The sequence below is a fragment of the Hyperolius riggenbachi genome, chromosome 3, assembly GCF_040937935.1.
Source record: "Hyperolius riggenbachi isolate aHypRig1 chromosome 3, aHypRig1.pri, whole genome shotgun sequence".
NCBI lineage: Eukaryota > Metazoa > Chordata > Amphibia > Anura > Hyperoliidae > Hyperolius > Hyperolius riggenbachi.
In genome coordinates, this window is record NC_090648.1 from 313,214,141 (window position 1) to 313,502,498 (window position 288,358).

Consider the following 288,358-nt stretch of genomic DNA (forward strand, 5'->3'; position numbering starts at 1 on the left):
TCTTTAACTTTTTCTACAACCTCAAAAATGTGTCCAGTTGAAGTTAGATTGTGTTAAAAGATTAATTGCAATAACTTGTATGACTGGGTGATATTTTTATTTAGTACATCTTGGCATTCCTCTTTAACAGGTCATGTTTTCCTGACCTCTTCCATAGAATGACCAGTGAAATAATGAAAGCACTTCTATCTGCTTAGGAGCACACTAGGCAGAATTGCTAGCGTTGTGGAAACGCAAATCTGCGTTTTACAATGTGCGTTTTTCAAAATGCACAGCTTGCTGCATGTTTCTCAATAATGTATTTCAATGGAGATGCAGAGTATATGCGTTGTTTTTTTTAAATTAAATATACTATATGTTACTCCATTTAAATATAAAAAAAGGGTAAAGTATTGAAAAACCGCAAAACAAAAAAGCAAAAACGCACCATGCAGAAAACTCAAGTTTTTCTGCCCAGCCTAGTGTGCTTCTAGTCTCAGGGCTGGTGCATACCAAGCATTTTTGGTAGCGGTTTCAAAACTGCTGCTGCCTGTGAAAACGCTTGGCTAATGTATCTCAATAGGATGGTGCACACCAGCGGTTTGAGGTTTTTAGCAAACCGCAAACGTGGCTCCTGCAGCATTTTTGCGGTTTGCAGATGCGTTTCTGCCTCAATGTAAAGTATAGGAAAGTGGAAAACCGCTCTGAAAAACGCTAGATCAGAGCAGTTTTCCAGGCGTTTTTGTTATAGTAGCTATTCAGTAACAGCTTTACAGTAACAATATATGAAATCTGCTGCACAAAAACGTTCCAAAAAACGCTAGGCATGTTTAGAAAATCTCTCTAAACATGCCTAGAATCGCTCTGAAAATCTGCTTCAAAAACCTCTAGCGTTTTGCAGGTCTGCTAGAGGTTTTTGGTGTGAACTGGGCCTCAAACCAGTGAAACTGCTAGGATAGCTGGAAAACATGACCTGTTGGAAATTACGGAGACCAAGTACCCTATTCAATTCACTTTTTCATCTAGCTGATATTTTCACGCCTTTTAAGCCACCAGCAAGCTATATAATTTTGACAGTACTTTTTCTCCTACTTTTAGGTACTTTTTCAATTGCAAAGTGTGTTAAAAGTTAATTTAAAAAGAAGATGGAAAAGGGAATTGAATAAGGGCCCAGAGGCCATATACAATTCCCCTTTTCTCCTAAGTTTTCTCCTAGGAGATAACTTTTCATTTTCTCTTTAAAATAATTTTTCTGTACTCTGCAATTGAAAAAGTATCAAAAAGTTGGTGAAAATTCACTATCAACATTATTTTCAGTATTTTCCTGCTTGCTGGTAGTGCATTTTATTGACAAGTTGTGAAAATATCACGTAGGACTATCATTCAGGAGAAAAATGTAAATGCATAAGGGCCCAGGTGTGAAAACCAAAGACTTGCGTTACATACATGTGCTAAATTAAACTTGAACAAGGAGGTCAATAATGACCATCTCTACCAACAATCTAGTGTGTATATATATATTTATTGGCCCCCTCAGGGTGTAGGTGATTAATCTCAGTGGATCCACTGTTCTCTCCATTCACCCTGCATACTGTGTTTCTCCTCCTGTGCCACTCCTACAGCCTCCATTCCCGAACACAGCAAGAGAATGCCTGGTGTCATAGCTTGGAGGCAAGTGATGGAATACAGCATCGACCCGCCCTGCTGCTCGAGGGAATGAGCACCAATCCCTGCCTTGCACATGTGAGCCACACACATGAATGCTGGAAATGGCACATATATGGAAAGGAAAATCCTTCTAATCCCAGTCCCTTAAAATCAACTAAAAGTTATTAGCTGAAGATAATTAAAAAAAAAAATCTAAGTTATTTAAGTAAAACTGAAGTGAGAGGGATATGGAGGCTGCCATACAGTGGTTTGCAAAAGTATTCAGCCCCCTTGAAGTTTTCCACATTTTGTCATATTACTGCCACAAACATGAATCAATGTTATTGGAATTCCATGTGAAAGACCAATACAAAGTAGTGTACACGTGAGAAGTGGAACGAAAATCATACATGATTCCAAACATAAAAAATAACTGCAAAGTGGGGTGTGCTTAATTATTCGGCCCCCTGAGTCAATACTTTGTAGAACCACCTTTTGCTGCAATTACAGCTGCCAGTCTTTTAGGGTATGTCTCTACCAGCTATGCACATCTAGAGACTGAAATCCTTGTCCATTCTTCTTTGCAAACTCGCTCCAGCTCTGTGAGATTAGATGGGACAGCATTTGTGAACAGCAGTTTTCAAATCTTGCCACAGATTCTCGATTGGATTTAGATCTGGACTTTGACTGGGCCATTCTAACACATGGATATGTTTTGTTTTAAACCATTCCATTGTTGCCCTGGCTTTATGTTTAGGGTCGATGTCCTGCTGGAAGGTGAGCCTCCGCCCCAGTCTCAAGTCTTTTGCAGACTCCAAGAGGTTTTCTTCCAAGTTTGCCCCGTATTTGGTTCCATCCATCTTCCCATCAACTCTGACCACCTTCCCTGTCCCTGCTGAAGAGATCCCCGAGCATGATGCTGCCACCACATTTGACAGTGGGGATGGTGTGTTCAGAGTGATGTGCAGTGTTAGTTTTCCGCCACACATAGCGTTTTGCATTTTGGCCAAAAAGTTCCATTTTGGTCTCATCTGACCAGAGCACCTTCTTTCACATGTTTGCTGTGACCCCACATGGCTTGTGGCAAACTGCAAACAAGACTTCTTATGCTTTTCTGTTAACAATGGCTTTCTTCTTGCCACTCTTCCATAAAGGCCAACTTTGTGCAGTGCGTGACTAATAGTTGTCCTATGATCAGATTCCCCCACCTGAGCTGTAGATCTCTGCAGCTCGTCCAGAGTCACCATGGGCCTCTTGACCAGGGATGCTCAACTTCAGATTCGGGTGAAACCCGGATAGTTGCTATCCGGATTGTCACACTCCTAATTACAATCAGCTGGGGGGGAGAGGGGGTGTCAATCTTACCTCTCTGACGTCATCTTCGGTCCGTCCCTCGGCGCCTCCCACGATGCGCTCCAATCCGGCGTCACATGACTATACACTTCCTCCTTCAACCCGGAAGGAGGAAGTGTTTGTACTCACGTGACGCCGGATTGGAGCGCATCGTGGCAGGCACCGAGGGACGGACTGAAGAAGACGTCAGAGAGGTAAGATTGACCCTCCCCCCCCGGGCGTGGCCTGGCTATGAAGCTGTGAGGACGTGCAGCGCCTGAGCTCCGCAGAACCTTTAAATCCTGATTGATCCTGTACACTCCAGACGGCGACTTTTGGCTTAAAAGCAGCGGACAAGTGCTGGCTGTAACCCAGAATTAGTGAGACGAGATGGCAGCAAGATCCGTAAAGGCTTCCTCCTCAGCCTCAGCGCGCCTGGCACAGTACGCGCATGGTGGCTCCCAAAATGGCGGCGGTGCGGTCTCCCCTGATCCAGGCGACTCAACTACAGACCCGATGGATGACACCCTCCCACTGGACGGGGTTGAGACGGACACCCGCACACCACCTGCAACGCCCGGCGGAGTCCACAGTGAGTACGCCATGTCTGCCAAAGCTGCGGGGAGTGACCGGGAGGAAAGGGCGGTGGCTGCAATTGAACTAGGCCCAAACCCTGAAGGTGAGCCGTCCAGATTACAGCTCTTAGAAGCGATTATGGAACTTAAATCCTCTATCACAGTCAAGCTAGATGCTATACAATCTGAAGTATCCTTCGTAAAAGCAGATTTACACAAATTACGTGATCGCACTGGCGATGTTGAGCGGCGCATAAGTGGCCTTGAGGACGAGGTTAGGCCTCTCCAATCCGAAATTAACCAGCAAGGCAAAATCTCTGACGCACACTCTTTTAAACTCTCGGATCTTGAGAACAGATCCAGGAGAAATAATCTCCGCTTCGTAGGATTTCCAGAAAAAGTTGAAGGCACAGACCCTGAGGTATTCTTAGAAAACTGGATCACTACAACTATTACAGATTTTAAACCCTCTAGGCTGTTTTCCATTGAAAGGGCGCATAGAATACCAGGGGGCACACCTAAACCGGGAGTTTCACCGAGACCCCTAATTGCCAGGTTTCTTAACTACAGGGACAACACAGATATTCTGAAAGCTACAAGATTTGCTAAAACACCAACTCAGTATAACGGAGCTGATATCCATATTTATCAAGACTTCTCTGTAGATGTGCAAAAGCAGCGTTTCGCTTTTATGGATGTTAAGAAGATGCTTAGGGAAAGAAGCCTGGAATATAGCATGCTGTACCGTGCAAAACTACGCGTGATACATGACGGCACAGTGATGTTTTTTACACAGCCGCGTGACGCAGTTAACTGGCTGGAATCTATGGGAAAAGACAGACCCAGGGCCAATATGCCTGTTCGCAGACGTGTGTAGCTACTGAAGCGGAGATCTCATGCAGTACTGTATATATCTCAACTTATAACCATGTTCTCTGTCTTGGCCTTTAATAACGTTTTTTCTCAATTTCTATAATGCTGGCAACCGGACCGGACTGTTGGATTTATGTGTCTGGCTGAGTATTTCTCTACTCTATATAGAAGCCATAGTACAGCGGCTCTGCCTGACTCTGCACTTATCTGCCTTTTATATACAGCCCTGGGTAGCTAGCGATGCAATAAATGTCCTTATGCTCTGCTTTCATTAACAGACTGTATGTCAAGGAACTTTATAATATGGAAGGTATCTCTATGTATGTTTTCACTCTTCCCCCCTCTAGGTATACAGACATAGTGCAATGCTCCTCGTTATCACCTGTCAATCTCTCAGAATCACTTCACTAGTGAATGAATAAGTGGGTTATAAAACTTTGCTATATGCGCGCTGCACTGTTACATATAACTGGTTTATTGTTAGCCATAACTTGGAGTCAGTATTATAAATGGGTAGGTTCTGGAGTTGTTTCTCTAGTCAACGCTCCCAAATGCTGCAAGGGTTAAGGGGAAAAGCGGGTTGTAGTTCTGGGCAACTTGCGGGGCGGGGGGTGTTGGGGGTGGGGATCTTTTCTGTTGTTACTCCATTGACAGTGTTATTATTATAGTGCGCAGTGTAGGCGCTATTTCTGCATATATAATCGACAATGGTTGAGTTCAAAATAATCTCATGGAATGTCAGAGGTATGAACCATCCCATTAAGAGGCGTTTAGTCTTTGACTACTTAAAGAAGCGTGGTCCCTGCATCATGTGCCTGCAGGAAACACACCTTGTTGGTGCTAAACTTGCGAGCCTTAAAAAACCTTGGATAGCTAATGTATATGCTGCACAGCATTCTAATTACTCCAGAGGTACAGTTATTTTAATTGCGAAAACTGCACCTATTAAAGTTCTCTCTGCATACTCAGACCCCCTCGGTAGATTTGTTATATTGCAGATCCTGTATGAAGGGACTACGCTAACAATTGCGTCAGTTTATGTACCTCCCCCTTTCCATATATCAGTCCTAGAAAACCTACTTTCACATATATATAACATGCCCCCTGCTCCTGTACTTTTATGTGGAGATTTTAATAACATTCTAGATCCCTGTCTGGATAGATCTAACCCGGGAGACCACAGAGGTTATGTAACTTTCAAAGAATGGGTTCAAAAGCACAATATGTATGATATCTGGCGTTGGAACTACCCAAACAAATCTGTATTCTCTTGTTTCTCTGACCCCTCGAGATCTATGTCCCGCATAGACATGTGTCTTGGTTCATATGACCTGCTATCCAAAGTAGGTCGCCCAGAATATCTCCCACATGGAATTTCAGACCACTCTCCCTTAATTTGTTCCTTAACTGGTGCTGTGACTGGAACTAGAGGCCTAAGGATGAACCCCTTATGGCTTCAAGACGAAACAGTATTTGCGCATTGTATGTCACAAATGTCTGAGTACTGGGATCTTAATGATAAACCAGATCCTGAGTTCAATCAAATAACACAAAATATCCCTCTATGCTGAATCACATTAATAAAACTTAACGTTTATTGATTATATTAAAATTAGTCTGGCTGAAGATATCTAACTAAACTTGCAAGATATTGCTGGACCGACACTGTCAGTGAACATAAGAGGGATGGCTTTTCTGCCAGCTCTGGTCCTATCGCAATATCAGAAAAAGGTTAAATTACACAACCCCCACCAAATAACCCGACATGTTTCACCTCTTAATGAGGCTTTTTCAAGGGAAAAAGTGCTTAAAAAGTGCTAGTAGTGATAAGGTGCAAAGATAACATTCTTAAAAACAAGTATACAGATATAGCCTGTCGGCTTATAACATAGTAGCAGCCAAAGCTACTACTAGCACTTTTTAAGCACTTTTTCCCTTGAAAAAGCCTCATTAAGAGGTGAAACATGTCGGGTTATTTGGTGGGGGTTGTGTAATTTAACCTTTTTCTGATATTGCGATAGGACCAGAGCTGGCAGAAAAGCCATCCCTCTTATGTTCACTGACAGTGTCGGTCCAGCAATATCTTGCAAGTTTAGTTAGATATCTTCAGCCAGACTAATTTTAATATAATCAATAAACGTTAAGTTTTATTAACCACTTCCCGACCGCCCACTACACAGGGGCGGCGGGGAAGTGGAGCCCTGCAGGACGGCCTCACCCACAGAGGCGGCGGTCCATTTAAGGGCATGGGCGGAGCGATCGCGTCATCCGTGACGCGATCCTCCGCCGGCGCCTGTCACCGCTCGCTCGCCGCAACATCCCGCCGGCTATACGGAAGCGCCGGCGGGATGTTAACCCCGCGATCGCCGCATACAAAGTGTATAATACACTTTGTAATGTTTACAAAGTGTATTATACAGGCTGCCTCCTGCCCTGGTGGTCCCAGTGTCCGAGGGACCACCAGGGCAGGCTGCAGCCACCCTAGTCTGCACCCAAGCACACTGATTTCTCCCCCCCCTGCCCCAGATCGCCCACAGCACCCATCAGACCCCCCACCTGCCCACCCCCCAGACCCCTGTTTGCACCCAATCACCCCCCTAATCACCCATCAATCACTCCCTGTCACTATCTGTCAACGCTATTTTTTTTTTTATCCCCCCCCCCCTGCTCCCTGCCCCCTCCTGATCACCCCCCACCCCTCAGATTCTCCCCAGACCCCCCCCCAGACCACCCCCCCCTGTTTACTGTATGCATCTATCCCCCTGATCACCTGTCAATCACCTGTCAATCACCTGTCAATCACCCGTCAATCACCCATCAATCACCCGTCAATCACCCCCTGTCACTGCCACCCATCAATCAGCCCCTAACCTGCCCCTTGCGGGCAATCTGATCACCCCCCCACACCAATAGATCGCCCACAGATCCGACATCAGATCACCTCCCAAATCCATTGTTTACATCTATTCTCTCCTCTAAACACCCACTAATTACCCATCAATCACCCATCAATCACCCCCTATCACCACTTGTCACTTTTACCTATCAGATCAGACCCTAATCTGCCCCTTGCGGGCACCCAATCACCCGCCCACACGCTCAGATTGCCCTCTGACCCCCCCTTATCAATTCACCAGTGCATTAATTACATCTGTTCTTCCCTGTAATAACCCACTGATCACCTGTCAATCACCTGCCAATCACCTATCACCCATCAATCACCCCCTGTCACCCCCTGTCACTGCCACCCATCAATCAGCCCCTAACCTGCCCCTTGCGGGCAATCTGATCACCCACCCACACCATTAGATCGCCCGCAAACCCGCCGTCAGATTACCTCCCAAATGTATCGTTTACATCTGTTATCTTCTCTAAACACCCACTAATTACCCATCAATCACCCCCTATCACCACCTGTCACTGTTACCTATCAGATCAGACCCTAATCTGCCCCTTGCGGGCACCCAATCACCCGCCCACACGCTCAGATTGCCCTCAGACCCCCCCCCCCCTTATCAATTCGCCAGTGCATTAATTACATCTGTCCTTCCCTGTAATAACCCACTGATCACCTGTCAATCACCTGCCAATCACCCCCTGTCACTGCCACCCAACAATCAGCCCCTAACCTGCCCCTTGCGGGCAATCTGATCACCCACCCACACCAATAGATCGCCCGCAGATCCGACATCAGATCACCACCCAAGCGCAGTGTTTCCATCTATTCTCTCCTCTAAACACCCACTAATTACCCATCAATCACCCATCAATCACTCCCTATCACCACCTGTCACTGTTACCTATCAGATCAGACCCTAATCTGCCCCTTGCGGGCACCCAATCGACCGCCTACACGCTCAGATTGCCCTCAGACCCCCCCTTATCAATTCGCCAGTGCAATATTTACATCTGTTCTCCCCTGTAATAACCCACTGATTACCTGTCAATCACCTATCAATCACCCATCAATCACCCCCTGTCACTGCCACCCATCAATCACCCCCTGTCACTGCCACCCATCAATCACCCGCTGTCACTGCCACCCATCAATCAGCCCCTAACCTGCCCCTTGCGGGCAAACTGATCACCCACCCACACCAATAGATCGCCCGCAGATCCGACATCAGATCACCACCCAAGCGCAGTGTTTCCATCTATTCTCTACCCTAAACACCCACTAATTACCCATCAATCACCCCCTGTCACTGCTACCTATCAGATTAGACCCCTATCTGCCCCTAGGGCACTCAATCACCCGCCCACACCCTCAGAATGCCCTCAGACCCCAGCCCTGATCACCTCGCCAGTGCATTGCTTGCATCCATTCCCCCCTCTAATCACACCTTGAGACACCCATCAATCACCTCCTGTCACCCCCTAGCACACCTACCCATCAGATCAGGCCCCAATTTGCCCCGTGTGGGCTCCTGATCACTCGGCCAAACCCTCAGACCCCCTTCCGATCACCTCCCCAGTGCATGGATTGCATCTATTTTCCCCTCTAACCACCCCCTGAGACACCCATCAATCACCTCCTGTCACCCCCCTAGCACTCCTATCCATCAGATCAGGCCCAATACAACCTGTCATCTAAAAGGCCACCCTGCTTATGACCGGTTCCACAAAATTCGCCCCCTCATAGACCACCTGTCATCAAAATTTGCAGATGCTTATACCCCTGAACAGTCATTTTGAGACATTTGGTTTCCAGACTACTCACGGTTTTGGGCCTGTAAAATGCCAGGGCGGTATAGGAACCCCACAAGTGACCCCATTTTAGAAAAAAAAGACACCCCAAGGTATTATGTTAGGTGTATGACGAGTTCATAGAAGATTTAATTTTTTGTCAAAAGTTAGCGGAAATTAATTTTTATTGGTTTTTTTTCACAAAGTGTCATTTTTCACTAACTTGTGACAAAAAATAAAATCTTCTATGAACTCGCCATACACCTAACGGAATACCTTGGGGTGTCTTCTTTCTAAAATGGGGTCACTTGTGGGGTTCCTATACTGCCCTGGCATTTTAGGGGCCCTAAACCGCGAGGAGTAGTCTAGAAAACAAATGCTTCAAAATGACCTGTGAATAGGACGTTGGGCCCCTTAGCGCACCTAGGCTGCAAAAAAGTGTCACACATGTGGTACCGCCGTACTCAGGAAAAGTAGTATAATGTGTTTTGGGGTGTATTTTTACACATACCCATGCTGGGTGGGAGAAATTTCTATGTAAATGGACAATTGTGTGTAAAAAAATCAAACAATTGTCATTTACAGAGATATTTCTCCCACTTAGCATGGGTATGTGTAAAAATACACCCCAAAACGCATTATACTACTTCTCCTGAGTACAGCGGTACCACGTGTGGCACTTTTTTACACCCTAAGTACGCTAAGGGGCCCAAAGTCCAATGAGTACCTTTAGGATTTCACAGGTCATTTTGCGACATTTGGTTTCAAGACTACTCCTCACGGTTTAGGGCCCCTAAAATGCCAGGGCAGTATAGGAACCCCACAAATGACCCCATTCTAGAAAGAAGACACCCAAAGGTATTCCGTACGGAGTATGGTGAGTTCATAGAAGATTTTATTTTTTGTCACAAGTTAGCGGAAAATGACACTTTGTGAAAAAAAACTATTAAAATCAATTTCCGCTAACTTGTGACAAAAAAATAAAAACTTCTATGAACTCACCATACTCCTAACGGAATACCTTGGGGTGTCTTCTTTCTAAAATGGGGTCATTAGTGGGGTTCCTATACTGCCCTGGCATTTTAGGGGCCCTAAACCGTGAGGAGTAGTCTTGAAACAAAAATGACCTGTGAAATCCTAAAGGTACTCATTGGACTTTGGGCCCCTTAGTGCAGTTAGGGTGCAAAAAAGTGCCACACATGTGGTATCGCCGTACTCGGGAGAAGTAGTACAATGTGTTTTGGGGTGTATTTTTACACATACCCATGCTGGGTGGGAGAAATACCTCTGTAAATGACAATCTTTTGATTTTTTTACACACAATTGTCCATTTACAGAGGTATTTCTCCCACCCAGCATGGGTATGTGTAAAAATACACCCCAAAACACATTGTACTACTTCTCCCGAGTATGGCGATACCACATGTGTGGCACTTTTTTGCACCCTAACTGCGCTAAAGGGCCCAAAGTCCAATGAGTACCTTTAAGATTTCACAGGTCATTTTGAGAAATTTCGTTTCAAGACTACTCCTCACGGTTTAGGGCCCCTAAAATGCCAGGGCAGTATAGGAACCCCACAAATGACCCCATTTTAGAAAGAAGACACCCCAAGGTATTCCGTTAGGAGTATGGTGAGTTCATAGAAGATTTTATTTTTTGTCAAAAGTTAGCGGAAATTGATTTTAATTGTGTTTTTTCACAAAGTGTCATTTTCCGCTAACTTGTGACAAAAAATAAAATCTTCTATGAACTCGCCATACTACTAACGGAATACCTTGGGGTGTCTTCTTTCTAAAATAGGGTCATTTGTGGGGTTCCTATACTGCCCTGGCATTTTAGGGGCCCTAAACCATGAGGAGTAGTCTTGAAACGAAATTTCTCAAAATGACCTGTGAAATCCTAAAGGTACTCATTGGACTTTGGGCCCTTTAGCGCAGTTAGGGTGCAAAAAAGTGCCACACATGTGGTATCGCCGTACTCAGGAGAAGTAGTATAATGTGTTTTGTGGTGTATTTTTACACATACCCATGCTGAGTGGGAGAAATATCTCTGTAAATGGACAATTGTGTGTAAAAAAAATTAACAAATTGTCATTTACAGAGATATTTCTCCCACCCAGCATGGGTATGTGTAAAAATACACCCCAAAACACATTATACTACTTCTCCTGAGTACGGCAATACCACATGTGTGGCACTTTTTTGCAGCCTAACTGCGCTAAGGGGTCCAAAGTCCAATGAGCACCTTTAGGCTTTACAGGGGTGCTTACAATTTAGCACCCCCCAAAATGTCAGGACAGTAAACACACCCCACAAATGATCCCATTTTGGAAAGTAGACCCTTCAAGGTATTCAGAGAGGGGCATGGTGAGTCCGTGGCAGATTTCATTTTTTTTTGTCGCAAGTTAGAAGAAATGGAAACTTTTTTTTTTTTTTTTTTTTCTCACAAAGTGTCATTTTCCGCTTACTTGTGACAAAAAATAATATCTTCTATGAACTCACTATGCCTCTCAGTGAATACTTTGGGATGTCTTCTTTCCAAAATGGGGTCATTTGGGGGGTATTTATACTATCCTGGAATTCTAGCCCCTCATGAAACATGACAGGGGGTCAGAAAAGAAAGAGATGCTTGAAAATGGGAAAATTCACTTTTGGCACCATAGTTTGTAAACGCTATAACTTTTACCCAAACCAATAAATATACACTGAATGGGTTTTTTTTAATCAAAAACATGTTTGTCCACATTTTTCGCGCTGCATGTATACAGAAATTTTACTTTATTTGAAAAATGTCAGCACAGAAAGTTAAAAAAATCATTTTTTTGCCAAAATTCATGTCTTTTTTGATGAATATAATAAAAAGTAAAAATCGCAGGAGCAATCAAATAGCATCAAAAGAAAGCTTTATTAGTGACAAGAAAAGGAGCCAAAATTCATTTAGGTGGTAGGTTGTATGAGCGAGCAATAAACCGTGAAAGCTGCGGTGGTCTGAATGGAAAAAAAGTGGCCGGTCCTTAAGGGGTAGAAAGCCCTAGGTCCTCAAGTGGTTAATGTGATTCAGCATAGAGGGATATTTTGTGTTATTTTACTGGGATCTTAACCCAGGCACTACATCAACAAATCTAGTATGGGACGCCTCAAAAGCCGCTCTTCGTGGCCACTTTAATCATATTAAAGGCATCACAATTAAAAATGATGAAGCCTATATGGCTACAACAGAATCTAGCATGATGTTAGCTAAAGGGAAATTTGAAGCATCTCCAACTACTGACAACTACCGGGAATGGTCCAGAGCCAGACGCAACCATGAACTTCGCTTGCTCAATAGAGCTAAACGCAAAGAATTTATAGGTCACCAAAAATTATTTGAGTGGGGCAATAAATCCAGCAAAATTCTGGCAAACCTTGTTAAAAATCAGGCCCCCACTGTAGCTATCCCTAGAATCCAGACGACAACGGGGCAGATCGTTTCTACCTCAACAGAAATTTTAAATGAGTTTCAAAACTTCTACAGCACACTGTACAGTCTGCCTGTTTCGGGTGGTCCGGCCTTGGCCCCTAAATTTCTCGATGGTTGTCAGCTTCCCTATCTTGATGATACAGACAAACGATTACTTGACGCTCCAATCTCACTGGAGGAAGTGTTACATGCCATCAAAACCCTTAGACCCAATAAGGCACCAGGCCCGGATGGAATACCCTCCGAATGGTATGTGAAGAGTAGAAAATTAACTGCAAGCATGCTCCTTAAAACTTTTGAAGGTGCCTTTGGCTCTGGACTTCTGCCTGCCTCCATGAGAGAAGCTCACATTACGCTCCTCCTGAAACCAGACAAAAACCCAGAGCTCTGTGATTCATATAGGCCCATCTCTTTATTAAATTCAGACGTTAAGGTTTTAGCCAAGGTCATTGCAAACCGGCTTAAACAAGTAATTGAAAAGCTTATATTTCAAGATCAGACGGGATTTATCCCTAACAGATCGACTAAACTGAATCTCAGGAGACTGTTCGTGAACCTCCAGCACTCGCACTGCAATGCCGGCACCCGAGTCCTTCTAGCGCTGGATACAAACAAAGCCTTTGACACTGTATCTTGGCAATATCTTTGGGCAGTGCTAGATAAATTTCAGTTTGGCCCTGTTTTTAAAAAATGGGTCCAACTTCTCTACACTGATCCTATAGCGTGCGTCAGGGTAAATGGCCAGCTATCAAAACCTTTTAAAATTAGTAGAGGCACACGCCAAGGGTGCCCCCTATCGCCCCTTTTGTTTGCTCTTGCAATGGAGCCCCTAGCCACTTTTATCCGCGAAGACCACGGTATAGGTGGCTGGATCATTAATAGAGTACATGAAAAAATCTCGTTGTATGCTGACGATGTATTATTATACCTAGATAACCCGACATCGTCTCTGCGGAGGGTGCTGGAGGTTTACGAGGAATTTGGAGGGATATCTGGACTGAAGGTCAACTGGTCTAAATCAGTTATGCTACAAGTAGACCCTTTTCCCCAAGAAAGGATGGCATGTGACCTTCCCTTAAAAACAGTCACAAGCTTTAAATATCTCGGAATAGTGATCACTAGATGTAATGATGCCTACGTTTCCAATAACCTTACAATGGTATTATCCAGCATAGAAGGTAAATTAAAACGCTGGACCACGCTACCTCTGGATCTGCTTGGCAGAGTGAATATTATTAAAATGATTGTTGCCCCTAAAATATTATACATTTTATTAATGTCCCCATGCTGGGTCACTGCTGCACGGTTCCGTAGGATAAATGCCCTTGTAATGGGTTTTCTCTGGGCAGGTAGGGCTCCTAGACTTTCCTTAGACGTACTGAGTATGCCTGTTAAAAATGGTGGCCTGGCTCTGCCGCACTTTCAACTTTACTACTTAGCGGCCCAGCTTACATACGTTAGACGATGGGTACATTGCATCAGAGATGATGCGTCGTTGGATACTGAAGCTGACATTGCCTCGTCATACGAAGCACTATGTAATGTTATATATAGAGGTGGTATACCGCCTCCACAACAATCTGAGATTATAGCATACTCTCTTAAAGTATTCCATAAAACTAAGAAAATGGTGGGAGATAAGCCTAATATGTGCTCGCCCAGCTCGCCTATATGGGGTAACCCGAATCTTCCTGAATTTGAATCAATTGACAACACTTTCTGGGTCCAAAAAGGAGTAAAGTATATTCACCAGTTATATCATAATGGTATATTTAAAACCTGGCTCCATCTAGCGTCAGAGTTCCATCTCCCTAGATATGCTAAATTTAAATATTTCCAAATAAGACATGCTGCCATGGCCCAGTTTAAGACTCCCATGGTTAATTTGTCTTCTGGAACTGTGGAAAACTGGCTACTAGCTAAAGATAGTGACAAGCTTATCTCCAAATTCTACTCTTACCTTGTCACATTTAAATGTTCTGCTCGGCTGAACAGATCCAGAGAGCTATGGCATGACTGGGGGGAGGAGATATCTCAGGGAGAGTGGTCTGAATTCGAGGAGACTTATATGAAGACAGTGATATGCTCGCGTGACAAACTAATACAGCTTCGATGGTTCCACCAAATTTATATCACTCCAGTCAAATTATCCAAATTCTCAAGCGGAACAAGCGATGTTTGCTGGAGATGTGGGTGTAGTCCAGACACGTTCCGTCATATGACATGGGACTGCACGATAATTCAAACTTTCTGGAGTAAAATAACTCTATTTCTGCTAAATTCCTTAAATATTCAGCTTGTACCTTCATATAAGTCTTACCTGTTGGGACTGATTGAAGATCACCCTTTAAATAAATACCAGCGCATTTTAGTTAGACTACTGCTTTTCTATGCTAAAAAAACCATTGCCTTAGAGTGGAAGCTTTCTTCTGAGCCCTCATTTAAAATATGGAAAAGTCTCATTAACTACTTCCCGACCGCCGTATAGACAAATGGCGGCCGGGAAGCAGACGCCGCAAGGACCGCCGTATTGACAAAATGCGGCGGTCCTTGTTTGGGCATGGGCGGAGCGATCGCGTCATCCGTGACGCGATCCTCCGCCTCCGCCTGTCGCCGCTCACTCGCCGCAACATCCCGCCGGCCATACGGAAGCGCCGGCGGGATGTTAACCCGACGATCGCCGCATACAAAGTGTATAATACACTTTGTAATGTTTACAAAGTGTATTATACAGGCTGCCTCCTGCCCTGGTGGTCCCAGTGTCCGAGGGACCACCAGGGCAGGCTGCAGCCACCCTAGTCTGCACCAAGCACACTGATTTTCTCCCCCCCCGCCCCAGATCGCCCACAGCACCCATCAGACCCCCCCCTGCCCACCCCCCAGACCCCTGTTTGCACCCAATCACCCCCCTAATCACCCATCAATCACTCCCTGTCACTATCTGTCAACGCTATTTTTTTTTAATACCCCCCCATGCCCCCTGCTCCCTCCTGATCACCCCCCAACCCCCCAGATTCTCCCCAGACCCCCCCCAGACCACCCCCCCAATGTACTGTATGCATCTATCCCCCCTGATCACCTGTCAATCACCTGTCAATCACCTGTCAATCACCCGTCAATCACCCGTCAATCACCCAGCAATCACCCCCTGTCACTGCCACCCATCAATCAGCCCCTAACCTGCCCCTTGCGGGCAATCTGATCACCCCCCCACACCAATAGATCGCCCGCAGATCCGACATCAGATCACCTCCCAAATCCATTGTTTACATCTATTCTCTCCTCTAAACACACACTAATTACCCATCAATCACCCATCAATCACCCCCTATCACCCCCTGTCACTTTTACCTATCAGATCAGACCCTAATCTGCCCCTTGCGGGCACCCAATCACCCGCCCACACGCTCAGATTGCCCTCAGACCCCCCCTTATCAATTCACCAGTGCATTCATTACATCTGTTCTTCCCTGTAATAACCCACTGATCACCTGTCAATCACCTGCAATCACCTATCACCCATCAATCACCCCCTGTCACCCCCTGTCACTGCCACCCATCAATCAGCCCCTAACCTGCCCCTTGCGGGCAATCTGATCACCCACCCACACCATTAGATCGCCCGCAAACCCGCCGTCAGATTACCTCCCAAATGTATTGTTTACATCTGTTATCTTCTCTAAACACCCACTAATTACCCATCAATCACCCCCTATCACTGTTACCTATCAGATCAGACCCTAATCTGCCCCTTGCGGGCACCCAATCACCCGCCTACACGCTCAGATTACCCTCAGACCCCCCCTTATCAATTCACCAGGGCATTATTTACATCTATCCTTCCCTGTAATAACCCACTGATCACCTGTCAATCACCTGCCAATCACCTATCACCCATCAATCACCCCCTGTCACCCCCTGTCACTGCCACCCAACAATCAGCCCCTAACCTGCCCCTTGCGGGCAATCTGATTACCCACCCACACCAATAGATCGCCCGCAGATGCGACATCAGATCACCACCCAAGCGCAGCGTTTACTCTCCTCTAAACACCCACTAATTACCCATCAATCACCCATAAATCACCCCCTATCACCACCTGTCAATGTTACCCATCAGATCAGACCCTAATCTGCCCCTTGCGGGCACCCAATCACCCGCCTACTCGCTCAGATTACCCTCAGACCCCCCCCCCCCCCCCCCTTATCAATTCGCCAGTGCAATATTTACATCTGTTCTCCCCTGTAATAACCCACTGATTACCTGTCAATCACCTATCAATCACCCATCAATCACCCCCTGTCACTGCCACCCATCAATCACCCCCTGTCACTGCCACCCATCAATCACCCGCTGTCACTGCCACCCATCAATCAGCCCCTAACCTGCCCCTTGCGGGCAATCTGATCACCCACCCACACCAATAGATCGCTCGCAGATCCGACGTCCGATCACCTCCTAAGTGCAGTGTTTACATCTGTTCTCTACCCTAAACACCCACTAATTACCCATCAATCACCCCCTGTCACTTCTACCTATCAGATTAGACCCCTATCTGCCCCTAGGGCACTCAATCACCCGCCCACACCCTCAGAATGCCCTCAGACCCCAGCCCTGATCACCTCGCCAGTGCATTGCTTGCATCTATTCCCCCCTCTAATCACACCTTGAGACACCCATCAATCACCTCCTGTCACCCCCTAGCACACCTACCCATCAGATCAGGCCCTAATTTGCCCCGTGTGGGCTCCTGATCACTCGGCCAAACCCTCAGATCCCCCTCAGACCCCCTTCCGATCACCTCCCCAGTGCATTGATTGCATCTATTTTCCCCTCTAACCACCCCCTGAGACACCCATCAATCACCTCCTGTCACCCCCCTAGCACTCCTATCCATCAGATCAGGCCCAATACAACCTGTCATCTAAAAGGCCACCCTGCTTATGACCGGTTCCACAAAATTCGCCCCCTCATAGACCACCTGTCATCAAAATTTGCAGATGCTTATACCCCTGAACAGTCATTTTGAGACATTTGGTTTCCAGACTACTCACGGTTTTGGGCCCGTAAAATGCCAGGGCGGTATAGGAACCCCACAAGTGTCCCCATTTTAGAAAAAAAGACACCCCAAGGTATTCTGTTAGGTGTATGACGAGTTCATAGAAGATTTTATTTTTTGTCAAAAGTTAGCGGAAATTGATTTTTATTGGTTTTTTTCCACAAAGTGTCACTTTCCGCTAACTTTTGACAAAAAATAAAATCTTCTATGAACTCACCATACTCCTAACGGAATACCTTGGGGTGTCTTCTTTCTAAAATGGGGTCATTAGTGGGGTTCCTATACTGCCCTGGCATTTTAGGGGCCCTAAACCGCGAGGAGTAGTCTTGAAACAAAAATGACCTGTGAAATCCTAAAGGTACTCATTGGACTTTGGGCCCCTTAGTGCAGTTAGGGTGCAAAAAAGTGCCACACATGTGGTATCGCCGTACTCGGGAGAAGTAGTATAATGTGTTTTGGGGTGTATTTTTACACATACCCATGCTGGGTGGGAGAAATACCTCTGTAAATGACAATCTTTTGATTTTTTTACACACAATTGTCCATTTACAGAGGTATTTCTCCCACCCAGCATGGGTATGTGTAAAAATACACCCCAAAACACATTGTACTACTTCTCCCGAGTATGGCGATACCACATGTGTGGCACTTTTTTGCACCCTAACTGCGCTAAAGGGCCCAAAGTCCAATGAGTACCTTTAGGATTTTACAGGTCATTTTGAGAAATTTCGTTTCAAGACTACTCCTCACGGTTTAGGGCCCCTAAAATGCCAGGGCAGTATAGGAACCCCACAAATGACCCCATTTTAGAAAGAAGACACCCCAAGGTATTCCGTTAGTAGTATGGCGAGTTCATAGAAGATTTTATTTTTTGTCACAAGTTAGCGGAAATTGATTTTAATTGTGTTTTTTCACAAAGTGTCATTTTCCGCTAACTTTTGACAAATAAAATCTTCTATGAACTCACCATACTCCTAACGGAATACCTTGGGGTGTCTTCTTTCTAAAATAGGGTCATTTGTGGGGTTCCTATACTGCCCTGGCATTTTAGGGGCCCTAAACCGTGAGGAGTAGTCTTGAAACGAAATTTCTCAAAATGACCTGTGAAATCCTAAAGGTACTCGTTGGACTTTGGACCCTTTAGCGCAGTTAGGGTGCAAAAAAGTGCCACACATGTGGTATCGCCGTACTCAGGAGAAGTAGTATAATGTGTTTTGTGGTGTATTTTTACACATACCCATGCTGAGTGGGAGAAAGATCTCTGTAAATGGACAATTGTGTGTTATAAAAATTAACAAATTGTCATTTACAGAGATATTTCTCCCACCCAGCATGGGTATGTGTAAAAATACACCCCAAAACACATTATACTACTTCTCCTGAGTACAGCAATACCACATGTGTGGCACTTTTTTGCAGCCTAACTGCGCTAAGGGGTCCAAAGTCCAATGAGCACCTTTAGGCTTTACAGGGGTGCTTACAATTTAGCACCCCCCAAAATGTCAGGACAGTAAACACACCCCACAAATGACCCATTTTTTTAAAGTAGACCCTTCAAGGTATTCAGAGAGGGGCATGGTGAGTCCGTGGCAGATTTCATTTTTTTTTGTCGCAAGTTAGAAGAAATGGAAACTTTTTTTTTTTTTTTCTCACAAAGTGTCATTTTCCGCTTACTTGTGACAAAAAATAATATCTTCTATGAACTCACTATGCCTCTCAGTGAATACTTTGGGATGTCTTCTTTCCAAAATGGGGTCATTTGGGGGGTATTTATACTATCCTGGAATTCTAGCCCCTCATGAAACATGACAGGGGGTCAGGTAAGTCAGAGATGCTTGAAAATGGGAAAATTCACTTTTTGCACCATAGTTTGTAAACGCTATAACTTTTACCCAAACCAATAAATATACACTGAATGGGTTTTTTTTATCAAAAACATGTTTGTCCACATTTTTCGCGCTGCATGTATACAGAAATTTTACTTTATTTGAAAAATGTCAGCACAGAAAGTTAAAAAAATCATTTTTTTGCCAAAATTCATGTCTTTTTTGATGAATATAATAAAAAGTAAAAAGCTTTATTAGTGACAAGAAAAGGAGCCAAAATTCATTTAGGTGGTAGGTTGTATGAGCGAGCAATAAACCGTGAAAGCTGCAGTGGTCTGAATGGAAAAAAAGTGGCCGGTCCTTAAGGGGTAGAAAGCCCTAGGTCCTCAAGTGGTTAACAATGCTCTCCCCTTTTACAAACTTACTTGGATTGCTAGGGGATCCCCAAATAAATTCGATAAAGTCTGAAAGGGATGGTTAGACTCTTCTGACTCAACTAGTGAACATCTGGATATCAACCCTCATATTTTAGATATAATTCAATGATATGCTTTCAATGAAAAATGATTAGCTGCGTCCTGCCTCGTACGGCCTCTCACTACAGTATATACATGCCTCTGTTTATGTGCTACTCACCTGTAATTTGTCAATATTCCTCATATATTGTATGTGCCACATGCGTGTACATGGTACACATCTCTTCACTGTCAATGGTTTGTCTGTTGTGTTAACTTGTTTGTTTGAAAAACAATAAAAAGAGTTTAAAAAAAAAAAAAAAAAAAAAAGATTGACCCCCCCCCCTCCGCCCAGCCCGCACAGCTGATTGTAATTAGGTAATCCGAATTTGAATTTGAGCATCCCTGCTCTTGACTGCATTTCTGATCAGAGCTCTCTTTGTTCAGCCTGTGAGTTTAGGTGGACGGCCTTGTCTTGGTAGGTTTACAGTTGTACCATACTCCTTCCATTTCTGAATGATCGCTTGAACAGTGCTCCGTGGGATGTTCAAGGCTTTGGAAATCTTTTTGTAGCCTAAGCCTGCTTTAAATTTCTCAATAGCTTTATCCCTTCATGAATGCGTCAGCCAGAATTATCCACTTCTCCCATTGCTCCACCACGGCGGATCCCCTCCTTGAATCCCTCCACTGGCGTCCTATCCAGTCCAGAATCAGATTCAAGATACTGTGTCTGACCTACAAATCTGTCCACAAAACCTGTCCAACCTACATTTCCGATCTTACTCAGAGGTACACACCTAGCCGCTCACTCCGCTCTTCCAATGAACTTCGCCTATCCGCCCCCTGCATCACCCAGTCCCATGCATGCCTCCAGGACTTCTCAAGAGCTGCTCCAACACTATGGAACTCCCTACCTCCACCCATTAGGGCAGCCCCCTCCTTCAACATCTTCAAGAAAGCCCTCAAAACTCACCTTTTCGCTCTGGCCTACTACCCCTCACAAGTGCTCTAAACCCACAGCTGAACTCTGGTCCCCTACCTTTCGTGTCCTTACCTCTCCCTCTAGATTGTAAGCCTTTGGGCAGGGTCTTTCTCCTTTTGTGTCCTACCTGATCATGCACCTCCATTACTGTGAACCCATGCTATGCATCGGAGTGAACCTAACTTGCCTAATCTCCATGCTCCCCTCCAGTGACTAAGCATGACCTTGTACTCATACTGTGCTGCATGATCTGGTCTTTCTTGTATTCAGGTATTGTCATTTTGCTGTAAGTCACCCCTAAACATTGTCTGTAACCTAAACTAATGTCCAGCGCTGCGTAATATGTTGGCGCTTTATAAATACAATAAATCCCTGACCTGTCTGGTGTGTTCTTTGGACTTCATGGTGTTGTTGCTCCCAATATTCTCTTAGACAACCTCTGAGGCCGTCACAGAGCAGCTGTATTTGTACTGACATTAGATTACACACAGGTGCACTCTTTTTAGTCAATAGCACTCACCAGGCAATGTCTATGGGCAACTGACTGCACTCAGACCAAAGGGGGCTGAATAATTACGCACACCCCACTTTGCAGTTATTTGTAAAAATGTTTGGAATCATGTATGATTTTCATTCCACTTCTCATGTGTACACCACTCTGTATTGGTCTTTCACGTGGAATTCCAATAAAATTGATTCATATTTGTGGCAGTAATATGACAAAATGTGGAAAACTTCAAGGGAGCCGAATACTTTTGCAAACCACTGTATTTATTTCCTTTTAAGCAATACTTGTTGCCTGTCAGTCCTGCTAATCCTCTGCCTCTAATGCTACGTACACACATGCGACAACGATCGTTCGTTAAGAACGACGAACGAACTTTTAATTGATGAAAGAACGACCTAAGTAAAGGTAGTTTTAAAATGTGTGTAACGATCTGATCGTTAGAACGAACGTTACATCACAGAAAGCAACTATTGCGCCTGCGCATAAAAATGAGAAGTTCCATGGAGAAATAGTGAAATGCGCATGTCAAGCCTAGTACGAAAGATCGTTTCCAACGATGTACTACTTTTGCAAACGATCGTCGTTGGTTAAAATCCGCCGAGACAGAACTTTCTTTTGTAGCGATTTGGCTCGTTCGTCGTTTGCCTTAATAGTCGGTGGTTCGTTTTTTGTAACGATCGTCGTTGGTAAAGATCGGGGAATGATCGTTACAAACTACTATAGTCGCATGTGTGTACGCACCTTTATACTATTAGCCATAGACCCTGAACAAGCATGCAGCAGATCAGGTGCTTATAAAGTTATCAGATCTGACAAGATCTGCATGCTTGTTTCTGATGTTATACAGACATTACTGCAGCCAAATAGACCAGCAGGACTGCCAGGCAACTGGTATTGTTTAAAAGGAAATATGGCAGCCTCCACATTCTTCTCACTCCAGTTCCCCTTTAACCCTTAGACTGCCAGCTATTTTTGTGGAAAAATAAAGCTACATGCCAGTGCCATCTATGTTTGAATTGTGTTTATTAAATGTCTTGTCCAAAGTTCACATTAGTCAGTAGAGATTGTCTTGTGTTTGAGGTGCAGATACATTTGAGAGGATTGCTAATTATTGTGATACAGAATAATGCTCATGAAACTCTACTGTAAAATGGACTCCTCAAATCGTGCAGTGAAAGCATTTGATTGGCCCATTTTCAATCTGCACAGATTTGCAGTAACATTTGCATAACTCTGCATCATCTTAAAACTTGCACATTTCAAGTAAAGTATAAAGTTGGCACTGAGCCAAATCCTTGTACTAAATGCCTTTTAGACATCTGTGGCAAAGGAATATTGGAAAACAAAAACGCCTATAGACATCCTGAGTAGGTGGAAGTAGTTTTGTAGTAAAATGCCTTAATATGTCCTATAGATATCTGCAGCAGTCTAAGGGTTAAAGCTGGTGTGATTTTAAAGTCAAATAATAAAATGAAATCTTGGTATGTACACTATCATATGATTACATTCTTTGGCTTTGGCTTTAAGAGCTTTGTAGAATGTCCCACATCTGGCTTCTCCACATAGGCTTGATTCACAGACGATGTGCTATAGTCCATTAAGTAACACTACCAGTGTTGTTCTGATGACTATTGCCAACAAACAAGCTTGCATTGTGCCGCTGCTACTGCTGTCGCTGTTGTTGCCATTGTCAGCACTGTTGCTGGTTGTTCTTCCATTTGGACAATTTGCTGTCAGAGGAACTGCGTTACCTGTTGCAGTATTGAAGTAAAAGTCATAAGTCAATGCTGAATAGTTTGCACTTGCTGGGACTGTTATAGTTTGTGTTATTTTCGCATTCAGCATTGTAACCTGAAATAAAGATTAAAAACAAAAGTGAGTTGAATTTTTCCTGAGGTTTCATCAGTATATAATAGCTGCAACAAACAGTGCTTGGTAATAATGATGCAATATGTTACATCCTACCTAATAAAAGCTAACTGTCGCTGCGTCCAGCAGTTTTGTCCCTGTGTCCCAGGATTTTTGTTACTGCGCATGTGCGCAGTGACTGACACCTGGGACCAGGGAGCTGGGCGAGCGAGGTGGGCGGGTGCACGCCTGCATCGGGTGCGCGCTCGGCGTTGCATGTGTAGCGTGCGCAGCAGCGGCGGGCATAGACCTAGAGCCCGTTTTTAAACGGGCTGGGTCTACTAGTTAATATAATAAAGCAGAAGCGCGGTATGCATTCTGTTGTCTGATTTCTCAGTCCCAGCCAAAGTTTCATATTCAATGGGCATTACTTGGCTTGATTACTTACCTGAATTGTGTATGTTCCACTTAGAAGCAAAAGATAATATTCCCCATATTGATTTGTTCTGTATGGACATATATGTGTTCTTCCTTGGACTTCCACAATAGCATTTAGGACAGGGTTATTATTCATGTCAAAGACTCGGCCCTTTATACCTGTGAAGTAAATGCACACACAAGATGTAAACATGGAGAATGGCATCTTCATTTACCACCCTCAGGTAGTGGTCAGTTGTGTTGCAGAATAACTGCATGTCAGCTCACTGCCCATACAATTTTATGGGCCTGTTCACAGTGCTGCTTTGTAACTGATCATGTTACTCTAACTCGCTGCATGCAGACTTTGTATTAAAGTTTATGTCCAGTCTCCATTGCAGTTCACGCTCATTAGAACACATGCGTTATGCAACTGACCACTGTGAATCTAGCCTCAGGCTAGGTTAACAGTGATCAGTTACATAATGCACGCATTATAATGAGTGTGAACTGCAGTGGAGTCTGGATATAGACTATAATACAAAGTCTGCATGCAGCGAGGTAGGCCTCTTTTCCACGGACTGTTGAACGGTGTGCTCATATCAGGCGTCAGTGAGCAGATACCAGGCAGCAACAATCAGTAACCAGGCAGCAGTGTGCAGTTGTGAGAGTTTGAGAGGCATTTCTGCCTTATCAACAGTCAGTGGAAAGAAGGACTTAGAATAATATAAACAGTATGTAAAAAGGCCCAAAGAATTGTATTTACAGTGAGCTGACATGCAGAATTATTCTGCAATGCAACTGAGCACTGTGAACTAGCCTTTGACCACTTGAGGACCGCAGTGTTAAACCCCCCTAAAGACCAGCCTGTTTTTTCCCTAATTGGCCACTGCAGCTTTAAAGAGAATCTGTATTGTTAAAATCGCACAAAAGTAAACATACCAGTGCGTTAGGGGACATCTCCTATTACCCTCTGTCACAATTTCGCCGCTCCTCGCCGCATTAAAAGTGGTTAAAAACAGTTTTAAAAAGTTTGTTTATAAACAAACAAAATGGCCACCAAACCAGGAAGTAGGTTGATGTACAGTATGTCCGCACATAGAAAATACATCCATACACAATCAGGCTGTATACAGCCTTCCTTTTGAATCTCAAGAGATCATTTGTGTGTTTCTTTCCCCCTGCAGTTCTCATGCACTGAAGTTTCAGGCTTCTCCTTTCTACCTGCAAACAGCTTTGCCCTTGTCTGTAATTCTTCAGTATGTGAAAGCCCAGCCAGCTCAGAGGACGATTTATCCAGCTTGTAAAAGATAAGAGAGAAGAGAGAAGCTGCTCTAATCCTAAATAACACACAGGCAGTGTGCATATAGGGGCCTGGAAGGGGGAGTTCATAGCAGAACCACAACACTGAAGAACTTGGCAGCCTTCCAGACACAGGCCGACAAGTCTGACGAGAGAGATAAGTTGATTTATTACAGAGACAGTGATAGTATAAAGTGCTGCAGTAAGCCAGAACACATTAGAATAGCTTTTTGAACTTGTAGGATGATAAAAAACAGGATGCAATTTTTGTTACAGAGTCTCTTTAAGGCCAAGCTGCAGTGCTGCACAACACAGCACACGAGTGATTTCCCCTACCCCCTTTTCCCCCCACCAACAGAGCGCTCTGTTGGTGGGGTCTGATCGCTCCAAAGTTGTTTATTTTTTTTAATATAAATATTTATTTCATTTGTCTTTGAATAAAAACTGCCTTTTTTTTTATTTTATTTCCCCTGCTCCCTCCCTCCCCCCGCCAGCCAATCAGGGTGATCAACTGTCATAGGCTTCAGCCTATGCCAGCCGATCACTCCCCAGCCTCAGGAGGGGACAGCCGTGTCACACGGCTGTCCCCAGTACAGCGCTTCTGCCGATCACAGCGGTGTACATGTAAATAGACAGCGATTGCGACGTCTAACAGTCTCCAGAGCGGCAAATGCCGCTCGGAGTCTGAAGGCGGAGCGGAGAAGGAGATGAGCGCGCACCCTGCTGAACTCTTTGGTTGCAATAGTGGCTGAATCACACACCTGAAACAAGCATGCAGCTAATCCAGTCTGACTTCAGTCAGAGGACCTGATCTGCATGCTTGTTGAGGGGCTGTGGCTAAAAGTATTAGAGACACAGGATCAGCAGGAGAGTCAGGCAAGTGGTATTATTTTAAAAGGGAAAATCCATATCCTTTTTAGTTTAGGTTCCCTTTAAAGGAAACCTGAAACGGGGATTTAAAATAAAATTATATATACCTGGGGCATCCTCCAGACCCCTCCAGGCTGACTGCTCCCTCACCATCCTTCTCTGCTACCTGACCGAAGACCTCTCGTCTGGGGCATTCTGCACATGTGCGTCCTGCTGCGGACGGGGTCGAACTGCGGACAATGCAATCGGTGGAGGAGGATGGCGAGGGAGCGATCAGCCTGGAGGGACTGGAGGAAACCCCAGGTATGTGTATTTTATTTTTTACGTCTCAGGTACATTTTAACCACTTAAGGACCGCAGTGTTAAACCCCCTAGTGACCAGGCCATTTTTTACTAAATAGGCCACTGCAGCTTTAAGGGCGTCGCTGCAGGGCCGCACAACTCAGCACACAGGTGATTCCCCCCACCAACAGAGCTCTCTGTTGGTGGGGTCTGATCGCTCCCCAGCTGTTTTTTTTTTTTATAAATTTGCCTATAATTTTTATTTTTTTTTCATTCCCCCTTCCTCCCTTCCCCCAGCCAGCCAATCAGCGTGATTGGCTGTCATAGGCTTCAGCCTATGACAGCCAATCACTTTCCTGCTTACGGAGGGGACAGCCGTGTCACACGGCTGTCCCCAGTACATCGCTGCCTTAGATCGCAGCGATGTACAGGGTTATTAGACGGCGCTATCACGTCTAACAGTCTCCGAGCGGCATTCGCCTTTGGGAGACTGAAGGCAGAGCGGAGCTCCGTCATCACAGGGGAGATGCGCGCGACATCCTGCAAACCCCATTCCCAGCCATTCACGCCAATCGGAGTGGAGTGGTCCTGGGGCTGCCGCCGCATTCACACCAAATGGCGTGGAGCGGTCGGCATGAGGTTAAGGTCCGTGAAATTACTGATCTTGGAATCTCTGTCAATAATAGTTGAAAAGTTCCAAAGTGAAGGTAATTTGAACATGGGAAAGTGAGCATTAGAGATGTCGCAAATCTTTCTGAGTTAATGCAGGATTATGCAATTTTTGTATACAAATATATGCCACTTGAGAAATTACCACTCAAACCCCACTTCAACAGGACACAATTGTTTATTTTCAAGCTGCACATATTTGCATACAAAATTTGCATAATCCTCTTTCAACTTGGAACTATTTGCATCTCATTGACCATCCCTAGTGAGCATTCATAACAGAATCTCTGCCTCAAAGCACAGAAATCGTAAAGTATTTGTACATTAGGGGCACCCAAGACTCCAAATATGCTGCTTACACGGCCGGTTCTCTTATGAAGCACGGTGAAACATTTGCATCAGGCGCAGAGATTACAGGGGCGGCATGTTTGTACTGTGTATTTACACTAATAGCATGCAGTCAGAGTAGGAGGAGAAGCGAGAGGAGAGCGAGGTGAAGAGGACATCATTGGGGAAAAGCAGCTTGTTGTGCTATGTGAGGAGTCTTGACAGTGAGTGACGAAAGGGAGGCAGGAGAGCAGCAGTGTTTCATTTGACTTGCACAGCAGAAGGGAGGAGGTGGCACTGCTGTCCTGACTGAGGAAGAATGGAGTGGCTGAGGGTGAGCAGTTTGTTTGTCACAGCCAGCCAGTGTGCTATTATGTTGAGCTGCAGCATGTCATGTGAAAACATTAAATGAAGCAGAGGAAATTGTCGGGTGGTGTGCAATCAATCCAAATCGGGGGGGGGGGGGGGGGGGCATCCTCACAAGTCTGCCTCAGGCAGCAAATAGTCTAGAACCAGCCATGACTGCTTACAAACTTTATTGCAAGTACACAGAGGCAGGTGTGAGCCTCTGTTGTGGCTTCCTTTACCACCATCCACCATATAGATCAGAGTAAAAGCCAAGTTTTTGAGACAAAAAGTGACCCAAAACTGGGCTGTGTGCCCCCTGCCAGAGTGATAAGCATAGATCACATTTCTTCACCCCCCTGCTGTATGCATGTGACACGTCCCCACCATCTTCAGCTTGTCCATTACAGTCTTATTTATATAATGCCCTCTAGTGGCACCTCACATCATGCGTGCCACAGCAGGGTGTCATAGAGGAAAGACTGCAATAGATGAGCTGAAGGTGAATCCTGGCAGTGAGAACCAGTTAGTAAACACTACACTGAGACAACTCTGAATATGCTGGGGTGGGGGCAAGATGTGATCTATGTGACAAAAACATTCTATGGGCCTGATTCACAAAGCGGTGCAAAGTGTTTGCACGCGAGTGAAAACCCCTTTATCACGCCTAAACTCAGTTTAGGCATGATAAGAAGAAACTCGCGCGAATTTTCCGCGCGCGCAGCACCCGGCTCTTCGCGCGAAGCTCCCATTAAGCCCTATGGGACTTTGCGCGCGCGTAAGAGCACAAAGCGGTGATAACTTTGCTAGTGCAAAGGTTATCACGCCTAAAGTCTTTTAGGCGTGATAACTGAGTTATCACCGCTTTGTGAATCAGGCCCTATGAGTTCCTTGAGTTCCTGGTGCTGCATTTCCTACCCTTTGCTTTTATACTCAGTTCAATAATTTTTTTCCCTGTTTTTAAAAGACAACTGTAAGGACAGTGATATGGAGGCTGCCATATTTATTTCCTTTTAAACAATACCAGTTGCCTGGCTATCCTGCTGATCGCTCTGTCTCTAATAATTTTAACTATAGACCCTGAACAAGCATGCAGCATATCAGGTGTTTCTGACATTATTGTCAGATCTGACAATATTAGCTACATGTTTGTTTCTGGTGTGAATCAGATGCTATGGCAGTTAAATAGACCAGCAGTGCTGCCAGGCAACTGGTATTGTTTAATAGGAAATAAATATGGCAGCCTCCATATTCCTCTCGTTACAGTTGTACTTTCAAAACAGGGAAAAACTGTGACAGGGAATAAGTGTTGGGGGATTGACCTATATTTGAGTATATACAGTGATTGTGCATTATGAATCCTCTTTGTTGCAGCTGCTGTCCCTGGAGAGTTTGAGAGTGATGGTCTTGCCTGTTTCTATTGGTTCTGAGTTCCAAGCCATTATAAGCCTGAGGGAAGGAACACACTAGGCAGAATTAAGTATGTGTTTTCCATAGCAAATTGTGGAAAACGCATATGCGATTCTGCCTAGTGTGTTTCTACCCTGAATCATTAGACTAAATAAGAGCTCAGCACCCCCAGAAACAGCCAAGGTTTGGGCACTACTGAAAAACATGGGGGCAGCCCATGCAGAAATAAATCACTAAAATCTATAAATGATGAGGGGAGCTTTGGCAGCAGGAAATGATAGCATTGGTATACTTTCAGTCAAGTCTATAAGCCCTAGGATCACCTAAATGGTTTACTTGGGCTTTAAAGTTTCAAAGTGGATTAAATTGTGAGCCTCTCTGAGGGACAGTTAAGGGACAAGACTAAAGTATATACTCAGTAAAGTGCTAAATACTAAATGCTGCGTTTCCCCGAAAATAAGACAGTGTCTTATATTGATTTTTGCTCTAAAAGATGTGCTAGGGCTTATTTTCAGGGGATGTCTTATACAGTATTTCTAGCAGGAAATGTCTCTCAGTAGAACATTTCCTGTTCCTTTGTACTGTGCTGTTTCTGGATTTGAAGATATGCTACTGTACTGATCAAGCACCTGCCCTGTCCAAAGCACACAGCTGATAATCTTGCTGTATGCTGGGATGAAAGGACCGCTTACTGGCTGCCTCTTCCTCCTCTTTAACTTCCACTAGGGCTTATTTTCAGGGTAGGTCTTATTTTCAGGGAAAGAGGGTAAGACTCACCAAAAGAGATTACATTTCAAGCAACATCACATTAGGCCATCTTTCATTTGGAGGGTGAACTGTGTACTAGTTGGACCATTCAGCATCCCATCTACCGCCCTCAAGCGCCAATCGGATACAAGTGAAATGCAGTTGAATGGCAGCGTTTGTAACACCACATGTGTCAGCGCTTGACACACAGAGGAGAAGGCTTGTAGAGGAGAGAAGAAAACACACAGGCACACCAGGAGCCCAATCTCGTGTAAAATCATGATATATACAGACACAGTAAAGGCCCGTACACACGCTAGACAGGCTGGAACGACGGGTCCGTCAGACCCTCCCGTTGGGCGGGCGTTCCAGCGACAGTCCGGCGTGTGTATAGTCTGTCTGCAGACTGATAAGGCTGTTTCTGAACGATCCGCCGGGCGGATCGCTCAGAAACAGCCTTATCAGTCTGCAGACAGACTGTACACACGCCGGACTGTCGCTGGAACGCCCGCCCAACGGGAGGGTCTGACGGACCCGTCGTTCCAGCCTATCTAGCGTGTGTACGGGCCTTAATAGTTATACTCACAATGGTGGGTTGCAGATGATGCAATCATTCACGTGGGGAAGAACCATCCCCACTCTGCCTTGTCGATGAGATGTGGTGGTCGCTGTGAGACCAGCTAGTGAGTTCCTCAGCAGAGGGCCACTGGTAAGCACAGGGGGGGAAGTTTAGGAGGTGTGAGGTGCCCAAGGACAGTAGGGGTGTATGTATAAGAAAATAGGATATACGGTAAAAGGACCTTACCTTGAGGAAGTGAATTTCGTAGAAACTATATTTTTTTTATATTTTAAAAAACAAAGGCGCTCAGTGCTGACACAAAACGGATCTCCCTACGACACTTTTATTTTACCTGATGAAGTGTCTGTCACCGTGAAACGCATTGTCCTATGTGCATGATACTTTTTTTTTTTTTAAATATTGTTTCTACAAAATTGACTTCCTCAAGTTAAGTTCCTCTTACAGTTTATCCTACCACCTTATAAATACACCCCTACTATCTTTGGGTGCCTCCCACCTACTAAACTCCCCTCTGTGACACTCAGTGGGGTTACCCGGTGGCAGAGAACCACAATATGTCACGTGGCTGGACTCAGTTAAGACTCCATGGGAGAGCAGGCTGTTCCCCGACAGTGCAAATCAGCAGCTGACAGGTGGTGGTAGTCAGCTGCCCGTATGAAAGAGCCCTACCATGGCTGCATTTTGTTCCTACATGAGGGAATGTGTTGTGGGTAGAGCAACTGGATTACTGACAATTCCTAGCAGTAGAGAAGAATGGTCTTCATAAAAGGCTCATACTACATGGAGCTGTAAGTTAATAAGCTGCTGCCTCTGGTGCGACTTACAAAGGGGTATTTAACACTAACAATGTTTATATGCTATTTATTATGATGCACTAGGCACTCCACTTGTGCCACATTGCATCTTTTTCATAGACCAACAGCAATGATCTATCTATCACAACCGTGTGAACCTGTGATTGTGGGCATTCACATGGGTGAAATTGTATTGCGGTGATTCTGAAACTGAAGTGTGTGATAGACTGCAAGCATCATCCCAGAACACCTGGGCAAACACATTCTCACTGGATATATCTATGTATATAAAATTGGATGTTTGTGTGTGTATGTATGTGTTTATGTGCTGCCATCACTCAAAACCCTTGACCTATTTCAACGAAACTTGGTATACAGATCCCGTACTACCCGGGAATATATGTTCTGGGGGTCTCGTGTCCCTCCCCATCCCCCCCCCCCCCCCCCCGCCTTGCACACCTGGGTGGAACCACAAACAGCCAATCAGATTTCACTCATTCACATCAATGGAAAGAATGTAAAAGGCTGCCATTCTCACAGTTCCCAAGCTTGCCACAGTTGGCCACTTGGTGACCGAGGTGGAAAATTTGGGGAATTTACAGATCCCATACATATATCATATTTGCTTTTGTGCACAAGTAATATTGTCTGTTTACAAACTGCAAGTTCCAAAAGTACAGTTTATCTGCACTGAAAGCTGCCATTGTAATGTATTGCATAGCTGCTGTATTTATATATTTCAACTAACAGATGAGCTTGCATTGCCCAGGTACCGGTATGTACAGTAGCAAGATAAGTATGTGTACCCTTTGGAATTCTATGGATTTCTGCACAAATTGGTCATAAAATGTGATCTGATCTTCATCTAAGTCACGACAATAGACAATCACAGTCTGCTTAAACTAATACCACACAAATAATTAAATGTTTCCATGTTTTTATTATAGAACACATCATGTGAACATTCACAGTGCAGGTGGAAAAAGTATGTGAACCCCTAGACCAGGGGTTCTCAAACTAGGTGCCGCGGCACCCTGGTGCGCCTTGAGCACCTGCCAGGGGTGCCTCAGCGTTCATTCCCATACTTCGGGGGGTGCTGCTGAATAGGGGTCATAACGGCATTTCGTCAGTTATTTTTGCCGAGGGGTGCCTTGAAAATATTTCAAACCCATCAGGGGAGCCCTAAACCGAAAAAGTTTGAGAACCTCTGCCCTAGACTAATGACATCTCCAAGAGCTAATTGGAGTAAGGTTTCAGCAAGTTGGAGTCCAATCAATGAGATGAGATTGGAGGTGTTGATTACAGCTGCCCTGCCCTATAGAAGCATTGCCTGATGTAAAGAACACCTCGCACAAAAGACCTCTCAGAAGACCTACGATTAGGCTGACAATTAAGAATTGTTGACTTAAAGCTGGAAAGGGGTATAAAAGTATCTCCAAAAGCCTTGCAGTTCATCAGTCCACAGTAAGACAAATTGTCTATAAATGGAGAAAGTTCAGCACTGCTGCTACTCTCCCTAGGAGAGGCCGTCCTGTAAAGATGACTGCAAAAGCACAGCACAGAATGCTCACTGAGGTGAAGAAGAATCCTAGAGTGTCAGCTAAAGACTTACAAGGGTCTCTGGCATATGCTAACATCCATGTTAGCGACTCTACGATACATAAAACACTAAACAAGAATGGAGTTCATGGGAGGATACCACAGAGGAAGCCACTGCAGTCCAAAAAACATGCTGCACGTTTAAAGTTTACAAAAGAGAACCTAGATGTTCCACAGCAGTACTGGCAAAATATTCTGTGGACAGATGAAACCAAAGTTGAGTTGTTTGGAAGAAACACACAACACTAGGGCACATATGCAATTCACTTTTTCTCCTGAGTTTTCTCCTAGGTGATCTGTTTACAACTTGCCATAAATCCATTTAAGTCACCAGCAAGCAAGAAAATACTCAAAATAAATTTGATAGAACCTTTTCACCAACTTTTGGGTATATTTTCAATTGTAAAATGCTGAAAATTTTGTTTACAGAGAAGATGAAAATTATCTCCTAGGAGATAACTCAGGTGAAAAAATTTATTGCATATGGCCTCATGTGTGGAGAAAAACACACCAACATCAAAACCTCATCCCAACTGTGATGTATGGTGGTGGGGGCTTCATGGTTTGGGGCTGCTTTTCTGTGTCAGGGCCTGGATTGATTGCTATCATCGAAGGAAAAATGAATTCCAAAGTTTATCAATACATTTTGCAGGAAAACTCAAGGCCATCTGTCCAACAGCTGAAGCTCAGCAGAAGATGGGCGTTGCAACAAGACAACCACCCAAAGCATAGAAGTAAACCAACAACAGAATGGCTTAAAAAGAAAAAAATACGCCTTCTGGAGTGGCCCAGTCAAAGTTCTGACCTCAACCCGATTGAGATGCTGTGGCATGATCTCAAGAAAGCGATTTACATCAGACATCCCAAGAATATTGCTGAACTGAAACAGTTCTGTAAAGAGGAAAGGTCAATAATTACTCATGACCTGTGTGCACATCTCATCTGCAACTACAGAAAACGTTTGGTTGAAGTTATTGCTGCCAAAGGAGGTTCAACAAGTTATTAAATCCAAGGGTACACATACTTTTTCCACCTGCACTGTGAATGTTTTCATAGTTGTTCAATAAAAACATGGAAACATTTAATTATTTGTGTGGTATTAGTTTAAGCAGACTGTGAGTGATGCTCAGATAACCCCAATCACTAATTCAAGTAAATCTGTCCAAGGCAGAATCAAAATCCGGAGATGCCATGATCGTGATCCGGATTTGAATGGAAGCTCCAAATCCGACCCTGAATTTTAGCTGTGATTGCATGTTGACTTTAATGTTAATAGCAAAACCCCCATACATGCTACAATCACCAAAATTGCATGGATTATAAAGGTGATTAGTGGCTACAACTTACATTTTTTTTCCAAAAAGACCTTATAGTTTTTGATAAAATCGATTTTAAAGATTCAAATGAAAAACGTATTTGTGATTAAAAACCTGCCAAAACCCGCCGACTTTAGCGGTTAATAGCAAAGCCCCCTTACATGATATAAACACCAAATTTGCAGGATTTGTTAAGTAGAACAGTGGGAACAAGGGGAAGACCAAGTTTGTGGGCTTTGGGGTACTTGGCATCAATACTTTAATTTTGCCACTATACAAATCTGGTTGTCAGTTTGTGGCTCTGCCCCTTTTTTCTGAATTTGAACCCCAGTCACCCAATGACCGACTGTACCAGGTTTGAGGCCTCTGCTATTAAAGGAAAGGTCCAAGGGAAAAACAAAAAATCTACTTCCCTGGGGCTTCCTCCAGTCCCTGGCAGCTGATCTGTCCCTTGCTGCAGCTCCGGGGTTCCCTCTGTTGCAGATGCTCACGAGGTCCGTATTTTCTGCACACAGCCGCGCCACTCGGTGGGAAATTTGTTTTTTGCTACACCCACTTTTTGTAACCTTGAGGCAGGGAACACACTTGACTTTCAGTTTTCCGCGCGCGTTTTCCTGCATACTTTTCCTGCACACTAAGTGTGTTTCCATGCAGGAAAATGCGCGCGTTTTTTTCACAGCAGCTGATGTAATTGATACAGAAAACTGACAAAATGTGCAGAATCAGGATGCAGAATGTCAGTTTTTTTTCTGCGCGCGAACAACACAGTAAGTGTGTACTAGCCCATTGATTAACATGAGTTCTCAGTTTTTCTGTGCAGAAAACGCGCACGAAAACAGTCAAGTGTGTTCCCTGCCTGACACAGTCACTCAATCACCAAGTTTTTGAGCTTTTGGGTTCCTGACATCAAAAATGTGTCATTGGAAGCAGTTTATCCAGCAAAGAAATCTAATTTGCTGTTTGTGGCTCTGCCCTCTTTAGTGAATTTGAACCCCAGTGACCGACTGTAGCAGGTTTGAGGCCTCTGCCATTAACAGTGTAAGAATGTCAGCAGTTTAAATATTCGTGAAAGTTAATGGGTGAATTTTGATTGGCTGTTGTAGGCTCCACCCACTTTTCTGAATATTAATCCCAATCACCCATTGACCAAGTGTGCCAAGTTTGAATACTCTGCCATTAACAGTGTAAGAATGGCTGCAGTTTACATTTTCCCATTGAAAATTAATTTTTGAAATGTTTCTATTGACTCAAATAGGTAAAATCTGATTGGCTGTTTGTGGTTCTGCCAAGGTGTACAGGGGTGGGGGACAAGATACTCCCAGAACATATCTTCCCGGGAAGTATGGGATATGTATACAAAGTTTTGTTGAAATTGGTCAAGGACACACACACACATCCAATTTTATATATATAGATGCATCCAGTGATAATGTATCTTCTCCTGTGTACACTTTTGGCTTGTGTGTATATTGTTTTGTTGTTTTCGTATCAGCTACTATTGTAATTACTTCATCAGGTTCGGCAACGGCTCTAAGCTTGCCACTGAAGAAGAAAGTGCTGTGTTTAACTGTCTGAATGTTGTTCTGCCACCAATGTTTTTTCTGGAAGTACCTTTCTTGCTGTAAAGTATTGATTCCCAACACATTCATGTATCACGGCAGCATCGGGTATGTGTCGCCGCTCGCCGCCCCGCTCTGACTCTCCATGCCTCTGCTCTGACTGTAGTTAGAGCAGGGCTACAAGAAGATGGCTGCCGATGTCCACAAATGCGAACATCGGCAGCCATTTTTTTGTAGCCCTGCTCTTACTACAGTCAGAGCGGAGGCAGGAAGAGAAGAGTGACTTCAGCACTGGAACAAGTGAAGCTGGTGAGTCAGCCGCCACTGCCAGCATATGCCACTGAGGTCTCCTACACCTAACTATCTAAACTTGAGGCACCTATGTCTGGCTACCTATACGGGGTCTACCTACACCTGACTTCCTATACTGGGAGCACTTATGCTTGGCTACCTATGCTGAGGGCACCTACACCTGACTTCCTATACTGACGGCACCTATGCTTGCCTACCTATAATGACTGATGACACCTACACCTGACTTCCTATACTTGGGGCACCTATGCTTGGCTACCTATACTGAGAGGACCTACACCTGATTTCCTATACTGGGGCACCTGTACTTGATACCTACACTGAGGGCATCTACACCTGGCTACCTACACTGAGGTCACCTACACCTGGCTACCTACACTGAGGGCACCTATACCTTGCTACCTACCTACCTATACTGAGTCTGGGGGCATTTGTTTTTTTTTGGGGGGGGGGGTGGAGATGCACTACAGCTAAAATGCGTGGTCCAAATTGTCAGTGCTTGTTTTTATTAATATTTTTGAAATGTTCTAGCCTTCATTTTTAAGTGTATTCATGTTTTTTATTAGTATTTTTCTATTGTAGATTTCAGCATTTGGCATGATGTGTCATGACTTCAAAAGGGTTGGGAACCACTGCTGTAAAGAATCTTTTAAAGAGAGTCTGAAGCGAGAATAAATCTCGCTTCAGACCTCATAGATAGCAGGGGAATGTGTGCCCCTGATAAACCGTCGCTATCGCGCCACTAAACGGGGGTCCCTTCACCCCCAAATCCCCCTCCGTGCAGCGCATCCCCTCTTCCTGGTTGGGGCAAGGCTAACCGCCGCATCCCTGCCCCACGCGCGTCTGTCAGCGCGTATCTCCGACTCTCCCCCGCCCCTCTCAGTCTTCCTTCACTGAGAGGGGCGGAAGAAGGGGCGGCGATGCGCCGCTGATAGACGCGACTGGAGGCAGGGCTGCAGCCGTTAGCCCTGCCTCCAGGAACGACCAAATCTACGACCAAGGTTTGCAGGGGTGGGTTTGGGGGTGAAGGGACCCCCGTTTAGCCACGGGATAGCGGCGGTTTAGCAGGGGCACACATGCCCCTGCTAACTATGAGCTCTGAAGCGAGATTTATTCTCGCTTCAGAGTCTCTTTAAGGCCCGTTTCCCTTTAGGCAAATTCGTGTAGAAAAAACCGCCTGCAAATTTGCATGTGCATGGGAATTCACGTGCATTTGCGGGAGGGTTTTTTATGTGAATTTGCATGCATAAGCGATTTTTTTTCTCCCTCATATACCTGTCGTTGTTCATCACTATTAACTTAGGCATGCAAAAATGTGTAAACGTGAAAATTGTTAGAGAGGCTGCCGTTTTTTGTTTTTTTAAATGTAATGGAAACAGGCCCATTGAAATACACTGTGTATGCAAATTTGCATGCGGCTAATGCATGCGAATTCGTCATAGTGGAAACGGGCCCTTAGAGCAAAGAAGAAATGCTGAGTTTCATACCACTTTAATGCCTGGAACCCACTACAAATCGCAAATCGCTAGCGTTTTTAATGAGAGTTTTGTAAACGATTTCATGAGCGCTTTCCGGCGCTTTTGGGAGCTATTTTAAAAAGTGAAGCTTTTTGCCTGCGATTGTGTAGCGATTAGCGATTTTAATTCTGATTGGTCCTTTCAATAAATCATTTTTTTTACAGTTTGCAGTAATTTAAAATCGCACTCAAATCGCTATGTGTAGCAATTCATGATCAATTTGCCTGCACTTATATACTTTACAATGAAGAGCAAACGCTCCCAAAATGCTGCATGTTCTGCGATTGCGATTTTTCTAATCGCAATCGCTACTGTGGAATTTGTTACATTTATTTACATTGGCAGAGCGTTTAGGAAATGCACTAGCGATTTAAAGTGCTCCCTAAACGCTCAAAAATTGCTCTAGTGGGTTCCAGCCCTAAATCTGTGCACAAAGTTTCCATCTTTCTGTCACTATTCTAGTATGTAGTAAGCAATACAAATATGCATATAGAACATATAGGGCTTGATTCACTAAGACAAATAGCATGCCTTATCAAAGTTAGCACGCCTTATCAGAGTAACATAGGTAAATTATGCCTGCTAAATGGCAATGACGAGAGCTCCACTTGTCCTGCTACTCTGATAAGGCGTGTTAACTTTGATAAAGCGTGCTAACTTTGATAAGGCATGCTATTTGTCTTAGTGAATCAAGCTCATAGAATGCTATATGAAGTTTCATTTATGCAAAATTTGATTTCCACAATCTCATCCATGCAGCATTTGTACAGATTGTAATGCTGCAAGCTTCTGGATATAGTGCTGAAACAATGGTAGTTACAGTTTCAACTTGTATGTACAACAATACAATGGGAAATGCATTTCAAAGCATTCATACCCATGTGCACTTGCTTCATATACTCAATCATGGACAACTTGTTGTCTTTCCAGAACTGCTGCAGGTTGGAAGCGGTTGGATATTTACAGCACGACACCTCCAGAGTTATTTCCATACATTGGCTAAAGATATAATTATAATCTTGCATGCCACCTAGAACCATAAAGAGCATTAATGTCAGACATTTACTACATATACCATGTAATTACAACTATGCAGAAGTAGAGTTCCTAATAGCCAACATAATGAACTATAGAACACATGCTCCAATAAAATAACTATTACTACAAACTATATTCATCATACCATGACTGATTCTATCCCTACATTTTAGGAAAATTGGGCTGCACGGTCTAAACGTGCCCATACATCACTTGATAGTGTTGCCCAACCAACCTTCCAATTAAATAAATGTATTGACTGGGAAGAGAATAAGTGCAGCAACATGGCCACCCAATCGATCTTTTGATCAATTCCCTGCTGAAATCGGGGCGAAAGGATCAGACATGCTGGAAAAATCTCGGTCGCAAGAGCACAACTGGATGTGCGTCTGATATCGCAATGATCAATGGACCTGACAGGCCCCCGGCCGGTGTTTCCCCTAGTGTAAAGTATGCCCCCCTCCTCCCCGTGCCTGTGTGCAGTGTTTTAAAGTCTCTTCTAGCTGGCCGCATGAGTGATGTATGTACAGTATATTCTGTATATGTAGTCTGACTAGCAGATTAGCCTATTTTATTGGATTTTAACCACTTCCGGACCAGCGCGGTTGAAATCTATGTCCTACTTGTGGCTGCACAGCTCTGACAGGACATAGATTTTCAAAAATCGCCACCGCGTGGTCCTGCCGATCGCGCCGCTTTCCCTCTGCCGCAACTCACTCGCACTGCCATCTATATGATGGCAGAGCTGTGTGATCAGGTCAGGAACCATTTTAATTGGCTCCTGACCCTGTCATCACTGTAAGCCAATCCCATTGGCTGACATTGATGGACAGTGTCAGGAGCCGATGGAAGTGGCTCCTGACCAGCTGAGAGCACTCTGCCCTCATACAAATGGCAGAGAGAGGGATCTGCGGCGATGGTAGATCGCCAGGAGTCTGTGCGGTGATTCGTTGGTAAGCAGCATTTTGCTGTACCTGCAGTCTCTGGTCCTTTACGGGGGTAGAGACTGCTGGTACAGAAATAGTGAACATGTTTTGGACAATGTGAAGTTCATGGTTTTGTGTTATGTTTGACATTTGGGTTTACTGTAAGTTTATGTTGAATGTTTGTCATAAATGTAAAACAGGACTATGTTCTACTACAGTTGCATGCCTGTTTCAAGAGGTCCATAATTGTACCAGTCCCAAAAAAAACAGGCAGTTCCGAGCACAATAACTTCCGCCCAGTGGCCCTAACCTCTAACATCATGAAGCTCCTCGAGCGGCTGGTCCTTGCCCACCTGAAGAGGTCCACAGACGCCCTTTTAGACCCGCTCCAATTTGCATATAGGGCAAACAGATCCGTGGAGGATGCCATCAATGTCAGCGTGGCACACATCACTGAGCACTTAGACAGGCCGGCCTCCTATGCCAGGATCCTGTTCCTAGACTTTAGCTCAGCGTTCAACACGATCTGCCCTGACATCCTGATCACCAATCTGACACAGCTCGGAGTTGATCCCACTCTCAGAGCATGGATCAAGGACTTCCTGACAAATAGAACACAACAGGTGAAGCTCGGCAACTATTACTCCAGCATTCGAACCACCAATACTGGGGCTCCACAAGGCTGTGTTCTGTCACCTCTACTGTTCTCCCTTTATACCAACGACTGTATCTCATCCGCTGACTCTGTGAAGGTCATCAAATTTGCGGATGACACCACCATTATTGGCCTAATTGGAAGCAACGGAGAGCATGAATACCGGAGCGAGGTCGAGAGAATATGCAATTGGTGCAGGGAGAACAACCTAGTTCTCAACACAGCAAAGACTGTTGAACTAGTTGTAGACTTCAGGAGGAACCCTCCCCCCCCCCTCGCCTGTCCTCATTGGAGGAACAGAAGTTTCTATAGTGTCATCGGTTCGGTTCCTTGGCACGACTCTCACCAATAATCTGAAATGGGGGCAGAACACCACTAAAATTCAAAAGAAATCCCAACAGAGGCTGTTCTTCCTGCGCCAACTGAAGAGATTTGGCATGCCACGGGAGCTGCTGGCCAGCTTCTATACCGCCACCATAGAATCCATCCTCTGCTCCTCAGTCATTGTTTGGTACGCGGGTGCATCGGCCAGTGATAAACATAAACTGCAGAGGGTCATAGCTGATGCAGAGAGAATCATCGGGTCTCCTCTTCCACCTCTTGATCTCCTCCACTCCGCTAGATTGAGTAAGAGAGCCACCATGATCTCCCGTGACCCCTCTCACCCTGGCAGCCACTACTTCAGGCTCCTCCCGTTGGGCCGCCGCTTCAGGACTATACCATCCAAAACCACCAGGCGGAAGAACACCTTCTTTCCCCAGGCCGTTCGGTCACTGAACTCTGACTTTCCCCAGTCCGGCCTGCACTCATAATTGCCGGGTCGACAGCTGGTCCCCGTTGCTGCCTCCTCTGTATATCTGATTACTGCATTTCAAATTGTATGTGCTGTTGTATCTGTCTATGCCATGTGTACCACAAATAATTCCGATTATGGCTCTTGCTGTACTTGGCGAAATAAAACTGATTCTGATTCTGATTCTGATTCTGAAACTGATTCTGATTCTGATTCTGATTCTTATAATGCTCTCTGTATAATGTTATCCATCTCAGGAATGGCACAAATGTGACCTTCCTAGTTTTTTCACTATGCCTATTTGTGCCAGAACCAGGTAAGGATCTGCCCAACCACAAGCAGGTAAGGATCTACCCAATCAGAAGCAAGTAAGGATATGCTACACAGTTACATAGTTATTTGGGTTGGAAAAAAAACATACACCCTTCAAGTTCAACCAATAAAGAAGGCACAACACTAGCCTGCACCCTCATATATCCCTGTGTTTCCAAAGGAAGGTGAAAACCCCTTACACAAGGCATGGTCCAATTAGCCCCAAAAGGGAAAAAAATATTTCCCAACCCCTGATGGCAATCAGATAAAATCCCTGGATCAACATCACCGGGAATTACCAAATAATGCTGTAGACTATTCTAATCTGTTGCTATAGAAATGATTTCATTTGACAGCAAAACAAACAAGACTTAACGTACCTCTTACTGCATACCACGTGTAGCCATTGGTGACACCACCAGGGAAACCACTTGAACTTGGACACTGATTGCCTTGGAACATTGAGGCATGGTTATTGGCGTACAGTTTGGCTAGATACACCAACACATCACTATCCGGAGGAACTGTGTGGATAGAATGTTGTATATTGAAATTATTATAATCACCATTATTATATGTACTGAATATAAACTTTTAATTTTAATGCTTCACTTATACCTCCACCTGATAATGTTTTGAGAAAACAAGAAAGTGTTGCGCTATCATTCCAGTAAGACTATCCACATCACAAGAGTCAATTCTGTGACAATTATGTGACTGACAAAAAAGTTCCTCTCATTCTCTTCGGAGCTATCTTATCTTTACTACACTGCAGCAAAATGAGGCATTTCTTTAACTTCCAAAGTTCAGCATGCAATCTGACCGGTGGAAACAAACATACTTTTTTGTCATATGAAATGTTTGCATGATTAAAGAGACACTGCAGTGGAAAGAAAAATTATGATATAGTGAATTGGTTGTGTAGTACGGATAACTAGAGATTACTAGAATATTAGGAACAAAGAAAATATCCTCATATTTTTATTTTCAGTTGTATAGTTTTTTTTTTATAACATTGCATTATTTTCTAATATTCGCAGTTTACACACTACTCATCATTCTAAATTATTTTACATAGCAGTCTTGTGAACTTTTGAACTGTTCTCTGAAGGAAAAAAAAACAATACAGTGCTAGACACTTGAGATAATAAGCTTCAGAAGACAGAGCTCTCTGCGACTTTGAAAGTCTTGGAGCTCAATGGCTTTTTTGCATAGATAACAACTGGAGTTTCTTAACTCTTCCTGTACTGGAAACAATATTAGACTTATGTCTCTGCTCCTAACGTTTTATTTCTTAGCTGTACTACACATACAAATCATTATATCATCTTTTTTTTTCGCTTCGTGTCTCTTTAAGAAGCTAATGTTTTAAAATATTATTTTATTATGATTACTAAATATTTATAGAGTGCCAACATATTACGTAGCGCTGTACAAAGTAAGAAACAAACATAGGGTACAAAATAATACATACAATGGTAAACACTATACAAAATACAGAATTGATAATTACAGTCACAAAAAAAACATGAATAAAATGTGTAACAAATGCCAATACACAAAAGGGTGAAACAGCCCTGCCTTTGTGAGTTTACAAGCTAAAGTTTTAGAAAAAGAAGGAAAAATTGGAATTCTAGCTTGTGCATTTCACTCCCTCTGATGCTATTTTCTTCTTTTTTTTTTTTTTTTGCATTTTTGAGCATGACATTTTTTTTTGAAATTTAAACTAATTAAGTATGCTTAGAACCTTGTTTCATAATACCTTTCACTGTGTGTGTTTTCTCATTAAAATCAATTAGCTACTATGGGAAAAGGTGCACGTTTTAATGCAGATGCAGGTGCATAATGTCCAAAAATGTTTTTAAAAGTTGTTAACTGTGCACCTAGCCTTACATTCTCAAAAGATTTAACACTCCCACAACATTACCAGTAGCCACAAACTATGTCATCCCTTGTCTCAGTTGTGTGTCACACCAGTGACAGGTTACTTTTAAAATTGAATATTGGTATACTTTATTGTTCACTTCTGTTCTTTCCCTTGTACCTGCGTATAACTTGTTTTTTAGCGGAAAAATTAATCCTCGTAAATTATCTATCCTAACAGTTGATCTGACTGGAAATTGCATGGTGTGTACCAGGTATAAAGGGTATGTATACTTTTTAACAATGGTTTTAGTTAGTAAAGCCTTATACACACACTAGATGAACTGGGCAAGCGCAAGTAAAGTCTGTGCATGCCCAGTAGAGAGAATTGCTTGTGCGTGGAGGAAAAAAAAAAGTTATGCACAAGTGGCCTTGTTTTATTGGGCATGGATTGATCTTACTCGTATGTTCTCATCCATACGCAGAAGCATGGCCAGAAGATAAAAAGGGGCCCTATGCTGAAAGAGTGGGTTCTAGGATATCAGATTAAATCCCTGGATCAACACCGCTGGGTTACCTAGTAATTATAACCATGGATGCCTCACATATCTATCACCTGACCAAACTGATCACATGCTTCTCCATGAGTTCTCCTAGACATGACCATCACTACTACTTATCTACCCTTTCTGACCCTCCTTGCTTCACGTGTACTTTAAGGTAGAGAGTGTGCTGAGCTTGCCAATTTTTCACAGTCCCTTCCCCCTCTCTCTCCGTTGTTTGCATGTTTTTAAAATCTTACTCACAAGTTAATTATAACTGTAAAGTGATGAGGGCTAAAGAGAATTGCTTAGACAAGAAAAAAAATAGGGCCAGGAAAAGGGGTGACAAGCAGAGGTTCATACAGTAAACTGTGCATCAAAAATTCAGGATAAAATCAAAACATCAAAACAAAAATAATGATGATAGGCTACTTACTAGAAGTAATAGTGTCACACTTTTGTGAATTCAGATACAGTTTAAAACTCAACCAAGGTGATGAAGCTAAAAACCTGAAGCAGCAAGATAGCTTTAGAGCATGGGTCTAGGGCTGCACGGTTTTTCAGTTTAAAACCGAAACCGCGGTTCGAGGCAAGACGATCTGCTGATCGTCAGTACCTTCGGTTTTTCAGTCCGCTGTCTGTAACATCTTGCTTCTGGCCCCGCTGTGCGCGGATTGGCCAGAAGCAGTGAATATGTATAAGTGTTAATGAGTGGGGGGCGGATCCACTAGAGCGAGCGGCCGGGCACATACAGCAGCATTACCTATCACTGGCTAGTGATGGAATGACGGCAGCGGTAGGCGGAGCTGTATGCTCTGTACAGCTCCGCCTACCACTGCCGTCATTCCATCTCTAGCCAGTGATCGGTAATGCTGTGTGATGTGCCCGGCCGCTCGCTCATTAACACTTATACATATTCACTGCTTCTGGCCAATCCACGCACAGCGGGGCCAGAAGCAAGATGTTACAGACAGCGGAACGGGCAGTGCGGACCGTGAGCAGTGAATATGTATAAGTGTTAATGAGTGGGGGGCGGATCCACTAGAGCGAGCGGCCAGGCACATCATACAGCATTACCGATCACTGGCTAGCGATGGAATGACGGCAGTGGTAGGCGGAGCTGTACAGAGCATACAGCTCCGCCTACCGCTGCCGTCATTCCATCGCTAGCCAGTGATAGGTAATGCTGTATGATGTGCCGGGCCGCTCGCTCTAGTGGATCCGCCCCCCGCTCATTAACACTTATACATATTCACTGCTTCTGGCCAATCCGCGCACAGCGGGGCCAGAAGCAAGATATTGCGGACCAGGCAGTGCAGACCGTGAGCCAAACCCAAGCCCCGCCCCCCCGCCCAAAGTGCGAAAAGCAGGAATTTAAAAAAAATCGGTGAAAAATCGAAATTGCAATTTCTGAGAGAAAAATTGCAATTTCGATTTTTCCCTAAAATCGTGCAGCCCTACATGGGTACCCAAACGTTTTGGGTCGAGGGCCGGGTCAACATACTTCAGACTGCTGGGGGGCCGGAGTATACACAAAATGATGTAGAAGTCTTTGCAGGTCAGACAGTAATGCATACCCAGGTGACAACCTGCAGTGGACAGTAGTGTCACTTGATGTGGAATTTGATTGGAAACCAGCAAATTACTGCTTTCTGGCTTCCATGTGGATGGGTGGTGCCAGCAATGCTATTCTATATGCGGACCACCAATATTAAAAGATGTTGCTGACCGCATCTATAAGTAATACAATTTGTGTGTGGGGGCCGGTAAAAAAGCCTCAGGGGGCCACATTCGGCCCATGGGCCTTAGTTTGAGGACCACTGCTTTAGAGGAGTACAGGTTTGCAAATCTGAACATTATTAAGTGTAGTATTTACAGTTTATCGACTTACTATTCTACACTGCAGTGTAAATCTGAAATGGGAAAGCTTTTGGGTGATTTCCAGTATACAACTACTACTACCCTAAAAACAAAAACCCCATATTATTAATATTTAGTATTTATGTAGCACTGATATCTTCCGCAGCGATGTACAGGGTAACAATAACAATAACAATAATATTTATATAGCGCTTTTCTCCCTGGGGACTCAAAGCGCTGTGACCCTGCATTATGCAGTCTCAAAGGCTAGGGAAAAGAGGTGAGTTTTTAGCCTTTTTTTAAAGCTGTCCAGAGAAGGAGCCTCTCGTACTGATTGTGGAAGTGAGTTCCATAGAGTAGGGGCTGCATAGGAAAAGGCCCGAGCACCAAATGTTAAGTGTATCCTGGGAATAACCAGCTTCATCTTGTTGGCAGAGCGGAGGGTGCGTGGAGGGGCATAAAGTTCCAATAGATCCGCTATGTATTTGGGTCCCATGTGGTGTAGAGCCTTGAATGTCAGCAGGCAGATCTTAAAATTGATTCTCCATTTTACTGGCAACCAGTGAAGAGTTTGCAGTACTGGGGTGATGTGTGAGCTGCGGGGGGCATTGGCTAGGAGTCTGGCTGCAGCATTCTGTACTAGCTGTAAGGGGCGCAGAACCTTATCTGTAGATCCGATTAACAGGGCGTTGCAGTAGTCTAGGCGGGAGGATACAAATGCGTGAACCAGGGCAGGTAGGTCTTCAGCTGGGATAAGGTGTTTTATTTTCGCTATATTTCTTAGATGGAAGAAGGAAGACTTGACGACAGCTGATACCTGCTGTCTGAGTTTTAGATTTCCATCCAGGATCACCCCAAGGTTTCGCACAGAGTCTTTATACTGTACAGTATCTCCCCCAATTGCTAGTTTGAGGTGGTGAGCGTTTTGAACTTTATCCATCATGTGTGGACCACCTACCACCAACACCTCTGTTTTGTCAGAGTTCAGCCTCAGCCAGCTGGTGTTCATCCAATTTTGTAAATCCACTAGACACGCATTTATGGATGCTGATGGGTCTTGGGTGCCAGGCTTGAAGGACAGATACAGTTGTGTGTCATCTGCATAACAATGGTATCCTAAACCATAGTTCTGGATTATTTTGCCCAGTGGGAGCATGTAGACTGCAAAGAGTAATGGTGATAGTACAGAACCCTGTGGAACTCCATAGGCAAGTGGCACTGGATTAGAGTAGTGTGTGCCCAGACATACTTGCTGTGTCCTGCCAGATAGGAAGGTCTGAAACCAGCTAAGAACAGTACCCCTTAGGCCACAGTAATTCTTCAGTCTTATCACTTAACTGTCCCTCACAATCTAATCCCTACCATAGTCACATGTCTAGGTATATATTGTGCAGTGTATGTATTGTAGTTTAGGGCCAATTTAGGATTTGTTTTTGGGATGTGGGAGGAAACTGGAGTACCCAGAGGAAACCTTCTTCAAAGACACGGGGAGAACATACAACATCCGTGCAGATAGTGCCCTGGCTGGGATTTGAACCAGGACCCAGCACTGCAAGGCAAGGGTGCTAAGCACTACACCACCGTGCTTCCCAGCTAGTACTAAAGTACTATATTCTGTCTTAGGTAATGTGTGGTAGTCAGCATGTCTCGTTTGAAGTTTTTATTGAAATGGTTCTTCTTAAATGGCATGGGACTTGTTAGTTTCCATTAGGTAGTATTAGAAGTGCATTGATAAGTGCATTGATTAATGACTTGGGTAAAATACACAGGCAGGATCACACTCAGATGAGTTGGTCATTCAGGACAATTTAGCGACAACGAGACCTGAATGACTCCCAAACGCATTGTTCCCCTTCTCTTCCCGCCTGCTGTAAGTCGCCCAATCGTCTGCCTCGCCATCGCCCCTCCTCCCTTCTCCATGGGAAATCATGAAAACCACTACACCAAGCTTTGTAAGTTTCCATCTGTAAAACAGGTGTTTCTGCTGATGTAACAATAAGGCACTGTAGCTTCAATAGTGTAATACTTTCAATATTATCTTCTTGAAGAATCAATGAAAAGAGGCACAGCTGTAGTTAGGCTAGTACATGAAATACAATTGTGTAGGTGAATGTCTGCATTCATCCACATCAACATAGGAACATTTTGTTCATAAAAGCCTAGGAAAATAAACTGTACTCTCAAATACCTTTGCGCCACATTAAGGAATTAATTTCACCTTTGATCTTAGGCTTTGTACAAGCTGATAGCACAATCTTTTTTTCATTCAAAAAAGGCTATATTACAACATCTGGAGCCATACGTCCTGCAGATGTGTACTTTATTTGCAGATCATTTTGACTTCAATATAAACAAACTTAAAAACATTAAAAAGTAGGTCCTGCAAATATCTTAAAATATTTTTTGTACCAATCTATTGTCTGTACATATTTGTGGGGAATAAAAAAGGACCAAATCAACCAATATAGTTGCCCACTTGAGATTAATGTTTAATAAATGTGAAAACTAGTCTTTCAACAGTATAAGCCATGAATGTGGCACTATGTGCATACATTTACAATGTTCAATCAGTGGAGAATTCACATAAATGCCCTAATCCTTTTCTAAATTAAATACACAAGATTGCAACCAAAATAAACTTTTTTTTTAAATCAAAACCACCCTATCAGTGCGTAAGTCCCTATGATATACTGACTTTAACAGTGTCATGCGTTTACATGTGCAGCAACCTAGCAGTGAATCTAGCAACGACAAGAAGTCATTGAGAGACTGAGTTCTCCTGAAGTTTCTGCTGGCATCCCCGGCACCCTACAGATGTGCAAGTGACAGCTCCTTCTGACAAATCCATTGCACAGGATGGAAAACCGCGCTTCGTGTTGAAAGGCGGAGATCCGCACAAGTATCCGTGCTAAGAGGCGGACGCGCGTAGTTACTCCTTACATCGCAGACGCTAACAGCTGTCATTTGCCGGCTCATTATCCCAGCTCATGTATGTTTGCAGGAAGTAGATTTTGGTTGGCTGCTGGGAGGTGTGGTTGGGTGTGATTGGCTGGCAGTAGTGTTTAAGCTGCTCTTGACTGGTATTCATTGCCTGTGATAGCATTAACATGTCTTCTTTGGTGTGCTCTTCTGTGCTTTCTCCTGTTGTGATTTCTGGTTTGCTTGCCTCGGCTTCATATTGGATTGCTTGCCAGGACTGATTTTTGCTGGTTTATAACCACGGATATGTCTGCTCCCTGAAACCTGTTGCCTGGCTTATCGATCTCCTGGACTCTCTTGGATTGCTCCTGGACTTTTAGTTGGACTATTCCTTGGAAAGATTGTTATGCGTTTCTTGGTTTGAACTTGGCTTGTTTGGACATTGCTTAGAGGTTTTTTGGTACTGTAATAATTTCCAAACTTTAGCATTTATATCTTGCACACTGGGTGTGACTGACTGTTCGGGTGACGCACTTGTTTTTTTTTTTTTTTAACAGTAAAGTTTTTTTATTTTTCCAATAAAAAGGAACATTACAACACATTGTAAGAGAACAGTAAAGTACAGGTGTGGTTATTATTACAGACAGTCCATCGGAAAAATTCCTGATACAAACTTACTTAGATATCAGGTATAGTACAGTTACGTAAACACCATTATAGCATCAGGTTAGTGTTACGTGCTGAGTTGGCAGTATCCAAGAACCACCCTGTAAAGAGGAAGACATGAGTAGAGAAGAGATGAAAAAGAGAAGAGAAAGAAAGAGAAGATGACCGTCCATACCCCGACTCGCCCCCGACCCCCTACCTCCGCATGGCCTAATCCTTATAGATCAGAGATGCCAGAGCTATTATATCAGTATTGGAATAAATTCAGAGTCCGTAGGGTCCATAACTCTGGTCTCCCATATCCCCCAGATTTTATAGTACTTCTTTGGGCATCTCCTATTCAGGTATGTAGTTTTATATAGGGGCAGGGAAGAATTAATAGATTTTGCCCATATTCCCAATGTAGGAACGGAAGATTTTTTCCATAATTTAAGTATTTCTTTGCGGGCCTGAAAACAAAGAGTTTTAACCAATATCTGTTTGTGATGAGTTAATGTGTCCTCCTCCATTTTCCCCAGTAGCAGGAGACCTGGATCCAGCGGGAGAGCAACCTTCAGTAATTTATAAATTGTTGATAAAACATCTTTCCAGAAGGGGATAATTCTAGGGCACGTCCAAAACATATGCACAAAGGAACCTCGGTCCGCCTGGCATCTCCAACAGACGTCCGAAAAGGATTGGTCCATCCTGTGCATACGCACCGGCGTGTAGTAGGCTTGATGTAGAAACTTGGTCTGAACTAGTTGGTCCCTAGCTGAAATGACCGAGGTCGGATATAATTCTAAGACTTCGTCCCAGTCATCCCTTTCCAATCCTGTCACTACCTGTTGCCATTTGTTGAAGCATTTATCTAATTTGTTGTTGTTGAGAGTTAGAAGTGCTAGGTATATTGCTGAGAGTGCCTTAGGTAAGTCTCTAGTTAGAAGTAGGTTTTCTAAGTCGTCCATGGAAATCATCGGGGGGGATCTTCCAAATTGTGAAGAATAAGCATGCTTAAGCTGGAGGTAGCGGAAAAAGTGTGAGTTAGGCAGATTAAATTGTGATTTTAAGAGATCAAATGTTAAAATCGTTTGCCCCTGTTGTATGTGAGCTAGTGTTTTAATTCCAAAGCTCGCCCAGATTACTGGATCCGGAATAGTCATAAAGTGTTGAAGCTGGGTGTTTCCCCATAGCGGGGTATGTGGTGAGAGTACATTTTCCCTTGCCAGCGGGGCCCTAGCCGCCCCCCATGCCTTTCACACCGTTACCATAGCTTTCGTGGTTTGTGAAGAGCATTTAGGCCCTCTATAGGGTAAGTTTGTTAACTTTTCGTACGAGCCCAGGATTGCGGCCTCTATTGTAGTTGCAGGGTTGGACTCATCCTGCGAGAACCACCAGCGGGTCGTAACTAGTATAGAAGCCCAAAAGTATTTCTGAAAATTTGGCATGGCTAGCCCCCCTCTGTTTTTCGGCAAACATAAAATATCCAAAGCTATGCGGGGCTGCTTACCCGCCCAAATAAATCTAAGTAGGATTGAATCTAATTTTTTGAAAAAATTTTGTGTGAGCCAAATTGGGGATTGTCTAAAGACATAAGTAAATTTAGGCAGGTATATCATTTTTATTAAATTTATTCGGCCTATCAGGGTTAGTGGCAATTTGTCCCAGATTCTGCACTTACTTTCCAATGATTGTACTATGGGGTCAATATTCAAGGTTTGGTAGGCAGTGATGTCCTTGGTAATTTGCACTCCAAGATACTTAAATTGAGAGACTGATTGCAGTGGGGTGGAGGGACTCAGACTATTAAGCATAGGGGGGTCTAGATGGAATAAAGTGGATTTGGACCAGTTAATCCTGATTCCGGACGTTTCCCCAAAGATATTAAAATTTTTTAGAGCAGCTGTTAGGGACGAAGTGTAGTTACTGAGGTATAAGAGGACATCATCTGCGTATAGGGAGATTTTCTCTTCCAGATTACCTATTTTAAGCCCCTGGACAGTGCCTTCTTGTCTGATATAGGCAGCCACAGGCTCCATTGCCAAGGCAAAAAGGGCTGGGGATAAAGGGCAACCCTGCCTCGTGCCCCGCTTGGGTGACGCACTTGTTGTCTCTCAGCTGAGTGGGTGCACACCACACAGAGTGAAGCACGTGGAGGAAATTGGGACATAAGAGGTTGGGGCTCCACTGAGGTCAGAAGACACCGCGCCAATCGGGACACCTTTAGCCTTGCTGGATGCCTGCTCCATCCATCCATCAGCTGCTGCTGCTCCACCGCAGCAGGGACACATTTGGATCAGCCCGTCCGTGATGCCAGCCGCTAATTCGGAAGTAAGGGCCGCCATGGCCGTACACTTCTGTAACAGCCAGATTATCTTGACCAGCCCTGTTGAATAATGCCCAGGAGTCGTGATCCTTCACAGAAATGAACACTACTGAACCTTTTGAACTGGAATGCCTTGGCCAGCACTGCCAGATATCAGCAATCAGGATCCTCAGCAGCATCAGCTTTTCCTTCATGAAGAACTCGGTCATCACTGCTGAACCTTCGCCTCCATCTATCCCCACCCTACCCCTGGATGTCTCCTTAGGGATAATAGATGATGCGACTGGTGGCGCTGTAGTATGGCAGCCTTAGCTCCTTGCTTGCAGACTTTATTCCCACCACCTTCCAGAACCTGTATGCAGGGCCGGATTACCGACCAGGCAACAAAAGCAGTCGCTTTCAGAGTCAAAGGGGCCCCATCAGCACATAAACCAGCCCTCGCCATCCTGTCAGCGGTGGCTGGATGGTATAATGGTTAAAGGGACTCTGAGCAGTGTAGTAACTATGGAAAGTTGCATATCATTTTAAAGCTCTCTTTCTCCTCTTTCCAATGATATATAAATGGCCGCCCTATGCCTTTTAGTTTTCGCTATTTTCGTGATCGAAATCGTGGCCACAGGACGACTTTTCTCCAAAGTCGGCAGCTCGATTCAGCACAATGCAATGAAATATAAGGAACCCAGCGGAATATAATTACAAACATCATGCTGGTAGGTGTGAGGATGTAATTAATTAGTTGTGGGTATGCCTAAAGGCATACCCACAGGCACTGCTCGGAGTCCCTTTAACCCCCTTGCCGGTCCAATTTCTGCGGCAAGGGGGCAGCGCAGCACTTTTAAAAAAATTTTTTTAAATCATGTAGCGAGCCCAGGGCTCGCTACATGATAGCCGCTGAGCAGCGGCATCCCCCCACCCACTCCAATCGCCTCTGGCGATCAGAGTACGCAGGAAATCCTGTTCAAAATGGGATTTCCTGCTGGGCTTCCCCGGTCGCCATGGCGATGGGGCGGGATGACGTCACCGACGTCATGGACATCGGGACATCAGAGGGAATCCCGATCCACCCCTCAGCGCTGCCTGGCTCTGATTGGCCAGGCTGCGCAAGGGGTCTGGAGGGGGGGGGGCGTCGCGGCGGGTAGCGGCGAGCGGCGGCAATCGTAATATGCACGCAGCTAGCAAAGTGCTAGCAAAGTGCAATAAAAAAAAATTATGCAAATCGGCCCAGCGGGGCCTGAGAAATCCTCCTGCGCAGGTTACCCCGAGCTGAGCTCGGGATAACTGGCAAGGAGGTTAAGGGCTCAGCCTCTGACACAGGAGACCAGGGTTCGAATCTCGGCTCTGCCTGCTCAGTAAGCCAGCACCTATCCAGTATGAGACCTTAGGCAAGTCTCTCTAACACTGCTACTGCCTATAGGGCGCGTCCTAGTGGCTGCAGCTCTGGCACTTTGAGTCCGGCAGGAGAAAAGCGCAATATAAATGTTATTTGTCTTGTCTTGTCAAATGATGCCGTGCGCTGCTGATTGTCTTCAGAGCCAGGTTCTCCTCCTAGGTCCCCCTCCTGCTACTGTGCGCTCTGCAGCTGCCCACTCCGCCCTCCCTTCCCACAGAGAACTAAAGCTGCAGCAAGAATGATAGCAGCAGATGGCAAACGCTTACTCACCTATCCATGATCCAAGCGATAGAGATCCCGTCATCTGAAACCCATCTGTCTCTTCTACAGTGCAGCCGCTCGCTCTGAACTTCCTGATTCTCAGATCAGACAGGAAGTAGAAAGTAGTAATAGTAGTAGTAACAGAGCGGCAGCACTCTAGAGGAGACAGATGGGCTCCGGATGATGGGACGTCTATTGCTTGGATCGCAATAGGTGAATGTGAGTCATCTGGTGCTGTCATTCTCCCCCGCTGCTAGTTTGGGAGGAAATCGGTTGTTCGGTGGTGGGGGTGGTTATGTAATTCTGTCTGGGGAACGGCTTCCGGTTTGATGGTGTCCAGAGCTTTCTGCTATTGCCAGGCTGGAGATGCAGGGGGAAAGTGCTGCTGCTGTGATATCTGGCGCCCTCTTCACAGGGGTGCCCCAGCCCCTGAGTGCAAATGTCCCAGCCATTCATCTCTCACTCTGCATTTTGCCGCTGCTATTCCCTGCATTGTGCACCCACAGAGGAAATCGGGCTGTTGCCCATAGCAACCAGTAGCTCGGCTGCCCCGGTGTGTGCTGCATGTTGCTGTGCATCTACATCTTCTGATTCTAATACGACATGATTGGGGGCCCAAATCAGTTACTTTGCTTAGGGCCCCATTTAGCCTTAATCCGGTTCTGCCTGTATGAGTCAAAACCAACTCTAGGTACAACCCCCCCCCCCCCCCTTTGTACTTGGTGAAATAAATGATTCTGAATCTGAAAGTGCTGAGAAGAAATTGATGTATACTGGAAACCTTGACAAAAAGATTATTGGAATAACCCCTAATTTTTAACCTTTCCTTCAGTTATTTTGCTTCAAACTCGAAGTTTTTTAATGAAAAAATATTCCATAGTGCAGTAATAAAGTACCTGCTGTCTCTTTCCTAAATGTGGATGTAGAAAGGTCATACCTGTCATCCTCGTGGATGAAGAAAGGTCAGATTGGAAAGGTTCAAGGTGGATCCTGTTCAGTGCACACTGCTGGAGCCTCGAAACCGTTAAATGTATGTTACTCAGAAGAAGGGAGGGTGACGGGCCCCAGTCACTGCAGGCCCCTTACAGGGCTACTGGTTGTGATGCCCTGTTGGCATCTCTGGTAATTATATTAGCTATCCTTGCTAATCAGTGAGAGTGGGAGAAGTAGATATCCTCAGTAAGATCTTACCAGTATTAGAGTTATCATATGGGTAGCTGGCAACCAAGGCCCCACCATGAAAGTTAGCAGACAGCACAAAGGTCTCTGTTGTCAGCCAGTTCATTACCGCCTGCGTTTCTGGCTGGATTGGAAATGTGTTCTGCTCAAAAGCATCAGGAAAATTTCTGTTCAGGTCATAGCCATTTTGATTTGGTCTGAAAAATAAAAATTGCAGCTTTCACGACTGGTAGAACAAGATTGTCAAGTTGAACTTTTACCGCAAAATTCTGGTTTCACAGAAATGTACTGTATATTTGCACACACACCCAAATGACCTACTCTCTTGAAAACTTTAGTAATGTACATGCTTGTTAGCTCTAGTAATTTAATTTGACTTTAGCCTGTGCTGGTTCATCATTGCTAATGACTTTGTTGCTCTTACATATATTGTTTCTACACTGTTCTTCATATCCTGTCCTGCTACTATCCAGTCATGGGTTGTGAATGTAAATGGATGCGATTAGCACTTTTATGAAGATGGAATAAAGGTTATGTTTTAAAAATACTTACTGTTTGCTGGGATCCTCTGTTTGCAAAAGAAAAATCAACAATATTTTAAAGTGGACCTATGCTATGTAACAATTTAGTCACATTCCTAATGTAATTGGACAAGTATTTCACTACAGTTTATCTGCTCTGAAAGCTGCCATTGCATTTTAACGCATAACTGCTATATTTATATATTATAATGTATCCAGTGATCACTTCTCAGCTCTCTCTGGTGCTACAATGTGAATAGTTCAGTAAAAACACACTGCTGGCTGGATACTAATTGTTGCAAACAAACAAAAGATAATGTTATCACCTCTTTGGATGCGGACAGAAGCTTAACCACTTCCCGACCGCCGTATTGACAAATGGCGGCCGGGAAGTGGACCCCGCAAGGACCGCCGTATTGACAAATGGCGGCGGTCCTTGTAGGGGCATGGGCGGAGCCATTGCGTCATCCGTGACGCGATCCTCCGCCTCCGCCTGGCGCCGCTCACCCGCCGCAACATCCCGCCGGCCATACGGAAGCGCCGGCGGGATGTTAACCCGACGATCGCCGCATACAAAGTGTATAATACACTTTGTAATGTTTACAAAGTGTATTATACAGGCTGCCTCCAGCCACCCTAGTCTGCACCAAGCACACTGATTTCCCCCCCCCCCCTGCCCCAGATCGCTCACAGCACCCATCAGACCCCCCCCTGCCCACCCCCCAGACTCCTGTTTGCACCCAATCACCCCCCTAATCACCCATCAATCACTCCCTGTCACTATCTGTCAACGCTATTTTTTTAACCCCCCCCCCCCCCCTGCCCCCTGCTCCCTCCTGATCACCCCCCCACCCCTCAGATTCTCCCCAGACCGCCCCCCCTCAGACCCCCCCCCATGTACTGTATGCATCTATCCCCCCTGATCACCTGTCAATCACCTGTCAATCACCCATCAATCACCCCCTGTCACTGCCACCCATCAATCAGCCCCTAACCTGCCTCTTGCGGGCAATCTGATCACCCACCCACACCAATAGATCGCCCGCAGATCCGACATCAGATCACCACCCAAGCGCAGTGTTTACATCTATTCTCTCCTCTAAACACCCACTAATTACCCATCAATCACCCATCAATCACCCCCTATCACTGTTACCCATCAGATCAGACCCTAATCTGCCCCTTGCGGGCACCCAATCACCCGCCTACACGCTCAGATTGCCCTCAGACCCCCCCTTATCAATTCGCCAGGGCATTATTTACATCTGTCCTTCCCTGTAATAACCCACTGATCACCTGTCAATCACCTGTCAATCACCCATCAATCACCCCCTGTCACTGCCACCCATCAATCACCCCCTGTCACTGCCACCCATCAATCAGCCCCTAACCTGCCCCTTGCGGGCAAACTGATCACCCACCCACACCAATAGATCGCCCGCAGATCCGACATCAGATCACCACCCAAGCGCAGTGTTTACATCTATTCTCTCCTCTAAACACCCACTAATTACCCATCAATCACCCATCAATCACCCCCTATCACCACCTGTCACTGTTACCCATCAGATCAGACCCTAATCTGCCCCTTGTGGGCACCCAATCACCCGCCTACACGCTCAGATTGCCCTCAGACCCCCCCTTATCAATTCGCCAGGGCATTATTTACATCTGTCCTTCCCTGTAATAACCCACTGATCACCTGTCAATCACGTGTCAATCACCCATCAATCACCCCCTGTCACTGCCACCCATCAATCACCCCCTGTCACTGCCACCCATCAATCAGCCCCTAACCTGCCCCTTGCGGGCAAACTGATCACCCACCCACACCAATAGATCGCCCGCAGATCCGACATCAGATCACCACCCAAGCGCAGTGTTCACATCTATTCTCTCCTCTAAACACCCACTAATTACCCATCAATCACCCATCAATCACCCCCTATCACCACCTGTCACTGTTACCCATCAGATCAGACCCTAATCTGCCCCTTGCGGGCACCCAATCACCCGCCTACACGCTCAGATTGCCCTCAGACCCCCCCCTTATCAATTCGCCAGTGCAATATTTACATCTGTTCTCCCCTGTAATAACCCACTGATTACCTGTCAATCACCTGTCAATCACCTATCAATCACCCATCAATCACCCCCTGTCACTGCCACCCATCAATCACCCCCTGTCACTGCCACCCATCAATCACCCGCTGTCACTGCCACCCATCAATCAGCCCCTAACCTGCCCCTTGCGGGCAATCTGATCACCCACCCACACCAATAGATCGTCCGCAGATCCGACGTCCGATCACCTCCCAAGTGCAGTGTTTACATCTGTTCTCTACCCTAAACACCCACTAATTACCCATCAATCACTCCCTGTCACTGCTACCTATCAGATTAGACCCCTATCTGCCCCTAGGGCACTCAATCACCCGCCCACACCCTCAGAATGCCCTCAGACCCCAGCCCTGATCACCTCGCCAGTGCATTGCTTGCATCTATTCCCCCCTCTAATCACACCTTGCGACACCCATCAATCACCTCCTGTCACCCCCTAGCACACCTACCCATCAGATCAGGCCCTAATTTGCCCCGTGTGGGCTCCCGATCACTCGGCCAAACCCTCAGATCCCCCTCAGACCCCCTTCCGATCACCTCCCCAGTGCATTGATTGCATCTATTTTCCCCTCTAACCACCCCCTGAGACACCCATCAATCACCTCCTGTCACCCCCCTAGCACTCCTATCCATCAGATCAGGCCCAATACAACCTGTCATCTAAAAGGCCACCCTGCTTATGACCGGTTCCACAAAATTCGCCCCCTCATAGACCACCTGTCATCAAAATTTGCAGATGCTTATACCCCTGAACAGTCATTTTGAGACATTTGGTTTCCAGACTACTCACGGTTTTGGGCCCGTAAAATGCCAGGGCGGTATAGGAACCCCACAAGTGACCCCATTTTAGAAAAAAAGACACCCCAAGGTATTCTGTTAGGTGTATGACGAGTTCATAGAAGATTTTATTTTTTGTCAAAAGTTAGCGGAAATTGATTTTTATTGTTTTTTTTTCACAAAGTGTCATTTTTCACTAACTTGTGACAAAAAATAAAATCTTCTATGAACTCGCCATACACCTAACGGAATACCTTGGGGTGTCTTCTTTCTAAAATGGGGTCACTTGTGGGGTTCCTATACTGCCCTGGCATTTTAGGGGCCCTAAACCGCGAGGAGTAGTCTAGAAAACAAATGCCTTAAAATGACCTGTGAATAGGACGTTGGGCCCCTTAGCGCACCTAGGCTGCAAAAAAGTGTCACACATGTGGTACCGCCGTACTCAGGAAAAGTAGTATAATGTGTTTTGGGGTGTATTTTTACACATACCCATGCTGGGTGGGAGAAATTTCTATGTAAATGGACAATTGTGTGTAAAAAAAAATCAAACAATTGTCATTTACAGAGATATTTCTCCCACTTAGCATGGGTATGTGTAAAAATACACCCCAAAACACATTATACTACTTCTCCTGAGTACGGCGGTACCACATGTGTGGCACTTTTTTACACCCTAAGTACGCTAAGGGGCCCAAAGTCCAATGAGTACCTTTAGGATTTCACAGGTCATTTTGCGACATTTGGTTTCAAGACTACTCCTCATGGTTTAGGGCCCCTAAAATGCCAGGGCAGTATAGGAACCCCACAAATGACCCCATTCTAGAAAGAAGACACCCAAAGGTATTCCGTTAGGAGTATGGTGAGTTCATAGAAGATTTTATTTTTTGTCACAAGTTAGCGGAAAATGACACTTTGTGAAAAAAACAATTAAAATCAATTTCCGCTAACTTGTGACAAAAAAATTAAAAACTTCTATGAACTCACCATACTCCTAACGGAATACCTTGGGGTGTCTTCTTTCTAAAATGGGGTCATTAGTGGGGTTCCTATACTGCCCTGGCATTTTAGGGGCCCTAAACCGTGAGGAGTAGTCTTGAAACAAAAATGACCTGTGAAATCCTAAAGGTACTCATTGGACTTTGGGCCCCTTAGTGCAGTTACGGTGCAAAAAAGTGCCACACATGTGGTATCGCCGTACTCGGGAGAAGTAGTACAATGTGTTTTGGGGTGTATTTTTACACATACCCATGCTGGGTGGGAGAAATACCTCTGTAAATGACAATCTTTTGATTTTTTTACACACAATTGTCCATTTACAGAGTTATTTCTCCCACCCAGCATAGGTATGTGTAAAAATACACCCCAAAACACATTGTACTACTTCTCCCGAGTACGGCGATACCACATGTGTGGCACTTTTTTGCACCCTAACTGCGCTAAGGGGCCCAAAGTCCAATGAGTACCTTTAGGATTTCACAGGTCATTTTGAGAAATTTTGTTTCAAGACTACTCTTCACGGTTTAGGGCCCCTAAAATGCCAGGACAGTATAGGAACCCCACAAATGACTCCATTTTAGAAAGAAGACACCCCAAGGTATTCTGTTAGTAGTACGGTGAGTTCATAGAAGATTTTATTTTTTGTCACAAGTTAGCGGAAATTGATTTTTATTGTTTTTTTTCACAAAGTGTCATTTTCCGCTAACTAAAATCTTCTATGAACTCACCATACTACTAACGGAATACTTGGGGTGTCTTCTTTCTAAAATGGGGTCATTTGTGGGGTTCCTATACTGTCCTGGCATTTTAGGGGCCCTAAACCGTGAGGAATAGTCTTGAAACGAAATTTCTCAAAATGACCTGTGAATCCCTAAAGGTACTCATTGGACTTTGGGCCCCTTAGCGCAGTTAGGGTGCAAAAAAGTGCCACACATGTGGTATCGCCGTACTCAGGAGAAGTAGTATTATGTGTTTTAGGGTGTATTTGTACACATACCCATGCTGAGTGGGAGAAAGATCTCTGTAAATGGACAATTGTGTGTAAAAAAAAATAAAAAATTGTCATTTACAGAGATATTTCTCCCACCCAGCATTGGTATGTGTAAAAATACACCCCAAAACACATTATACTACTTCTCCTGAGTACGGCAATATCACATGTGTGGCACTTTTTTGCAGCCTAACTGCGCTAAGGGGCCCAAAGTCCAATGAGCACCTTTAGGCTTTACAGGGGTGCTTACAAATTAGCACCCCCCAAAATGCGAGGACAGTAAACACACCCCACAAATGACCCCATTTTGGAAAGTAGACACTTCAAGGTATTCAGAGAGGGGCATGGTGAGTCCGTGGCAGATTTCATTTTTTTTTGTCGCAAGTTAGAAGAAATGGAAACTTTTTTTTTTTGTCACAAAGTGTCATTTTCCGCTTACTTGTGACAAAAATTAATATCTTCTATGAACTCACTATGCCTCTCAGTGAATACTTTGGGATGTCTTCTTTCCAAAATGGGGTCATTTGGGGGGTATTTATACTATCCTGGAATTCTAGCCCCTCATGAAACATGTCAGGTGGTCAGAAAAGTCATAGATGCTTGAAAATGGGAAAATTCACTTTTTGCACCATAGTTTGTAAGCGCTATAACTTTTACCCAAACCAATAAATATACACTGAATGGGTTTTTTTTTTAATCAAAAACATGTTTGTCCACATTTTTCGCGCTGCATGTATACAGAAATTTTACTTTATTTGAAAAATGTCAGCACAGAAAGTTAAAAAAATCATTTTTTTGCCAAAATTCATGTCTTTTTTGATGAATATAATAAAAAGTAAAAATCGCAGGAGCAATCAAATAGCACCAAAAGAAAGCTTTATTAGTGACAAGAAAAGGAGCCAAAATTCATTTAGGTGGTAGGTTGTATGAGCGAGCAATAAACCGTGAAAGCTGCAGTGGTCTGAATGGAAAAAAAGTGGCCGGTCCTTAAGGGGGGTAAAGCCCTAGGTCCTCAAGTGGTTAAAAGGAAGGTGCGAGCATTAAAAAAATAAGGTCTACTTACTTGGGGCTTCCTCCAGCTCCTGGCACCCTATCTGTCCCACGCCACAGCTCTGCTCCCAGAGTGTTCTACGCAGGTGCAGAAGTACTGCGCCTGTGCAGAACGCTCCAGACCACGTGAGCACGATCTAGAGTGGCGCGGCCACGCACTCACCCAGGCTCAAAAGAAGCAGACTTCGCCAGGTCGGCATCTGCAACGGACCCCAGGCCACTGGCTGGGAGCCGATCTGCGGCAAGGGACACATAGACTGCTAGGGGCTGGAGGAAGCCCCAGGTAAGTAGATCTTTTTTTTTTCTTTTCTTTTTTTTTAACGCTCGCACTTTCCCTTTAACGTGCTTTCCACTAAAGAACAAAGTGCTATGTTTAACTGAGTGTTGTTGTTTTTTTTTTTTTTTTTTTAAGGTAGTAAATTTTATGCTGTAAATAATCTTTTAGGGCAAAGAAGAAATGCTGACATTTTATACCACTTTAATGAAACACACTGTTTCTTGGCAGAAGAATACGGTTATAATGTATTGTGATACTAAGACAATGTATAGATGCATACTTAAGGTGGCCACTATTGGTCCAATTTCTAGCGAAAAATCGTTTGAGCGATCAGAAATTCTGATCGGACGAAACATCGTTCACTACACCATCAACTAACCAATCATTGCTTCTTATCTATCACGACCAACAAGAAAATCCAAATTTTGGTTCGACGAAAATTCAATCGGACGATTGTTTTTATAATCGTTCATTATCAATTGTGCCCATCAACTGAAATTATTTACAACTAATCCGATCAGAATTTCTGATTGCTCGAATGATTTTTCGCTAGAAATTGGACCGTTAGTGGCCAGCTTTAGAATACAGTTGGAGATTGGCAGCAGCAGTCTGAAATGCACCGCAGGTCAACTCAAAGATGATATGTTTTACTAGTTGTTAGTGTATTTGGGAGAAACAAAATATACAGAAAATCCCTGCAGGTGCACCACAAACACCAAGCTTAAAGTCTAAATAATAATCAGGGATATACCAAGGACACGGAAGATCAAAAAATTTAAAAATTACTTTTTCTTTTTTATTTGCAAAAAGGTGCAGAAATATGTATACAAATTCTTTAATCACGTAAAAAAGTGCATATAATTGATTGGAAAAAAGGCAACAATATCGATTTGTTTCGGGTTGGTAACCCTTCTTCAGGCCTTTAAATATACAGTAAACATCTGCACAGTTAGAATACAAGGTAGGAACTCATCTGGTCAAATATAAAGCCAGGGCAGACCACCACAAGATCAAACAAAGAGCCGCATGGAGACCGGACATCCAAAGTTTTGGATGTCCGGTCTCCATGCGGCTCTTTGTTTGATCTGCCCTGACTTTATATGTGGTGGTCTGCCCTGGCTTCATATTTGACCAGATGAGTTCCTACCTTGTATTCTAACTGTGCAGATGTTCACTGTATATTTAAAGGCCTGAAGAAGGGTTACCAACCCGAAACAAATCGATGTTGTTGCCTTTTTTCCAATCAGTTATATGCACTTTTTTACGTGATTAAAGATTTTGTATACATATTTCTGCACCTTTTTGCAAATAAAAAAGAAAAAGTAATTTTTCAATTTTTTGATCTTCCATGCCCTTGGTATATCCCTGATTATTATTTAGACTTTATGTTTTACTAGTTATCTTAAAACTAAAATTATAATGCAAACTTTCTGTTAACATGCTCAATAAGGATCACATTGTGACTGTAACGATCGGGGAAGCACAGGGAGGATCTGATTACCGGTGATCTGCAGTATCACTGGAAATACAGATATATACCAGATTATAAGTGATCTGCAGTATCACTGATAATCCGATATACCAGCTAACCTCTGTTCACCTGAGTAGAGTGTAATGTTTGGTGTAACAGTAACACTTCGAGGACTAGGCCTCAGTGCAGCAAGGAGTACTGCACAGCTTCCCTCCGCAGATCTGAGCTCTCCAAGATGGGAGGAGTCAGACTGACAGTAGGAAGGATTGTCTGAAAGTAACCCTCAGGACGAAGGGTCGCTAACAGAGCGAGGAACCGCCTCTAACGGTAAGGTTGGTTCTCGAGGTCAGACAAGCCAGGTCGTATACACACGGACAGATACAGTACAAGATCAGCAGACAAAGGCGGAGTCTAAGTACAGGCAGGGTTCGGCAACGGGGTATCAGATATATCGAGGTACAGAATCAGGAGGCTGAGGCGGAGTCTAGGAACGAGCCGGGGTTCGGCAACAGAGTATCAGAAATATCAAGGTACAAGATCAGAGTTCAGGAGGATAGTCAAGGCAGGCAAAGGTCATAACAGATAATCACAATCAAACTAGTACTTTAGCTATCAACAGAATCTAGCTAAGTGTAGGATTACAGCTCCAGCTGATCCCGGCACACTTATGGATCTGACTACGGATCTGGGTGCTCCCACATATGTGATCGCAACGCCAGACACCCAACAACTGAACAGCTGGCAGTATATATACACGGAGGCCTCTCCAGCACCTCCCTAAGTGCTGGACCAATCAGGAGGGGAGCCAGGGTCAGCTGACTAATTTCTGGCTGGCATATATGCTCTGCCTCAGTGCGCGCGCGTCATTCTTAACCTAGAGGGACTACGAGTCCCAGCCACAGCAGCCCCGCTCTGCGGTGTCTCCGCAGCGGGGGTATGCGCGCTAACCGCCGCGTCCAACGCGGCGGTTTCTCCGCGCCCAACGCGGCGGTTTCTCCGCGCTCCGCTGAGCCCTGCACGGAGACAGCCGCCTCATACTGAGAGGAGGCGGCTGCCTCTCCGTGTGCAGGCTCATTATGCGCGGAAGGAGCCGCCTGCCACTGGCTCATGGCGGCGGCGGCTCCTCTGCGCTTTCTTACAGTGACCTTAGAAACAGTGATTAGATACCATGGGCCCAATCCAATTCACTTTTTCTCCTAAGTTTTCTACTAGGCAATACCGTAAATTTCACATCTTATTAACCACCTGAGCGGTATGGACGAGCTGAGCTCGTCCATACCGCCACAGGGGATCGCATGGTCACGGGTGTTTGTTTTTTTATAAAAATGATTTTAGATCATGTAGCTAGCACTTGGCTAGCTACATGATCCCCCTGATCGCCGCCCTTATATATACTTCCCCCGGAACCTGCGATGGCGCAGCCTCTCCAATAGCCTCCAGGCGTCGCTATGGGGAGGATCGGGACTGCGCATGACGTCAGACGTCATGTCCGATCGTCGCCATAGCGACGACAGAAGCTGTTCGGGGAAGTTGCGGTTCTCGTGGGTTTGCGGCTAGGTAAATATAGCCGTGGGTGATCGGGGGGATCAGAGCAGTGCCGGGGGACGTGGGGCACATGTGTAGCTAGCCTAGTGCTAGCTACACTACATAAAACAAATTTGTAACAAACATCTCCCTCCCGCGACCGCAAAAATTGAACGCCAGGGAGGTTAATAAAAAGCTTTTTAAGCCACCAGCAAGCAAGAAAATATTCAGAATAATTTCAACAGTACTAATTCACCTACTTGTTGCTACTTTGTCAATTACAAGAGCTGAAAAGTTATTTTAAACAAAAGGATGAAAAATTATCTCCTAGGAGAAAACCTAGGACAAAAAGTGAATTGGATTGGGTTCTACATATAGCTATAAATTATGTGTAAAAACTGAAGTCCTGCCTTACCGGCCATTAGTAGAGTCACAGTCTGGAGCAATTGAGTTTTCAAATCCATCTGGATTCATAGAAGGCATTATATGTATGCGAGTTTTCATAATCAGTTGTGTAATATTGCTGTCACTTTGATAACTCGTGAGGAGGTATTCTATGAGGTGAAGCATCAGTTCTCTTCCAACTGGCTGGATGGAAAGGAAAATGCATGAATATATATTTAGGCTTCATATAAATATATAAATTTCCTTAGTAAGCATTTTAGTTATAGTGGACCTAGCATTCATACAAGACAACACATTAGAACCCCGATTCACCAAACTGCGGTAGGATTGGCGCGCACAAGCAGAACATGGCTGTTTTACTGGTACTAATGCCAGGCAAGTGCCGCTCGCTAACCTAATAGTGCCACACACATTACCCTGGTATCGCGCGTGTCGCTAATGGGTTATTAACGTGCTAGGCTCTCCCGACATTCATACTGAGCTGCCTGCGCACACCAATCTTACTGCAGTTAGGTTAATCAGGACTACGATAAGAAACCTAATTTAATTAGGTTCAAAAGAAATACAACTTTTACAATTAGAAATACAATACAACTTTTACTTCATATTGTTATAAAGTTATCAGCTTCAAATGTTTTTAATATTTTCTATGATGTCTTGTCAACTCTCTGACCAGGTCGCTAGGAATTAGGCCAATGTTTAGACATCACTGAGTAATTCCAATGCTTCACATCAGCTCTAAAGACAACAGAATGAGAAATTACTGGTCCACAGGTTCCATTTACAGCTACTGCTATGCTACTTAATCATTTTGGGGACATCACCCTCGGGGAAAACAAACAGCTCTTGGTAAAACTCCTATTATTCTATGCTAGGAGGGCAATTGCCCTAGCGTGGAAAAAGCCAGAAGCACCCTCTATTACGGAATTTAGGTCTGCTATTAACTCTGACTTACCAATTTATAAAAATGTATACCAGAACCGTGGCTCTGTTAAAAAATTCTATAAGGTGTGGAGGAAATGGCTGGAAGCTTCTGACATTGATATTTGACCAATGGACTATGTCTTATACTAATAGGAGAGGTGATGGATTCTTTCCTCTAGATAAGTAGACGGGAAAATAGGGATGGGAGGACTCAGGGGGGGAGTTGGGAAGACTGTGTGGGGGAGGGGGGGGTAGGGATGGGAGATATTTGTAATATACAATGTTATGTATATTATGTACACACTGCATGTTTGTAATATTTGAAAAATTGCAATAAAACGTTTTTTCAAAAAAAAAAAAAAAAGACAACAGAATGGGTAGGTGTTGGCCAGGTGGGGTTGTCTATCATCGCTGACACAACTGGAGGAGGTAGCACAAGTTTTTTTCAGTCCTGTTCAGACTCATGAAGCCATAAATAGCCATTACAAAGGCCAAAGAAGCCGTTTTAGGCCTAGTTCACACTACAAATAACTAAATGCAATCACAATCACTGAGCTTTTAGCAAGGGATTAACCAGTGATGTTGTAGACATTATGATTTTGCAGCCTTTCTTTACTTTAAATATATTACTATAACTGCAATCAGTGAAAAAAAATGCTGCATGCACAGGTTTGCGCTTTTGAGAAAATTAAAATCCCTCTAATGAGGACACCTCCATTAAATTTCATTGTCACCACCGATCAGTGACACGCTTAAAACCACTTATAAAATATGGCTGTGTGAACTTGGCCTTCAGCAGTATATTAAAGCACATTAGAAGCAGGGGACATATACATTTAAAATCACTATAAGTTGCATAATTTGGTAAATATGTTGAAGCCATAGAAAGTGTACTAATGGCTGGTATCACACTAGACTGGCTGGACGTGAGTGCGGCCACAAGGTACTGTGCAACCTTGCGCCCATTATTAAACGGGTCTAATGACTAGTATATTTATAAGTGTGTCAGAGACACCTTTAGTATTTCATACATATTGATTACTCCTTTAACATTTTTACATGTATCTCAGGACAAGGCAATGCTTACTGGCTTTTACCAATGTTTTGTTGTTGGTCCTCAGAAATAAAATGGCTTCACTCAAGTGTTCTTAAAGCACAATCACTTAACACACGCCTTCAAGTTTTTTTCCCTTCTTCTACAGGAAATTTTTTTTTTCTTTTAGAACCTCAGGCTGACCCATAACCACTAGGAAAGTATAGGGGACTAAAAGAGACCAAAAAACCCTCCTACTAAAAAGCAACACTCAGTGTAAATTGCCTACTTCAAACGGAAGGAGGAATTTTGAGTCTCTTTTAGTCCTTCTGTAAAATGTATAAGCTATAGGCTTACTATTGTCTTTAAAAGTATGCCAGTTACACCTTTAGTATTTCATACATATTGATTACTCCTTTATCATATCTTACATATATCTCAGGACAAGGCAATCCAGCAGTTCTGGATGTAAGCCTGGCTTCAGGGGCATATTCAGTAGTGATGCATTGTGGGAAGCCACAGTTGCTCACTTGAAGCTGAATTATCGTAAATAACTTCTGTTTTAAGAAGGCAAATTACACTGAGCATTGCTTTTTAGTAGGAGGGCTTTTTGGTCTCTATTAGTCCCCTATACTTTTGTAGTGGTTCTAGTTCACCCTGAGCTGCTTTGTTATTCTGTTGCACTGGTCCAAGCCATATCAATACTTGCCATGCACTGATAAAGACTAACAGTCTGAAACAGGCTGTCTGCATGTTGGGTTGATGTGGCTCTGTAAAATTTACTGTATGAGCTATAGGTTTGCTAAACACCAGCGGTTCTGGATATAAAGAGATAATCTGCATATTCAGTAGTGATGCACAGTTTTGATGCAATGTGGGAAGCCACAGTTGGAAGTACTGTAACCAGCACTATATAATATATATATATATATATATATATATATATATATATATATATACAGTGGTTTGCAAAAGTATTCCACATGTTGTCACATTCCTGCCACAAACATGAATCAATTTTATTGGAATTCCACGTAAAAGACCAATACAAAGTGGTGCACACGTGAGAAGTGGAACGTAAATCATACATGATTCCAAACATTTTTTACAAATAAATAACTGCAACGTGGGGTGTGCGTAATTATTCAGCCCCCTTTGGTCTGAGTGCAGTCAGTTGCCCATAGACATTGCCTGATGAGTGCTAATGACTAAATAGAGTGCACCTGTGTGTAATCTAATGTCAGTACAAATACAGCTGCTCGGTGACAGCCTCAGAAAATATTGGGAGCAACAACACCATGAAGTCCAAAGAACACACCAGACCGGTCAGGGATACAGTTATTGAGAAATTTAATGCAGGCTTAGGCTACAAAAAGATTTCCAAAACCTTGAACATCCCACGGAGCACTGTTCAAGCGATCATTCAGAAATGGAAGGCGTATGGAACAACTGTAAACCTACCAAGACAAGGCCGTCCACCTAAACTCACAGGCTGAACAATGAGAGCGCTGATCAGAAATGCAGTCAAGAGGCCCATGGTGACTCTGGATGAGCTGCAGAGATCTACACCTCAGGTCGGAGACTCTGTCCATAGGACAACTATTAGTCATGCACTGTACAAAGTTGGCCTTTATGGAAGAGTGGAAAGAAGAATGCCATTCTTAACAGAAAAGCATAAGAAGTCCCGTTTGCAGTTTGCCACAAGCCATGTGGGGGACACAGCAAACATGTGGAAGAAGGTGCTCTGGTCAGATGAGACCAAAATGGAACTTTTTGGCCAAAATGCAAAACGCTATATGTGGCGGAAGACTAACACTGCACATCACTCTGAACACACCATCCCCACTGTCAAATATGGTGGTGGCAGCATCAAGCTCTGGGGTGCTTCTCTTCAGCAGGGACAGGGAAGCTGGTCAGAGTTGATGGCAAGATGGATGGAGCCAAATACAGGGCAATCTTGGAAAAAAAACCTCTTGGAGTCTGCAAAACACTTGAGACTGGGGCAGAGGTTCACCTTCCAGCAGGACAACGACCCTAAACATAAAGCCAGGGCAACAATGGAATGGTTTAAAACATATCCATGTGTTAGAATGGCCCAGTCAAAGTACAGATCTAAATCCAATCGAGAATCTGTGGCAAGATCTGAAAACTGCTGTTCACAAACGCTGTCCATCTAATCTGACTGAGCTGGAGCTGTTTTGCAAAGAAGAATGGGCAAGGATTTCAGTCTCTAGATGTGTAAAGCTGGTAGAGACATACCCTACAAGACTGGCAGCTGTAATTGCAGCAAAAGGTGGTTCTACAAAGTATTGACTCAGAGGGCTGAATAATTATGCACACCCCACTTTGCAGTGTTTCAATTTTTTTTTCCAGTACTCTGAAATGTACATTTTTTATATCTTTTTTATGTACCGGTCTTCATTAGTAAATTCTACTTTGCACAGATGTAGTTTTTTTTTTTTATATAAACGATTGCTGCATCACACATTTGCAATGTTAATGTGCAGAAGTACCGTCTGTACCCTGGTATGCAAAGTAAGGTTTAAAATGGGTGCATAAAACAGCTAATGTAAATTAATAAATTATACATTAATTAATGTTATAAATGTAGCTAATGTTAACACACAGCACAGAGAAAAAAACATCAAGGAAGAAGACCCTGCTCTTGTTGTGACTTTACAATCTAGAGGGCCAGATGAAGAAACAGGAGATGAAGCAGTAAGTAAACTATATATCAGGGGGCTATAAGATCCTGTGTCAGGATCAGCAGGAGGAAGCAGAGCTTTGTCAGTGACTGTGGAGAATGTCTTAGATTACAAACAGTGGTGTAGCCAACTCATTGATTTCCCCTATTTTCCTTGTTTACAAAAATGGTTTATATTGTCCAATCAAGTATGTGCCCGCTGGGCACAACACAGAGGGAAAAGTAGGTAGACAGACAGTGGAGACTGGAAGATAAGTGGGTGGGCAAAGAATGTGGGTATTAGATTAAGGAGGAAAATCTATAGAGTGTAGGGCAGTTTGGGAGGCATAGAATGTTGATAGTCAAAGCAAACCATAAACCATGCCTTTTTCAGATTTCACTGAAAGATTGAATGTAATCTAAGTGTTATCTAAAAATCTGATTGAGTATGTTGTGGTACAATGTTGTAAATTAAAAATGTTAACAAAAAACAATTTGCTACAAAATTCTGTCAAGAGGCAGCTTTTAAGCAATATTGAACCACGGTTAAAGCACTGCGCTGCGTGTAGTCTGAAAACACAATGGACCTTCTTTCGTATGTCACATATTCAAGAAGATACAGCTCCTATCGAGTATAGCACTGATCTGTTTTCAACAAGTAGGGAAAGTGGACCAAAATTAAACACTGGGACCAAGTCTTGGGCCAACCTCAATGTCTAGTGGCCACCTCTCTCCCTTATAAAGTTCCTTGGTGTCTAATGCCCCCCCCCCCCCCACACACACACACACACACACAGTTTCCTGGTGGCTAGTGGCCCCATCCCCTATACAGTTTCCTGGTGTCTAGTGTACAGCCTTCCTCCCCTATACAACTCCATGGTGTCTAGTGGTCCTCCCTCTCCTATACAGTTCCCTGGTGTCTAGTGCTTACCCCCTTACTCCCCTATATTGTTTCCCTGGTGATCGAAGGCTTCACTTCCAATAGCTTTCCTGGTGGTCTACAGTGGGCCAAACATAATGCAAAGTGGGGAAACCACTTGTGGGACAAATGTGATGGGTCTGTGGACCAGATTTGGAACAAATTAACTTATCTGCATGTTTTTGGGATATGGAAGGAACCCAAATTGCCCAGAGGAAATTCTCACACACATGGGAGGATATATTGTGTCCTAGTATGGACCCTCAGACATGAAAGGGTTAAGTTACTTGGGATTACTGTTCCTTTCTTTACTTAAAGAGACTCCGTAACAAAAATTGCATCCTGTTTTTTATCATCCTACAAGTTCCAAAAGCTATTCTAATGTGTTCTGGCTTACTGCAGCACGTTCTACTATCACCATCTCTGTAATAAATCAACTTATCTCTCTCTTGTCAGACTTGTCAGCCTGTGTCTGGAAGGCTGCCAAGTTCTTCAGTGTTGTGGTTCTGTGATGCATCTCCCCCCTCCAGGCCCCTCTCTGCACACTGCCTGTGTATTATTTAGATTAGGGCAGCTTCTCTCTTATCTTTTATAAGCTGGATAAATCCTCCTCTGAGCTGGCTGGGCTTTCACATACTGAGGAATTACATACAGGCAGAGCTGTCTGCACTCTGCAGGAAGAAACAGCCTGACACTTCAGTGGAAGATAGCTGCAGGGGGAAAGAAACACACAAATGATCTCTTGAGATTCAAAAGGAAGGCTGTATACAGCCTGCTTGTGTATGGATGTATTTTCTATGTGTGGACATACTGTACATCAACCTACTTCCTGTTTTGGTGGCCATTTTGTGTGTTTATAAACAAACTTTTTAAAACTGTTTTTAACCACTTTTAATGTGGCGAGGAGCGGCGAAATTGTGACAGAGGGGAATAGGAGATGTCCCCTAACGCACTGGTATGTTTACTTTTGTGCGATTTTAACAATACAGGTTATCTTTAATACCAGCTTCCTGCCTTCTAAACAATTTTCAAGAAGCTGCGTAAAAGAGCTACCATGGAATCTACGCCAGATACATACCTCATTGCCATGCATATTTGCAACGTACTTGAACTCAGGAATTCCAACAGTGTGTGAGGTCGGGTTTTTTCCCACAGCAAAAACCCACAGATTTCTGCCTTAAAGAAAACAGAAATAAACAATATTGAAATGCTTGTTCTACAGATTATGTTTCTGTGTAACTCCAAATTAATAAGGAATCTTTAAAAAAATATTTTTAAAATTTCTTCCACAGCAGAGATATAAGTCACATATTAACCATCAAAAAGCATTCCATTTACCTAATCAAAATTGTTCACATTTAGGATGTTGTAAACAGATCCCTGGTTCTAATGTGTTTGTTGTAATGGAAGGACCCCAGATGCTATTATATTGTGCTTTTCATACCCCAATGCTTCAGTTTCACACTCTCTGTTTCTCGCTTTTTATAGTTTTAACAGAATAAGTACAAAGTCTGAAGAATTTTTATGTAAAACGGAAAACCTCTACATAGCAGTGGCAAGATTGGCCCAAATATGGTTCTGCCATTCCACATTATTAAATTATGAATTCATGCATCTAAGGCCAAAAGTGAAAATGTAATGAACAAATTATATATCCATTTACAGTGCTTTACTGGTACTTTAACACACACCTTATATGCTAGCTAACCTTCAAGGTCCTGTTATTGAGACCTCACAGATCTCTCCTAGTTCCGTTGAGAGGTGGCCCTGAAAAACTTTCATTAGGACTGCATTATTATGTGCTGTTAGCAAGTTGTGAAGTTTAGCCACAACCCCTCAAAGGGAAGATTTCCATATGATAATGAATAAAACTTAAAAACCTGAAGTGACTTATAAAAAAGGTTAGATACATACCTCAGTAGTGGGACGCATCTGGTTGGTCCAGATCTTCCTACAGACCACCATTCCAGCGCAGGGTCCCTCTATACTGTACTTATAACTCAGGGAGTATCAAAAAGAGACCAGACTGTCACACCATAGGTCACTGATTGTTTCAATCCCAGGTGTTATCAAATGATAGTGAAGAGATGCTGTAAGAAATGGAGAGTGACTATGCCCAGGTAATAAGTTAAGCTTATGTCACTGGACTGGCTCAAGTTTGCCTGTCAACCGGATCAACTCTGTTAGTATAATCCACCAATGTTTTCAGGCCAGATCTACCCTATAGACACTTACCACAGCTAAAATAGGAACGATGACCCTGAGTGGTGTGCATGTGTGGTGGCTCAGTGGAGGCGAAAGGCAGAGCAGAAGAGAAAAAAATGGGGGATAAAAAACTGTGGTGTTAAAGGTGGAGAGTGTATGAATCTGTGTGCAGTGGATGATAAGTGCGTATGTGCGCACATGTGTTATAGCTGTTTACTAGGCATAAGTATTAAACTTAATGCAAACCTAAAACGAGGAAATTCACTTTAGGTTGGATACTTACCATACTAAAGTGAAGGCTCTGGATAGCGTAGATCATTCCTGTTCCTCTGTTTCCCCCGTTGTTCCAGCGTTGTCCTCCAGTGTTTAGTCTTTAGAACTACTCGCCTCCCTGTGTAGTCCCGAGGACAAGCGCATCCCTAATGTGGCCCAGACTCCCACTTGTCCAGTAGGGATACGCGTGTCCTCAGAACTACTTGGAGACGTGTGCATTTTCAAAGAGCTCTTAAACACGAGAGATTGCATAGCTACACCAGAGGACAGCTCTGGAAAACCGGACAAACAGATGAATGGCAAAGCTCTGTGCCATCCAGAACCTTCTCTATTTTTCTCACTTCAGGTTTACTTTAAGATGGTAAATCTTTTATGGTAATGTCTAAAGGTTCAGCTTCTGGAATCTTCTGTGTTTCTGGCAGACCTATTAAATAGCCGCTGGGAGATTTGGATGCAGGATAAAGCCAATATATGGCTATCCTGCTCCTGTACAAGGCCCGGCGGGGCTAATTACTATGCCCCCTCCAGGTCATCATGGATGGTGGGGAAAGATGTACAGGTAGTCCCTGGTTAACAAACGAGATAGGGACTGTAGGTTCATTCTTAACCTGAATCTGTTCTTAAGTCTGAACATTGTGCCATCTTTGTCCCCTGTACCTCCTCTGTGCCCCCCTGTGCCTTCAGTGTCCCCCTCTGTGTCACCTCTGCCCTCTGTACCGGCTTATGCAATTTTAAAATACATTTTTTTCTTTGAATTTTTAAAATTGATTTTCTCAAAAACTACAAGTCCAATTTGGAAAAAAAATGTTTTACTTGTTCCCATGGAAACACAGAATCCATGTCGTTTGTATCGGTGGGTTGTTCGTAAGTTGGGCATTTGTAAGTCGGGGACTACCTGTAATTCGACTTCCAGCTATTGCTGGCATCCAAATGACAATGTTTTAAAAGTAATTTGAACTCCGTCTTTTGACAGCACCCAAATCACTCACCGAGTGCACCTATAGCCACAACTCCTATTACGGCCTATGGTGGCGCTGGCTGTGTCCAAATCTCCTTTCCTGTTTTAACAGCGCTGGGCCTTCTATACAACAGTACATGTTTGGCTGAACCATAAGGAAAAAGAAAGAAAATGCCAATGTGTGAACGGTTGCTTAGTGCGGCAGTTATGGTGTGCATGCGCAGCTGCAGTGGTGTCCATGCATACTCAATTACATTCATATCTAGCAGCAGTCATATATCATGGATCCTAACAGAATGCACAGCTACTAATAACTTGCTGAGTATAGGCAATGGCCGGGCAGTCTCAACAAAAAGTGCAAAGCAACGTTACCAAACCAGGCCCAATAAATGAGGATGAAATGGAGATAGCGCAGTGCTAGGTAACCAAAGATGAACTAGTTTCAATACATTTTTATTGGGGTTTTCAAAAATTTTTAACAAAAGCTTCATAAAAATAAAGCATAGTATCTTTAAAACAAACAGAGATATACATTTAAGATAATTTTACATTGATTCAAACAAATCACATATCATATATAGGTCATATTAATAATATATCTACATGTAGTATCAAAGATTAACTAAAACTGGATGCAGGCAGTGGAATGGTCAAAACGATCACTGTTCTCACAGCGATTGTTTCAGACAGCAAAAAATCAAGTGTCTGTACTGGGCTTAAAGTGAACCAGAGACGAAGCACCCTCATGTATTTTACCATATATATCAGTGGGAACATTAGAGAAAACACCTACACTGCTCTCTGTTTCATTCTTCACTGCTCAGCCTGCTTTTATCAGCCCTGATAAAATCCCTGACTGAGCATTCAGTCTGGCTTTGTTCAGGAATCATTATAGCTGAGTCATTATAGCAGTGCCAGAAGGGAGCCGGCTTGGACTTGAAAAGACATCAGAGAAGTCAGACTCCGCTATAATGATTCCTGAGCAAAGCCAGATTGAATGCTCAGTCAGGGATTTTATCAGGGCTGATAACAAGCAGGCTGAGCAGTGAAGAATGAAACATAGAGCAGGGTAGGTGTTTTCTCTAATGTTCCCACTGATATATATGGTAAAATACATGAGGGTACTTAGTCTCTGGTTCTCTTTAGGTTTAAAAAAATCAAACTTTGTTACAATGGGAGAGAAGGATTTGTCCCTCTGCAAACTGCAGTGTAGCTACAATAACATCAGCCAAGTGTTATCCAACTGAGCAGATCACCGAAAATGAGGCTAATAACAATCAAGGGACACTTCTACCCATGTAAAATTGTTACCGAAGACAATATAATCTAATATTAATATGTGGCTTAAGAAGCCTGCACAAGGTATAATGGTGATGTGACCAATACCTCAAGGCATTAACCATTGTTTCAATTTGTAGGGTTCTAATTTCCAGTCCTTTCACTATGAATACAATGTCTACGGACTAAAAAAAAATAAAAATCAAACATTCCATAACAAGTATAACTGGTTATGACAGGGCTATATATAAAGCACTGTCATAACCATATGACTGTGTGCGTGTGTGCTATTTGAGGTTTATTGCTCACAGGCATACCAATTCTTTAAATGTATAGGTACAATAAGAAGGATTAAGCACATTGCTTCACAAATAGTAACACCACTTCTGCAGTGAACAACAGAAAAAAGCAGTAATACCAAAGGCATAACTAAATTTCACACGGATCAGGTAATTTGGGTGCTAGGACTGGCAGGACTCTCTAATAGATGGCAATGCTTATATTGATGTCCAGGTGATGAGTTTGGTGGCCAATATGGTACTAGTAGACAACTGGTTACTAGGAAGGGATCAATGGACCAAAGCTATATAAACAGCTGTCCTTTGGGTGATGGAGGTTAGTGTTAGGTATTAGCAGGGAGGTTGGTGTTAGGTAGTTAGAAGGGGAAGGGAAGAGAGGGTGGTGTGTGTTTGGTACAAGAAGGGGTGATGGTTAGTGTGAGAATGGGTGCCGGGTAAGTGTATAGTAAAATATCGATAATCTAAATTACCAATATTTTTACCAGTGGCACTACCCAGCACCTAAGCCACACAGTGGCTCTGCTATGTGTACACGGTGTCTCCCAGAACTAGACTTGACCACTTCAGGACTCAGTCTTTACCCCCCCTTAAAGCGGACCCAAACCAAACATTTTTTTAATTAAAAATATTTAGTTGCACCACTCTGACACATACAAAAATAAACACCCCCCTTAAGCCTATGAGCATTTCAGTGCATGCTTTTCACCCTTCTCTTTTCATAGCTAGGGTTATACTGGGGGCAGCCATTAGCAATTCCTCCATTGCCGGACACCATCTACTCCACCAGTTTGCCGGAAAAATGCCGGCAATTTGAAAGGAAGGGAGGGGTTCCTCCAATAAATGTAAAATATTTTATATTTGTCATCATGCAGCTGAAAAAAGGCTGCTATTTATTATTATAATTTAGAAAATAGATTTTATTTCTGAAATCTTGTATTTTTAATTTGGGTCCACTTTAAGGACCAGCGCTGATTTAGAAGATCTGTGCTGGGTGGGCTCTACAGCCCCCAGCACAGATCAAATAGCAGGCAGAGCGACCAGATCGCCCCCCTTTTTTCCCCACTAGGGGGATGATGTGCTGGGGGGGTCTGATCGCTCCTGCCTGCGTGTGGCTGGCGGGGGGCACCTCAAAGCCCCCTCCACCGCAGGATTCCCCCTCTCCCTCTCCTCCCTCCCTGCCCCGGAGGCTGCACAGGAACGGATCTGTCCTGTGCAGCCTCTAACAGGCTCCTGCCTGTCATGTGACAGCGATCCCGGCTGCTGATTGGCCAGGGATCGCTGATCTAGTACAACGCTGCTACTATAGCAGCGTTGTAAAAATGTAAAACAAAGCGGATTATTTCCACTTGTGTTTACATTTAGCCTGCGGGTCGCCGATCGCGGCTCGCAGGCTATTCACGGAGCCCCCCGCCATGAATTGACAGGAAGCAGCCGCTCACGCGAGCGGCTGTTTCCTGATTAATTAGCCTGCAGCCGGCGACGCAGATGTGCGTCACTGGTCCTGCAGCTACCCCTTTGCCAACGCGCGTTATGAGTGCGCGGTCGGCAAGTGGTTAAATGAGTGATGACGCAAGATCGTGACTTCCTCTTAGAGACTGTTAGAGACATGACTATATAATCTGTAAAGTACTGCAGAAGATGTCAAAGCTACATAAATAGATAATAATAATTCATATCCCATAGAATGAGTTAATATGGTGGTGTATGGTCAACTCCTTCCTTTTCATAGCACAGGGACACATATAAAAATGCTCACATCTCGGTATTCACACATGCATAATTCATAGGGAACTGTGTTGGGTAGTGTGCCTTCTAATTGTATTGATGGAAGTATAGGTGCCTTTCTTGAGCAGCTCTGTGAATCGTGACTTCACTTCCTTCAGAACAGGCTGTTGACTTACCCCTACTCACCCTATTCTGCATTTGATAAAAAAAACCCCAGATTTTCCCATTCCAAAACTGCACACATCATTTCTAAATTCTTCCTCCAGATTTAGTGATATCCAGTGTCTAGAATATGAATATTGCCGTGTATTCCAATCTTGCCAGCAAAAATGAATAGTGTAAGACAGTCACAATTTCAAGTAATTTTTCACCGTCGCCGCACCACAATTGTGGCTGTGTAATTTGTAGATCGGCGTTTTAAAACGGTGCCAGAACTCCACCATAGACCGTGTTAACCTGGATGTCTCCAAGACATCTTTTGTAGGTTGGATGGTGAGGAGTGTTTCATTTCTTATCATGCCCTTATAACTTTTAAGGATTATATGACATTGGACATAAAGTATTGTATAGCTTAAGGGGATGATTTTGAGTGAGACATTGTGATCTTAATTAGCATCATCATACAGAACTACAGCATATAAAGCCTGCCACTCCTTATCCTTAAAACAACATTCATGCCGGATAAGCTCATTTCATCATATTGGATACCATCCCACATTCCACCCACTGCAAAAGTAAAAACACACAGCAAAAGGCTAATTTGACTCATCAGGACGCCCGTAAAGTTTATGCAGTCTAGGAAGGTAGTAATCATTGTATTATAAAGATCAAACTTACAATCCAGCAATAGAGATGGCAATGCATAGAAGAACTCATGGAAAAGCATGTGATCAGTTTGATCAGCTGCTAGATTTATAAGGCTCTAATTTGCGTTAAACCAGGAAGTCATCACAGCAAATCAGAACTTTATCAGCTGATAGAGCGACCCGAAAGAACTTCCAATTCAATAGCTGTATCAAATCGGAGCCACCACAACATGGCTGCCTGATAGATCTTTCAATTGTAAATATATATATATATGCTCTATCCCGAAAATAAGCCCTTGTGAAATCTAAAGAGGAGGAAGAGGCGGCCAAGCAAGCAGGCACAGCTCGGGCACCAGTCCTGGCATCCCAGCACACAGCAAGGTTATCAGATGAGTGCAGGGATGACAGGGATGGTGCCTGATCAGTACAGTTGCATACTTTTAAATCCAGGAACAGAACAGCACAAAGGAACAGGAAATGTTCTGCAGAGACACTTCCTGATAGAAATATAAGACATCCCCTGAAAATAAGCCCTAGCACATCTTTTGGAACAAATATTAATATAAAACACTGTCTTATTTTGGGGGAAACACAGGTATCTATATACATATATCTTAATATAAGTCAGAATCCAATTCTTAGTGAGTCATAATATGCTAGAAATGTTGTTTGTATGAATCATGTATTGTGACTGATACAATAATTCTTAATTATCTGCATTTCAAGATGATGGTTGCAACGCCAAGTCAAAAATAAGTCTCTGACTTCTTTGGTCAGTTTAATAGAGGGTTACGCAACTGATTCAACTAGCTTAGAAGAAGTACTGTATTTGCTTACAGATCAGCAAAACAAACAGAAGTTTGTTCCATGTTAACAAACTGGTGTGTGTGTGCGTGTGTGTGTGTGTGTGTTATTTACTGCGGCTGACTTTCTTCAAAAGTGTTACCACAAGGCAAGCTCAAGTTATCCTCACTGTGGTGGATAACAGCCATTATTATCTGACTATGAATTTATGGATTATTGACATGATGACAGAAATGAGCACAAAAAGCCATTTATTTCAGTCTCACTAAGTGCGATGTTATAGATGTCCTAACATATCCGGATTGACTTAGTTGGCTAGCTGATTTATACTCTACCGAATAAGGTTAATCAAGTACACCTTTAATACTGTATTTTTCATAGATTAATATATAAGAATATATTCATATAATGATATATTACCTTAATAATAAAGACTACAGGGTGGATGTCATCATCATGCGTTAAACCAGGAAGTCATCACAGCAAATCAGAACTTTACTGAACTTTATCAGCTGATAAAGCGGCTTGAAGGACCTTCCAATTCAATAGCTGTATCAAATCGGAGCCACCACAAGATGGCTGCCTGATCGATCTTTCAGTTGTCATATATATATATACATACATATATATATATATATATATATATATATATATATATACACATATATATATATATATATATATACACATATATATATACATATGCATATATATACACATATATACACACACACATATATCCTCTTTCCCTGAAAATAAGACCTACCCTGAAAATAAGCCTTTATGTTATGCCTTTAAGTTGTAGAATATTAAAGAACATAAGAAATCCAGCGATTCTGGACAGAAGTTTTATTTTACATATCTGCTATTAGGTGGCAAACATTTTAATAGTTGCTATATTCTGATATGACCCCAGGTGAATATTTTACATGTATGCAAGCAGAAAATTCTTAAAAATCAACATGGACATCTAAAACGGCAAAGTATTAGAAAGACGGTTGCATTTAGATGAATCAATTAGTAGTAAATACCCCCCTTTAGCTCAATAACAGAGCATCCAAGAAGTGTAGTAGGATAAAAAAAAAAGCTTGCATGTTAACCCTTGTACTCAAGCTAGACGGTTCTCGGCTGAGGTCATGGGTTGGGGGCCATCTCTGCCGAGAATCTACCAGGTGTACGGTGTTCCTGACCTTGGTTTGTGCCTTGGCCAGTGATCAGCTTGGTGGATTGACTTGGCCAGGCGATGACATAGAAACAGAACACACTGCTAGCCTGAAGGCTAGAGATGTGTCTATACAGCCGTGGCCCTGCATGGTCTCTAATCTCTGTCAGGAAGCAATCCTTGAATGTGTATACACGGCTTTAGGGTCAAAAACATGCCAAAATAACTGATAGCATAAGGGCCATGTCACATGGGCAATTTTGCAGTAGCTACAACACAGGTATAGGCAAATACAAATACCTTGTAGTATGACATGATTATTAGCAACTGCAGTAGATAATATTTTGTTACTGTAACTTTTAACTGCTACTGTCCGTATGCTACAAACACATGATGGCTTGCAACAATAATCATTACTTTCCAGAGGACTGGTTAAGGTGATATTTATTTGTAACGATTGGTGTCAGCTAAACAGATTTTCTGATTATTGGTGATCTGCAGTATCACCAATAATACAGATGCTATACCTGATTATGTGGTGATCTGCAGAATCACAATAATGCTAGTATAGCCAGACACAGGACTACCAATGTGAGATAGTGTTTGGTGCGACAGTAATGAGGAAGAGGAAGTCTCCCGAGGAGCGGGTGATTCAGACAATACTGCAGCCAACGATCACCTGAGGAGCAGGCGAGTCAGGCTGTACTGCAGTCAGTGGACACCTGTGGAGCAGGTACCACCAACGGTGCTACAGAGAATGATCACATGAGTGGGTGATTAAGACTATACTGCAGCCAGTGGACACCTGAGGAGCAGGTGTTACAGACAGTGCTGCAAAGGATAATCACCTGAGGAGCAGGTGATTAGGACTGTACTGCAGCTAGTGGACACCTGAGGAGCAGGTGTTACAGACTGTGCTGCGAACGATGACCACCTGAGGAGCAGGTGATTAAGACTACACTGCAGCCAATGGACACCTGAGGAGCAGGTGGTACAGACAGTGCTGCAGTTGAGCTTCACCTGAGGAGCAGGTGAAATGCCACAGATCCCTCACCAGTGGCTAGGCCCACTGGTGAGGACAGAAAGGTCAGACAAGCAGAGTAGGCAACGTACGGACAGATAAGGTACAAAGACAGAAGACTGATTCAGTGTTAAGTTCAGGCAGAGTCGGCAACAGGAATCAGATGGGCAGAGGTACAGAGTCAGTAAGCAGGAGAATAGTCAACGGAAGCAGAAGGTCATAACAGATAATACAATGTAACCAGTACTTTAAGCTATCAACAGAATCTGGCTAAGTGTGGATCCCCAGCTCCAGCTGGTTCTAGCACACTTTGGGATCTGACTAAGGTCTGAGCGCTTACACGTTAGCATTCGCAACAGCAGACACGGAGCAACTGACAGACTACCACTATATATACACAGATGCTCCGCAGCGCCGCCCCAGTCACTCAGCTAATCCTAGGTAGCGTTTGGAGTCAGCTGACCTGGCAGATCAGCTGACTCCCCTTCTATTCGCATAAAGGTCCTGTCGCCCGGCGTGCGCGTAGCCCTCAATCTATGTGCAATAGAAGGACCAGGCAGAATACCAGCATGTAACTGCGCGGCCGAGGCCGCCGGCTGATACGCGGAGATAGCCGCCATGCCACTTGTCTCTGTGGCGGCATCACTGCTATCCATTACATTATTAAATACATAATGTATTTAACTGAAATTTAGTATAACTATTGAATCTCGCAAAAAATCTACTAAAATTAGGCTATTCTCTATATTTAATGGGAATATTAATCAGGCTTTGATCGTGAATGTGTGCTGTTTGTAGGAGGGATGAAAGGGGAGGGAGGTTTGAGGACTGCTGCAGTTACACAAGTAACATTTTAAAATGCAAAATAAAATTAGTAAAATTAAACTGAATCTGATAATATCAATGGATTATACCGTATTTACTGAGAATTCATTGTCTAGGGAGCTCATGCTCTACGTTTATAATGACCACTCCTTGTTTTCTTGTGGGTGTCGCATGAAATAAAACAGAAAGATAATCCCACCGCCCTAATCCTTCTAATTGTCCTGTATAACCATTCCGTCTTTAGACTTTATTACACAACCACAGAAACAATAAAGGTTGCTCGGTAAATGCAGGGCTAGGAGAGGGCTTTGCTCCTCAATGTTTCATCAGAGTTAGAAGGGAACATAATGAAGGACCACACATACTTACATCATTTTTATTTATATAGCGCAAATATCTTCTGTAGCGCTGTACATAGTAGAAAAACATACAATAATGATGAAGCATACATGCAGTACATGAGCAGTTCTACACACCGTACAATCAGGACATTCATTGACACAATTACAAATAGATATACATATTAACCAATATTTGTTTTGTACTATGTACAGCGCTACGGAAGATGTTGGCGCTATATACCGTAAATAAAAAAATAATAATATTAATACATATAACTGATGTGTCATAAAACAATAAGATACGTTCATGCCAGACGAAAAACGGACCGGGAGATTTAGGGGCCACAACGCTTGACCAGCTGAGATCAAGCAAACACTTGATGTTCTCTAGTTAAATAAGGAAATATCTTACAATTAAGGCTAAGAGGTAAGTAATTACAAATGCAAGGAAGTAGTGTTTCTAGAAGGCAAGGCACACAAAGGTTTCAGCAACAAAGCTTGCATTTTTTCCTCCCGGCACAGGCAGTGAAGAAGTGGGCTGTAGCACAAAGCACACTTTGATACATTGATCAACCTAGCGGTACAGGTCAGATTAATATCTACCAAAGTGAATACAAACAAAGAGCTAGAATTCAGTTCTCCAGGTGATTAAAGGATAGTTTATACAGTATTGTGAAAGTAAAGAAGGGTATTCAGACACTGTACAAGCTATTACTGAGAATTTACATCTCCAACCCTTAAACTAAACCAGAAGAATAACTTGCAGTTCAACATTTTGTAGCATTTGGCTAATAATTAATATATAACTCTCTGCAGTATATTTCACTGTCAGTTCCATATAAACTACAAATTAGGCAGGAACGGATTTAAAGCAGCACAGTAGCTAAATGGCTAGCACTGCCTTCTTGTAGGAATCTTGGCCAAGACAGAATCTGCATGGAGTTTGTATGTTATTCCTGTGTTTTCATGGGTTTCCTTTGGCCACTCCGCTATTCTCCACCAACCCAAAAACATTCTGGTAAGTTAATGGACTTTGGCAGAGATTATATTAGACTGTGAGCTTCTTTGAGGGACAGTTAACGACATGTAGGATACTACAGAATTTGGGTTACAGACAAATCGGGCGACCATGCTTGCATGGCAACCATCCCCATATCTGATGGATGTGGAATAAGACTGGTTAATGGGAAGCATCAGTGACGTGTGACATGGGGCCAGATTCCTCAAATGCCAGTAATACCGCAGCGCACACAACGCACGGCAGTATTAGTCACTTCTAAATACAGCACCGTGAATTACGCCAGTAGCACGACTAATAGTACTAGAGTAGTGAGACCGTTGCTATGGTAATGCGTGTTAGTAATGAGCGGTATCATTAGTAATGTGCGTTACCATAGCAATGGCTGCACTACTCTAGTACCGCGAGTCGCGTTACTGGCATAACTCGTGGTGCTGCATGCGGAAGTAACGGTAATACTGCCGTGCGTTAAGTGTGCGCCGTAGTATTACCAGCATTTGATGAATCTACCCCTATGATGACCTAGACATATGTATGTACAGAATCAAACACAAAAATAAATATGCTATGTTGCTTTTCTTCTTTCTCTGCCTGAAATAGTTAGTATTCATCTATGTAACTGACAGTTTTTCTCCAGTCGGGACCCAGTCAGACTATAGCGTGCCTATAATGTCCCTCACTGATAAGGAATTACAGCCATAAAATACTTTCCTGGCAGAAAACTGAGCTTCTGTGAGCAGGGGATAGATCCTACTTTTTAGTACTCTGAGACACGGGACAGTCTGTTTCATTGAGCATAAACAATTGTATCTATCCTCCTACTCCTAAAAATGACTTTTAGATATCCCAGTTTTATGTTATGTTTAAAAAAATTTAAAATAGATTTATTTTCTTGTCTCAGTAAGTATATATATACATAGTTATTTAATTTTTCAACCCAAATAACTATATATATATACACACATATATATATATATATATATATATATATGTGTATATATATATATATATATATATATATTTATATGCATATATATATATATATATATATATATATATATATATATATATATATATATATATATATGCATGTAACTATATATACGCTGTTTTTTAAACTATGAAACAGAGCAGAGCTAATCACCCTTTGAACAGTACAAACCTAATTTGAAGCTGTCTCTCACCGTTTCTTTGATGTATAAGTGCTTTAGAAAATAGGACTATCTTTGCATAAATAACAACTGAAGTTTATTAAAGCAGTAAGATTAGCCATACTATGCCAGGGAAACAAAACACATATATAAGTAGATAAATACTTGATCTACTTGCATAATGTCACAAGAGCCCCACTGGCCGTGAACACGCAAAACCGTCCGATCCGATTCTAGCACACAGATTGAGAGCTATGGACGCAATCTGCGTAGAATTGGCGGAGTTTGAGCGTCACGACGCAGTAGGGAGCCTGTGAGGTTACGAAAATACACTTTTACTCCAACCCAGGGGTAGATTTGCCACCATCTCTGTTTTCTATCAGCCCAGAGATAACTGCTAACTGGCTATAGACCTGTGAAACAAACAACCGGTTAAAACTGTGCAATTCCTGTCACAAGAGCCCCACTGGCCGTGAACACGCAAAACCGTCCGATCCGATTCTAGCACACAGATTGAGAGCTATGGACGCAATCTGCGTAGAATTGGCGGAGTTTGAGCGTCACGACGCAGTAGGGAGCCTGTGAGGTTACGAAAATACACTTTTACTCCAACCCAGGGGTAGATTTGCCACCATCTCTGTTTTCTATCAGCCTAGAGATAACTGCTAACTGGCTATAGACCTGTGAAACAAACAACCGGTTAAAACTGTGCAATTCCTATCTATCTATCAAAACAGTAGCGTCCCTTCGGAAGTTTAGGTCTCGTCTGTGTATACTGAATAGAAGGTTTTACTGAGAGGTAAAGACCTTTTAAAAAGCCTTTATTTGTTACAATATAAATAATTAATATATACAGACAATCGTGAACAATTAAACGATGAGAGACAGTGATAACACAGTACATAAAAGAAAAAGGGATAAAAAGAACGAATACTTATGATTCTGTGGAAAGTCCGTTCGGGAAAAGACAAAGTTCCTTTGTTGCAGTTAGTTCGCAATATGGCCGAACCACATGGCCGTTGCTCCGCCTGCAAGATGGCCACTGCTATTTCCCCAAGCAGTGGCAGTCTTTTCGGTATGATGGAAAGTGGGGGAATTGCCTGGGGGTCCTCATGCAATCAGTTTTGAGCACTGACATTTCTGGGCGGAGTCTCAAGCTCAGCCCAGGGGCGTGTCAGGCAGTGAGTTCTCAGGGGAGGAACTTCCAGCCATCCACAAAATATGTCCAATTTCATACCCCGCCGGGGTTTTGTCGCACAGGCAAACCGATTTCATATTCAGATTGGGCTGAGAATACACGTTCATAGGACATCAAACTTGCAATATTTGGGGCGCACGGGGACCCCATTATTCATATCTCAGCCCCTGCTCGGGTTACCTGGCTATGTCTAGTATCACCATATTCTACAGAATTAGGGAAACAAAATTATGTAATTTTCATATTCCTCCCATGGATGGTATTTGCAAAATGTGACAAAGTTATCAACACCATGCATTCCATACTCAGTCTAGTCGGTGCCGTCAAGACTGGGAGGAATGTAGGTGTCAATAGACCTCATGCTGTGCTAGCTTCCCCTGTTGAATAGACTCTGTTGGTATTTCAGCTCTGCCCAATTAGCACATTAGTGTCACCAGAGCTTTTCCGGGAGCCTTAAAAGGATTTCTTGCTAAACCAGGTTGCTTTAGCAATATGCTAACGCAGGCCCATTCAGCCCTCATGGCAAAAGGGGGGGAAGGCAGGAAGGAAAAACTTCTATTTAAAAATAAAGAATGTCAGTTTTCCGATCACGGTTGCGATCGGACAATCGGCCGCGAATCCTCGGACGACTGGGCGTCGCCCGGCGTCACACCTCCCCCTTCCCGAGCTCTGCTCAGGGAGGTGTCAACAGGACGCCTTCCGTAGCAGCTATTGGCGCTGTTGGGTCGGGTTCCCCCTGACACCGCGACAGCCCATCAGCGTTCTGGTGTCGGCTGCCTGCTTTGTGTTGGATCGTAAAGTCGTACTGCTGCAATGACAGGCTCCACCGTAGGAGCTTGCCGTTGGTTCCAGCAGTACGGTTTAGCCAACTCAGGGGATTGTGATCAGTGACGATCGTGAAGGAGCGGCCGTACAGATACGACTGCAGTTTCTGTAGGGCCCACACGATCGCCAGGCACTCCTTTTCAGTTGTGGAGTAGGCTACCTCTCGGGGCAGGAGCTTCCGGCTCAGGTAGAGGATAGGGTGTTCATCCCCCTTTCCATCCACCTGGCTGAGGACTGCGCCGAGACCGTAGTCAGAGGCATCGGTTTGCACCACAAACCGACGACTGACGTCTGGGGCCTGAAGCACAGGGGCGCTTGCGAGGGCCTGCTTCAAGGCCTGGAAGGCATTCTCGCAAGCGGGGGTCCAGCTAACAACCTTGGGGTGCTTCTTGCTAGTGGCATCGGTCAGGGGCTTCGCCAGTGTACTATAGGCGGGAACAAATTTCCTATAGTAGCCGGCGGTCCCCAGGAACGCCTGGACCTGCTTTTTCGTGATAGGTCGAGGCCATGCCAGGATGGCGTCCACCTTTCCCGTGTCAGGTTTCAGGGTGTTACCCCCCACCCGGTGACCTAAGTACTGCACCTCGGTCATGCCAATCTGACACTTACTCGGTTTAACCGTCAGATTGGCCATGGCCAGCCTCTCTAGTACCTGGGACAGGTGTTTGAGGTGTTCTTCCCAGGTGGGGCTGAACACCGCAATGTCATCCAGATACGCTACAGCGAACCCTTGCATTCCCTCTAGCAGGTCGTTCACGGCCCGCTGAAACGTGGCAGGGGCGTTCTTCATCCCAAAGGGCATCATCGTGAACTCGAAGAGGCCGAAAGGGGTGATGAAGGCCGACTTTTGCCTCGCGTCAGGTGCAAGTGGTATCTGCCAATACCCCCGGCTCAGATCCATGATTGATAGGTACCTGGCTGATGCCAGTGTATCTAGCAGCTCATCAATGCGAGGCATGGGGTAGGCGTCTGTAGTGGTGATGGCGTTCAGTTTCCTGTAGTCTACGCAGAACCGAGTTGTCTGGTCCTTCTTGGGGACCAGGACAACAGGGGCTGCCCAGGCACTACTGGACTTTTGAACCACCCCTAACTCCAGCATCTCCCTCACCTCCTTCTGCATGTCCGCCTGTACCTCGGGAGAGACACGGTAAGCGGACTGCCTGATGGGGGGATGGGTACCTGTATCTACCCCATGCACCGCCATACTGGTCCGCCCCGGGATACCGGAGAAGGTGTGCTGGTACTGGCCCAGCACCTTCTGTAACTGCTCTTGCTGGGCTGAGGCGAGCTGTGGATTGACGTTTAGGTCGCCGTCCACATCTCGTACGTCAGCCAGCAGGTCTAACAGGGGGTCTGCCTCTCCCTGCTCTAACCGGCTGCACACTGGCAGCGCATACTGGGTCCTGTCATGGTGGGCCTTCAGCATGTTTACATGAAAGCTCTTCTGCTTCCTGCCCCCCATGCTCACTAGATACGTCAGAGGGTTTAACCGCTGCACTACAGTAAAAGGCCCCTCCCAGGCTGCTTGCAGCTTGTTCTGCCTCACGGGAAGAAGGGCATATACCTTGTCACCCACATCAAATGACCGCTCTCCAGCCAGCTGGCCCGTGGCATATGCAGTTAGTGGCTGAAGGCTACCACCCCTGTGGTCAGAGGAGGGGGAGGAGGCCGGAACCTCTTCCACCTGCTCTGAGCCCAGGTTCTGAGCAGCGCGGCTGCGTGTTACTGCCAGTACAGGTACACCTTCAGACTGGCACATACTGGCATTACTCACATCCTGGCTGCATGCATGAATTACAGTGACAGGTACAACAACATTTTCATCACAAACAATCGGTATATCAAACACAGGTACCTGTGACACAGGTACTATTGGACTCGGTACCCCTGGACTGGGCACATTCAACCCACCTCCCCCCTGTTCTTGCCCCTTGGTGCAAAGTACCTTAGTGTGGGCGGAGAGTCCGTCTCCCTCCTGGCAGTCTGAGGGGCTTGGGGCAGGTTCATAATAGGACACAAGCTTGCCCAGGTCGGTCCCCAACAAAACTGGGACCGGCAGTTGGTCCAGGACCCCAACAACCTTCTCTTGAACCCCCACCCCCCAATCGATGGACACCCGAGCCTGGGGAATGCGAGAAAGAGTGCCCCCCACTCCAGTGAGGGTAAGGTATTTGTCAGGGAGGATATTTTCCGTCGGGACCAGGTGCGCACGCACCAGGGTGACATCCGCTCCAGTGTCGCGGAAACCGGTAACAAGCTGGTCGTTCACTGTAACCAGCTGGTGGTTGCTCGTAGCGGAGTGGATCCCTCTCCCACCTGCGAACATGACGTTGTTGGGTGCTCCCGGCTGGGGTGCGCTGGCTGGCGGCAGTTGCCGTGGGCGAGGTGTAGGTGGTGCAGGAGCTGGCGCTGTCTGCCTCCGCTCCGGGCAGTTAAACTTCATGTGTCCGGGCTTGCGGCAAAAGTGACAGGTGATGCCCTCTGTTACTGCAGGCCTGGACGCAGCAGCTGCGCTGGATGGCCTCTGGGGCGCACGGCTCACAGAGGTAGGAGAGTCTGCAAAATTGTGGGACTGACCTCCTCTCCAGCTAGATGGGGCAGTCCTGCGGGTCTCCGGCACCCTGGTCGTTGCAAAGGTCTCAGCGAGGTCTGCAGCGACCGTCGCTGACGCCGGTCGGCGCTCCAGCACAAACTGGCGTACATCAGCCGGGCAAATGTTCAGAAACTGCTCCAGGACGATTAAGTCCTCCAGGACACCGTAAGACCCTTTAGTGAGGCCTAGCGTCCACTGGCGGAGTGTGGTGAGCAGACTGCTGACCACATCTTGATAAGAATCAGTAGATTTTTTCTGCCAGGACCTGAACCTTTTCCGGTAGGCTTCTGGCGTCAGCTGGTACTTAGTGATTATAGCCTCCTTTATAGCGGTATAATCATTGTCCTTTTCCACAGGCAGCTCTGAGAAAGCATCAAGCGCTTTGTAGCGCAGCAAGGGTGTCAGATGTCTGGCCCACTGGTCTTGGGACAGACGATACTGACGGCAGGCCTTTTCGAAAGACCTCAAAAACAAGTCAATGTCAGTGTCTTTTTCGATAATAGCAAATTTAAATTTTGCACTTACTGGAGCGGCAGTCCCTTCAGCAGGGAGGCTGGGCGTTGAACTCCGGCTGGCTTGCTGCACTTTCGCCATGTTCAGCTCATGCTGTCGTCTCTCCCGCGCCTCTGCAGATTGGCGTTCCTCTCGCTTTTGCTCCGCCATGTACTGCAGGTACTTGTCCACATCAGTTTCCATCAGCTTTTGCAATGCCTGCTGCATTACTGGATCAACATAACTGGACAGTCCAGTACTGGCCGGTTCCAGGCGAGTACTTTCAGGGGTTCTGGGGTCGGGGATCACACTGACAGCCTCCTGCGTATCTGTTGCCGCATTGCCCGCGGGTTGCTCAACCTCGGTACGCACAGGATCTTCAGTCTCTGGTTCCCCTCGACTTGCGTTAGATGAGCCGGTGTCCTCCACAGTGGACACCTCCAGCGTCCGCAGATTCTGGCTATCCCATCGGTACAAGTCCGTTATCAGGTCCTGCTGTTTCTTGCCGCGGATGTCCATGCCTCTCGCCTCGCACAGACTCTGCAGGTCGGATAGGACCATGACCTTGTAATTCCCGGACATTTCCATGCCAAATAAAAGAAAACTTAGGGGAGGGGTACTGGTTACACAGTCTCTCTGTATATATGAAAAATATATTGCACTCAGTCACTACCAACGAATTAGTTCGTTTCTCGATAGGGCTAATTCGATAGCCCTACCTGAGATACTATCAGCACACACAGATCCCAAACGCTGCCGACCACTGTCACAAGAGCCCCACTGGCCGTGAACACGCAAAACCGTCCGATCCGATTCTAGCACACAGATTGAGAGCTATGGACGCAATCTGCGTAGAATTGGCGGAGTTTGAGCGTCACGACGCAGTAGGGAGCCTGTGAGGTTACGAAAATACACTTTTACTCCAACCCAGGGGTAGATTTGCCACCATCTCTGTTTTCTATCAGCCCAGAGATAACTGCTAACTGGCTATAGACCTGTGAAACAAACAACCGGTTAAAACTGTGCAATTCCTGTCACAAGAGCCCCACTGGCCGTGAACACGCAAAACCGTCCGATCCGATTCTAGCACACAGATTGAGAGCTATGGACGCAATCTGCGTAGAATTGGCGGAGTTTGAGCGTCACGACGCAGTAGGGAGCCTGTGAGGTTACGAAAATACACTTTTACTCCAACCCAGGGGTAGATTTGCCACCATCTCTGTTTTCTATCAGCCCAGAGATAACTGCTAACTGGCTATAGACCTGTGAAACAAACAACCGGTTAAAACTGTGCAATTCCTATCTATCTATCAAAACAGTAGCGTCCCTTCGGAAGTTTAGGTCTCGTCTGTGTATACTGAATAGAAGGTTTTACTGAGAGGTAAAGACCTTTTAAAAAGCCTTTATTTGTTACAATATAAATAATTAATATATACAGACAATCGTGAACAATTAAACGATGAGAGACAGTGATAACACAGTACATAAAAGAAAAAGGGATAAAAAGAACGAATACTTATGATTCTGTGGAAAGTCCGTTCGGGAAAAGACAAAGTTCCTTTGTTGCAGTTAGTTCGCAATATGGCCGAACCACATGGCCGTTGCTCCGCCTGCAAGATGGCCACTGCTATTTCCCCAAGCAGTGGCAGTCTTTTCGGTATGATGGAAAGTGGGGGAATTGCCTGGGGGTCCTCATGCAATCAGTTTTGAGCACTGACATTTCTGGGCGGAGTCTCAAGCTCAGCCCAGGGGCGTGTCAGGCAGTGAGTTCTCAGGGGAGGAACTTCCAGCCATCCACAAAATATGTCCAATTTCATACCCCGCCGGGGTTTTGTCGCACAGGCAAACCGATTTCATATTCAGATTGGGCTGAGAATACACGTTCATAGGACATCAAACTTGCAATATTTGGGGCGCACGGGGACCCCATTATTCATATCTCAGCCCCTGCTCGGGTTACCTGGCTATGTCTAGTATCACCATATTCTACAGAATTAGGGAAACAAAATTATGTAATTTTCATATTCCTCCCATGGATGGTATTTGCAAAATGTGACAAAGTTATCAACACCATGCATTCCATACTCAGTCTAGTCGGTGCCGTCAAGACTGGGAGGAATGTAGGTGTCAATAGACCTCATGCTGTGCTAGCTTCCCCTGTTGAATAGACTCTGTTGGTATTTCAGCTCTGCCCAATTAGCACATTAGTGTCACCAGAGCTTTTCCGGGAGCCTTAAAAGGATTTCTTGCTAAACCAGGTTGCTTTAGCAATATGCTAACGCAGGCCCATTCAGCCCTCATGGCAAAAGGGGGGGAAGGCAGGAAGGAAAAACTTCTATTTAAAAATAAAGAATGTCAGTTTTCCGATCACGGTTGCGATCGGACAATCGGCCGCGAATCCTCGGACGACTGGGCGTCGCCCGGCGTCACACATAACACATGTATTGTACTGTACACGTTTTGATTTCAGTGAATTTCATATAGTAAATGAAGAGAATTATGTTCCTGGTGGGAGCCTTGTCTTTTGCCTAAAGTTTGAGGCTAAATCCTGATGTCATTTCTGCCCTTAACTTTTTTCTTTTCTCCTCCAGTCGCTGAGTCACTTCAGCCTTGCTTGTAAACACAAGTGAGCAGAGGATCGTGTTTCAGATAAGCAGCTAGGCAGGGAAATAAATGGAAGCAAATGAATATATTATAGATAAAAAGAAACCCCGGCATTCAACTGTTTGGCACTGACTATTAAAGGGCCAGTGCTCCTAAAGTATGTGATAACTCCAAACGATAACAGCAGAAAACGTTTTGAAAGTTTTGAATGCAGGATTAGCATCTTTATCACTTAATACACTCAGACCAGTTGCTGCTGAAATTTGATTTTTATGGTGACAATCCCTCTTTAACTCTTCCTGTACTGGAAACAATATGATACTCTGTTCTTTGCTACTAATGTTCTATTTCTTAGCTGTACTACACATACAATTCATTTTATCATAAGTTTTTTTTTCATTTCAGATTTTCTTTAAAGAGACTCTGTAACAAAATGTTCAGCCTTATTTCTTCTATCCTATAAGTTCCAATACCTGTTCTAATGTGGTCTGGATTACTGCAGCCTTTTCTAGTTGCACTGTCTCTGTAATATATCTAATCTTCTTTTCTTTGTCAAGCTTTGTCGACCCAGGGAGGAATGGGTTGCCTCTGTTTTGATGAATACAGGTTATGCACGCCCCCTGCAGGCTCTGTGTGGTTTGTTTACTCCTCACTCTCTGTTCTCAGTTTCAGCTTGTCTGTGATGCAGTTTGTGAGACTGAGGGGGGGGAGGGAGCTGCCTGTCACATGCTGAGAAACTGTGTAAATCCCAGACTGGAATGCAGATAATTAACTATGTAATAAAAACTTGTAGCATACTGTAACATGATATATATATATATATATATAAATATATATATATATATATATACACACATATATATATATATTCCAAGGGGGTCAACAGCTATCACAATCCCAGATATTTCTTGTATGCACGCAGCTGGGGTTGCCCAATTCCCACAGGTATAGATAAGGATAAGACGAGGAGTTGCAGCAGACTGCTCTTCATTGAGCTCACACATGCCTGTATAAACTTTGAGTTAGCTCAATAAAGAGCAGTGTGCTGCAACTCCTCGTCTTACCCATGTGTGTATATATATATTGTGAGGGATCAGCTGCAAATGGTGAGTACTCAGCGGGAGATAGCAGCACAGACAGGTGTATTTTCCAAAACAAACAATAGTTTATTGGACAGCAGGCTTCTTAGACAGCAGTCTTTTGGCAGTTTGTAAAGCACAGTTCAAATGAAAACAAAATGCCAGTCCAGGCCAGCAGCTTACATTCAGCTTTCCATATCAGGAACAAACCAAACTCCATGTGCAGTCTGCACTTTCTCTCCAGAGCAAAACCAGCTTCCTGGAATCAAACGGGAAGTCTTTCTCAGCAGACTGTCAGAGCTTGCTGGTCACACCCTCTCTCTCTCCTCCTACTCCAGCCTTTCAAAGCTGCTCTGTTAACCCTGTGTGACCTGACTCCAGCAGAAGCCCACATACACAGAGCAAACGATCCACCCAGGATCTGGCGACCAGATGCGCCCGCCCACTCTGCATCTGGTCAGCTCCGGACCCAAGTAAGGTTTTTAACCTCTGTCCATGTGACAGACAGCCAAAACCTTTTTATTCCGGAGCTGCTACTGGATGTAGCGTCTGATCCCAGGTGGAATGTACCTCCCATCCAACACAACCTGGGACAAATCGATTACCTCCTGGGTATCGACTTTGTCACATACTCCCCCCCTCTGTTCGATCCCGTGGGATCGGACACAGTCTGCGGCAAGACAGAATGCCCTTGATAGAGCATCTGCATTGCCATGCAGTCTTCCAGCTCTGTGCTCCACAGAAAAATTAAAGGGCTGTAATGCCAGAAACCAGCGCGTTACCCTTGCATTTTTCTCTTTGTTTTGAGACATCCATGTGAGAGGAGCATGGTCGGTAATGAGGCGAAAGCGACGGCCCAAGAGATAGTACCGTAGAGCCTCGAGTGCCCACTTGATGGCCAGACACTCCCGCTCCACGATACTATATCTTTCTTCGGCTGCGGTCAGCCTTCGACTCAGATACACAACTGGGTGCTCCTCTCCATTGACGATTTGGGATAGGACTGCTCCTAACCCCACAGCTGAAGCATCTGTCTGTACCAGAAACTCTTTTTTAAAATCAGGCGTGACCAAGACTGGACCCCTGCACAATGCCTCCTTAAGACCTTGAAAGGCTTCTTCAGCCTCCTGTCCCCGTGGACCCATGGAGGAACTTTTCCCTTTTGTGAGGTTTGTAATGGGAGTGGCCAAAGTGGCAAAATTTGAAATGAACCTCCTATAATAGCCCACCAAACCTAAGAAGGTCCTGACCTGCTTTTTCGTGGTAGGCCTAGGCCAGCCCCTTATGGCCTCCACTTTCTGCACTTGGGGCTTAATCAGACCCCTCCCAATTGTGTACCCCAGGTAACGAGCCTCCTCCAACCCTACTGCACACTTCTTGGGGTTCGCTGTCAGCCCCGCCTTTCTAATGGCATCCAGGACCGCCTGGACTTTCGGAAGGTGGCTTTCCCAATCTGTACTGAAGACGACCACGTCGTCCAAATAAGCCGCAGCATACCGCTGATGCGGCCTGAGGATCTTGTCCATCATCCTTTGAAAGGTGGCTGGGGCCCCTTGCAACCCAAACGGCATCCTGACATACTGAAACAGCCCTTGGGGAGTCGAGAAGGCTGTCTTCTCCTTGGCTGATTCAGTTAAGGGCACCTGCCAATATCCCCGGGTCAGATCTAAGGTGGTGACATATCTTGCGGGGCCCAGCCTTTCGACTAACTCATCTACCCTTGGCATAGGGTAGGCATCAAATTTTGACACCTCATTCAATTTTCTGAAGTCATTACAGAAACGAATGGATCCGTCAGGCTTCGGAACTAGCACTATGGGGCTATTCCATTCGCTGTTGGACTCCTCAATAACCCCCAGTTCCAGCATTCTTTCTACTTCCCCTGCTATGGCCTGTCTGCGAGCTTCAGGTATTCTATAAGGTTTAAGGCGGACCTGTACATGGGGCTCAGTCACAACATCATGCCTGATGACTTGTGTACAACCTGGAAGTTCCGAGAACACCTCTCGATTCCGTAAGAGGAACTCTCGGACCTCCCGTTTCTGTGAAACAGACAGCGTCTCAGCCACCTGTACCAGCTCTATTCCACCCTTGGTGGATTCTTGAGTAACCTGGGAAGCTGCAAGGGCCACCCTCTCTTTCCAGGGTTTCAGTAAATTCACATGGTATATCTGTTCTGGCTTCCTTCGGCCAGGCTGGTAAACCCGGTAATTCACCTCCCCGACCTTTTCAATAATCTCATATGGTCCTTGCCACTTAGCCAAAAACTTGCTTTCAACCGTGGGAACCAACACCAGGACCCGGTCCCCAGGACTGAAAGCTCGCACCTTTGCTGACTTATTATAAACACGAGACTGCGCCTCCTGGGCATGTTGCAAATGCTCTCTGACTAAAGGCATCACTGCTGCAATCCTATCTTGCATACCAGATACATGTTCAACAATACTTCTGTAGGGGGTGGCCTCTTGCTCCCAGGTTTCTTTGGCTATATCCAGGATTCCCCGTGGGCATCGCCCATACAACAACTCAAACGGCGAAAAACCTGTGGAAGACTGAGGGACCTCCCGAATTGCAAACATTAAGTAGGGCAAAAGGCAATCCCAATCTTTGCCGTCCTTGTCCACTACTTTCTTTAACATATTTTTTAAGGTTTTGTTGAATCTTTCCACAAGCCCGTCCGTTTGAGGGTGGTACACTGAAGTACGAATCTGATCGATCTTCATCAGTTTACACACTTCTTTCATCAATTTAGACATAAATGGGGTACCCTGGTCTGTCAAAACTTCCTTTGGCAAACCTACTCTGGTGAACATGTGGAACAACTCACGTGCAATCACTTTAGACGACGTATTTCTCAGGGGAACCGCTTCTGGGTAGCGAGTGGCATAGTCCACTACTACCAGAATGTATTGGTGACCGCGCGCTGATCGAACCAATGGCCCCACTAGGTCCATGGCTATCCTTTCGAAGGGCACTTCGATAATGGGCAAGGGGACGAGCGGACTTCGAAAATGGGGAGCCGGAGCACATCTTTGGCATTCGGGACAGGATTCACAGTAAGCTTTTACATCTCCATGTACCCCAGGCCAAAAGAATCGCTGTAGGACTCGGTCCCTAGTCTTTTCGGTACCCAAATGTCCCCCCAGGGCATGTTTGTGCGCTAGGTCTAGGACCATTGTGCGATACGACTTCGGCACTACGAGTTGTTCCACAACCTCACCCTGAATTTTACAAACCTGGTACAGCAAGTCTGATTGTACCGCCAAATGAGGAAATGCTTTTTCAGCCCCGACCACTTGGGGTTCACCGTTCAACACCTTAACATTTTCCCACGCTTTTGCCAGCGTAGGATCCCTTAGCTGGGCCGTCCCAAAGTTATCCCGAGAAACCTCCAGCTCTGGTAGGACCGAGCCCTCAGAGGTCTCCGGGGATAACTCAGAGTCCCCAGCAAACACCTCCAAGGGAGAAAACATTTCATTACCATCAATGTCTGTATTATTTTTAGATTCCAGCTCTCTTGAGCCTCCACAGTTATCCCCTTCCCACAAGTTCCAGAACAGTGGAAAGTCCCTCCCCAGAATGACACTATGTGCCAAGTTCGGGCTCACCACTATTTCCTGAGTGGCAGGTCCACAGTTTGTTTCAATGGTGAGAAGGGCGGTGGGGTATTGTTTAGAATCCCCATGAACACATTGTACTGTGACCCGACGATTCCCCAGCCAGGCCGGGTCCACTAAACTGGAATGCACCAGGGTCACCAAGCTACCAGAGTCTAAGAGAGCCTGGACAGTTTTTCCAGCAATTTTTACCACCGCCAAATGAGAGTCACAGCTTGCGATATACACAGGTCGCGCAAACAAGGACCTGCGCCGAGTGTAACCGCACTCCATGGGTTCAACTGCCTGAGGACAGTTAGCAGCAATATGTCCCCACTCTTTACATTGCCAACATTGTACCGGGGATCGACTTCTTACCATTGTGCCTGGTCGACCTCGGCCTGCAGAGCTTGGCTCACTGACCACACCCCCCACAAAGTCAGCTTTTGTCTTACCAGTTCCCTGGGGTGCTGCCAGTCTCCGGGTAGCTGAGCGCTGTCCTGTGGCCCAAGCCAAAGAGTCCTCTGCAGCCAGATAACGTTCCAGCAGCGCAATGAGTTCATCAGCTGACTGTGGATCTGCATGACTCACCCACCTTCGCAAAGCCGGCGGTAGGGAGCGCAAGAAACGGTCAATGGTAACTCTTTCGACGACCTCCGGAGCTGTTAACTTCTCAGGTTCCAACCACTTCTTTACCAAGTGGATTAGATCGTGCATCTGGGACCTTGGAGAGCATCCGGCTGAATAGGACCACTGGTGAACTCGCTGGGCTCGCACAGCCGGGGTGACACCAAGTCTACGCAGGATCTCCTCCTTCAGCTTGTCGTAGTCTTTAGCATCCTCTAGGGCAAGGTCGAAGTAGGCCTTTTGAGCATCCCCAGTCAGGAATGGCGCTACCAATCCTGCCCATTGCGTTTTAGGCCAGGCTTCCCTCTCCGCTGTCCTCTCAAAGGTATGGAGGAACGCCTCAACGTCATCATGAGGAGTCAGCTTCTGCAAGAAGTGGCTTGCGCGGATGGTGCCTCCACTGCCAGGTACCAGCAGCTGTCCCTCTTGGTTCCGAGCCACAAGTTGTTGCACCAACTCACTCACTGCTTTCCTGTCAGCCTCAGCAGTCTGACGATCGGCCTCCGCAGCTGCAGCCAGACTCTCACACAGGGCAACCGCTTGCTGCTGTACTGCCTCTGTATGTTGTTGTAGGGCTGTGTTCGTTTTCCGCTGCTCAGCATTAGCCTGTTGCAAGGCCGCATTCGCCAACACCAGCTGCTTCACCATTTCATCCATGCTGCTGTTCAAAATTTTAAATCTTGCGCCAAACACACTGTCGCTGTAGGCATGCTAAGTTGCCCGCATCCGAGCACCAATTGTGAGGGATCAGCTGCAAATGGTGAGTACTCAGCGGGAGATAGCAGCACAGACAGGTGTATTTTCCAAAACAAACAATAGTTTATTGGACAGCAGGCTTCTTAGACAGCAGTCTTTTGGCAGTTTGTAAAGCACAGTTCAAATGAAAACAAAATGCCAGTCCAGGCCAGCAGCTTACATTCAGCTTTCCATATCAGGAACAAACCAAACTCCATGTGCAGTCTGCACTTTCTCTCCAGAGCAAAACCAGCTTCCTGGAATCAAACGGGAAGTCTTTCTCAGCAGACTGTCAGAGCTTGCTGGTCACACCCTCTCTCTCTCCTCCTACTCCAGCCTTTCAAAGCTGCTCTGTTAACCCTGTGTGACCTGACTCCAGCAGAAGCCCACATACACAGAGCAAACGATCCACCCAGGATCTGGCGACCAGATGCGCCCGCCCACTCTGCATCTGGTCAGCTCCGGACCCAAGTAAGGTTTTTAACCTCTGTCCATGTGACAGACAGCCAAAACCTTTTTATTCCGGAGCTGCTACTGGATGTAGCGTCTGATCCCAGGTGGAATGTACCTCCCATCCAACACAACCTGGGACAAATCGATTACCTCCTGGGTATCGACTTTGTCACAATATATATATATATATATATATATATATATATATATATACACACACAAACATCACATACGGGTTAGCGGACGTGTTTTTTGTTTGTAAACACTGCCTAAGACTGTCGATTAAAAGCTAGGATTGCAGCGAGGAACTGCGGAAACAGCAAAGAGGGATCCAGGAGATCACAGTGACTCGATTGGTATGTTTTTTTATTGTACAAATTGGACAGTACAGATTCTCTTTGAGAAGCATCCTGCAAAGACTACAACAGTTAAAAAGCTCTTCAAGCCAAGCCCTTTCATGGCAGTTATCTGACTTATGACCCAAAACTGGTAAATCTTATCATATTTTATCAAAGTCTGGAGTTGCCTTTTGGGTGAGACACACCTACTAGTCGTTCCTGGAGATGAAACTACATGAATGTGCAAATCTTGTCACCCAAGAAAATAATTTGAAATCATCTCAGGTAAAAATTGAGTGCGAGTACATTTATCCTGACGTCAAAGGATGGCTCCTCCCTCCTCTGTCCGTGCAACAGAAGAGGCTATATGACAGATCGGCAAGCAGTGTGTCTATATAGCCATTTATATGAATTGGATGAAATTGTAGCCATGGAACATGCCTGTATGCACTTGTTCCACCGCAGTGTCACCTACAGGATCAAGCTTGATGCTTGCGAGCAGGACATATTACCTGTGTATGCACCTTTATACTAAAAAGCTTAGATTACTACGAATACCAGGGATTTTATGCATAAAAGAACAGGGTGCTTTCTCCTGGTGTCTCCAGTATTGTTGTGTAATGAGTGAACCCTTAATTGTCCATGCAAGTCTAAAGTGACTAATGTCTATGTACAGTGCCATGGAACTTGTTGGTACTATATAAATCAATAATAATTATAAAAGCTAAATGGTCACAGCTGCTGGTTGCAGATCTCAGAGGAGCTACTTTTGGTAAAAGGTGTACAAAAACTATTACCTTAAACCCTGAGACCGAGGAACTAAATGTACTTCTCAATAGGAATCAGAACAATGCTAAGATTGCCGTGAGGCAACAAAAAATCTTGCTTATTTACTTTAGTTACAGTAGCCTTAGTTGGAGGAGCCGGTTATGCCGCATTATTAGGTAGAAAGTTGTATGACACAAATTACTCAAGGAACAATGCAAAATCATCAGTAAATAAAGTCATATGTTAGGAATCAAACAATATCTACGGTACATTCTATTTTATATATAAGATAAATAGAAGGGCATAATTACAGAGTGCTGTAATGCGCAGGCTCAGAACGCTCCCGGCTATGGCCGGACAGCGCATGCGCAGTACGCGATTGCGTTTACGAGTGTGAATGGGGCCTAAATCTAGGTTTTGTTGGTTAGCCTCTCACCCTTTCTGAAAAATTGCCATGGTGTTTCCTGCCTGTGTCATTCTGGCTCTTTTTCACAATGTATTTTAAGTTTGTGTGTCAGAAAGCTGGCAATTACGTCCTGACGACAGTCACAACATGCCTGCAACATCAATCATATCTATGGCAGGCAGGGACGCAACTACAGGGGAGCAGCAGCTGCAACTAAAGGGGCCACAACTACTACCTCAACCACTCTGATAAAGGCCAAAAAAAAAGATAAAAATCAAGAGCCCAATATAGTGTAGTACTTAACGACAATTGGATTTAAATAGTAATAGGTAAGGCCTCATTCACACTTTGTGCGCTTCTGTCTTCTTTTTTTCAGCACATAATTTTAAGGCCTCGTTCACATCAAGGCCGTTTCTGTGCGCTTTTCACAGCGCATTGCCCTGTGCGTTCAGCAAGGTATTCATTTTCCCATGTAATTAAATGTAGCTGGTTAACATCTATGTGCTGCGCTGAGCAGCGTTACAAAAACGTAGGGTTGCATGCATTTCTGTGCGTTGAGCTGTAAAGCGCACAGCAATGCAAGTGAATGGGTGCGCTTTTTAAGCGCATAGAATCGCATAGAAGAGCATGCGTTTTTTACCCCTATTTGGGAAAAAAAATACATTTACATAGAAAAACAAAGCTTTATTGACAACTGATACTGCTACATTAAGCAAAACATGCCTTAAAGAAGCGCAGCGCAATGCACAGAAACGTGCACAAGCGCATGCGTTTTTTGCCACGCGCTTTCACAGCGCAGCAGATGTGAACGAGGCCTAACAGATACATGTTGCTGAAAAAAAGCGCACAGAAGCGGACAGAAGCGCATTGGTGTGAATAAGCCCTTAGTATAATACAAGTGTGGGTTGCTCTTCAAGCAACCACTGCATGTGCAGATGGGGAGAATAAATCTGTCCCCACTCAGGCTCTCCGTAGATACCGGGAAAAAGGGCAAGAGCACCGTCCACCGGGCTGGATAATAACTTATGGAAAACAGAGGTACCAAAACTGTATAAAACGATTAAAAAGTGCATAAAAATGGGGGGTGTAGGTGGATTTACCGTCCCACAGACAACATAGACTGATTTGTTCAGTAAAAGTTCAACTGCTTGTGATAAAGGCGTCATCCCTCAGATCGGGAGTTGTTGGGGCTACAATTGTTAGGGGTGTGAAGATCATGCTGGCCCCACTTGTCATTAGACCCTTGCCAGATTGGCTCCCAGGGTGTCAGGGTCTCCAGGGGTAGACAAATAAAAGGCTCTGAAAATTGGGGTCCCCATCAAAGATTTGCTGGAGGGCCCCGTGATTTGTAGTTACGCCGCTGATGGCAGACTTCATAAATGCAACAGACAAAGCCACTGTAAAAACGTGACGCTCATGGGAATCAAACTGTAAATATTTCCAAGTGAAATACAAAGCTACAGAAGAAACTTTAGCTGGAAACAATAACCCCACCTAGAACATCAGGTACATTTCTCCAACCTTTATAACTTAATACATAAATTAGTACACAGAACAATAAGATGTGGAAATATGAGAACTGTAAACAGTTTTACAACATACAGAAGAAGGAATGGATACAATTACTAGTGTAGGGGTCTTGTCACAATGTGAAAGCAGAGTTTCATTTTAACACAACAAACCTTTGTTTCTGACAAGCACTGCATACACTTGTCATACTTTGCAATGCATCTGCTGTCCACAATAGTGTATGCAGCGGGACACTGTAGCAGCAGTGGATATGGTGAGACTAGATCTATTTAACATAGGGGCCTATATGCAATTCACTTTTTCTCCTGGCTTTTCACCTAGGTGATATTTTCACACCTTGACCCATATGCAATTAACTTTTCTCATAGGTGATATTCTCCTAGGTGATATTGTCAAACTTGTCAATAAAATTACTTTAAAAGAAATGCTTAAAATAATTTTGATAGTACTTTTTCAACTACTTTTTGGTACTTTTTCAATTGTAAAATGATGAAAAATGAATTAAATAGAAGATGAAAAATGAGAAAACTCAGAAGAAAAAGTTAATTGCATACAGGACCTTGTCATAACATGCATTTTAAACCACCAGCACGCAAGAAAATATTCCAAACAATCTAGATTCAATCTTTTTCACCAACATTTGAGAACCTTTTCAACTGTTAAATGCTGAAAAGTTATTTTAAAAAGAAGAGGAAAATTATCTCCTAGTGAGATAACACAGGTGAAAATATGCATATGGGCCTAGGAGTCCATTCTGCTCCACCTGCTGTTTCCTGTGCACTATGAACTGTGTAATGTTGGGAAAACACCATGAGTTTTTTTTTGGCAGATAGATGCTCGATAGATTATTTCCGGCAGGTCCAATCTGATTTTGATCGTATTTATGATTGATTTTCTCATAGAAGTGAATGGAAATCGATCGGAAAAATAACTGGAAAATCGATCGGCCGGTAAATCTGCTGAAAAAACTCATTGTGTATTCCCAGCATTATACTGGGTGGCAATCTATGGGCCTGATTCACAAAGCGGTGCAAAGTGTTTGCACGCCTGTGAAAAGCCCTTTATCACGCCTAAACTCAGTTTAGGCGTGATAAAATGAAACTCGCGTGAAATTCCGCGCGCAAAGTTTTGCGCGCGCAATCGCCTGGCGCACGGTGCAGTTCGCGCGATGTGCCCATTAAACCCTATGGGCGCTGCGCGCGGAATTGCACGATTGCGCGCGCAAAACTTTGCGCGCGGGACTTTGCGCGCGATAAAGAGCAAAAGCGGTGCTAACTCAGCAGTGCACGGCTTATCACGCCTTAAGTCTTTTAGGCGTCATAACTGAGTTATCACCGCTTTGTGAATCAGGCCCTATAAGTGTATGGACACCTTAACAAACAATCCTAGAAGATAGGTGTTGTAACCTCTTTCACGGGACCTCTGTGACCTCCTGAGTCAGTGTTTGCTGCAACTTCCCGCCTTGCTGTCCTATCTACCGCTAACAATTTGTCTGGGATTTGTTTTTGCACTTTGTCCTGGTGTTCTACTTTCATTTACAACCAGCAATCATCTGTTGGAGGGACTTCTTGCACTGGAAAACCTGACCACATACTGCAGGATAAAAGTAAACAAAATTAAAAGTGTTTTAATTTTTTTTAATGAAAATGTAATAGGGTATGATAGGTTTATATTATCTATGCATTAATTTTCAGATCAGATTTCTCCATAATTTGTGCATAATTGAGGAAAAAATAAAATGTGTGATACTCTGATCTTTCAAAAGTTTCAGTCAACTGGAAATATTGAAGGGAAGGTTTGACTAAACAAAAATTGTGCCTACAATTTTTGTCGGCTGGCAGGATACACGCTTGTCGCTAGGTAAAAGGGGACACACACACTCTGTGTCTAAGAAGCAAAGAGGAAGGAAAACGGTGCAGGGAATGATGAAGCAGCTTCCATGGGCGGGGTAGCGATGGAAAAAATTGACTTAACCACTGATTGTTGCCTTAAGATCTAAAATACCTCCATTTTCCTCCCTCTTATAACAAATGTGGCAAATTAACTCTCCATCAAATAGTAAGAGTGTTGGCATTGCTCATATCCCTCCACCATAGCAAGTGTGGGCTGTATTTGTATTTGCCCCCACATACCCCAACAACAAGTGTGACCACTGTAACTTTACCCTAGTTCTGTGATACAATCTTTTCAGCGTTACATTATTCCCACTTTACAGATTTTAGGTTCATGTATATCTTAGAGAACAGACCACACCAAACAGGTTTGTGGGTGACATCAAACGGAAGAGCAAAGAATATTGGATTACAATAAGCTTTGGAATATGAAAAAGAAAGGACTTCTAATACCAAATGTCACTGCAGCCTCCAGGGCAAATGTGACAGTTATCCCTCTAAAGGTAGACAAAGTAGGTTTATGATTATTTGAAAAAAATAATGCTGTTCCCTCCAGCTAACATTACAAAAGCTGCTTCTCCAAGCAGAACTGAACTGTCACCTTTTTTTTTTTTTGCACAATTTAAGGTGTAACTTCAGTTTTAGAAATGGAACAGTATTGCTTTCAGTGTGGCCCGGATGAATACAAATACCCTAGTATTGTTAGCATTTTCCTCCTCTTATAAAAATACCAAGTGACCATAGCGATTTGATCTGGCAAGTGGGCTCTTGGAGACACGGGGGTTGTAAATATTGTACATACAGTATATAGTCTTTAGAGAGTGAGTGGGTTTTTTTGTTCTTATTAGTGTCCCTATAAATAATAACTAGAAAGGACAAGGACAAATACAAAGTCATAACATATTTAGAACAATTATTCTAACGCTATAGTACAGACGTTCTGACTGAGTTCTGAGTATACATTCACTACTGCATTTACTAAGAAACTATGGGAAGCAGAAATTGTGCAAATAAAACAATGGAATGATATATAACTACTACTAATAATAATGCTTACTGGAATTACACCTTAGAGAGTATAGCATTTCAGTGCTAACGAAGAGTACAAGAAAAAACGCAAACTATCACCTTACTAACTTCCTCTAACGTTGTAACACCTGAATAATTAACTTTGCAGACAGCTAGAATTACCAGAAGCCTCATTCTGTGGTGTTGGTCATTTTAATCAAGACATCTTTTGACACTGAAAGTCTGTAAGGCACATTTATTTCATGGAAAGCGCAGGAATCCTGACTAGCTTATCAGCACCAAACCAACACATAATACATCAGTCACAGTCTCACTTTGGAGCGCTGGTTTGAATCCCAACCAAGACAATGCCATGGTGATTTATTAAGATGAAGGTTTGCACATCACAAACCTTGCCTTAGTGCTGCCACAACTGCCAAAGCACTAGGTGAGTGACAACATACAGACAGCTATCGCACTTTTGGGGTCATGGCTATCTGCTATTGCTACCGCAGCCATGCACAGTTCTGTTGAGCTGAATTGGGACATAGGACATAGCAAGTGCTTGTTATTCCTATGCCTCATTGGCCATCACAGTCACCAGCCACTCACTCATTCGTCAAATATACAAGTTACTTTTGACAGCACTCTTCATGTGCATGCCTAAAACCTTGCACAGTATTCTGTGCTGCTGTACAAAGTAAGAAACAAACATGAGGTACAAAATAATACACATAATGTTATACACCAATATACAAAATACAGAGTTGGTACAAAATACAGAATTGGTAATTACAGTGACAAAAGTAACAAGAATAAAATGTGTAACAAATTCCAAGACACAAAATGGTAAGGGAGCCCCGCCCTTGTGAGCACACAATCTAAAGCATACAGGTCAAACTCCGGCCCGTGGGCCAAATCTGGCCCTCAGAGCCATTAAATTTGGCCATCAAGTGGTTCCTCCACTTTGTATTATGTTTGGCCCACTCTAGACCATTAGGGAAGCTATATTGGAGGTGAAGCCCTAGAACACCAGAAAAGCCATATGGGGAGGTAAGGGGAAAGCACTAAACACAAGGAAACTGAATCAGGGAGGGTGGGGGCCTTTAGACGTCAGAGAACTGTACCAGTAAGGAAAGACCACTAGACACCAGGGAACTGTATAGGGGTTGGGGGGGGCATTAGACACCTGAGAATTTTACAAGGGAGGAAGGTAGCCAGTAGACATTAACTACTTCAAGACCGCCCCACTCCAATGGGCGTGGCCGCGGAGGGAGCCCCAGGACCGCCTAACGCCAATTGGCATCAAGTCCTGGGGCCGGCTACTGCAGGAGATTGCCGCTCGGGAGACTGTTAGATGATCTGCAGCAGCGCTGTACTGGGGACAGCCGTGTGACACAGCTGTCCCCTCTGTTGCTATGGAGGTGATCGGTTGTCATAGGCTGAAGCCTATGACAGCCGATCATGCTGATTGGCTGGCGGGGAGGGGGGATGATCAAATTAAAAAAATATATATATATATTGTTAAAATAAAGAAATAAATATTTATTAAAAAAAAAACACCTGGGAGGAAGGGGGCAATCAGACCCCACCAACAGAGAGCTCTGTTGGTGGGGAGAAAAATGGGGGGGGGGGATCACTTGGTTGGCCTTAAAGCTGCAGTGGCCAATTTATCAAAACATGGCCTGGTCTTTAGGGGGTTTAACACTGTGGTCCTCAAGTGGTTAAGGTTGGCCCGCGACTAGGTCCTAGTGTACAACTTCAAGGGCCCGTTAAAACATATCAGAGGTTAAAGAGTGACGGATGTGTTGTGGCAGGTGATTCCAGAGGAGGGGTAACGCACGTGTAAAATCTTGTATACGTGAATGTGAGGAGGTGATTCTAGAGGAGGACAAAAGAAGGTCGTGCAGATCTGAGATTGTGGTTCAGTTGGTATCTGGACACTAGTGAGGAGATGTACAAGGGAGAAAGATTGTAGAGAGCTTTGTAGGTTAGAGTTTGAACTGGATCCTCTTGTTAATTGGTAGCCAATGGAAAGCTTGTCAGAGAAAAGCAGCAGAGGAACAGCAGCAAGAAGAAAGATAAATGAGACCAGCAGCCGAGTTCAGTACAAATTGGAGTGGTGCCAGTCGGTAAAGTAGTATGTTACAATAGTTCAGATGTGATATTATAAGAGTACGTATTAACATTTTAGTTGTGTCCTGAGTAAGAAAAGTTAGTTAGAGGTGGTAATTTTTTTTTACACTCTACCTACTGTATTTATAACAAAAAGTTAAACTAACATTTTATTTAAATTAATAACTGACAACTACATATATTAGTAAAAATATTCAGTACAAATATTTTCTTCATCTGTCACTTTTGTTTTTCATCTGTACAGGTGGTTACGATCACCTGTGGATACGAACCTGGTGCTGCCCTGGCGATTACATCATTTTCATGAGCCGGCATGGGGGAGGATGCTGAGGCTCACTACGCTGCTGAGGGGGTAAGTTGCCTGAATATTGGGGGTACATGTCCACTGCTGCCTGCTGTTGATTGCTGCTATTGTGCTACCAACCCTGGTGCTGCGACAAGGAGGAATTTCACATGCAACATTCAGGGGACAAAGTGGGGCAGGGGACCACACATGGCACAAAAGGGGTCTAGGAGACCAAAGCTGCAGCTACTGATGCCTCTATAAAGCCTTAGGGGGTCTTGCCCAAGGACCAAAGCCCTGGTCTCCTAAGTAAAAGGTAGTGCCCTTAACCAGTGCACTTTCCAGTTGCTATCCAGCTCTGAACATCCTAGGTAGGTGGTGTTTTTATAAAAGTTCACAGAGAGGTTGCGCTCCACCCACTACTAATACTCTTCCACCTCTAATTACTGCTGGTTCGCCACGCCATAAAAGTCACAAATATATAAGTACAAAGGTGCAAGCGCTTCTACGGTGTCCCGGGGTGATGTTTCACACAACTCTCTATCCTCAGTTATAATCCACAGGGTTCCGGAGTGTGCGAGCAGCCCTCAGGTTAAGTTGCATCCACAAGGAACATAAACAGAGGGGAAAAAAACACACTATATAGGATAATAACGTCAGGTAGATATTGTAACCTTTACCAGCCCCACATCACACTGGTGCAGCACACTAAAAATTGATTTCAAATTGCGCTCACCAGATAGTGTGGCTGTTCAGTCACAAACAGCAATAAGAGCCTGGTTTTTTTTGGATGCAACTTAACCTGAGGGCTGCTCGCACACTCCAGAACCCTGAGGTGGGGTTTTTATGTACTCTTGGGATAAACAGGTTTCTAAAGTCTCCTTTAGTACTGAGATACTCAGACAATTAACAGAGTTATAAAACGTCAAGGGGAAACTTAGATATAATCTGTATCATAAAACAAATGGGACACTGATTTCTATTCATTCAAAGCATTTTATCACTAATCGTATACATATTCAGATGGTGTAACATCCGGCCAGTTAGAGTGAGTTTAGGCTTCTTCTGCATAATCCGGAAGGGAAAAAAAGATGTGCTTTCACCACTTATAATACATTATTCATAAGAAACCAGCTTTTGCATAACATCTTGGCAGTGTATTTTTATAGGAAATAAAAAGAAGAAGTGAAATTATGGGTCTGAAGAGCTGCTGACAACAAAGCTCACTTGTAGTAAATGACAGTAATGGTTTTGTTAACAATAAAGTTGGCACATATGGATGTCACCTGGCATAGAACTGTCCGTTAAGCCTTGATAGCTGGAGCGGAGCATCCAGACCCACCATAATCCCCAACGCGACAGTGGAACACCTGTGGTGACACAGCCTTTTCTGTTACCGCGAAATGCAAGGAACAAAGTAAGAGTCAATGTGTTAGAAAATTTCCATGGAGTATATAACAAAGTGTCTTTTCATGGTTAGAGCCTTTTTGTACCGTCCCCTAGGACAGTTAAAGAAAAAAGTGCAAAAGCTAGCTTGTTGCTCAACATCAAGATCATGTCAACTACCCACATTAACCCTTAAACTGTGACAGACATCTATAGGTGTTCTGTGTTTTGTATCCATATGCCACGGATGCCTAAAGGCATTTTAGTATAAAACTGCTTTTACCTGCAGTGGACCTCTATAGGTGTTTTTTTGTTCCCCATATTCCTTTGTCGAGGATTTCTAAAAGGCATTTTAGTACAAAGTTTTGTCTCAGAGCCAACTTTGTACTTTACTTGAAATACGCAAATAATTGTAAGTTGATGCAGAATTAGGCAAATGTCAATGCAAATCTATGCAGCTTGAAAATGGATTAGTCCATTTTACAATAGATTTTCCTAATAATTTTTGTTGTTGTGTACTGCAAACTCAGGAAGCATGTGAAGAACAAGGACTCATTCAGATAATGGTGATATGAAGGGCGTAGATATTTGCCTATGCAAGTTAATGAGAAGCAAATGAGCGGTGAAAATTGCTCTGGTCCTGAAGTGGTGAATGAGGTGAAAAAATATGTGCGTGTTTTATTAGCTCGAGCCAGCTAATGCAGGTAGCACATGAGTAATAAAATGTGCTGCTAAAAGAAGTACTGGTAAAACAAGATAAAAGTACCAAAATGTGGAAGTAGAAAATATAATGCTAGTACCATGCATAAATATTTAAAGCCCCCAAATTAATTACACAGCCTAATAATGTGATATACATAAATCTGATATGCAGCTACCACACCTAGGTTAATGGCTTGCAGACCATGTTGGTTGAAATCTACGTCCTGCAGGTGGCTGCGCGGCACTGACAGGACATAGACTTCAACTTGTTCGCCGCGTATTGAAAGATCCATATCCAGGTAGTTACCATATGTCTGTGCTACCATTTTGCACCACCTTCCACATTACAAATCATATTTTATATGGATCTGACTGCTCCAGGCACTAGCTTCATGCAGTACAAAGGTATGGGAAGCATCAATACAGCCGAATTACTGGTCTGTCACTGTGTTATGCCAGATCCTTTCACACAAATGCATGTATTTCAACTTTATGTGTGATTTGCTTTCAACCATTTACCGTAATCACAGTAGATAGGCTGACCTTTTGACACCCTCATTTTGGGTGTGAAGTGGGGGGGACCATTTCCTGCACTTAATGTTTCCGCCACACACTCCTGCATATGCATGTGTGTGCCCCCCAGTGTGCTGCTGTTTTTACTGCTTACAATGATGCACATTTGAAACTCTGGAGGGCCACAATAAAATGGCAAGGAGGGCCGCTTTCGGCCCGCGGGCCTTGTGTTTGACACCTGTGCTTTAGACTATAGATAACATTTTATTACAAAACCACTTTAATCTGATTTTGATAACAGTATATGTCTGTGTGGATGTGTGTTTGTGGAATTGTGGGGGACAGGGGGTGTCCTACAATATTAGCATGTAGGAGTCTCCTACAATATTAGCATGTAGGAGTCTCTGCTGCATTTTATACAATAGATGAATTACACTAAGCTTGTTCAACAGAAAGTGCAAGTAGACAAAGCAGAAACACAGGACTGATGTGATTTACTGACTATCTGCATACACATCAAGTTGCCGCTACAACAGCGTGACCTTTCACCTCTTACCAGCTTCCTCTTTCACATTGTGCAATATACACATATTGAGTTAAACAGAAGGATTTAGTTTAGAAAATCATGATGTGATGTAGTAGATCATGGCACAAAAAGTCCCAATATTTCTGCTATTGATAAAAAACCCACTAGTTTTGGGATCTACAGCCAAATTCTAGGATTCCTAAAGTTTCAGCTTATAGTTAGACCATGCGTGGAAAGCTTGCATTACAAGTCCAGGTAGTTTTCAAAATACATTAAACTGGAACTACAGTCAAAACTTCCCCAGCAGTCCAACACATTAGCCAAGCTATTACAATTTCTAACAATAAATGTGTTTTTTTATTTTATAGAAAGGTTAATAGGTTTAGTTTCAAGTTTTCCAGGAAGCCTTATAAGTGTGCCTACTAAAGCCCTATACACGTGCCAAAAATAACTCTTGGCTTGTGTATGGTGCCCCCCCCCCCCCCCAATTCCCCTTGATGTGACAGCAAGAGATCTAGACTGGCAGATTGTCTTGGTCAAGCCCATTGTTCTCCTACTTACCCCACCTGCAGTTCTCCCCACCCAACCACCATAGCAAAATAATGCACCTCTAGCCTGAAGGCTAGTGATATGTCTGTACAAAACTCGCCCCCAACAAAGCATGTGTATGCAAATTAAGAGCAGGTTGCAAGACTAATGCTAGGTACACATGATACAATTTTCTGGCAGATTTACCTGCCAGATCAATTTTCTCCAACATGTCCGTTCTTAATTTCGATCGATTTTCTAAAAGATTTTCTAATCGATTTCCGTTCACTTTTATGGAAATCTATTGGAAAATCGAGCGAAATTCAGATCGGGCATGTTGGAAAAAATCGATCTGGTCAGTAAATCTGCCAGAAAAGTGTATTGTGTGTACCTAGCATAATGTTTTATCTTTGACTGCAGAGAGACATGCTTATTTATAGCAGGGAGCTTTTGTGTGTAAAGTAACCTTATAGAAAGCTGTACATTAAGGACAAATAGCAGTGTGGCACTTACCGTCTGAACTGGATATTGCATTATTATGCAAGATGGAAACTTCTATGTCACCAGTGGGAATGTAGTTATGCTTTTAGCTATGAATAGTAGGAGATATATGGCTGCTGATCTCATCCTGTTGCTAAATCAGACCTTATGTGTACCTATTACCCAGTTTCTACACCAATCGGTCACATAGAGAGGGAACTGCTGAGTTTGCATTCACATAAGCAGGACTGGATTTATACTTGTCACCCCCTTGGGCCAGCTTTCACCAAATATGCCCCCCCCCCCCCCCCAACACACATAAGTTTCTCCCGAAAAGGTAACAAAGACTGTAACTGCTGCAGCCACAAAGAGAAAGGAGGGACTATGTGACGGTACTATGCGACAATGCATGCAGTCAACATATTGTGCCAGTGAACTGCCCCTGGCCATCTATTCATCCTAGGAAGAAGCCCAGCCCTGTATGTGGGGTAGGTGAAAGAGCCAAATCCAGCTCAGCAGATGCAGCTGCTTACAAAGCATGAGCACATTGAAACCAAACCATAAAAAACTTTTTATTTCAGGTAATAAAATCTTAAGTCTCACACAATAAATCCCATGGCCCAAATAGCATAGTGCACTGTAAACAATACATGTACAAACGCTCTTTTAATATGCTTATCTCAAAGACTAGAAGATACAAAATAAGTATTTGACACCTCCAGGCATTTTACCACACAGAAACACTGGTCCGCACGACAGCCGGGGGCCCCAGCCAGTGAGAGAGACTGGGGGTCCCGGCTGTCGTGCGAACCAGTGTTTGTGATTTTAAATTTCTTTTTTGCAGCTTCCAGGATGTGGTGGACAGGTGAGTGGTTAGGGAGGGGACCGTGTGGGAGATGTGCCTACATGGGGCGTCCCTGTAACCGATGCAATCTACGATTGCGTCCAACCGAAGCCTCCCACCTGAATGCTAATTTATGCAATCCCTGATTTGGTACAGCAGGCAAAGGTTGTATAAAAGTACACCTGATTGGCTGACTGGTGTCTGCTGACCAGATAAAGGCAGAAAATTGCTCTAGCTGGGAGTTAGCAATTGTGTTTGTTGATTTTACCACACACACAGCAAAAGCTACAGTGAAAAGCCTTTGTAATCACAATGATGTCCCTACACACAGCTCAATGATGTCACCACATGTGAAGCCCTCTGGATGCACACAGTCTGTTTGACAAAGAATTGCCAAAATAAGCATGGACTCTGCAATGAAATCATTCACAGGACATTTCCGCCAGGGGAATCTGAGGCAACAGACGGTGAAATTTAAACAATTCTATTAAAGTACATATTCCAGTAAAGCTACAACTGTTACGTCATTACTTTGAAACGTAAAAACAATTTAACACAGGGTGGCAGGCACTATCGACCCATGAGTTATTACATAATAGTGCACAACTTACCGGTATATTGTATTGTAGTATTTTTGTGCAACACAGCACAGATCCAATCACATAACCCCTGTCCCTAGTCAAGATTGCAGTCTAATCTTAACCAATTTCGGACCGACGCACTACAAATCTACGTCGGGCGGGTGGCGCTGTGGTTCTGACCAGACGTAAGCTCTATGTCCCATTCACCGCGCGTCCCCGCCCGTTCCCGCCGCAATGTGCTGCCCTGCCCCCTCTATGACGGCAGAGCGCTGTGAGCCGGGCAGGAGCCGCTTTCATTGGCTCCTGGCCCTGTCATTCATGTAAGCCGTTCCCATTGGCTTACGTTGAGTGACAGGGTCAAGAGCCAATGAAAGCGGCTCCTGACCGGCACACAGCGCTCTGCCGTCATAGAGACGGCAGAGAGAGCAGCTTGCGGTGGGGACAGAGCGGCGTGACCGGCGGGAGCGACGGATTATTGCAGCGATTCATCGGTATGCGCCGTTTTAGTGTACCAGCAGCCTCTGGTCCTTAAGGGGGCAGAGGCTGCTGGTACCGAAGTGGTTAAAGGACCACTAGCGTGAAAAAAAAATTAAAATTTAAAATGCTTGTAAACAAACACAAATTAGAAGTATTTTTCTTGCAGAGTAAAATGAGCCATAAATTCATATTCTCCTATGTTGCTATCACTTATAGTAGGTAGTAGAAATCTGACAGAACCGACAGGTTTTGGACTAGCCCATCTCTTCATAGGGGATTCTCAGCAAGGCTCTTATTCTTTGTAAAGAAATTCCCTGAAAAGGAATTATACAATGATGCTGGCCAGCTTCCTGCTCCCTGCACACTTTTTTTGGCAGCTGGACAGAGCAACTGCCATTCACTAAGGCCTTGTTCACATTATATCCGTTTTTTTGTAAAATTTTAAGCGAAGGCAATTTTCAAAATCGCCCTGAAAGCGCTTGTGCAAGGATTCTCTATGAGAGAGCTCATATCAGAGCGGTTCGTTTGCGATCCGCTTTGAAAAGCGGTGCTTTAGCCATTTATGAGGCGATTTGCCTCAATGGAAGGTATAGGAAAAACGCAAAATGCTCAGAAAATCGCTTTGGCAAGCAATTGCGTGAGCGTTTTAAAAAAAAAGTGTACAAGATACAGAGGCGCCAAAAGAATAAAAGGTAATTAAATGAACTTAAAAAACCAACTGGTTAAACAGAGGAGGCAGCGGTGGTCTTACCCCCTCCAAACAGACACAGGCAAGGACTGCGATTCAGACAGTCAACAATTTATTCGGAACTCCAAAAAACAATGCAACGCGTTTCACGGGCCATACATCCCGCTTCCTCAGGCAAAATACAGTAGGAGTCACAGCTGCAGAAAATACACAAACAGACAACCAGAGGCATAAAATCGTCAAAGTGCTGATATGAATACGTAAATTTACATTTTGCATTACATTTTAGTGACAAGTTGTGCGCGGGTTATAAATATTAGTTTCAGACTGATAGTAGTCTCATAGGTATGCTTGACAGCTATAGAATGGGTTTACAAAGTTTACACACATGATGGCCCCGCCCCTCTATGACACACTTCCGCCCGGAAGTACTCTCACATTCCTCATACTGATCCATGCTACTTAATGAACTCAGGTGTCCTCTGGCATTACAGAGGCGCCGAGCTCGCTGATATAATACAGATGGTAAGTCTGCCTTCTCCTTATACTCTTGTTTACTTGCTGCCTAAAACACCCCACCTGTTTTTTAGCCATTCCAACACCCTCTGTTCCTCCTCCTCCTCTAGACCATGTCAACCCTTTCTCCCAATTTCACCCACTATTCACTGTTGTTCTGTATGATGTCCACAACAACCGGCAGCAAACCCAGCCAATTTTTTACTTTATGTATTTGCATATTTGTTTGTATTTATCATTGGTCTTACTCTGTTTAGCACAATGCACCTTTAACATTCCCCCCACCCATTCTATAGCTGTCAAGCATACCTATGAGACTACTATCAGTCTGAAACTAATATTTATAACCCGCGCACAACTTGTCACTAAAATGTAATGCAAAATGTAAATTTACGTATTCATATCAGCACTTTGACGATTTTATGCCTCTGGTTGTCTGTTTGTGTATTTTCTGCAGCTGTGACTCCTACTGTATTTTGCCTGAGGAAGCGGGATGTATGGCCCGTGAAACGCGTTGCATTGTTTTTTGGAGTTCCGAATAAATTGTTGACTGTCTGAATCGCAGTCCTTGCCTGTGTCTGTTTGGAGGGGGTAAGACCACCGCTGCCTCCTCTGTTTAACCAGTTGGTTTTTTAAGTTCATTTAATTACCTTTTATTCTTTTGGCGCCTCTGTATCTTGTACACTACATTGAGTCCACCCTGGGTGGAGGGTTGTTACCCTATCTTCCTGTCTACAGAGAGCGACTTTTTATTCCTGAGTGGGGTCAGGATTGTTCTCCCCACCTGCCTATACAGTGGTTGCCTATTGGTAACCCTGGTTTGTGAGTATAATTTTAACTTCTCATTTATTTTGTTGTCCCCAAGACGAATTACACTATTGGGGCTCTTGGTGTCCCTCTGCTTTATTTTCTTTCAAGTTCGCTTGGCCCATCTTCGGAATCGGGCACTGACACCAATTGGAGACCCTGATCATGGATTTCATCACTGACCGTTCAACACACAGAACTGATCTCCTCGCACAGTTTAAACGTAACCCTGATGTCAAGGAGTCCCAGCCCACCAACTCAGATGAGAACAAACCCCCACAAGTAACTGTTGATTTAAAACCATCCTTTGTCCAGCTGGAGAATGCACTGAAAGACGAATTCTTTCACTTAGCTGATATTTCGATGCAGCAAACATACATTATTGAAAAAATCTCACCAGATGGCATCAGGGTGAAAACCCTTTCTGCATTCCCTAATGACCCTATATATTGTACAGAATGGTACGAATATTTAGAGACTTGTGGCGAAGGGATGATGTCAAGGATCATTGCAAAACGTACCTCACTAGTGGAAGACCTTCAGCCCGTTATTAACAATTGTAAAGACTTCTTGGCTCTGCACCATGATAATCCACAATATCTACCATTGATGTCCAACTTAAAATCGAGGGTTATGAAGTTTGAACGCGACACCATTGACAATAAAATAAAAAAATTAAACAGAGACCGCCTGGCCTATGCGGAGCATCGTGAACGTGAACGAAAACCCAGACCACCTCCCAATTTCCCATCACATCCCCCTGGACACCCACCACCCAAACAATTACCTTTACCCACTCCCCGCCCACTCATGAGTCTCTCCATACCCCCACCCCTCACCTTCAAATATCCTCCCTTTCCTCCCCCACCCCTCCCCTTCCCACCTCCCCCCCACCCCTCACACCCCACGGCCAACCTTATTCCACTCCCCACCACACCCACCCCCATCACCACCACTACCCCAACCCCCCCTCCCCCTCCCTCCCTTCTCCCTCTGGCAGCCATCAGTGCACTACTCCCACTCCCCACCAAAGTTACTCATTCCACACCCAGACCCAATCCAGCTTCCCCACCAGCCCGTACAAACCCCAAAAAAAGACCATTTGACGAAATAAGCAGTCCAGAAGGTTCGGCCGATGTACTCGAGACGGCAGAGCAGCACCCCCAAAAAAACACTCCCCCCCTGACCCAAAACAAAAAAACAGCCAAATTACCTTCCTTAGATCACACTATCACTAACCCCACGGCCCTTTCCTTAAATATCATCAACAAGCATACCCTTGACATTTCCTCCCTCTCCGAATTCAGGATCTCACAGATTAGTCTGTGTGACACTGAACCCCCCTCACCAAAACCCGCTTTCCCCACCAACCCTCGGCCGCTAAAAACTCCAAAAATTCCGATTCCCAATACTATCCAAACCTCTATGAGGTCCTTCCTAAAACCCATTAATGTCCTATCTCATCCAGCCCCCTCTTTACAACAAGAACCCAATATATCTGAGCTGTCTTTTTTAGACCTCCCTACATCCCTAGTGCAGGAGACGAACAGTCCGCCTACCCACATGACATCCAGTCAGATCCCGCACCATCCCATAGTTCAGCCGCATCCAGACAATTCCCAGAACATGATCCACCACCCACACTAACCATAGACCAACCCATTACATCCACCCGGAGAAAAAAAAGGGGCTCCAGAGGTAAAGGCCAAAATAAAAAACATAACAAACATAACATTAATTCCCTCGCTCCCACCAGCAAATGCATATTCAATCTCTCTGAGCACATACTCACCCAACATGAAATAAGTCTTCTGGACAAAGGCCTATCATTCTGTCCAACCAATTCAGTCAATATGTTCGAATTATTTTCAGATCTTAACTCATATATCAGAAAACTCACTCTCAAACGCCACTTTGCGATTAAGAGAAATCAGACACTTCTCTCCTCTGTACCCCTCATCATCACTGCCAACGACTCAATTGCCATCACTACAACTGATCCCAATGAGATACATTTGGAAACATTCATCACCACCCAACTGAAAGGACAGTCCCGATTCTATCCTACAGCCTCTAAGGGCCATTACATTGAAACGTTTTATTCCCTCGTTATGGATGATCTGCGTACCCTGCAAACACAAACTCACACCACAAAACCAAACCTTACCCCCAACGAACATACAGCTCTTAAAACACTACTCCGAAACCCCAATCTGGTCATCAAACCTGCGGACAAGGGCGGTGGTATAGTTATTCTCAATAAATCTGATTATCTTGACGAATCCCTCAGACTTCTTAATGATCGCAACCACTACAACCGACTCACTTCCGACCCCACAACAGCCCTTAACAATATTCTCAAACAGTTCATCAATCAGGCCTTCTTCCAGAACATCATTACAAAAAACGAACGCAATTTCATCATTAACCAACACCCCGCTACCCCCTTTTTCTATCATCTACCTAAAATCCACAAACAGCTACATAAACCGCCCGGAAGACCCATAATTTCCGGTATTAATTCCATGACCAGTAATCTCTCCCGGTTTATTGATAAACATCTACAGCCACTTGTCATCAACCTCCCATCCTATTTAAAAGACTCTTACCACCTCACACAACTATTATCCCAGATCACCTGGTCCTCTGAATACAGTTGGTTAACCTGTGACATTACATCCTTATATACAAATATTCCACATCAATTCGGCCTTTCTGCTATTCAATATTATCTCACCACTATTCCCAATATGCCCCCCTTACAACAACAGTTCCTTCTGCAGTGCATTGAGTTCATTTTGTACAACAACATTTTCACATTTAATGACTGTATTTATCATCAGGTTAGCGGTACAGCTATGGGGAGCTCCTTTGCACCCTCGTACGCTAACCTGACCATGGGATTAATTGAAACAACATTACTCAACAATGATCACCCGTTCAAAAACAATATAATCCTATATAAACGCTATATTGATGATCTATTTTTCATTTGGAAGGGTGATACCACCCTCATTCCTGATTTCATATTATTCCTCAACAGTAACAAAGCCCGACTCAATATTACTGCCCAACACCACCCTACCACAATCAACTACCTCGACCTTACTATTTCCATAGTTAACAACTCCATACAAACCAAAACATACTTCAAAACAGTAGACTCCAACAATTTCATTCATTTCAGCAGTTTTCACCACCGCCCTTGGACCCAGAATACCCCATATAGCCAGTTTAAAAGGATTTTTAGAAACTGTTCCGATATCAATGACTACAATTCTCAATCCGATATTCTTGCAAAAAAATTCTCTGAGAGAAAATACCCCAAGAAGTTGATCCGCGATGCACGGCATAAGGCCAAAATCCAACCATCCACTACAAAAACCATCTCCAATCCTACCACTGACAATAACCCTCAATCTAGATTCATCACAAAATACTGCAAAGAACACTCAATCATTAGATCTATTTTACATAATCGCTGGGAAATCCTGCTCCAGGACCCCTACCTTAAACCCCTATTACCTACCCGACCGCAAATCACCTATAGGAGAGCACCCAACCTCCGTGGCCTGTTAGCTCCCAGTAAACTTCGCAACCATCCTCCCTCCGCCTCTTCCAGTACACTTCCCCCCGGCTCCTGGGCCTGTAACCACACCCGCTGTTTAGCCTGTCCTTTTATTACCAACACAGTCAGCTTTAGTTCTCACACCACAGGTACTCAATACCAAATAAAAAAACATATCTCATGCCATTCAAAATTTATCATCTATCTCATTTCCTGTTCTTGCCGTCTCCAGTATATTGGCAGAACCACACAAGAAGCCCGTAGTAGGATAGGACAACACAAAAGGAATATCCTCAAACACTTCCCTTTGCACAGTGTCTCACGTCACTTTCACCACGCACACGACGGCACCCCTGACACCTTCACCATCACTCTCATTGATCAGATCAACGACAGTGCCCCGGCGGCCTCTGTTACCCTAAAAAAACTGGAAATGTATTGGATACAGACCCTCAGGACTTTGGTTCCTGAGGGTCTTAATGAAGTACTAGAAAAAATACATTAAGCACTTTACCTAATCCGTTTAGTCTTTTAATAGTCCTCTCTTTTATCCTTCTAATAATGTATATGTTTATTCTTATTTTATGATATGCAACTTTTATTTTGATTTTTATACATTTTATGCATTTTACATGTCTTTCTACCATTTTTATGTTGAATACTTGTATATTTGTTTGTATTTATCATTGGTCTTACTCTGATTCAGTACAATGCAACTTTTTACACCCCCCCTTATCCATTCTAAAGTGGTCAAGCATACCTTTGAGACTTCCATCAGTTCGAAACTAATTTTTCTAGCCGTTCCTTCTTTTTTTTTTTTTTTTTTTTTTTTTTTTTCTTCTTCAACTTTATTTACAAAATTTACAAAGTTTACACACATGATGGCCCCGCCCCTCTATGACACACTTCCGCCCGGAAGTACTCTCACATTCCTCATACTGATCCATGCTACTTAATGAACTCAGGTGTCCTCTGGCATTACAGAGGCGCCGAGCTCGCTGATATAATACAGATGGTAAGTCTGCCTTCTCCTTATACTCTTGTTTACTTGCTGCCTAAAACACCCCACCTGTTTTTTAGCCATTCCAACACCCTCTGTTCCTCCTCCTCCTCTAGACCATGTCAACCCTTTCTCCCAATTTCACCCACTATTCACTGTTGTTCTGTATGATGTCCACAACAACCGGCAGCAAACCCAGCCAATTTTTTACTTTATGTATTTGCATATTTGTTTGTATTTATCATTGGTCTTACTCTGTTTAGCACAATGCACCTTTAACATTCCCCCTACCCATTCTATAGCTGTCAAGCATACCTATGAGACTACTATCAGTCTGAAACTAATATTTATAACCCGCGCACAACTTGTCACTAAAATGTAATGCAAAATGTAATGCAAAATGTAAATTTACGTATTCATATCAGCACTTTGACGATTTTATGCCTCTGGTTGTCTGTTTGTGTATTTTCTGCAGCTGTGACTCCTACTGTATTTTGCCTGAGGAAGCGGGATGTATGGCCCGTGAAACGCGTTGCATTGTTTTTTGGAGTTCCGAATAAATTGTTGACTGTCTGAATCGCAGTCCTTGCCTGTGTCTGTTTGGAGGGGGTAAGACCACCGCTGCCTCCTCTGTTTAACCAGTTGGTTTTTTAAGTTCATTTAATTACCTTTTATTCTTTTGGCGCCTCTGTATCTTGTACACTACATTGAGTCCACCCTGGGTGGAGGGTTGTTACCCTATCTTCCTGTCTACAGAGAGCGACTTTTTATTCCTGAGTGGGGTCAGGATTGTTCTCCCCACCTGCCTATACAGTGGTTGCCTATTGGTAACCCTGGTTTGTGAGTATAATTTTAACTTCTCATTTATTTTGTTGTCCCCAAGACGAATTACACTATTGGGGCTCTTGGTGTCCCTCTGCTTTGTTTTAAAAAAAAAAATACATTGTATTTATTGCTTCTGGATTTTTTTCCAGATCAAAAGACGGAACCGCTCTGCAAAAGTGCTTACGAAAACGAGCGAACGCGCAGAAAATCGCCAGAAACCGCTTAAAAAATGCGGAAAAAAAATTCCACCACGGATGGACACCCGAGTCAAACGCAGTGTGATTAAAGCCTAAGTGCTTTTGAAAATAAACAAGACCCTGAGAATCCCCTATGAGCAGATGGGCTAGTCAAAAACCTGCTGGTTCTGTCAGATTTCTACTACCTACTGTATGTGACAGCAGCAACATAGGAGAAAGGTAACCTATGGCTCATTTTACTTGGGAAGAAACGTACTTCTTATTTGTATGTATTTAAAATTTTACATTTTTCGCAATAGTGGTTTTTTAATACCAAAGACACAGATGATCACACCTTAGAGGCAGCTTAAATTAAATGTAATTAATCTATTGTGTAAAAAGATCCACACAGATAAAGAGGCTCCTTGTGCAACATTGCATCTGAACCCTGCACACACCAGCAGCCAAAGGCAAATCTGTTAAACTGGATCTAAAGCTATGAAAATCAATTTGTTTCAAAGATAGTAGTTTTGAATAAGGATTATACCATTTATTGGCCAATAAGTTTGCCAATAAATGGTATCATCCAGGATCAAAACTTCTTTCTTTGAGGACTCGTTTCCACTACACGCGGTGCATTGCGATTACCGCGCCGCATACAAACTGCATGCAATGTTAGCCAATGGAACCATTTCCATTGATGCAAATTTCTGGTCGCAATAAGAAGATGCGGTGCAGCTAAATTTATGGATATCATTTTGCAGTTTTCCGCAGTTCACGTGCGGGTCCCATAGGGATTGTATTGAGCCTCACTGCATCGCGGCGCAAACGGAAGTACGCGGGTTTATACAGTGCGGCCACCGCACGCCGGCAATGCGGCTAATCAAAACTGGCATTTACTGATGGCTAACACAGTACAATACTCCACTGCTATTTCCAAGATGGTTAAAGCACTGACAGAAAAAAAATAATAATAATCCAATTGACAAGTTTGTAGCAGAACCGGGCTCCCACCGATCCTCAGCAACTGAAATGGAGGAGATTTGAGAAGAGGGATTGAAAATTCCAAAGTGTAAACAATAGAAGACCAGAGAAGCCATGGCCATGCCAGAAGCCATGGCCATGCCAGTGCACAGATTTGGTGATTACATTTTTCAGCTTCAAGTGAAATGCTACTGGTCGGCCCTTGCAGAAACAAGTCAAGGGACAGAGGCTGAGGCTGTAACAGGTATTCTCAGCAAGAAAAGGTAAGTATAACATCATTTAAACAGGTAAAACTGTTGCCCAAGCTAGGGGCACATTATACAATTTATTTAGGATCGAATATTTAATTCAGAGTATGTGTAGCGGTGCCACCATATGAGTTGGCTGGTGGTACTGATAGTAAAAAATATCAGTATTTTTTTTTTTTATTGTTAAAGAAAAAAAAATACCAGTAGTTTATATTATTGATATTTTACTATACACTGACCCGGACCCCATTTTTACACTATCCCCCAGCTCCTAGTGCCTAACACTAACTCCCTCATCTAATGCCGGGCGGACAATAGCGGGGAATCGAGCGGAAGATAAGGAGCGCCCGCGAGGACGAGCAGGAATCGATCCGGCCGCCCGCGGGGACGAGCGGGGACGCGGCGGGAGTCGATCCGGCGGCTAATCGAGCCGCCGGGTTGACTAGTGTATGCCCAGCATAACACCTTTCACAAAACCCCCTCCTTGTACCTAAAATTAACCTCTCCTTCTTAATAATTAACACTAATCTCTGCACCCAATCTCGGAGGGCACCAACCACAAGCTAGATCTCACATACGACATTCTTCTACCAAACAGCAACCACACTGCATGTCAACCGCTGACACACTTGTGGTTATAAATGTGGCTATTTGGTTGCACTGCACAGCAACAGATGGCATGCAGTTCAACTGTCCATGTGAATAGGTCCTGAATGGGTTGAGCTTTCTTTCATACTGCCAGTCTTCATAAATAAAGTCACCTGACTTGCTACTACTCACCTACTGCTCAAAGCTCAGAAACAGCTGCATTACTGATAACCAGGGATAAACTGATTTGAGAACAAAACAGAGACTGTTTTTTCTTTATGTATAGATGAACTTCAAGAGCATTAAAAATTGGAAAATGGGCTTTTTAGAAATAAAGTAACGTGGTTATCACTCCAGCCCCCGAAGGAGCTGTCCTGTTACTCCTGGCATCCTCTGACTGGCACTAGTGTTTGATTTTTTAGCACTGATACTATAGGGGAAAACTCCCTCTGACTGGCCAGTAATCATGGCATAAATGCCAGTCATGGTATAAATACCAGTCAGGTCAGTAGTTTCTGTAGTGTAGTCCGGTGGCAACAGGAGGAGCTATCCGGGTTGTCGAGAAAGGTGGAGGTGCGGCTCTATTGAATAGGGTACTCTGGGGTAAAATTGTAATATGACGTAAACAAAAATTGGATGTTATGTGATTATTATGCTGTGGGGAAGGTAGGATGACCCCTAAACTATTTATTGCAGGGTAGACAGTATTGCAGTTCTCTGTATAGGAATTGTATAATTTGTATTTTTACACTGTATGTAAATGCACATTGGGTGGGACCAGAGCCGGATTAAGGCTAAATGGGGCCCTAAGCAAAGTAACTGATTTGGGCCCCCCCATCATGTCGTAATAGAATCAGAAGATGCAGCTGCACAGCAACATGCCGCACACACCGGGTCAGCCGAGCTACTGGTTGCTATGGGCAACAGCCCGCTTTCCTCTGTGGGTGCACAATGCAGGGAATAGCAGCGGCAAAATGCAGAGTGAGAGATGAATGGCTGGAACATTTGCACTCAGGGGCTGGGGCACCCCTGTGAAGAGGGCGCCAGATATCACAGCAGCAGCACTTTTCCCCTGCATCTCCAGCCTGGCAATAGCAGAAAGCTCTGGACACCACCAAACCGGAAGCCGTTCCCCACACAGAATTACATAACCACCACCGAACAACCGATTTCCTCCCAAACTAGACAGCCACCATGCAGCCTCCATCCCAGTGAATACGATAGTCCAGCAGAGAAGGCAGCCGCAGCGGGGGAGAATGACAGTACCAGATGACTCACATTCACCTATTGCGATCCAAGCAATAGAGGTCCCGTCATCCGGAGCCCATCTGTCTCCTCTAGAGTGCTGTCGCTCTGTTACTACTGCTATTACTACTTCCTACTTCCTGTCTGATCTGAGACTCAGGAAGTTCAGAGCGAGCAGCTGCACTGTAGAAGAGACAGATGGGTTTCAGATGACGGGATCTCTATCGCTTGGATCATGGATAGGTGAGTGAGCGTTTGCTATCTGCTGCTATCATTCTTGCTGCAGCTGTGGTTCTCTGTGGGAAGGGAGGGAGGAGTGGGCAGAGCGCACAGTAGCAGGAGTGGGACCTAGGAGGAGAGCCTGGCTCTGAAGACAATCAGCAGCGCACGGCATCATTTGACAAGACAAGACAAATAACATTTATATTGCGCTTTTCTCCTGCCGGACTCAAAGCGCCAGAGCTGCAGCCACTAGGACGCGCCCTATAGGCAGTAGCAGTGTTAGAGAGACTTGCCTAAGGTCTCCTACTGAATAGGTGCTGGCTTACTGAACAGGCAGACTAGATTCGAAACCTGGTCTCCTGTGTCAGAGGCAGAGCCCTTAAAGGGACTCCGAGCAGTGCCTGTGGGTATGCCTTTAAGCATACCCACAACTAATTAATTACATCCTCACACCTACCAGCATGATGTTTGTAATTATATCCCCCTGGGTTCCTTATATTTCATTGCATTGTGCTGAATCGAGCTGCCGACTTTGGAGAAAAGTCGTCCTGTGTAATACAATGTAACTATGGAAAGATGCATATCATTTTGAAGCTCTCGCTCTCCTCTTTCCAATGATATATAAACAGCCACCCTACGCCTTTTAGTTTTTGCAATTTTCGCGATCGAAATCGCAGCAATTTCGATCGCAAAAATTGCAAAAACTAAAAGGCATAGGGCAGCGGTTTATATATCATTGGAAAGAGGAGAAAGAGAGCTTTAAAATGATATGCATCTTTCCATATTTACTGCACTGCTCAGAGTCCCTTTAACCATTATACCTTCCAGCCACCGCTGACAGGATGGCGAGGGCTGGTTTATGTGCTGATGGGGCCCCTTTGACTCTGAATGGGGCCCCAAGCGACTGCTTTTGTTGCCTGGTCGGTAATCCGGCCCTGGGTGGGACTGCCCTGTTTGGGCAGTCCTATACTCAGACTCAGGGGGATGAACCCTGATGAGTCTTGATGACGAAATTAGTAGGGCGGATCCCGGAAGTGGCTGTGTGGACTGAAGCTTGGTGATAGGACGGCGTGAGGAGCGGTGCTGTCACGATCCCTCCTGTAGCATGTCTTGTTGGTTGCAGTGGAACTGCAACCGGGTAGTTCTGATTTCTCTGCATGCATTTAGTTGCATGGTTTTGATTGCATTCACACCGAGTGTCATTGCCATCTGCAATTTACCTGTAGCTTGCTGCAGCTGAACTGCTCTCATTGGGGTATAGAGGTTGAGGGAAGACTAGGGATCTGCCAGGCCTAACCTCATAACAGGTGCGCGCGACAGCCCGATCAGCCAGGCAGGACAGCTGGAGGGGATCCTGCTAAGCCAGGCGTGGCCACCGAGACTGGGAGAGCCCGTATAAATACTCTATGCCTGGATTTTACTGTGATCTATGAGAGGGCAATACATTTTATATATATAATGCTGGAAATACACAGTACGTTTGTACCGCTCGATCAAACCATTAGATGGCTCGATTGATAATTTCCGACATGTCTGATCACCCGCCGGATCGATTCCGCACTTGATACCGCGGGCGGGACAATGGAAAAAGATAAGGAAAACGAGCAGAAGATAAGAGAATCGCCCGCGGGGAAGAGCGGGAATCGATCCGGTGGCATAATCGAGCGGTACAAACGTAACCTGTATTCCCGGCATTAAAGTTTGAACAAAGTTATGCTATGGGAGATTATTTATTTGAGGTTATATGTGGAGGAAGAAGTGATATCTAACAGTGAGAGGTTGTATGATATGGGCTATCTGAAGAGAAGCATTGTGAAGAGGATAATCTGTATTTGAAGGAGATTTGGTTGTGAGAGGTCGGGGGTGACCTGGTAATATCCCCAAGGCGTGTGAAGACCCTGGTGGTCTCATATATTTGGTGAATGTCATCATATCGGGTGTGGTGTGGAGGTGATTACAACTGTTTATCAAGATGTGCAATGTGAGAGTGTCGCTTGGACTGAGAGGAACATCTTTGGACAATTGTATTTGACCTCATTGTAGGCAGCTTTAAGGTGGCCATACACTAGGCCGATTCCCAACCGATCGACAGCAGATTCGATCACTGGGTTCGAATCTGCTGTCACATCGGTCACGCTAGACGCTAAATTCCGATCTATTTCGTCCCGAAATAGATCGGTCCCGTCGATCGCTCCGTGCGGGAAATTACCGGCGATCGCCCGCGGGTAGGGAGCGCGTCGCTAGCGGCGTTCGAGTGCCCGACGACCAACGCAATACAGCTGCAATACATTACCTGCTCCGGCCGGTGCGTACCCCCCCGGTCACCGCTGCTCCGTCTCCGCGCTGGGCTCCGGATCCAGCAGGCTTCACTTCTTCCTGTCCCGGCAGGAAGTTTAAACAGTAGAGGGCGTTCTACTGTTTAAACTTCCCCCAGACAGGAAGAAGTGAAGCCTGCTGGATCCAAAGACCAGACCAAAGCAGAGAAGAAGACAGCGGAGACCTGGGGAGTCGCGCCGGCGGAGCAGGTAATGTATGCGGGGGGGGGGGGGCGGCGGCAGCACCACCACCACCACAGATTGTGAACGGTTTTAGGCTGAAATCGATTCACAATCTGTTTGCAGTAAAGGCAGCCATACGTTCCCTCTCTGATCAGATTCGATCAGAAAGCGAGCTATCTGTTGGTCGAATCTGATGGCAAATCGACCAGTGTATGGCTACGTTTAGATAGAGAGGGAGTTTGAGCGCACTGATATAGTTCCTCTTAAAATGTCACCGGTCGATTTCTCTACACCAAGTGCTTTGGTGTGAAGATCTATGTTGTCCCAGTATGTACAGAATTATTGCATTTCACATTGTTTTTGGATGGCAGATGTTATCATTAAGACCAGGTAGCCCAGCTCCTCTGCATCCCAGTTTATCAGTGGAAAGAGTGCTCAGGTATGTTGGAAATTCTAAGTCAGCAAGTGGGTAAATAGAGACTGCAGTGCATTATACTACAACAGATGCAGTGTGGCCTTTATCTGTGGCCCGCACTATAGTCATGGTTCCTCCAGAAGACAGTTATGGCACGTTTCCACAAGGCGGCCACACCTATCTCTGTGACAGACGCTGCACAAGTGTGCAAATTCACGTCAGTTCCCCACTGCCATGCCAATGCATATACTGTATAGAAGTAAAAATAAACTTAGGAGATAATTAATTGTATGGTAAATGGTATGCTAATGGTAAATAAAACATAAGTAATATACAGTGGTGTGAAAAACTATTTGCCCCCTTCCTGATTTCTTATTCTTTTGCATGTTTGTCACACTTAAATGTTTCTGCTCATCAAAAACCGTTAACTATTAGTCAAAGATAACTTAATTGAACACAAAATGCAGTTTTAAATGATGGTTTTTATTATTTAGTGAGAAGAAAAACATTTAAAACCTACATGGCCCTGTGTGAAAAAGTGATTGCCCCCCTTGTTAACAAATAACTTAACTGTGGTTTATCACACCTAAGTTCAGTTTCTGTAGTCAGCCCCAGGCCTAATTACTGCCACACCTGTTTCAATCAAGAAATCACTTTAATAGGAGATATCTGACACAGAGAAGTAGACCAAAAGCACCTCAAAAGCTAGACATCATGCCAAGATCCAAAGAACTTCAGGAACAAATGAGAACAAAAGTACTGTAATTGAGATCTATCAGTCTGGTAAAGGTTATAAAGCCATTTCTAAAGCTTTGGGACTCCAGCGAACCACAGTGAGAGCCATTATCCACAAATGGCAAAAACATGGAACAGTGAAGAACCTTCCCAGGAGTGGCCAGCCGACCAAAATTACCCAAAGAGCACGGAGAAAACTCATCCGAGAGGCCGCAAAAGACCCCAGGACAACATCTAAAGAGCTACAGGCTCACTTGCCTCAATTAAGGTCAGTATTCACGATTCCACCATAAGAAAGAGACTGGGCAAAAACGGCCTGCATGGCAGATATCCAAGGCACAAACCACTTTTAAGCAAAAAGAACATTAAGACTTGTCTCAATTTTGCTAAAAAACATCTCAATGATTGCCAAGACTTTTTGGAAAATACCTTGTGGACCGACGAGACAAAAGTTGAACTTTTTGGAAGGTGCGTGTCCCATTACATCTGGCGTAGAAGTAACACAGCATTTCAGAAAAAGAACATCATACCAACAGTAAAATATGGTGGTGGTAGTGTGATGGTCTGGGATTGTTTTGCTGCTTCAGGACCTGGAAGGCTTGCTGTGATAGATGGAACCATGAATTCTACTGTCTACCAAAAAATCCTGATGGAGAATGTCCAGCCATCTGTTCGTCAACTCAAGCTGAAGCGATCTTGGGTGCTGCAGCAGGACAATGACCCAAAACACACCAGCAAATCCACCTCTGAATGGCTGAAGAAAAACAAAATGAAGACTTTGGAGTGGCCTAGTCAAAGTCCTGACCTGAATCCTATTGAGATGTTGTGGCATGACCTTAAAAAGGCGGTTCATGCTAGAGAACCCTCAAATAAAGCTGATTTACAACAATTCTGCAAAGATGAGTGGGCCAAAATTCCTCCAGAGCGCTGCAAAAGACTTGTTGCAAGTTATCGCAAACGCTTGATTGCAGTTATTGCTGCTAAGGGTGGCCCAACCAGTTATTAGGTTCAGGGGGCAATTTCTTTTTCACACAGGGCCATGTAGGTTTTGAGTTTTTTTTCCTCACTAAATAATAAAAACCATCATTTAAAACTGCATTTTGTGTTCAATTATGTTATCTTTGACTAATAGTTAACGGTTTTTGATGAGCAGAAACATTTAAGTGTGACAAACATGCAAAAGAATAAGAAATCAGGAAGGGGGCAAATAGTTTTTCACACCACTGTAGAACCGAGTCTGATATTTTTATTTTCAGTTTAATAGCTTCATTTTTAAGACTGCATCTTAAACAGCAGGCATTATAGTCTGATGTTAAACCTACTTTGCTGAGCAGCAAAACGAGCAGAAGTAATTATTACTCTTGGGACTTTTCAGCTGTAAAATGTTATCAGCTGCCTTTTCACTGTCAGATTAAACTATTTTGGCTTCTATTTATTTGTCAAGTAATGGAGCTGAATTCTACACGCTTTTCGTCAAGCTCATATCTATAGACAACAACTTGACTCCCTGGAAAACAGAAATTGACTTCAGATAATTTATTTATAGGGCCAGTACTATATGTATCCATGTTCAACTCATTATGTAACTTCAGTTACACTTTAAGACTCTAAAAGTAGAGTGACATCAGTAACAAAGCGATAAAAAGCTAACATTAATAAAAGCATTGCCAGTTCCCCCCACCCGCCCTCCCCCTTTTCCCTTCCCAAAGTTCTGCTGGATCCCCCATACAAGCTGAGAGCTGGCATACCCATGGTGCTCAATCCTCAATCAAGCTCTTATCTGTACATTGGTGATATTTGGATAAGAACTCTTTATCCTATAGTCCCCAAGACATACAGTATCTAGTAGGTAACAGAAGTAACATTTTGGGTGAATTTTCCTTTGTAGTTTAAATGTAATATTCTATAGCATGCATTAAAAAAAAATTAGTATTACTGCTCTTACCTTCCACTGATTTCCCAATGCTGTACAGATTGGTTATTGTTGGATATTTGGCACTGAAGTCTTTTAATACATTTTCCAGTTCTTGGGAGTTGTGATAGTTAAAATCCAGGCTTTGCATATAGGATGGAAGAAATTCCAGCCACAAACAGGTCATCAGAAACTGCTGGACAGAGAAGGGTCATTTCAGAAAATATGTTTTCCATGTTCACTGCTTGCAAATATTACTTGTGCTTCTAAGTAACATACTGTATAAAACAGCTGTATGTGCTCTCAAGGGGAAAATAAAACAGTAATGGGAGTGTATAACAAGCCTACACACAACTATTACCTTATTCAAAATTACACCAAAACTGGGTTGGACAATCTTACATTTGGGGTTTAAAATAAAGATGATCAAGTACTGTAATTGAAAAAATGACCCCAAAATGAGTATTACAGAAGATGATTTATAACTTGAAAACTTTGTTGCAGTGTGAACTGGTCCTTAATGTGTCCTGTGTCCCTGCTGGGGAAATTGTCGCTTACGGTCTTAGTTGGCCAATACAGGTAGTGAGTAAATTATAAAATTACTAGACCTTAGGCCCACTACAATAATGGACGCCAGGCCTCTGCCGCTGCACCCCTCACAACCCCCATCCCCTACCACCCGTCAGCAGGTCAGCACACGGCTGTGGCGCGTACCCGCTTGTGCACACGCCCGCCCCCCTGTCCTCCTTTACTGCCCACCGTCAGCCCGCGAGCAGCGCATGCGCGCTGGCCAAAACGCACGGACACAGGGATAGAGGAGGACACAGTGGTTGTATTATAGAGGATATAAATGTCACAAGTTATTCTAGGTACACACAATACAATTTCCCATCCGATCAACAGGTCAAATCAATAATTTGCGGCATGACCGATCTGTTCCTGATTGATAATGACATCGATTTTCAGATCAGTACTTTGTACAGCACCACGGAATATGTTGGCGCTTTATAAATCAATAATAATAATAATAATCTGTACTGCACAAACTTGGATGCACATATGCAAATTGAGGTCAATCACTATTTCACTATTGTGTTGTCCTCCATGAAACAAACTACACATGCACTAATCAACACTTCAATAGATTAGGACATTAGGATAGATCAAAGCAAAATTAAATTGAAAACTGGGCTCTCCTAATCAATTTTTGATCAAAATAGGAAAATTATCAGGTAAATAATTTATATTGATCTTTTATCTAGATTACCACCTTGCACACCTTCACATTGATCAGATTTCAGCAGTATTCTGTAAAGAAAAAAAATCAATTGGAACACTGCCAATGTACCACCAACTTTATACTGTTCAATGGAGTACAAAACTATGCAGCCTTCAGCTGTCTACCTTTCCCGCCACCACCCCTCTGTCCATGCTCAATCAATAAAAGAAGAGCATTCCTATATGAAATTTCAATCAAATATTGATTGAGAGGGCAATAGTATTTGAAAGATTTTTGCTTGTACAATGTGTAACTTATTGACCATCTACTCTAATAAAACCATTAAGTAGTAAACCTACTTTTCATGTCTTTTCATCATCTGAGCACGGTCCAGAACTAAAAAATGAACCACATAAACTGTAAACTGTACAACATTTGCATCAGTGGAATTCTTTAATCAGATTTCTGCTGAAATTTGAACAATATTATTGTTCATTTATATAGCGACAGCCTCTTCCTAAGGCACTGTCGAGTGGTGCAAATGAGTAAATCAAGGTTAAAGACTAATACCAGGAGGATGTGTATCATTTATCAGTTGGAGTAAAAATCACATAATGGACGCCCTCCAATAACTTGCTATTTCTGCTGAAAATTACAATGTTTTCTGTAGAAATAGCCCAAAGTGTATCAGAGAAAGCTATAGCCCAGTGAAGACTTTAGATATCTGTCACCCAAAATTATCTGTAAAGATCATTTCAGGTCACAGTTCTAGAACAAGTGCTGTACGGACACTCTGCTCGACTCCTGGCTGAGCAACGAGTACCGTTCTATGGAGGAAGGTGGAGGACGCATAAGCGGCACCATGCTGCAGGAATTTTCTTTGAAGTCCCTGTAGAACAAAAGTGAGGTGATCTGTCTTGGTGGAGAAAGGTTAGTGGCATCAGCGCAAACCTGTACATTCTTTAAATGTCTGGCTAAAACAATCGAGAAAGATTATTTCTGCTGAGAAAAAGCAGTGTACATAACACATAGCAAACAGGATTCAACTAAATACAGCACATAAAATTGGTAACAAGGTATATAAATCAGATCGGCATATAAAACGAAATGTAAATAAATGCACACAAATGTGAATTTTGAAATCAGAAAGTTTCAGTGGCCCACAGTGACTAATACTCCAAAAAGTTAAGCAATCATTATCTCAGTCTTATTATTCAATAAAGTAGCAGTTAGCAAGCATCAGTAATAATACGGTACATCTTGTTATCTGACTACAGTGAGTTGAAATTTGTTTGCCGATAGTAGCAGCACTTTGTTAAAATGCACTTTTCCATAAAATTAAAATATAAATAAAAGTTTTGTTTAGCCATGTATAGCCATTTCGATAAATAATCAGAGCAAAAATATTGGGTCTAATTTATCAGCTGTAGAAAAAAAACTAAAAAAACTATCAAGTGAAAAGCTCTGACAAAACTGCTTCACTTTTGCTCTCGTTTTCTTTGCATTTGTCTTGTTCATCCAGCTCCACTGTATCCATATTGACTTTTCTCTGATATATTCACTATCCAAGATACCACCACTAGGCAGTGGTGACTATAAAAGCAAGCTCATCGCTTCTTGCAGCCACAGGTAAATAGATCTTCCAACCAGGTATTAATCATAGTATGAAAGTTATACAAGACTCAAAATGAGTAATACAAAATTCTGCCAATTACTACAAGAAAAGTGATGCTCAACTCCAAGCTTTTAATTTCAAAGGCAATCTCATCTCACCCTACAATGCTGAAACAGGTAAAGCCATACATACATACAAATGAATACTATGAAGGGAACATGAGTAGTCAGTTTCCTAGTAGCACAGAGCCGATCAGTGTGTACTGTAGTGTACTGTGTGAAAGACAGTAGTGCTGTATTCTCATTACCCAGTGCATCCTCCTGAGTAGACAGAGCGAAACTTCCCAGACACTTTCCGTGATCTCAGGCAGGCACAAACTGGAGCTGTGACTCCAAAGTGCTGGACTTATCACTGCTCCCTTTCTGCTGTGATCCAACCCACCCCGTCAGATAGACAGCAAGCTAGCTACCTCCTCTCTCTGGGGACAATCCACAACTTCTCAGCACTCTGTCAAAAGCCAGAAATAATAGGGCGCCATCTAGTGACATTTCAGCCTGGATCATACAGTGAGTTGATCTGTGCATATAGTAATTACCAAAGCCTTCGGTGTGATTAGAAAGTGCAGGAAGCGCAAGGACTCCAGACAGCTCATTTTTCTAGCATGATGACAGGGATGCTTCAGCACGTGCGTGTCAGAACTAGTGAGAAGTTCACGCATGTTGATGGAAAGGCATGTAACATGGCAAGTCTGTCCTCGTCAATGACGAACAGTCTGCCTCAGTTTCTTGCCCCCTGGGAATGTTTTAGGAAGCATGCAAAGAAATAAGCCTGGCTTAACCTCAAATTGCACTTGTGCAGAAACAGTTGAAGGCAAACGCATACAGCAATGGTCCCAAATTCTAAAGGTGGCCACAGGGCCGGGCCGAGGCATAGGCTGGAGAGGCTCCAGCCTCAGGGTGCAGTGTAGGAGGGGGCGCAGAATTCATTCAGCTGTCATTCCTAATTGTGTTTGAAGCAGAAAGAAATAATAAAAGGGGATACATGGCAGTGACTGCAAGCCAGATAACTAGATATTAAGGTGTTGGGAAGGTTGTGGGCCCTGTGGCGCCTCTTAGTCTAATAGCAATTAGTGTGCGATGGCTGGGGTGGCAGAGATGGAGGGGCGCACTTTGGTGTCTCAGCCTTGGGTGCTGGAGGATGATTAAAAATTGTATGCAAAGGATACAACAGCTTCAGTTGCTAGGAGAGCAAGAGGGGGACAAGCATGTACAAAGGGTCGACAGCTGTTTCGCACTCCTCAAATGAGTGCTTCCTCAGGACAAATGAGCCCCCCGAATATCACCCCTTAAATACCTTATTTTCCAGGTGGACCAGCGGAGGGAGAGGATGTCAGAGAGAGCGCACCCACCATCGCCGCTTACTAAACTTCCGGGACACCGTCTGCGTTCCACAAACCGGAAGGAGCGGGCCGGAAGCTGTCATCCGTACTTGGAGGCCAATCAGGAGCGAGCGCCACTGACGCTGCATCCCCACAGTTACGTGGGTGGTAGGACCAATGGGAATACAATACCCCCGTGACCCTGGGACGGAAAACCACGCCCAACACTACACGAGTGTATGGGCATGGCTCACAAAACTACGCCTTCGTTTGGGAAGGCAATAGCGTCCTTAGCAACAAGGGTACAGGGATGCAGCGTCAGTGGCGCTCGCCCCTGATTGGCCTCCAAGTACGGATGACAGCTTCCGGCCCGCTCCTTCCGGTTTGTGGAACGCAGACGGCGTCCCGGAAGTTTAGTAAGCGGCGATGGTGGGTGCGCTCTCTCTGACATCCTCTCCCTCCGCTGGTCCACCTGGAAAATAAGGTATTTAAAGAGAACCTGTACTGAGTAAAAATATTTAAAATAAACACATGAGGTAACTTCAAATGAACATTGCATAGTTACCTTGCCATCAGTTCCTCTCAGAAGCTCACCATTTTCTTCTGACAATAATCCCTTCCAGTTCTGACAACATTTTGTCAGAACTGAAATATATCAGTTGCTGTCAGTAAAATATCAGTTGCTGTCAGTTATAGCTGAGAGGAAAACTGATGTACCAGGTAATGTCCATGTTTCCCTATGGCTCAAGTGGGCGATGTTACAGTTTAACTGTGTGCTGACCAGAAAGCTGTTATGGGTAATGGCCATTTTCAAAATGGAGGACGGAAAATTCCCTTGATCACTGTGAACAAAGAGGACGCGGGACAGGAGAAAGACACTGAGGAGTGGACTACATGGAAGTACGTATGATTTGTGTATGCTTATTTTGACTTTTAATTTTCAGTTCAGGTTTTCTTTAAGGGGTGATATTCGGGGGGCTCATTTGTCCTGAGGAAGCACTCATTTGAGGAGTGCGAAACAGCTGTCGACCTTTTGTACATGCTTGTCCCCCTCTTGCTCTCCTAGCAACTGAAGCTGTTGTATCCTTTGCATACAATTTTTAATCATTTTTCAAATAAAGGGTTTTTTATACTGGATGTGCCCATCGCTTTTCAACCTTGATTGCCTGGCTAAGTGGAACTACCTTTTGACTTGGAGCACTCCGGGGAGGCCCAGAGAAGTAGCCCTGTGCACCTGAATTTTTCTACATACTTTGGATTTGGACTTTGGCTCTGAGGTGGCACGGATTATTTCTGGATCACAGGATTTGTGATATCTCATTAATGGCACAGTCTGCTTTGAAGGAAGGCCGCCGGGATGTGGAAATTTTTCCCAAGGAGGATGATGATTTGACCCCTTGTTCCCAGGAAATAAGAGGCCTTGAGAATCGTTTGTATAACGTAATGGAGAGAGAGGTTAGGAAATACTGGACTATTGTAACCTTAAAAAAGTACAAGCATGTCAAGAGAGCTCCCAGGGGAGTTAGATTTTATAAACAACTTATGCAAGCAAAGACACGACCGTCCGCAAAGGAAAAATGTGATAACTTATTTAAAAAATTCATCCTAGCCTTCCTAGATGTTGTTATAGAGGAAAATGAGATCGATTATGTGGAAATAACTGATGAAATTGCCAAAGTGAAATCTATAATCTCGGCTGTTTCTAGTGAGGAACAACTGCAGGAAATTATTGAGCGAATCGAACAAAAACTTGTTCCAATTCAGGATCAGGTTAAAAAAGAAAAGAATGAAAAATTCATCAGAGATCGCCTTGATTATGAGCAGGATAAGGTTTTTTCTTGGAGAAGTGGGTTTAGGAATGGCAATGAAGGCAATAGGAGGAGACATAAGAGATGGAGACGCAACTCCAAAAACAAGGGATCTTCAGATCCAGATACTTCGGTGGGTTCAGCTGGAGGTGCCCTAGCCTCTGGTAGAGATACAAATAGTTCATCTGATGATGACCACCCTTTGGGAGAAAAAAGACCAGGAGAGGCAAAAAGAGGCACTGTAATGATCGCTGCTGCAGCAGCTATTGTTGGAAGTAGTGCTGCAGCTCAGGCAGTTCTGATCTATTTCCATGCAAGTTGCATAGCTTTGTCTGTCTTTCCCTGCTGTCAGCTTGTGACTGATTATCATTCACCTGTGTGGGAATCTGCATGTCTGCTCCCATTGGATGACCTCAGTATAAAGATCTGCTTCCTGCAGGGTTTCCTTGGGTTTTCATAGCTTCAGCTTAAGCCTGTCTTGCTGTCGCTTTAGCCCCCGATCGTGTTTCTTGTTATAAAGATACTTTGCTGGTCTTTGCATCATATATTGGTTCATTGCCAATATATATGCATACCAGCACGTTTATTATTTTCCTTGTATTTGTGTTACGTTAATACATCAGTGTCGCTGATGTATACGTACACGAACTGTTTATATCCTGTGTGCAGTTAGTCAGCTTTCCAGCACGTTTTGGTAGGTTGCGCGTACCGTGACCACCCGTGCTGAGGTAGTTACCCTGCTCCTGGTTCTGTTTGTGGATTGCGTTCATCTCTGCGAAGAGATAACGAATCCTTCTGAATCCTGTTCTGTTACCGTTTGTGGATTGCGTTCATCTCTGCGAAGAGATAACGAATCCTTCTGAATCCTGTTCTGTTACCGTTTGTGGATTGCGTTCATCTCTGCGAAGAGATAGCGAATCCTTCTGAGTCCTGTTCCCTGTGTTACTCCATTCCTAGTCAGCGTTCCTGCTTATGTCATATATCGGTTCATTGCCGATATATACATATGTTAGTCAGACGTAACAAATAGTTTCATTGATAGCTGTAATTGTAATACGCTAGGAAAACATACTTATTGTATATTTATCTGTGTTACGTTCTTCTATCTCAATCCTGCTATTTTCTGACTATCCTGTCCTGTCTTTGTGAGGCACGCCATCGCCGCATCGCATTGGCTGCCTCATTCCAGTCTGTCTGGTTTTGGACGCTTGCTGTCGCTAAGTAGCCGCTAGCTAGCAAGCGTTCATTCTGACTACCTGTCCTGATCTCCTCAGTTCTGGTTTATGCGCTCAGCGCTACTTTGCGCTGAGACGTTATAACGAAAGCATTGTTTGTGGCTGTCAGATCTGCACTGGCTCTGTGCGCCACAATCTCCTATTGGAGTCAGTCCTCCCCTCCACTATACTAGGGATAGCCTGTTTCCTGGTGCTAGTGTGTGTACCTCCTCCACGCCAGCTCATGCGTTGCATGCTGACTGTGGAGAATACACCACCAAGCCTTACATTATGAAAACCCCATTACCAATCCCCATTGTGGGGGGGATTCCCAGAAAGTATGACACTGTTAATTATGGTTCCTGTTCCTTTAAGAAATTTGAAGAACTTAGCTCTGAAACAGAAAATGAGTTTTTCTCTGAATGTGCCAGGTTCCTGACCAATCCTGATCTCCAAGCGACTCCTGTTTCAACCTGGGCACTCCAACTAAGTTATATTTTGTTTAAAGGGGAATTATTCCAGTGGGCATTTGATGTTCTCAATCATTCCGATTTGAAAGATAGACCGCTGGAATTTCTAGCGTTTGTGATCCATAACTGGTTGCGCATAGATCCATTGCCTTTTCCTCTTAATGAACTCCTGGCAGCAGGCCAATCAGCTGCTCCTTCAATTGCTTGCAAGAATGAGCAGCAAGCAGAAAGTGTTACTGATAATTTTCCTGCAGCTTTGAATAAATCACCAAAAACCGCAAGGTCAAAGGCAAAACGCAAACGTTCTAAGAAACGTGTCCAATCTGCAGAATCGTTATCCTTAGCGACTGAGACCTATAATGAGATTCTGCCATTAACAGATAATGAAATGCAATTGTCTTTCAGGGGAGTTAAATGGACTTATGAAACTACTAATGAACTTTCCTCCCTGGCTAGGGAAAATAAAGATTTTTGTTTAAAAGAATTATCTGAGTATGATTATGATGAGATATTACAGAGTATTGAACAAATCAACTTATTTGTGAACCAAGGGAAGTTTGCATACACTACAGTTCAACACTTGCTACAGGTATTGGAGCTTCTTAAGAATAAGGAATCTGCCAATCACCTGCTAATTAACCCTATACATGTGCCTGCCACAATCATATCTGCAAACCATGATCTGCCTGTTAAGTATGCATGGGATCCTCCATTCGAAAGGGGAGAGATGGAAGCCCTGGTCTGTGAATGGAAGAATGATTCAAGTTCATTTTGTCAATTTTACAGTGCAAAAAGTGAAATGGTATTGAACGCATGCATTAAGTCAGCCTATAACCTAATAGAGGCTGGTGTGTGTAGGTATGACTGTGTGGCTCCCTTGATTGATGTGTGGGAACTGATTTTGGATGATTTTTTTGTGACTCCGAATTCGCAAATTTGGCGTTCTGACCCGCCTGCTTCAGCACCTTTGGCTGATTCAGCAGGTGATTCGGAGCTCTTTTTGTGTGAAGTTGAAGTTCCTGCAATTCCACCCTGTACCATGGATAACTCAGTGTTACTTCCCAGTAAAACAGAAGCCACTGATACTTTCTTAACTTTGCCCTGCACACATTTCTCAGCAGAGAATCCAGAGGTCCTGCTGACTTCCGAGTCCAGCCTAGCCAGTACTCATGACTCTTTGTTTAGTGAAACAGACACCAGAAAAATCTTGCCTGTCTCTGCAAACACTTCTGCAGAAATTACCTGTGTTAATAAAGTTCAACTCCTGTCTGATCCAGCAGATGCGCAAACATTGTGTCTTGATCTTCCTGTTTCTACACCTCGCTCTAGTTTCGTGAATAGCTCAGAGCATCTGCTATGTGAACCTGAAATCGCAGAAGTATTACCTTGTTCAGAAAATTTTCCAATAAATTTGCCCTGTACCATGAATTGTGCAGTAGATCTCTCCAATGAAACTCAGGTCACAGAATCATTATGCTGTCCAGCAGGTGCTTCCATGGTTTTGCCCTGCAATATGGACTGTTCAGTGATCCTGTCCAGTGAAGCTGTGGTCGCAGAGTCTTATGCTTCACCCAGTATTTTGGATACTTTAAACCCTCTAGCAGAGGAGGCTGAAGCACTGCTTACCTCAGTTGGTGTTGCAGTAATATTCACTTGTCTAGCAACTGTTTTGGAATTACAGTCTGCTCTAATAAAACTTGATGAATTTCTGCCCAGCAAAGCAGAAGCCATTGAAATATTGTCCTCGTCAGCAAGTGTGTCAGATACCTTGCCCTGTACACAGTCTGATTTAACCAATGTTGTTGAGTCCCTCTCCAGTGTTGTAACAGCCGAGGAACTCCAGCCCTGTCCTCTGAATGTTTCAGAAGTCTTGCCCTGTAACATGGATAATTCTGATTCTCTGGTCAAAATAATAGAAATCTCAGAATTTCAGTCCGGTCTGATGAGTGTTCCTGAAACCCAGCCCTGTATCCTGAAAGATTCTAGTTCTCTGGCCGCTGTGGCAGAGGTTCCAGAGTCCCCTTCCTGTCCAGGGAATTCCTCAGTTTTGCCTAGTCCAGTGGGGGCTGCTGCAATACTGACTTGTTCTGCAGCGCCTCATGAGCTCCAATCCAGTGCATTAAATGAGTCTCTGTCCAGTCCAGAGGTAGTTGTGGAGTCCCTATCTGGTTCAGTGCATACATCAGAAGATTTGTCCTGTTTTGTTGGTGCCCCTGAATCTGATTTGTTACTGACTTTGCTGGAATCAGCGACATCTAAGTCTGATCCAGCATTCTCGTGTAAAAGTCCAGTGGTTGCGAAGTTTAGTCATGATGATTTTTTTTTGGCCAGTCCTGGTTTTGGTCCTGTCTTGGCTGACCCTGAGGCTCACAGTTCCTTGACATGCCCAGAGGTTTCTCTTGTGCCGGTGTGCCCAGATGTTCTTTGTGTGCCAGAGTGCCCAAGTGTGTCTAAGGTGTTAGCGTGCTCTGATGCTTCCTTAGTGGGAACATGTTCTGATGTTGCCAGTCTGCCTGCATGCCCAGAGATGGTTCTGGTCCCTGAAAGCCCTGATATTGATGTTTGTCCTTGTGGCCCTGACTCGGGAATTGCCCTAGGTTCCATAGGGGTTCTTGATAGTTCTCCATGTGAGCCTAAAGGGCATTCTGACCTATGGGGATCTCTTTGGAGCTTCAAGGTGTTCTGGGAGGTCTCTGAGAAAACTTGTCCTGGTGCCTTGGACTGGTTCAACAGTGGGTTTTGTGTTGGTAAAGACAGTACCGGTGGGCATTGCAAAGGCTTTGGCGTTTCTGAACGGTTCCTGGAAGGCGGTGGGTATCGCTCAGGGAGTTTCGGAGGGCTTTCTTCTGGAAATCATGGTTCTGATGGGTGTCACACTGGGGCTTGTAGTACTGATGGGCATGGTTCTGTAGGTTCTGGTTCTGATGGGTCCAGTCTTGTGGGGACTGATTCTGGAATTCGGTCTTGCCGGGCTGTCCCGGTCATCATGAATTATCAGTCACACTGTTTTGTTGGAAATTTCAGTTTTGAAAAGCGTCTGGAATCCACTTTTAAAGGCGGGGGTACTGTAATGATCGCTGCTGCAGCAGCTATTGTTGGAAGTAGTGCTGCAGCTCAGGCAGTTCTGATCTATTTCCATGCAAGTTGCATAGCTTTGTCTGTCTTTCCCTGCTGTCAGCTTGTGACTGATTATCATTCACCTGTGTGGGAATCTGCATGTCTGCTCCCATTGGATGACCTCAGTATAAAGATCTGCTTCCTGCAGGGTTTCCTTGGGTTTTCATAGCTTCAGCTTAAGCCTGTCTTGCTGTCGCTTTAGCCCCCGATCGTGTTTCTTGTTATAAAGATACTTTGCTGGTCTTTGCATCATATATTGGTTCATTGCCAATATATATGCATACCAGCACGTTTATTATTTTCCTTGTATTTGTGTTACGTTAATACATCAGTGTCGCTGATGTATACGTACACGAACTGTTTATATCCTGTGTGCAGTTAGTCAGCTTTCCAGCACGTTTTGGTAGGTTGCGCGTACCGTGACCACCCGTGCTGAGGTAGTTACCCTGCTCCTGGTTCTGTTTGTGGATTGCGTTCATCTCTGCGAAGAGATAACGAATCCTTCTGAATCCTGTTCTGTTACCGTTTGTGGATTGCGTTCATCTCTGCGAAGAGATAACGAATCCTTCTGAATCCTGTTCTGTTACCGTTTGTGGATTGCGTTCATCTCTGCGAAGAGATAGCGAATCCTTCTGAGTCCTGTTCCCTGTGTTACTCCATTCCTAGTCAGCGTTCCTGCTTATGTCATATATCGGTTCATTGCCGATATATACATATGTTAGTCAGACGTAACAAATAGTTTCATTGATAGCTGTAATTGTAATACGCTAGGAAAACATACTTATTGTATATTTATCTGTGTTACGTTCTTCTATCTCAATCCTGCTATTTTCTGACTATCCTGTCCTGTCTTTGTGAGGCACGCCATCGCCGCATCGCATTGGCTGCCTCATTCCAGTCTGTCTGGTTTTGGACGCTTGCTGTCGCTAAGTAGCCGCTAGCTAGCAAGCGTTCATTCTGACTACCTGTCCTGATCTCCTCAGTTCTGGTTTATGCGCTCAGCGCTACTTTGCGCTGAGACGTTATAACGAAAGCATTGTTTGTGGCTGTCAGATCTGCACTGGCTCTGTGCGCCACAATCTCCTATTGGAGTCAGTCCTCCCCTCCACTATACTAGGGATAGCCTGTTTCCTGGTGCTAGTGTGTGTACCTCCTCCACGCCAGCTCATGCGTTGCATGCTGACTGTGGAGAATACACCACCAAGCCTTACAGGCACCAAGGGCATATTAAAACAGATCAGCTGGAACAAAGGCCAACCCAGGAGATCGGAGCGCAATCAGAAGAAATAAAAGTATATAACCTTTCTGATGTCGATCTGGACCCTGCCTGCCTCTCGTTGCTAGCAAAAGGCATGTCATTCTGCCCAACCGCTTCCTTTGATTCCATTAAATTTGAACAAGAACTTTTTCTGAATGCGAGAAAATTGGCTCTTCATCGTTTCTTTCAAAGCCAAAAGAAACCATCGACTCGGCCCACCCCTAATCTGATTCCGGTACCCCCCCTTCTGGGAGATGGTTGGAGCCATTGGGATACAGACGCCTTGAAGGACCTATGTGAATTAACGGGTGAAGTGAGCTCCAATTGGGTTGATGCCAATCGCCCTGTACCATTACACATAGGTACCCGGTCTACCTTTAACCCTCCAATGATCCCAGGGGGCTCTGTGGAACTTTTTGTCAAGAGTGTGACTGAAGATTGTAAAGCACTTATCTACCCCTCTGCTCCCAAAAATCTCTCTGCTCGAGAAATACAAGCTTTGAAATGGTTGAAAAATAATGCAGAATTGACCATAAGAGAAGCAGATAAGGGAGGGGGGGTGGTAGTATTAGCCACCAAGGACTACCAGGCAGAATGCCTTGGTCAACTTCAGGATAGATCTACTTACACTAGGATGTCATGTGATCCGACTCCAACTTATAGCCTGGAACTTAAAAAACTTCTTTCCAAAGCGGTCATGGAGGGAATAATGGACAGAACTTTGGCTAATAAGCTTTTACCTCAGCACCCCAAGAGTCCAGTTTGGTATACTATCCCAAAAATCCACAAATCCGCAACAAAGCCCCCGGGGAGGCCAATAGTTTCTGCTATTGGCTCTTTGACTGAGTCCCTTTCCCAATTCTTGGACTTTAAATTTAGACCCCTTCTGAGATCACTGCCAGCATATGTGGGCGATACAGTTGAGGTGTTGAACATTCTCAATGCGTTTGAGTGGCAGCCTTCCTTCCATCTGGCCACTATAGATGTTGTGTCTTTATACAGCAGAATCTGTCATGATGATGGATTACGGGCTGTAGCAAAATTTCTACCAGCTTTGAAATACTCGGATGTGGAACAGAGGTTCTTGTTGGCGGGTCTGGAGTTTGTCCTGACCAGGAATGCGTTCCTGTTTGACCGCCAGTGGTACCGTCAGGAGGGCGGCACGGCAATGGGGACCCCGGTGGCCCCCACCTATGCCGGCCTCTTCATGGGCCACTGGGAGGCCAACTACATCTTTACGATGGGGAACGCGTTCCTGGGGAGGATTAAACTCTGGATCCGCTTCATAGACGACATACTAGTGGTATGGGATGGGGATCAGGTGTCCTTTCAAGAATTTATAGCCAAGATTCATGACAATGATGTCAACATGGCCTTTACTTACACTTGGGGAGAAGAGATGGTAGAATTTCTAGATCTAACTATAGATGTTAGTAGGGGGTCTTTGATCACTAATACCTTTAGGAAACCAACGGCGGTTAACTCGATCCTACACTCATCCAGCTACCACCCCCCTTCAACGATTAGATCACTTCCCTTTAGCCAGTTCCTCCGTCTCAGGAGGAACGCAACCACCATGGAAGACTTTGTAGATCTGGCAGAAAGACTTAGAGGTAGATTACTAACTAGAGGCTATAAAGATGAGGTAATTATGGAGGCCTTTCAAAAAGCTGCCAATAAAAACAAAGAGTCCCTATTGACCCCGAAAGTGCTAAAACAACAGGATAGATTCTTTATGCATTTCACTTATTCCCCCATGTTTGAAAAAATTAAACAATCAATTAGAAATAACTGGTGGATTTTGCAGGAAGATAAACTTTTGGCTGACAAATGTATTTCCTATAAAAAGGTTCCTAACCTCAAGGATCAACTATCCCATAGTGAATTTATTAGTCATAATACTCAAAATTGGCTAGGTAGAAATAGATCCCCTGGGAATTATAGGTGTAATTCCTGTTCTTGTTGTAATTTTTTGATCACTGGAAAAGAATTCCATAGATTTGGTAAAACTGTTAGGTTTCGACAATTCATCAATTGTAAAACAAAGGGAATTGTATATGCTTTGATTTGCCCCTGCCAATTTATCTATGTGGGATTATCAACACGCATGATGCAGGACAGATATCAAGAGCATTGTAGGTCCTTGTAGGTCCTTGGGTAATCCGCGAGCTAAGGGGAGTCCCAGGGTTATGGAACATATGAATACGGTCCACTCTGGGGATTCATCTAAATTGAGGTTTTTTGGTTTGGAGGCAGTCAAAAAGGATTCCAGAGGGGGGGATTGGCTTAAGAAATTACAACAGCGGGAAAGCTTTTGGATTTCTTTTTTTGAGGCGGTGGGCCCTTTGGGGCTTAATGAACGGAATGACTTATCTGTCTTTCTGTAAATTTTGTATCTGTGCTGTTTTTTCTTGCTTAGATTTTAAATTTGTGATGTTTTTTAATATTTAAAGTTCTTATGTACTTAATTCCCCTCCCCCTTCCCCTTTTCTCTTTTTTGTATACCCCATAGGGACCATGCGGAGGAGGAGGAGATCGTTTGTAGCTCCACCTACAAGTCTGGTCATTGTCTTCGGCCAGGTAGTAAAAATCTTCTTCCCCCTATTGTTGTTTTTTTGAAAAATGCCCCCTCCTTCCTGAAATATTATTTTGTGCCGTTTTGAGCACTTTCCTCATCATATTTCCATATTGAGGGTGGGAGTTTCTGTGACCCTGGCTTGGTGACCCCTTTTCAGAATAATAGACAGCTACTGCTGTCAATCCTTGTAAAATGTAAAATGTACCCTTGTTGCTAAGGACGCTATTGCCTTCCCAAACGAAGGCGTAGTTTTGTGAGCCATGCCCATACACTCGTGTAGTGTTGGGCGTGGTTTTCCGTCCCAGGGTCACGGGGGTATTGTATTCCCATTGGTCCTACCACCCACGTAACTGTGGGGATGCAGCATCAGTGGCGCTCGCCCCTGATTGGCCTCCAAGTACGGATGACAGCTTCCGGCCCGCTCCTTCCGGTTTGTGGAACGCAGACGGCGTCCCGGAAGTTTAGTAAGCGGCGATGGTGGGTGCGCTCTCTCTGACATCCTCTCCCTCCGCTGGTCCACCTGGAAAATAAGGTATTTAAGGGGTGATATTCGGGGGGCTCATTTGTCCTGAGGAAGCACTCATTTGAGGAGTGCGAAACAGCTGTCGACCTTTTGTACATGCTTGTCCCCCTCTTGCTCTCCTAGCAACTGAAGCTGTTGTATCCTTTGCATACAATTTTTAATCATTTTTCAAATAAAGGGTTTTTTATACTGGATGTGCCCATCGCTTTTCAACCTTGATTGCCTGGTTGGGTGCTGGAGGACCTTGTCCCGGCTCTGGGTGGCCACACACGTTACAATTTGTTGCATTTGTCAAATGAATGAAACGGATCCAATATTTCAGTTGATTGAAAGTTCCTAGGAAGTTGTGCAAGGTACCAAACACTTGTGTCCAATATTACAGCAATTTTGGGGGAAAAAAAATTGCATATGGCAAAACAGTTGGTTGGATTTTAAAACATTAGGGCTGGTTTCACACCAGAAAGCAGCTCTAGCGATGCGGTGTATCACGCCCGACGCATCGCACCGTCAAAAACAGGCCATCAGGGAACACTGCGCTATTGTGGTGTTCCCTGTCTGGCCACCGGCTAAGCAGGAAGTGACGCGCGCTTGCCTTCACTTCCTGCTTTGGTTATGCGGAAACGTATTGTTAAAATACGCTTCTGCACATGCGCGCCGCGCCGCTGCGTCTGTGATTTTTACTAAATCTACAGGTCGCCATAGACTACCATGTCTTCCGGACCGACGCAGATCACCACAACATTAACGTAGATTTGGACCTGCATCGGCGATGTGGCAAAAACCTCACTTCTGTCGCGTCGAGCCGTAAGATCGCAGTATGAAAGTCTCCATAGACTTTCATTGCCCAGCAGTGTGGTGCGGTAAAAATACTGCACCGCCCCAGTGCGAAAGGGCCCTCAGGTACCCATTAACAATCCAATTTCCTGAATCTACCATTCGATTGATTGGTAACAATTGTTCAGGCTCCTTAACAGAGGGGGAAAATTATAAACAATCCTAATCAGACTAAAAGAATCATTCAAGAAATGTGGATTGGCAGAACGATCGATAGAACAATCGTTTCTCGCCGATGGACACCATTAATGCATCCCAATTCGATTGATCATATGATTGATCAAATTGTACTGTTAATGTGGACCTTTTCACAATGATCAAATTTTGATCTTTTTGATTTTTTACTATAAATACCTTTTTTAATACGGATTTTTCAAACGTATCATCTTTTTGCATCTATTAATATCTCATGTTATCATCATTCTTTGTTTAGCATTGTAATTACCACATAACACCACATTGCTACATAAAACTTCATTTAACGCACTTTTTTTTCCCTGCAACCACTCATAATTAAAATAAGTAAATCAACAAAAGGATAATACAGTTACCTTTTATTATAATTCAACCTAACAATCACTTTCCCTATATATTATTTTCACGACATTACATACCATACTATTTCCATCCATTTTTAATATACGTATACAAACAATAAATAAAGTTTGGTATGTACAGGATAGTTGCATACCATTTATTCAAGTTGAATACAATTTGAAAGTATATCACACACCATGCAATTCTTGTAAAAGTCGGTCAGAATTTTTCAACATATTTAATCTCAAAAAAATAAATAAATAAATAATTCAATAATAAAAAAAAAAACAGGAAATTTGATAAGATTTTTTCGGTTGGATAACAAATAAGTAAATAAATAGACCCTTTAGATTTTTTCTGTACAAATGATTGTTTTTCTTTTTAAATGCGAAAGATCGAACAGGAGAATTGTTATGTGTAATAGGCAGATTTAACAAGTTTACCATACTTAAAAAGTCCAAGTGGGAGAAGAATTTTTTTTTTTTTTTTAGAAAAAACAATGGATAGGTGAATGAGAGAATACACATTTTGTACAGAACCAGGCAGTACAAAACCACTGCATAGCTGCAACACCTACTGTATTGGTTCCCATCCAAAAATCACTTGCATGTGCTGAATCGATTGTTATTCCTCAGTCATTTCAATGCACAATGGACTTAGGCTGCATTTCCACTTGTGCGGTGCGAATCGCCGCGGGAAAAATTCGCATGCGGATGCGAAATTCGCATGCGGGTCCATGCGAATTTTCATGCGAATTTCATGCGAATTCGCACATGGATGATGATGCATGCGAATTTAACCATGGCAGTGCTGGTGTGCTTTTCCATTGTTTTTATGCGAATTCGCATGAAAATTCGCATACCAAAACCTCATGCGAATTTCCTATTAAATACATTGTATGCGATTCGCATAGCGGTATGCGGCATGCGAATTCTGATGGCTCTGCCATGCGAATTTTTTCTGCACAGAAAAACGCAAAGGAATCCTGACAAGTGGAAACAGTCCCATTCACTTGTATTGCTATGCGAATTTGCATGCGAAAAACGCATGCAAATTCGTGATAGTGGAAATGAGCCCTTAGGGTTCCTTCACCATTACAGACACAACAGACATATTAGAACATGTCTGAATGACATAGAGATTCACTTTGAAAGGATAGAGACTGCCTCAGGTGGTGAGAACAGGTAAATCAGGTACCACTGGTGTAGCTATGGTTCTGAGTGGAAACAAAAAAAGACAAAGGAAAATAATTCACAGTGTGTACCTAGTTCGCCTGCTGCTGGTAGGACAGGTCTCACCTGGTTAACTAGGGCTGCATGGGTGAGGCACCAGCTGATAATTGCATGCACCCCACTTGTGGCTGGGGACAAGGCTCTGGGGATTGACCTTTGGCATCCTTGCTGTGGCAGCAGCTGTTAGAATATGTTGGCACTGTGTGCAGGCAAAGTTGTTTTAGAAGCCGCTGTATCGAGCGGCTATGGCTGCATTTGGTGCACCATTCTGGCAAGTAGCATGCAAGTCAGAGAAGGTATAAATGACCAGATATAAGGCAATATTTTATTGCACTGTACTTAACATATGATCTGTTGACATGTCTGTTTGTCTTTTGCGTTTTCCATTTCTGGGAAACTGTACGATTTCCAGTCTAGTGTCAACCTAGCCTAAAGCTAAGAACACAATTGTAATTTCTGTCAGCCAGCAGGGATTGGGGCTCAATCCCTTGGATGACCGATCATGGGCGAGTTCTGTAGAAACACATTGCTAGCCTATGGGCCATGGGGAGGGGCAGAAGAACAACAAGCGTGCATGACAGAGTGACTACCTGTGGATGGGGAAATAGTCAGAGCAATGCAATCGGGGGCTTTCTGGGCATCGTTTAAGATTCGGCATGCCAGATCTTTAGGCAACGTCAGGCAGCATGATCCTCGCCCAAGGTGCTCTTTATCGGTCACCTTGACCAAGTTTAAGTAGTGTGTGTACATAGCTTTAGGGTAGAATCACACATCAAGCCACTCCATTGCAGCTCAGATGTGCATCCATAAAATGAATGGCAGCAGTCCACCTGCTGCCTGGGAAAATGTGCTGATTGCATTATATCACTATATATCACTGAACCACAACAGGCAGGTGTGAATGGGTCTATGCAATATCATAACAGCTGTATAACTTTCTGCAGTGACTTTTGCGTTTAGCTGTCAGGACTTGCTGATATAGGATTCAGGTACACAGTGTATGCAAATGCGGTCGACTAGCTAACACTTCCAACGAGTGACCTAACCACACACACTGACACTTTGTAAGTAGATTTTGCATACAATGTGAGGCCTGAATATATACCAGCATTCCTCTGCGAGACAGGTAACAAGGCACAACTGGTAATAGTCACCTGAATTTTAGTGGCAACAGCAATCCAGATGATAGCAGGAGATGTTGATAACACAGAAGTCCAGAAACAATAGCTTATGGGTATGCAGGTTCCAGGACCAGGAGAATAGACCAGGAGGTTGTTAGTCCTATAATGATGTGCTTATGGGTATGCAGATTCCAGGGCAGGATGAGATAAGAAGTCCAGAACACAGGAGTACTATATAAATGTCACGGTACAGAAGGGCTAGGCAAAAATCAAGGTCAGGCAATCCAATGTTCAGGGAAGGCAGCAAACAGGCAGAGTCCAGTAACAAGGAGTAAGTCAAAGTCCAGAAAGGCAATCCACAAGTTTCAAAGAGCACCCAGCAGTAAGCAGAAGCATACGCTAACATGGGCAAAGTCAAAGTGCACTCAGCCACCTTAAATATATCAGGCATCCAATCAGTGGCCGGCCACATGCACACAGGAATCAATCATCACACAGGAGATCCCTGCCTAAGTGTCATGTCATCTGATAGGAGGTCAGCTGATACATAAAAATAGTTCCATCTGTCAGCTGACCAATAGTCAGCTGACCAACACCTTGACAGCCCAATGTGTCAGCTGACACCATCTCTGCCGCCGCCGGAGGGAGTACTGTGGCAGAAGAGAACGCGGTCCCCGCCCACCAGTGACATCATGCGCCCGCTGATTGCCACGGGCGAGCTATGCAGAGCGGCGGCTGAGACCCGGAAGTGCGGCGATCATCGCAGGCGCGGTCGGAAGGTGAGTTTATTACAGTTGCTGATTGTAGTGGCACTCACATGGCTTTCTAGCTGGAAGGTGGGGCGATCCCAGAGTTAAGGGCCATTAAAGGTATGTGTTAGGTTAATTAAGTGGGAAGTGAAATCTTAATTAAAAATTAATGAATTGTGGAATTGGACTTTAAAGAGAACCAGAGACGAAGCACCCTCATGTATTTTACTACATTTATCAGTGGGAACATGACAGTAAACACCTACCCTGCTTTTAGTTTCATTCTTATCTGCTTAATTAGTCTGTTATCAGCTGTAATAAGAATCCCAGACTGAGACTTCTGTGGAGTCTTTTCAAGCCAAATCCTGCCCCCTCCTGGCTCAGCTTTGCTGCTTTGCATACTTAGAGCTCTGATGACATGGGAGGGGCTGCTTCTGCTGAGAGAGAATCTCTGGAACAGACAAGTGTGGCTGCAATATGATCTGTGTGCTCTGTGTGCACTCTGTCTGCATAGATAATGATGATGACTGCAGTTTCATTCCTATGAGAGACACTTCCTACAGGCAGCTGCACACAGGGCTGCCATCAGAAATGTTGGGGCCCCTCACACATCATCAGGACTGGGCCCCCCGGGCAGGGACGGATCAAGACCAAGTTGCGCCTGGGGCAAAGTCAGGTTTTGGCGCCTAAAGGTCAGGTTTTGGCGCCTAAACTGCCATTCATTTTGCCGCCTTTTTAAGAATTCAACAAACTGCGCCTGGGGCAAGATTCCCGCTTGCCCCCCCCCCCCCCTAGATCCGTCCCTGCCCCCGGGCCCACCCACTGGCTACTGTGCCCGCCCCCCACCCCATGCCCGCCAGTAACTGCTTTCATAGGCTAGGATTAAGGATATTTTAGTGGAAAATAATATGAAAAAATGGGGGGAGCAGGCATGTGTAGTGGGCACTCCTTATGTCCACCGCTTCCCCCGTTCTCCTCCGTCCCCCTCCGTTAGTCAGTAGCGACCCCCAGGACTTCTGGGTCGGGTGGTGGCGGCCTACTGTGCAGGTGATGCTCAGTGAAGCATATCCTTGTACGCATTTACGTGGATGGGAGCACTCTGCGCATGTGCACTACGTAACTGTGACATTACAACTACATAGTGCACTTGCACAGAGCACTCCCACCTGGCCACGTGAACGCATACAAGGTTACGCTTCGCCGGGCAGTGCCTGTGCAGTAAACCATCACCATCCCGACCCTGAAGTGAGTTCTGGGGGTCGCTACTGACTAGCGGAGGGGGACGGAGGAGAACGGGGGGATCGGTGGCCATGTGGAGAGCCCACTACACATGCCTGCTCCGCCTGTTTTTTCATATTCTTTTCCACTAAGGTATTCTTTTTAATGCCAGCACGTTGGCAGGGCCAGATGTGTACTTTTTACCGCCCAAAGCCCATTTTCAAGTTAAGGTTACTGATCACAAGATTCGGGTGATTAAATTGACTGAGAACAGTCAGTGACATGACTATGTACTATTTAAAGTGCTACAGAAGATGTCAGTGCTATATAGCTACATAATAATAATATGGTAGGACATTACACTATGACTATGGCAGGATTAGAGTGTGAGCTCCTCTGAGGACAGTCAGTGACATGACTATGTACTCTTTAAAGTGCTACAGAAGATGTCAGTGCTATATAAATACATAATAATATAATGGTAGGACATTAGACTATGACTATGGTAGGATTAGAGTGTGAGCTCCTCTGAGGACAGTCAGTGACATGACTATGTACTCTTTAAAGTGCTACAGAAGATGTCAGTGCTATATAAATACATAATAATAATATGGTAGGACATTAGACTATGACTATGGTAGGATTAGAGTGTGAGCTCCTCTGAGGACAGTCAGTGACATGACTATGTACTCTGTAAAGTGCTGCAGAAGAGGTCACTGCTATATAAATACATAATAATAATATGGTAGGACATTAGACTATGATGATGCTAGGATTAGATTGTGAGCTTCTCTGATGACATTCAGTGACGTAACTATGTACTCTGTAATGTGCTGCAGAAGATGTCACTGCTATATAAATACATAATAATAATATGGTAGGACATTACACTATGACTATGGTAGGATTAGAGTGTGAGCTCCTCTGAGGACAGGCAGTGACATGACTATGCACTCTGTAAAGTGCTGCAGAAGATGTCAGTGCTATATAAATACATAATAATAATATGGTAGCACATTAGACTATGACTATTGTAGGATTAGAGTGTGAGCCCCTCTGAGGACAGCCAGTGACATGACTATATACTCTGTAATGTGCTGCAGGATATATCAGTGCTATATAAATACATAATAATAATATGGTAGGACATTACACTATGACTATGGTAGAATTAGAGTGTGAGCTCCTCTGAGGACAGTCAGTGACATGACTATGTACTCTGTACAGTGCTGCAGAAGGTGTCAGTGCTATATAAATACATAATAATAATATGGTAGGACATTAGACTATGACTATGGTAGGATTAGAGTGTGAGCTCCTCTGAGGACAGTCAGTGACATGACTATGTACTCTGTAAAGTGCTGCAGAAGAGGTCACTGCTATATAAATACATAATAATAATATGGTAGGACATTAGACTATGATGATGCTAGGATTAGATTGTGAGCTTCTCTGATGACATTCAGTGACGTGACTATGTACTCTGTAATGTGCTGCAGAAAATGTCACTGCTATATAAATACATAATAATAATATGGTAGGACATTACACTATGACTATGGTAGGATTAGAGTGTGAGCTCCTCTGAGGACAGGCAGTGACATGACTATGCACTCTGTAAAGTGCTGCAGAAGATGTCAGTGCTATATAAATACATAATAATAATATGGTAGCACATTAGACTATGACTATGGTAGGATTAGAGTGTGAGCCCCTCTGAGGACAGTCAGTGACATGACTATGTACTCTGTACAGTGCTGCAGAAGGTGTCAGTGCTATATAAATACATAATAATAATATGGTAGGACATTAGACTATGACTATGGTAGGATTAGAGTGTGAGCTCCTCTGAGGACAGGCAGTGACATGACTATGCACTCTGTAAAGTGCTGCAGAAGATGTCAGTGCTATATAAATACATAATAATAATATGGTAGCACATTAGACTATGACTATGGTAGGATTAGAGTGTGAGCCCCTCTGAGGACAGTCAGTGACATGACTATGTACTCTGTACAGTGCTGCAGAAGGTGACAGTGCTATATAAATACATAATAATAATATGGTAGGACATTAGACTATGACTATGGTAGGATTAGATTGTGAGCACCTCTGAGGACAGTTAGTGACAAGACTATGTAATCTGTAATGTGCTGCAAAACATAATAATATGGTAGGACATTACTATGACTATGGCAGGAATAACAAAAGGAACACCCCATTTGTGAATAGCAGAGTAAAGGTGACCATACATAAGGCGATTTGGTGGCTGATCGACCATCCGATTAATATAATTGATTTAGATAAAAATCTATGCTGCCAAGTGGATGCCCGACCAACAATGCGATCAATATCGGGATGAAAATTGGTCGCATTCTTGATCGTGCATGCTGCAAGAAGTTAGGCGACTTGCTTGATTGAGTGCCCAGCGGGAATGGCGTGCAACTTCCCGACAATTGACGAACGCGTCAAAACCCCTGGCGTTCTCCCCCATAATGAAGTATGTCCCCCGGGTGCCCTGTGTAAAGTATACATGACCTGTCCGTGGCCTGTGCTTGTCCCTCCGCTGCTCCGGGCGCATTCCCCTATCCATACACACATGCCCCATGTGGTTTCCTAGTAGGGGCGCACGTGTGACATCAACACACGCCTTTACTAGTGAACCACGTGGGACGCGCATGTTTGCAGAGCAGATATCCCAGGGGCAACGGGGGAAAAGCGCAGGCCACGGACAGGTAATGTATACTTTCCACAGGGCACCGGGGGGACATTTTCATTGGGGGGACAGCGTCAGGGCAGCGAGGCGGCGCACAAGGCTGATTCCATATCGATTTCAGCATTAAATTGATTGGGAATCGGCCTGGGGTGTATGGGCAGCTGACAGATCTCTCTCTTATCAGATTTGTTTAGAGAAAGATCTGTCTCTTGGTGGAATCTGTCCATACATTGCTAGATGTATGGCTACCTTTAGGGAATGAAGGGAAATGACTGTGTGGGGTGGGGGGAGGAGAAGGGGAACACTTGATGTGTCAGAGAGGGCAGAACTGACATAAGACAAGTGATAGGAGCCAGGCAGCTGACAGGTCAGGAGGGGAAAGCCAGGCAGCCCTGTTTCAGCAGCTTTAGATGTCACGGCTGCTCAGGCTGGGGGAGAGAAATATTGGGGGAGAGAGCTGGTCACTGAATCTGCAGCAAAGCAGCTGAGGACCAGGCAGCGTGCTGCAAGTGTGTGCAAAATACCTGCTGCTCTGCACACAATGCACTCTCTCCTAGATCCTCAGTGTCCTAGTCTCCCATCCTCAGGATTCCTCACAGTGCTGCCTGTCTTCAAACTTCTTCCTCCTCCTCCCTCCTGGGCTCAAATCTCAGCTAGTCTCCTCACTTCCTAGCCCCGCCCCTCAGTGTCAGAGAGGAGAGGAGGGACTCTCCTCTCTGCTGTGCACCACGCTCGCTGGAGAGACTGGGGACAGCTTGCAGCCAGCAACCCCAGCTCTTCTGCTGCTCAGACAGCGATGCGGAAATCCGGGGGCCCCGAGCCCCCCTGTAGTTCCCTCAGAGCACGGGGCCCGTCACTGATGTGATGGCTGTCCCCCCCTGATGGCGGGGCTGGCTGCACATCATACCAAAATGAAAGCACACAGATGAAAGGCTGCAGCAGCCTTTCTCATATAGCCTATACAGCACATCCAGAACAACTCATAACCCAGAAGCAGAAGGGATATGAGCTGGCGGCCATATTGGATTTTTCCTGGAGCAATAATGGATAAAAAAACACTAAAAAAGGCACACCAGAGTGGCGAAATTATCAGGTAGAGCATTTATTCTTTACAAGCTATCAACTGATATGTTTATTTTGTGTGAAACGTTCATCTCTGGTTCCCTTTAAAGGCTAGCACAGGGAATAATGCAATTCATGTGGTCAGAATGGGTCACAATACATTGTCACCAAGGGTTGTTGTTTATACCCAATGATAGTGTTCCAACAGCCTTCAGGAAATTATATGTTTCATTAATTAATGCAGAACAATTGGTAATTGCCTTCATTTAGCTAATACCTGACCAACCCACAGACCAACTTATGATGCATACTGACTGACTATCTTGACCACTTCATTAACCACTTGAGGACCGCCCCCAGCCGATGGGCGGCGGCAAAGTCCGGGCCCAAACGACCGCAATACGCCCATCGGCGGGGGCGGCTGCGGGAGTGGCTATGCGGCGATCGCGTCATTCGTGACGCGATCAGCCGCCGGGGACTGGCTCCGCCCACCGTACGCTGTAACCCGCCGGCCGTTTGGAAGCGCCGGCGGGTTACTAGCACCCGGATCGCCGCTGACACATTGTATAATAGGCTTTGTAATGTATACAAAGCCTATTATACTGGCTGCCTCCTGCCCTGGTGGTCCCAGTGTCCGAGGGACCACCAGGGCAGGCTGCAGCCACCCTAGTCTGCACCCAAGCACACTGATTTCCCCCCCCTGCCCCCTGATCGCCCACAGCACCCCTCAGACCTCCCCCCTGCCCACCCCCAGACCACTGTTTGCACCCAGTCACCCCCCTAATCACCCATCAATCACTCCCTGTCACTATCTGTCAACGCTATTTTTTTTTATCCCCCCCCCTGCCCACTGCCCCCTCCTGATCACCCCCCCACCCCTCAGATTCTCCCCAGACCCCCCCCCCCCCAGACCCCCCCCCCCCCTGTGTACTGTATGCATCTATCCCCCCTGATCACCTGTCAATCACCCGTCAATCACCCCCTGTCACTGCCACTCATCAATCAGCCCCTAACCTGCCCCTTGCGGGCAATCTGATCACCCACCCACACCAATAGATCGCCCGCAGGTCCGACATCAGATCACCTCCCAAGTGCAGTGTTTACATCTCTTCTCTCCTCTAAACCCCCACTAATTACCCATCAATCACCCATCAATCACCCCCTATCACCACCTGTCACTGTTACCCATCAGATTAGACCCTAATCTGCCCCTTGCGGGCACCCAATCACCCGCCCACACGCTCAGATTGCCCTCAGACCCCCCCTTATCAATTCGCCAGTGCAATATTTACATCTCTTCTTCCCTGTAATAACCCACTGATCACCTGTCAATCACCCATCAATCACCCCCTGTCACTGCCACCCATCAATCACCCCCTGTCACTGCCACCCATCAATCACCCCCTGTCACTGCCACCCATCAATCAGCCCCTAACCTGCCCCTTGCGGGCAATCTGATCACCCACCCACACCAATAGATCGCCCGCAGGTCCGACATCAGATCACCTCCCAAGTGCAGTGTTTACATCTCTTCTCTCCTCTAAACACCCACTAATTACCCATCAATCACCCCCTATCACCACCTGTCACTGTTACCCATCAGATTAGACCCTAATCTGCCCCTTGCGGGCACTCAATCACCCGCCCACACGCTCAGATTGCCCTCAGACCCCCCCTTATCAATTCGCCAGTGCAATATTTACATCTGTTATTCCCTGTAATAACCCACTGATCACCTGTCAATAACCCATCAATCACCCCATGTCACTGCCACCCATCAATCACTCCCTGTCACTGCCACCCATCAATCAGCCCCTAACCTGCCCCTTGCGGGCAATCTGATCACCCACCCACACCAATAGATCGCCCGCAGGTCCGACACCAGATCACCTCCCAAGTGCAGTGTTTACATCTCTTCTCTCCTCTAAACCCCCACTAATTACCCATCAATCACCCATCAATCACCCCCTATCACCACCTGTCACTGTTACCCATCAGATTAGACCCTAATCTGCCCCTTGCGGGCACCCAATCACCCGCCCACACGCTCAGATTGCCCTCAGACCCCCCCTTATCAATTCGCCAGTGCAATATTTACATCTGTTATTCCCTGTAATAACCCACTGATCACCTGTCAATCACCCCCTGTCACTGCCACCCATCAATCACCCCTTGTCACTGCCACCCATTAATCAGCCCCTAACCTGCCCCTTGCGGGCAATCTGATCACCCACCCACACCAATAGATCACCCGCAGGTCCGACATCAGATCACCTCCCAAGTGCAGTGTTTACATCTCTTCTCTCCTCTAAACACCAACTAATTACCCATCAATCACCCCCTATCACCACCTGTCACTGTTACCCATCAGATTAGACCCTAATCTGCCCCTTGCGGGCACCCAATCACCTGCCCACACCTCAGAACACCCTCAGAGCCCAGCCCTGTTCACCTCGCCAGTGCATTGCTTGCATCTATTTCCCCCCTCTAATCACACCTTGAGACACCCATCAATCACCTCCTGTCACCCCCTAGCACACCTACCCATCAGATCAGGCCCTAATTTGCCCCGTGTGGGCTCCTGATCACTCGGCCAAACCCTCAGATCCCCCTCAGACCCCCTTCCGATCACCTCCCCAGTGCATTGATTGCATCTATTTTCCCCTCTAACCACCCCCTGAGACACCCATCAATCACCTCCTGTCACCCCCCTAGCACTCCTATCCATCAGATCAGGCCCAATACATCCTGTCATCTAAGAGGCCACCCTGCTTATGACCGGTTCCACAAAATTGGCCCCCTCATAGACCACCTGTCATCAAAATTTGCAGATGCTTATACCCATGAACAATCATTTTGAGAAATTTGGTTTCCAGACTACTCACAGTTTTGGGCCCGTAAAATGCCAGGGCAGTATAGGAACCCCACAAGTGACCCCATTTTAGAAAGAAGACACCCCAAGGTATTCTGTTAGGTGTATGATAAGTTCATAGAAGATTTGATTTTTTGTCAAAAGTTAGCGGAAATTGGATTTTTATTGTTTTTTTCACAAAGTGTCATTTTTCACTAACTTGTGACAAAAAATAAAATCTTCTATGAACTCACCATACCCCTAACGGAATACCTTGGGGTGTCTTCTTTCTAAAATGGGGTCACTTGTGGGGTTCCTATACTGCCCTGGCATTTTAGGGGCCCTAAACCGTGAGGAGTAGTCTAGAAAACAAATGCCTCAAAATGACCTGTGAATAGGACGTTGGGCCCCTTAGCGCACCTAGGCTGCAAAAAGGTGTCACACATGTGGTATCGCCATACTCAGGAGAAGTAGTATAATGTGTTTTGTGGTGTATTTTTACACATACCCATGCTGGGTGGGAGAAATCTCTCTGTAAATGGACAATTGTGTGTAAAAAAAATCAAAAATGTGTCATTTACAGAGATATTTCTCCCACCCAGCATGGTTATATGTAAAAATACACCCCAAAACACATTATACTACTTCTTCTGAGTACGGCGATACCACATGTGTGACACTTTTTTGCAGCCTAACTGTGCTAAGGGGCCCAAAGTCCAATGAGTACCTTTAGGATTTCACAGGTCATTTTGAGACATTTGGGTTCAAGACTACTCCTCACGGTTTAGGGCCCCTAAAATGCCAGGGCAGTATAGGAACCCCACAAGTGACCCCATTTTAGAAAGAAGACACCCCAAGGTATTCTGTTAGGTGTATGATGAGTTCATAGAAGATTTTATTTTTTGTCACAAGTTAGCGGAAATTGATATGTATTGTTTTTTTTTTCACAAAGCGTCATTTTCCGCCAACTTGTGACAAAAAAAAAAATCTTCTATGAACTCACCATACTCCTAACAGAACACCTTGGGGTGTCTTCTTTCTAAAATGGGGTCACTTGTGGGGTTCCTATACTGCCCTGGCATTTTAGGGGCCCTAAACCGTGAGGAGTAGTCTAGAAAACAAATGCCTCAAAATGACCTGTGAATAGGACGTTGGGCCCCTTAGCGCACCTAGGCTGCAAAAAAGTGTCACACATGTGGTATCGCCGTACTCAGAAAAAGTAGTATAATGTGTTTTGGGGTGTATTTTTATACATACCCATGCTGGGTGGGAGAAATCTCTCTGTAAATGGACAATTGTGTGTAAAAAAAATCAAATAATTGTCATTTACAGAGATATTTCTCCCACCCAGCATCTGTATGTGTAAAAATACACCCCAAAACACAATTTACTACTTCTCCTGAGTACGGCGATACCACATGTGTGGCACTTTTTTGCACCCTAACTGCGCTAAGGGGCCCAAAGTCCAATGAGTACCTTTAGGATTTCACAGGTCATTTTGCGACATTTGGTTTCAAGACTACTCCTCACGGTTTTGGGCCCGTAAAATGCCAGGGCAGTATAGGAACCCCACAAATGATCCCATTTTAGAAAGAAGACACCCCAAGGTATTCCGTTAGGAGTACGGTGAGTTCATAGAAGATTTTATTTTTTGTCACAAGTTAGCGGAAAATGACACTTAGTGAAAAAAAAAATTAAAATTAATTTCCGCTAACTTGTGACAAAAAAAAAAAAAATCTTCTATGAACTCACCATACTCCTAACGGAATACCTTGGGGTGTCTTCTTTCTAAAATGGGGTAATTTGTGGGGTTCCTATACTGTCCTGGCATTTTAGGGGCCCTAAACCGTTAAGGGAGTAGTCTTGAAACCAAATTTCTCAAAATGACCTGTGAAATCCTAAAGGTACTCATTGGACTTTGGGCCCCTTAGCGCAGTTAGGGTGCAAAAAAGTGCAACACATGTGGTATCGCCGTACTCAGGAGAAGTAGTATAATGTGTTTTGGGGTGTATTTTTCCACATACCCATGCTGAGTGGGAGAAATATCTCTATAAATAGACAATTGTGTGTAAAAAAAATTAAAAAATTGTCATTTACGGAGATATTTCTCCCACCCAGCATGGGTATGTGTAAAAATACACCCCAAAACACATTATACTACTTCTCCTGAGTACGGCAATACCACATGTGTGGCACTTTTTTGCAGCCTAACTGCGCTAAGGGGCCCAAAGTCCAATGAGCATCTTTAGGCTTTACAGGGGTGCTTACAATTAGGCACCCCCCAAAATGCCAGGACAGTGAACACACCCCACAAATTACCCCATTTTGGAAAGTAGACACTTCAAGGTATTCAGAGAGGAGCATAGTGAGTCCGTGGCAGATTTCATTTTTTTTTGTCGCAAGTTAGAAGAAATGGAAACTTTTTTTTTTTTTCTCACAAAGTGTCATTTTCCGCTAACTTGTGACAAAAAATAAAATCTTCTATGAACTCACCATGCCTCTCACTGAATACTTTGGGATGTCTTCTTTCCAAAATGGGGTCATTTGGGGGGTATTTGTACTATCCTGGAATTTTAGCCCCTCATGAAACCTGACAGGTGCGCAGAAAAGTCAGAGATGCTTGAAAATGGGAAAATTCACTTTTGGCACCATAGTTTGTAAACGCTATAACTTTTACCCAAACCAATAAATATACACTGAATGGTTTTTTTTTTAATCAAAGACATGTAGCAGAATAACTTTCGCGCTCAAATGTATAGGAAATTTTACTTTATTTGAAAAATGTCAGCACAGAAAGTTAAAAAAGTCATTTTTTTGACTAAATTCATGTCTTTTTTGATGAATATAATAAAAAGTAAAACTCGCAGCGGCAATCAAATAGCACCGAAAGAAAGCTGTATTAGTGACAAGAAAAGGAGGTAAAATTCATTTAGGTGGTAGGTTGTATGACCGAGCAATAAACCGTGAAAGCTGCAGTGGTCTGAATGGAGAAAAAGGCTCTGGTCCTTAAGGGGCGAAAAGACTGTGGTCCTGAAGTGGTTAATGACTATTAAAATAAAATTTTGACTTTGAACAATGGGAGAGATTTAGATCTCAAAACCGATATTTTAAACTATTAACTGTTGATATGTTTTCTGTGAGTAACATGGTTAGAAATATTTTTCATGGAATGTTCTAATGCATGCAGAAGAAATTGTAAAGTATGTGAAATGTTGGATTCTCTGGGATTAGATTTGGCTGTATTTCCCTTGCTTCAGCTTAATAAACACATTTGGAAATATGGAATGAGAGAATATTAATTATCACTAATATCCTTTATTTACAATAAGTACAACAATAATCTATACACAATTTCATGCATAGGTGTTCATGTATGCACATAATTGGGTACAAATTAAAGCAAGACTTTTCTCATAAGTGTTTTAATAATGTTAGTGAATCTAAAGAGAAAGTGAGGCCAACAAAAACCTACAAACATGAGATAAAACATGCTAAAGGCACATAAGAAGTTTAGTACATCAGGCTTATTGTTTCTGCTATTTTAAACATCTACTAGTGGAATTATAAGACAGTGGATTGGCTGTTTAATAAACTCAATGCAACAGGTATAGGTACTTTTTCTTTTATTATTAACACTTTGTACAGCGGAAGACATGGCAGCGCTTTCAAACAGAAGTTATACCTGAATGATCTATCTGCATGGATGTGCAGAGCTCTAGGACCTGGACTATATTACACACCTAGCACTCAAAACAGGTAAAGGAGGGCGTTAGCTTCAGTAAATAATGTGTGCACAGATTATTACCTAATAGACTTCACCGCGGCGATGACGGACCCTCTCGGGGAAGGCCTAATGCTGGATACACACCATGCGTTTCCGCGTTCAATGCGTCCGTCGATACGCGTCGATTCGATTATTTCCGACATGTCCGATTCAAGCTTCGATGGATCGTTAGGTCGATTTGCCATACTTTACATGGCAATCGACCAAAAAATCATCGAAATTCGTTCGGAAATGCTCGGAAATAATCGAATCGACGCGTATCGACGGATGCATTTGACGCGGAAACTCATGGTGTGTATCCAGCATAACACTAGCCTAGCAATAAAAACATAATATTCCTTGTGCTGCTAATCATAAATGGTATACACATTTCATCAAGCAGGCAGACAGACAAATGACAGCGCTCAAGGCTGCACCTGAAATCAAAACTAACAGAGGCATGCAGAGCCCCACTGGGGCTAAATACATGTCTTGAATGCAAAACAGATGCAAATTATGTACTAATTCTAATCTAAAATTTTGAATGTAGATTTGAAGCAATGAATGCAGCTAGCTACAGGTATACTTATGTTCAATTTGTACAGCGGGAGACATGGCAGTGCTTTCAAACAGAAGTTATACCTGAATGATCGATCTGCAAGGATGTTTTGCATTCAAGGCATGTATTTAGCCCCAGTAGGGCTCTGCATGCCTCTGTTAGTTTTCATTTCAGGTGCAGCCTTGAGCGCTGTCATTTGTCTGTCTGCCTATTGTTGACGCTTGACCAGGACATTTATCTTTGTATTTTGCGGCTCATATTTGCATTTCACTACTTTTTTTTTTAACACACAAGCAGTTATTTTTTGGAAAAATATAATTTGGCCATTGTGTGTAATCACCCTCCTAGTGACATGTGGGTAATAGTTTCAGGCTAAATGCTTAACCACTTAACGACCAGCCAATGCCGATAGGCGGCGGCTGGTCGCACCTGTGTTTCTATGGAAATGGTTTCCTGTCAGTTCACGGCGGGGGGCTCCGTGAACAGCCTGCGAGCTTCCGATCATGGCTCGCAGGCTAAATGTAAACACCCGGGGGCGTAATCCCCGGTGTTTACATTGTACGGCGCTGCTGTCACAGCAGTGCCGTAAAAGAGATCGGCGATCCCCGGCCTCTGATTGGCCGGGGATCGCCACCATCTGATAGGCTGAAGCCTATCTGAGGCGGTACAGGATGGATCGCTGTCCTGTACCGCCTACATTGCGAAGGAGAAGGAGGGAAGGAGAGAGAGGGGGGAATAGCGCTGCGGAGGGGGGCATTGAGGCGCCCCCCGCTAGGCACAAACAGGCGGCGGCGATCAGACCCCCCCAACAGGGCATCCCCCTAGTGGGAAAAAAAGGGGGGGGGGGGGGAGTCTGATCGCCCTGCCTGCAACCTGATCTGTGCTGGGGGCTGAAGAGCCCACCCAGCACAGATCATAGAAAAACTGGCCGGTCTTTAAGTGGTAAACCTGAAGGAAATAAAAGGTTCGCCTGGGGGGTACTTATCTCGGGAGGGGGGAGCCTCTGCATCCTAAGCAGGCTTCCCCTATCCTTCACAGCAGAGGCAATCCAGCTCTGCACTCCCAAAAATCTCCTTGTTGGCACCTGTTGCCAATGCACGCATGCGCACTAGTGACTTTCCACTCGGGCTCCCCCAGAAATAGCAGAGCCTGATCGGGTCTGCTCTACTGCGCAGGTGTGAGACGGCTGTGCCTGTGCAGTAAAGTGAACCCAGTCAGGCTCGGCTATTTACGCCAGAGCGCGCAGTGGTGAATGTAAATTGTATTGTTCAGTTTTGTTTGGGGTGCCAGCACTGGAATGGGGCTGCAGAGGAGGATGAGGGAAGCCTCATTAGAATCCAGAAGCTTCCCCCCCCCCCCCCCCCCACAGGAAGCATCTTTTTTTATTATTATTAAAAAGTTTCAGGTTTACACCTGAACTGAGAGGGATATGGAGGCTGCCATATTTATTTCCTTTTAACCAACACCAGTTGCCTGGCAGTCCTACTGATCTTTTTAGCTGCAGCAGTTTTTGAATCTCACACCTGAAGCAAGAATTCAGCTAATCCAGTCAGACATCAGTCAGAGCACCCCATTTGCATGCTTGTTCAGGATCTATAGCTAAAAGTATTCATGTCAGAGGATCAGCAGGACAGCCAGGCAATTTGCATTATTTAAAGGGAAAAATATGTCAGACTTCATATCCCTCTCAGTTCAGGTGTGCTTTAAAACATTTTTTAGCAGGCACAAATAAAGTTGGTTTCTTTCGTTCTATGTGTGACTAGAATAGGATAGCTTATTAGAGATTTAAAGACATCATTACATGCTTAAACTGCCCACTACAAATTATAATGAGTACATTTCATTGTAGGGATGTGTTTATACATTTTACTATATCCAACACTTTTCATGTTGTGAATTACTACAGTTTTTTTTAACTTTTATTACATTCTATACCCCTTAATAAACCTGGGAGTTCACTAAATACACCCTTTTATGGCTCGCGTTATTTAAAGTACCCTTTGATATATACATTTATTGGCAGTAAACTGTAGTTGTGAATTAACACTTTTCATACTTCTCTTATGCTTTTAAATAACTGAAAATATCTACTTAACTTTGTTCATATAATTTATTATTTTGCAAATTATACTTTAAAGCAAAACCTGTTGAACATTTTAACTTAAGATAATAATCATATAAGTCAAGTGATTTGGTCTCCTATTGCCCAGTGCAGCCACCCATCACACTAATGCTGGATACACACTATGCGTTTCCGCGTGCGACGCGGCCGTCGATACGCGTCGATTCGATTATTTCCGACATGTCCGATTCAAGCTTCGATGGATCATTAGGTCGATTTGCCATACTTTACATGGCATTCGACCTAAAAATCATCGAAATTCGTTCGGAAATGTTCGGAAATAATCGAATCGACGCGTATCGACGGCCGCGTCGCACGCAGAAACGCATAGTGTGTATCCAGCATTAGGAACAGTAGAGAGGCTTGAAAGGTGGAAGGGATTTGGCCAAGGTCAACAATGATAAGAAAAGTGAAACACTGCATATTATTTGAGCAGTCTGCATATGTGGAACCACTTCCAGTTTTAACATTGCAAGAGGGGAAGAAGCACCTTTTAGGGTTATGAGAATAGAATCCTGATTTACCTTCTCATAGAAGACAGACACAGAGAAGTTAATATGGAAACATTTCTTCATGTCAAATTTCGCTAGAAGCAGCTGGCTTCCTCAGGAGAAAATCTCAAACTATATGACAGGGAGCTACTTTAACATTTTTCATTGTATGAATCCTCTGAGCACTCCAATTTCCTCCCACATCCAAGGCCATATCTCTTAACCGTACCATAAGAGGCACTTGGGGACAGCACTGTATTAACTTTTTTTTTTTTATTATTTAAACTGCTTGTGGTGTATATAAAGTAGTAGGGGTGTCTCAGCACCCTAAAGAAGACACAGGAAACAAAAAAACGGGAGCCCAATAGCGCAAAATGTTTTCATATATGGGATATCAATAGGTAAGGTAATTGTACTTCTCACAAAGGCGGGTTGCAGAGCGGCAACTGACCACAGGAAACAGGTTGAATAAACAAACCCGACTCACCTGGGGGTGGTCACTCTCTTTGGTAAAAGTGACAGATTTTTGCTATGGTTTAAGCCATGTGTGTTCTGTCTAGACCCCTCCAACAGGGTATGTTGGGGGGGAGGGGGTACGTAAAGCACAATTTGGGTAAATTTGGGTTAGCACAGGCATCATTTTTCATGGGTCTAAATTCACTTCCTTGGGCAAATAACAGTGCCAATTGCAAATAGACGATCAGCAAAGGGGGCCTCTCTTTGCTGATCGGCTATTTGCAATTGGCACGGTTATTGGCCTGAGGAAGCGGGCTTAGACCCATGAAACGCATTGCCTGTGCTAAATAAATATTTTTTTGTCTCTACAAAGATCTCGTCATTGAGGTTAGCCACCTCATTTTTCTCAATGTTTTTAATCCAATTTTATTTACGCTGGGGCGCCTCTTTAGCCAAATTGTGCTTGTGGTGTAGGCATGGGGGGGGGGGGGGGGGGTTGGCAGCTGCAGGAGGGTGGTAGTGGTGGTGGGATGGGTCCCCATTCATTGTAAAGTAGAGCTGCAAGTAAAAGTTCTGCCCCCCACCATTACATATGGTTTAGCCCATGGTTGGGCTGTGGGAGTCTCAGTGTACTCTGGCAGAAGGGCTTTGGGAAAATGGCATTTGAAGCCCAGCACTGGAGTCTATTTGTGTCTCCAGTTCTGGGCTCTGGCTGCCATTTTCCTGTAGCCCTGCACTGTCTGTCAGCACAGGAAATTTGCAGCCGAATATGCTGCAATGAAGATCAGGAAATAGTGTTGGAGGACAGAAGAGGAGACACCTGTCAGGTGAGTACATTATTTTATTTTCAGGTGCCTCCACTGACATCAGGGACATTAGAGGGCACTGACTGGAAGGGAAACAGAAAATATTAAAGGGGAACTCTATCTATTATATTTTGTTAGGGAAACGCTGCCTAATGTGTATTTTTATGTATTTTGGGGGGAAATGCTGCCAATTGTGTGCATTTTGTGGGAAATGCTGCCACATTGTGTGTATTTTGGGGGATAAATTGCCACATTATGTGTATTTTCGGGGATACGCTTCCCCATTGTATATTTTGGGGGAAAAGCTGCCACATTATGTGTATTTTCGACGATACGCTTCCCCATTGTATATTTTGGGGGAAAAGCTGCCGCATTATGTGTATTTTGGGGGAATCGCTGCTGCAGTATGTATATTTTAGAGGCCAACACTGACACATTATGTGTATCTTGGGAAAAAACACTGCCACGTTATGTGTATTTTGGGGAAGCACTGCCACATGATTTGTATTTCTGGTTCAACTAACACTGAGAATATTGCGGCACATACCGTATATTATGTATTTACATAGACAGCTGACATCTGCTGCTGCACTTCACAGAGTACATAGTAATGTCCCTGACTGTCCTCAGAGGAGCTCACAATCTAATCCTACCATAGTTCTAGTCTTATATCCAACCATATTATTATTGTTATCATTATTGATTTATAGAGTACCAATATATTCCGTGGCGCTGTACAAAGTAAGAAACAAACATGGGGTACAGACAAATTGCATGCACCAATATACAAAATAAATTATTAGTGACAAAATACAGAATTAATACAAAATACAGAATTGGTAATGACAGTGACAACAGTAACATGTTTATATAGCACTATTTATATAGCACTGACATCTGCTGCAGCACTTTACAGAGTACATAGTCATGTCACTGACTATTGTGTGTTAATTGTGGGAACACTTCCTAGTTACTTTCGTTACTTGTGTGAGGTCACTTCATTCCTATTTGGGAAGAAAATACAGTCCCACTGACTGTCGGGCTGCACTTTTACTAGGGTATTTTCATTGGGACCGCCCACTGCCTAATGTAGCCATGCCTACTTTTGACACATGATGTGGTTGGGGGTGTCATAGGTCTTAAGTGCCTAGGGCAGCACAGACCCCAAATACAGTCCTGCCTACATCTTAAAAACAAACATTATTTGGCTTCCCCTAAATTGGCCAATACCGGAAATATGTCATAAACATTGCATTGTAACTATATATTGTGTAAAGCACTTGTCAGCACTACATGAATACAACATAAATAATACAATGTTAATAATAATAACTGCTGGGAAGAATCCCAATTCTTTGGCATTCCATTGCCGGTCAAATGGATAGTGAGTAAGTTTCTTGAGAGCACGTCAGATGTTTCTGTTTCATTTACTCCGGGACCTGATTTGTTTATAACAGTGTTCCAGAAATGAGCAGATAACCTTTAACTAAAATGAATTCTGTCTCCTCAGGGTGTCTGCCAACCACCACCAGACCTGCTGTAACCAACCTTAAAAGTCACACTATTCTGAATCCACTGTATTGAAGACTGCTCTGTGTCATAAGTTATATATTTCAACAGTTATTTACATTATAATTTGCACGTTTAACCAGCATCCCCCTATCCAAATGTTGGCTAGAGTCAGCAAATGACTGATTACTTGTCGATCGATACATTTATTAGCCATTAGCAAACTTTTTACTACCTTTTACCATTCAGTATTGGTCAGCTTTCATCAGAAATCTTTTGGGATAAAAATCAAACTGCACCACTGCTACCTTTGTACCCACTTGATGCACTACAAGGATATGTGGCCATTGAACCACTACCACTTCTCCTTGAATGTGAACCATAAAAATTACCCTTTACCAATCAACTTCCATTGATAATATGGTTGAAATTGATTGATCAGGCCTTCCAGTCATCATCACTACACAACTTGCACATTTTTCAGCTCCCTGTACAGTAAAGGGGCCCATACAATGGTCGATTTCAGACTTCGATCAATTCGATCAGGGCAATCGATTAGAAGTCAATTGCCGATCGATTGGCCGATTTCAATCAATTTGATCTGACAGAATGGAAGATCTAGAGACCCATACAGTTGCATTGGATCTGAAATTCCAATAGTGCATTTAGATCAATTTTCAATAGATTTCCAATAGATTTCATTCTGAAATCTATTAGAAATCTGTTCCTAGTGTGTGGCACGCATCAGATAGATTCCTGTCAGATGCAACTTCACAGGCATCAACTGAATTCTATCTGATGATCGTATCTGCTGTAAATCTATAAGTGTATGGCCACCTTTAGGGGGTTTGGCAGATCCCCGTCAAGTTTTGCTGGGTGGGGGCCTTGATTTGCAGCTATGTCTCTGGTAGTATTTAATTAAAAAAAATGGCAAATGGGTGAGAATTGAAAAATTATATATTTGTGTCATTTTACCGCACCTCACTGCTATGCCAATGAAAGCCTAAGGGTGCTTTCATACAGCATGCGGTGAGGTGCGGCGGAAGTCACCAATCTACCACAAGCACACACCTACATTGCTGCACAACCTCTGCAGCGACCTGTGGCGATGTGCAGCGGACTGGAATTTATGTAAGTCTATGGTGATGCAAGGGTTTTAAAAAAATGTTGGTGCCGGCGTTGCGGCGCGCCTATGCGGAAGCATATTTTTACAATACGCTTCCGTGTGCTTCCTGTTTGGCTGTGAGCCAGAAGGGGATTACCGCATACTAATGCGGTAATCCCCGAAGGCCTGTTTGTGGTGTTGTGGTGCGTTTCAGACTGCTGCTGCCAATCTGCAGTCTGAAACCAGCCTATAAGTATTCACAGATCATCACTTTTTCCACACTTTGTCATGTTACAGTCTTATTCAAAAATGGATTAAATTTGTTTTTTTTCCTCAGAAATTCTGCACACAACACCCCATAATGACAACGTGAAAAAAGGTTTATTTAAGGTTTTGGCAATTTTATTAAAAATAAAAAAACCTGAGAAATCACATGTACATAAGTAGTCAAAGCCTTTGCTCAATGCTTTGTTGATGCACCTCTGGTAGCAATTACAGCCTCAAGTCTTTTTGAATATGATGCCACAAGCTTGGCATACCTATCCTTGGCCAATTTCACCCATTCCTCTTTGTAGCACCTCTCAAGCTCCATCAGGTTGGATGGGAAGCGTCAGTGCACAGCAATTTTAAGCTCTCTTCAGAGATGTTCATTTGGATTCAAGTCTGGGCTCTGGCTTCTCAAGGACATTCACAGAGTTGTCCGAAAGCCACTCCTTTGATATCTTGGCTGCATACTAAAGCCCAATCTACACAATACGATTCTGTGGACGATTCGATTACGATTCTATTTACGATCCGATTAAATCCATCATGTCCGATCAGTATTCGATTCTATTCAATTCAATTCGATTTGCCATTGCAAAACAATGCAAATGGCAAATCGAATTGAATCAAATCAAATTCCGATCGGACATGTTGGATTCAATAGAATCGTAAATAGAATTGTAATTGAATCGCACAAAGAATCGTATCGTGTAGATGGGGCTTTATGGTTGTTGTCCTGCTGAAAAATGAACCGTCGCCCCAATCTGAGTTCAAGAGCGCTCGGTAGTAGGTTTTCATCCAGGGTGTCTCTGTACATTACTGCAGTTATCTTTCCCTTTATCCTTACTAGTTTTTCAGTTCCTGTCGCTGAAAACTATCCCGACAGCATGATGCTGCCACCTCCATGCTTTACTGTAAAATAGTATTGGCGGTGCCTGGTTTCCTCCAAACGTGACACCTGTAATTCACACCAAAAAAAGTTCAATGTTTGTCTCATCAGACCACAGAATTTTGTTTCTCATGGTCTGAGATTCCTTCAGGTGCCTTTTGGCAAACTCCAAAATGGCTATGCCACGTGCCTTTTACTAAGAAGTGGCTTCCGTTTGGCCACTCTACCACACAGGCCTGATTGGTAGACTGCTGCAGAGATGATTGTCCTGGAAAGTTCTCCTCTCTCCACAGAGGACCTCATTGGGATATTGGCCACCTCCTTGCCTAAGGCCCTCAGCGATCGCTCAGTTTAGATGGCTGGCCAGCTCGAGGAAGAGTCCTGGTGGTTTTGAACTTCTTCCATTTAAGGAAAAGAGAGGCCACTATGCTCAATAGGACCTTCAAAACAGCAGAAAATTTTCTGAACATATAATAATAATAAAAATGTTTTTTATTATACAAATATATACATATATATACATATACATACAGTGGGATGTGAAAGTTTGGGCAACTTTGTTAATCGTCACGATTTTCCTGTGTAAATCGTTCTTTGGTACGATAAAAAATATCAGTTAAATATATCATATAGGAGATACACACAGTGATATTTGAGAAGTGAAATGAAGTTTATTGGATTTACAGAAAGTGTGCAATAATTGCTTAAACAAAATTAGGCAGGTGCATAAATTTGGGCACCACAAAAAAAAAAGAAATGAAATCAATATAGCCCTGTATGTTTCAATAAGCCTTAAATTGCTGAAGACTCTTACTGGTCTGTGTTAGTGTCAACTTGACTAATCTTATGTCTGGGAAAGGACAGACACATTCCAAACTAATTAGCAGAAGGACACATTGGGCGTGATTCACAAAAGAGTGCTAACTGTTAGCACGGGCGTTTTCGCCGGAAACGATAACGCTTTCGCGCGCAAACGCGGATTTTTGCGCGAAAACGATATCGATTTTGTGGAAACGTTCGCGATTGCGCGCAATGCGAAAATGTGCGCGAAAACGGCTGTGCTAACAGTTAGCACTCTTTTGTGAATCAAGCCCATTATCAGAAATGCATCATAAATGACATTGTTTAATGTTTGAAAGTCCCAATGTCTGGGGCAAATAAGTCAACCAGCAGACAAGATGGCTGGTGACGTCCATTTTTAATTAACTGCATCAGAAATGACCTAATCAGAATGTGTAAACATTGCAAACCTACGTACATTCTCAAAGTTAAGATAATTAAGGTATTCGAAACAAAAAAAGTGTTTTGGGTATTTTAAAAGTCAAAGATAGAGAGCCAGGCACGGAAGTTTCAGCCAATCAGAACCTGGGATTTAGGGAAATTCCAGATTAGGCAGCCATATTGCATCCAGTCACTATAAACATAGGAGCTGAAAGCGCATAGTTTGCACTAGCCTACCAATCTCCTGAGAAGACACATGAGGCAGAAGCTACCTTCCCACACGTGGTACTAGATGCTGAAGAGATGACAGAGAAGGGGTAATATGCTCAATATTCTGGCAATTTACTTTATTCATTTTTCAACATTAAGTTCTGTTAAGATGTTAGCAAGAATTGTTTTAGAAGCTATTTTTTATGCCATTTCTTTAAGAAGATTACTACAAGTTTTACACAGCTATTGATACAGATGAGACTACTTTTGATTTTATTCTACATAACACAAGTATTATATACTTTTTTGAATGTATTTAGAAGATTGATGATCACTTGGCTATAAAGCCTTGATGAGATGGAATACTGTTAAAAGGAAACACTACTTGGAACTGTTCATATTTTGTATATATGCTGTATGATAAGCAAATACAATTTTTTTAATATAAAATCATATACTGAGTGCTCTGATTCTTTTCAAGGTATACCGTCAATCTATAATTACTGTTATAGAGGGTTCAGACCCCGCTATGCCGGATTTATATGATAGCAACGCTTTAAAGGCTGGTCCTTTACTGAGTTAGCAATCATGAAAAAGGCAAGAACCGCTCAGGTTTCTTGACATGGTCCCGCCGCTCAATCCCCTCCGCAACTCACTTCGTTCTGCCATCAATATGACGGCAGAGCTCTGTGAACCGGTCAGGAGCCAATTTCATTGGCTCTTGACCACGTGATCACTGTGAGCCAATCGCGTTGGCTTACATTAATTGACAGGGTCAGGAGCCAATGAAAGCTGCTCCTGACCAGAACACAGAGCTCTGCCGTCATAGCGACGGCAGAGATAGGGGCCTGCGGGGATGGAAGAGCAGCAGCAGGTATGTGCTGCAATTCGTTGGGAGGCGCCATTTTGTGGTACCAGCAGTCTCTGGTCCTTAAAGTGAATGGGAACCGCATTTTAAAAAAATGAGACAGATACTTACCCACGGAGAGGGAAGGCTCTGGGTCCTATGGAGCATTCCCGCTCCTCTCCTGGTCCCCTCGTTCCAGTGCTGGCTCACCCAGTAGCAGTATTTGACTAAATTAGTCAAATACTGCTTTACCCGACCGAAGGAGGCTTCAGAAGTCTTCAGGGAGCCGAGTGCTCCTGAAGAAGGGCGGCTCTGTACTGCGCCTGTGCAAGCAGGCTCTCTTGCACGCTCACGCCTGTGCAGTATGGAGCCGCACATCTTTGTTAGGACACAGCTCCCAAAGACTTCCAAATACCCTTTCGATGGGGGATTGAAATGAGGGGGAGCCAGCACAGGATAGAGGGCACCGAGAGAGGAGATGGAAGGCTCTATACGACCCAGAGCCTTCCCTCTCCTTAGGTAAGTATTTGCTTAAAAATGCTAAAATTTGCTTAAAATGCTAAAAAATGCGGTTCCCATTCACTTTAAAGGATTTGTTCCAGAAAAAAAAAACAAAAAAGCCAATCTACTTACCTGGGGCTTCCTCCAGTCCCTGGCAGCCTGTCACTCGCCACAGCTCCGGAGTCACTGGATCCCCTCCATTGCAGATGCTGACCTCGCCTGGATGGCATCTACTGCGCTTGTGCGCCACTCTTGATCACACAGCCTGGAGCATTCTGCGCAGGTACAGAAGTAATGTGACTGCACAGAATGCCCCTGGCTATGGAGGTGTGAGGGGTGTGGCGGCGCACTCCTGCAGGTGCAGTAGATGCCAAACTGGCGAGGTCAGCATCTGCAACAGAGGAGATCCAGTGACTAAGGAGCTGCGGCGAGGGACAGATAGGCTGCCAGGGGCTAGAGGTAGCCCAAGGCAAGTAGATCTTGTTTTTTTCTCAGCCAAAGACGCTGGTACGCAAGGGGTTAAGCATTTAAAGTGCAAAAACACACATGGAAGGGCAATGCTAACTCACCAAGCAGCAGTTGCAATTAATCTGGTCTGCAGAACACAGTCAGTCAGCCAATTAAAAGACACAGTATGTGTCTAGATCTGCAGTACTGATGTATGCACGTGCTGAACCGAATTCACCATCTGCCCTATACTAGGAGACATTCAGTTTTACATTGTATTGTGGTAGCAGGGACTTCATCCTACATCAGTAAGTTCTATGCTAACATTCTATCTGTCCTGTAGGTATAGGTTATTGGCCAACCATCTGTCCTTGATGTAATTTCTGAACCTGATTAACAAGGTACTGCTTTCTGACCTTACGGTCTTGCCCCTTCTTCCTTCCCATTTACAGTTACTACTCGTTTGGCCTCTATCTCAGGCATACAGCCGTTATTATTATTAATTATTTATATAGCGCCTACATCTTCCGCAGCGCTGTACAGAGCATATTGTCTTGTCACTTAACTGTCCCTCAGAGAAGCTCACAATCTAGTCCCTACCATAGTCCCATGTCTATGTATGTATTGTAATCTAGGGCCAATTTAGAGGGAAGCCAATTAACTTATCTGTATGTTTTGGGGATGTGGGAGGAAACCGGAGTACCCGGAGGAAACCCACGCAGACATGGGGAGAACATACAAACTTCTTGCAGATGTTGACCTGGCTGGGATTCAAGCCAGGGACCCAGCGTTGCAAGACGAGAGCGCTAACCACCATGCCACCATGCTGCAGTTAGCATATGATGTGTGACCTGATTTAAAATGAAGTGCAGTAACCCTAAAATGTCTAATAGGGGAAAACTGTTATTATCAGAGGATTCATGTTCAAATCATAAAAAAATATTATTATTTAGTATTTATATATAGCACCAACATCTTCCACAGCACTGTAAAGATAAACATAGTCATGTCACTAACTGTCCCTCAGAGCGCCTCACAATCTAATCCCTACCATAGTCATAGGTCCATCGTAATTTGGGGCCAATTTTAGGGGGAAAACAATTATCTGTATGTTTTGGTGATGTGGGAAAATTGCAAGACATCCTTTCAAACATCGGACGTCAAAGTAAAACATTTAACTTTAGCACAGGCAAAGGATCACGGTAACACAGTAGGCACATGTTCTCTGGAGTTTGTGGAGAAATGAGTCTGGCCATTATCCAGGAAATCAGGCGCTCATAGTCAACAGAAGAGTAAAAGTCCCTCTTACCATCATTTAAAGAGGAACTCCAGTGAAAATAATGTAATTAAAAAAGTGCTTAATTTTTACAATAATTATGGATTTAGTCAGTGTTTGCCCATTGTAAAATCTTTTAAATCCCTGATTTACATTCTGACATTTATTACATGGTGACATTTTTACTGTTGGCAAGTGATGTAGCTGCTGCATGCTTTTTTGACAGTTGAAAACAGCTGTAAACAGCTATTTCCCACAATGCAACAAGGTTCACAAACCGGAAACTGCCAGGAGTACCACGGTCCTCAGAGTTTCTTGTGGGAGGGGTTTCACCCCAATATCAGTCATACAGCACCCCCGGATGGTCTGTTTGTGAAAAGGAATAGAATTCTCATGTAAAAGGGTTAATCAGCTACTGATTGGGATAAAGTTAAATTCTTGGTCGGAGTTTCTCTTTAAAGCAAATGTTTTTCTATCCTCTTGTTTTCAGTAATGTACCCTGATCTACTTTTGTATATATCTGTCTATATAGACATACAATAGAACAATCCATTTATATCTCATGTTAAAATAATATGCCCTAGTGCCTTTGTGTATCTAAGAACCTAAGTTTAGTACAATGAACAGTGAATACTGTGACTCAATGTTATTAAAACATTTTACATTATAAATATTTAAAATCGAGACATAAATATTTAAAGATGTGGCTTCAACCTAGTCTATATAAAGCTGTCACTTCATCAAAAGATATTTCTACAGGAATTCCCTTTCTTAATGGGGAAAACTTTGCTTGTTAGAGTTTAACTCCAGTCATTCAACTAGGAGTGAGATGTGAATGAAATCCAATGGACTGCTGTTATTACTTTGAGGCCAGTTTTAAACTTGTTAAGAAATGAGGCTTCATATGACTGTGCACCAGCACCACATATGCATAGCCCTGCCCCCCCTGGTTAGGAACGTACTCCCTCCTGGGCAGTATAATGCTGGGGGGTCATACTTTCTGACGACCCAGCACAACAAGGCCAAGACTAAGAGCTGGATAATGGAAGAGGCTACACAGGCTGCCCAGAGCAACTGCAGCTCTGGGCTTCTGATAATGACAGTGCAGTGCGATGTTGCGCTGCTCTTGCAATAGCAAACATTCAGACAGATACAAGACAGACTGGAGTGAGGTAGCCAATAGCAACCGCAGCAATGGCTACCTCGCAAGGACAGGACTATGCTAGCTAAGCATGGGTGATCACGCTAAGCGCAACCTACCGAACCGTGCTAAAACCTGACTAGCTAAACACAGGGTATTAACAGTTCGAGTACGTATGTATCAGCGGCACTGATTTATCACCGTTGCACGAATACAATGAAAATAACAAAAGCTGACTAGAATATGTATACCGTATATACTCGTAAGCAAGCCAAATTTTTGACCCCCCAAATAGTTAGGGGGTCGGCTTGCTTGCGAGTCATGTCCCCCCGGCCGCCGCCGCCGCTACTATTACCTTACCGGCGGCTTCCAATATTTCCCTCTCCGTCTCTCCGTGCAGGCATGTAAATAGTTCGCAGCAGCTCGCCCTACGGCGGCTGCTGTGTGATGACGAATGAAGCGTAGAGAGAGTGGTTCCCATAGTAACGGCGATACATATCGCCGCTACAGGAAGCCACTCTCCATCACACAGCAGCCACCGTAGGGCGAGCTGCTGCAAACTATTTACATGCCTGCACGGAGAGACGGAGAGGGGAATATTAGAGGCCGCCGGTAAGGTAATAGCAGCAGCGGCGGTGGTGGTGGCGGCGTCGGCGGCCGGGGGGGGGGGGGGGGGGGGGAGGAAACGAATTAACTACCTACCTACCTACCTACCAACACTGAGCACTATACTGGGGCACTATGCTAGCTATACTGGGGCACTATGCTAGCTATACTGAGCACTATGCTAGCTATACTGGGGCACTATACTAGCTATACTGAGCACTATACTAGCTATACTGGACACTTTACTAGCTATACTGGACACTTTACTAGCTATACTGGACACTTTACTGGCTATACTGAGCACTATACTAGCTATACTGAGCACTATACTAGCTATACTGAGCACTATACTAGCTATACTGAGCACTATACTGTCTATACTGGGCACTATACTAGCTATACTGAGCACGATACTAGCTATACTGGGGCATTTTACTAGCTATACTGGGCACTTTACTAGCTATACTGAGCACTACCTACCTATACTGGGCACTATACTAGCTATACTGAGCACTATACTAGCTGTACTGGGCACTATACTAGCTATACTGAGGCACTACCTACCCATACTGGGCACTATACTAGCTATACTGGGACACACTGGGGGGATCACGCGGCCAGCATTTCCTACCCTCGGCTTATATGAGGGTCAATCATTTTTTTCTTGGTTTTTCAGGTAAAAGTGGGGGGGGGGGGGCTTGCTTGCGAGTATATACGGTATATTGGCAAAGAACCAATATATAACATAAGCAAGGAAGACTGTCTAGGATCTGAAGCAATACAGCGAACAAGGCTAGGCAATACAAAATCTCTGTACTAGAAGGAGTACGTAGATATGTCCCCGTGGGAAATATATAATCGTAGCTCCACAAGATAACTGAACTAGAAAGTAACAAGACTAGGAATATATTTTACAATATCAAAGGACCCAGTAACAGCTTAGACAGAGCTGAAACTATGACGGGCCGGGGTCTAAGAGGGGAGGCAGACTTTTATGCTGGCATCAGCCAATGGATGCAAGCATGCAAATTTCCACACAGCTGAATGGTAATCATTCAATCCTGAGCTGACCTGAATACCATTTGCCAGCTGAAAGACTATCATAACAAATGCATGCAGTACTATGCAAGAACATGCATGCAGGAAATCCAGGGATATCTGGCTGCAGTTCAGCTGTAGTAAACCATTGGAGGAATGATGACAGCATTCTGAGCTGCCCAGAACTGCAGAGCAATTGCAAATTACAATGTGACTCATTGTGAATGCACAAGCGAATGCAGGCTGACAAGCCAGAACTGTCAGTTTGCGGCTCCACCTGCAATGGACAGAACATGCCACAGGAGCAATCTTAACAGACAGGAAGTACGTTACTGGGATTCCCGTTGGTCCACGCATGAGTACCGAGCCACACCGCGCTCCAGTTTTGCACCCTGCCTGCATCGCACATTGACTTGCATTACAGCATGATCTGTGTGGTAAGCACGGTTCATGCGGTAACGTGCTGCAGACTGTGTCAGATCGGATGTTTCCGGCGTATTGCATCCCACCATATTAAAGGATCTCAGTCACGAAAATATATAATGTAAAATATATGTCCTGATGGAGCACCCCTAGACTAGGGTGCGAAACAGCTGTCGACGCTAACGTGTTTACCCTCTCTCCATAGCACTTATGTGCCTGCAATGTATGTATGGATTTTTATGAATTTTTCTAATAAACAGGATTTTGGACTGGATGTGCCCAGCTACACTTTTCTACAGTAAAATATATGTAAACATATACAATTAAGAAGTATGTTTCTTTCAGAGTAAAATGAGCAATAAATTACTTTTCGGTACTTATCCGTTAGCCGGGCGCATCCGGCAGGTGGCGCTAATTACTATTCCCCCTCCAGGCCGACATGGATAGTAGGGAAATATGTAACTCTGGTGGAGTTTTGTCGCCACCTAGAGGATGCGCCCGGCTAACGGATAAGTACCTACTTTTCTCCTATGTTGCTGTCACTTACAGTAAGTAGTAGAAATCTGACAGAATCGACAGGTTTTGGACTAGCCCATCTCCTCATTGGAGGGGGGGGGGGTTCACAAGGCTTCTTTATTTTCAAAATGCACTTAGTGAATGGCAGTTGCTCCGTCCAACTGTCAAAAAAGTGTACGGTGAGCGGGAAGGCTGTTTAGGACCTTTGTATAAATCTTTTTCAGGGAATGTCTATATAAAGAATAAAGGCCATGCTTGTAAGTGGCAACAACGTAGGAGAGAAGTAATGTATGGCTCATTTTATTCAGGAAGAAACTTACTTCTTATATGTATGTGTTTTACATTTTAAGAATTGTGCAACAGTTCCTCTTTAACTCTGCAATGTTCCATTCAGAGGCGTATCTAGAGGGGTGAAGGCATGGATTGTGCCATGGGCGCCACAGCACCATGGGCGCCAATATGCCTGCCCCTGTACTGCACCAGCCTACCTGCCTCCATGCTTCCCTGTCATTCAGACCTCATGGCTACTTAACTTATGCATGTAAGGCGCTCTGTGCTTAGTATTAGAACAGAGGACAGAGAGTGAATAACAAGAGATACAGTGTTTCCAAAAAAGTAACCACAGCAATATCCTGAGCCAAAACACACAAGCAACCATAACACATCTACACAAGAAATTATGCTGTTTTTAGAGGGGAAGGGGGCTCTAACTGAGGTGATAGGGGTTGCAATTTCATTGTTTGCCATAGGCAGTATATTACTCAGATACGCCCCTGGTTCCATTCACTTAAAGGGAAACCTTAACTGAGAGGGACTAGTTGCTTGTCAGTCCTGCTGATCTCTTTGTCTGCAGTAGTGGCTGAATCACACACCTGAAACAAGCATGCAACTAATCCAGTCTGACTTCAGTCAGAGCATCTGATCTGCATGCTTGTTGAGGGGCTGTAGCTAAAAGTACTAGATTCACAGGATCAGCAGGAGAGTCACTCAATTGGTATTACTTTAAAAGGAAAAATCCATATCCTTCTCAGCTTAGGTTCTCTTTAAAATTGCACTCGCGGCACCTGGGGTAACGCAGCGCAGGTTCACAGTGCCATAGTGTAAGGGGCCCAAAGGCAGATAGAGATAGCAATTTAGTATATAGAGGCAGTCCCCTGCTTACAAACAAGTTCTGTTCCTGGAGACTGTTTGTAAGTTGAATTTGTTTGTAAGTTGAGTTCTGTGTTAAACATGGTGAAACGTGCATAAATGTTTTACTTTCCAACAACTCTTGATGTGGACATAAGGTATAAACTATGTTTTTTAGTCCTTCTCAATGTGCTTTAAAGGCTTTTAGGCTGCTTTCACAGTAAGACGTTACAGGCGCACGTTAGTGCAGCCTGTAAAGCAGCTCCACCGCACAGTAATGAAAAATCAATCAGCTCATTCACAGTGCCCACATCCGTTGAGAGTGCTGCATGCTGTGCGTTATGCGCGGCTAAGCCGCGTTAGACTGTGTGCACATGCTCAGTAGTGTTGGGGAGAAGTGGGGAGTGGCCAGGCACATGGCTAATTAATATTCACTGCAAGGTGTGACGTGCAGTGTTTACTTCCTGGAGAGGCCGCTCTGTGCGGCGATTGGCCGGGCGGAACCACGTGATGCCGCATGCGTCCAAGAGTACGCATCACGGTCGCCAGAGTGAGCTGCACAACGCGGCTCACTCTGATGACCACATCAGAGAGCACCAGGCGTTGCGTTAGGGGCACGTTATGTGCCCTATAACGTCCCCTAAACACAACGTCCTGGTGTGTAAGTAGCCTTAAGGTAGTCATAACAGTACATTTGTACATGGAGACAAGTTTGTACCTCTGAAATGTAACTGTAGCAAAGATGTTTTAAGTATCATTTTTACCCATTTTCCTTTCCTTTGTGTACCTGGAGTCACCGTTGGTGGTTTCATAAACTGAGGAGTTGGAGTTGGTTGATTTTTATACCGACTCCGCAGCCCTGGTTTTACAAGAGATTTTTTTCTAGTGGATCTAAATTCATGCACAGGACACAAGGAAAACACAGGATATAATCCACCCAGTATGGATTCAGAGAGTTAAGCCTGCCTAATCCCCCCTCATATGTGACTAATCACAAATTTTATTTGATCTCTCAGCTGTCAGCACAGGAATCTCGGCAGTCCTTGCCAGAGCAGCCAATTTGTAAACACAGGATGTTAACCTTATGTCTGCTTCCATTATTATTATTATTATTATTTTTAGTATTTATATAGCGCCGACATATTACGCAGCGCTGTACAGTGTATATATATATATATATATCTTGTCACTAACTGTCCCTCAAAGGAGCTCACAATCTAATCCCTACCATTGCCATATGTCTATATTATGTAGTGTAAGTACTGTAGTCTAGGGCCAATTTTTAGGGGGAGCCAATTAACTTATCTGTATGTTTTGGAATGTGGGAGGAAACCGGAGTGCCCGGAGGAAACCCACGCAGACACGGAGAGAACATACAAACTCTTTGCAGATAGTGCCCTGGCCGGGATTCGAACCAGGGACCCAGCGCTGCAAGGCGAGAGAGCTAACCACTACGCCACCGTGCTGCCCAATGAAAGCAGGAAGTAAACACTGCAGATTTATTGAAGGATTTCTATCAGCTCTGTTTTTTTCTGTAAAGGTTATTATGCTGTTGCTTATGTTTTAGAGCAAAGAAGGCGTTCAGGACTGCTTTAAAGTTCTGTTTTGCACCTTTGCTGATCTACTAAGGTCCTCATCATTCATACTTTCATGTGAAATCAATACTATTTTTCTATCTGCTCTATCTTGTGCCCACCACCCACCCATATATTGCACTTTGTTTTCTCTTGTGTCTTATATTTGTTCTTGTTTGTCACCCTTTTATTTAACCATTTATCCATTTTAGCCTGCGGGTATTTTTCACCTTATGGACAAGAGGAATTTTTTACATTTCAGCATTCCTCCCTTTCATTCCCCAACAACTTTATCACTACTTATCACAGTGAAATGATCTATACCTTGTTTTTTTCTGCCACCAAATAGGCTTTCTTTGGGTGGTACATTATGCTAAGAATTATTTTATTCTAAATGCATTATAATGGCAATAATAAAAAAAAAAATGGGAAAAAAATTATTATTTCTCAGTTTTCAGCCAATATAGTTTTAAAATAATTAATGCTACCATAATTAAAAAATCCACACATTTGATTTGCCCATTTCTCCCGGTTATTGCAATGTTAAAATTATATCCCTAGTATAATGTATGGTGGCAATATTTTATTTGGAATTAAAGGTGAATTTTTTCAGTTTTACATCCATTACTAATTTTTAGCCCATAATTTAATATTTGTAGCTGCTACAGCCGCAGGGACGCGCTAGTTAAGTCCCTGCAGTTTGGAGTGCCCGCAATCGCGATGTTGCCGGCAACAGGGGGATTTGCTGCAGGGGACAAAAGTCCCCTGTGCCAATCCGAACATGTGTTCATTCTCGGGCGGACATGTTCGGATTGGCACAGGGGACTTTTGTCCCCTGCAGCAATATTTTATTTGGAATTAAAGGTGCATTTTTTTCAGTTTTACATCCATTACTAATTTGTAGCCCATAATTTAATAATATGCCCTCTTGACATACATATTAAAAAATGTTTATGTAATTTTACTATTTGGCCACAAGATGTCCCCACTGAGCGCTTCCTATTGGAGTACAAAATGAACGCTATATGTTGCTACATTGTAACTAAAGAAGTGGTGCAGGTATCAATGGATGCTTGCGATCACGGTGGCCTGCTGGGTGATTAATGAATGGGAACTTTGTTCCTATTCATAAATCTAATGATCCGCGGCAAGAGGAGGCGCAGCGGCTCCATTTCAGAAAGAACACTGTTTTTGAGCTAAAACAGTGTTCATTCTCGGCGGACATGTTCGGATTGGCACAGGGGACTTTTGTCCCCTGCAGCAAATCCCCCCCTGTTGCCGGCAACATTGTTATTGCGGGCATTTGCCCACACGATCGCCCACATAGTACCCCAAACTGCATGGAAGTGACTAGCACATCCCTGCGGCTGTTACAGGTTCCTCTGCGGACGTGTGGTTCACGTCCCAGCGGCAGAAATGGTTAAAGTGCCAGTGGTCTGAAATTAAGGCCTCTTTTCCACGGACTGTTGATAGGCAGTGAAATGCTTCTCAAAGTGTCACAACTGCTCGCTGCTGCCTGGCAACTGCTCACTGCTGCCTGGTAACTGCTTGAATAGCACACAGTTCAACAGTCCGTAGACTAACTGCATAATATTTGTATGTTTTATAAAGAAAGCAATTATTTTCTGAACTGCCATCAATCTTCCTGTTTCCACTTCCTGTTAGGTGTGAATTTGAGCGTTTTTTTAGCACACAAATTTGCACAGCAATGAATTGCTATGGACCAGTTTCTATAAAGTGTGAAAATCATATCTGGAATAAAAAGTTGTCAACCTGTTGCTAATTTTTAGACATTGCATTTGCATGTTGTACAACACGTGCATTTGCGTTTTGCACGTGTTATCAATAACAGAAGGACTTTCATCCAGGAACTTCTTTTAATCCTTCGTGGTAATGGGTGAGGGACACATCAGTAGCCTTAATGGAAACCAGAGAGGAATAATTAAAAGTTATTTATACATACCTGGGGCTTCCCGCAGCTGCAGAAACCCTAATCGCTCCCACGCCGAGGTCCTCAGCTTCCTCCGTTCGCCGGTGCGGGTCCCGTCCTTCCAGGGGGCGTGGCCAGCCTACGCCAGTGAAGTGCGCTGTTTGCTTATCTCTCCAGCAGCCGCTGGAGAGGTACGCAAGGAGCGCACTTCAGCTACGATCGACTGGCCAGTCGGGCTGAAGTGACGGGACCCGCATCGGCGAACGGAGGAAGCTGAGGACCGCAGCGTGGGAGCGATTAGGGTTTCTGCAGCTGCGGGAAGCCCCAGGTATGCATAAATAACTTTTAATTATTCCTCTCTGGTTCTCTTTAAGGTGGACACTAATGATCCAATTTCTAGCGAAAAATATTTTGAGTGTTCAGATAATTCTGATCGGATTGGTTGTAAATATTCTCCGTTGGTGGACACAATCGATTATGAATGAGTGAAAAAAAATGTCATCCAACTGAATTTTCATCTAACTAAAATTTAGATTTTCTTGTTGGTTGTAAAAGATAGGAAGCAAAGATTGGTTCGTTAATGGTGTAGTGAACGATGTATTACAATATTTCACTTCTGATCAGAATTTCTGATCGCTCGAATGATTTTTCTTTTAAAATTGGATCATTAGTGACCACCTTTATACTCATTTAACCTGAGGAGGGCGGTCATCTAGGGATCCCCTTGTCCCCCGATGCCCCCATGAACCCATGCCACCGGAGCACCGGAGTAGGGGAAGAGCCCCTAGTCCATGGATTGGACAACAGTTTTCGGAGAGAGGAGGCTTTTTCAAGTTGAAGAAAAAAAAGTGAATGTGTCCATTTAAAGGAGCATCTCAACAAGGTAACTCCAGGTGACTCAAGGTGCCTGATAGTTGTTCTATGCAGTACCAAGAAGAGTATTTAAAGGGTTTCACTAACTTATATGTTTCTTCTCGAGTGAATGTGATTTTAATGAGGGCTCGTTTCCACTATCGCGAATCCGCATGCGTCCAACGCATGCGGATTTGCACATGTAATGCAAGTGGATGGGCCTGTTTCCACTGTAGCGTTGTTGAGGTGCATTTTTTTCAGCGGTGAAAAAACGCACAAAAGAGCCACAGAATTTGCCTGCGAGTGGAATGCATGCGAATCGCATCCAATGTATTTAATAGGGAAATCGCATGCGATTTCCCCATGCGTTTTTTGCCGTACCAATGTAAATTCACACAGGCAGTGACATGGTTAAAATCGCATATACCCTAACCTATGCTAATTCGCGGCAAAAAAGCATGGGGAATCGCATCCGCATGCGATTTCATCAGCGGTGGAATCCAGGCGATTCCGCACCGCAATAGTGGAAACGAGCCCTAAATGTTTTTCATTTTTTTTAAAGAATTTCTTCGCATTATGGGGAGATTTGCTTAAAAATAAAAACAAAGAAAAACAGTGCTCAGATCATTTTAATTACCTATATTGTGGGGTGGGGGGGACCTTTGGCTACCTATAATGGGGGCTACATCTTGTGACTTATACTGGGAGACTACATGTGTCCACTAACGATCCAATTTGTAGAGAAAAATCATTCAAGCAATCAGATAATTCTGATCAGAAGTGAAATACGCCATCAACAAATCTTTACTTCCTGTCTATCACAACCGACAATAGAATACAAATTTTGGTTAGACGAAAATCCAATAGGATGACTGTCTTGGTTTTTTTTTTATAATCGTCCATAATTGATTGTGCCCATCAACAAAGATTATTTACAACCAATCTGATCAGAATTTCTAAGCACTTGAATGATTTTTTTGCTAAAAATTGGACCGTTAGTGGCCTCCTTATTTCTGAGTGCTGCACAAGCGCAGAGTGCTCCAGCAGGGCGGGCGTATGTGGCCAGGCATGCGCAGTACGCCCGGCTACCTGCAGAGAACGGGGCTGCTAAGGGAGAATCTAGGAGGCTTTAGACCATGACGAGGGTGTGATCTGCATAGAGGGGGCTCAAGGAAGCCCAGATAGATATAAAACTTTTTTGACCCCTTGTCTCAGGGTCATTTTAAAAATGGTGAACCGCGGATAAGTATTTGCTTTCTGACAACTTTGGATATGTTTTTGGTGGTTTTCAGTGTGCTTTTACAGTGTTTTAAACTACCTATAACAATTTATGCAAACTGTAACAATTAACAACCAAAATATATCATAAAAACAGTATTGAATATTGTGTACATGAAGAAAACATTTTATCTTCGAAACGTTGTAACTCGAGTCGTTTGTAAGTAGGGGACTGTATTTACAGCAATTGCAATCCTTTTGACAAAACTTGCTTTGGAAATTTACTGATAAATTTGTCTTGAAAGAAGTCAGAAAAAACAAAAACCTGCTGACTGGTCCCATTGTAATAAAATCAACATAAATAACAAAGCTAGTACTGTACCATAGGCCAAAAACACGCGTTTCAATAAAGTTGTTCACATTCAAATTGAAAAGCAGCTCTACTGTACACCTCTCCCCCTGCTGTTATGCATCGACGGGCGGAAGTGACGCAGGTTTTCCCGCTTGGCTCCCCGTCTATCCACCATAGTAGCGAGTTCGCGACATTCTCCTGTTCGGCCTTCACGGCTGCCGTGGCAGAAGATGGCGGACGGAGTGGATCACATAGATATCTACGCGGACGTGGGCGAGGAGTTTAACCAGGTAACGTGCAACACGCATGTCTTCTCCCCGGGCAGAGGCGCGCTTCGGGCGGTTGTGTGCTGCTGTATGGGAAGCAGACGGGCTTTCTGCAGCAGCGGTGCCAGCAACACCTCCGTTACTTTCTATCGTTGTGGATGGACTAGAGGCTGAACACGGTGGCTGGAGAGAGGCTGAATCCGGGACGCGACGTTTTCTTTGTGTAGGCCGCATGTGGAGCAGGCCGCAGAGCATGGGGTCATCGCCCCGCCTCCTCCACTCTACTGCTGCTCACACATAAACAATAACACCGGGACTGTGTGTGAATGCGGCCTTTGCAGCGCTGCGCCCATCTATAAGGCCTCCAGTCTCTGAAGTCTATGTGCCTCTGTATGTAGGCGACTGCCTCCGATATGTAAACGTTCTCTACGCTTGTTTAAATACATGCTTTTTTTTATTAAAGTATTTTTTTGTAAGATGGAAACAGAGCTTCTAGCCTACCTGAAGCAAGGCTAAAAATTCAAATTGAATAATGTGTTAATTCACTAAGGTAGGGCACACACTTGTAATTGCAAATCAATGAGAATTCCATTGTTTTCATCCATGCTACGTTTTTCTCTACGGTAAAAAATCAGGACAGCTTCCTACTATTTTTCCACATATGTGTGTTTCTAACTCTGTTTTATCCTGCTATTGCAGAGCAAAGAAGAAAAAACAAAAACTGACTGTGATATGGGACAAGTGTGCACTCTGCTTTACTTCTAAAACTTAAGTGCTTGAGGGCTGTGATTGGCAAAACCCTGTGATCCGAAATTGGATCGGGCCTAGTGAATGTTTAAGCCTGATGCAGCATAGTTTTAACTACAGCTGCTCCTGAGCACAGCTGAACGCTTTACCATGATCAGAAGCTGATTTCATTGGCTCTTGACCCTGTGATCACTGTTAGCCAATCACTGTGATCACAAAAAAAAAGGCTCTGGTACTTAAAAAGCTGACGCAAAAGGGAAAAAAAAATCATACATATGTGGGGCTACATTCGGCCTGATCAGTCCCTCGCCGTCCTCCTCCGCTATGGCTTCCAGTAACTTAGGGAGTCTGGGCTTACTGTGCACTACTACGCAGTACTACTGCGCAGACACACAGTTCTCCCAAAGTGCACATGGCCGCATTGCACCTGCAACGACTGGTTGAAGTCACTGGGAGGATCCAGGCGGTGGAGGAGGATGACGAGGGACCGATCAGGCTGAAGGGGGCTAGCCCCAGATAAGTATGAATTTTTCCTTTCGATTCATCTCAGGTACACTTAACTTTCCTGGCGTTCAATCTCCCCAGGATTTCTGTGCAAAAGGTGATCCAATTAATTTTCATAACCTTTTTTTCCTGTAACTTGCCAAAATGTGTCAAGCAAGGGTCTGGTATATTATTATTATTTATTAGATTTATATAGCGCCAACATATTATGCAGCGCTGTACAATAAATAAGTTTACAGACAATAACAGGGGTGACAGAACAATACAGGTAATAGACAATAGATACAACTAAATACAGGTAATAGCAAAAAGATACACAACACAATGCAGACAGTAGTACAATGCCAGATCATAAACTGGAGTGGTAGTGGTAACAAGTTCCAAATTCTGGGTAAAGTGCGCACAGTTATGTATGATACACAAGGGGAGAGGGCCCTGCCAAAGGCTTACAATCTAGAGCGAGGGGTTGGTGATACAAAAGGAGGGGGTGCAACAAGAAGTTATTGGCAGAAAGGATTAGGGCAGTGTTGAGTTGATGTAGGCCTCCTTGAAGAAGTGAGTTTTGAGTGCTTTTTTGAAGGTGGGAGCGAGTCTGATGGGCAGTGGGAGAGAGTTCCACAGGATGGGGGCAGCTCTAGTGAAGTCGTGCATGGGAGTGCGAGATGCGTGGGGTGGTTAAGAGGAGGTTGTTGGAGGAGCGAAGTGGGCGGCCAGTTGTATATCTGCTGACCAAGTCAGAGATGTAGCTTGGGCAGGACTTGTGTATGGATTTGTAGGCCAAACATAGGACCTTGAAGCTAATTCTGAAGTGAATTGGAAGCCAATGAAGGGATTTGCGTAGAGGAGTCGTGGAGACAGCGGTGGGAGGAGTAGAGGAGTCTGGCTGCTGCGTTCATGATGGATTGTAGGGGGGCTATGCGGTTTTGAGGGAGGCCTGACAGGAGGGAGTTGCTGTAGTCCAGGCGGGAGATGAGGGCATGGACAAGGAGTTTGGCAGTGTCTGGGGTCAGGAAAGGCCGGATCTTGGAGATGTTGCGTAGGTGGAAATAGCAGGCCCTAGCTACGGTTTGGATGTGGGAGGTTAAAGAGAACCCGAGGTGTGTTTGAAGAATGTTATCTGCATACAGAGGCTGGATCTGCCTATACAGCCCAGCCTCTGTTGCTATCCCAAACCCCACTAAGGTCCCCCTGCACTCTGCAATCCCTCATAAATCACAGCCGTGCTGTGAGGCGGTGTTTACATCTGTAGTGTCAGTCTCAGCTGCTCCCCCGCCTCCTGCATAGCTCTGGTCCCTGCCCCGTCCCTTCCCTCCAATCAGCAGGGAGGGAAGGGATGCAGGCGGGGACTGGAGTTCTGCAGGAGGCGGGGAGAGCAGCAGACTGACACTACAGAGATAAACACAGCCAGCTCTGACAAGCTGTTTGTCAGCAGCATGGCTGTGATTTATGAGGGATTGCAGAGTGCAGGGGGACCTTAGGGGGGTTTGGGATAGCAACAGAGGCTTGGCTGTATAGGCAGATCCAGCCTCTGTATGCAGATAACATTCTTCAAACCCACCTCGGGTTCTCTTTAAGGAGAGGGCAGAGTCCAGGGTGACACCCAGGCAGCGGGCTTGTGTGGTTGGATGAATGATTGTGCCATTGACAGCGACGTAGAGGTCAGTGGGGGGTGAGGCAGCACGGGGTTGGATTGGTCAGCTATCCTTGTCTCCCTGTTTATCAGAGCTGTATGGAAGAATAGATCTCACTGTGCCCATAAAACACGCCTCTTTCACCCTTCTGGCCCGCCCTTGTATCCTATTTACCTCCTTCTCTGCCTCTCAGATCTCACACATGTGCGCCTGCACCGCTTCACTACAGTCCACAGCAGCGAGATCTGAGAGGCGGTAACAGGATTGGGCGTATCACCCGGCATCAATGACACCCGGCGTATAAGACGACCCCAACTTTTCAGAAGATTTTCAAGGGTTAAAAAGTAGTCTTATACGCAGGAATATACAGTAGCTATGACTGACATCCTTCTCCTCTGATGAGCTCTCCTCTGCATACAATTAAACTCCTGCATAATTCACTCAAATAGTTCCATCTTCACATCTAAAATACCTCACAGAATTACTTTACCGACAAGAAATCAGCTGGTCTAATCTCTGTTAGAAAAAGTGGGCGTGGTTACTCCTTGTTTTCCTTTGTGAAGTGTGTTATTACTGAGGCAGGGAACACACTTGACTTTAAGTTTTCCGCGCGCGTTTTTCTGCATACCGTATATACTCGCATACAAGCCGAATTTTTGACCCCCAAAAAGGGGGTCAAAAGTTGGGGGGTCGGCTTGTATGCGAGTCTTCCCTGGTGGTCTAGTGGTGGGTGGTCCGCGCCCCGCTTCCCTCCCCGCTCCCCCCGCGGCCGCCGCTGCTATTACCTGCTTAGGCAGCGGCCGCTTCCTAATCCGCGTTCCCCTTCTGTTTCAGAGTGTATCACAGCAGCGCGCCCGGCGCTGCTGCTGTGACGATGCAGAAGGGGAAGGAAAGAGCGGTTCCCCTGGTAACGGCGATACAGATCGCCGCTATAGGGAGCCGCGCTCTTTCCTGCACTCTGCATCGTCGCAGCAGCGCCGGGCGCGCTGCTGTGATACACTCTGAAACAGAAGGGGAACGTGGATTAGGAAGCGGCCGCTGCCTAAACAGGTAATAGCGGCGGCCGCGGGGGGAGGGGGGAGCATTACCTACCTATGCTGGGCACTATACTGGCTAAACTGGGCACTTTACGAGCCATACTGGGGCACTATACTGGCTAAACTGGGCACTATACTGGCTAAACTGGGCACTATACTGGCTAAACTGGGCACTATACTAGCCATACTGGGGCAATATACTGGCTAAACTGGGCACTATACTAGCTAAACTGGGCACTATACGAGCTAAACTGGGCACTATACGAGCTAAACTGGGCACTATACTAGCTATACTGAGGCACTACCTACCCATACTGGGCGCTATACTGGGCACTTTACTAGCCATACTGGGGCACTATACTAGCTAAACTGGGCACTATACTAACTAAACTGAGGCACTACCTACCCATACTGGGCGCTTTACTGGGCACTATACTGGCTATACTGGGCACTATACTGGCTATACTGGGCACTATACTGGACACTACCTACCTATACTGGGCACTATACTAGCTATACTGGGACACACTGGGGGGCTGCACCAATCCAGCATTTCCTACCCCTGGCTTATATGGGGGTCAATCATTTTTCCCTGGTTTTTCAGGGAAAAGTTGGGGGGTCGGCTTATATGCGGGTCAGCTTATATGCGAGTATATGCGGTACTTTTTCTGCACACCAAGTGTGTTTCCATGCAGGAAAACGCGCGCGTTTTTTCACAGCAGCTGATGTAAATGATAGAGGAAACTGCCAAAATGTGCAGAGTCATCATGCAGAATGTCAGTTTTTTTTCTGCGTGCGAACAACACAGTAAGTGTGCACTAGCACATTGATTACCATGAGTTCTCAGTTTTTCTGTGCAGAAAACGTGTACGAAAACTGTCAAGTGTGTTCCCTGCCTGAATGTTAGACCAGGTCTAAAACATTACACCAAACCATCAGTAGACTAAAAACCATCTGTAGACTAGTCTAAACTGCTTAGTGAATTGAGACCATTGTTATGGCTGTATGGTCCACAAGCTTACCGGATCTTCGCACAGAGCATCGTTCCAGTGCAAGGAGGGTTTCATCTTCTGGCCATGCCTGCCGCACGGTCAGTTGAAACCCAAATCAACTCGCGTTGAGTCGAGTAGAGGGCCCCAGTATACAGTGCAGGAGAGTATTGATGTGTATGCACATCAATACTGTTCACAGCATGTTTTGTATTGACGTGTATAACTGTCAATACTGCTCGGGAGGCTAAGGGGCCAGAGCCTGCTTGTTCCCAAAAAGTTTAAAAACGTGTACCCACAGGGTAATCAAAACAAAGCATGGGAGTTGTTTTTATTACTGGGCTTTCCCCCTTTTACTGGCCCTATAGCTGGCTCAATGTTGTTTGGGTTGGCTTGCAGCCACTTCTTTAGTGTTTCCTATGTGCAGTCCACTTACTAGTTCCTTAGAGGTGTCACTCAATATGTTTCCTCATTAGTGTGACTGATCGCTGTCAGATCAGATTGTTTGGGAGTGAATTAATTTCCTGACTGATTGGAAGCAATTGAGAGGTGATCAGATATGACAGTAAATATTTATCTTTGTTCATATGATGCAATAGTGTAAGCAAAAAACAATTGAATGAAACATTAAAAGGCAGAGCCATCCTAGGTATGTGTATACGTTGGTTTGGCATTTTACATCCAATCAAACCAGTTGAAGATTTAGTGTTAAAAGCAGGGCTGTGGAGTCGGTACAAAACTCTTCTGACTACAACGCCGACTCCTCAGTTTATGAAACTCCGACTCCGGATACCCAAAATGGCCTCGACTCCGACTCCTTAGTCTAATACTTAACTGGGCTTTGGATTTTGTACAAAATCATCCGACTCCTGACTCCGACTTTTCAGTTTATGAAATCAATGACTCCGACTCCAGGTGCCCAAAATTGCCTCGACTCTGACTTCGCAGCCCTGGTTAAAAGAACAAGCGACACCCATGCTAACCTAGAAATAAAAAACACATAAGTAGAGAAATACTACTTCTACTTACATAACAGATGTATTGTGCTATCCACATAATGATTCCTGTGAATTTTATAAAGGAAAAGCAGAAAATCCTATTCTAGGCAATGGCCATTTTACCAGGGCTGTGGAGTCGGAGTCGTGGAGTCGGGCAATTTTGGGTGCCTGGAGTCGAGTCGGGAAAAAATGCACCGACTCCTAATGAATTTGTAACTGTAATTAAAATAGAAAATATGATAAAATGTTCTATTTCTCAGATAATAGTCATTAAAAATAATGTATATATACAGTAATAGCTGTGCTTAGTCAACAAAAATGAAATAAATCAATCAAAATTAGTTACTTGTGCTGCTTCAATAAAGCAGTTCCCGTATTTTTAAGGTCAGATATACATTTCTGATTGTGACTGTATATATGACAGTGTTCTCCCCAGAATTTTTTCCCAGCCGGGTGGCATGAAAAAGTAGCCGGGTGGGAAACACTAAGTGATGCTAATGGAGAAAGGCATCTTGCACTGAATGGTGCCGTTTTGATGTGCAATCCGATAAAGTGCTGCTAAAGCCGGATAAAAAGGGGCTGTAGACAGGGTGACTAATTTAGGCCCAAAACCACACATCCCCACAGACTGTTTTGTTATCTAATTCAAAAAGTCTCACAATAGTTTTTGCTGTCATAGCAGTAGCACACCCAGTGTAGACATGCTTGTTGTTTGTCTATGCTAAACAGCATCCACTACAAAGGAAAATAAAAGTGCTTGGGGGTTTGTGCTGTGGCTTCTCCCCTTAAAAAAAAAAATCAAGCACTGGTAAACAGACATACATACTGTATACAGGAAATACAGTATATAGAGGACAGGGGGGTTGAGTAGAAGAAGTGAATGCAAACTGAAGGGAAGAGGAATAGGTGTGTCTGGGAGGGAGATAGATTGTCTTTGAGGGACAGAGAGTGTGTGTGAAAAGGACTGGGAAAGGGGAAAGAAAAAAGAGGTAGAAAGTGTGTGAGAGAGAAATGTATAAGAGGGAGACAGACTAATGCAGAAAAGAAAATGTATGTGAGTGCACAGCACACTGCATGCAGGAAGTCAGCAGACTGATGTCCAGGACAGCTAGCTATGTAACGTCTCTGGCAGAGCAGTGGGGGAAGGGAAGCAGTAGTGGCTGTAAAGTTGTTTGATACCTGTCTCGGTAGCACAGAGACGGCAGCTGACAGTCATCACAAGGATTCCCTTGCTCGGGGACCATTACTGATATCAGATAACCATCTGCCCTGCTGCTGCTCTCCCCGGCATGAGGCATGAACGAGTGCTGCTCCACGCTGTTCTCTATGTGCTCTGAGCTCTGATCGGGGGAGGCTGGGGCACGTGCTGGGAAATGTCCTTCATGATGGGAAGACAGTAGGAGGAGAGCCGTTCTCTGCACTACTCAGGCAGATCAGTGAGTGACTCATCAGAGGGAACACAGTAAGCCCACGTCTTCAGTTCTTTCTCTAAATGCTCCGACTCCTTCAAAGCTCCCGCGGTCTGGCTTGTAATGTCAGGAGCTGAGGAGGGCGGAGATTGTGTAAGAGTGACAGCGGCCAGCTCCAATGCCACAGCCGCTGAGCACTGTGCTGTGCTGTGCTGGACGAGTGTGGAGGACGGCAAATACGCTGCAGACAGGGAGTGATCACAGCAGCCGGGCGGGGACTGACCTCCAGCCGGGCGCTCCGCCCAGTTAAAAGGCTCTGGGGAGAACACTGCATGATGTGTACACAGGAATCTCTTATATATACTAAATAACATCTATGCTGTAAGTATAAAGCCTGATGTGTAGCCGTGTCACTAATAGAGATGGTCAACGAGATGGAAATAATTCTGCATTGATGCTGATTTATGCAAATGTATGCACTCCCTTTGCTGATGAAATCAAATAATTTGATATGTTGTTAAAATTTGGTTTGGTGACTTCAAATTAAAGGGTAACTGAGACGGATGAAAAGTAAAGTTTTATACATACCTGGGGCTTCCTCCAGCCCCCTTCAGGCTAATCAGTCCCTCGCTGTCCTCCACCACCCGGATCTTCTGCTATGAGTCCTGGTAATTCAGCCAGTCAGCGCTGTCCGGCCGCATGCCGCTCCCACAGCCAGGAACATTCTGCACCTGCGCAATAGTGCTGCACAGGTATAGTATGCTCCTGGCGGCGGAGTGTGTGCATGCGCACTACGTTCGACTGGCTCAAGTACCTGGACTCATAGCAGAAGATCCAGGTGGTGGAGGAGGACAACGAGGGACTGATTATCCTGAAGGCGGCTGGAGGAAGCCCCAGGTATGTATAAAACTTTAATTTCATCTGTCTCAGGTTTACTTTGTTACACAGTAGTACTATACTCTACATATGCACTCCCCACAGAGCTGCAGGGAATCCACTGAGAATGCTGTGCACATTGAACACAGAGGTGTTGTCTGTTTACAATCTCCTCATTCCCCTGCAGAGTACCTGCACATCATTCTTACATGTACCCACACTTACATTGCCTAGGGCCTGATAGATGTTCTTTGTTCCGGTTTGTACCTTTTACAAGTACTCTTACCAAGGACTAGTTTTAGTCTAAATGTAATAAATATAGTAGTCTACATATCCTTCTCACTTCAGTTGTCTTGTAAAATTCCTAAGCGTTGGCAGTTGAGACGAATTTCATGTTACATACTTTTAATCAACAAAATTATAATATGCAAATTAGAGGAGTCAGAGTCGGTGGAATCCTAAACTGAGGAGTCGGAGTCGGTGGATTTTTGGACCGACTCCACAGCCCTGCATTTTACCAAGCCAAAGCTGACATCATATCCTCCCTGACTCTTGTTTTTCCCCTCCCTTCTCTTGTTCATTGTGTATTCATTAGCTGCCCTCCTCCCAGAGTCTTCAGACACTCACACTGAGGTGTATACTAGGAACTGCACTGTCTTTTTTTTTTTTTTTTTTTTCCCCTCCCCTCTCCAATCGCTGAGTCACCTCAGCCTTGCTTGTAAACACAAGTGAGCAGAGATGTTTCAGATAAAAAGCTAGGCAGAGAAATGGAAGAGGAATATATTCTAGATAAAATCTTTATCACTTAATACAAGCAAACCAGTTGCTGTTGAAATTTGAGTTTTTATGGTGACAATACTGCTTTAAAGAGGAGCTGTCAGCCATACTATCTTAGGAAAAAAACAAAACACATATATAAGTAGATAAATACTTGCTCTACTTACATAACATATGTATTGCGCGTCCATGTTTTTGATTTTAGTGATTTTTCTACAGCAAAAAAAGAGAAAATCCTTCTTGGCATTTCCCATTTTAACACTGGCTATTTTGAAGCCAATCTTGATGTAATTTCCTTCCTTACTCTCCTCTGCATTGCCCGCCCTCCACAATAGAAAGTGCATTGTCTTAGCATGAGAAATATTGGCCAATCTGAGAGGAATTTAGGTGTGGGAGGGGAGAACAGGAGGGAAAGAGGCGTCAGCCAATCAGGCTGCATTAGTTAAGTCTGAGGGGAAAGGAGAGAAGCAAAAAAGGACAACCCAGCATGCCCTGCAACCTCCTTCGTGTGTACCAAATAAGAGTCAGGTAAACTGGGGAATGATCATTTATCAACAAGAAAAGTAATAGTGATTTTTAACTTTTGGATTGCCTGGTTAGCATCCTTATCACTTGTTTACCAGATAAAAATAAAAATTGATTTTTGATTTTATCCTGTTGAAGCGTTATGACTTTAAAATGAGTCTCTGCACTCTCTTCCCTACAAAATCCTAGATAACACTGTTTAGTTATTTCTGAGCTGATTAAAATGTTATACATTTGTAACAGAATCAAAGCAAAGCACTCTCCTTCCCCTAGTAATTCAATAGCATGCCTAATGAATTAACAAGTGAAAATATAAACATTTTAGGAGCAGATAAATGTAACAATTAGGTAGTGTATACAATGTGTTACTAATAAATTATCAAAACAAAAGAAATGTTTGTAAATAGGAGAAATCGACAATGTGTGGGTTTAATGTACAATAAGACTGTTTACATTAAAGGAGTTATCTGGCAAATGTAATGAAAATACGGGCTACTTACCCAGGGCTTCCTCCAGCCCCAAGCTCCCAGCACATCCCTCGCCGCAGCTCTCCCCGCAGCAGTTCGCTGCCTCCCGGTCCGCGGTGATGACTTCAGGCTGGCCTGTACTGCACCTGCACGAGCGGCGCTGTCAATCACCGCCACGTGGACTGAAGCGTACTGCGCCTGCGCAGTATGCTCAGGTCCACGTGGCGGTGATTGACAGCGCCGCTCGTGCAGGCGCAGTACAGGTTGGCCTGATGTCATCACCGAGGACCGGGAGGCAGAGGCGGCGAACGGCTGCGGGGAGAGCGAGGGAAATAAAAAAACACATATATAAGTAGATAAATGCTACTTCTACTTACATAACAGATGTATTGTGCTATCCACGTAATGATTCCTGTGAATTTTATAAAGGAAAAGCAGAAAATCCTATTCTAGGCAGTGGCCATCCTGCCAAGCTAATGCTGACATAATATCCTCCCTGACTCTTGTTTTCCCCCCTCCCTTCTCTTGCTCATTGTGTATTCATTAGCTGCCCTCCTCCCAGAGTCTTCAGACACTCTGACTGAGGTGTATACTAACTGCAGTGTCTTTTTTTTTTTTATTTACACATCCATTTGCTGAGTCACCTCAACCTTGCTTGTAAACAAAAGTAATAACGGAGTTTCTGATAAGCAGCTAGGCAGGGAGATAAATGGAAGAGGAGGAATATATTATAGATAAAAAGAACTCCCAGCATTCAACTCTTTGGCACTGTTTGGCACTAGGGCCAGTGCTCCTAAAGTATGTGATAACTACAAACCATAACAGCAGAAAAAGTTTTGAATGCAGGATTAGCATCTTTATCACTTAATACACTCAGACCAGTTGCTGTTGAAATTAGATTTTTATGGTGACAATACCTCTTTAAAGCTATAATGTATGAAAGTGGATAAATTGTGTATTTTTTTCACCTTTTCCCCTATTTTCATTTTAAAATGCATAAAATGCAAAATTAGGTAATTACTGAAAACAACTATAAGCCACAAAAAGCCTAATTTGTCCTGAAAAAGAACTATATACATCAATTAGTTGTGATAGTTATTGATAAAGTTATTGCCAAAGTAATCAGAACTGAGCTGAACTGTGAAAATGACCAGGAACGCGAAGTGGTTAAGCCCGACAGTTACATTTTAAGGCTGGCCACAGATACACTTGGTTTTATTGCCTAATTAACTTGTTTAGTCAAACTAAGGTAGGTAATTTGTGCACCACAAGGCGTCTGCTAATTTAGGCTCAGTTAAAGACCACAATGTTAAATGCGGCTATAGTGTCACCCAGTGTATAGTTTGGACATTAGCCCGATAACTCATAATGTGCCTGTAGGAATGGGTAGTGTAAGGGCCTGTTTCCTCTATACCTAGGTGAATTCACAAAGAAAAAAACCACTTGTGAATTCACGTATGTATGGTGGTTTGCGGCTGTTTTTTCGTGCGATTTTGCATGCGCAAGCAAATTTTTTTTTAACTCCCCCCCCCCCCCCTTGTTATTCATCAATATTGACGTACGCATGTGAAAATGCGTAAAACACACAGAAAATTGATAGTGGCGGATGTGTTTATTTTCCCGCCTGTGGGGAGGAAGAGATTTTTGCCTGTAATGGAAACAGGCACATTGAAATACATTGTATATGTGAATTTGTGTGCAGCTAATGCATGTGAATTTGCTAAGTGGAAACAGGCCGTTAGGTGTAGGGTAGCAGGAGGGTTTTGTGATTGGAGTTGGTAGGGAGGATATTGTGTTAGGTCATAGTAGGGGGAGGGTTGTGTTAGGTCATGTTCAGTGGGATGTTGTGTTGTTTCCCTGTATAACAGGAATGAAAAAGCTGTATCGCACAATATGGCCACATAGTCGCATACAGTGAAGCATACAGTCAAAGAAAAGTATACTTTACTGTGCCATACCACAACGCTACCACTGCACTGTGTACATTGCATAGGTGGTGCATTGCAGTGCAGTACAATACCATGAACAAGGCCTTAGAAAGTAGGTAGAGGGGAAGGTTTGTGTGAGAGGTAGGTTAGGTAAAGTAATGGAATTTCAGCAATACTTGCAATATTCCACTAATGGCTTCACACGGCACCCAAATTCTTCAGCTTCCTTTTTCAACGTATGCAGCAAAATTGTCTTCTGTGTTTAATGATGGGTGCTGCTTGACTGAAAGAACAGAGTCTGTAAGTCCAAGCACCTGCCCCCTTGTAATCATGGAGGGGACACCTGCAAATCTATTCCTGTAAATGAGCTATCATTTTGGGTTGTTGATCCAATATAAAGGTTACATTTCTGTTACAGGAGGCAGAATATGGTGGCCATGAGCAGATTGAACTTTATGAGGATGTCATCTCTCCATCTGCGAATAATGGCGATGCCCCTGAAGACCGTGATTACATGGATAATCTTTCATCGTCAGTTTCGGATGACGTGATAAAAGGGGCAGGTTCTAATGCCGCATTTTCTTATACCGGAAAAAGAATAGCATTGTACATTGGAAACCTGACATGGGTAGGTAGTAGCTGATGTTAATTCTTAGCTTACTAAACATTTTTTTCTTAGTGAAAAGATGAATGTAGTTTAAGTTGGTAGTCATTACACGTTTGTATCCTAATGAATGAGAATTAGACTGCTGCATGCAAGTCAGAAACCGCTCTCCTTACAGCAGTCTTATGCTCTGTAAGGGCCCTTTTCCACTAGCAATCACAAATCAGAGACGCCAGCGACTGCAATTTTTCATTAATTTTGTTATGCGGTTGCAACTTTTCATTTGCATTGCATTATCCCCTTTAAAATCGCTCCAGAAAGCGAATCACTATAGTGTAAAATACTTCTCATGATTTCTATGATAAAGTAGCAACCCTTGCGATTTAAAAACCACTAGCAATTTGCGATTCAGCTGTGCAGTGGAAAAAGGCCCTTAATCTGACATCTGATGAACACTGTACATCTATACATCTGATATGATAAACATTATACATTTATGAGCTTTGTTTTAAACAATAAAAAAAATATACTGCATAAGCATTCGATGGATGAAAATATATTGTGCGGGGAAGGTAGATTCTTGCATGGCTGTTTTCTCACGGTCCCTTTCTGCTCTTGTAAGAGGCTTGTTTGACAAGCTATTCTATGGAAACCATGCTGAAGCCTGAGTTCAGTCAGGACTTTAGTTTTGGATAAGGTAAAAAAAAAGGTTAATGGCTTGTTTTCTTTGTTTACTTTGTGCTTGTGGGAGATAATTTTTTTGTATTTCTGTTGAGATAGGGAGTGGGTTAAATTTATTTAAAGAAAACCTGTACTGAAATAGGGCCCTTAGGGGGTACTTACCTCGGGAAGGGAAACCTCTGTATCCGATTGAGGCTTCCCCTGTCCTCCTCCGTCCCACGGTGGTCTCTCTAGGCTGTTCCAAATGGCGGCCTTGTAAATATTTACCTTCCCCGGCTCCAGCGTAGTAGAGTGGACCTGACTGGGATCGGCTATTTCTGCCTGATCCAAGCCGCTACTGCGCCTGCGCCACAGCCTGACAAATTGTTGGCTGTGGCTTCAGAGGGGCCTAGAGAGACCACCGTGAGACTGAGGACGACGGGGAAAGCCTCAGTCGGATCCAGAAATTTCCCCCTCCTGAGGTAAGTATTCCCCAGGGGCCCTTTTTTATTCAGTACAGGTTTACCTTAAATTACGGTAGTCAAAGCAGTGATACATTATTTTGTATTGGATTTTTTTTCCTGTTGTACCTATTCTTTCCCTGGTGTTAGAAGCTTGACCCTTGGGGAGCTAGGTCCAAAATTACCGGTGGTAGGCATTCTAACCCTTTCACACTAGATTAAGAATTTAAAGAAGAAAATGTAGACTTTTTTTCTTGAGTATAAAATCAAATCTGATTGTTTTATTTGCATTCTTTTTAAATATATTCAGTGGACAACAGATGAAGACTTGACTGACGCTGTTCATTCTTTGGGTGTTAATGATATTTTGGAAATAAAATTCTATGAGAATCGTGCAAATGGACAGTCAAAAGGGTACGTTTTCTTATTTACAAGAACACATGTACAGAGGTGTTATTAATGCCACTTTCCAGCTAAAGCTTTTTATCTTGTGCATTCCTTCTCCCTTGTCTATAAGCTATAGGTAACATTCTGGTGTTAAGTCTTGTAAAAACCACAGTTTGCCAATTAGCAGCAGTGACATTGCTGTGGTTTCTCAGCATCAGATGACAGTACATTTGCTCCCAGTAGCTGGAACCGTGCTCTCACCACATGCCTAATTACTCCCTCCATTGCTCTTTACTGTTTTCTGGTCATTAGAGACTCTGTAACAAAATTTTCAGCCTTATTTCTTCTATCCTATAAGTTCCTATACCTGTTGTAATGTGGTCTGTCTTACTGCAGCCTTTCCTAGTTGCACAGTGGCTGTATTATCTCTTATCTAATCTTCTTTCCTTTGCCGGCTTTGTCGGCTCGGGCAGGAATTTGCTGCTCTGCTGTGATAGGATAGAAGTTATGCACACCCTCTCCACGCCCCCTCTAGGCGCGGTATGCGTCACAGACTGAGCTTCTCTGAGCCTGTCACATGCTGGTTAGCAGCCATGTTTTTTGTTTGTAAACACTGCCTAAAACTGGCAATTACAAGCCAGGATCTCAGCAGGGAGTGGCAGAAACAGTATATAGGGGACCAGGAGAACATAATGAATAGAATGGTATGCTTTTTATCATAAGAATTTTAGAGTACAGATTCTCTTTAAGGCATTTACAAGACTTTGTGTAAAGCCGCTGTGTTTTTTATAGTCTGGGGCTAGAAAGACACAGATTTATTAAAAAAAAATCCACGCACTTCTCAGATGTCAGAAGTTGTACATGTAAATATGATTTTATTATTGCATCTGTCTCAAATTGCTTGTTGTGGGGAATCTTAGTGTCACCCTTGGGGGGGTCGGAAACTCAAGTATGAAAAGCAGATTCCTGATTCCCTCCTTTAATCTTAATTTTCCCAAATTCTTCTATTACTGCACCACTAGGTGGGCTGCTGACATAACGCAGTGCACACTCTTGAAGGTTGAAACATGCACTTTATTTTTCATAGTATGATGAATTATGTAGCAATACCATGCTCACACCAAGTCTTAAATCGTCTTTGATGCCCTCTTCCGGGTCGTCCGATTTGGGCATTTCTCCAGCCCCATAAACAAGTGAGTCCCTCACCGCCCTCCCGCGATCTGACATTCCGCGGCAGTCAGCCCCAGTAACTGGCTGTCTGTTCCAGTCTGGGTCTTCTGCGTATATGTGGAAGCTACCGGGGCTAAACGGCAGACCATGGGAGGACGGCGATGGTCTCACACGTGTTTATCGGTAAGTATCGATTCTTTGTATTTTATCCTCCTATTTTTCTGCTTTATTTTTTGAATGTACACAAAAAGTTACATCATATAAACAAAACACTCAAATGACTACTACAAACTGTAAACAAAATACCAAAAGGGCGACCAGAGCCCTAGAAGACATGCATGAGTTAGGAACAACATAGAGTAAGTAGAACAATGATAAACCCTATAATAAAGTATAAAAAGTATCTTTATCAAGCAGGCAGTAAAGATCTGCCCCCACGTGCACAGGTTGTTAACTAAGAAACTATATATATACTCTCTATCCGGAGCCCATATGGGGAACATGCATCCAGACCCCACCACACATCAGACCAGGGAGAGAAGAGATAACCATAAAAATCATAATAAAAACCGAGGCATATGGGGTTCATAAAGGTCGAAAAGGAAGAAAGGGGAGAGAGAGAGGGATAGATAAACAAGACACCTGGGATAGGAAGGGGCGGATAAGCCTTCTTAGCTCCAAGCTAATGAAATGGATTCAGGAAGCATCCCAAAGAAGTAATTACCAGAGGGGTGCAGCATTAGAAATTTAATAATCCAACAAGAGCTAACTGTATAGAGGTCAACAGGAACTTGTATTCATCATATTCTAAAAACTCCAACCATGGAAGCCTTGTGCGAGAGCACTGTTCATCAAGATTATGTAACAGGCCTGTGAGAGACTTCAGTGTTCTCCCCAGAAATATTTTCCAGCCGGGTGGCATGGAAAAGTAGCCGGGTGGAGAAGTAAGGTCACACTGTTTGCTACTGGGTGAGGAAGTAAACTAATACTGAGGGCAGAGGGAGAGTTACGCTGGGTCGTGAGAGGTTGGCACCAAGCTGGATGGAGAGGGGGACATCTCTTTTGGGAAAGAGAGTAAGGCTTCTTGCACACTGCAAGCAATTCCGATTCAGATTCGCTTTTTAATCAGTTTTTACATCAGATTCAGATTACGATTTGCAGTGTGCAGGGAGAAAACTGCAAATCTGAATCGGAAGTAAAAACAGATTAAAAAGCGGAATCTGAATCTGAATTGCTTGCAGTGTGCAAGAGGCCTTACATTGTGAACGTTCCCACAATGCTGCAGGCAGCACATTAGCGATTTTAAACAAATCACAACTGCAGTATTATTGCTACCATAAAGTAACATTGTCATAGCACTTTGCTGATCACTGGCGATCAGCAAAGCACTGGAAAACCCCCTGAAAAGCATTCCAGTGTGAATGGGACCTTGGTGCCATAGCTCTATCATCACATGTATGACTGACAATGACCAGATAATAATTCACTGTGCATGCTAAGTACATGACTCCTGCTGCTGGACATGCACTAGGAGTCAGAGAAGAGTGCTGACTAATCACACAGGCAGCACCAGGGGTGGTGAGAACCCCAGTAGGGACTTAGTAAAAACGATGCTAATTTTAAGCACAGTGATTTGTGAGCATATAAGTTAGATTGTCTTTATAATACTTAGTACACACAATTTTTTTGTCAGAATGACAGTCGAATCGATTATTTCTGACAGGTCTGATCTGATTCTCGATCATTTTTCTGATTCATTTTGTATAGACGTGATTAGAAAAGCGATTGGGAATCAGATCAGACGTGTTGGAAATAATAGATTGGACCGTCAATCAGAGAAAATTGCATTGTTGTGAACTAAGCATAACAGCTGAGACCAGGCAGGCTAAACTGAACTTTTAGCCATTCATGTGCAGATTCTGAAAGCTGGAGAATCAGGGGTTAATTTAAACTAGGGAAAGACATTTGGTGTTGGATTACAAAGGTTTGTGTAGTGAGATAGGAGGCTGAGTGAATGTCATGTACCAGGCTTCTCTTGCAGCTGGCTGTAAAACTGCTCCTTATCTCTCATGACACATCCCTGGCAGTGTTTAAATGGAGTATATTTTAAAGGGAACCAGAGACGTTGGGGGAAAGGTTTAATACATACCTGGGGCTTCCTCCAGTTCCATAAGCCTGGATCGCTCCCATGCCGCCGTTCCTCCACTGCCTGGATCCGCCGGTACCGGGTCCCGTCATTGCCGCGAGTCGGCCGGCGGACGCGGCCAATTCTCCGCATCACAGGGGCTCCCTCCATATACCTACGCATGCGGCTGCATACTGCCCAGCCGCATGCGTAAGGGTATGGAGGGAGCCCCTGTGATGCAGAGAATTGGCCGCGTCCACCGGAAGTGACGGGGCCCGGTAACGGCGATCCAGGAAGCGGAGGATTGCGGCGTGGGAGCGATCCGTGCTTATGGGGCTGGAGGAAGGTTCCCTTTAAGTGTTGTAAATTCTCATTGCTTGCAGGATTTGGAGTAAATAAACATTTTGATTTGTTAATGAGCGGCCCACAGACACGTTAAGCTTATCTGATGAATGGAAGGGGGGGGGGAGGGGCTTTGTGCTTCTGCACTGACAGGGAGAGGAGGAGGAAAGCGTCTGCCATTCCAATGGCCCGGGAAATAACTTACTCACCAGAAGGAATAGAGCCATGCAAGTCAGTCTCTACTCTCTGCTCCCTCGGTGTATGCCCCGCCCTCCAGCTCCTTCAAAGCTCCCGAGGTCACACTCCTCTGCTCTGTGCTGTTCCGAGCTTTCCCTGCCCCTCTTCCACGCTGCTGATAGGAAGAAGCTGAGGAGGAGGGGGATATCGTGTCTGACTGACAGCTGTGGGCTGTCTGCGTTGACACAGCCGCTGCCCGCTGAACTGAATAGAGAAATGAAGAAGATCAAAGACCTTCAGCCAGCCATGGAAGGAGGCTATAAATAACGTCCGGGCGGTAAAAGCATTTACCCGGGCGGCCCGCCCACTTAAATTGCTCTAGGGAGAACACTGGACTTAATTGTGTGGATATATTTATGCTCCTGAATCCATTCCCGCACAGTAGGAATCTGCGTGGATTGCCAATGTCTAGCAATTAATATACTGGCTGCATGGATGAGATGTTTCATGAGGGAGCGTCTACATTTCTTATAAGGATTTTTGGTATTATGGAGTATATAGGACGGATCAGAGGCCGGTTTAATAATTCAATACACTTCTGTATTTCTCGCGAAAAAGGAGCAATATCTTGGCAACCCCAAAAATATGAAATATGAAGTGTACCTGATTGCTTTCTACAACTCCCATCATAGAGGGTCAGAATTTGGGTACATTTTTTTTTTAATTCTACTGGGGATTAAATACCATTGGGTCAACAACTTGTAACTAGATTCCTGAATTTTAGATGATATTGAAGCTTTTTGATTTAGTAAGGATTTTTTGCCAGTGAGAGTCCTGGACAGAGAAACCCAGGTCTGCTTCCCATTTTGACTTTAATCTCTGACACCAGTCATCACCTTCTACCAACATCTGATAAATAAAGGATAAGGAACATGGAGCCGGGCCTGAGCCCATGGAAAGGGATTCAAATGGAGTCAATGTCCTAGACAATTGTTCTCTAGTGCCTAAAGAGTTAAAAAAATGTCAACTGTATAAGGCTCCAAGTGTCCAAAATAGGGGAGTCTCTAGTGGATTCAGCCCACCTCCTATTTATATATTAACTATTTGTGGCCAGCACTACAGCTTTGCAGTTTCTCTCTGCTCAGTGAGTTATAGCAATTTACCCTTCCCCACTTTGTTTATAAAGTTAAATTCTCACTCCTCTTCTGTTTAGCCTTTTATATAAAAAAAAAAATGGAGACTGTGGGGAGGGTTAAAACAAAGTCCCAAAAGAGCAGAAGTGTCTACCCCGCACACAATGTTATTGATTGGGTTACCTTTACCGCTGCTGGTATCAGCTTTTCACTGTGCCTTCACGTTTTAAGAGCATCAATCAGTTAACATCAAGAAAACATTCCGTGGGCACCAGTTACTTTGAGCTTACATTTATTCCAGGAGCATGTGCAGACTGATGACAAAATAAACGATGTAAGGTCTTAATACATCACCCTTCCGGGGCTGCAAACATTCACAGAGATGGTGTTCTTGTCGACAATTGTTTCGCGCTGAACAGCGCTTTTTCTTAGACTTGACTCCTGGCAGGGAGAAGCTCTCCGCCATCTCAAAAAGCCCGGCGTTATAAGGACGCCAGGACATCCTCCATTAGTCCGGAAACCCTCCCCCCCCTGCTATCCCTAGGCGGAAGTGCGTCAGCGCTCCAACTTGGAGCGCATCTGCACGTAACCGCCCATGCCGGAACTCCGCCGCTTGCCTGTCGCACTCAGCTGAGACAACATTCGCTTGGTGCGTTACTAGGCAACTCCCAAACATACGGAGCGTCCCACCGCGGACAGAGAGAAAAGTGTCCGCGGTGCTGGGACGTTTTGTGGGGTTCAGACACAGGACAGCAATTGGAGGAGGGATGGCCGGACAAAGAAAAGGAGCACAGGCTGCACAATAAGGATAGGGGCATATAGGATACATAAACGCACATATAATCTATCTCTCACTAACTATTATGTGTTGGAGGATAAGTAAATAGAGAAAGACCCAGTGACAGAAGCAAGCTTCCCAAAAGTAGGGACAAGAGAGTCCACATCAGTACTAATATTTTTCCAAAAATACACTGAATTCATTACGATCATTGAAGCCCAAAGGCCCTAGAGCATCGGATCGACTAATAAGCAGCGATTCTCTTTGTGACAGCAGGTTATCTCTATTACCCCCACGTCGTGGGGCTTTCACCAGCTCGAGACCTACCATTTTTAACACATTAGCATTCGCATCATGTATCTCTCTTACGTGATTAATCATTCTTAATGCACCTATACCCTTTTTGATTGATCGGCGATGTTCCACCAATCTTTCACGAATTGGTCGAGTAGTTTTCCCTATATAGAAATTGGAGCAGGGACAGAATATGCCATAGACAACGAATTTCGTCCTACACGTAATGAAGTCCTTAATTTGGTGTGAATATGGACCTAATTGTACATGGTCTGTTCTGACCATGTATTTACAAGTGGGACAATGTCCACATGGGAATGATCCCCTGTAGGATGATCTATTTAACCAGGTTGGGGTATGGTCAGGGACATATTCACTTTGTGTGATCATTGATCCGATGGTAGGTCCGCGTCGAAAGGAGATGAGGGGACCCCCCAACACTTTTAGGGAGATATCCTCATCCCTCTCGAGTATTGGCCAATTCCGATCAATTATTTCTCTAATCCTGTGGGACATTGGTGAAAAGTCAAAAGTGAAAATGAACTTATTTGGTTCTGGTTTCACATCACTTTGCCTATCCAGAAGAATCGATCTTTCCATTAATCGCACTTTATCAAGGGATTGATCCACCATCATGGGATCATAACCTCTTTTTAGGAAACGCTGACGCATCTCCCTTGCTTGTATTTCAAAGTCCTCATTCATTGTATTGTTCCGTTTTAACCTTAGGAATTGGCTGTAGGGGATTGAGTTTTTGACATGGTGTGGGTGATAGCTATCATTATGCAAGACGGAATTCGTTGCTGTAGCTTTGCGAAACCCTTTTGTGATTAGTTTGTTCCCCACCACCTCCAAAGAAAGATCAAGAAAAGAAACCTTTTCACCTCCCCACTCTCGAGTGAACTGCATATTCATGTCATTCTGCTGGAGGTATGTCAAAAATTCATCGAACTTCTCCCTGGTGGGTCTCCATATGACAAGCACATCATCCACATACCTGGACCATGCTCTCAGATAACACCTATAGGGATTTCTTTCCCCATAGATGTAGATGATTTCCCATCCCAAGAAACCTGGATTTTAAGAAACATTGGATAACCTAAAACATATATACCCATGCTAGATTAAACAGGAGAGATCCAGAAGAAATGAGCAGCATGGAGAAGGGTAATGTAGCCTGCACAGCTCAGTTAGCTCAGTCTTACTTGAAAACTAAAGGGACTGGGGCAGTTGAATCTGATTTCTAGATTCCAAGAAATAGAAGTATTGCCACAACAATCTCCAAACTTCCAGCTATCAAAACCCCATTGCCACTGAGGCTGCTACAAGGGGGGTTCCACATAGATTTCAAAAGACATACTGTAGGAATTTCAGAGTCGATGTGTGTCTAACAGGAGGTTTGTCATTAATGTTACTTGACTGCTACTTCATGAACCTTCTAATAGGTTCTTCGGGTATTTTTAAATGTATTGTTACTGAATCGAGGATTTAATCATGGCTTTTCCACTTTTAGATGTTTTTTGTTGTTTGAAAGTTTTCTGCATGAATGTGCTTTTACTTTTATCTTATTTGTGGCTTTTATTTGCAAAGGTTTGCATTGATATGTGTGGGCTCAGAATCCTCTTCAAAGAAGCTTTTGGATTTGTTGCCAAAAAGGGAGTTGCATGGGCAGAATCCAGCTGTAACTCCTTGCAATAAGCAGTTCCTTTCTCAGTTTGAATCACAGTCAAGAAAAAGTAAGTATCATACACATGTTGTTGTCTTTTGTTTTAAAAAGGTTATCAGGTTTTTGTTTCTTGGGGTCATTACATATACATTGGACACAGAATTACAGCATATATGTGGAATGGATCTGTGCTTTTGCATGGACCCATTTACATGTCTATTGCATTTCTGTCCACTGCGGTAAAAAACAAACCAGGCAGCAGAAAGTATTGCCATCACCTATAATGAGGTCTGGCTTCAGAGATTTTTTTTTACATTGTTCCCACTGTATATTGGCACAATGAATGTATGTTAAAGTCTCAGTTGCTTAAGGAATCATATGTGAAAAAAAGAGCTTTACTTATCCGGAGCTTCCTCCAGCCCCTGGCAGCCGATATGTCCCTCGCCGGAGTCCCGGGATTCCTTCTGTTTCAGATGCCAACATTGCCAGGTCGGCATCGCCTGCGCGATTGCTGCGGTCAATCAAGATCACATTGTTGGTATTCTGCACCCGCGCAAAAGACGCCCAACACCGTGAGCGTCATTGACAGCGGCGCAGGCGCCGTAGATGCCGACCTGGCGAGGTCGACATCTGAAACAGAGGGGTTCCCGGGAATCTGGAGCTGAGGCGATGGGACATCTCAGCTGCCAAGTAAAGCTCATTTATTTATTTTTTTCCCAGATGATTCCATTAAGTTGAACTTGTCAGGTCATGTAAAGAGGACCGTAATACCAGGGCTGTGGAGTCGGTACAAAAATCTTCTGACTCCTTAGTTTATGAAACCACCGACTCCGGGTACCCAAAATGGCTCCGACTCCTTAGTCTAATACTTTCCAGGGCTGTGGAGTTGGTACAAAAAAATCAACTGACGACTCAGTTTATAAAATATCCAACTCCGGGTACCCAAAATTGCTCCGACTCCTACTCAAACTTCGACTCCACAGGCCTGCATAATACTGTGACAGCATAGTAATGTCCCAGAGGTGTCATGCGCCAGGAAAAACCCAGGACCCACTGTAACATGTCATGTGGATCATCTATGAAAAGCACACTGAGCCATAGGCAGATTTGCCAGTTCTGCTATTCTATGACAAATGCCAATCAAGCTCTTGTTCCAGGCAGTGAACGCTGGGCCCACCAGAGTAGGACAGACCCTCAGGTCATCATGAAGTTTTTTTTTTTCCCCCCACACCAGTGACTTGCTGGAGGTCATTTTGTTGGTTTCTGAAAGTGCTTATCCTGTTCTTCCTTGCCGAAAGGAGCAAGATATCTGTCCTGCAGATGGGTTAAGGATCCAATAAAGCCCTGTCCAGCTCTGAGAGTAACTGCCTATTGCCTAGGAACTTCTCAATGCCGATGAGGCTTGGCGAAAAACATGCAAATTCTATTTGTTACAAATACTGGCAATTTATACTCTAAACATTTTGGCTATATATTAAGAGTTGTTTGTACAGTGCAAGAATTTGATTAGGTAGTACATAGTATTTTATAGTTTTGTTATGTGCTATAGGCCTTAGAATTTGAGCACAAGTACTTCATCTTTCAAACCTTTGGAATACATTTGTATTTTGGTTGTATTGCTTGTTGGGAGCAAATGTAAAAAAAAACAAAAAAAAAAAAACTGAGCATGACGTCAAAACAAAACGCAAATTATGAAGTATATCTTAAAGTTAAAATGGCCATCTTTGTACAGTTATATAAAATATTCAAATCTTGCATGTTTTTTAGTCTATCTTAGCCCATAAAAGAAATTAAAAACCGGGGGAGCAGGCATGTGTGGTGGGCTTTCCTCATGCCCACCGCTGCCTCATTCTCCTCCTCCGCCCTCAGTTTTCGTGCACCAATCCTCCAAAGCTACTTCCTGGTTGGGAAGGTCGGTGAAGACTGCGCAGTCGGGGGGAAGCTGTGGGCATGAGGAGAGCCCACCACACATGCCGACCCCCCCCCCCCCCCCTTAATTTCTTTTAATAGGAAAAGGTATCCTTTAAATCTGCAATAAATTCAGATTTGATAATCCACAACTTTACTTTATTGAGGAGAATTCTATTCGGACATCTGTGTACACGGACATTTGAGCACACTGTGGTGGTTGTAGTCTTTACCTTTCCCCCCCATCTAATGAAGATTTCATTTTTTTTACCTGGAAGCACCAGTTTTGATTCCAAAGATGGATCCATCTAGCTTTTATACTTGAAAATGTGTTTAGACCTAGATACTTTCTGTTGTATTCTAATTGTTGCAGCTACACAGGCTGGCCAAATGTCTGGAGAAGGAAAGGCTGGCCCGCCTGGCATCAATGCTCGCTTACCATTTCCGCCAGGTGGCAGAGGCAGGGGCCGGTTCCCAACTCCAGGTCCTGGTGGTGACCGATTTCCTGGACCTGCTGGACCGGGAGGGCCGCCTCCACCTTTTGCGGGTAAGTGTGGCATGGTTCAATATGGATAAATAGGAGTAAAACCCCCAAGGAAAAAAGTTTCAGTTGGCAAATGGAAAGAGAAAAGAGCTGTGATTATGGGAGTAGTGATCTTTTTTTCATCCAAGAGTTAATCTGTACCCATCATTAGCCAGGATGGCAACTGGAGAGCTTGCTTCTTTTACTTACAAAAGAGGAACCAAGGAGAAGAATTGCCACACCGCTTTACCCACCCAAGTTTGCTTGAGGCTTGCCCTCCTTTATCTGCCTTTTTATTTGGCAGGTAGCCGCTTTCCAGTCTTCATGTTACCGGTCAGTTAACCTTTTGACTGATCGAGACCTGTACAGGTAGCAAGCATTGCATTACTGATAGTGATGGGTTTGGATTAGATATCTCGGACGTTTAGTTTTTAGAATGCTTAAAGAGACTCTGTAAAGAAAAAAAAAAACCCTCTGGGGGATATTTGCCTCGGGAGGGGGAAGCCTCATGGTCCCAATGAGGCTTCCCCCTCCCCTGTAGCTTCAGGGAATCCAGAGCTGGCTCCCCCGAATCCCCTGACAAGCTTGACGAGGATTGATTTACCTCGCCGGAATCGGGCGCAGTAGCAGCTCTATGTTCGGGCTAGGCTGAAATTGCTGAGCCCGATCGTATCTGCTCTACTGCGCAGGCGCAAAAGGACTCATGCCTGTGCAGTAGAGCAGTTTGATCGGGTTCGGCTATTTCCGCCTTAACCCGAATGAAGAGCAGCTAGTGCGTATGAGCTGGATCTCTGTAGGTAAATATTTACCTCGCCGCGCTTCGGTGGGTCCTGGCAAAGCAATGGAGGAGGACAGGGGAAGCCTTGCTAGGATCCAGATGCTTCCCCCTCCCGAGGTAAGTATCCCCCATAGGGAGTTTTTTTTTATTACAGATCCTCTTTAAGCTATGTACTCTAGATAGTTGTCGGCTGAGCTGGCTGGTCCAGACCGCCTCTGCTGAGAATCTAGCATGTGCATGGCGGCTCCGACACATCACAGAAGAGATTTGGACTGGTGGATTGTCTCAGCTGAGTTCAAGCCGACCCTGCTCCATTGTTCTTGTTCTCACCCCTCCCACTCTGTTCCCTTCCTTTGTGAAGGGCGCTATCGGCTTTCCTCTTTCCTTCATTGCAGAAGAATGTGTCACTGGCCTGGGGGCTAGCGATGTGTACAGAACTCTGCCCTGGGATGGTAATCTGGAAATCTGCAGAAGGCATGTTCAAACCTGACCCTCTACGCTAAATTTATGCAAGAGAAAGATAAACCAGGATCTCTAGTGGTGTCAATATCCTAATCTTTAAAGTGACCTGTGCATTTTTTTTAATGTACAATTAATTATTTTGCTTGGCTGCAATTTGCGTTAGGGTCTTTGTCTAGGTTCATTAAATTAAACATAAGTAGTAGAAATACTGCAGAAAACTTTACACAAATATAATCTAACATAATCTAAATGCCCACCTAAACGCCCTCTCCCCATCAATGTCACCTACGACGGGAGTCCTACACTTCGGTGTTATGTAACCCCACCATACATCTGGATAGTCCTGATCGTTAAAGGACTCTGGACGCTACTGGCTCTTTCCCAACATCAGTCCAATAACCCCATATCCCCCCCACACCGACTCCCATTTCACATTTAAAGCAACTTCTTACACCAATCAACTTACAGGGGGGTTCAATGGCTACAACACACACGGCAGCAAAGGGAAAGGTAAGTCAGATGAGCGCACCATGCTTCCTAAAAGTGGCTGGGTTGCTGAGACTACTTACCTCCAGACAGACCCAGATTGGAAGCTCTCGCATAATGTTGTTGCTGGAACTTATCCTTAGTGAACACTGTATCAAACCTTCATACTGCCTTTCTATCATAGCACATTTAGTAAAACAGGGCTATAGGGAGCTGTTGTAGGTCACTCTGCAGTTCGCACCACCACCTCGAACTACAGAAGTGACTAAAGCCATGCATCCTGACCACTCACATGAACATACACCAATGCAGCGCTGGTGTAGATGCTGGTTGGTTTATAGTCCTGGGCTCTTCCCCTTATCTGATCCTAAAAGCCATATAACTCATTGTAAAATCAAAATGGGGGGGTAAAATAAATTCAAATTTATAGCTGTGTACAATATTTAAATCTTTCATCACATCTCCTCCTAAACCAATATATAGTTGACCCAACCTTGGGTCAGTTTGCTTAGCCTATTATAGCTGTGTGCATGTGTCCATGTGTTTTTGACCATTAGTGTTTAACTAGTTCTTATTTGAAATTCAGTCCACCTTTTAATATATCATGGAAGTGGTATTAAATTATACCTTCTTAGTAGCTAGGAGCTTTTGTTGATTTTTGCAGAATGTTATATTTTTGCTTTTCACTTATAGGTATGACACCACCAAGACCACCCATGTGTCCACCTGGCCCACCAGGCCTACCTGGTCCTCCTCCTCCAGGACAGCCACTCCCCCTACCATTAGCTGGACCACCAAATCGTGGCGAGCGTCCACCTCCCCCAGTTTTATTTCCTGGTCAACCATATGGTCAGCCACCCCTAGTTCCTCTTCCACCAGGCCCTCCTCCTCCTGTTTATGGCCCTCCACCTGGTCCCCCTCCTCCTCAGCAAGGTCCACCCCCACCCCCTGGCCCATTTCCTCCTCGGCCTCCAGGTCCTCCTATGGCACTTGGACCTCCTCCCCATTTGCCAGGACCACCCCCTGGAGGACCTCCCCCAGCTCCACATGTAAATCCTAACTTTTTCCCACCACCTGGTAACCCGGGAATGCCTACTTCAGATAGCCGTGGTCCCCCACCGTCCGATCCATATGGCCGACCACCTCCATATGACCGAGGAGATTATGGTCCACCAGGAAGGTTAGTCAAAAAACAAAATAAAATGTTTTTTTTGTTTTGTTTTGTTTTTTTTCCTTACCACCAGATTTTAATATTTTGTAGGGATATGGACTCTGTCAGGACACCTTTAAGTGAAGCAGAATTTGAAGAAATCATGAATCGCAACAGGGCAATTTCAAGCAGTGCAATTTCAAGGGCAGTTTCTGATGCCAGTGCAGGTTGGTGCTTATGCCAAATACATCTGAACTTATTTTTTTCCCCTAATGATGGAAAGTCATGAAGATAAATTGCAAAGAGTTGTAACCCAATTCCTGCTTATGTATTTGAAACCTTTTGCATTTTACAAATAATTTGTGCAGCAGTGTTCTCCCCAGGCTTTTTGGTGAGCACCCGGCTGCCATCTGCTCACCACCTCTTCTGCTGTAAGCAGAGAAGCTCCAGCCCTGCATTCTCTCATCTCCCCCACCCAGCTACTTTTTTCATGCCACCTGGCTGGAGAAAAAATCTTGGGAGAACACTGTACAGGTATCTCTTATCTTTAAGTAATGCCCTACATACCAACTATGGATGCCAGCGGTCCAGCACTGTTGGCTGATAATCTTACTAGCAGACAAAAACTAAAATGCAGTAAAGCATTAACAGGTGGGGAGTGTAGGATGACTGGTTTGTGTGCTGCTTTTCTTCACTGTATAGTCTGCAGACTGATTGGAGTACTTGTGCACATGCTGAGTTGGTTATGCTAACCGTACTACATGTTTAGGCTACCTAAAGATTTTTCATATACACTATATTTTAATTTTATAGATTAATGTAGCTAGGATTGGCTTTAGCCGCTTATCTCACAAGCAGCAGTATATCTATGTTCCCTGAGACTTAATTTAAAGTCCCAGGGACGTGGATACTATTCTTCTGCTTCCTATGCGTGCCACACGCGCTCCCCCATTGTCAGCCATTAGAGCACTGATTGGTGAATGGGAGCATGTTACCAAAGCCGTAATTTATGAATGATCACTAATTTAACCATCAGCAGTGATCAATAATGCCCCTTTCACACGGGCAGCGGACAGAGCTGTTGTGAATCCATTGAGAAAGTTGTGCCCATTGAATGCAGAGATGTTGTCTATTACCCATAAACCTGGTTCAGATGGTGCATGAAAAATGTGTATTACGGGAAGAATCCCCTCATTCTGGAGAGTACCTGCACATCACTCTTACCAGTAGATGTACCCACAGATTACCTAGGGCTGATCTATGTTCCTTGTTCCTGTCTACACCCTCTGCAAGTACTCTTACCAAGGACTAGTTTTGATGTCTATTGAACAACTACTCTACAGTTATCCTAAGTTATCTTTAGTTAAAAAAATGTATCTCTGGCGTACGTAAAAAAAAAAGCACAGAGGTACAGTACAGACCAAAACTTTGGACACACCTTCTCATTCAAAGAGTTTTCTTTATTTTCAGAACTATGAACATTGTAGATTCACATTGAAGGCATCCAAACTATGAATTAACACATGTGGAAGTATAGTACATAACCAAAAAGTGTGAAACAACTGAAAATGTCATATTCTAGATTCTTCAAAGTAGCCACCTTTTGCTTTGATTGCTGCTTTGCACACTTTTGGCATTCTCTTGACGAGCTTCAAGAAGTTGTCACCTGAAATGGTCTTCCAACAGTCTTGAAGGAGTTCCCAGAGATGCTTAGCACTTGTTGGCCCTTTTGCCTTCACTCTGCGGTTCAGCTCACCCCAAACCATCTCAATTGGGTTCAGGTCTGATGACTGTGGAGGCCAGGTCATCTGGTGCAGTACCCCATCACTCTCCTTCCTGGTCAAATAGCCCTTACACAGCCTGGAGGTGTGTTTGGGGTCATTGTCCTGTTGAAAAATAAATGATGGTCCAACTAAACGCAAACCGGATGGAATAGCATGCCGCTGCAAGATGCTGTGGTAGCCATGCTGGTTCAGTATGCCTTCAATTTTGAATAAATCCCCAACAGTGTCACCAGCAAAGCACCCCCACACCATCACACCTCCTCCTCCATGCTTCACAGTGGGAACCAGGCATGTAGAGACCATCCGTTAACCTTTTCTGCATCGCACAAAGACACGGTGGTTGGAACCAAAAATCTCAAATTTGGACTCATCAGACCAAAGCACAGATTTCCACTGGTCTAATGTCCATTCCTTGTGTTCTTTAGCCCAAACAAGTCTCTTTTGCTTGTTGCCTGTCCTTAACAGTGGTTTCCTAGCAGATATTCTACCATGAAGGCCTGGTTCACACAGTCTCCTCTTAAAGCGGACCCCAAACCAAACATTTTTTTTAATTCAAAATATTTAGTTGCACCACTCTGACACATACAAAGATAAACACTCCTTCAAGCCAATGAGTATTTCAGTGCATGCTTTTCACCCTTCTCTTTTCATAACTAGGGTTATACAGGTGGCAGCCATTAGCAATTCCTCCTTTGCCGGACACCTCCTACTCTACCACTTTGCCGGATTCTGTCCTGGCAATATGAAAGAAAGAGAGGGGTTCCCTTAATAAATGTAAAATATTTTATATTTGTCATCATGTAGCTGAAAAAAGGCTGCTATTATAATATAGAAAATAGATTTTATTTCTGAAATCTTGTATTTTTTATTTGGGTCCACTTTAACAGTTGTTCTAGAGATGTGTCTGCTGCTAGAACTCTGTATGGCATTGACCTGGTCTCTAATCTGAGTTGCTGTTAACCTGTGATTTCTGATGCTGGTGACACGGATGAACTTATCCTCCTCAGCAGAGGTGACTCTTGGTCTTCCTTTCCTGGGGCGGTCCGCATGTGAGCCAGTTTCTTTGTAGTGTTTGATGGTTTTTGAGACTGCACTAGGGGACACTTTCAAAGTTTTCCCAATTTTTCGAACTGACTGACCTTCCTTTCTTAAAGTAATGCTGGCCACTCGTTTTTCTTTACTTAGCTGCTTTTTTTCCTGCCATAATACAAATTCTAACAGTCTATTCAGTAGGACTATCAGCTGTGTATCCACCTGACTTCTCCACAACGCAACTGATGGTCCCAATCCCCTTATTAAACCTGACAGGGCACACCTGTGAAGTGAAAACCATTTCAGGTGACAACCTCTTGAAGCTCATCAAGAGAATGCCAAGAGAGTGCAAAGCAGTAATCAAAGCAAATGGTGGCTACTTTGAAGAACCTAGAATATGACATATTTTCAGTTGTTTCACACTTTTTGGTTATATACTATACTCCCACATGTGTTAATGCATAGTTTGGATGCCTTCAGTGTGAATCTACAATGTTCATAGTCATGAAAACAAAGAAAACTCTTTGAGAAGGTGTGCCCAAACTTTTGGTCTGTACTGTACACTAATGCTTAAAAGTTAATGTCCCAAAACATTGTCTAATACTATTCACTGGAATCCCTATCAACTGGGTTCCGGTGCATAGATCTAACCACTTGCAGAAAAATGTCCCTGGCCTTTTCTATATCCAATATAGAAAAGGTAGAGGCGTCTTTCTGCAAGGTTACAGGATTACACGCTGGAACCCAGCAGATATTGTGCTCCATTGAATCTTATACAGCCAACATACTGTGGCATTCACGTTGGCAATGACAGGCCGGGATGATTGTCGGCTTCCAGGCCAGTAGCTTTTTGTTCATAAAAGCCGATGCAGTCTTAAAGGGAACCTAAACTGAGAGGGATATGGATGTTTCCTTTTAAACAATACCAGTTGCCTGGCAGTCCTGCTGATCTCTGTCCGCAGTAGTGGCTGAATCACAGACCTGGAACAAGCATGCAGCTAATCCAGTCTGACTTCAGTCAGAGCACCAGATCTGCATGCATGTTTAGGGGCTGTGGCTGAAAGTAGAGAGACAGGATCAGCAGGAGAATCGGGCAACTAGTAATATTTTAAAAGGAAAAATCCATCTCCTCCTCAGTTTAGGTTCCCTTTGATACAGCTCTAAAATTCCTAAGCTTTAGCAGTGATGAGATGACTCTTACGTTACATACTTCCAATCAACAAGAGTGTTATATGCAAATCACAGGAGTCAGTGGAATCATAAAATTTGAAGTCTGATGGTTTTTGCACTGACTCAACAGCCCTGATGAATTTTAAACCATGCCTGTTAACATACACTTTAAATGAATAATTGAAGGGCATATTTGGTACTGGAAAAATGAATGAATATTAAAGGAATTTTAATATTTGTCCCATTGTCCGTCCGTAAATAGTGTGTAGATGTGTACATTTGTGTCTGTACGAGAAGTATTCTTTTTTTAATATACAGGTTTCCTTTTTAATTTTTTTCCAGGGGATTATGGAAGTGCAATTGAAACCTTGGTAACGGCAATTTCTTTAATTAAACAGTCAAAAGTGTCAGCTGATGATCGTTGCAAAGTGCTCATCAGTTCTCTACAGGATTGTCTTCATGGAATTGAATCAAAATCATACGGTTCAGGGTCTAGGTAATGTCTACTGTCCCAATCAATTGTGAATGTATTTCCCGTATGTTTGTATAAGAAACTACTCTAGAAAACCTTGTTTACGCCTTTCATATCTCTCCATCACTGGCCATTAAGGAATGGTTTTCTTCTCTCCTAGTTTCTATCTGCCTATGAGAGCTAAACATGGCCGAATACAAAAGACTGCCAAATAACTTCATCTAGTAAGACTTTTTGGTTTCAGTCTTAAGGAGAGCCAATAATTACCAGACTATGTCTGGATACCTGTGACTATACTGACTTCAGCTTTGCTACATAGAGCCCTTCGTTTTTGTCTAGTTTGTGATATTGGAAAGGCTATTTTGTGTTTACATGGAATTGTTTAAGTTTTGAGGGGGAATTAACTGAGTGATTTCCTTTAGAAGACGTGAGCGTTCAAGAGAAAGGGACCACAGTAGGTCACGAGAAAAGAGCAGGCGTCACAAATCTCGCAGCAGAGATCGCCATGATGACTATTACCGGGAAAGAAGCCGTGAACGGGAGAGGCATCGTGATCGGGAACGGGATCGGGACAGGGAAAGAGACAGAGAGAGAGAGTATCGTCACCGCTAAGCAGGTGGGTATGTGAAGGCATGAAGCGAAAGGTGCCAGGGGGGCAAAACAACTTTGTTGAATGCAAAATCAGTATTTAAAATGTATATTATTGTTCAGAATTCATGTGAACTCATTTCTACATTGGTAAGTACCAGATGACTTCATACAGGTAAAGCAAATTTATATTGGAAGATTCCCGACTTGTTCTCAGACTGCTTTTGAAATTGGTTCCTTAAGGAAAAAAATCCAGTGGCCGATTACGTACTGCAATGTCTGCAAAGGTATGTTCTGGAAATATCCCTATGATTACTGTTTTAGGGAATTTCTGGGTGGAGATTGAAGAGTTGGGTTGTTACATCCATTTTTAACAGCAAGCAAGCCAGCCATCAAAATTATACTTCTACCTTCCCTTTCCCGTGTATTTATTTTTCTTGTATTTATTTGCCACAAGCATTTAACAGTATGTTAGTGTGTGTGCGAGTGTTTAATTTAGTTCTTTCCCTGAAGAATCCTGCAGCCTGCTCTACCTGTCAAAATATATATGCACATACCGTATTTTCCTTCGTATAAGATGCACTTTTTCGCCACCAAACATGTGGAGAAAAAGTCCCTGCGTCTGATACGTCGAATGCAGGAAATCCCCAACGTACGAATGCACGCCGATGCAAACCACCGACCCTGCCACGATTTCGGATTACCTGCATTGTCCCTCCTGTGTGATACAGGCTCCCAACACTGCTTATCATACACGGTGAGCAGAAGACACGGGGGGGGGGTTAATGTAGACATGGGGAGCCGAGGATACAGGTGGACACCAAGTGGGGGAGAACATCTACAAGGTGCTCCTGGAACATGGACACACCAGGTTTAGTGTGTATGTATGTATTTTCCCCCTGATTTTTCACCTCTAAGTCAAGGTGTGTCTTAAACAGTGGAAAATACGGTACATATGTGGAGGTTGGCTGATACTTGACTAAAGCCTTTTGAAGTCATGTTCAGCTGGCTTTGGTCAAGTATCATTTAACCTGTCAATATGGTTTTGGATTTGAGGAAGCATTTGAGAAGACCTATGCATCATTTTAATTTGGAGCCATAGGTTTGATAGAAAATGGATTTTCCTGTAAAGCTTGTAAGTGTCTGAGGAATTGCTGATGCTCTTAAAACTTGGTGTGAGCATTGGTTTTACGATTTTGTTTTGGCAATGGCCAAACTAAAAGAGCCTGCAACTTCAGATAAAGCATTGATGCTGCAGTGTTTTTCAAGCTATGGTCCAGGGACCACAGATAAAACTTGGACAGATTGTTCACAGCTGTAAGCTGTAACATAAACTGATCAAATTATCAGTTAATTAACCACTACCTGAAAAATGGACATTTATGAATGTCCTATTTGTGCACATTCTGCCTAAGTGCATGTGCACATTTATACCTCTCAGCCCATGGCATGAAGTGGATAATGTAAAATCTATTGTTTGTACAAATCTAAGTATTTTTTTATAGCATATTAATCATATTTATTAATTTAACCATTAGCCATCCATTTTATACTGCAAACAGTTTCTCACCTTGCTGCTGCCTATGGAGAAGTACAGGGCAGAGCTACCCATTGCCATGAAAGTGAATGGGGAAGCCTCTCTGCTACTTAAAAAATGTACACTTTTTATATATAGTACCACACACAGTGTCAAGAGTAGAGCATGAAAATAGATGCACATGCCCTGTGTTTCCTGTCTATCAAGTATTTGTGGAGCACAGCTTGCAGTCCCAGGCTGCCTGCATGACTTTTTGTCATGTTTATTTGTGTAACTTGTCGACCACCTCATCCATATTACTTTTAATGCTCGAGGTGGGCAGGATCTTCTGTCAATCGTTGTACCCTCCCTCTCTTACCTATGGTAGGGGAATAGCCATAGAAGTATGTAGGTTTGTGAAATATTCTTAGGGGCTTATTTATATGTCAAGTTGGGTTAGAGAGCCCGTGGTGGGCTCATAAAATAAAAACTCCGCCGGATCAGGTAGCTGCCAAAACCGCTGCACTGGTCCACTTTCATGACCTCCGGGTGTCTCTTCTCTTCCAGCGGCCAGGGAGAGAGAGCTGCCCTACGGCAGCTCTGGAAAGCCTACAGGAACGCCCCTAGTGCGCAGTTTGAGCAGGGAATATCTCTCCTCTATTTTCAGAGATAGTGACAAATATTGTCGTTAATTTTGGGGGGGGGGGTTAGCGCTGTGGTGAGGGGGCACAGAGGCATGTCATGAGGCAGGGAACATGCCTCTGTGTTCCATCTGCCCCCAACGGAACTGCCTCTGTTTCTCTTTGAATGAGAGTGTGTGTGTGTGTGTGTGTGTGTGTGTGTGTGTGTGTGTGTGTGTGTGTGTGTGTGTGTGTGTGTGTGTGTGTGTGTGTGTGTGTGTGTGTGTGTGTGTGTGTGTGTGTGTGTGTGTGTGTGTGTGTGTGTGTGTGTGTGTGTGTGTGTGTGTGTGTGTGTGTGTGTGGTCTCCCCAGAAATTGTTTTCAGCCAGGTGGGGACAGTCATGCTGATTGCCACTAGGTGGGTTAACGCCCCCCCCCCCATAAAATTGACAGGCTAGGTTCTGTACTGGAATCTCTTAAAGGGATACTTAATTGAAGAAAAATTAGGCTAGTTATTTACCTGGGGCTTCTTCTAGCCCCTTACAGTCCTCCTGTTGTCCTCATCGCCATTCCACGCTGCTCTCTTCCTTAGCCTCGCACCAACGCGATCATGCTGCCATGGCCAGGAGCACTTTGCCTATGCACAGTAGCAATTTTTCTTTACCCCGAAGTGCAGAACGCTGCCGGTCACGGGAACGCGATGATGGAGGAGGCGAATGACACGTTGTGGCCATGCATGCAGCATTCAAAGGGGAATCACAGAGGTACAAAGCAGCAGCGCAGAATGACTGCAAGGGATTAGAACAATTTAAGAGGCTGGAAGAAGCCCCAGGTAAGTAGCTGGCCATTTTCTTTTAACAGGTAAAGTGTCTTTAAAGTTCTAACTACCCTTCTGCTGATTTGACAATGAAACTAGCAGCTTTTCCTATATACATGGGTGGTCCCAGTATGGGAAAGAGGATTTCTGGGCCATAGCATGATATTGATAAGCAGGCAGCTTATCAATATCATGCTATGGCACCAGATATCCCCTCTTACACCACCCATGTACATAGGAAACATGGGAAAAAATCTTAGTAGTTTCATTTTCAAACCTGGCTGCTGGTTGTAACAACACTCAGTTACAAGGGATATTGCTGGCTATGTGGCTGTCAAGGGGCCAGGGTGCCTCACTAATCACTTTGTGTCTGCCTGCCTTTGCCCTGTATGAGTCCGTGGCTGTCAGTACAGCGTCTCACTCTCCCCCCAGACCAGTCTAGTCTGGCAAGAAGCAGAGAGACAGTCACAGGACAGGATTATCAGGGGGTGAAAGCGTTAAGCATCTTGAAGTTCTAGCTGGCGGGAGGGTCTGCGTTAGATAGTGAAACTCACTAACACAACACACAGCGGCTGGCAGGAGGATGAATACAGCGAGAGGAGGAGGAGAGCTGAGAGCATCTGGCTAAACATTCCATAGAGAACTGAGCCGCGCTTCCTCTCCAATCTCCTGCTCAGCTAAGCTGCGTGTGACGTCACCTGCATTCCCCGCCCCTCCATACAACTGCCGGGAGCTGAGGAGGAGGGCAGAGGCAGCGTCCCTGAGTGACAGCGGCTGGCTGCTATGATACAGCCGCCGCTGCTCACTAATGAGCCACACAGAACGGGATAATTTCACCCCGGTGCTCAGAGGAGATCAGCCGGGCGCTCAGAAGAGATCAGCCGGGCGGCCCACCCTGGTAAATGGCTCTGGGAAGAACACTTGTGTGTGTGTGTGTGTGTGTGTGTGTGTGTCTAGGAACACACTAGGCAGAAACGCTAACGTTTTTGCAGCTTTGGGTCGCATGTAAAAACGCATATATGTGCGTTCTTGCACAACTTTCTGCATACTTTTCAAAAACATGTAAAACGCGTATTATGTTTCTCAATGGAGATGCAGAGGAATGGGTTTTTATGTGCATTTTTTTAAAAATACCAATAGATTACTGTATTTTACTCGGTTGATTAGGGAAAATAATGAAAAACTTAACGCACCCGAAATGCACAAAAAAGCTAATGCATACAAAAAGACAGCAAAAAATTCTGCAAAGTGTAGAAAATGCATGGTTTTCTGCAAGGCGCAGTGTGCTCCCAGCCTGTGTGTATGTGCGCGATCAAGCGCCACCTCAGAAAGAGGACCTTCATTAGGTAAGCATAGTGAGTTTTGGGTAGTAGCGAGCCAGTCTAAGCCAAGCAAAGGTGTGGATGTTTTTGTTTTGTTTTCAAGGGAAATTCCACTTTCACAAAAATATTACATTGTATATAGACTGGTGCAGAACAAGTCTTTTATTTTAACTTCTATTAAGATATCTTTACATTTCAGTGTGCAGCAAGCTAAAGATTTTCAAAACTGTCAGTAAGTACAAATGGATCTTCTTTTAATCTATGGCAGGGCTGTCCAACCCCAGTCCTCGATAGGAGTAGTAAACTGCACAGAGCAAGGTCCTTATAAGTTAATTTTAAAGTGGACCTGAACTCAGACCTCCTCTCTGCTCTAAAAGATAAACCGCATAATCTCCTTTAAACAAAAAACATTTTTGTTACAGTTGATACAAATCCTGCAATAAATCTGCATAGTTTCTACTTCCCGATTCATGGAAGCAGACATTGTTTACAGCCTATGCTTTGAAATGGGCTTATCTACCATATGCAGTCATGTGACACAGGGGAGGATCAAATTACTCTTAACACTCTAAATACATACAGGGTGCATTTCTCTGTTTTCCTTCTGTCATGTGCAGGAGTTCGGGTCCACTTTAACACTTGGACTAATCAATTGCATGGCAGCAAACTTTGACACTTCTGTTTGCCAGATTCTGTTAGGAACATCAAAGAATGGACATGCTTTAAGCCTAATCTACACGGAGCAATCCAGCGGCTCGATTAGCCACTGGATCGACTCTGCTGCATCCCTGCGCTTCCCCGCTCGCCTGCGCGTGCGTCGGATTCGGTCACCGCCGGCGCCGCTTATCTTCAGCTCTATTCCCTGCCATTGTCCGCTTGTGGGGAACGAGCAGGGAATCGGCCGCGGCAAGATCGGACCTGTCGGATCTTATCAATGGTGCGATTGATAAGACACATCGCTCCGTGTAGACCCAGCTTTACATTTACAGAACAAGATAAGCAAGCAGATTTACTTGCCATTAGTCCTTGCAATATATAGAGCTGAACTGAATGAAATGTGTTTTCTCTACAAAAGTGGAATTCCCATTAAAAACGGGTGTTGGAGGGTACCTAAAGTGATATTTAACCTGAGAGAAACGTGTATGTTAAATCCCAATGTCACTAATCTAGGCTGTGTTCTGTTGGCTATTTTGTGACAATAGATGACCATCATAGTTGATCAGTGTTATTGAATTAGCTTAAAAAAAACCTCACAAAACACACTATAAAACTAGAAGAGGATCCTGGCCAGTGGCGGCGAGGTCGAGGAGGACATTTGGAAGCCTTTGGAATATCTAGAGCAAAGATGTTGAACTCCAGGCCTGGAGGGCCCGATCCATTCCAGTGTTTACGATGGACTGAGAAAGAGAGAAATGTGATCTACCTGATGGACCACTCTTACTGATTCAGACCCATCAATTAGTTTAATCTGTGTCAAAAATGTCTGAGGACCTTGGCCCTCGAAGGACCGGTTTGACATCCCTGATCTAGAGGCTTCCCTCTACTTGCGCAAGTATCTACATTTTTTTTTTTTTAATATATTACAGTTCTGCTTTAAAGGAGTTATCAGCCAAAATCGACAAAATGAGCTTTACTCACCTGAGGCTTACTCCAGCCCCTTGCAGCCGACTGTCCCACGCCGAAAGCTCTGCGCCATCGTCCTGGTCTCCGAGCACGGTGCGGAGGCAGACCCCGAGGTCGTCCTCGCTGCGCTAACCGCTGCTGTCAATCAAGCCCACGTACATGGCTTACTGCGCAGGTGTAGTAGTTCTGCGCCTGTGCAGTAACTCCTTTAAGAATTCAGGGCTCTACATGACAATGTCTCTGCAGCAGGACTGTAGTCACAGCTTTATTAGCTCTCACTGATGACTAATTAAAGCTGATAAAACTGGCTAAGAAATATTTCAGGGGGGAGAGAGCAGACAAGTATTCATATATTCAGCTGAGAGAAAATTAAATATACATTTTTAACTTTTTAGTTATAACACAAGACTATTGGAATTCAGGAAATCCTATTTAGGATTAGGACTACGGATACAATTGTTTCTCATTAGTTTATTTTCACTTCAGATTTACTGTAACGCCAGTATGTAACAATGCCCATAAGTTGACCTGTTGGAAGATAATGGAGGACGTTTATGTTGAACTCGTCCAAAAAATTGCTTGTCCACCTGCAAGCTTAATACTTTGGCCATAATTGTTTGAACCACTTGGCTAGATCCAAATTGCAGTTTATGAAAGGTATTGAGTCAGTACTGCTGATTCGTATATTTGTTTTGGGTCTGTGACTCAGAGAATATGACCATTCCTATGACCAGGCTGCCAGCATTTTTCAAACTATAATCAAATAGGCTGCAGAGAATAAAATCACCTAGTATTTCAATGCATTTACTGTATTAAACAATAAAAGTAGATTAAAGGAGTGGGTTTTGACTGAATATGTATGTACAGTACAGTATATGCATGGCAGTCGGCGAAGGGCCTGTTTCCACTGCACGCGGATTCTAGATGCAGAAAAACTGACTCCAATGTTTGCCCATGGGCTTGTTTCCACTACGCAATTTTTCTGATGCAGAATTCCCATAGGCATTCATTGGAGTCAGTTTTCTGCATCCAGAATCCATGTGTAGTGGAAACAGGCCCTAAGTGAAGTGTCTGAGTCCTCCAGCCTTCTAAAGAAAATCTTCCTATAGAAAATGTAGGCTTCAATTATGCTTTAATATATAGGATGCATACAGATGGAGGGGGGGGGGAGGGGGGGTTAGGGAGCAGCCCTCTGAAGGTAAATGCTTGCCTCCCTTTCTCTTGGCCCCCAACATTGCACACCACTTAGGAACTTGGGAATGGGCTGAGAATCTGATCACTTTATAGATTATCAGACCCCAAAATGTATTTATTTTTTTCTGCAGACATACATATGCTTGTACAAGTTCTTTAAAGGGTACCTGAGATGAAAAGAAGATATTTTATACATACTTTGGGCTTTCTCCAGCCCCCTTCAGGCTGATTGGTCCCTCCCCGTCCTCACTGCCGCCTGGATCCTCCACTATGGGTCCCGGTAATTAGGCCAGTCACTGCAGGCGCAGTCCAGCCACCTGCGCTCCCCCGTCACACTCCCATGGCCGGTGATGAGCGGTGCGCATGTACTACGCCCTGACTTCCGAAATTACTGGGATCCATAGTGGAGGATCCAGGCGTCTGTGAGGACGACAAGGGACCGATCAGCTTGAAGAAGGCTGGAGAAAGCCCCATGTATACATTTCTTTTCATTTCATGTTCACTTTAAATGAGGTAGATATGGATTTGCCCTTTGTGTGATCTTGGCAGAAATCTTAGTACAGAAGCATGGGGACTCTTCAGGTTTTATATTGGGTTGGGTACTGTATATGGGTAGTTTACTGCAATGGAAAGTATATGTGATACCACTGTGGAGATTTCCTTGCACATGATTGAAGGACAACTAAAGCGAGAGGAATATGAAGGCTTCCATATTTATTTCCTTTTAAACAATACTAGTTGCCTGGCTATACTGCTGATCCTTTGCCTCTAATACTTTTAGCCATAGATCCTGGACAAGCATGCAGCAGATAAGTTGTTTCTGTTATTGTCAGATTTGACAAGATTAGCTGCATGCTTGTTTCTGGTGTTATTCAGAAACCACTTCAGCCAAATAGATCAGCAGGGCTGCCAGGCAACTGGTATTGTTTAAAAGGAAATAAATATGGTAGAATTCATATTCTTCTCAGCAATTTCATGTCCGCAGATCCACTGGAGAGATCTGTCTTCAACAAGATATAGTACAAACACCGCTCATCACTGGAACAGGGAGAAGAGAGTTCATACTCGCCCATCCTGCTGCTGAACTCTTCATATGTGGGTGGAGGGGGATCACTAGACTTCCAAGGAAGTGTATAAAGTGGCTGGATAGTGTACTGGTTAAGGGCTCTGCCTTTAACATGGGAGACCAGGGTTGGAATCCTGGCTAGGGTCAGTACCTCTTCACGAAGGAGTTCAAAGCAAAACTCCCTAACACTGTGGCCTCTTGAGCGCGTCCCAGTGGCTGCAGTTCTTGAGCGCTTTTGAGTCTGACAGGAGAAAGACGCAATACAAATATTTGGATTATTATAAAACAATGCATTTTAAATTCATCCTAAACACATTTTAGAAGCTTAAAGAGAATCTGTAACCTCAAAAAGATCCCCTGGGGGGGGCTGGTGGGGATGGCGGGGTACTCACCTCGAGAGGGGGAAGCCTCAGGATCCTAATGAGGCTTCCCACGACGTCCTCTGTCCCACGGGGGTCTCGCTGCAGCCCTCCGAACAGCCGCCTACAGACCCGATTGTTAATTCAATATTTACCTATGCAGGCTCCAGCGGGGGCGCTGTGGCTGCTTTCGGCTCCGAAGTAGACTGAAATGCCTGATCTCAGTCGGGTCCACTCTACTGCGCAGGTGCCGGAGACTTTCGCCTGCGCAGTAGAGCACACCCGACGGCGATCGGGTATTTCCGGGAAGGTAAATATTTACATAGCCGCTGTACGGAGGGCTGCAGCGAGACCCCCGAGGGACGGAGGACGGCGTGGGAAGCCTCATTAGGATCCTGAGGCTTCCCCCTCCCGAAGGTGAGTAACCCCCCCAGGGGATTTTTTGATGTTACAGATTCTCTTTAAACCTCATCCTAATTACAAGATGGCAAATTATATGTATGTTTAAAATTTTGGCTGTTGTCTAAAATTTAATAGCTCTGTGGTTTTGGTTTTCAAGTGTAACAAACATGGATCCAAATATAATTTCTTGGCTTAGTAGAATATTTTTTACTGTTTATAAAGAATCAATTTTTTCTGTTACCTTGTGTACATTGCATTTGCTTATAATAAACACATAAAAAAATGCCCAATCTCGTGACTTACTTATATACTAGAGACTTGATGCCTTCATCTGGTTGGTATTGCATGTTTTTATCTGTACCAATGAAGTTATTTTAGGTTTTTTTTTCTTTAACCTATGTAGCTGTAAATTAAATATCTCACTACTTGGCCAAGGAACCTGGCCAAGTAGTTTACTATATCAGAAATTACTGTATATTCATGGTCTATATCAGAGTTTGATATGAGATTCTACTGTAGTAGAGCCTTTTACATGTAGAGATCTACTCCTAACCGATAGCAGCAATTTGAAATTTTTATCTGTTTTCTTTTTGAAATGGAGCAATTTTGTTTCCTACTTTCAAACATTTCAATACATTTTTAGTCTTTGCAGTGGTCACAGTATGGACTTTTTGGGGTACTTAATTTATTGAGGCCATTGCAAAGAAAACTGAGGAAAAAATTAGCAATTGTCCAGAACCATCACAGCTATCTTCCTTCATCTTACAGTTGCTCTGGGCTAATGTTCTACCTATTCCTTAAAGAGGAACTCCAGTGAAAATAATGTAATAAAAAAAGTGCTTCATTTTTACCATAATTATGTATAAATGATTTAGGCAGTGTTTGCTCATTGTAAAATCTTTCCTCTCCCAGATTCACATTCTGACATGTATTACATGGTGACATTTTTACTGTGGGCAGTTTATGTAGCTGTTTCTAGATGTTCTGGCCTTGCAGACAGCTGTAAACAGCCATTTCCTGTCTGTGAACATTGTTACATTGTGGCAGTTTGCCCAGAGTACCGTACGGTACCAGAGCCTCTTGTGGGAGGGGTTTCAGCACAAAATCAGTCATACAGCGCCCCCTGATGGTCTGTTTGTGAAAATCATTATATTTCTCATGTAAAAGGGGGTATCAGCTACTGATTGGGATAAAGTTAAATTCTTGGTCGGAGTTTCTCTTTAAGTTTTCTTTAACCATTTCAGCCCGCAGGGATTTTTCACCTTATGCATCAGAGCACTTTTCACCTCCCATTCATTCGCTAATAACTTTATCACTACTTAACACAATTTATCGATCTATATCTTGTTTTCTCCACCACTAATTAGGCTTTCTTTGGGTGGTACATTTTGCTAAGAATTATTTTTTTATAAATGCATTTTAACAGGATTAATAAGAAAAAATGGAAAAAATTCATTTTCTCATCTTTCGTTCATTATAGCTTTAAAATAATCCACGCTACCATAATTAAAACCTATGTATTTTATTTGCCCGTTTGTCTCGGTTATGACACCATTTAAATTTTGTCCCTATCACAATGTATGGCGCTAATATTTTATTTGGAAATAAAGGTGCATTTTTTCCGTTTTGCGTCTATCACTATTTACAAGCTTATAATTTAAAAAATGTTCGTAGTATACCCCCTTTAAATGCATATTTAAAAAGTTCAGAACCTTACGTAACTATTTGTTTTTCTTTTGTTTATTTTAAGTGTATTTTTTTTTCCATAAAAAAATTTATTTGGGTAATATTTTGGTGTGGGAAATAAACAGTTAATTTTTAATGTTATTATATGTGTAAATTGTAATGTAAAAAATATGTAGATGTAGTTTTACTATTTTACCTTGAGTTTATTTTTTTTCTCCTTGTGCTTCTCGCTAACCGGAAGCACAAGGGGGACGGGGAACATTTTTTTTTTTTTTTTGCAGAAAGACAAGCCTCTAGTAAGAGCGCTTCGGTTTTTCTGCTGGGGACACGGATCGGTGATCGGGAACCATGTTCCCGTTCACTGATCCCAGGGCTACTGGGGGACAGCACGGGGGCGCACCCGCGATCGCGCCGAAGCGTGGCACCGTAGCAGAGCAGCCGCCTGGATATGAGCATCATGTCCGGGCGGCAGAAATGGTTAAGCCTTCCCTTATTTGACAGTCCATGGTATATGCTTGGTAAGATTAAAGGTTTAAGCCTTGTACGTATACCTGACTCAAGTTGGCTGAGGCGACCGTAATTGGGCATGTTTACAGTGGCCTGCAAGGCACAAGCGATTTGCCAGGCGGATCTTCTTAACCTCAGTGACTGCAGATTATATTGTTTGTGCCACTCTCCCGCCGCCGCATGATATCTCATGGCGGGCAGGAGAGCGGTGTGAACAATAGAAAAGTGGACGCTGCTGGTTGTGAGTAGATTTGTGTGGCAAATCGCTCTGTTGTTTTCCCCGCCCGCATAGCAACACAGCGCTTCATCAGCTACACAGCTGACACATGTTTTGTGCACCCTGTCCCAGCAATGTTGGCCAAGCAGACAGTGTCCTGATTACCAACATGTGACATCAATCATAGTTGTGTACGCACCTTTACATGCACTATTACCTGTCAGGATTGAGCTTGATCCTGCGGGCTACACTGTGAGGAGGGGGAGGCCACTGCTGATTCTGGCGTTTAGGGTTAGGAATGGAACATTGCACTCCAGGGTCACTGTTGCTTAAAGATCTGGTGTGCTGGTTCCTTAGGCAACATTGGGGACTTCTGTACTCCTACAAGCTTCTGAGCTGATCTGACAAGATACAGTTTGTCATGTCTAGCACGCTAGTGCATTGCCTCTTTTGGAAAGTTTTATGTGAACAAGTTCAGAATGACATTCTTTTCTTGTATAAAGGGTATCTGTAGTCAGATTTAAAAAAAAAAAATAAGTTACTTTGGTGGGGGGAAGCCTGTGGATGGTTCAGTCTTCCCCGATCTTCCCATGCCCCTCTGTTCCTCCATTGGGAAGCTTTAAATAATCCTCTATAATAAAACCCAAGTGTCTCTGCATCCCATGTCCCTGTGTGTGTGTTTTGTTGTACTGTGCATGTGCAGGGAGGGACGCAGAGACACTGAAGGGGAGGGCGTGTGTGCGAATGCGCACGGTGACAGACCTAGCCTGTTTTTGAACGGGCTAAGGTCAATAGTGTTCAATATTAATGTTGAATACTGCTTGCAGCCGGACCATCCAGAGGCTTTCCCCTACAGTGGTTACTTTTTTTTTTTATGCTACATGTTTGCTTTAAATAAGTGTATGTTGTGCCTTTGTAATTTTGATACATATTGTAACTGACTTTTTATCTACATAAAAATTGTTTTATAATTTGTCCTATTTTGGCTTGCCGTATGAAGAAGCTCTTGTTCTACTTTTGTATACCCTTGTATCTAATATTTTTGTGGTCGCCTAAATTAGAACATGTTTTTGCTAGTTGTAATATATGTCTTGTGTGCATACATATCTATGAGTATTTTTATTGTCCTTATGTAAATAGACATACAGTGGAGGAAATAATTATTTGACCCCTCACTGATTTTGTAAGTTTGTCCAATGACAAAGAAATGAAGTCTCAGAACAGTATCATTTCAATGGTAGGTTTATTTTAACAGTGGCAGATAGCACATCAAAAGGAAAATCGAAAAAATAACCTTAAATAAAAGATAGCAACTGATTTGCATTTCATTGAGTGAAATAAGTTTTTGAACCCCTACCAACCATTAAGAGTTCTGGCTCCCACAGAGTGGTTAGACACTTCTACTCAATTAGTCACCCTCATTAAGGACACTTGTCTTAACTAGTCACCTGTATAAAAGACACCTGTCCACAGAATCAATCAATCGAGCAGACTCCAAACTCCAACATGGGAAAGACCAAAGAGCTGTCCAAGGATGTCAGAGACAAAATTGTAGACCTGCACAAGGCTGGAATGGGCTACAAAACCATTAGCAAGAAGCTGGGAGAGAAGGTGTTGGTGCGATTGTTCGAAAATGGAAGGAGCACAAAATGACCATCAATCGACCTCGCTCTGGGGCTCCACGCAAGATCTCACCTCGTGGGGTGTCAATGGTTTTGAGAAAGGTGAAAAAGCATCCTAGAACTACATGGGAGGAGTTAGTGAATGACCTCAAATTAGCAGGGACCACAGTCACCAAGAAAACCATTGGAAACACATTACACCGCAATGGATTAAAATCCTGCAGGGCTCGCAAGGTCCCCCTGCTCAAGAAGGCACATGTGCAGGCCGTCTGAAGTTTGCCAATGAACACCTGAATGATTCTGTGAGTGACTGGGAGAAGGTGCTGTGGTCTGATGAGACCAAAATAGAGCTCTTTGGCATTAACTCAACTCGCTGTGTTTGGAGGAAGAAAAATGCTGCCTATGACCCCCAAAACATCGTCCCCACCATCAAGCATGGGGGTGGAAACATTTTGCTTTGGGGGTGTTTTTCTGCTAAGGGCACAGGACAACTTAATCGCATTAACGGGAAAATGGACGGAGCCATATATCGTGAAATCCTGAACGACAACCTCCTTCCCTCTGCCAGGAAACTGAAAATGGGTCGTGGATGGGTGTTCCAGCACGACAATGACCCAAAACATACAGCAAAGGCAACAAAGGAGTGGCTCAAGAAGAAGCACATTAAGGTCATGGAGTGGCCTAGTCAGTCTCTGGACCTTAATCCAATAGAAAACCTATGGAGGGAGCTCAAGCTCAGAGTTGCACAGAGACAGCCTCGAAACCTTAGGGATTTAGAGATGATCTGCAAAGAAGAGTGGACCAACATTCCTCCTAAAATGTGTGCAAACTTGGTCATCAATTACAAGAAACGTTTGACCTCTGTGCTTGCAAACAAGGGTTTTTCCACTAAGTATTAAGTCTTTTATTGTTAGAGGGTTCAAAAACTTATTTCACTCAATGAAATGCAAATCAGTTGCTATCTTTTATTTAAGGTTATTTTTTCGATTTTCCTTTTGATGTGCTATCTGCCACTGTTAAAATAAACCTACCATTGAAATTATACTGTTCTGAGACTTTTCATTTCTTTGTCATTGGACAAACTTAAAAAATCAGTGAGGGGTCAAATAATTATTTCTTCCACTGTATATGAGAATATTTTTCATTATGACAGCAATGTGTCCAACATAGTGCTACCATTTTTCCACCAATAGCAGATATGGGAATGAAATAAATACTTGTACTTAAATATAAACCCAAGACAGTTGGTGCCTATCTTTATACACACACACACGCACGCACGCGCGCGCGCGCTCAGCGTTGATGATACTGGCTGTTTACTCCTCTTATTGCCTGATGAAGCGGGTTTTTACCACGCGAAACACGTTGCACTTTAGTTGGAGTATCCAATAAAATTGTTTTGGCTGAAAATCTGTTCTGCTTGGGGGAGGTAAGTCCACCACTACCTCCTCTATTACCAAGATGGGTTTTTAAGTTTTTAGGGTTTTTTTTTTTTTAGTTTTTTTTTTTAATCCTGTTGGTACCACTGTTATCCTATTATCTGCATCAAGTCCACCCTTGGTGGAGGGTTGTACCCTTCCTTCTACTACTACAGAGAGCGACCTTTTAATCCTGAGTGGGGTCAGGACAATCTCCCCACCTGCTTTGACAGTGGTTGCCTAATTGTTAACCCTGGTTTGTGAGTATTAAATTCATATTATTACTCTTGCAATTATACATTACCAGTACATACTACACTATATTGGGCTCTTGGTGTTCTCTCTTTTTCTCTTAATGTGCATTAAGTTTGTGCTTCCGAAGGCACAAGGAAAAGGAAAATAACTGCAGAGAGGGATTAATCAGTATTTACTGCCGCACTGGGTTTATTTTTTAGCTTAAAGAATACATTAGCATTTTATCTCTATGTGCACCAATAGCCTTGTTGGTGTATAAATACGTATGGCATAATTTGGTGTCATACATTTAGTATAGTGTTTGGTACAATTTTTGTCCCAGAAAATCTCCTCTGTAAATTGTTGAATATGCAATAAGCTTGTATTTATCTGATTCATCTCATTAAAGCCACAAAATGCAGACTGTTGCTTTGTGCATACTGTAATTTTCTATCAGGTAATGTTAACTGTATGGTCAGGTTTATGTAGCATTCCCATTAAAGGAAAAAAAAAATCATACCAGGGAAATGTCATGTTGTTGACAGTGTCTTCTTGGCCTTTTAGATTGTAGTCCAGCAGAGTGTTGATGACACTGACAAAGCTACCAACTTTCATGTGCAAAAGTTTGGGTTGCAAACTAGTTACATGGACATAGACAGCAGGTTCTGACAGATGTCGTCTTTTTCAGCATGTCTCAGCCTGTACTAACATATTCTGGGGTCAGTTGTTCTAAACACTTCAACCACCTCTGCTGAAAGTAATTGGAGCAGTGAGCTAGGGTGTAGCTGGTAGCTTTCACTGTTGCTGTGTTTTCATTTCTACAGTCTGATACACACTTTAAGCAGCATGTGAAACATGGTGACTGTTTTCAAAATTATTTTTCCACTTATCAAAAACTAAAATGCTTTAGTGATGTCGTCAAACTTTTATTTTTTTGTAATTCAAATTGTACAAAGATCATTTTAAATTGAGAAGCGATGCACATATTATGTAGTGCCCATTTTTGTACTGACTGCATGCTTTCACCTAGATTAGTTGTATGATTGCCCACATGGTTTTACGATGGAAGCAAATGTTGGCTGTGTACTGCAAAGGTGACCACAAATCAGGCGATGTATGGGCAGATCGACACTGAGACAGATCGATCCCTCTTTGTTTGAATGTCTATACACCACAAACCGATATCCAATAGATTTTAGCATGAAATCTATCAGAAATCAATGTGGCTGCACCGAGTATATAAAAAAAATTCCTTCAGTGCCCGTGGTGCTCTGTAAAATCTCACCTCTCAGCTTGCATGATGCTGTCACTACGAACGCATGTTACATGCACTGGTGGTGGGCAGGAGTCACACAGGAGGGGAGATGAGACACTATACATTTGGGAAAGGGTTTTGTGTTGGGGACACCGGTTGTTGTGATATCAAAAGCTGTCACCACCGCTCGTCCAATCAAGCACTTTCGACCGAGTTTTTCCAACATGTCCGATTGAACTCAGCCTGAAATTGGTCGACGGGATCAATCAGACATTCTTGAAAACCTCTCTTGTTGACATGTGGTACCAATTTTCCTTTGATAAGATAAAATTATCGAATCTGAAGGTCGATTGGCCTGCAAAATCACCTGATGAATGGCTGCCTTTATTCAACCTCTGTATATTGCAGATCATCCTAGTAGTACAGATAGTCCCTGCTTACAAACAATGCAGTTCAAACATCTCATAAATACAATGCTGTAATCATGTACAAAATGTACTGTAATGTTCATGTTAAATATTTTTATTACGTGTCACAGAATCAGTTTTTATGTGGTTTATAGCACAATAAAGCACATGGAAAACAACAATGTTTATACTGTATTATCTAGTCTAGTTGTCCGAAAGTAAATCATTTATCCACATGTACCAGTATGTATAATACATGATTTGATTTACAAGGAAAATTTCACTTTTACAAATGACCTGGAACGAAAACTGATTGTAAGTAGGGGACCACCTGTACCTCCCAACCTTAAATGACAGCTGAAGCAAGAGGCATATGAAGGCTGCCATATTTATTTCCTTTTAAAAGTGAATCTAAATCAAACCGACAAACTTTTACTTACCTGGGGCTTCCACCAGCCCCCTGGTGCCGTCCTGAAACCATCCTCTGGTCCCCCGCTGTGGCTCAGTTTCCACCGGCTGGCCAGTTTATGGCCACTGCGCCTACGCAGCTCTGCCCGCATGCATCGCTGGGAGACGTGAGTGAAACTCTTGTCAGTTAAATTTAATTTTCCTTTAAACAATACCAATTGCCTGGCTGTCCTGCTGTTTTTTTGCCTCTAATACATTTAGCCATAGACCCTGAACAAACCTGCTGACAAGATTAGCTGCATGCTTGTTTCTGTTTTGATTCAGGCACTACTGCAGCAAAATAGACCAGCAGGGCTGCCAGGCAACTGGTATTGTTTAAGAGGAAATAAGGCAGCCTCCATAATCTTCTCACTTCAGTTGTCCTTTAAGTTAGACACAGGTGGGTCAGTAATAGCTATGGGAAGCCTATTGATCTCACGCCATCAGAAATAAGTTACCGTAGCTACAGCTCAGTTACCATACTGCACACTCAATTTGGTTTCAGAAGAAATGTATCTAGAATCGATTTAACCACTAAGGCTGTGCTTTTTGATGCAGTGCAACGCTATGTGGCCATCAGTCTCATTCCATTCCGCCCTGTTGGTTTTTACATGATTTTGCACCATGTCGGATTACACTTTGGACTGAAAGTTGCCTGATATTTATTGAAAGTTGATTGATTAGATATGTTAGGAACAACAGATTCATGCAGAATTGAATTGGATGTAAAAATGTGTTTGTCTAGCATTATTTTAAGAAACCATTCTATGAGGACTTTTGCCACGAGAGATGCAGTGTTCTGTATTTGTACTTGATTTAGTTAGGAACATTCAGCCTCTTTTCCAAGCATTAGTGGGGGAAATGTATGTTATTATTGTCCACTTTTGGGGTAGAAAAGTGAGTTACTAATAGTAACTGCTTATATTAATGCATGATTCATTATCATATGCTTGTAATTTATTGAAGCTAAACAAAATTTTTTTTATCTGGTTCTTTTTTTTTGGGGGGGGGGGGGGGGGGGAGAATTTAAATTTTGTATATTTTGTCAAATGAATATGACCTTAGTAATTTAAAGCCCAACTTCAGGAATTTTTTCCTTAATGTGGAAAGGTATTAAAATGTTTTGGAGATTTAACAGTTACCTGTGTCGTTCATGCTCCCACTGCCGTGCACCCCCAATCTCTCCCCCCCTCCCCCCCCCCCCCCCCCCTTTTGGGAAGACTTTTTTTTTCCTTGATAAAGCAAACAAAAAATACATACCTATGGAAAGGCTCTGAATAGCATAGAGCCTTCCCGTTCCTCTCTGTCTCCTTGTTTCAGTGCCATGCCCCAGTGAAGTTCTTTGACCGACTTTGTTGAATGAATACTTCATCTCTCCTCGGGCAGCCTTCTGAAGTACTCACATCCCTGAGTACTTCCGAGCCAAGGCTCGCACATGTGCGGTAAGGATGCACCGTCCTCAGTTGCACTCCGGGCCGTGAGTACTTTTGAAGACTGCCCTACGAGGTACAATGAGGTATTCGGTCGGAGAACTTCTCCAGGGAACGGCTGTGAGTCTGGAACAAGGGGACAGAGAGAGAACTGGGAAGGCTCTATGCTATCCAGAGCCTTTTTTGTTTGCTTTAGCTTTACTTTAAATAAATTTACTGGCCCTAATTGGGGTTGTCTCCCCCAAAAGGGTCCAACACAGCAAACTGGTTTTCTATCAGAGTGGGGAACTTTTGGAATTCCATGTCAATATTTTTTTTTTTTTTAATTGCTGTCGCTCACTTTGCCTTGAAGACCACCAGAGTTCACAGTAAAGTCTTTGAGTTCCAAGAAGTGAGACAAATCTTGCCAAAGCAGACACTTGTTCTGTCCTCTCTCTACACTATTAAAAAAGATTTTTCTTTTTCCTGTAGTTGGATTTTAAATGCTCATATTCATGATATGTGTAACATGTTTGCATATTAGTATATGCAAAAGTATCAAATGTGTACAAATAGGTGTTTATGGCTAGAATGAGTAATAACTGGACAGTTTAAGTATACATTTCCCACTGTAATGTTGTAGAGGACTTTGAGATGCTTTAGAGTTTTGTTGTAAAGTAGTGTCACCATATTGTATGCTTTAGAGCAGCGTTCCCTAACCCTGTCCTCAAGGCCCACCAAAAGTGCATGTTTTGTGGAAATCCAGAGAGGTAGGTAAAGTTAACCAGAGCCCAAGCACCCTCATGTATTTTACCATATATATCAGTGGGAACATTAGAGAAAACACCTACCCTTCTTTCTTTCATTCTTTACTGTTCAGCTTGCTTCTTATCAGCCCTAATAAAGTCCCCGACTGAGCATTCAGTCTGGCTTTGCTCAGGAATCATTATAGCTGAGTCTGTGTTCTGATGTCTTTTCAAACCCAAGCCTGCCCCCTTGTGGCTCTGCTCAGGAATCATAGCTGAGTCATTATAGCAAAGCCAGACTGAATGCTCAGTAGGGAATTTTATCAGGGCTGATAAGAAGCAAGCTGAACAGTGAAGAATGAGAGCAGGGTAGGTGTTTTCTCTAATGTTCCCACTGATATATATGGTAAAATACATGAGGGTGCTTTATCTCTGGTTCACTTTAATCAACTCTGTTAAGACACTCATTATCTCACCTGTGCATGTTTGTGGTTTTTTGCAAAACATGTACTGTTGGTAGGCCTTGAGGACAGGGTTGGGGAACACTGCATTAGAGAATACTGCATTCAGTTTTTTCCCTTCCTATACTGTGCTCCATCTTAAATACTTGTATACCTTGTCTCGTTAAAAATACAATATTATTCAAAAGTTTTAGGAACTTGTGAAGAGAATGGGAAAGAGTAAACTGGAGATCTTGTAAAAAATGTCATATTTTATTAATAAAGAAACTTGATAAATCAAATCAGTATTTGTTGTGATAACCATTTTGCTTTAATACATAAGCAATGGTCTTGGGTACACTTGCATTCAGCTTTTGAAGAAACTAATGTGGTTGTTCCAAGCATCCAGGATAACTTGCCACAGTTCCACTGCAGGCATCGGATGTCCATACATAAATCTCTATGAACTTTCTTGATTAATAAAAACAAATGTGGTGTTGTTTTTGTTTCAAGTAATTCTGCTTTAGTTTCTGAGCACACTTGAATGCTTATTTGCATTTCTCAGCAACACATAAATGTCAGGGCTTGTTTCCACTGTTGCGACGCGATTTCGGCCGCATTCCGACGCTTGTAAAAACGCATGCGGATGAGTTTCCGCATGCGTTTTTACCCGCGATTTCGCATGGCAGGGTGCCATGCGAAATTAACCATGACACTGCCAGGGCTAAATAAGATTGGAAAAGGTGCGAAATCGCACGCGAAATCGCAGGTAAAAACGCATGTAACAAACGCATGCGTTTTTACTATTAAATACATTAGCGGCGATTCGCACGGATTCCCGACGCAGGCGAAATCGTTGGCTCTTTTGTGCGTTTTTTTCACGCTGAAAAAAACGCACCTCAACAACGCTACAGTGGAAACAGGCCCATCCACTTGTATTACATGTGCGGATCTGCATGCGTTGGACGCATGCAGATTCGCGATAGTGGAAACGAGCCCTTACACACATTGCTGAAAAATGGACAGAAGCGCATGTGTCCTCAGACCCTTGCAGCATTTATTTCACACGTGCCTAAGACGTTTGCACAGTTCTGAAAGTTTTACAGGTTGGTCTACAAGCTAGTATTTTTTTAAGTGATAAGCATTTTGTTTAAAGATTCTGTTAGTCTGCTATAATCCCTTAACTATGAAAATGTTACTTTAATTTAAACTTGTCCCTTTTTAATTTTTCAAATCTAAATACTGTGTTAAGAGCATGTCTACTTATTATTTACATCATGGTTTTATTGATACATACATAGCATTACACAGTACACCACATTAAACTAGGTTAAAGTTCAAAATTTCATTTGGAAAAATAATAAATAGGGTGCCTCTAGGGGTAAATGCATAAAAAGCCACACACTAGTTGCAACCTCTGTTAATTGACAATTCTAAAAGATAAAAAAAAAGTTACGGTAGAAAAACACATTTTCAATATCCATGTTTTCAAAGAGTCAAACATGTAAATAGAATAAAATTGTAACTATACAATACAGGTAGTACCTGAGTTAAGAATGCTTGACATACGAGCGACCCAATGCCATTGTGGTGATGTGTTTTCTGTGTGGGGGAAGTTTGAAGGAGCAGTTTTTAACTTTCCCCAGGTTCTGTCACGTCATCACCAGCTTATCTCGCCTCTGAACCAAGTCCAATGCTGTGCATCATCCTCTCTCCACCACCTGCTTGCTCTTGTGCCCAGCATCTCTTCCTGTACGTCAGTTGGCATATAAGGAGAGGTGGTGCAGGGGGAGGAGTGGATAGACTGACAGTGCTGGACTCTGGCTGGAAGGTGAGTTTAGCGTTGCTGTCGTGGGGGGACTCTACAAGGCTGGGAGAAAAAGGGAACAGTAGGGCACATAGGGGGACACTGGAGGCAAAGAGGTGGAACAGTGTTCCGACTTAAAGGGAAGCTTAAGTGACGTGACATGATGAAATAGATATTTGTATGTACAGTACCAAGCACACAGATATGCTGCGTGGCTTTCCTTCTTTCTCTGCCTGGAAGAGTTAATATTCAGCTATGCAACTATAGCTGTCCCTCACTGATAAAATATTACAGCCATAAAATACTTTTGTGCCAGATAACTGAGCTGAGTGCAGTGGATACATAAAAAAAGTCAATAGTGCATATGTCTCAGCACTCTGAGACAAGAAACAGACTGTTTCATTGAACTGAGACAAAACAATAAATCTATTTTTTTTTTTGATCTTTTTAAAAATAACCTAAATCTGTGGGATATCTAAGTCATTTTTTGGCCTCATTCACACTAGGGCGCTTTTTGCCTGCGATTCACGCCAAAGTGCTGGCACTCAAGTAATCCTATAGGATTACCCACATTGTGGCGAATGCGCAGTTTTTTGCCATTTGCATTACACATTCCAGTGAATGAGATGTGAAATGCAATCACTTGGAAAATGTTATATGTAGCACGTTTGTGATCAGCAGAAATTGCAAATGTGTTGCATGTAGCTTTTTCCCAGCAATTGCATCTCTGTTCTCATTCAGTGGAATGAGAATTGCAAAACGCAATCATTAAAAAATCGAGGAACACTACAATGCAAAATTGTAATCGTGTTGCTGAATGTGAACAGGGCTTCAGGAGTCGGAGGAGATATACCATGGTTTATCTCATCAGTTCATTTTCACTTTATGAACTAATTAATATTGTTAATTCGCCTATTAATCAGGCATAGGGGGCACAAGTTCTACTTAAAGGAATACTATCGATTCACATATTTTTTTCAATTCACACAGGAATTGTTTGGGAAGTGCTGCTAAGTACTGGTGTATACATTTTAGTAGCAACTTCTTTCAAAGTTTACTGACGCCAAAACTGACGGCTGACTGAGCCATGAGGAGAGGGGAAATTCCCCTCACACTTGATCAGTTAACTCTATGTGTAGCTCTGTGTGTGACAGAGAAGAGAGCTCCCAACAGCTGCAGATCCTGTGTTTCTGACTGACCTGTCTGAAGAGAGCAGAGGAAATGTAACTAATTGTCACAGCTTTTCATACTGTTTTTGCTTTCAGAGTTTGATATGTTTGATATTTGCTTTCTGTAGTCTGATAGACAACTCTGGCTGTGCATTGAAGCAGACACCCCTTCTGCAATTGATTTGTCCCAATATAGCTAAATCCTACCCTCAATAAATTACAGTTTTTGCCTCTGATATTTAACATGAAAAGTAGGAAAATGTTTACACAGCTACTTAGACATTATTTGCACACTGTCATTTTAGAACACTTGGGTATCGATCGTATTCCTTTAACCGGACTTTATCAATAGGTTGATAGTTCTGGGAATAACGCATGTCCTTCGGGCTAGTACCAACTGAGGTGTACTATTGCTGTTAGGGCGGGTATGTTGGTGGCACAGTGCAGAATTAAACTGCAGGTGGAATAAGGAGTGTGATGGTGTGCTCAGCTGTCGCTGTCGATCTAGTGTCATGAATGCTGGCTCTTTTAGTGAACTCTAGGGCCATTTATACACTAGCTAAATTCGTGCCAGAGATGACCTTAAATGGGCGGTGTGGCTGAGTTCCATCTAAGATGTGTATGAGGCTTTAGGAGGGCCATGTTTATTGCTAGTGGGAAGTGGTGTTGAGGTAATTCGGCTGTATAGTATGCAGCTTCAGTGCCTTTGAAGATTACAGTATTTCACTACAATGCCACTTTAACTGGGGTGTTTTTAGTTATTTTTTTACATTTTTATACTGCTTGGTAATTTAGTTTAAAAAAAAATATATATGCATGAAACTGCTTTTATAATCATGGATTATCATTTTTAATTCTGCCAAATACCTGTATTTTTTTAGTCTGCAATTAATTTGTCATTCATAATTGTACATGTTTGTGGTTAATTTATTTAAAATGTTTTTTTTCAATTGGAATATGTAATGAATTTTACACACCATTATTCAATTTGCCAAAATCTGGCACTCATACTTTTTAAAATGTTTAGGATACCTATCCATATACTATGTTTGTCAGTTTTTTATATTGCGTGAGTATTATATATTCATGTTACGCTATAGTTTATATACACCCAATTGCCTGGATATAAGACATTATTCTCAAAACCTTTATTGTAACTATCTTCATAGAAAAAAACCTTACATTTTGCCTGTTGATGGTCTTATTTGTATGTAAATGTGTATGTAAATTAGCTTTTTGCATGTGATATTTTTTTCTATTGCAATGATTGACCTTTAAAATGTATTGATGCATATGCAATGTCTGTACTGTTATCAAAGCTTTTGTATACTGTGTACTGTAGCCAAAATCTACATCACAAAATCTTAACACATTACAGCTGACAGAAGAGGAACACCTTGAAAGATCACATTCATGGATAAGAAGACACTTGGCCATCAGTTTGCTTCCTACGATTCAACAGCTCTAAACTTATGGATAAAAATGAACAGATCTTGATGTGAATAAAGCAAATCTGCAAATATGGTAACCAGTAGACCTACTTTTATTTTTACATTGCTTAAATGTTTTATTTCAATGAAAACTGTGTGATCTGAAACGTAATAGCTCTTACAACTTTGGTTCTACATTATTGACAATTTGTAATGTAAATACAATTTAGAAGTTAAGCTGTTTCTTGTTTTTACTTCCTGTTAAAATGTTCGTGTTCTGATAATGTCTGTAAATGACACCACCTCAATTACAGTATAGATGTAGTGTTGTAATAAACTGTTTAATGGGGTTGATGTGTAAAGCTTTTCAAATTCTTTGCTGTTTACATCTCAGGGAAAGGCTTATTTTTAGCAATATATTTCACAAAACAGGTTTTATTCCACAAACATTTTTTTTAATAGCACAGTATGCTGTCTATTTATTTTGTTACATAAACTCACCATTGTTGGACATTTTCTATCTAGTAGCTTTGTATATTAAAGGCTAATTTATTCAGTTGCAATTTGTATGAAATGCAGACGTAAAATGCATTGATATGGCATATGGCATACTTGTAAATTAAAAGGTTTACCATTCCACTTTGAATGTGTACAGAAAAAGTTGTCAAAATAATGCAAGAAAATGCCTTGTCACTACTGGTGTAGCAAATTTGCTGTTGAACATTATACAATTTACACAATTTACAACTTCTTTTGATGTGGTTTATCATGCCATTAACCATTTTCCCTCTTCTGTAAACAGTGGGTAGTGTAGCTTGCTTTCTTTTCTACCCAAAGTTATTTTTCTTTCTGTGAAAGATATAATGTAAATTTTGACTACATCCTCATAGATGGAATTCTCTGGGTTAAGAATTTTTCAAGACCTTTGATGACATGGTTACTTTCAAACTGTTTGGTTACTGATCTTACAGTAGTGGAAGTCTTCTATGCAGCATATTTTGTGGTTCACTCTTAAAATGTTCTCGCACTGTGTTAAAAGCCAAGGAACACTTCTCGTATATATGTTTGTTAATGCCATGAACTTTATTGTAGTCTTCGATAAATCCTATTTTTATTTCCTTAACTTTTGAGATGCTTGAGTTCCACCCAAAAAACCTTTAAAAATGATTTTACATTTTATGGATACATTTCATAGAATTTTTGGCTGACTGTCCTAATAACCAGGTAAGTATTCTCCCAATGTATTTTTTCCAGCAAGCAGTAGTATGTGTTAGTCTGTTATAATTTTTGTTTTTATATATCTTTAAAAAAAGACTGGTTTTGTATTTGTTAGCTTCAGGTAAAGCTGAGCAAAATTTTCATCAAAGGCAAAATTGATATATCTTAAAATAATGTAATAAAACTCTGCTCTGCTGTTGGATTCTAAACTCATCAGCTATATTGTGCAAAAAATAAGTTTATGTATGTAGGGCATTTCCGGTGACGAGCCTCTTTCTGTTATGGTTAGCCTGTACATTCCTCACTGACACTGTAGACACACTTCTGTGATGTCATTGAAGACTATTTATGCTGATTTCACTGTAGTAGATCCCTAAAGCAGCACAGATATTTTTTTTTAATTGACAGTTGTTGTTTTTTGTTTTTTAAATCTTAACTACATTATTTCAATTTTGCCTTAGAGGAAACCAACCACATCCATCTCTATCTAGGAGTTATGAACATGCTTGATAAACATAGTACTCAATACTTTGTTTTTATAATTCCACATTCATATGTATGTTTCATTAGGGCACATTTTACTGTAGCATCACTCAGTATATAATCTTTTGTTCTAAATTGAAATAGAAAATAAGTTTTTTTTGTTTTCATGTAGAATGAGATTTCCACAAAGATGTTTTTTTGTGTGGATAAAAAAACAAAGTTAAAACAATATTCATCATCTAGTTATACAATAATTTTATCTGGTATCCTCTACTGATGTATATATTGCATAATGTGTTAACAATGTAATCTTTATCTTCATACATAGAGGTTTTAATGTGGCTCAGTCCTTTAGCTTTTGACAAACTTTTGTAAATTGTGAAGTGTGTTTTGGATTTGGTCACTATATATATTTGAAGTGTTCTGATCGTTTTAGTCCAGTTATTTTATAGCTACATTTTAGGTGTTCATAGGTTTACCTGATGCTTTTTTTTTTAATTGTTCTAAGCTTAAGCTGTTAAATATTTGCAAATAATAAACTTTTTCATTATATTTTATGGAAAATACTGTTTGGTTTTACAAGCCACAGACTGCTGTAAGTAAATAACACATTGCTAAATAGCATTTTGTCTTAACAGCGTACATGGTCATGTTTTTTATATATCACGCTAGTAAAATAAAAATGGGGGGGGGGGGATTGTTTCTAGCGTTAAATGTAGAATTTTTCCCAAAATGTAATTTTTGGTTATAGTAGAGAAGGATTCGACAATCTGTTTATTTTGCTTTCTGCATACTTATTACGGAAATTTCTTTCCCCTCTGTTAATGGTGACTCAACAGGAAGCAAGTGAATCATTCTAATGGAAACACAAATTAAAAATGAAAACTTAGCTTTTTTGGAAGGAAGCTATAACCTTTTTCATGTTTTATTCACTGGCCATGTTCCAGTTTGTGTTTTTAGTGACGCAAAAGGAAGTGAGTGGGAACCACCTTAATAGGTTTATAGTATGCACTAAAAGCCCAACAGTGGTTCTAACCCTTCTGCACGCTATCCCAAAATAAAGGACAACTCTAACGGGTTTTTTTTTTTAAAATACTCTGTATTAGGGTTCACATTATCACTAGTGCTGGGGGCACTTCATTTATTCCCACAGTTCTCTCTGTCTGCTTTAAAATCATCCTTCACTCTAACACAGCTCTCAAATACTTCTCCTCAAAGCATGCAGGAGAGTCTGTGGAGGAAAGCTGATCAGAGGAGGTAACCGGTAGCTAGATGTGCTGTAATATTGATGAAATGTAACTAGAGTCAGGGAGATAAGTATACATCACTCCCGACTGGCTGCTTGTCATGTCACTATTCTGCAGCATGCAACAACTTGACCCCTTATCACCACATAAATACGATTCTTCAGCTATGTGATTACTAGACTATACAGACTCTATTAATAGCAACTCCCCTGTCTAGACCTGCACAGCCAACACCTTTTGTATCCGGAGGTGTTGGGATGATTTTGTGGCACAGCTGTGTGTGGAAAGAAATTGCCCTAGTACTTGTGGTAATGTGTGCCTTAACATACAGCATTTTTGTTAAGTTGCTTTAATTGATAGATGTGCTTTAAACATTTTGGCTGCTGTTCTGCTTGCCCTCTCATGGAACCATGTCTCATAGAAACTGTTGAGTTTTTTTGTGGTTTTTGGTACATATGGAACATTAGGGCTGTTTCTGTGATGGAAAATAAATAAAAAAAATATTAACTGCTGTCCGGGTTTTTCTAGTTTTGGTATGTTCAGTTATTTAGAAACTCATCCAGAAAGTTACCATATGTGTTAACATTTAAAAAGGACAGTACAGTGGTTATCACTTTTTTTTAAATCTATCTATATCTTAAGGCCTCTTGAACACAGTTGAAGCTAAATAATTCAGTGCTGATGTAACTTCAGAGGCTCTTTCCAGCCCAAAACTCATTAGAGAGAGTCCATGAGATGTAAATTTTTTGGCTTGTGTGCCAACTTAACCTCCCTGGCGGTAACCCTGAGCCGGGGCTCCGGGTGGAAAGAAGGCCAGGAGTGGTAATCCCCAGCCTGACTCTGAGTAGCCGCCGGGAGGTCTATGCAGAACCTGTAGCGCAGTGGGCGGTTGAACTCTTCTCCCCCGGGATGTTATAATTACTATTCCCCCCCCCCCCCCTTTTAAGCAATACCAGTTGCCTTGCTGTCCTGCTGATACAAGCTGCTAATACCATAGACTCTTAACAAGCATGTAGCAGATCAGTTGCTGTGAACTGAACAGGAGTCATGGCAAGCAAGCATGCCAGTCTTTGTTCTGTTGCCAGGAGCGTTCTGTGCACATGCAATGGCAAAGAATGAACCCCGCGTGCACAGAATGCTCCTGGGATTGGGCAGCACTTGCCATGATCATGATTTGCAATCAGCACAAAACTCAAATACGCTAAATGCATTTTACTTTTTTTTCCTCAAAAAGCCCCGCAAAAATGTCCAGTGAAAGATATGCGTTTAAAAGCATGAAAATCGCTGGCGTTTTGCAATCTCAAGTGTGAACGGGCCTAACTGCTTCTGCTGGGAGAGAAGACACATTGGGCTTGATTCACTAAGACAAATAGCATGCCTTATCAAAGTTAACATGCCTTATCAGAGTAGCATGACGAGCTCTGCAAACTCATGCCTGCTAATTGGCAATGACGAGAGCTTGTCCTGAGCCCCTGCGGGTTCGTAGCGCTCGCTATGCTACTCTGATAAGGCGTTAACTTTGATAAGGCGTGTTATCTCTGATTAGGCATGCTATTGGTCTTAGTGAATCAAGCCCATTGGCTGTTAACACAACTCAAGTGAACAGAAGGGGAGGGCACATGGCTGAGCCTCCAACAGGATACATATGCTGATAAATAACCTTTCTAAAAAAAAAAAAAAAAAAAGCCACACTGCTTAATATCTAATGCTCTTGCTACGGTATTAGGCTGGGAGAACTAGTTTGATTTGTATGCATTTTGCCACATAGCTGAAAATGCACACAAAATTGTACCTAATGAACGTCTGTGCTGCATGGCAAATTGCAGTTATCTGTGATTTACAGTGTTCTGTTTATAATCACTGTTGGATCTTCCTGCGTACTGTATTTAAATCTCATGCAATGTGCATATGTTTCTTATGGGGAGGTTTTTTCTTTTTTTTACACATTAGATCTTTCCTCATTTAAAAAGACAGATTATTAAAAAAAAAATGCAAAAAGCAGACAAACGCACATTGCAGAAAACGTAAGGTTTTCTGCATAGACAAGTGTAGTCCCAGCCTTGGGTACACACAACTAGGGATGAGTGAAGCTAAACAAAAAAAACAAAAGCTTGAGGATCCACTTGGTCCCAAGGCAAACTGCCAAGCATATGCGATTTGAAAAAAAGCATTCTCCTTTACTTAAATGAGTCATTCAAGTTATCAAAACGCAAAAATTGCCAAACAATTGGCAGTGTGTCTTAGGACAAGTGGAAGCCAGGGGGAGGTTATGACGATGTAATGTTAGGTACACACAATGCAATTTTTCTGACAGATTTACTGTCAGATCAACTATTTCCAACATGTCCAATGTAATTTCCGATAGATTTTTCCATTCGCTTCTATGGAAAATTGTTCCGAAATCAAATCGGACATGTTGGCTTAGCCATGTGTGCACCCCGAGTCACGTTCTCGCGGCTGGGAGCAATCTGAGCCTGCACCAAACTCTTGGGTACGGGAGCGTGGCCAGGCTGTGCATGCGCAGAAGCATGCGACATGATTGCAGGGGGATTTTCTAGAAGATGGCGAGGGACCCCACACACCTAATGACGCTGGAGGAAGCCCTAAGTATGTATAAACCCCATAACAACTATCTTAGGTACCCTCTAATTAAATAAGCACTATTATCTGACAAGCTCTGATGTGCTGGCTCTCCTTTTTTATTAAATACCAATATTAAATAATAGTTATAAAGAATTGTCTGTTTACTCAAAGGCAAGTATCAGCACTAGCATTCAACCCTCTCATAGAAGGGGTAATATGCTGCAGACACTCAGTGCTTAGAAGACCAACAGGGTGTCCATTACCAAACCTACATAAGCCACTGTCTGTATCCATTATTAAATATTCACAATATCCAGTAAAACCGTACTCAGGGCGGGTCATATGTGAGTGAATCGAAACAAACGCCTTTACGCTCATAAGGTGCCAAACAAAGGTAAGTTGACCTTATGGATGCCCACTCTCCAGTCCCTGTTTTTAGCTCTTGCTGTCATAAGGGGTTGCGACCTCTGATGGCAAAGCGACCAAACCAGTCGACTGGAAAGTGGGCATCTGTAAGGTCAACTTACCTCTTTTGCACTTTAAGGCCTTTATTCAATTCAGTATTTTTCCTGGAAGATGTTTCCATCACTCAAAAACTGAAAAGGTAAAAAAAAGTAGGTGCAAAAGTACTGTCAAACTTGATTGGTAGTGGTTTAAAAGGTATTTTAAAGAGACTCTGAAGCGAGAATAAATCTCGCTTCAGAGCTCATAGTTAGTGTGCCCCTGCTAAAACACCGCTATCCCGCGGCTAAACGGGGGTCCCTTCACCCCCAAACCCACCTCCGCAAAACTTGGTCGTGAATTTTTTCTTCCTGGAGGCAGGGCTAACGGCTGCAGCCCTGCCTCTAGTCGCGTCTATCAGAAGCGCATCGCCGCCTCTCCCCCGCCCCTCTCAGTGAAGGAAGACTGAGAGGGGCGGGGGAGAGGCGGAGGTACGCGTCTGATAGACGCGCATGAGGCAGGGCTGCGGCGGTTAGCCCTGCCCCAATGCGGAAGCGCTCCCCGGCTGCACGGAGGTGATTTGGGGGTGAAGGGACCCACGTTAAACCGCGGGATAGCGGCGTTTTAGCAGGGGCACACATGCCCCTGCTATCTATGAGGTCTGAAGCGAGATTTATTCTCGCTTCAGACTCTCTTTAAACTTGTGAAAATATCACCTAGGGAAACTTAGGAGAAAAAGTGAGTTGAGTACAGGCCTATATGCATAAAGGTGTCGTGATTTATTCTGGGTCCATGTAACACAGGACCTGTGATATGAGTACTGTTAGACATCAGGGAAAGTTGCGCTTAAGCCAGATATGAACGTGTTGCTTTATTAGCAAACCTCAGAGACATCTGAACACCCCCCCCCCCCCAACAAAAAAAAAATCTAACTCATTCATTTTTGGTGGATTTTAGGCATCCTATTGTTGGAAGATCTATATGGGGAGGGATAGATAGCTGAATCGCGTTGCACTGAATCAAGTGGTACAACGCTTGCAATTTAATAGATGCACAATGGATTGCTGCAGATTTTCTCAAAATTTAGCGTGCAATGTGTAGGAGTTAACCACTTTACCCCCGTGCGTACGAATTTCTCCGTCCCTCTTTCCATCCTTTAACCCCCAGGGACGGAGAAATCCGTACTTTCCGCGTTCCCGACACTGTCCGCTCTCCCGCTCGTAAACACGCCGCCCGCTCGCCCGGAGATCAATGAACGGGAAAATCCATTCCCGTTCGTTGATCTAAGCCCCACAATGATCCGCTGCTCTCCTATGGGCAGCGTGATCATTGTGAGAAAAAACTCACGTGTCCAGCCTCCTTATACTTCCTCCAAGCTTCCGGAAGGAAGCTTTGAGGTCGCATTAAAACAAAAAGTTACTGTGGCCATCTTGTGGCCAAATAGTAAACTACACCCTACACATTTTTCACATACAAATAAATGATTTTTACACAAAAAATTAACTCATTACCTCCCACACTCCCCATTTTTTTTTTTTGTAATTAAAAAAAAATTAAAACATTTACAATTAAAAAAAATACATAAATAGTTACCTTAGGGACTGAACTTTTTAAATATTTATGTCAAGAGGGTATAACACTGTTACTTTATAAACTATGGGCTTGTAATTAGGGATGAACGCAAAACTGAAAAAAATGCACCTTTATTTCCAAATAAAATATTGGCGCCAAACATTGTGATAGGGACATAATTTAAATGGTTTTATAACCGGGCCAAAAGGGCAAAAAAATTTCATGGGTTTTAATTACAGTAGCATGCATTATTTAAAAACTATAATGGCCGAAAACTGAAAAATTATTTTTTTCCCCACATTTTTCCTATTTTCCCATTAAAACACATTTAGAAAAAAATAATTCTTGACATAATGTCCCACCTAAAGAAAGCCTAATTGGTGGCGGAAAAAACAAGATATAGTTCATTTCATTGCGATAAGTAATGATAAAGTTATGCTGCATACACACTTGAGATAAAAGTCTCTGGAAAAGGCAAGATCACAGACCAATTTTACCCCATTCCATGTAGTATGAGAGCCATACTCTACACAGTCTATTCTATGGAGCTGAACTCCACATCAGATAGAAATCTTTGCAAGATGCTGCACACAAAGATGCCCGTACACATTCAAAAGATCATTATCTGCAAAAGATCTCTTCCTGCAATAGATCCATTCCTTCAAAATGCATTCATAGTCTATGAGATCTGCAGATCCTCATACACGCCTTGTTTAACAGACTTCATCTGCATATCTGGCAATCATCTGCAGATCTGAAAATCCATCCTGGTGGATCTGATCTGCAGATGATTGCCTGCTAAACAAGGTGTGTATGATGATCTGCAGATCTCATAGACTATGAATGCATTTTGAAGGAATGGATCTATTGCAGGAAGAGATCTTTTGCAGATAATGATCTTTTGAATGTGTACGGGCATCTTTGTGTGCAGCTCCATAGAATAGACTGTGTAGAGTATGGCTCTCATACTACAAGGAATGGGGTATAATTGGTCTGTGATCTTGCCTTTTCCAGAGACTTTTATCTCATGTGTGTATGCAGCATTATAGACGAATGGAAGGAGCGCGAAAATTGCTCTGGTGCTCAGGGGGTAAAACCCCTCAGTGGTGAAGTGGTTAAGCAAATTAATTTTTTTGTCACTTCGTAATTCCAATGTATGCTTAGAAGCAGGGCCGTGCAAATTTGAAAAAGGGGCCCTAATTGATCGATCCTGCTAAATTGTGTATATAATACCCCCTCCCCGGAAATTGGTATTAGTCTTAACACCCCCCCCCCCCATCCACACACACACACACCTTTATAGCAGTATCGGGCAGACTTTGTGTCTCCTTCCAACCAAGTCTTTTGGTGCCACCACCCTCAAATCAGCAGTGATAGGTGCCCACTGTTAGAATGGGCACAGTGGAGCCTGAGGTAGGCACGGACTCACCTTTCATTACTGGGAACCTCTGTCCCTCTTGATCAGCACCCAAGCTTCTTTTCAGGCAAAGAGGTGGTTGCCAATATGCAGTGGTTGCTATGCATTAGTAGGTGCAAAACTGCAGTAAGTGCTAAGGTGCAGTGGGTGCCCAGAAGCAGTGGGTGGTAAGATGCGAAGGTCCAGTTTGTGCTAAGTTGCAGTGGGTGCTGAGGTGCCAAAGTACAGTCTGTGTCAAGCTGCTTTAGGTACCAAGGTCCAGTTTGTATTGGGTGTTTATTTGCAGTGGGTGCTATGCAGTATTGGGTGCTGAATAAGTAGCAGATGGTAATAAACAATAGTGGGTGCCATGTGAGCGCTAACTGGTACAGGGAGCCATGTGAGTGTTGGACATGAGTGAGTAGGGAGTGCCATGTGTGGGTACTGAGTCTCATATGGGTTCAAACGAAGGGTCTGGTACTAAGTGCATATAATGGCATAGGAACTTGGTGCCGTGTGAGTACTGTGCCATGTGGGTGTTATTGGGGGGGGGGGGGGGGGGTTAAAGGGTGTCAAGTGGGTCCTAGGTGCAAATATTGAATGCCAAGTGGGTACTGGGAGTGAGTACATGGTGCCATATGGATGATGGGTGCTGGCTAGTGGGGTATTGGCATGTGGGTGCTAAATGCAGATGCTGGGTACCATGTGGGTTCTGGGTGCTGGCACAGGATGTCATGGAATCTAGCTGTATAGGTGGGTATCAAGCATGTAGGTGTTGATTGCAAGTACTCAGTCCCTCGTGAGTTCTGGATGCATGTACTGGATGTCATGTGAGTGCTTGATGTTTATGCTGGGCACCAAGTGGAGGCTTAGTGCAACTGGAACTACTGCAGATGAAACATGTGGGTGTTGGGTGCAGGTTAGGGCTGCACGATTTTTCGGTTTTATACAGAAACCGCGATTCGTGTAGACGATCTTGTGATCGTCAGTACCCTCGGTTTTCAGAGTGCCCGCTGGACTCTGTACGCTTTTGGTCCGCCTACCGCTGCACCGATTGGCCAGCAGCAGTGAATATTCATTAGTGTTAATAAGCCGGGCAGCGGGGGGCGGATCCACTCGAGCGAGCGGCACACAGCTTCACCAATCGCTGGATATGAATGGAATTATGACAGCGGTAGGCGGAGCTGTACAGAGAGTACAGCTCCGCCTACCGCTGCCGTCATTCCATTCATATCCAGCGATTGGTGAAGCTGTTGCTGTTCGTTTGAGTGGATCCGCCCCCCGCTGCCCGGCTTATTAACACTAATGAATATTCACTGCTGCTGGCTCATCGGCGCAGCGCTAGGTGGGCCAAAAGCGTATAGACAGCGCAGCGGGTACTCTGAAAACTGCGCATACTGACGATCACTAGGTCTTTACATGAACCGCCCCCTGCTGCCGGGCTCTAAGCACATTGTTTATTGTTAAGCCCCCATCCTGGGGGCTTAACAATAAACTATGTGCTTAGAGCCGGGCAGCAGGGGGCGGTTCATGTAAAGACCTAGTGATCGTCAGTATGCGCAGTTTGCGTACTCTCTGTACAGCTCCGCCTACCGCTGCCATCATTCCATTCATATCCAGCGATTGGTGAAGCTGTGTGCCGCTCGCTCGAGTGGATCCGCCCCCCGCTGCCCGTCTTATTAACACTAATGAATATTCACTGCTGCTGGCCAATCGGCGCAGCGGTAGGCGGGACAAAAGAGTACAGACAGCGCAGCGGGCACTCTGAAAACTGCGCATACTGACGATCACTAGATCGTTTTTACATGAACCGCCCCCTGCTGCCCGGCTCTAAGCACATTGTTTATTGTTAAGCTCCCAGCCCAGGATCGTCTTAGACCACCAAGGCAATGCACATTAGCCTGCTGTGTGAACTGACACAGAGCCCGCCACAGCTAGGCTCCACCCCCCTTCGCCTCCATCATAGGCTCCAGTCCAGGTCATGTTGGTTCAGCAGCCCTACCCCTGCCATCAACCTGACAGACCCTGACCCGCCCTCATACATGTATATATGTGACTGTATCATTACCCCCCAATTTATAATGTATTAAAATCACATTATGTCAAATTAAATGGTGGGGCTGGGCAGCGCAAGCTGTTATTAGTCAAGCTTCAGCCAATCATCAAGCCTGAAAGTAAGCATAATTTTTTTTTTTAGGATTAATCACAGCTCCGCCTCCTGTAACACAGACAGTGTGGATGAGGGCACAGCTTGATGTGGTGAGCTGCAAAGGTGGTGTTGTGTGCTTGCCTGCTGCTGGGCATTGTGCAAAGGAGCTGTGAGTAATCCCAAAATTGTGGTTCAAGGGCCAGGCTTTATAACTGGCTGTAGCTTGACTGACAGGCCTGCAGAGACTCTTGAGAGCTAAGGAAGGGCTCTAAGTTGCTCACAAAATGATTCTTCTGGCTGGTGCAGTAGAAGGAGAGAGTGAGCAGAGCCGCTGCTGGGAGTGGTGAGGGCCCGTGGCACACTGAGTACTGTGCACAGAGCAGCGAGCCGAGCCGTTACTGCACAGCGGGTTTCAGGAGAAGCACTGACACTGACTGACCCGTTCTCTGCCCCTACGTCCAGAAGTGGTAAGAGTAACGGTCACCATCGTGTTACTTAGCAGTTTATTACTGCACAGTCCTACAGCACAGCACGCCTCAGAGAAGGACTGTACTGAACCGTAAGCTGCTCACCTCACCGACACTGACCCAGGATCAGTTGTGTTAGGGCCTGGCTGGGGCTGTCTTTTTGTGGCAATCACGCGACCTACACCTGCCAAGCTCACTAATAGCTCCTGCTCCCTGTGCTGTGAAAACTTTGGGCCATGGCTTCTGCTGCAGAACCAGAACCGGAGTTACAAGATTTACTCGGCAAGAAAAAAAGCACGTTGGTCATTTGGAAGTATTTTGGGTTTGAGACAGCAGTTGTGCAACAGAAGCAGGTACTGTGCAGAACTTGTCGCGCTAAAGTTGCAACTTCAAGCGGAAACACAACCAACTTATACCGGCACTTGAAAAATCATCACAAGCTTTTGCACGAGGAATGCATGGTAAAAAAGTCCAGTGAAAAGTCGAGTGAAAGTGGTGCTCACCGTAGTAAACCATCTACAATTACCGAATCTTTTGCTAGTGTGACGCCGTATGAGTCTAGCAGTAAAAGACATCAGGAGATAACAAGAGCAATAACGCATTACATTGCATTACATTGCCAAGGACATAGTGCCTATTAACACGGTCACTAAAGGCGGATTTACAAACCTCTTCCGCACACTGGACAAAAGATATGCGATACCCTCCCGCAACTACTTCAGCCAGGTTGCCCTCCCACAGCTGTACGCAGAGTGTAGAGGAAAAGTGGTAACAGAGCTGAAAAATGTGCAGTATTACGCCACAACTACTGACATGTAGTCAAGCAGAACGACCGAACCATATCTGAGTTTGACTGTGCATTTTGTGAATGACGACTTTGAAATGAAAAGTCGCTGTCTGCAGACTGCATACTTTCCCAATGACCACACCGGAGAGAATATCGTACAGGGTTTGAGAGAATGTCTGTCACGTTTGGATCTGAGAGAAGAGGACCAGACGTGCATCACAACCGACAATGCAGCAAACATCATCAAAGCGGTGGGACTTAATGACTGGACCAGACTTCAATGTTTTGGACACAGGCTGCATCTTGCAATTGAAAATGCAGTTAAAGATGATGCAAGAGTCAAGCGGGCAACTGGACTTTGCAAACAAATAGTTGGCGTCTTTTCTCATAGCTGGAAAAAGAAGACAGTGCTGAAAAAGGCACAGCAAGAATTAAATTTACCCGAGCACTCACTAATTACAGAGTGTGCAACAAGATGGGGTTCAAGGCAAAAAATGATAAAGAGGGTGCTTGAACAGAACAAGGCATTGTCGCAGGTTCTATCTGAAGACAAGAAGACACGTCACCTGGTCCCCACTTGGCAGGACACAGATGTCCTTGAATCAATCAACAATGCCATTGGACCTCTGCAGGAATTTACAGATGCTCTTTCTGGTGAAGCATCTGTAAGTGTGTCATACGTAAAGCCAGTTCTCCATCTCCTGAGAACATCCACCCTATGTGAAAATGATGACGACACAGATCTTACTAAGGAAATAAAGTCCAGAGCTCTTGCCTACATTGAAGATAAATACAGTGACCCAGCCACACAGGAGCTACCGGACATAACTTCATTCCTTGATCTGAGATTCAAGACTACATAAATGCTGAAAATGTCCCAGACGTCAAAGAAAAGGTGCAGATGCAAATGGAGCAGGTGGCACGAAAGGAGAAGAGGGCTCGTCTTAGCACCACAGATGCCAAGTCCCAGGGTGCAGCAGAGGCAGCTCCATCCATCACCGGGAAGGGAAAGCGGTCACTGGGCAGCTTCTTCAAGAGCAAGAGTCAGACCATACCTTCTTCTTCCTTCACTGTGCAGTTGGAGGATGCTCTTAAAGCTGAACTGGACAACTACCTGATGAGTAACTATTGATGGAGAGCAATCCACTGGCCTGGTGGAGAGTGCACAAAGTTAACTTTCCATGGCTGAGCAAACTGGCTTGTAAATATCTGTGCATACCAGCCACCAGTTCACCATCCGAGAGACTGTTTAGTGCTAGTGGCAATGTTGTCACATGTCAGCGCTCATGTCTAAAACCATCCAAGGTTGACATGCTGGTTTTCTTGACAAAAAATCTTGAGTGATGATGATGTAGTGTTGTCAGTCGTGTTATGTTTGAGATTTTTGTTGTTCTTATCTGTATTTCACTCCGACTTAGTTTCAGGCTGGCGCCTCTCAGCCTTTGTTTACATAAGGTATATTTGTTATTTTTCAGGAAAAAAGTTTCTATATGAGTGTGTGCATTATTGTTGGGCAAGAAGACCCTTTTATTTTTTTTATTTTATTTTTTTTAGGAATTTTTGCACTTTCTATTTCTTAAATATGTAAAGTAAACCTGAGCCGAAGCTCGGGTTCAAAATCAGATACTTACCCTGAAGAGAGGGAAGTCTCAGGATCCTATTGAGTCTTCCTTTACTTATCTGAGGGGTCAATGGTAGGCGTGCACAGCGATGGGTGACAATGGAGTAGCAAGGGAAGCCTCAATAGGCTTCCCTCTCTTTAGGGTAAATAAGGAAGGAGTATCTGATTTTTAACATGGTTTACATTTTTTGTAATTAAACTGAAAACAAGGATTTTTTGCACTACTGCATTAAAATGAGGATGGCTCTGTTTAATTCTTAATTTGTAATTGTTAAAAGCTTTAATAGGAAGAAGCAGTCACCAGCCGGCACTGGCATCCATGTATTTATAGCTGTAAGTTTGTCTTATTCAGATCTGTCGCATAGAGATACTCAATGTTTTGGAGCGACTGCACTGCTCACTACTGACCGGTCTGTTAATAACTTGATAAAGGAGCAGTGACAGTCACTCTGAAACATTGTGTATCTATGTGACCGATCTAAATAAAGCAAAACTTAGAGCAATGAATACATGGATGGTGCATTGGTTGCCATTGTCCAGTTGTCAGCTGATTCTTTCTATTATGTTTGGATTGGGTTATCCATTAGCCAGCCAGGCACATCGCCATTGATTTGACGTGGTGCACTGCAGACTGACTGCACTGCATCTCTTCAAGAACTGCTGTTAAAAACTTTCAAGAATTCTTGAGCAAGACAATAAGACATGCATGTTGCTGATTAATAAAAATACATTTACAACCCAATTCTTGCCTTTAGTTTTCATCTTTGTTTGCAGTAGATTATCTATTTGTTTTGATAAATTCGATTTCGCAATGCAGTGACATTTACAAACATGACAGAAAATGACATAATACTACACTCAGTTTGATAATATGATTTCATTTTCTGTCAGTGCATGTTTGTAAATGTTACTGTACATTTTGAATTTAGTGTTAAAGCTTGTTTTGAAAAAAATCGAAATCACAATTTCTGAGAGAAAAATCGCAATTTAAATTTTCCCCTAAAATCATGCAGCCCTAGTGCAGGTACTGGGTATCACATAGGTGGGAATACTTGGTACTACCATGCCTGCACTTGGTGCTAGCTATGGGTGGGCATTGTGTGTCATGTGTGTTGCAGGTACTTCGGGTGCTAGTACTGGTTATGTGGGTGCAGATAGTGGGTGCCATGTGGAGGCTGTGTGCTGGTGTGAGTAGTGGGTGCCATGTAAGGGTTGGGTGCAAGTACTGTGCCATGTAGGTGTGAGTACTGGGTGGCAGCCAGAGGCGTAGCTAGGGCTTTCAGCGCCCGGGGACAAATACTATTAATGCGCCCCCTAAGGTGAAGGCCGCAGCGCACACAGCACCAAAAAAGGGGCGCGGCCACATTAAAATGTGGGTGTGGTTATGGGTGGAGCCAAATGTACAGGAAGTTAGCAGGTTCACGCTCACCCACCCTCCCTCAGTGAGTACCTTCCAGCATGTTCCAAGACAAATTCAGCAATCATGAGCCCCCCCCCCCCATCAAGACAAATTCAGCAATAGCCCCCAACATGACCAACTCAGCAATCATGAGGCCCCCAACAAGACAAATTTAGCAATCATGAGGCCCCCAACAAGACAAATTCAGCGATCTTGAGGCCCCCAACAAATCATGAGACCCCCAACAAGACAAATTCAGTAACCATGAGGCCCCCAACAAGACAAATTCAGCAGTCATGGGGTACATAAATAGACAGCATTTCACATAAATAGGCAGAATGCCCCCTTAATATGGTAGACACCTCTCACCTGGCAGCAGTTCCCCAAAATACACTCAATCCGACAGCAGACGTTCCCCAAAAATGGGTAGCCCCAGGTCTATAGGTGTCCCCAGAATAGGTGGCCAGCAGTATAGATGTCCCCAGAATAGGTGGCCAGCAGTATAGATGTCCCCAGAATAGGTGGCCAGCAGTATAGATGTCCCCAGAGCAGGTAGCCAGGGGTAGAGATGTCCACAGAACAGGTAGCCAGGGGTATATGTGCCCAGTATATGTAGCCAGGTGTATATATGCCCAGTATATATAGCCAGGGGTATATGTGCCCAGTATATATAGCCAGGGGTATATGTGCCCAGTATATGTAACCAGGGGTATATGTGCCCAGTATATGTTGCCAGGTGTATATGTGCCCAGTATATGTAGGCAGAGGTATATGTCCCAGTATATGTAGGCAGGGGTATATGTCCCAGTATATGTAGGCATGTGTATATGTCCCAGTATATGTAGGCAGGGGTATATGTCCCAGATTAGGTAGCCAGGTGTCCACCCAGCAGGAGGGGAGAAGCGCAGTGGAGGGAGAGCTATGGGGACAGTGGGGAAGGGCGGACATCTCCCCCCCCTTCCCTCACCTTAGGGGGCTCTCCCTCCCTCGCTGTCCCCTCCACAACTGTCTGGGTGGCTGGTAGCGGCGGGCGGAACTTACCTGCGTCTCGTCGCAGCGCGGGATGGATTTGCCGCTACTCTGGTCTGGTCCAGACCAGAGCAGCGGCTGCAGGACCCGAACTTCTGGAGCGAGACGGAGGTAAGTCCCGCCCGCTGCACCAGCCACCCGGACATTAGTTGTGGAGAGGAGAGTGAGGGAGGGAGAGCACTAAGGTGAGGGAAGGGGGGGGGGGAGATGGCCCCCCTTCTCCACCGCTGCTCACAGCTCTCCCTCTTCTCTGCGCTGCTCCCCTCCCCAAAAAAAAACCCCTGCAGCTCAGCTGGGCGCCCTTGGGGACCTAGCGCCCGGGGGCACGTGTCCTACCCCGACCCCCCCCCCCCCTAGCTACGCCCCTGGCAGCTATGGGGTGAAGGGGAGCAGGTAGTGAGTGTCATGTGGCTGTTTGATCCAAATACTAAATGCCATATGGAGGCCAGATGTGAGTGCTTGGTGCTTGTTATAGTGTGGGTTACTGGTTGAGTGTAATGTGGGTGCTGAATATTGGTGGGATTGTTGTGGGTGCAGGGGGTGGGAGGTCACTGTGGGTACTGATATGAATGGCATAGTTGCTGCTAGGGTAGGTAGAGGTCAGTGTGGTTGCTGGGGGAGGTAGAGGTCAGTGTGGGTGCTGGGGGAAGGGTAGTTCACTGGGTGCTGGGGGGGGGAGAAGTAACTGTGGGTGCTGGGGGGAGAAGTAACTGGGTGCTGTGGAAGGTAGAGGTCATTTTGGGTGCTGGAGGAAAGGGAGGTCATGGTGGGTCTTGGGGGAGGTAGAGGTCATTTTGGGTGCTGGAGGAAGGGGAGGTCACTGTGGGTACTGCTGTGGATGGCATAGTTGCAGCTAGGGGAGGTAGAGGTCAGTGTGGTTGCTGAGGGAAGGAAAAATCTGTGTGGGTTCTGGGGGAAAGGGTAGGTCACTGTGGGTGCTCAGGAAGGTGGAGGTCAGTATGGGTGCTGGAGGAAGGGGAGGTCACTGAGGGTGCTGGGAGAAGTCATTGTGGATGCTGGGTGTTTTGGTAGAGGTCACTGTAGGTGCTGCTTTTGTGATGGGAGGTCCCTGTAGGTGCTGCAGGGGACAGAAGGGTAGTTGCTGGGGGAGTGATAGGTCAGTGTGGGTGCTGGGGTAGGCAGGATCACTGCTAGAGCTGGGGAGAGGCGATTGTGGGTGCTAGGTGGAGGGAGAGGTCACTGGGAGGTGCTAGGTGGAGGGAGAGGTCACTGTGGGTGCTAGGTGGAGGGAGAGGTCACTGTGGGTGCTAGGTGGTGATAGAGGTCACTGTGGCTGCTAGGTGGAGGAAGAGGACACTGTGGGTGCTGGGGAAGGGAGAGGTCACTGTGAGTGCTAGGTGGATGGAAAGGTCATTGTGGGTGCTGGGGAAGGGAGAAGTCACTGTAGGTGCTAGGTGGAGGAAGAGGTCACTGTGGGTGCTGGGGAAGGGAGGGGTCACTGTGGGTGCTAGGTGGATGGAAAGGTCACTGTGGATGCTAGGGAACGGAGAGGTTACTGTGGGTGCTAGGTGGAGGAAGAGGTCACTGTGGGTGCTGGGGAAGGGAGGAGTCACTGTGGGTGCTAGGTGGATGGAAAGGTCACTGTGGATGCTGGGGAACGGAGAGGTCTTTGTGGGTGCTAGGTGGAGGGAGAGGTCACTGTGGGTGATAGGTCGAAGGAGAAGTCAGTGTGGCTGCTGGGGGAGGGAGAGGTCCTAGTTAACCCTCCTGGCGGTTTATTAAAATGCGCCAGGGGGCTGCAAAACCTTTTATTTTTTTTTCATGTAGCGCGACAAGGTCTCGCTACACTATAGCCGGAGATCAGGAGATCCCGTTCAAGGAACGGGATCTCCTGGAGGGCTTCCCCCGTCGCCATGGCAATGGGCGGGATGACGTCATCGACGTCGTGACGTCAAAGGGGACTCCGATCCACCCCACAGCGCTGCCTGGCTCTGATTGTCCAGGCAGCGCACAGGATCTCGGGAAGGGGGGGGGGGGGGGGGCTGCGGCGCGGCGGGTAGCAGCGGCGATCGGATTGCACACGCAGCTAGCAAAAAAAAAAAATAATAATAATTATGCAAATCGGCCCAGCGGGGCCTGAGCGGTGCCTTCCGGCGGCATAGCCCGAGCACAGCTCGGGCTTACCGTCAGGAAGGTTAAACATCCCTTTGCAACCCCCTTGATGTGCATGTACTGGTTACAAACTGTGTGCAGGAACACACACAGAACATCTTAAAAACAGTATTTAAAGTGGACCCAAAATAAAAAACAGGATTTCAGAAATATAATCTATTTTCTAAATTATAGTAATAAATAGCAGCCTTTTTTCAGCTGCATGATGACAAATATAAAATATTTTACATTTATTGGAGGGACCCTTCCCTTCTTTTCATATTGCTGGGACAGAATCCGTCAGACTGGTAGCGTAAGAGGTGTCCAGCAAAGGAGGAATTGCTAATGGATGCCACCTGTATAACCCTAGTTATGAAAAGAGAAGGGTTAAAAGCATGCACTGAAGTGCTCATAGGCTTGAGGGAGTGTTTATCTCTATGTGTAAGAGTGGTGCAACTAAATATTTTGAAATAAAATGTTTGGTTTGGGTCCACTTTAATGCTCCTCCTAGGCTGGTTCTCATGAATGCTTTTGAGCACTTTTCAAAGTGCCCATGATTTGAAAAGCGTCTGGCTAATGTAGCTCTATGAGGGTGTTCCCACAGCTGTGTTGTGATTCTGTTAAAATTACAAATGAGCTGCACGTAGCATTTTTTTGGAGTGATTCAAAAGCGCACATTCATTCAAAAATAGCTCTGAAAATAGCTTTGCTAAATTTTTGGTGTGAACCAAGTGCGGCCTGGCTTACTGCCAGTTGTTTTGTTGTTCCTGAGCTAGATTGTTTAACCCTCCTGGCGGTATAAAAAAATCTGCCAGGAGGGAGCGCAGCAGTTTTTTTTTAAGTTTTTTTTCCTATATCATGTAGCGAGCCCAGGGCTCGCTACATGATAGCCGCTGCTCAGCGGCATCCCCCCGCCCTCTTCGATCGCCTTCGGCGATCTCCGATCAGGAAATCCCGTTCAAAGAACGGGATTTCCTGGAGGGCTTCCCCCGTCGCCATGGCGACGGGGCGGGATGATGTCACCGACGTCACTGACGTCGGGACGTCATTGGGAGTCCCGGGCCACCCCTCGGCGCTGCCTGGCACTGATTGGCCAGGCAGCGCACGGGGTCTAGGGGGGGGGGGGGCGTGCGGCGCGACTGATAGCGGCGATCGTGCGCGGGGCGGCGGCGATCAGTGTGCTGGCGCAGCTAGCAAAGTGCTAGCTGCGTCCAGCAAAAAAAAAATTAAACAAATTGGCCCAGCAGGGCCTGAGCGGCACCCTCCGGCGGGGTTACCGCCAAGGAGGTTAACCTTACTTTTGTCTCGTGACTTCATTGCTAACCTTGCCTGATACTCATTTAGTTTCTTGCCTGCTGCTTGACTCAATCCTTGGTCGCACCTGGACTCTGCCTTGCTTTCCCTTCTCTCAACCTATACCAGGCATGGGCAAACTTGGCCCTCCAGCTGTTAAGGAACTACAAGTGCCACGATGCATTGAAGGAGTCTTACAGCCACAGTCATGACTCAAAGGCAAATGCATTGTGGGACTTGTAGTTCCTTAACAGCTGGAGGGCCAAGTTTGCCCATACCTGACCTATACCTAAAACTCTGACTGTGCCTGATCGTTACCTAACTTAATTTCTGGCTAGATTTTTTTTTCATAATCTTTATTTAGTTTTTTTTCCTTTTTTTAATTAAAGAGAACCAGAGACGAAGCACCCTCATGTATTTTATTACATTTATCAGTGGGAACATGACAGTAAACACCTACCCTGCTTTTAGTTTTATTGTTCTCAGTCTAATCTATCTGTTATCAACTGTGATAAGAATCCACCGACTATTCAGTCTAGGTTTGACCTGGAATCATTATAGCTGAGTCACTTCTGTGGAGTGTTTTCAAGCCCAAGCCTTCCCCCTCCTGGCTCAACTTTCATGCTTTACATACTGAGAGCTGTGATAATATGGGAGGGGCTGATGCTGCAGGAAAAATCTCTGTCTAACAGACAAGTGTGGCTGTGTGATCTGTGTGCTCTGTCTGTGCAGCCAGTCATCATTATTATCTACTGTATGCAGTTTCATTACTATGAGAGACACTTCCTACAGGCAGCCACAAAGCATGCCAGAATATGAAGTTGAAAAACACAGATGAAAGCCTACAGCAGCCCTTCTTGTCTATAGTCTCATATAGCCTATACAGCACATCCAGAACACCTCATAACCTGGAACAGAAGGAATATGAGCCGGCGGCCATTTTGGATATTTCCTGGAGCAATAATGCATAAAAAGCACTCAAAAAGGCACACCAGAGTGGCAAAATTATCGGGTAGAGCATTTATTCTTTACAAGCTATCAACTGATATGTTTATTTTGTGTGAATCGTTCATCTCTGGTTCCCTTTAAAAATGTCTTAAACATGTAAACAACGAACAAAAACACATAAGTTATAGTTGTTTAGACTTCCCAGCAACCAACCTTGAGTCTGTATTAAATGCTGAACCCTAAATATCTTCCTGACATACAGGTCCCCAACGTTAGTAAAACCCAATTTGCTACAACGCCCCTCCCTCTCCCACCCCCCAGGAAGGGGCCAGGGCAGAGGCATGGGGAAAATAGGACAAAAAGTAAAGAAATTCTCAATCTCCCCCAGAGAGACCCAGTAACAGTCCGAGCGGCGCGCCGCCTTCCCTCCACCCCCCCCCATCCTATCTTTTCCTATTTGTCGTCCCCCCCCCCCCCCCCCCCCTCACGTCAGGGTTGCTTATTGGGCCATCATCTGTAAGAATTCCCATGAGACTCTAAACTCTATCCAGGAGGCCCATGTACTCAAAAATTTCCCACTTTGGCCCTGCATTATGTGCATGATGTCCTCCATTCTTATCATAGCCTCTATTTCCAAGAACCAAACGCTGATTGTCGGGGTAGAGTAGTCTTCCACCTAGTCACAAGGATCTTGATGGCATTAAATAAATGTCTTGAGTGACATTCTATATCATTTAGTACTCCAAGTGTTATTGTGTAACAAATAAAAGGCGGGATCATACGGTGGGTCCAATCCCACTATTCTGTTGATGTATTTCTTTACCCCATCCCAAAATGTGGACATCAGTTCTCACTCCCAAAATATATGCAGGAGAGTCCCTCTGCGTCAGTTACGCCAGCACATAGAAGTGTTTGAAAAGATTCTATTAAGTCTATCAGGCGTATAGTACCACCTAGTAAAAAAATGTATACTTAGATTCCTGCGTTTTTGAGGCAACAGCAGACTTATGAACAAACAGAAGTATCTTCTTCCATTGTTTATCTGAAATCGACCTTGCCATATCTCTCTCCCATTTAGCCCTAATGGATCGGGCTGGGTTTTCCTCACCATTCAACAAGTCATATATCTGGGAGGTGGTTCCTTTACATGTTTCCTGCTCTCTACAAAGCTTCTCAAATGGAGTAAGGCTTCTTGAAAAGTCCAGTTTTTTTTTACCTACTGCCAATAAAAAATGGCATAGAATGAGGTTCCACATATCCAAAGGCTTAGATTTGGCTTTCAATTGGTTTAGATGTGCCTTAACCTGGCACGAGGGGGTCCATTCCACATCTTTAATGAAATGCATTGCACGCATTTCTGAGAGTTCTTTCCAAAGCGGGAACCTATGTCCAGGGGCACTGCCCGTAAGCAAAGGATTACCCGTCAAAGGCAGCAGGGGTGATGGCCAAGGGGAGATATCATACCGCTTTCTGTATTTAGCAAAAATGGCAAGTGTATAAGCTATCAGTGTTCCTGTGGGGTGTGTTATGCTATGTTAGTTTTCAATCCAGGGAGTATGTTGTAACTGGTGTGGTAGTAACTCCTATTCCATACTCACCCATTGTTAAGTGCTTCTAAGCCTTGACCAATCTACGACACGGGTCCGCATAATCTGCAGCGTGATACATACACACATTAGGGGCAGCCAGGCCTCCATCCTGTTTATTAGCGTAAAGCAATGTAGTCTTAATTCGGGGGTGCTTATCCCTCCAAATAAATCTAAGAAATGCTTGTTTAATCATCTGAAAAAAATGTGGAGGGAGGGTAACTTGTAGTGTCTGAAACAGGTACAAAATCCTTGGCATCACTGTCATCTTTATTATACATATTCTACCCAGCCGCGAGAATTGATTTACATCCCACCTTTCCAAATCCCTCTTAATACTGTCCAGAAGTAGTATAAAATTTAGCTGAAATGGATCCTTTATACAGTATTTGGTGTTAGTTTAATCCCCAAGCATGTTAATGCTGTTTGAGACCACTTAAATGGAAAATTCTGGCCTAGTAGACCGACATAGCTTTGAATTTACCATAATTTACCTTAAAATTGGACACATCTCCATATATAGAAAATTCCCGCATCAAATTAGGCAACGAAATATGCAGTTCTGTCAGAAAAAATAAATCGTCAGCATATGCTGCCACTTTGTGCATAGACCGAGGTAGGCTTAACCCCTGTATACTTGCATTGTTCCTAATAGAGCAGTGTAAAGGCTCCAGGGACAGTGCAAAAATAATCCGAGTCTTTATACAGAGTGGGTCTGAGAGTATCCCATTCACCCTAACTCTAGCCGCTGGGGAGGAGTGTAAGGTCATAATTCTCTTCCTCATCACCTCCCCTACCCCCACATACCGCAGTGTCTGATCAATATAATCCCAGTCCACCCTGTCAAAGGCCTTTTCGGCATCTTTTGATAGTAACAGGGTGGGCTGGGACTGGGTTGTAGCCCATTCTATCAGGTTCAGGGCTCTGATTGTATTGTCCCTTGCCTCTCTTGATGGGATGAATCCAACTTGATCATAGTGTATGATCTTGTGCAGCAAGGGAGATAGTCTATTGGAATTTCTGTCTAGATTTTGCTTTTGCTTTTACCACAGCTCCAGATCTTCCTACATCATTCTGAGTTTTTACCGTGGCCTCACCTGACCCCAGGGGCCTTGAGTTTCAGGAAAGTAGTCCATTGCTCAGAAGGCATAATGGTCCACCATCCCTTGCAGGGTACACTGGTGAAGACTTGGGTATCGCTTAGATTCTGTGGTGCAGGGGAAACCTTTATTTCATAAAAATGGAGTATAATATGGGACTGAGTGTGCCTTTTAACTCTACCCTGCCTTTTTTTCTTAAATGTCTTAGAACACACGTATATTATTATAAAATCATTCTTCAGTTACAGCTGTATTGGCATGTTATTTTTGCAGCTTACCACAAGATGGTGCTGGTTGCACACACGTTATACTGTTTGATGATTTTACTTATGTGGGCACTGCAGGTCATTTGTAAGTTTTCGTGGGCCTCTGAGTGAAATAAAGTGGGGCTAAAGCTGTAAATTTGTAGCTTTGATTTGAAGCAGCATAACAGGCATTCAAATGGAACTCAAGGCACCAGAACCTAGCTAGGTTAAAGATTCATTTTCCTGGTTCTGAAACTGATTGCATTTTGGCCCTTCATAAATAGACCCAGATCTACCAAATCTGGGATATTTGGTAAAAAAAGTGTCAACTTCACAATTTATTAACGAATGCTGTGCCACAAGCCTCACCAAGGTGTGAAGCTGTGGCCAGAACATTAGCACACTGCGCTTAAGTTAGTGTTGCCAACCTTTCACGTTATTTTTTACTGACAAATACCTACAAATTTACTGACAAAAGATTTTTTTTACTGACAAAACCCCTGCGGTGCGCTGAAAACATGGGCGTGGCCACGCAACAGAATGTGGGCGTGGTCATGGGTGGGGCCAAATATACATGATTTTAATATTGCTGTGAAAGGTCTGCCAGGGAAGTTTGAGCTCTGCCATAGTGTTTCCCCCCCTTCCCCCAAAATACATGTAATCTTACAGCATTTCACCAAAAATCCACGTAATCTGGCAGAGGTTCTTCCAAAATACAGATATGGCAGTGGTTCCCAAAAAATAGATGTAATCTGGCAGCAGCGATTCCCCCAACATACACATAATCTGGCAGCAGTTCCCCAAAATACATTTAATCTGACAGCAGTGGTTCCCCAAAAATAGGTAGCCCCAGGTCTATAGGTGTCCCCAGAATAGGTGGCCAGGGGTATAGATGTCCCCAGAACAGGTAGCCAGGGGGAGAGATGTCCCCAGAACAGGTAGCCAGGGGTATATGTGCCCAGTATATGTAGGCAGGGGTACAGGGCCGGTTCTAGACTGGCACATATGAGGGGGCAATCAAATGGGTAGGGGGCAACATGTTCGAGGAAATTTGCGGCGACTAAAGTGGGTATGGCAAGTAAATGCACATAATGAGAGACAGCGTTTCACCAGTAAATGCACGTAATGACAGACAGCTTTTCACCAGTGAATGCACATAATGAGAGACAGCTTTTCACCAGTAAATGCACGTAATGAGAGACAGCTTTTCACCAGTAAATGCACATAAGAGACAGCTTTTCACCAGTAAATGCAGATGAGACATCTTTTCACCAGTAAATGCACATAATAGCAAACAGCCAGTGTCCTCAGTATATGTAGCCAGCAGATATATGTCCCCAGTATATGTAGGCAGGGTTATATGTGCCCAGTAGATGTTGGCAGGGTTATATGTGCCCAGTAGATGTAGCCAGGGTTATATGTGCCCAATAGATGTAGCCAGGGTTATATGTGCCCAGTAGATGTAGCCAGGGTTATATGTGCCCAGTATATGTAGCCAGAGGTATATGTGCCCATGGGTAGCCAGGGTTATCTGTCCCCAGTAGATGTAGCCAGGGTTATATGTGCCCAGTAGATGTAGCCAGAGGTATATGTGCCCAGTAGATGTAGCCAGAGGTATATGTGCCCAGTAGATGTAGCCAGGGTTATATGTGCCCAGTAGATGTAGCCAGGGTTATATGTGCCCAGTAGATGTAGCCAGGGGTATATGTGCCCAGTAGATGTAGCCAGGGGTATATGTGCCCAGTAGATGTAGCCAGAGGTATATGTGCCCAGTAGATGTAGCCAGAGGTATATGTGCCCAGTAGATGTAGCCAGAGGTATATGTGCCCAGTAGATGTAGCCAGGGTTATATGTGCCCAGTAGATGTAGCCAGGGCTATATGTGCCCAGTAGATGTAGCCAGGGCTATATGGGCCCAGTAGATGTAGCCAGAGGTATATGGGCCCAGTAGATGTAGCCAGAGGTATATGGGCCCAGTAGATGTAGCCAGAGGTATATGGGCCCAGTAGATGTAGCCAGAGGTATATGGGCCCAGTAGATGTAGCCAGAGGTATATGGGCCCAGTAGATGTAGCCAGAGGTATATGGGCCCAGTAGATGTAGCCAGGGGTATATGTGCCCAGTAGATGTAGCCAGGGGTATATGTGCCCAGTAGATGTAGCCAGAAGTATATGTGCCCATGGGTAGCCAGGTGACCCCCCCAAAGCAGGAGTGGAGCAGCTCGCTCTCCCCTCCTGGACTGAGTGGCTGGCTGGCAGTGGCAGGCGGCAGTGAGTGGAACTTACCTGCGTCTTCTCTCGTCGCCGGCGCGGGATGATTTGCCGCTACTCTCGTCTGGTCCAGACCAGAGCAGCAGAACTTCCGGCGCTTGGAGCGAGACGGAAGGTAAGTCCCGCCCGCTGCCAAACGCCACTGCCAGCCACTCGTCACTTAGATCAGGAGGGGGGCAGTCAGCGAGGGAGGGAGAGCACTAAGGTGAGAGAAGGGGGGGGGGGGGAGATTGCCCCCCTTCTCCACCGCTGCCCACAGCTCTCCCTCCACTGCGCTGCTGTCCTCCTGCAACAGAGCGGGCGGCTGCTTAATTCCTTACGGAATTCACGGGCAGCTTAATTTGTAGCAAAAATTTACGGGCGGTTGGCAACACTGGCTTCAGTGCAGTGGATGTGTGTTAAAGAGGAGCTGTCAGCCATACTGTCTCAGAAAAAAAAAACACATATAGAAGTAGATAAATAGTTGCTCTACTTACATAACATGTATTGCACTGTCCACGTTTTGATTTTAGTGATTTCTCTACAGTAAAAAGAGAAAATTCTTCTTAGTATTTCCCATTGTAAGTGTAGCTATTTTGAAGCCAATCCTGATGTAATTTCCTGCCCAACTCTCCTCTGCCTGATTTGCCCGCCTTTCACTATACAAAGTGCATTGTCTCAGCATGAGAAATATTGGCCAATCAGAGAGGAACAGAGGTGTGGGAGGGGAAAACAGGAGGGAAAGAGGCTTCAGCCAATCAGGCTGCATTAGTTAAAGGGGAACTGAAGAGAGAGGTATATGGAGGCTGTCATGTTTATTTCCTTTTAATCAATACCAGTTGCCTGGCAGCCCTGCTGGTCTATTTCTCTGCAGTAGTATCTGATTAAAACCAGAAACAAGCATGCAGCTAGTCTTGTCAGATCAGACTTATAAGTCTGAACCACTGAAACACCTGATCTGCTGCATGCTTGTTCAGGGGCTATGGCTAATAGTATTAGAGGCAGAGGATCAGCAGGGCTGCCAGGCAACTGGTATTGTCTAAAAGGAAATAAACATGACAGCCTCCATATACCTCTCTCTTCAGTTCCCCTTTAAGTCTGAGGAGAAATAGAGAAGCAAAAAAGGACAACCCAGCATGTCCTGCAACTTCTTTTTTGTGCGTACCAAATAAGAGTCCGGTAAACTGGGGAATGATCATTTATGAACAAGAAAAGTAATAGTGAGTTTTAACTTTTGGATTGCCTGGTTAGCATCCTTATTACTTGTTTACCAGATAAAAATAAAGAATTGATTTTATGCCCGGCAGTTACACTTTAAAGTGGACCTGAACTCAGAATTTCCCCTCTGCTCTAAAAGATATGCAACATCATAATAACCTTTAAAGAAAAAACATTTGTTACAGCTGATACAAATCCTGCAATAAATCTGCATTGTCTACTTCCTGCTTCAATGGAAGCAGACATGGTTACCATTCTGTGTTTATAAATTAGCTGCTCTCCCGAGCTGGCACAGCTGATATAGTAAAATACACTTGTGATTAGACACAGGTGAGTGAGAATTAGACATGCTAAACTCTCTAACTGCATACAGGGTGCATTTCTTTGTTTTCCATTGGGGGTTTTTTTATGCAAGAGTTGTGTTTCAAGGAGTATACATAATTGAAACCATTAACAATTGATATACCCTAGGGATTTCACATTACTACAAGATAAGACACACAAATAACACAATGATCCAAATAAGCTGCATTCATTTAATAATGAATAGCTCAAACACACAAAAATGGAGCACCTCTTGTATACTCGAATTTTTATAAGAAAAAAAAAGTGCAGAACATTGAACTTCTTACATATGTATTGCTATACAGTTTTTCTTCATAGATTATTGCTTTGCTCTGGCTTTATCATTATCTACGGTAAGATATGAATACAGCAGAATTTCAATCTTGGTCAGTTAATCATAAAAGTTATTTTTGAAGATTTATTCTGCTGTGTTGGGGCTCAGATATGCGATATTGGTTTAGTCAACACTAAATACCCTTTTTATCATTTGTTTTTGTATAATAAAAATGTTTACAAATGAAATGATTCCATGGTTTGTGTGAATGACAGCAGCCATTTCCTTAGTATTTTATTAACTGATTTGGAAGGGAACCTAACTGCACAAAGATTTAAATGAATGCATGAAATCAGTAGTTCTCAACCTTTTCAGCACATGTACCCCTTTGCTGGTCACCCCTAAGTAAATGTACCCCCTACCACGGTGAAAAAGTGGGCATGACCATGACATAATTTGGGTGGAGCTGAATACTAGCCAAATACAGGTAGTCCCCGGTTAACAAATGAGATCAGGACTGTGTCCATTCTTAATCTGAATCCATTCTCTTTTTGTCCCCCTGTTCTCCCTGTGCCTCTTTTCTCACCCTCTGTTCCCCAGTGCCTCTATGTCCCCCTGAGTCACCTTCCACCCCTGTGTGTCAGCTCTTTTCCCTCTATCCTAGCCAGGTATAGTTGCCCCATAGAGGTATCCAATATATAATTCTGAATTGGCATGGAGGCACATCTAAGGCGACCTGGGGGCATATGAGTCGGTAGGTACAGAGGCTGAGCCGCACAGGGTGCACTTGTGAAAGCATAGTTATTGCACACAGCATTATGAGGATTTATGATATGCAAAGTTGGAACAGGTTTACCTATGCTAATCATTATGATGTCATTATGAGGTCATTTCACGGGTGGTGTATTGGGGATTAGAAGCCTATATAGAGTAAATGGTTTTTTTGTGTAGTGTAACCACATGCCTTGATAAAGGGGGACCCTGTGTGGCCCCCGAAACAATTGTTGGATAATTGTGGATATTAGCACAATAAAAGGTGTGCTTTAACTGGTGGTGTGCTGGTGAGTTTGTGTGGATATACTGGAAGTGTGGTATTGCCTATACCACTTCGCCAAGCACCCCAAGAATCGATGTTGGATGGTGTGCCTGCTTCACTTTGTAAGACCATAGAGGTATCCAGGTATAGGTCCCCCAGTATAGGTAGCAAGGCATAGGTAACCAGCCATAGGTGCCCCCAGTGTATGTTAGAGAGGTACATGTGCCCCCAATATGGGTAGTGAGACAAGGTGTTAAAGTATGGATAACCAGGTACTGGTGCCCCAATGTGGGTGCTGAGCTGATTGACAGGACAGTCTGGCGGGTGGGCTGAGTGGCAGGACAGACTGGGGACTGGGTTGAGTGACAGGGCAGTCTGGCGGGTTGGGCTGACTGCCAGGACAGATTGGCAGATGTGACAGAGGAGCCAGGTACTGAAACTTCCAGGAGGTGAGTGTGACAGGATAGGCAGAGAGGTGAAAAGAGAGACAAACGTTTAGTAGAGACTGACAGCGAGAGAGAGGGTGGTAAAAGAAAGAATAAATGAGTACGGGAAACAGAGCTTGAGACAAGGGTGTATTACCTCCTCCATTATCCTGGACTGGCTGGATCTCTCTTCTGCCCTCTCTGACACTGCAATACATGTTGACTGTCTTGGACCCCCGCCCCCAGCGTGTTTCTGTGCTGGGCTGAGTGTCACGCTTCAGTGCTCTCTGGATGCCCCCTCTTTATTTTTCCCGCTGGAGCTGTGACAAGGAGGAATCAGGCAACACACAGGGTGAGTGAAGGAGCAGCCACATGCATCACCCCTGTAAGGCTGTGGCAGCAGAAGGAGGGTCCCGGAGCCAAAGAGCCAGAAGAGGAAGAGCTACAAGACATGTAAAGTTGAAGAGAAATCGAGAGCCCAATATGGTGTAGTATGTCAAAATTGATTGGATAAATGAAACAGTGAGATGGTAATACTCACAAACACGGGTTAACACCTAGGTAACCACTCATTAGGCAGGTGAGGAGATTAGACCTGTCCTCACTCAGGATTAAGTCGCTCTCTGTAGATAGGAAGAAAGGGGGTAGATCACCCCTCCACCTGGGGTGGACTCAAATATATTGGTAGGTAAACAGAGGCGCCAGAAGGATAAAAGTACATAAAATTTTTTAAAAAATTGCTGGGAGGAAGTGGTGGACTCGCCTCCGTTAACCACCCTGGCGTTCTATTAAGATCGCCAGGGCGGCTGCGGGAGGGTTTTTTTTTTAATAAAAAAAAAACTATTTCATGCAGCCAACTGAAAGTTGGCTGCATGAAAGCCCACTAGATGGCGCTCCGGAGGCGTTCTTCCGATCGCCTCCGGCAGCCAGAAGTAACACGGAAGGCCGCAATGAGCAGCCTTCCGTGTTTGGCTTCTCCTGTCGCCATGGCGACGAGCGGAGTGACGTCATGGACGTCAGCCGACGTCCTGACGTCAGCCGCCTCCGATCCAGCCCTTAGCGCTGGCCGGAACTATTTGTTCCGGCTGCGCAGGGCTCAGGCGGCTGGGGGGACCCTCTTTCGCCGCTGCTCGCGGCGGATCGCCGCAGAGCGGCGGCGATCGGGCAGCACACGCGGCTGGCAAAGTGCCGGCTGCGTGTGCTGCTCTTTATTTGAGCAAAATCGGCCCAGCAGGGCCTGAGCGGCAGCCATCGGCGGTGATGGACGAGCTGAGCTCGTCCATACCGCTAAGATGGTTAAAGCAGACACCAAGGACTGTAAATATCTTGATATACACATTTATTGAAAATACCCCAAAGATGCAGCGCGTTTCGCGGACACAGCCCACTTCTTCAGTCAATAAGCAGGGGATAAACAACAGAAATTCAGTGTTAGCAAGCAGAGCGTCTCTGAACAATTTTTTTAAAACATTTTATGTACTTTTATCCTTCTGGCGCCTCTGGTTACCTACCAATATACAAGACATGTAAGAAAGGTGTAGATGCGCCATGGCAACAGACGATGACACCAGGAAGTAACTGGAGGCAAGCTGCTGTGGTTCTGGAATCAATCTGACACCCCTCTCTCATTGACACTCAGAGCGATGCGCTCTGGTAGCTCCACTGTCGTGGACACAGCCTGTAACTTCTCTCCTGGGGGTGATTTGCCATTTTGTTTGCAGCCCCTGAGGGACCCCCTGACAGGTGCTAATGTACCCCCAGGGGTCCGCGGACCCCAGGTTGAGAAACACTGCATTAAATTATCAAGGTACGTATAAACACTGATCTCACAGTTCCATCTAAATTAGAAGATAGTGTTAATATAAAACACAATTGATGGGCCCATTTCCTCAGGTATTGTCTATTTGGGTGTACATATTACCATTGTGAGGATCAGTTAAATAGGCACAATACCCGAGAAAGTGGACCAGACCCATGAAATGTGTCGTTGAATTACTAGTACAACCTTTTTTTTTCTCTTAAAGTGTGCCAGAGCTGTAATATAAAAGAAAGATTTATACATACTTGGGGCTTCGTCTAGCCCCATCCGCTAGGATCACTCACACGCCGATGTATGCAGCTTCAGAAAGCAGGTCCCGTCACTGCCGGCAGTCTGCTTATATTTACGCACAAGAAGTGCGCTCTTTGCGTATCTCTCCAGCAGCCGCTGTAGAGATATGTAGAGGGCTCACTTCTTGTGCCTAGACTGGGGTCGACTGACGGCAGTGACGGGACCTGGTTTCTGAAGCTGCATACAGCGGAGGGCGGCGGCGAGTGATCTGAGCGGATGGGGCTGGAGGAAGCTCCGGATATCTATATATATATATATATATATATATATATATATATAATAGAGTAAGTGCCTCAACCTTCAAACAAGAAGAAGAAGTAGCGCCCTGCCCCCAGGGCCGGTCCAAGCAAGAAGAAGGGGCTGGTCCAACCAAGAAGAAGAAGTAGTGTCATATCAAACCAAGGGCAAAGAGGGATAATTTGCATATTTAGTAGCAGTGCATTGTGGATAACCACAAATGTTCACTTATAGCGGAATTATTGCAGATTTGCTTCTGTTTTAAGAAGGAAAATTACACCAAGCTTTGCTTTTTTTAGTAGGAGGGATTTTTGGTCTCTTTTATCCCCCTATACATTCTTAGAAGTTTGGGTCACCCTGAGCTGCTTGGTTACTCTGTTGTACTGGTCCAAGCCCTATCTCATACAGCCATATCAATCTCTGCTATGGCTATCATTCATGAAAGTGCTGTCGGTGTGGAGAATCAGTGTGAGAAAACACTGCTGACGGTGTTTTAAGCTGGCCACTAATGATCCAATCTTTTTCCTCCAATCTTACCATTTCTATGTAATATAAGGTAACTGCCTAAATTATCTATTCAATATATTCACTCAGTTTACCCTTATACTACATAGATTTGGTAAAATTGGATGAAAAGGATTGGATCATTAGTGGCCACCCTTAGACTTCTGACTGCTGATTCATAAAAAAAAGTATCCAGGTGTGGTAGCAGGGCGGAGATTCCTCAAACTAGGCTGGCGGTAGGCTTGCGGAGACACGGAAGCTGCCGAGTTGATACATTTCTCCGTGTTCCACTCTACTGCAGCTGCCTGGGAGGTCTCTGTGTCTCCATTCACTTAACATTGTTATCGCCACATCAGAGGGAGCGGTACTTCCCGACCTCACACCGCTTGCGGTGATCTTTATTGATTAACATTTTGCTACATTTTTTACAACAATCACCGCACAAGGCGGTGATTTATCGCTCTGCTCGGTAATGTCAGCTTTTGATGCGGAAGGAGCCTTTATGAATGCAGATTTTGCTACGTGTGCGGGAAAGTCAGCTGTTTTAAGCATTTCCGCATGCGGAAATGCTTTATGAATGATAGCCTATGTAGTGATGAGAACCAAAGGTCTGAAATAGGCTGTCACATGTGGGTTTGATATGACTGTGTAAAACTTAAAGTGGACCCAAATTAAAAATACAAGATTTCAGAAATAAAATCTATTTTCTAAATTATAATAATAAATAGCAGCCTTTTTTCAGCTGCATGATGAAAAATATAAAATATTTTACATTTATTGGAGGAATCCCTCCCTTCCTTTCAAATTGCCGGGATTTTTTCGGCAAACTGGTGGAGTAGATGGTGTCCAGCAATGGAGGAATTGCTAATGGCTGCCACCTGTATAACCCTAGCTATGAAAAGAGAAGGGTGAAAAGCATGCACTGAAATGCTCATAGGTTTGAAGGAGTGTTTATTTATCTTTGTATGTGTCAGAGTGGTGCAACTGAATATTTTTAATTTAAAAAAATGTTTGGTTTGGGTCCGCTTTAAAGCTATAGGCTTGCTTGGCTTACTAAGGGTGAAAAGGAATAATTTGCATATTTAGTAGCGGTGCATTGTGGGTAATCACAAATGGTTACTTATAGCTGAGTAATTGCATATTTCTTTCTGTTTTAGGATGGCAAATTACACCAAGCTTTGCTTTTTTTAGTAGGTGGTCTTTTTGGTCCCTTTTATCCCCCTATACATTACGAGTGGTTTGGGACACCCTGAGCTGCTTGGTTACTCTGTTGTACTGGTCCAAGCCCTATCTCATACATCTGTATCAATCCCTGCCATGTACTGATGAGAACCAAAAGTCTGAAACAGGCTGTCTTCATGTGGGTTTGATATGACTGTAAAATTTAAAGCCTCCTATACACCAGCGGCTCTGGATGCTTGCTTGGCTTACCAAGGGGGAAAAGGAGTAATTTTCATATTTAGTAGCAGTGCATTGTGGGTAACCACAAATGTTCACTTATAGCGGAATTATTGCAGATTTCCTTCTGTTTTAAAAAGGCAAATTACACCAATACAGTGTTGCGGCATTGCAGGAAGTGACGACAGTGGAATGCACGATGGAACACGGAAGAGGTGAGTCATCCCCACCTGCTGCCTCTTACTAACAGTGGCGGCTGCTACTGTGCTTAAGCAAGAGGGGGAGTGCACATGGGGGACCAAGGTGAGGGGAGGGGGGTCCTGCTGAGCTCAAGCTGGAGGGGGAGTGCACATGGGGGACCCAGGTGAGGGGGAGTTCCTGCTGAGCTTAAGCTGGAGGTAGAGCACACATGGGGGACCCAGTTGAGGGGGGGGGGGTCCAACCCCCCTCCCCACCGCTGTGCCCAATACCCCCTTCCTGCCCTCTACCCTCTTATGCGGCGTATGCTACGCCGCGGGTCGGCTAGTGTATAAATATTTTATTATATTACAGCTCTGAGTCCCTTTAACAACCTTTAGGACTGGAACCTACTAGAGCAATTTTGAGCGTTTAGGGAGCAGCTAATGTTAATGGATGGGCCAAATTCCACTGGAGCAAGTGCGATTACCAAAACACAGGACGTTCACGTTTCTGCAATGTAAAGTATATAAACATAATCGCTCATCAAAACCTACACAGAGAAATTTTGCTAGCGTTTTGAAGTTACTGCATGCTGTAAAAAAATTAAAATTAAATGAAAGGACCAATCAGAATTAAAAATGCTGATCGGTACACAATCGCTGGCAAAAACCTTACACTTTTTAAAATTGCTACCAAAAACGTACATGAAATCGCTTACAAAATGCTCACACAAAACGCGTTTGTGATTAGCAATAGCGTTTTGTAGTGGGTGCCAGGCTTCAGGCCTGGGACCCACTAGCAGCCTTTTCTAAGCACTAGAGATTTGAAAAGGAAAAGCTCTTGCTAAATCAATGCTATGGGTGATTTTTATAAAATCACATTGCGCAAATGGGATCACACCCACAGCATTACATTAGCAAGAGCTTTTCAATTCACAAATGCTTAGAAAAGCGCTTCTAGTGGGTTCCAGGCCTTAGGCTGTAGACACACAAGGAGTGCTTTCTGAGTGCTTTTCTGACCATCAGCACTTTCTGAGCGTTTTTTTTAAAATGCTCCCATTGACTTGCAGTAAAATTGCAGTGATCGCGATTTTTAAAAAAATCAGGATTGAGGCAATTTTACTGCAATTTTAATGCAAGTCCTCGGTAGCATTTTTTTGAAAATAATTTTTTTGAGTTTAGGTTCCCTTTAAAATGAAATAAATATGGCTGCCTTCATATCCCTCTCACTTCAGGTATGCTTTCGCATTATGGTACTGAGTGGCATGACTGTTTCAAACATGCAGCCTGGAAAGTTTGAACTGTTTATCTGCATTCTTGTTCTGAGTCGTGACTTAAAACATATTTTACTAACAAGGAAACAGAAACATTTAGCATTTGTTAAGATTAATTTACATCTTTAATGGCGGTTTCTCAGGTAAAACAATTCTCCCAAATGCTTCTGGAATAGTAAAGGAAGGACTTGCAGAGAAAAGAGCATGTCATTCAGGGCCTTAGTGAATTACGAAAATACATAACAAACAGTATAGAACTTCTTATCTATTGTTTTTACATAGAGCAAAATATGCATTCAATATTAGACATAGACATCCCCCTGCTCATTATACATCTGTTTATTTATAGTGTGCACACCCTAATGCAGACCTGATGCATTGTGTATTGGGGTGTTATGTAATCGACCACTTTTGGGATTAGGTTTTCATGTATGCCAACAGGATGTGCGCTAAGGTCATTAAAAAAGAGCTAATGCTTTGTCTGTTTAACTACTGTGATGCCCAGGATGAGGACAGTAAATGCAGGCCCTCTGCACTCTTTCACATTGTACTGGCAATGACCTGATCTTTCAAATGTGGATCTCCTCGAGTCACTCTATGTTGGCTTTGCTACGAAAAGAAATGTTATCACTATTTACTCTGGAAAAATGTGTATGTGTATCAGGGGCTCATATGCAATTAACTTTTTCTCCTGAGTTTTCTCCTAGGTGATATTTTCAAAGTTGTCAATAAAATGTCTTTTACATCACCAGCAAGCAAGAAAATACTCAAAATAGTTTTGATAGTACTTTTCCACCTACTTTTTGGTACTTTTTTCAATTGTAAAGTGCTCAGAAGTTGTTCTAAATAGAAGATGAAAAATCATCTCCTAGGAGAAAACTCTGGAGAAAGTCAATTGCATATGGGCCAGGGTTTGAAGAAAGGGTCTAATAATTTTTCATTTTGTTTTTTTTTCAAAATATAGAGAAAGTACATACTGGACACCTTTTTCTCTGACAAAATAATGAGCTTATGGGACGATTTGTATGAACCACCTGTTATTGGAGGATACTGGCTCCTTTGGGGGCTTTAAAACAAAACAATGTATAAATCAAGGGTATTTTTAGGAGGACTCATGGTATTGTTGTTTTTGGCATTTGCTCTTGCCTAGCACAGAGAGAGAAGGGAGTAGGAGTTCGTTTGAGGGTTAGGGAGGTTGGGATGGAGAAGGTAATGGACATTGTACAATTTGTTCCAGTGTGTATGTACTTTTGAGAGCTGTATGGAAGTTTACATTCTGTGCAAAATGTATGTGGTCTGTAAATGCTCTGGGTGTAAACTAAAAAAATTGTTACAATAAAACCTATTTGAAAAACAAACAAAATAGCAATATTATCAACCCGGCAGGACCAAATCTCAGATTTTTAAGAAGATATAAAGGTAATGCTTGGTGTATTTCATAAATCAAGTATTTTTTTAGGAGATAGAACTGCAGACTAACAAACCAATAAGATGGCTTTCCTTGCATAAAACATGAGGAATAAGCTCATCTACCAATAATGCTATGTGTTATGTAGCAACTATCTGAAGGGAGGTGATACCATTAAGTATGTAAAATACCTCTCCAAAACATCTGAATGTGGGTACAACCCCAAAACGTGTAGAAAATGGTCAGGTTCAGTGTTACATTCTGAACAGTGCATCTCTGGAGGGATCCATCCCATGTAACCGGCATGGGCGTCTGCAGAAAATTTTCCAGGGGGGGGGGGGGGGCAAAAAGGGGGGGGGAGAAAATCTGGGGTGGTGTTGTGTGGCGCACATAGCGCGCCAAAAAATGGGGCCACGTCATGCGGTGCACGTAGTGCACCACGACGAAAAATGGTGTGGTCATGAACCAGAATGTGGGTGTGTTTGTGGGTGGAGACAAGTTTACATGAACTAAGCAATGGTGGGACATTACATTAGGACAGTGGTCGCGAACCTTTTGGAGGTTGAGTGTCCAAACTGCAAAGTCACTTTACTATCACAAAGTGCCAACAGCAATTTAAACTAAATACAAACATTTTAACTCATACATGAACATTATGGAAAATCCAAGTTGAAAATAAACTGTGAAGATAAACAATTTCATCCATCCTACTCCTGAAAAATGTATTCTTTTTTAGAACCTCCCAGTTTCATTTTCTGTTTTAAAAAGCGGAAAAAGTAGGTTTAATGCTATTGTCTCATATGATGATGATTCAGCTTTTTCCATAGTCCCGCAGTTAGCAATCATGTGACCCCCAACAAGACAAATTCAGCAATCATGAGGCCCCCCCATCAAGACAAATTCAGCAATCATGAGGCCCCCAACATGACCAACTCAGCAATCATGAGGCCCCCAACAAGACAAATTCAACAATCATGAGGCCCCCAACAAGACAAATTCAGAAATCATGAGGCCCCCAACAAATCATGAGGCCCCTAACAAAGACAAAGTCAGTAACCATGAGGCCCCCAACAAGACAAATTCAGCAGTCATGAGGCACATAAATAGACAGCATTTCACATAAATAGGCAGAATGCCCCCTTAATGTGTAGACACCTCTCACCTGGCAGCAGTTCCCCAAAATACACTCAATCTGACAGCAGTGGTTCCCCTAAAATAGGTAGCCCCAGGTCTATAGGTGTCCCCAGAATAGGTGGCCAGCGGTATAGATGTCCCCAGAACTGGTAGCCATGGGTAGAGATGTCCCCAGAACAGGTAGCCAGTGGTATATGTGCCCAGTATATGTAGGCAGGGGTATATGTAGCCAGAGATATATGTGCCCAGTATATGTAGCCAGAGGTATATGTGCCCAGTATATGTAGGCAAGGGTATATGTAGGCAGGGGTATATGTGCCCAGTATATGTAGTCAGGGGTATATGTGCCCAGTATATATATAGCCAGGGGTATATGTGCCCAGCATATGTAGGCAGGGGTATATGTGCCCAGTATATGTAGTCAGGGGTATATGTCCCCAGTATATGTAGTCAGGGGTATATGTGCCCAGTATATGTAGGCAGGGGTATATGTGCCCAGTATATGTAGGCAGGGGTATATGTGCCCAATACATGTAGTGAAGGGTATATGTGCCCAGTATATGTAGGCAGGGGTATATGTAGGCAGGGGTATATGTGCCCAGCATATGTAGCCAGGGGTATATGTAGGCAGGGGTATATGTGCCCAGTATATGTAGGCAGGGGTATATGTGCCCAGTATATGTAGTCAGGGGTATATGTGCCCAGTATATGTAGGCAGGGGTATATGTCCCCAGAAAAAGTAGCCAGGTGTGCCCCAGCAGGAGGGGAGCAGCGCAGAGAAGAGGGAGAGCTATGGGCACTCACCTTAGGGGGCTCTCCCTCCCTCGCTGTCCCCTCCGTAACGAAGTGGGCAGCGGGCGGAACTTACCTCGTCTCGTCGCACGCGCCGGATGGAGTAGCTGCTACTCTGGTCTGGTCCAGACCAGAGTGCGGCACCAGAACTTCCCGGCGCAGGAGCGAGACGAGGTAAGTTCCGCCCTCTGCCCAGCCGCTGCACACTTCGTTCCAGAGGGGACAGCGAGGGAGAGAGAGCCCCCTAAGGTGAGGGAAGGGGGTGGGGGAGACGTCCGCCCTTCCCCACTGTGCCCATAGCTCTCTCTCTTCTCTGCGCTGCTCCCCTCCTGCTGGCTGCACGGGAACGCAGCCAGGGGGGGGACAGCGGGCGGCCAGGGTCGGGCAGATGCCCGGTTTTGCCGTATGTGCGGACGCCCATGGTAACCGGACTGGGCTATCGTATACCCTATGTAGGAATTTTAGTTGAATATATCTATCCTTAGAGAAATGAAACTTTGTTCCGAAAAGGTCTTTTCATCTGTTAAATGAATGGCATCTTGTAGCCATCTCTCCCTACATTATTTCAGTCTGGCGGAATCTGAATTCAAAATTTGCTGACAGGAACTTTTTAAGGTTTTGTTGAAGTGGTATGTCTCAGCCTTGTACGTTCAACTAGTCTTCACTGGGGAAATTGGCCTGAAAATTTATATCTTATTTATAGAAATCTGAAAAATATTTTGTTAGGAAGTGAGAATATGTTTTTAAGCTCCTTAAAGTGTACCAAAGATCAAATCAAGTGAAAATTTGATACTTACCAGGGGCTTCTTCCCGCCCCATAAACTCGTCTGAGTCCCACTCCGTCTTCCTGCTATGATTAATTCCAGACAACAGGGTCAGGTAAAGTATAAAAATGTAATTTTTTTTTTTTTAATGTTAGCTAGCACTAGGCTAGCTAACTATGCTGCTCAAGCCCCCGGCACCTCTCCGACCCCCCGATCGCCACCGGCAACACTCACCTGTCCGCAATCCCGCGAGAGCCGCAGCTTCCCAATCAGCATCACTCACCGCAATGACGACGATCGGACATGACGTAATCAACGTCATGCGCAGTTCCGATCCTCCCCATAGGGAAGACGGGTGCTGATTGGGAGGCTGCGCCATTGCGGGATTCCTGGGGGGTATGTATACCAGAAGTGATCGGGGGCGATCGGAGGGGACCGGAGCGACTTGGGCAGCATAGTTAGCTAACAGAACACACAGAACAGTCCGTGCACCACTTCCTGTAATGCATTTATTCTTCCAGTGTTGCAATGTCAGCAGATGGGTTGGCACATATACATCACAGATTCATGTTGCAAAACATATTTGTAGATACGTCTGACCTGTGCCGTGGATGGGTGCGGGAGGGTGACCAGGGGAAAGTAGGACTGCGCGACAGCCGTTTCGCGCCGGGCGGCGCTTGCTCACGTGCAGTAGTCCTTGGGCGAATGGCGGCGTGTACGGGCTTCCGTGATGTTACTCGGCAGCCCCGCCCACCACGCACGCCATTGGCCTCTGAGTGCTGGAACGTGATTGCGTGGGAGAGTGGGTGGGAGGAGTCAAGCCTATGACGTCTCTTATGCTTGTGGTTACCATGCCAATCAGGCACTCGTGTGCTAGTGTAACAGATCGCCATAACTTGGCGAATATTGGTGACACTTGTGAATTCATATAAACATATTGTGCTCGTGCTCATAGCCATCGTGACCTAAACATTTTTCAAAACTGTTACATCAAAACTTAACATATTTAAACCTAAGTGCATTCGTTCTGCCTATGTCATACATACCACCTCACATTGTATCAGAGAAGCTGCCAGCATTGTACCTAGAATCCTACCTGCTTTTTGTTTCTAAAAAAGGCCTTTATTAGACTGTATATCTAAAACTACCCTACTCACCTACTTAAAATCACCTAAGACTGGGAAAGAGTACGAGAGACAGAGACAAGTTCATGGATTCGCATTTTACGCAGCCCTCCAACTCTGCCCCACCTCCGGGGGGGAGGGGGAGCATTATACCCTCATATTTCTGTCCCCACTTGGCCAAACTGGTCCTGTTAGTGGATCTCCATCTCAGGAGAACGCACGTTTGGGGGCAGGAGGAGGGGAAAAGGGGGGGGGATATATAATCTTACGTCCCTCCCCCTATATGTTAGAGGACACGCGCTTTCGTATGTTCCTTTTGTACATGGGGTCATCTAGTGTTAGACCGGGGTTAAGATCGTTGCGATTAGAGGAGATGGGGATGAAGGGGGAGGGCCCTAACCCCATCCCCAGGGGCAGAAACTCGTGTGCTTTGACCTGCGGGTGGCTTTAGAAGGGCCAAGGTGGTCCTAGGGAAGGGGGGAGGTCATGCCCCCGTCCGTGGCCCTGGAGGGCGGGGGGGTGCTCCGTGGGATGCTGTATTGTCCCCGCGGCGTTTCCCCCCTTCCCCCAGGGCACAACCGCTACGCAGCTGCACCGCAGTATGACCCGCACCACATGTGTGCCCTAGGCGAGTTTCTGCCCCTGGGGATGGGGTTAGGGCCCTCCCCCTTCATCCCCATCTCCTCTGATCGCAACGATCTTAACCCCGGTCTAACACTAGATGACCCCATGTACAAAAGGAACATACGAAAGCGCGTGTCCTCTAACATACAGGGGGAGGGACGTAAGATTATATATCCCCCCCCCTTTTCCCCTCCTCCTGCCCCCAAACGTGCGTTCTCCTGAGATGGAGATCCACTAACAGGACCAGTTTGGCCAAGTGGGGACAGAAATATGAGGGTATAATGCTCCCCCTCCCCCCCGGAGGTGGGGCAGAGTTGGAGGGCTGCGTAAAATGCGAATCCATGAACTTGTCTCTGTCTCTCGTACTCTTTCCCAGTCTTAGGTGATTTTAAGTAGGTGAGTAGGGTAGTTTTAGATATACAGTCTAATAAAGGCCTTTTTTAGAAACAAAAAGCAGGTAGGATTCTAGGTACAATGCTGGCAGCTTCTCTGATACAATGTGAGGTGGTATGTATGACATAGGCAGAACGAATGCACTTAGGTTTAAATATGTTAAGTTTTGATGTAACAGTTTTGAAAAATGTTTAGGTCACGATGGCTATGAGCACGAGCACAATATGTTTATATGAATTCACAAGTGTCACCAATATTCGCCAAGTTATGGCGATCTGTTACACTAGCACACGAGTGCCTGATTGGCATGGTTACCACAAGCATAAGAGACGTCATAGGCTTGACTCCTCCCACCCACTCTCCCACACAATCACGTTCCAGCACTCAGAGGCCAATGGCGTGCGTGGTGGGTGGGGCTGCCGAGTAACATCACGGAAGCCCGTACACGCCGCCATTCGCCCAAAGACTACTGCACGTGAGCAAGCGCCGCCCGGCGCGAAACGGCTGTCGCGCAGTCCTACTTTCCCCTGGTCACCCTCCCGCACCCATCCACGGCACAGGTCAGACGTATCTACAAATATGTTTTGCAACATGAATCTGTGATGTATATGTGCCAACCCATCTGCTGACATTGCAACACTGGAAGAATAAATGCATTACAGGAAGTGGTGCACGGACTGTTCTGTGTGTTCTGTTTACATTGTGTTGATCCTTTAGCCTGTCTGCACGCTCCCATATGTAAAGGATCCAGGTTGCAGCAACGTTTAAAGGGACGGGTTTGTTTATAAATATAGGTGCAACAGACACTTTCTTCCCCCACCACTGGGTGCCGGGCAACCAGCCCTCTTTGTGTACTGAGCATAGTTAGCTAGCCAAGTGCTAGCTTAACACAATGTAACAGATTTTATTTAAAAAAATCCTCCCGGGGCGATGTGATCCCTGCGGCGGCTAGCCCGACGCTGTGTCGGACATACCGCCAGGGAGGTTACAAATTTAGGTATCCAGACCACGAATTGGCAGAAAACTACCTGTGTTTAGGTAAATAATTAGTACAATATTCTACCAATAAACATAACTGTTTACTAATCCCACATTTCCTTTGAAATTGTTCCATAATTGGATATAAATTCAACTGCAAGAAATTCAACTCAAAGATATGTGAACTCAGTGATCCAAACCAGAGAAATCAAGAATGAAGTAGAATCAAAGTTATCGTCTGACATAAATGGAGTGCTGATTTGGAGTGATTAACTCGCAGTCTGGAGAAAACTCCAAATTGGGAAATAATGTCCAATGCTTTGGAAAGGGTGGTATCCAAATTGTTTAGGTAGAGCGGCGTGTTGTTGGCATATAAAGATTTAATTTCTTCTTTGCCATTACCTTGATTCCTTCTATCACTGGTGATTCCTTGGTATGTATATCCTGGGGCTCTATTGACAACGCAAATAAAACCTCGTTACTCTGCTTAACCTGGATGGCACTGATAGGACATCCCCCAGTTCTCACGCTAGCAGTTGATGATCCATAAAACTTCTGTACCCATATTATAAATCTGTCTCTGAAGCTGTAGCATCACAGGACCCTTATGTCTATAAAGTTTAAGGCTGGGTTGGGGCTTGCCTTAGTAATAGTATAATAATGGCATCATGCATGCTAGTGGGAATTGTACATAATGAAATATGTATATGTGAGGAGATTCCTCAGAAGCTCAGCATCCAACTGTGATATGGCAACAGTATTGCTCATCTAGTGCATAAGTGACCTTGGAAGTACGTATCTTGCTATTTGTTAATTAGAAGATACTCTATAAATATTTCCACACTACATATTTGAATAACCAGAATAGTGATGGTATCCATGCTTTCTTTAGCCAACCAAGCTAGAATCTTACCATTCTTGCTTGAAGATGTTTGACTGGTGCAACTTTTTTTTGTAGCCATAGTAAGCACTAGTTTGCAACATGCATATTATTCTCATTTTCTGTAATCCATGACATCATTTGGACCCAATATATTCGGCTTTTGGGGCCATTACTTTCTTATTAAGTTCCGACCAGACTGACCTAAGAGTTATACTAAATCTGTTTAAAGCAGATCCGAGGTGAAAAATTAACTATAACACGTAACTTGTCCTTGTATCTTATCTGAAGTTTAGAGTAATTCTAGCTGCATGCAGCTTGAACAGCATATCATTATTTATTCCTGTGATACAATGAGAGCTGCCATGTTGGGCTTGTTACCATTACACAGGTAATCAGTTATGCATCTCCACACCTCAGCCCGTGAAAAATCCACTTCCCTCTCCTTCCCCTTGCCTCCGAAATCCCGTGCATGCTCAGTGTGAATATTCTCTTATATCACAGCGGCTGAAACACCCCCCTTCTCTCACTGACTGACAGCAGTGGGCCCTCAGGGGGAAATGTCCCCACATATGCCACACAAAAAAAAGACCTCATTTCAGAGCGGCTGACCCTCCTTTTCACACATCTCATTTGTGCCACCTTTCCATGCAGTTTACTCAGACAGAGCAGACCATGAACTAACTAAGCAGCTCTATTCTGCTTCTTGAGTGAGGGGACACTGACAGGCATCCTCTTTAGCAGTAGTAGTATGATATGATATAAATAAATAAATAAATATATACATGCTGGTGGGCGTAGGCGACCAGAGACGTTTATAAACAATTCAGCAGCAGAAAAACGGCCATGCGTTTTACATTGTCACGGTTCTGATGACGCCTAGCCCGATGCTCTAGTACGTGATGACGTTTAGCTTCAGAGTGCTGGGCTGCTCTCGGGCTGCTCATTCTGTCATTACACCGGCATGGGATTCAGAAGAACGCCGAGGCGCTGGGATGAAGGGGGCAGGGATTAAAGTTTTAACATGGAAATATGAAAAAAACTATTAACATAACACATTTTGAGGGGGAGATTGCCCTAGAACATATATGTATAGGTCACATTTATTAAAGGTGCAAATCTTCCCCTCGGATCCACTTTAATTTGTGTCATATATTAACCCCTAAGCACCACCTCACAAGCATCCCATACCATCCCCTCAGAGGCTGGGGCAGCATTTGTTTCCCAGTATGTATTGACAGATTGCTTAGTTGGTTCTTCAAACATTGGAATTAGTAATCTAGAATCTAGATATCAAACAGATCTTAACCTTGGGTCATGGTGAGGTTTGGAGGGAAAGTATTATGGAGTTGTGATTAGATGTACACTTAGGAAGTATGTTCACCAATATAGTTTGTAAGAAAAGCCATGTCTAAGTGAGATCAAGTTTTATGGGTTGATCAATAGTTAGCATATTCTTTGTAGTCTGGATTTGAACAGCGCCTTAACCACTTGAGGACCTAGGGCTTTCTACCCCTTAAGGACCGGCCACTTTTTTTCCATTCAGACCACTGCAGCTTTCACGGTTTATTGCTCGCTCATACAACCTACCACGTAAATGAATTTTGGCTCCTTTTCTTGTCACTAATAAAGCTTTCTTTTGGTGCTATTTGATTGCTCCTGCGATTTTTACTTTTTATTATATTCATCAAAAAAGACATGAATTTTGGCAAAAAAATGATTTTTTTTAACTTTCTGTGCTGACATTTTTCAAATAAAGTAACATTTCTGTATACATGCAGCGCGAAAAATGTGGACAAACATGTTTTTGATTAAAAAAAACCCATTCAGTGTATATTTATTGGTTTGGGTAAAAGTTATAGCGTTTACAAACTATGGTGCAAAAAGTGAATTTTCCCATTTTCAAGCATCTCTGACTTTTCTGACCCCCTGTCATGTTTCATGAGGGGCTAGAATTCCAGGATAGTATAAATACCCCCCAAATGACCCCATTTTGGAAAGAAGACATCCCAAAGTATTCACTGAGAGGCATAGTGAGTTCATAGAAGATATTATTTTTTGTCACAAGTAAGCGGAAAATGACACTTTGTGAGAAAAAAAAAAAGTTTCCATTTCTTCTAACTTGCGACAAAAAAAAATGAAATCTGCCACGGACTCACCATGCCCCTCTCTGAATACCTTGAAGGGTCTACTTTCCAAAATGGGATCATTTGTGGGGTGTGTTTACTGTCCTGACATTTTGGGGGGTGCTAAATTGTAAGCACCCCTGTAAAGCCTAAAGGTGCTCATTGGACTTTGGACCCCTTAGCGCAGTTAGGCTGCAAAAAAGTGCCACACATGTGGTATTGCCGTACTCAGGAGAAGTAGTATAATGTGTTTTGGGGTGTATTTTTACACATACCCATGCTGGGTGGGAGAAATATCTCTGTAAATGACAATTTGTTAATTTTTTTTACACACAATTGTCCATTTACAGAGATATTTCTCCCACTCAGCATGGGTATGTGTAAAAATACACCACAAAACACATTATACTACTTCTCCTGAGTACGGCGATACCACATGTGTGGCACTTTTTTGCACCCTAACTGCGCTAAAGGGCCCAAAGTCCAATGAGTACCTTTAGGATTTCACAGGTCATTTTGAGAAATTTGGGTTCAAGACTACTCCTCACGGTTTAGGGCCCCTAAAATGCCAGGGCAGTATAGGAACCCCACAAATGACCCCATTTTAGAAAGAAGACACCCCAAGGTATTCCGTTAGGAGTATGGTGAGTTCATAGAAGATTTTATTTTTTGTCACAAGTTAGCGGAAAATGACACTTTGTGAAAAAACACAATTAAAATCAATTTCCGCTAACTTTTGACAAAAAATAAAATCTTCTATGAACTCACCATACTCCTAACGGAATACCTTGGGGTGTCTTCTTTCTAAAATGGGGTCATTTGTGGGGTTCCTATACTGCCCTGGCATTTTAGGGGCCCTAAACCGTGAGGAGTAGTCTTGAAACGAAATTTCTCAAAATGACCTGTGAAATCCTAAAGGTACTCATTGGACTTTGGGCCCTTTAGCGCAGTTAGGGTGCAAAAAAGTGCCACACATGTGGTATCGCCATACTCGGGAGAAGTAGTACAATGTGTTTTGGGGTGTATTTTTACACATACCCATGCTGGGTGGGAGAAATACCTCTGTAAATGGACAATTGTGTGTAAAAAAATCAAAAGATTGTCATTTACAGAGGTATTTCTCCCACCCAGCATGGGTATGTGTAAAAATACACCCCAAAACACATTGTACTACTTCTCCCGAGTACGGCGATACCACATGTGTGGCACTTTTTTGCACCCTAACTGCACTAAGGGGCCCAAAGTCCAATGAGTACCTTTAGGATTTCACAGGTCATTTTTGTTTCAAGACTACTCCTCACGGTTTAGGGCCCCTAAAATGCCAGGGCAGTATAGGAACCCCACTAATGACCCCATTTTAGAAAGAAGACACCCCAAGGTATTCCGTTAGGAGTATGGTGAGTTCATAGAAGTTTTTATTTTTTTGTCACAAGTTAGCGGAAATTGATTTTAATAGTTTTTTTTCACAAAGTGTCATTTTCCGCTAACTTGTGACAAAAAATAAAATCTTCTATGAACTCACCATACTCCGTACGGAATACCTTTGGGTGTCTTCTTTCTAGAATGGGGTCATTTGTGGGGTTCCTATACTGCCCTGGCATTTTAGGGGCCCTAAACCGTGAGGAGTAGTCTTGAAACCAAATGTCGCAAAATGACCTGTGAAATCCTAAAGGTACTCATTGGACTTTGGGCCCCTTAGCGTACTTAGGGTGTAAAAAAGTGCCACACATGTGGTACCGCTGTACTCAGGAGAAGTAGTATAATGCGTTTTGGGGTGTATTTTTACACATACCCATGCTAAGTGGGAGAAATATCTCTGTAAATGACAATTGTTTGATTTTTTTACACACAATTGTCCATTTACATAGAAATTTCTCCCACCCAGCATGGGTATGTGTAAAAATACACCCCAAAACACATTATACTACTTTTCCTGAGTACGGCGGTACCACATGTGTGACACTTTTTTGCAGCCTAGGTGCGCTAAGGGGCCCAACGTCCTATTCACAGGTCATTTTGAAGCATTTGTTTTCTAGACTACTCCTCGCGGTTTAGGGCCCCTAAAATGCCAGGGCAGTATAGGAACCCCACAAGTGACCCCATTTTAGAAAGAAGACACCCCAAGGTATTCCGTTAGGTGTATGGCGAGTTCATAGAAGATTTTATTTTTTGTCACAAGTTAGTGAAAAATGACACTTTGTGAAAAAAAACCAATAAAAATTAATTTCCGCTAACTTTTGACAAAAAATAAAATCTTCTATGAACTCGTCATACACCTAACAGAATACCTTGGGGTGTCTTTTTTTCTAAAATGGGGTCACTTGTGGGGTTCCTATACCGCCCTGGCATTTTACAGGCCCAAAACCGTGAGTAGTCTGGAAACCAAATGTCTCAAAATGACTGTTCAGGGGTATAAGCATCTGCAAATTTTGATGACAGGTGGTCTATGAGGGGGCGAATTTTGTGGAACCGGTCATAAGCAGGGTGGCCTTTTAGATGACAGGTTGTATTGGGCCTGATCTGATGGATAGGAGTGCTAGGGGGGTGACAAGAGGTGATTGATGGGTGTCTCAGGGGGTGGTTAGAGGGGAAAATAGATGCAATCAATGCACTGGGGAGGTGATCGGAAGGGGGTCTGAGGGTTTGGCCGAGTGATCAGGAGCCCACACGGGGCAAATTGGGGCCTGATCTGATGGGTAGGTGTGCTAGGGGGTGACAGGAGGTGATTGATGGGTGTCTCAAGGTGTGATTAGAGGGGGGAATAGATGCAAGCAATGCACTGGCGAGGTGATCAGGGCTGGGGTCTGAGGGCATTCTGAGGGTGTGGGCAGGTGATTGAGTGCCCTAGGGGCAGATAGGGGTCTAATCTGATAGGTAGCAGTGACAGGGGGTGATTGATGGGTAATTAGTGGGTGTTTAGGGTAGAGAATAGATGGAAACACTGCGCTTGGGTGGTGATCTGATGTCGGATCTGCGGGCGATCTATTGGTGTGGGTGGGTGATCAGTTTGCCCGCAAGGGGCAGGTTAGGGGCTGATTGATGGGTGGCAGTGACAGCGGGTGATTGATGGGTGGCAGTGACAGGGGGTGATTGATGGGTGGCAGTGACAGGGGGTGATTGATGGGTGATTGATAGGTGATTGACAGGTAATCAGTGGGTTATTACAGGGGAGAACAGATGTAAATATTGCACTGGCGAATTGATAAGGGGGGGTCTGAGGGCAATCTGAGCGTGTAGGCGGGCGATTGGGTGCCCGCAAGGGGCAGATAAGGGTCTGATCTGATGGGTAACAGTGACAGGTGGTGATAGGGGGTGATTGATGGGTAATTAGTGGGTGTTTAGAGGAGAGAATAGATGTAAACGCTGCGCTTGGGTGGTGATCTGATGTCGGATCTGCGGGTGATCTATTGGTGTGGGTGGGTGATCAGATTGCCCGCAAGGGGCAGGTTAGGGGCTGATTGTTGGGTGGCAGTGACAGGGGGTGATTGATGGGTGATAGGTGATTGGCAGGTGATTGACAGGTGATCAGTGGGTTATTACAGGGAAGAACAGATGTAATTAATGCACTGGTGAATTGATAAGGGGGGGGTCAGAGGGCAATCTGAGCGTGTGGGCGGGTGATTGGGTGCCCGCAAGGGGCAGATTAGGGTCTGATCTGATAGGTAAAAGTGACAGGTGGTGATAGGGGGTGATTGATGGGTGATTGATGGGTAATTAGTGGGTGTTTAGAGGAGAGAATAGATGTAAACAATGGATTTGGGAGGTGATCTGATGTCGGATCTGTGGGCGATCTATTGGTGTGGGGGGGTGATCAGATTGCCTGCAAGGGGCAGGTTAGGGGCTGATTGATGGGTGGCAGTGACAGGGGGTGATTGACGGGT

At 44.0% G+C, this 288,358-nt stretch overlaps 2 protein-coding genes and 1 long non-coding RNA gene across 9 annotated transcripts; 2 read left to right on the forward strand and 1 right to left on the reverse strand.

The window, feature by feature from the left end:
- Nucleotides 1-22,388: 22,388 nt before the first annotated feature.
- CPM (carboxypeptidase M) lies at nucleotides 22,389-152,732 on the reverse strand. 4 transcript variants are annotated; one of them, XM_068276703.1, is made up of 9 exons: nucleotides 152,682-152,732; nucleotides 128,604-128,766; nucleotides 70,756-70,853; nucleotides 64,129-64,301; nucleotides 53,998-54,182; nucleotides 41,381-41,524; nucleotides 38,154-38,306; nucleotides 23,679-23,827; nucleotides 22,389-23,233 (listed from the first exon to the last, which is right to left on the reverse strand). In XM_068276703.1, the coding sequence occupies exons 2-9, from the start codon at nucleotides 128,755-128,757 to the stop codon at nucleotides 22,970-22,972; spliced, it is 1,320 nt and encodes a 439-aa protein (XP_068132804.1). In that variant the 5' UTR covers nucleotides 128,758-128,766; nucleotides 152,682-152,732; the 3' UTR covers nucleotides 22,389-22,969. The 4 variants fall into 4 exon arrangements, with proteins under 4 accessions (XP_068132804.1, XP_068132803.1, XP_068132802.1 ...); XM_068276702.1 differs by lacking the exon at nucleotides 152,682-152,732 and adding an exon at nucleotides 131,712-131,827 and having other exon boundaries at nucleotides 128,604-128,763; XM_068276701.1 differs by lacking the exon at nucleotides 152,682-152,732 and adding an exon at nucleotides 131,712-131,827.
- LOC137563780 (uncharacterized) lies at nucleotides 68,724-111,601 on the forward strand. The gene is made up of 3 exons (XR_011030436.1): nucleotides 68,724-68,793; nucleotides 106,068-106,175; nucleotides 111,417-111,601. It is a non-coding gene; the product is annotated as an uncharacterized lncRNA (long non-coding RNA).
- Nucleotides 152,733-183,427: 30,695 nt separating the features above from the next.
- Nucleotides 183,428-239,429, forward strand: CPSF6 (cleavage and polyadenylation specific factor 6). Of its 4 annotated transcripts, none has more exons than XM_068276706.1 (10): nucleotides 183,428-183,604; nucleotides 195,887-196,096; nucleotides 197,504-197,607; nucleotides 205,190-205,335; nucleotides 207,544-207,720; nucleotides 210,116-210,602; nucleotides 210,684-210,799; nucleotides 214,901-215,054; nucleotides 215,453-215,646; nucleotides 239,280-239,429. In XM_068276706.1, the coding sequence occupies exons 1-9, from the start codon at nucleotides 183,545-183,547 to the stop codon at nucleotides 215,640-215,642; spliced, it is 1,644 nt and encodes a 547-aa protein (XP_068132807.1). In that variant the 5' UTR covers nucleotides 183,428-183,544; the 3' UTR covers nucleotides 215,643-215,646; nucleotides 239,280-239,429. The 4 variants fall into 4 exon arrangements, with proteins under 4 accessions (XP_068132807.1, XP_068132809.1, XP_068132808.1 ...); XM_068276708.1 differs by having other exon boundaries at nucleotides 207,547-207,720; XM_068276707.1 differs by having other exon boundaries at nucleotides 183,429-183,604; nucleotides 215,456-215,646.
- Nucleotides 239,430-288,358: the final 48,929 nt, after the last annotated feature.

Coding starts and splice junctions, on each gene's coding strand:
- CPM (XM_068276701.1), bottom strand. Junction 64,302..70,755: donor CAAATATGCATGGCAATGAG/GTATGTATCTGG, acceptor CTTTCCATCCAG/CCAGTTGGAAGAGAACTGAT. Junction 23,234..23,678: donor GTGGAACATACACAATTCAG/GTAAGTAATCAA, acceptor TCTTTATTTCAG/GTTACAATGCTGAATGCGAA.
- CPSF6 (XM_068276706.1), top strand. CDS start 183,545: ATGGCGGACGGAGTGGATCACATAGATATCTACGCGGACGTGGGCGAG. Junction 207,721..210,115: donor GCCGCCTCCACCTTTTGCGG/GTAAGTGTGGCA, acceptor TTTCACTTATAG/GTATGACACCACCAAGACCA. Junction 215,055..215,452: donor TCATACGGTTCAGGGTCTAG/GTAATGTCTACT, acceptor GATTTCCTTTAG/AAGACGTGAGCGTTCAAGAG.